The sequence below is a fragment of the Macaca fascicularis genome, chromosome 12 (assembly GCF_037993035.2).
Source record: "Macaca fascicularis isolate 582-1 chromosome 12, T2T-MFA8v1.1".
Taxonomy (NCBI): Eukaryota; Metazoa; Chordata; class Mammalia; order Primates; family Cercopithecidae; genus Macaca; species Macaca fascicularis.
The window spans coordinates 94,835,458-95,123,815 of record NC_088386.1 but is presented as its reverse complement, the minus strand read 5'-3'; the positions used below and the strand labels follow the sequence as shown (position 1 = coordinate 95,123,815).

The window sequence follows — 288,358 nt, the reverse complement described above, 5'->3', positions numbered from 1 at the left end:
TAGTTGAGAGATATAATCAAATACAACTTACAGTGTTAGTCTGGCACATATTTAGTGTTGTGAAAAATTATCCTTGTACTGCATCCTTGTTAGATTTAAGTGAATAAGTGGTTCATGTAAGGCATGGTAACTAGTATGACTTCTAAGAAGCCAAGCCTAGCATTTTCAGGAGTCAGCCAAAAGTAGAGAGGAAGAGGAATAACTAAGTGGTGCTGGAACTGTCCTAAGGATTCTCTGAAGACTTCTAGATCCCACCCTTATGAAGTCAACATTCTCTCTTCTCTGATTGAAAGCATGCAGGGAGATGGATTTCCACTGTTGCTAGTTAAAAGGCTCCATTCTGTTCACCAAGCTAGTTACATTGAATTTAGAGGAGAGGCAGGCCTGTTCAATTTATTAAACAGAAAAAGCCTGAGACCTGCTCAAGGGAATGTCATGCTGTAATACTCCTAAGGACTTGTGTTCAATTCATAGCAGGCACTCAAAACAGTTTTGATGAAAGTTTGAATGAATGCAGTCAGAGTTGCCTCTTTTCATGGAAAAGCAGACCATACTGGGCAACCTAGTCTCAAGTTCCAGACAGGAATATAAGGAGATAAAGAGAATGGAGCAATGAGCAATCCTTCCTCAGCCACAAGAGAGAGGACTGGGTGCTAAAACCTCTGTTTCTTTCTTCATTCCCATTCACAAATACCCATGTGAATATTGCAAGGGTCATCTGCCAAATTGCTTTGTCCTAAAGTGCTAAAAAGTCCTCTCATCAAGGGAACAAATCACCTGTCTTTAAATCCTAACAAGAAAGGTGGATTTCCGGGTAGTGGGGCTCAGGACTCTGAGATAGGAACCCAGAGCTAGACTGGGCTTGTGTTAGGGATCAGGACATGGGCCCTGTCTGCCAAGAAAAACCAAGGTAAGAGGCAGCCCGGAGGTAGGTGAGGGGCACAGCAAGTGAAGATGAAGAGGAGAGTGAAGGGAAGAGAGAGGAAAACAAAAAAGTCAAGAGAGAAACCAAAGAAATAAGAAAAAAAATGCAAAGGGAGACAAAGCAAGGAGTAAAGGAATGATGGGAAAGCACTGAATCAAAGGACATGAGATGAGAGCAAGCAAAGCAAGGAAGCTAGGAGAGAAGCTAAACAATGCAAGTCCTGGATTATGAGTAGCAAGAGAAAGTGTCCTCAGAGATACATCTACACCGTATGTAACATACATCTACATTGTATGTAACTGCTTGAATGAAATTATTATATAATTATTACTGCATTTGACTTTATACTTTTTATATGACTACTATTTGCTCACATTATATTACTTTAATAATATAAAAAATCAAAACAAATCATTTTTAAAGTTGATTTTTTTTTTTTTTTTTTTTTTTTTTTTTTTTTTTTGAGACGGAGTCTCGCTGTGTCACCCAGGCTGGAGTGCAGTGGCGCGATCTCGGCTCACTGCAAGCTCCGCCTCCCGGGTTTATGCCATTCTCCTGCCTCAGCCTCCGAGTAGCTGGGACTACAGGCGCCCGCCACCACGCCCGGCTAGTTTTTTTGTATTTTTAGTAGAGACGGGGTTTCACCATGTTAGCCAGGATGGTCTCGATCTCCTGACTTCGTGATCCACCCGCCTCGGCCTCCCAAAGTACTGGGATTACAGGCTTGAGCCACCGCGCCCGGCCTAAAGTTGATTTTTATCCTCATTACTATAGTGGTGAGTAAAAAAGAAAAAAAAAAAAAGGCTGGGCGTGGTGGCTCCACCTGTAATCTTAGCGCTTTGGGAGCCCAACGCAGGTGGATCATTTGAGGCCAGGAGTTCAAGACCAGCCTGCCCAACATAGTGAAACGCTGTCTTTACTAAAAAGTACAAAAAATTAGCCGGGCATAGTGGCACACGCCTATAGTGCCAGCTACTTGAGAGGCTGAGGCACAAGAATTGCTGGAACCCGGGAAGCAGAGGTTGTAGTGAGTTGAGATCCCACCATTGCTCTCCAGCCTGGGTGACAGAGCAAGACTTTGTCTCAAAAAATAAAATAAAATAAAATAAATAAAGTTGATTTTTAAACTTTCCTACAGTGCTTTCTCCATGGTGTTTCTTTCCTATCAGTTGCAAATTAATTTTTTTTTTTTTTTTTGAGATGGAATCTCACTCTTATCACCCAGGCTGGAGTGCAATGGCATCATCTTGGCTCACTGCCACCTCTGCCTCCCGGGTTCAAGCAATTCTCCTGCCTCAGCCTTCCAAGTAGCTGGGATTAGAGGTGTGCGCCACCATGCCTGACTAATTTTTGTATTTTTTAGTAGAGACACGGTTTTACCATGTTGGTCAGGCTGGCCTTGAACTCCTGGCCTCAGGCAATCTGCCTGCCTCGGTCTCCCAAAGTGGCAAATTAGATTTTAAAAGTTATGAAAACTAGCCTTTTATGTCCTGGTAAAAAATTTTTTAAAAATTAAACCATAAAACCCAGCTCAAATATTTCACATTTTATGCTGATGGGTCTAATTACACTTCTGTGATCAGAAATAGAAGTGTTTAATAAACATTTAGTGTTGAAAGAATGATACAACCATTGGCATTCATCAAGCTTTGACTGTTCAAAAACAACACTGGTGATATTATACAGTATCTGAAAGGAATTTTACTATATCCTGAAGACAGTGGGAGCTATTAGAGAGTAATTCAAGAAATAATGTGACCACTTTATGTTTGGGGTAGATCCATCTGGAGAAAAGATTAAGGAAGAGAAAGGAGACTGCTCAGATCATGCACTGGAGTCCCGGATGGTCTGGACTGGGACAGTAGGGGTGAGGATGGAGAGAGGGAGAGCCCACTTAAAGTTGGCCCTCTATATCTAGAGGTGAAAGTCTGTACTGCTGCATAATTTCCTCCAGCAATAAACAGTAGGTGCTGTATAAGGCAGAGAAGGCAGAATGGTTGATCTGCACTTGGGAGGTTGATCAATAAGTGTGATGGAATGGCACTGAAGCTTGGGACTATTAAGAGAGTGATGGAAGTGTTAGACTAAGAGATCTAATTTAGATGTAAAAGGAAATGAAATTCAGAAAAATTACTTAAACAAAAAATAAAATGAGAACAAGATAACCACCTGAATGGCTAAAATCCAAAAGACTAGCATTTCCTGTGTTGGAGTGAGGATGTAGAAACTGAAGCCCTCATCCTCTGCTGGTGGAAGTGAAAATTGGTACAATCATTTTGGAAAACTCAGTATTTTCTCGAACTCCTGGCCTCAAGTGATCCACCCACCTTGGCCTCCCAAGGTGCTAGGATTACAGGTGTGAGCCACCGTGCCCAGCCCCTGTTTGTCAGTATTTTCATAAGCTGATCAACTACAATCTTATGACCTAACTATTCTTTTCCTAGATATTCTTCTTTTCTTCTCCAAAAGGAAAAGTAAACATTTGTTCCAAAAGACATGGACAAGAACGTTCATACAGATATAGCCTTATCCATAATAATAAAAAATTGAGATCAGCTTAAATGTTTATCAACTGTAGTATGGATAAATTATGATATATTTATGCATTGAAATATTGTAAATCCTTTAGAACATGAGTTGATCCTCACAAACATAATAGAGAATGAAAGAGGCACAGAAGAGTACACACTGCAGAACTCCTTTTATTGGAAGGTCAAAAATAAACAAAGCTAGCCAGGCACAGTGGCTCATGCCTGTAATCCCAACATTTTGGGAGGCTGAGGTGGGTGGATCACTTGAGGTCAGGAGTTCGAGACCAGCCTAACCAATATGGTGAAACTCCGTCTCTACTAAAAATAGAAAAATTAATCAGGTGTGGTGGCATGTGCCTGTAATCCAAGCTACTCAGGAGGTTGAGGCACGAGAATCACTTGAACATGGGAGGTGGAGGTTACAGTGACCTAAGATCGAGATCACGCCACTGTGTTCCAGCCTGGGAGATGGAGTGAGACCTGGCTTAAATTAAAAAAAAAAAAAGTAGACAAAGCTAATCTATGGTGTGGGAAATCAGATAGTGGTTGCTTTTGATGAGGGCCAATATGGCTTGGTGGGGGCTCATAGGATTATAGGCGTTGAACATGTTCTATTTTTCAATGTGGGAGGTGGTTACATGAGTGTGTCCACTGTGTAAGAAGTCATTGAAGTTTACATTTAGGACTTATAATTGCAAAATGTATTACACTTCAGTTTCTTTTATTAGAAGTAAAAAGTCTATGGAGATTCTTTAGTTATTGTGTTACACAGATTCTAGCTAAAGTACAATTGCTGGTGTTACAGACAGGCACCTTAGCTGTCCAAAGTTGCATTTCTCATACACTTCAGTTCATGGTTCAGTAGTCCAGGCAAGACTGCTCTTATGTTTATTATGTGTTATTTTTGCTCCCTTTATTCCCCATCTTTCTCTCTTCTAGGTACCCAACCTAGTGTATTTAATATACAGGCTTTCAATTTCAATTCATTGTCCATTCTTCTATGTAGAAATCTGTATATCCTTGAAAAATGCATGGTGGTGTTTTTTAACAATTTAATTTTATTCTATTTAAGTTCCAGGATACGTGTGCAGAACATGCAAGTTTGTTACATAGGGTAAATGTGTAACATGGTGATTTGGTGCACCTATCAACCCATCACCTAGGAATTAAGCCCCACATGCATTATCTATTTATCCTGATGTTCTGCTTCCCCCCATCCCCTGACAGATCCCAGTGTGTGTTGTTCCCCTCCCTGTACCCATGTGTTCTCATTCTTCAGCTCCCACTTATGAGTGAGAACATGTGGTGTTTGGTTTTCTGTTCCTGTTTTAGTTTGCTAAGGATAATGGATTCCAGCTCCATCCATGTCACTGCAAAGGACATGATCTCATTCCTATTTATGGCTGCATGGTATTCCATGATGTATATGTACCACATTTTCTTTATCCAGACTATCATTGATGGGTATTTGGGTTGATTCCATGTCTTTGCTATTGTGAATAGTGCTGCAATGAACATATGTGTGCATGTATCTTTATAATATAATGATTTATATTCTATTTATGGCTACATAGTATTTCATGGTGTATATGTACCACATTTTTCTTTATCCAGTCTATCACTGATGGGCATTTGGGCTGATTTCATGTCTTTGCTATTGTGAATAGTGCTGCAATGAACATACATTTGCATGTATCTTTATAATAGAATGATTTATATTCCTTTGAGTGTATGCCCAGTAATGGGATTGCTGGGTCAAATGGTATTTCTGGTTCTAGGTCTTTGAGGAATCGCCACACTGTCTTCCACAATGGTTGAACTAATTTACATTCCCACTAACCGTATAAAAGCATTCTTATTTCTTTACAGCCTCGCCAGCATCTGTTGTTTCTTGACTTTTTTGTAATTGCCATTCAGGCATGAGATGGTATCCATTGTGGTTTTGAATTGCATTTCTCTAATGATCAGTGATGTTGAGATTTTTTCTTTTTTCTTTTCTTCTTCTTCCTTTTTTTTTTTTTTTTTTTTTTTTTTTTTTTTTTTTTTTTTTTGAGGTGGAGTCTTGCTCTTGTTGCCCAGGCTGGAGCGCAATGGCTTGACCTCTGCTCACTGCGACCTCTCCCTCCTGGGTTCAAGCAATTCTCCTGCCTCAGTCTCTGGAGTAGCTGGGATTACAGGCGCCCACCACCATGCCTGTTTTTGTGGTTTTTTTAGTAGAGACGGGGTTTCACCATGTTGGCCAGCCTCATCTCAAACTCCTGACCTCAGGTGATCCACCCGCCTCAGCCTCCCAAAGTGTGGGATTACAGGTATAAGCCACTGCGCCGTTGAGCTTTTTTTCACATTTTTTTTGTGTGCATGTGTATTTAATATACGTAAGTAATACAACCGTTGGCATTCATCAAGCTGTGTCTGTTCAAAAACAACACTGGTGATCTATGCAAATGATGCTCTCCTAAAAATCTCATTTTGTTTCTTACATATTTCTTACATATTAGACTTAAACATGGATTTTGATATTTATTCATGTTATATGAAAATGTAGTTTATTTATTATAATTACCGCATGGCATTCCACTGTATGCCTGCATTTGACTTATCCATTACTCTAATAACAAACATCCAAGTTTCCTCACACTCCTTGCTATCACAAACTTATGCTTCTGTGTGAAAGTTAGTAAAGCACATCTTAAAAGCTTTTTATCTTTATCGTCAGTTTTCTTTCCAGGAAAATTTGGTCACATTCCCATCAGGCTTTATAATTCTTTTTCATATTTTCCCCAATCTCATAAGCAAAAAAAAAAAAAATCAATATATGGCTGGGTCCTGTGGCTTATGTCTATAATCCCAATGCTTTGGGAGGCTGAGGCAGGAAGATTGCTTGAGGCCAGGAGTTCAAGACTAGCCTGAGCAACACAGTGAAAGTCACTCTCTACAAAAATAAAAATAAAAGTAAAAATAAAAATAGCCAGGCATGGCAGCCCATGCCTGTAGTCCTTTCTGTTTGGGAGGCTGAGGTAGGAGGATCACTTGAGCCCAGGAATTCAGAGTTGCAGTGAACTATGATGGCTCTACTGCACTCCAGCCTGGGCAATAAAGCAAGACCCTGTCTCTAAACAAACAAACAAAATCGCGATATAGTATTAACTAGCATTTTAAAATAACTTAAGTTAAACTGTTTTTTCATGTTTTTTGGCAATTTGTATTTCTGCTTGGTTAACTACTTGTTCATGCCTTTAGTTTATTTTTATTCTGGGATTTTTTTTTTTCTTCTTGACTTTTAAGAGATATTCGTATATTAACAAAATTGACCCGTGATCATATATTGCAATAATTTTCATTTTATTTTTCTTTTAATTTTGTTTATTATGCTGCTAGGTGGTAATGAGAGGGTAGTTTGGTTTGGGTTTTGCTTGTTTATTGTTTTGTTTTGGCCTTACAACTGTCATCTTTTTTGTTTTGGCTTTGGAGGTAATGCTTAAGAAGAGTGAAGAATGTTCAAATTTAATTACATGTTAAGAGATAAGGAAACTGTGGGAGAAGGGAAGTACAGTTATGAGGAACATTATCGTAACCAAACCAAAGGGAACCGTATTTGCAAAACAAATTTTTGAAGTTGGAGCTTTTCTAAGAAAAATTCCAATAATATGTGGTTTATTAACTGACTAATCTCTAATTGATAATTTTCCCACTTCGTCAAAAAGTAATGTACTGTAATTCCCCCTCCTGCCTTCTAACCTATCTATAATAATTATGATTGATATTTCAATAAATATGGTAATTTGTTTTAATTACCCAAAGCCTTAGAATCTGTAGCTTTAAACACACACAGTACTTTACTTTTAGTGAGTATTTTGCTGATGTTCTAGCTTAGATTTGCTCTCTTGAAATTTATGATTTTACTTGCTTTAGTTTTTTTGGCAATATTTTATTTTATAGAGACTGTGAAAGGTAATTTCCATTGCTAAGGGAAATGAGTCCTCCTGTCATTTGTTTTCTTCGTGGGTGTCGTAGAAATTTTAAAAAAAATTACCGCTTCATCCTTAACAAAATATTAACAAAGTAAATCTAGCAAAATTCAAAAAGGGTAATACACTATGGCCAACTGGATTTTATCTCAGGAACGCAAAGCTGGTTGCATTCAAAAATCAGTCAATAGATTTTACCACATTAGCAGAATCTTTTTAAAGCCATATGGTTGTTTCAACAGATACAGAAAGCTCATTTGACTAAATCCAATGCTATTTCATAATAGAAACCCTCAGAAAACTACAGATGGAGGAAAATATCCAGGCCCAACTAATGCCCTGCTTGTCTTGAAGGACTGTGATGGGGGCAGTGAGCAAAATACAAATTTATAATCCCCCCGAATTAGTATATAGCACATATCTTTATATTTATAAGAGCAGAGAAAAATCATTACTGGCTGTCTCAACACCACTTATAAACAAGTCATTTTACACCTCATTTATATTAAAGGCCAACTTTATCAATCACTAAATCCTTATGTAATCTGAGTAATATCCAACCTTCCATTTTACCTTAAGGTCAAGTTCAGCACATCATCATCAACAAACAAACAAAAACCCAACAAATGTTCTCTTCCAAAGGCATTGAAGAGCACCATGGTTTTTAGGTATACTGACAAAGGCATTGTACATTTCTGCACACAGTGAAACTTGCTTAAAATTATCTTTAATTATTTTGCCCTCTTCTCAAAGTTTTATCTCAGCACTTCAAACTCTCTGCTCCAAAACTACAAATCTAAGTGGACTCTCACCTCCATCTCATCTTGGGTACCATAGCACAACCACTTCCTAGTCTTCTAAAAGCAAGTGCTCCTGACCAGCAATGATGCCAATGGACAGCAGACTCCTTAAATACATAGCCCAGCTCTTATCTCAATGGTGCAGCTCCCCAGAATTCAGGCTTTACATATTTTCCCAACCTTTGCACTGTCTATGCACCACTTCTTTTATTACCATGGGTTCGTAGTGCTGTAATATCTGATAGGGCAGGGTCTTTCTCATTATTCTTTTCAACGTATTTTCTTGGTCATTCTTGCTCCCCAGAAACTTCCAAATCATTCTTTTTTCCCAATCTCTTCCATACCTGTTGTTTTAAATTGAGATTGTAATTGGCATTGCAAAAAATATACAGATTATCTGGAAAAACATCTTTCTTTTCACAAAATTATCTTCCTTTCTAGAAACATGATGCATACATGTTTCACACATATATTAGTCATTCGTACATGATTCATGCATGTTTTATTTTGCATACATTGGCAAAATTTTATCTTTTTCTTCATATAGGGCCTTATGCATTGTGATAGCTTTATTTCTAGGTGTTTTTTCATTTGTCCCAGTTGTAACTGTTTACATTTTAAACTGGTTATTACTGGTACATAAGAAAGCTACAGATTTTAAGCATAGTAATTTTGTAAATCAGTTCAATTGATTAAACATCATATATAAGTTCTAATAGTTTTTCAGTTAGTTCTTTTGGATTTTCAGGTATACAATCTTACCATCTGCAAAGAGAGATGATCTCATTTTCATTTTCTTATTATATTAGCTAGAACTTATATAATAACACTACATAAAAGAAGTTACTATGGGGCTGGACATGGTGGTTCATGCCTGTAATCCCAGCACTTTGGGAGGCCGAGGTGAATGGATTACTTGAGGTCAGGAGTTTGAGACCAGCCTGGCCAACAGGGTGAAACCCCATCTCTACTAAAAATACAAAAATTAGTCAGGGGTGGTGGCACATGCCTGTAATCCCAGCTACTGGGGAGGCTGAGACAGGAAAATTGCTTGAACCCGGGAGGCAGAGGTTGCAGTGAGCCAAGATCACGCCATTGCGCTCTAACCTGGGTGAAGAAACAAGACTCTGTCTCAAAAAAAAAAAAAAAAAAAAAAAAAGAAGTTACTATGGATATTTTTGTCATGTTCTTGACCTTAAAGGACTTTTTAATGTTTCACACTCAGTCTAATGCCCGGTATTGGTTATTTTCAATGTTTAGAAAGTATCTTCTTTCAGTTTGCTGATAATTATTATGAGAAATGGGTGTCGATTTCCATCAAATGCTTTTTTGGCATCTGTGTTCAAATGTGTATTTGGCACCTGTGTATCAAATGTGTTTCTTATGTCCTCTGATGTACATATATGATTAAATATTATTCTATTTTGAAATAAACAAACTAGAGAAGCCTGAACATAGGGGATCTGTGCTACACCATCTATGCTGATGAAGCATTTGTCATGATTTGTTTTTAGACAGAGTCTTGCTCTGTCGCCCAGGCTGGAGTGCAGTGGCACATAATCTCGGGTCACTGCAACCTCTGCCTCCTGGGCTCAAGTGTACTTTTCACTGCCATCATTAAGTCATCAATAAAATAGAGATTATGGGTAGAAAGGGCATTATTACTTATACGTACTGATAATTTAGTCATTCCAGCACATACTAAGCATCTGTTGGATGTAAAGCAGAGAGCTGCTAGATACAATACTAATATTACAGAGTCCTTTGGGTTGCTTTTTTTTTTTTTTTTTTTTTGAGACAGGGTCTCGCTCTGTCACCCAGGCTAGAGTGCAGTTGTGTGATTCTGGCTCACTGTATCCTTGACCTCCTGGGCTCAAGCAATCTTCCCACCTCAGCCTCCTGAGTAGCTAGGACCATAGACAGATGCCACCACACCTTGGCAACATTTTAAGATTTTTGTGTAGGAACAGGGTCTCACTATGTTGCCCAAGCTGGTCTTGAACTCCTGGGCTCAAGTGATCCTCCCACCTCAGCCTCCCAAAGTGCTGGGGTTACAGGTGTGAATCATCATGCCTAGCCTGGTGTACCTTTTATTAAAATTTTGACATTCTTGAAAGCCTGAGAAATGCCTTAGTCAATGAAATTGGATGTGATAGAAGCCAATGGACCTGATTCCCCACATTCTAGCAAAATGGCTGGCAAATAGTAGTTGCTCAATAAACTTTAATGAATGATGGAGGCAGTGTAGATGCTGAGAGCCACAGGGGCAAGCCATATCTGAGTCCTTAGGGGACAGCCAAGTGTCATGCACCAGGGTGAGTGGATCTAATCACCATGTCTAGAAAATGGAAATTAAGGTCATGGGCCAGTACTTCAGAGCATTATGTGGACAAGCTCAAAGTGAAAGCAGTCTGGGAGACTTGAGAACTGAGACTCAGAGGGCACCATTCATCACATCCCAAGGGGCTTCCTTAACTAGAGTTTTCATATTTCTTGGCTAAGTTATAGGATGAACTTTCAGAAATTTTCAATATGAGCTGTCCAGAAACTTTGTTTGGTGGTACAGAAATGAGCCTAACTTTGAAGATCTATAGACCTGTAGCTTATCCAGACTACTTACTTTTCCATGGAATCATAAACTAGGTTTCTGAGTTACATATTATACAGGGTAGGCTTAAACATAAGGGGAGTTTATCTCTTGCTCACATAAATAGGCTCAAATGATTCCAACTTGTTGAGGAATTTGGAGGTGGGGGAATGGGGACTGTGTTGTTACATATTGTCATTTAGCAAACCAGCTCAGAGGTTGTGTCATCTTTAACATGTGGTTTCTGAGGTTCCCATAGAGGTTTCCCTAGCCCAGGGAACAAGAAAGAGCAGATGATTTTTACATGGGGGGATTTTTATAGACTAGGCCTGGGAGTAAAGTGCATTCCTTTCACTTGCGTTTCATTAGCTAAAATATAGTCACGCAACCACATCTAACTGAAAGGGACCACATCTAACTGACTAGGAAATGAAGTCTATCATGTGCCCAGGAAGGCAAAGCCATGTAGTGACAAGACAATAAATAGTTTTTGCCACACAGGTCATACCGACTTTTCAGGTCCACTAAAGGAGTTTTGTTATAGATTCCTTCTCAACAAAGCCTTAAGTCCTCCTAATTTTAACTCACATACTCACTGCAATAATCTTAGCTCTGCCCTTGTGGGAATTGTCAGACACTATTGTTTCTGACCCTGGAATTACCTTTGCACACTTAGCAATGTACCTCACATTTCTTAAGCACTGAAGCATTAACAAGCTGATTAATGATCAGCTGATAATGGTATTAATAACTATCAAGCTGGTAATAGTAGGTGTAAAATCTGGTCTTTCAGTATGATTAAAGTAATTTATATTTGTTTAATATAAACAGAAATATATCTGGAATGGGCCAGGCACGGTGGCTCACGCCTGTAATCCTAGCACTTTGGGAAGCTGAGGCAGGTGGATCACCTAAGGTTGGGAGTTCAAGACCAGCCTGGCCAACATGGTAAAACCCTGTCTCTACTAAAAATAGAAAAATTAGCCGGGTGTGGTGGCACATGCCTGTAGTCCCAGCTACTCAGCAGGCTAAGGCAGAATAGCTTGAGCCCGGGAGGAGGAGGTTGCAGTGAGCCAAGATTGTGCCACTACCCTCCAGCCTGGGTGACAAAGCAAAACCTTGTCTCAAAAAATATATATATTATATATTATATAAAAATATGCATCTATATATCTAGAAGTTGTTTTGACTGTATCTACCCTCCACCCATCTATTATCAAAGTATCAAAGGAGCTGGAACTGGGGGGTCTTCCAGCCCTTATGACTTAGTTGATGGGGTCTCTGTCATGCACTACACTGTCAAGAAAGAAAATGTGGCAGTTTATCAGCCATGCGGTCTACCTGGCATTGGTGAGCATGTCAGACCAGGCTGATATCTTCTGACATGTTTTTCATGGTGAAAAAGGCAATAGTTCTTCTCTGGTGAGCCTAACTGCTGAAAAGATAGTCACTTCTTTTTCTAGACAGTTTATTTAGGAATTTAAACCATGGCTTACTCCAAAAGGGGATATGAAATTGCTTACATGCAAAAATATAGTTCAAGATAAACGGAGTAAGTGAAGAAATTGTGGGAAAGGGAAAATTAGAGTAGGACAAATAAGATAGAAACCAGGGATAACATTATTACACAAAGTGCATATCAAAAAGTCCAGTACACGTGAAATATGGGCTAGAATTGACTGAGCTGCCTAGTATCAAAAGTGAAAGAATGAAACCTGTTCATGAACATTGTTTATGAAAATTATAACTATTCCTGATACCGAGTTTTGAGAAAAATGTCTCCATGGAATAACCGTAAAGAGTATATTTGGCCATATAACATGTCAGCTAGGCTCTCTGCAACATATATACAGTAAAACTAAGTCCTCCCTGTAGGCAGCTAAGGGAAGTACTTAATATTTTTCCACCCATTGGTTTGAATACAAAAAGAACTGAAAATGTCTCCCCTTCTGGATTAGCAAGTTCTAGTAGATAAGGGAGGACAGATGTCATGAATGTCCAGATCATATAGCTCAAAATCCATGTGGTGATTTTCAGTTCCTTTGAATTCCTGTAGTCAAATGCCTGATATCTCAGGGAGGGCTTAGATAAGAATTTCTTCGTGAAAAAATGACTTTCACATTGAACCGTATAAATCCTTGCTGGCTGCTTCTTCCTACCCAACAGAAACTGTCCTTTTTATCACTCTGCAGTGATTCATGAACAATTCATGAACAATATTTTATTGTAATGATGATTTGAACTACACAGCTTATTTGCTACCACACACCTATTTTTCTCTGCTTCCTGTTAAGACTGGTTGTGTGTGTGTTTTCAAACAAGGTAGCTTAGAGGAAAAGAGTTGACAGGGACAAACGAGACGAGGCAGCACACATTTTTATGGTCTCTTATTTTTGTCCTGGTGCTCTTGTAGACACAGAAATGGAGCAAATGTACCCTTTATGGCATACAGTCAGCTGTGCAAAGGCTGTCGTGTATTTGGAATTCGTTTTGGAAGCAGGACAGAGGTGTGTTTTTGATTATGCCACATTGGATTTTCGCATTCAAGAGTATAATTACCAAACCCAGCCCTCAAACCACTGCAAAAACATCACATGCTTCTTACACACATTTTTTCCCTTCAAACTGGCACTCAAGTGCCCACCAAGAGCCCTGCCCACAGTAGGGTTAGTTTAAAAATTATTTTTAAACACAGTTGTAACATGGCTCTCATCCACAAAACAAGTATTATCAGCACTTAAATCATAGAATTATTCTTACATTATAGATCACTAGGTGCCTTTAATGTCTAATGACTATTAGATTCAGACCCTGAGTCAGACTGCCCCTGTTATAAAACCCTCTCCAGGAGTCCAGCTCTCAGCAACACTCCAGTATCTCTTTCAGGCCTAAAATCAACGTTGTGCTACAAATCTGAAGTTCAGAAGGTCAATTCAGTGTAGAGTTTAACTTCTTTTTTATTTAAAGTTTAGAAACAGTGCTAAGAAGACACAAAGACAGAAAGGCGTAGACATTTTATGCTTCTTCCCTGCCTTAGAGCCTATTCAAAGTCAGTGAGAAATTCAAAGAGCTGGGCTCTCTCACATTCTCCCTTCCTTGCTGCAAACCCGTGATTTCTCCTCTCACTGCCCAAGGGCTGGTGGATGGAAGTGACAGAGGCTCTCTCAGATCATGAAGACTTGGCAGAAGCAGTTTCATATTGAGTTGTATTCTAGCAACTTAAAAGATTTAATACAGCTTTTTGAAAACCCTCGGTAAAGAGGAGCTGCCATGGGGTAAAGGAAGTCACTTATTACCTAGCATCATGTGGCACATACACCACTGATATAACGCAAGCTGATTTTAGGTGATACATTAACAGACATTTATTCTTGTCATAGTGAAGTGTTTATAATGATAACTTCTCTTTAAATAACATTGACTATGCAATACACATGATTCTAAGTGCTTACATATATTAACTCATTTAATCTTCCTAACAACTCTAGGAAGAGGGTAGGTAGTTTATTATCCCCATCATTATTAAAGCACAGAAAGATCAAGTGATTTGTCCCTGGTTGTTTAGCAAGCTATAGGTGAAACCTATATTTGAACCTATCCAGTTTAGCTCCAGTGTCTATGTCCCTTAACCCCTCTTCAGCCCTTCTCAACTAGGGTTCCCTGAGAATCAAACCCTTCCCAAATCTCATCTTGAATTGTAGCTCCCATAATTCCCACGTTTTGTGGAAGGGACCTGGTGGGAGATACTTGAATCATGGGGGAGGTTTCCCCCATACTGTTCTCGTGGTAGTGAATAAGTCTCACGAGATCTGATGGTTTTATAAGGGGTTTCCCCTTTCGCTTGGCTCTCATTCTCGCTTGCCTGCCACCATGTAAGACGTGCCTTTACTTCTTTGCCTTCTGCCGTGATTGTGAGGCCTCCCCAGCCATGTGGAACCGTGAGTCCATTAAACCTCTTTTCCTTATAAATTACCCAGTGTCAGGTATGTCTTTATTAGCAGCATAAGAACAGACTAATATAGTCATACTTTATATGGATCAGAAATTCAGGAGCAGCTTAGCTAGTTGTTCTAGCTCAGGAATAGCCAAAAAGTTACAGTCAAAATACTGGCAGAGGTTGCAGTCATCTGAAGCTTCACTGGGGCTGAGAACCTGCTTCCAAGATGGTTCATTCACATGGCTGTTGAGAGGAGCCCTCAGTTCCACTTGACGGGGACTTCACTCTAAGGCTACTTGAATGCTCTTATGATATGTCAGCTAGTTTCCCCAGAGTTTGTAATCTAAAAGAGATGACAAAGAAGAAGTCACAGTCCCCTTTATGACCTAGTCTTAGAGGTCACACACTTTTGCTTGCCATATTCTACTCATTACAAGTGAGTTGCTAAGCACAGGCCACACAGGGTGAGATAATTTGTCTAGACCTTTAGAAGGGAGCTATGTAATAAATGTGTGAACATTTTAAAACTACCATACCACACTAGCACATCAAATCTATGATTCATGGGCATTACTTCCTAGGTAACACGGAGGTAGGCATTACTGTTAGGTCTGCATTGATTTAAAGAAAAATGTTAAGTCAATAATGAATGATGCAGATAATGTGCTAAGATGGCAAAAATTGCAAAGATGGTATATTCCCTTGTCCAGAACTTAGGATTACTGCCCTAGAGGACTTTCCATTTTCAGTGCACTGTGGGAGGAGCTGAGGGCTGTCTAAAGAAGTCAAACCAAAGAGACTTCAGAGTTTGGAAGCACCAGGCAGAGCTAAAGGAGCACATATTAAGTGTTAACTGGAAAATAGGGGATGAGGGATCAAGCTTTTTAAAAAGCCACTATTATTTCTTTTAATAACAGATTTATTAAGATATCACTCACATACCATAAAGTTTCCTCCACCCCCCCCCCTTTTTATTTGAGTCAGAGTCTCGCTCTGTCACCCAGGCTAGAGTGCAGTGGCACAATCTTGGCTCACTGCAACCTCTGCCTCCTGGGTTCAAGCCATTCTCGAGCCTCAGCCTCTCAAGTAGCTGGGATGACAGGTGCCTGCCACCACACCTGACTAATTTTTGTACTTTTAGTAGAGACAGAGTTTCACCATGTTGGCCAGGCTGGTCTCAAACTCCTGACCTTGAGTGATCCACCTGCCTCAGCCTCCCAAAGTGCTAGGATTACAGGTGTGAGCCATCATGCCAGGCCAAATGTACCCTTCTATAAAGTATACAATTCAGTGTTCTATCATGTTTTCACAAAATTGTACAATCATTACCACTCTAATTTCAGAATTTTGTGTATTACTCCACTCTAGAAAAACCCCCATGCACATTAGCAGTTACTCCCCATTTCTCATTCCTTCCAGTCCTTGGAAACCACCAATTGACTTTCTTTCGGTATAGATTTGCCTGTTCTGGACATTTCATATAAGTAGAATCACACAATATGTGGCATTTTGTGTCTTCGATCCAACAGAGTGTTATCAAGGTTCATTCATGTTGTGGCACATCTTCATACTTCATTCCTGTTTATGACTGACTAGTACTCCATTTTATGAATATATAATATTTTGTTTAATCATTTGTCAATTGATGACATTGGGTTAGTTTCCACTTACTTGCCTATTAGGAAAAATGCTACCATGAGCATTTGTGTACAAATTTTTATATAAATATATGTCTTCAATTATCTTGGCTACATACCTAAGAGTAGAATTGCTGAGTCATGTTATAACTCTATGTTTATCTTTTTGAGGAACTGCCATATTGTTTTCCAAACCAGCTGTATAATTTTACATTCCCTCTACAGCATATGAAGGTTCTGATTTCTCCACATACTTGGCATTGTCTTTTTGATAATAGCCATTCCAGTGGGTTTGAAGTAGTATCTCATTGTGATTTTGATGTGCATTTCCCTAATGACTAAAGATATTGAGTATTTTTTTCATATGTTTTCGGCCATTTGGATATCTTCTTTGAAGAACTATTAAAATTCTTACCCATTTTTAATTAGATTTATTTTTGTTATTGGCTTGAGACCCTTGTAGATTCTGGGTACTAGTCCTTTATCATATATAAGTTTAAAAAATATTTTCTTCCATTCTATGGGAGAAAGTTGTGAATCCACTTTGAGTTAATTTTTGTATGTGGGGGTGAGATAGGGGTCTGACTCATTCTTTTACATGTGAATTTTAGTTACCCTAGCACCATTTGTTGAAAAACCGATTTTTCTCCATTGAATTGTCTTGACACCCCTGTCAACAATGCTTCATCCTAAATAATTGCTTTTCTTTCCCTGCCCAGTTTCATAACTCCAGCAACCAGGCTTCTCACCCCTAAACAGAAACTTTTGTTACCCCTAACAGTTTCTTCTCTGCAAAAACTGAACTTTTCAGAGTAACTGATGAAGACTGTCAACTCTCCCAGAGTCAATTTGATTGTACCCCAATGAAGATAACCAATTTCTAAGCTCTATCTGGACACTAAAGTTTTAATTCATTTTTTTTTTAATTTATTTTTATTGACAAATAATAATGATATATATTTATGGGATACAATACAGGTATACATTGTAGATTGAGAAAATTAGGCTAATTAATATATCCATCACCTCACATTCTTCAGCTTTCTTAGTGTCTCTTCATATGAACAGATAGGTAAATATTGCAATACATTGATGAAAGTTTCTTCAACATAAAAGACAGAAACCATGCACAAAACAAAAGAGATCTCGGAAGAAGCAGGCAGTGAGGTGAGAAGACCAAAACAATCATTTAATTACCCTAATATTAGTAAAAAAAAAAGAGAAGATATTGTGTCCATGAGAAAGGAGTACAAAGCTATTAGAAAGAAATAATTTTAAAATAATAAAGATATACTAACACTGAACATATCCAAACCAAAACTAAAAACACAATGCCATTTATAATTGTTTCAAGAAAATAAAATAATTAGGTAGAAATCTAATAAAACATAAATGAGATTTATATCCTGAAAATTACATAAGGCTTGGTGAAAGAAATCAAAAAGGACACGAATGGAGAGACATACATACTATGTTCGTGAATTAGAAGACTTAACAGTACAGATGTCAACTATCTCCAAATTGATCTATACATTTAATAAAATGTCTATCAATATCCCATCAACGTTTTGTGTAGACTAGACAAGCTTATTCTTAAATGCATATGGAAAGTCTCAGGACCTAGAATAGTTAAAATTATTTTTAAAAAGAATAATAAAGTGGAAAGAATCACTTTACCTAGTGTTAAAACTTATTATATAGCTATGATAACCAAGACAGCATGGGCCTGGCGTGGTGGCTCATGCCTGTAATCCCAGCACTTTGGGAGGCCAAGGCGGGCAGATCACCTGAGGTCAGGAGTTCGAGACCAGCCTGGCCAACACAGTGAAACCCCGTTTCCACCAAAAATACAAAAAATTAGCCAGACGTGGTGGCACATGCCTGTAATCCCAGCTACTCGAGAGGCTGAGGCAGGAGAATTGCTTGAACCCGGGAGGGGGAGGTTGCAGCGAGCCGAGATCACGCCATTGCACTCCAACCTGGGCAACAAGAGAGAAACTCCATCTAAAAAAAAAGAAAAAAAAAAAAGACAGCATGGTATTGTTGGGGGGATAGACACATACATTAATGGAACAAAAGTAGAGAATCCCAAAATATACCCATACTAACGTGCCCAACTGGTTTCTGGCAAAGGTACAAAAGCAATTGAATGTAAGAAGGGTAGCCTTTCAAAATCCTTGGTACCAGAGCAATTGGACATCCACAGGCAAAAACAAACAAACAAAAAAAAAAAACAAAAAAAAAACAAAAACAGGCACAGTGGCTCACATCTTCACATCTATAATCCCCACACATTGGGAGGTCAAGGCAGAAGGATTGACTAAGGTCAGGAGTTCAAGACCAGCCTAGTCAGCATAGCAGGACCCTCCTCTCTACAAAATGTTTTAAAAAATAGTGGGAATACGCATGACACCACTTAGGAAAGGAGTTTGTCAGTTTCTTATAAGCAATCCCTTGCTGCAGGATCCAATAATGTCACTCCAAGGTGTTTACTCAAGAGAAATGGGAATTTATGTTCTCACAAAAGCCCATACAGGAGCTTTATTCATAATTATCAAAACTGTAAAGAACCCAAATGTTCTTCAGCTGGTGAATGGATACACAAACTGTAGTACATTTATATAATGGAATACTACTCAGCCACTAAAAGCAATAAATTGTTAATACGTGTTATTCTCTTCGTTTTATTTTTGTTAATTTAGTCATTCTGGTAGGTGTGTTCTGGCATCTCATTGGTGTTCATTTACATTTCCCTAATGACTGATGGTGATGAACATCTTTTCATTTGCTGATTTGGCATTTATATGTCTTCTTTGAGGAAAGTCTTTTCAAATATTTTGCCCATTTTTTTAACTGAGTTGTTTATTTATAGTTGAGTTTTAAGAGTTCTTTATATATTCTATATCAGATGTGATTTGCAAATACATCCTCCCAGTATGGGTGTTGTGTTTTTATTCCCTTGTAATAGTGTGAAGTAAGGTTCTAAGTTTTTGTTTTACATGTGGATATTCAATTGTCTCTGCACTATGTGTTGAAAAACTACCCTTTCCCCATTGTGTTGTTTTGATACTGTTGTTGAAAATCAACTGATCATAAATGTAAGGGTTTATTTTTGTACTTTTCGTTCTGTTCCATTGATCTAATATGTTTATCTTTTTGCACTGTCTTAAATATTTATAGTAAGTTTTGAAATCAGATAATGTAAGTCCTCCAACTTCATTCATTTTCAAAATTATTTCGGTTACTTTAAGTCCTTCATATGGCCATATAAATTAGAGGATTCATTTGTTAATTTCTACAACAGAGAGCTGGGCATGGTGGTGTGCACCTGTGGTCCCAGCTATTTGGGAGGCTGAGATGAGAGGATCACTTGAGCTCAGGGAGCAGAGGTTGCAATGAGTCTAGATCGTACCACTGCACTCCAGCCTCAGTGACACAGTGAGACCCTGTCTTTAAAATAAAAAAAAAAAAAAAAAAAAAAAAAAAAAAAAATCTACAAAAGTAAGCCTGCTGGTTTTTACAGAAATTATGTTGAATCTATACATCAATTTGGGAAAAATTGCCATCTGAACCGTATTTTATGAACATGGAACATCTCTACAATTTAAATCTTTAATTTCTCTCAGAAAAGTTTTGTCATTTTCAGTGTACAGTTATTACACTTTGTTAAATTTATTACTAAGTATTGAATTTTTAAAAATTTCATTCTGAATGGAATTATGTTCTTACTTTTATTTTCACGTTGTTTATTACCAACATATAGAAATACAGTTGATTGGCCAGGCACGGTGGCTCACACCTGTAATCCTAGCAATTTGGGAAGCCAAGGCGGGTATATCACGATGTCAAGAGTTCAAGACTAGGGCCGGGCACGGTGGCTCATGACTGTAATCCCAGCACTTTGGGAGGCCGAGGCTGGCGAATCACATGAGGTCGGGAGTTCGAAACCAGCCTGACCAACATTGTGAAGCCCCATTTCTACTAAAAATACAAAAAATTAGCTGGGCATGGTGGTGCATGCCTGTAATCCCAGCTACTCGGGAGGCTGAGGCAGGAGAATTGCTTGAACCCGGGAGGCGGAGTTTGCGGTGAGCCATGTGCCATTGCACTCCAGCCTCGGCAACAAGAGTGAAACTCTGTCTCAGAAAAAAAAAAAAAAAAAAGAGCTCAAGATCAGCCTGGGCAAGATGGTGAAACCAGGCTGGTGAAATCCTGTCTCTACTAAAACTAAGAAAATTAGCTGGGCGTGGTGGCAGGTGCCTGTAATCCCAGCTACTCGGGAGGCTGAGGCAGGAGAATCACTTTAACCTGGGTGGCAGAGGTTGCAGTGAGCCAAGATTGTGCCACTGCACTTCAGCCTAGGTGACAGAGTGAGACTCCGTCTCAAAAAAAAAAAAAGAAAAGAAAGAAAGAAGAAAGAGAGAGAGAGAGAAAGAAAGGAAAGAAAAAGAAAGAAAGAAAGAAAGAAAGAAAGAAAGAAAGAAAGAAAGAAAAAAAGAAATACAGTTGATTTTTTTTTTTTTTTTTTTTGAGATGGAGTCTTGCACTGTCACCTGGGCTGGAGTGCAATGGCACAATCTCAGCTCACTGCAACCTCCACCTCCCAGGTTAAAGCAATTCTCCTGCCTCGGCCTCCCGAGTAGCTGGGATTACAGGCACCCATGACCGTGCTCGGCTAATTTTTTGTATTTTTAATAGAGACAGGGTTTCACTATGTTGGTCAGGCTGGTCTCGAACTCCTGAACTCATGATCTGCCCGCCTTGGCCTCTCGAAGTGTTGGGATTACAGGCGTGAGCCACTGTGTCCAGTCTACAGTTGATTTTTAATATTAATCTTGTATACAGTGACCTTGCTAATCTTTGTTATTAGTTCTAATAGTATTTTTTGTAGATTCCCTAGGATTTTCTACACAAAGGATCACAATGTAAATAAAAACAGATTTACTTCTTTTTTTTCCAATCTGTATTCCTTTAACTTCTTTTTCTTACCTTATTACACTGGCTAGACCCTCCAGTACAATGTTGAATTAAAACTGTGAGATTGGAAATCCCTACCTTTTTCTTGCAATCAGGGAAAGCATTCAGTCTTTCACCACTTGATAAAATGTTAACTATAGGTCTTTCATAGATGCCTTTTATCTGGTTGAGGAAGTTTTGTTCCATTCCTTGTTTATCTATAATTAAGAGATACCATCTGGCCAGTCATGGTGGCTCACACCTGTAATCCCAGCACTTTGGGAGGCCAAGGCTGTAGGACCACTTGAGCCCAGGAGCTGGAGACCAGCCTGGGCAACATAGTGAGATTCTGTCTCTACAAAAAATAAAAAGAAATAGTCGGGAATAGTGGTGCATGCCTGTAGTTCCAGCAATTCAGGAGACTGAGGTGGGGGTAGAACCTGTTGGAGCCAAGCAGGTTGAGGTTGCAGTGAGCTATGATTGTGTCACTGCACTCCAGCCTGGGTGACATAGTGAGAGCGTCACACACACACACACACACACACACACACACACACACACACACACACACAGTGGCCATTCTATCTATTGTGAGAAGCCTTCGCTCTCTCCTGGACCCAGAAGCTTTTTTCTGCTTGCTGTTATTTCCCCAGTGACGCATGGGAATTTAACCTGAAGTGCAAAATCCAAAGAATCCATCAAGACATTTTTATTCTCTACGTTGTAGATGACATGGGCTTCTAAAGCAAGTACACTGTGTTCTTCTACAGCTTGTTTCTAATAAGAATTACTTCCTAAGTTGTTGGTAATTGGGATAAGAATATCAATATCATGCAAAAGCTGTGCTCACTTAAATGTGATTTTTTTGTTGTTGTTGAGATGGAGTAGCACTCTCTCGCCCTGGCTGGAGTGCTATGGAATGATCTCAGCTTACTGCAACCTCCGCCTCCTGGGTTCAAGTGATTCTCCTGCCTCAGCCCCCCAGTAGCTGGGATTACAGGCGCCCACCACCACGCTGAGCTAATTTTTGTATTTTTAGTAGAGATAGGGTTTTGTCATGTTGGCCAGGCTGGTTTTGAACTCCTGACCTCAGGTGATCCACCAGCCTCGGTCTCCGAAAGTGCTGGGATTATAGGTGTGAGCCACTGTGCCCAGTCTAAATGTGATTTTTCCTAGCATCTTAACATATTGTGTCAGCAAGTAACAGCAACTAAAGGCAAAACACCTAAAACAGCTGAACTCCACAAGCCATGAGTGTGAATAGAATCCACAGTTGCCCCACAGTCTTCTCCTTGGCTCAGTTTACCTTATTCACTGCTTCTCTCCAATGTGTATTTTTTATTTTTCTCCATGGTTCAGCAACATCAATTCTTCCTTTTCGTCCTGCTTAATTTATATATTGCTGCATAACAAGCCACCCTCAAACGTAGTGGTTTAAAAGAACACATTTAATTTACCCATGTATTGGCTTGTTGGGAGCATCTCCTCTCTGCTTCACAGCACCAGGGGCCTCAACTGGGATGACTCCAGTAGATGAGAACTGGAACATCTCGGGGCTGGCTAGGTTTCTCTTTTCTCTCTCCTGTCTTCTCCTCCCATCGCCCATCCCTGTACCTCTAATTCGCTCCTGCTTTCTACCCCCCGTGTAGATAGCTCAAGCTTTCTCACAATATGTTGATCTCAGGGTGATTGAACTTCTTTTACATGGCAGCTGGCTTCTCCCAATGCCAGCATTCTCAGAGTCCATGGTGGAAACTCCAAACCTTCTTATGATCTAATCTCTAGAAGTCCTAGAATATCATTTTTGCTGCATTCTATTCAAGTAAGTTACAAAGGTCAGCTCGATTAAAAGAAAATAGTACTAGATTCTACCTCTCAATGCCAAGAATAGCAAAGAACTTGTAGCCATCCATTATCCATCTAAAACCCCTTTCATCAAACAATGTTGCCTTTTAAAAAAAGTTTGTTAGGCCGGGTGTGGTGGTTCATGCCTGTAATCCCAGCATTTTGAGAGGCCAAGGCAGGGGAATCACTTGAGGTCAGGAGTTCAAGACGAGCCTGGCCAACCTGGTGAAACCCCATCTCTACTGAAAATACAAAAATTAGCTGGGCAGGGTGGCTCGTGCCTGTAGTTCCAGTTACTCAGGAGTCTGAGGCAGAAGAATAGCTTGAACCCAGGAGGCAGAACTTGCAGTGAGCCAAAATCGCCCCACTGCATTCAAGCTTGGGCGAAAAAGCAAGACTCCATCTCAAAAAAGAAAAATAAATAAAGTTTGTTAACTTAAGAATCACACAATCTATAAAATTGGAAAAGAGACTTTATTTCTTACAAAAGGTTACGATCTGAAAAGTGGTCATTCCGACAGGTTGGAAAGTGTAGCCTCCAGTTGAAGCCAAAAGGCAGGCACCTTGAGGGAGAGAGGGATAAGACAGTAATTTAAGCTGAATGGATTGGCCAAACATACACATTCAATAGGTTACAGGGGAGCTATGAGTATTCATGAGGGTGGTCCTGACACATGCATATTGAACAAACATGTATGTTACATATGATCCATGTTCACCTTGAGATGGAGACTTAGCATTTATTTTATTTTATTTATTTATTTTTGAGACAGAGTCTTGCTCTGTCACCCAGGTTGAAGTGCATTGGAGCAATCTTGGCTCACTGCAACCTCCACCTCCTGGATTCAAGCAGTTCTCCTGCCTCAGCCTCCTGAGCAGCTGGGACTGCAGGTGTGAGCCACCACACTTGGATAATTTTTGTATTTTTAGTAGAGATGGGGTTTCACTGTGTTGGCCAGGCTGGTCTTGAACTCCTGACCTAAGGTGATCCACCCGTCTTGGCCTCCCAAAGTGCTGGGATTACAGGTGTGAGCCACCATGCCCAGCTGAGTCTTAGCATTTAAATGTGTTACAATTAGGTCCTACACATCAAAAGGTCTTTTCAGTACTTAAAAGCATTCAAGTGTACAGCCTCTGTAAACCAGCCAGAACCAGTCCATGGTTGGTGGTCTTCCTATCACGGGAAAGTTACTGAAATTTGTCTCTTGTCCAATCATAGTTATGGCTTGTGGAACAGAGGGGTGGGGTCAGCATCTGGTGGTGGATGAGGTGCAAATCAAATTGTTTTCATATTACTTATCTTGAGGCCAGTGCTTGTTTGGCTGCTAAAGAAAAAGAAAAACTTTGTGTCAGTTAAAACATAAGTTTATTCTTTATGTGCAGAGTGGTTGACTTCACCCTTGCCTGGCATGGCCTTAGGTCCTGTTTATAATTTGGCATCTGGCCAGGTATGATGGCTCATGCCTGTAATTCCAGCAGTTTGGGAGGCTGAGGTGGGTGGATTGCATGAGCCCAGGAGTTTGAGATCAGCCTGGGCAACATGGTAAAACCCTGTCTCTACAAAAAATTTTAAAATCAGCTGGGCATGGTGGTGCGTTCCTATAGTCTCAGCTACTTGGGAGGCTGAGACGGGAGGATCACTTGAGCCCAGGAGGTGGAGGTTGCAGTGAGTGAAGATCATACCACTGCACTCTAGCCTGGGTGACAGAGCGAGACCCTCTCTCAAAAATAAAAATGAAAAATAATAATTTGGTATCTTATTGCCACAAAGAGCCCATTTTATCACTCTTATAACCTCTAGTTTAACAATAATGCTGGTCAGTTGTGTCTAAACCACAAAAGGGAAGGGTTATAATAAGGTGTGTCTGACCTCCCATCCATCGTGGCTGGGAATTCAGTTTTTAAGGTTTCTGTGGAGTCCCCTTGGCCAATAGGGGGTCCATTTAGTCAGTTTGGGGGCTTCAGATTTAATTTTTAGTTTACAAGTTTAAATACTGTATTAATTATAATACTTTTATTTATTAGTAGTTTAGCACATCTTTTTGAATTGTGCTGGTATATTCATCTTAAATTGTGATAGCTGTTAGTAATTTAGCTACTTCTCTAATGATTAAGTTCCACAGATTCTGAGTGGTTTGCTTCAACTATATATTCTCCACAAGCTTGTGGTTTGGAGTGCAAGATTTCACAAAACTCATCATTTTCAGGAATATGTATGTCACGTATACACCATTTCAGCAGTAACATTTGTAAATACACGTGTTTACGGTTCTAGTACCTTCCCTGAGTGTTTCAGGCCTCTGCTTACATCCAGCATTTTTTAAGAAGCCCCAATCTCTTCTTTTACTCCTTGATCTCGATACAGAAGTACGTAGTTATCTCAAACAACACTCATTCATTGAGCAGAAACTGCCAGAAAGAGGCAGTAATAAAATCAGTCTGCTGTGATGAAGATGGAGGTTTACTTCAAGGTAAAATTGAGAAAATGATTCAGATTATTGTTGTTCCTGTTCTTTTTTTAATTTGGCACATTGTTACATGTGTGCCATGAAAGATAATTGGATGTAAGGTTAGATGGAGGCATGTAAGGCATTTCAGCTGGCATAATGCTGGAGGAGTGCGAGTGTGTGTGTGTGTGTGTGTGTGTCTGGCTCATCTGTCATTCAGAAGCTCTGCTGAATTTTTTCCATGCCTTCTTGTGTCCTTACTACCCCTTTGTGAAGTACTTTCCAAAACACAGGGACACTGGAAAGAAACCAAACACCATGTATAACTAAAGCTAAGACACTGACTTTTCTTCTAGTCACATTCTCTGTGGACATAAAAACATGTGTACACACACGTGTGTATAGGTGTGCCCACGCACAGACACGGCTTAACACTCAGAACTGGAGCCCCACTGCTGAGGGGTGGATCCTAGCACCAGATTTCTGACCTAAAATTCTATGTCAACATAAACACATTCATAAAAAAATACAATACTGGGAAAATTAGTAGCACCATTGAAATGAAAATTATGAACCCTTATAGTCACGGGTCGAATTTCAATAAAAATTTCTTGACGGGCTGCTGTATATGAGAAGACTGCATGAAAAAAAGCAATTAATTTCCTATCACTCAGTTGCTTGGACCAAAAATCTAAACTGCACTCTGTCTTCTCTCTTTTTCAAGCCCTCAGTAACCGCTCTAGAATCTGCTGTCCCAAATCATGTTTAATCCAGACTCTGCTCACCACTTCCCTGCCACCCTCCTAGTCCAGGCCGTCATCTCTTCCATGGACAATGGCAGGAGCCTCCCGACTGTTCTCTGTTTTTCTACCTCCACCCCTAGATCCATGCTATCCCTTCTCCACACAGCAGCCAGGATGACCTTCTTAAAAATTGCATCATGGCCGGGCACGGTGGCTCACGCCTGTAATCCCAGCACTTTGGGAGGCCGAGGCGGGTGGATCACTTGAGGTCAGGAGTTCGAGACCAGCCTGGCCAACATGGTGAAACCCTGTCTCTACTAAAACTACAAAAATTAGCTGGCTGTGATGGCTTGTACCTGTAATCCCAGCTACTTGGGAGGCTGAGGTGGGAGAATTGCTTGAACCCAGGAGGTGGAGGTTGCAGTGAGCCGAGATCATACCATTGCACTCCAGCCTGCGTGACGGAGTGAGACTCTGTCTCCAAAAAATAAACAAATAAATAAACAAATCAGATCCTCCAGTATCTCTGCAGCACGGCTCAAAATAAAATCCAAACTCCTTACCATGCCTTCAGGCCTCTGCCGCCTCTCCTACCTCGTCATCCACACTCTCCTCCCTGCTCACGCTACTCCAGGCGTGCTGACCTGCTCATGATACTTGGATCACAACTAGTTCATGTCCAGCTCAGGTCCTTTGCACTTGCTGTTTCTTCTGCTTGGATTCCTCCTCCTCCCACAACCCTCAATCTCGCCTTCTGAAATTCACTTGATTTGAGTCTCTACTCAAACATCACTTCCTCAGAGAGGCCTTCCCTGACCTAAAATATCATAGCTAGAATAGCAGAGATTCCCAACTCCTCACTTTGTTCCCTTGCCTATTTTGTGTGTGTGTGTTCACAGCCCTTTTCAGTAACCAACATTATGTTATTTATTCATTTAGTTTTTAGAGACAGGATCTTGCTCTGTTACCCAGGCTGGAGTGCAGAGGCAAGATCATAGCTCACTGTAATCCCAAACTCCTTGGCTCAAGTGGCTGGAACTACAGGCATGAACTGCCATGCCTGGCTAATTTTTAAAATTATTTTGTAGAAACAGGGCCATGTTGCACAGGCTGGTCTTGAACTCCTGTGCTCAAGCTATTCTCCCACCTTGACCTCCCTAAGTGCTGGGATTACAGGCATTAGCCACCACACCAGCCTATGTATCTTGTTAACGGCTATTATCCTGATGCCAAGAACAGTGCCTGTCACATAGTGAATACTGAATAAAAACTTACGCTGGAAGAGCTCCCGATCTATACTGAGAGGCAAGCTTGGAAACTGTCATGATCATACAATATGATTGTGTTGTGATAGATGTGTATACAAGGTGTTTGAGGAACTCAAGAGATAGAGTCACTGGCGGAGTGTTTTCAGCCGGGTCTTGAAGGACGAGTAAGAATTTACCAGATAGAGGAGTCTACAGAGGACATTTCAAGCAGAAGAAATAGTGAATGCAAAGGCTCAGATGTAAAAATATTAAATTGGGGAAAAGCATGTCATATTATTGTTCCTGGATAGCAGGATGTGCTCAGTTCAGGCCCAGTAATGACTTTCCAAGGAATTTGGAAGAGCCATTGGATTTTAATAAGGTAAAATAATCTTCAATGTTTCAGAAAGATTCTGCTGGCAGCTGTATGGTGCTTAGTTTGAGGCAGAGAGGTTTGTTGTCCTCCTGGACAGAAAGAAGTGGGAATGGTGAGAAGATAATGGATGGGAGCTGCATTTTGAGAGCAGATTGAGAAGGCTTAGTGACCTATCTGTGAGGGACGACAGAAAGGGAGACAGAGGCCTGAAGATTTTTAAACTTGTGTGACTTGATGGCATTTATCCTGATAGGAATGCAGGAAAAAAAAAAAAAAAGCACACATTGAGAGAGTAAGGAAGAGGAACAGTGGTCCTTCACATCTGCCAGTTTCCTTCTTCTCTGTGCCCTTGAGTAGCTGTTTCCTAATTCCTAGCCATTAGTTAACAAAATCACACAGGGCTGGATTCACACCTGTTCTGCTTCCACCCACTGAGCCTTGGTTAGTAGGCCACACATGAGTGCCTGCTTCTCTCTTCCCTTGGGGCTAAACCTCTCCCAGGTGACTCTTTATCTGTCTTGAAAATAGATTCCTAGCAATTCTACCCCAGAAGGCATGCTCAGACTCACCAAGTCCCAAGTGGAGACAAGACTTAAGATCGAGCCTGGACCTACCCCAAGCACACATATGATGTGATCAGGCTTCTGGTCTGATTTGCATGTAATTTTTAAATTATTCAAATAAATACTTTCCCATTATTTAAAAAAAAAAATGCAGACAATACAGAAAGACACAAAGTAGACTTGAAAGACTCCTTGAAAAATAAAGGAAAGGCACAAAGTAGCCTTTCAAGTCTACTTAGTATCCTTCTGTATTGTCTTTTTCAAGCCCCCTCCTTGAAAAATAAAAAAGTCCACTCTTTCTATCTTTTTGGCCAGGCACAGTGGCTCACACCTGTAGTCCCAGCACTTTGGGAGGCCGAGGTGGGTGGATCACCTGAGGTCAGGAGTTCAAGACCAGCCTGGCCAACATGGTGAAACCCCATCTCTATGAAATATATAAAAATTAGCTGGGCGTGATGGTGGGCACCTGTAATCCCAGCTAGTCGGGAGGCTGAGGCGGGAGAATTGCTTGAACCTGGGAGGTGGAGGTTGCAGTGAGCCAATATCGCGCCACTGTACTCCAGCCTGGGGGATAAAGCAAGACTCCATCTCAAAAAAAAAAAAAAAAAAAGTATCTTTTTCTTTTTTTCAGTCTTCATTATATGTAGTTACAAATAAATATATTATAAAATATTATATATATTCATATAGAAACAAGATATGGTTTTATAGGTTATCATCTTTGGGCTCAGCTCAGAGTATTTTGAAACATTTTTTCCACTTAAAAATCTGTCTTCAGGCCAGGCTAGAGGGCTCACGCCTATAATCCCAGCACTTTGGGAGGCTGAGGCAGGCGGATCACTTGAGGTCAGGAGTTTGAGATCAGCCTGGCCAACATGGTAAAACCATGTCTCTACTGAAAATACAAAAATTAGCCAGGTGTGATGGTGCATGCCTGTAGTCCCACATACTCAGGAGGCTGAGGCACAAGGATCGCTTGAACCCAAGAGGCAGAGGTTGCAGTGAGCCGAGATCACACCACTGCACTCCAACCTGGGCAACAGAGTGAGACTCGTCTCAAAAAAAAAAAAAAAAAAAAAAAAAAAAAATCTGTCTTCAAAGATTTTCACATTAGTGAACATAAATCCACTTCTTTCTTTTCAAACTTCTGAATGATATTCCATGGCAGAGAGACATATTCGTCATTTCGAGATTATAAACAGTGCTGCAGTGAATATCCTTGCACACCTTTTTCGGTATACATTTATTGAGACAGATCCTTGAAAGTAGAACTGGTGGGCAGCCTTAAAGTTTAATTTTGCTAGAAGCTGCCAGTTTTCTAGTCTATTTTATTAGGTGTGTCTAGATAACAAGATTTGTAAAATCGTAAAGTAAGTTATTTCTTGACAGGATCCATCCTAAGGCTAACATTAATCCAGAAACAAACCCACCAGTCCCTCTGATAATTATGCTGTATCTCAGAAAGCTAGGAATACTTGGCCACAGGCACAGTTCTTTAAGCTTTTTTTTTTTTTTTTTTTTTTTTTTGAGACAGAGTCTCGCTCTGCTGCCCAGGCTGGAGTGCAGTGGCCGGATCTCAGCTCACTGCAAGCTCCACCTCCCGGGTTCACGCCATTCTCCTGCCTCAGCCTCCCGAGTAGCTGGGACTACGGGCGCCCGCCACCGCGCCCGGCTAGTTTTTTGTATTTTTTAGTAGAGACGGGGTTTCACCGTGTTAGCCAGGATGGTCTCGATCTCCTGACCTCGTGATCCGCCCGTCTCGGCCTCCCAAAGTGCTGGGATTACAGGCTTGAGCCACCGCGCCCGGCCTCTTTAAGCTTTTAAAGCTTTTCTGAGCCAGTTGTGGTGGCTCACGCCTATAACACCAGCACTTTGGGAGGCTGAGGCAGGAGGATTGCTTGAGTCCAGGAGTTGGAGACAGTCAGCCTGGGCAACATAGGGAGACCTCATCTCTACAAAAAATTAAAAAATTAGCCAAGTGTGGTGGTGCGTGCCTGTGGTCCCAACTACTCAGGGGACTGAGGTGAAGGGATCACTTGAGCCTGGAATGTCAAGACTGCAGTGAGCCATAACTGTGTCACCGCATTCCAGCCTGGGTGACAGAGTGAGATCCAGTCGAGAGAGAGAGAGAGAGAAAGCTGTTCAGGAAGCTGTGCAACCTAGCAAGACCCCACCTCTCAAAAAAAATCAAAAATTAGCCAGCACACCACTGCACTGCAGCCTGGGTGACAGAGCAAGACCCCGTCTCAAAATAAAAACAAACAAACAACAAAAAAAGTAAGTAAAGCTTTTCTGGGGTCTGCTAAAAAGTTCGAGATCTGGAAAAATTGTTCCCTTCAATATATAAAACCTAGAGAACGCTGAAGTTAACACAGATTTATTAAATCTCTACAAAATTTATAATTGTGTTAATGTCATTAATATCGCATTTAGTATTCATAAATGTTTCATTGTTGGAATTCTCTTTAATTTTTTCCCCAATCTGCTTTCCTGCCTAGGTTGAGGGACCAACACCAACCCTCTTGGTTTCTCCTTAGTGTTTTCAGAGAAAAGATTCACCTAAAAATAACTTAAGGTCTTTCTTTTTCTCCTCTTTAGTTCAGGTGTCTTTCTAAGGGTGATTGCCTTCTCATTCAGGAAGAAGGCAGCTTTAACCAGGACAACAGTTTGGGGATGGAGCTTCCTTCCCCAGGAGGGGGCAGTATTGGGGAGAGAACTGCATGTGTCCAGTGGCAAAAACTAGGGGAGAAATTCTTCAGTCTTCTGAGAGAGCCCATGGAAGACAGTGAGACCTTAGAGGGCAACAGACCCAATTCATTTGGTGGGTTGATAGGGCAAGGGCTGTGGGTCACAGACTCCCTGTTGAGGGGGTGAGGTGGCAGGCAATGTAGAGGATCTCCCTCTCAATTCAGCTTTCATTCTGAGTATCAAGCTCTTTCTTAATGTACTTGTTTTCCTCTAGTGCTTAATTCTTAGCAATGACGTAGCATCCTGCTACATTTCATCATAAAAGTATTGTATCTCAGCAGCACTTTAGGTTAATCAGTCCTGTCGGGATAGGCTGGGAGCCTAATCAACAACAGTGTTTCTATGGGAAAATGCATTCAGAGTTTCCAACAATGGACTTACACAGGAATCTTTGGAACACCATCCATCCCTGACTGGGCACTCTTCACACGGGCCATGTATGAGAGGACCAGACGTTTCTGTTTTCCACAGAAGTTTGGGATTCCCTGGGAAATGTCCCAGGCCAGGGAGCTTTTTGTTCAAGGTTTCTCTGTAATAAGTACTGTGTGGGATACTTTATGGATTGACCTGGCTAAATTATGTTGTTTTTGTAAGCTGGTGATTTTGTAGTTTACAAAATGATCTGCAGAGTTTGGCAGTTTGCAAACATTAAAAGCTTGAGATGCATTTCTAAGAGTACAAATGTTCCCTTTGGCTATTTGGGCCACAAAACCCTGAAGGTTCCCTTGCTTGGAGATTGTTGGTGGTCTTCCTTTTCTCCAGCCTGGAGCTCTGCCTGGAGCATTTAAATGTGAAGTGGACTAAACTCTGTTAAAATTATATGAATTGCCTGACTACTCCTTACCCTTATCCCCATGAAAAGTACCTGATTGTAAACATCTCTTTATAGATATATCCAAGATCTGGTGACTTCAGTTTCCCCCTTTGCCAGACAATGTTTTTTCCTGGTTGACTTGTGTTCTTCATCCTATAGTTCTCACCTACACATCCAGGAGAGCTCCAAGGGAGCCATAAAGGTTCACCAGTGGATTTCAGTGTTTGAGAAAGTATCTCAAATGTCATATGTTTACTTCTCTGAAATAAAACCGCACAGAAAAAGAAAACATCAACTGTCTTTTGCTTTTGGCTGAAATTGTATAAACTCACCAGTTGAGACATTGGCCATACGGAGATGAGGAAGAACTGGTCCCTATTTTCAGGGTTTTCTATGTCTAGCAGGATACTTGGTAAGTACTCAACACATGCTTGTTGACTTAAATTCAGAGCCAAGAAACACTTGAGGTGATTACATTCACTAACTCTGTCATCCTTAAATGGCCAGATCCTGCAGTTATCCCTTGTCTTGGCCACTGCACTGTCCCTACTCAAGAGGATGCAGGCTGGGCATGGTGGCTCATGCCTGTGATCCCAGCACTTTGGGATGCTGACGCAGGCAGATCACTTGAGGTCAGGAGTTTGAGACCAGCCTGGCCAACATGGTGAAACCCCGTCTTTACTAAAAAATACAAAAATTAGCTGGCCGTGGTGGCATATGTCTGTAGTCACAGCTACTCGGGAGGCTGAGGCAAGAGAATCACTTGAACCTGGGAGGCGGCGGAGGTTGAGGTGAGCCAAGATTATGCCACTGCCTGCACTCCAGCCTGGGTGACAGAGCAAGGCTCTGTTAAAAAAAAAAAAAAAAAAAGTTTAAGTTCCCATTGAAATACAAAAGTTTCTAGGAGAAGAGGGAGGAACTTGTGTATTTCAAACATAGTGTGCGGGGTGTGTGGTGTGTGGCAGTTAATAAAGGGAAGGGTGGAGAGGCTTAACTCTTCTAATTCCCTCTTATTACTATGCAGCCTCCGGTTGTCTTGTTAGCAGTTTGGAAACCTTGGAAACTTGGCTTTGAGGATCTAGGAAACAAAATGGCACTCAGCAAAGACTCTTACGCATGGCAGTGACTAACTTTAGTGCTATACTGTCCAATCCAGTAGCCCCCAGCCACATGTGGCTCTGGAGCCCTTGGAATTCAGCTAGTCCAAAACTGAGATGTATTAGGAATATAAAATACATACCAGTTTTCAGAGTTAGTGTGGGTAAAAAAAGAACATGAGATATCTCAACAATGTTTTGTATTGATTACATGTTGAAAATATTTTAGCTATGTTGGGCTAAATAAAATACATTATTAAAATTAATTCTACTATTTTATTTTTAAAAGATGGCTACTAGAGCATTTAAAATTACATATGTCGTATTATATTTGTATTGGACAGCATGGCACTAGTGGCTAGGAGGACAGACCCCACCTAGAGGGCGCTAAAGTCCAGTGAATGGGCAGAGGTGCCACCGAATGAGACTGCAAAGGCAGAAATGTCACTAGTAGAAAAGGGTGGCCTCAAAGCAGGGGGAGTAACAAAAACTCCCCAACGTGTTTGGTTTGCAGCCTGGCTAAACACACAGGAATTTCCACCCTGTCTTCCCATCCCAAGCATTTTGATTTCCTTTGTGTGGGCTCCTGTCCTAGAGAATGGTGTGGGGATAAGGTGCAGTTCTCTATGACTCTAACTAGATTTGACTTGGGGTTAGCTTCTGAGATGATACCAGGTCCTACATGTGGAATCTACGTTTGCAGATTACTGAGATTTTGGATAAGAGCATGTTACCACATCAAGCTTAGGAAAGCTGATAATTCTGGTTATTTGGTTGATATAAAAATTTCAGATAATATATTTTATGTGTAAGAACTTGCTTTATTGTTTTTCTAAACTGACATTGTGGTTTGACTCATAGACATTGATATCAAAGCAGGAATAACTGAATTTTGCAAAGTACTTTACAGTTTTCAAAGTCCTTTTCAGCAAATTATCACTTTTTATTGTCACAACATCTTGTGAGGCAGACAAGGCATGTATAGATTTTTATCCATATGTTATAGCTAAGAAACCAAAAAAAGGTTGCCTTGACCAGCATTTAAAAGCTGTTAAGTGACAGAACTGGTGATGGATCATGGAAGATCTGATTAGATACCTTGGCTTCTGGTCTTTGGTGGCTTCTACTGGTGCATAGAGGGTGACCGAGGTGGGGCAGGGAATGAGTGGTCCACAGCTGTCTGAATTCAAGCAATTATGTCCCCTTAAGGGCAAGGAAAATAATTTATAGGATTTGGATGTCCAGATTTGGAAAGCTGCCTTTAGGAAATGGAGGGAAGGAGCCTAATTGGAGTACTGCCTTCACTCAGCATGAATGGCTTTGTTTGATCCCTGTCTCTGTTTGATTCCTTCAGTGACCTCCCTGCTCTGAAAGGCCCTGCTGGTTCCTCTGCTTTAGGCAGAGCCCAGCAGAGGGTGCTGGGAGCCTGCTTCAGGGTAGGATGGGTGCTGCAAGACCTGTCCACTTTGCAGAGATGGATCACTGGAAGAGGAGGAAACCTAAGAAAGGAATGGTTGTTAGAGCTTTCCCATCAGTAGAGTGATGATGATGGTGACCATGATAGAAGTAGAAGCCTGGATACACCTGGGGGTTGTGGTGTGGTCTGGAAATGTTAAATGGTCTGGAGGAAGTTTCCTCAGTTTCCATTATTTGTTTAAGTCCTGAAATGGCAGCCATGAACCAGTAGGGAATGTAAGACAGAGAAATTAGGAAATCAAAGGGCTGGGGAAAATGGTAGCAATGATCTCTACATCAATGCCACAGATGCTAATTGTTCTTGGCCACACTTTTGTGTTGTATTTAGAGATTACCATGATTTCTGACGTGAATGTGTTATAAAAATAGGTTCAGCAACTTGCCTAGCTCCAAGCAAATCATTGCACAGACAAACTTAGAACCATAGTCATTTGACAGAGTGACAGAGTCAAAATGGACACAAGGGATGGTTCCATCAAGTGCTTTCACTTCCTAAAGAAGGAAAATGAGATCCAGGGGAGGGAGAATACTTATCAAAGGTCACACAGCTAGTAGGGACATGTCAATATAATGGTCAAGAATACAGGTGATGGGGCTGGGCATGGTGACTCACGCCTGTAATCCCAGCAGTTTGGGAGGCTGAGACAGGCAGATTGCCTGAGGTCAGGTGTTTGAGACCAGCCTGGCCAACATTGTGAAACCTCATGCCTACTAAAAATACAAAAATTAGCTGGGTGTGATGGTGGGCACCTGTAATCCCAGACACTCAGGAGGCTGAGGCAGGAAAATTGCTTGAACCTGGGAGGCTGAAGATGCAGTGAACTGAGATGGCGCCACTGCACTCTAGCCTGGGTGACAAGGTGAGACTCTGTGTCTAATAATAATAATAATAATAATAAAGGAGATGACTGGGCCTGGTGGCTCACACCTGGAATCCCAGCACTTTGGGAGGCTGAGGTGGGTAGATCACCTGAGGTTGGGAGTTCAAGACCAGCCTGGCCAACATGATGAAACCCCATGTCTACTAAAAATAAAAAAACTAGCCAGGTCTGGTGGCACGTGCCTGTAGTCACAGCTACTCCACAGGCTGAGAAAGGAGAATCACTTGCGATCAGAAGGTGGAAGTTGCAGTGAGCTGACATTATACCACCACACCCCAGCTTGAGTAACAGAGCAAGACGGTCTCAAAAAAAAAAAAAAAAGTTTTTAAAGGCCAGGCGCGGTGGCTCATGCCTGTAATTCCAGCACTTTGGGAGGCCAAGGCAGGTGGATCATGAGGTCAGGAGATCGAGACCACCCTGGCTAACACGGTGAAACCCCGACTCTACTAAAAATACAAAAACTTAGCCAGGCGTGGTGGCGGGTGCCTGTAGTCCCAGCTACTCAGGAGGCTGAGGCAGGAGAATGGCGTGAACCCGGGGGGCAGAGGTTGCAGTGAGCAGAGATCACACCGCTTGCACTCCAGCCTGGGCGACAGAGTGAGACTCCGTCCCAAAAAAAAAAGAATACAAGTGATGAAATCAGATCTGGCTTCAAATCTGGGTTCTGTTTATTCTGCGACTTTGGGTAAGTTATTTAACTTTTCTGATCTCATTTTCCTCATCTGTAAAATGGGATAAGAAAACATATCTCTCTAAAGGTTGCTGTGAGGATTCAGTGGGATAATAAATGTGAAACATTTACAAATTACCTACTAATAGTAAACATTCAGTAAATGATAACTACTATTATAATTAGAACTCAGCTTTTCTGATTTCCAGATGACAATTCATTTTTTAGACCATGCGGCCTCCCTCAATCCCACTCAAGTCTCTGCATACCTATTATTACTTCTGCTATAATATCTTCAGGAAAGATTGTATCAATTATATAATGATTGAATGAATGACAGTAGGTTTATTTGACTTCACAGTTGCCCTATATATAAAATATGATAAAACTAGTTGGGCTACAGAAGGACTCCTAAGCAGAGTGATTTAAGCAGGATAGGAGCTTGTTTTTCTGGTGGGACAGTCTGCCTTCTTCAATGATTGAGTCTTGGCCAGGCGCAGTGGCTCATGCCTGTAACCCCAGCACTTTGGGAGGCCAAGGAATGTGGATCACTTGAGGTCAAGAGTTCGAGACCAGCTTGGCCAACATGGTGAAACCCCATCTCTACTAAAAATACAAAAATTAGCCAGGCATGGTGGCAGGCACCTGTAGTCCCAGCTACTCGGGAGGCTGAGGTGGGAGAATCGCTTGAACCTGGAGGCAGAGGTTGCAGTGAGCTGAGATCGTGCCACTGCACCCCAGCCTGAGTGACACAGTGAGACTCCATCTCAAAACAAAAAATGCAAAAAGCAAACAAAATAAAGCAATTGAGTCTCATCGTATGTTCAAGGTGGCTTCTTAAATTCTTATTTTTTTTCAGGCATACAAATAGTTCGAGAGGTACATGCCTGATTTTTATTTTATTTTATTTTATTTTTTAGATGAAGTCTTGCTCTATTGCCAGGCTGGAGTACAGTGGCATAGTCGTGGCTCACTGCAACCTCTGTCTCCTGGGTTCAAGTGATTCTCCTGCGTCAGCCTCCCGAGTAGCTGGGATTACAGTTGCCTGCCAACATGCCCAGCTAATTTTTGTATTTTTAGTAGAGACGGGATTTCACCATGTTAGCCAGGATGGTCTCGATCTCCTGACCTCATGATCCACCGACCTTAGCCTCCCAAAGTGCTGGCCTGATTATTTTAAAAATAAGACCAAGATTAGCACCCATCACTTACATCATTTAATTGGCCAAAACTTGTCACATAGCTGCAAGAGGAGCTGGGAAATGTAGGCTTCCTCCACTGGGAAGTCATGTGACCTGATGAAGACCTGAGAACAATATTGGGAACCTGAAGTCGGTAACAAGCTTCTTACTATTATAGCAATGAGAGCTACTCTTAATATAACTGATGTTATGTATTTCTGAAGATCTATCCACCTCACTTTTCACCACACCAAAAAAATGCATTGCCTAGAAAAGTATCTTCTCTTTAAACAGTTTGGTTATTCGTTGTGATTCAAAAGTAATGTAGAGGCTGGGCACAGTGGCTCACGCCTGTAATCCCAGCACTTTGGGAGGCCGAGGCAGGAGGATCACCTGAGGTCAGGAGTTCGAGACCAGCTTGGCCAACATGGCGAAACCCCATCTCTATAAAAATACAAAAATTAGCCAGGTATGGTGGCACATGCCTGTAGTCCCAGCTACTCGGGGAGGCTGAGGCAGGAGAACTGGCTTGAACCCAGGAGGCAGAAGTTGCAGTGAGCCGAGATCGCATCACTGCACTCCAGCCTGGGTGACAGAGCGAGACTCCATCTCAAAAAAAAAAAAAAAAAAAAGATAATTTAGAGGCAGAGAAGTTGCTGGTGGTTATAGAGAGCCATCCCCTTCTTCTGCTTCTTTTCCCTTTCCTATGACTGAAAATATCCACAGAAGTGATAAAAACATATAGCTGTTTTGTAGGAGGGGAGGGAAAGAGCAAGAAAGTTGCTACCTCAGGCTCCTTGGTTCTGCTTTAGTTTATAATAGCCCAGTTGGCTGAAGTGGGACAAGGGTTCCCAGCATGGCATCTCACCTTAAGCTGCCAAAGAGTATGATAAAGAATTGCTAGTGCAAAACAGAGCTGGAAAATGAGTGCGAGAAGCATGAAGCAACTGAGAAAAGTGATTTGCTGGTGGAGATGGAGAGAGCAAACACTGAAGTGCTGTGGTGAATTATGAAATGTGGATGCTGTTTTGACCATATGGGGGTTACATTCTCTTCCCTGAAGGAGATGCCTATCCAGCATATAGCTAACCCAGGAGCACCCTCTACACCTGCTCAGTTTGTAAAGACTTCAGGTGGTCACTCCAAGAGTCTGAATCTATGAAAGTGTTTCTGAAAAGCTGAAAAACAGTTTCCAGAATCTCTCATGCAGATAGTAATTTCTAGAACTTTAGTACTCTCTTGACACACTTTGGGAATATTTTACTGGGATCAGAACAGTTTCTGAGACACTAGGTAATTCAGGCTCTGAAAGAAAACAAATGGAAGAGGTAAACCCAGGCAAAGATTCTGATTGCTATGCCCAGGGGCAAGGACTCCAAAAGGCTGGGAGGACTCTGTGCAATGCAGTTATCAGAAGAGAATGCCTGGTGGTGCCGTCCTCTTGAAGATCTCTCAGATCCAGCCTTTCCTTCCTGTTCCCACTGCTACTGGGCCTGGCTCTCAGGATTCTCACAGGCTTATCTCGCTGCCTATCTTGCTGGTAACTTGTCTACTAGCCACTCACCTTTTGTTCCTCAAAGCTGCATATTATTGCCACAATAATTCCCCAAATCCTTTTCATTGTGAGCAGTCTTTACTTCAGAATGCACCAAGTAGAGTTACTAAAGTTGTATTATATTTCTTTTTTCATTTTTTGTTGGAGCTGATGTTTTTATTTTTCTTACTGTATTAAATGCTTGTACAGTAAGTATGTATGACTTTTGGAAGAATGAAAAAATGAAGTCAGTTTTCAATGCCTCAAAATGTGGGGGATGGGAGACACAGTCAGGAGCTACTTTGGCTTTAGGTTCTTTTCTGACAAGTCTAAATGTTTTGGGCAGCATTTGAAGCCTCCATAAATAGTCCTACTCTAACTCTCAAATGTGCTGTTCCCCAGCCCTTCAGCCTGGACTCTGAAGGCAAGCCTGCATAGTTTGCTTACAGCATCCAGCTTCTGCTCTTGTCAATCCTGGCCCTCACAGCTTACTTAAGTCATAGCCATTTTTCTGGATCTCACCTTCCTGGACCATATTAATCTTTTTTTTTTCTTTTTTTTTGAGACAGAGTCTTGCTCTGTTGCCCAACCTGGAGTACACTGGCATGTTCTCAGCTCCCTGCAACTCCACCTCACAGGTTCAAAAGATTCTTCTGTCTCAGCCTCCTGAGTGGCTGGGATTACAGGTGCCTGCCACAATACCTGGATAATTTTTATATTTTTAGTAGAGATGGGGCTTCACCATGTTGGCCAGGCTGGTGTTGAACTCACGACCTCAAGTGATCTGCCTGCATGGGCCTCCCAAATTGCTGGGATTACAGGTGTGAGCCACCGTGCCCAGTCTGGAGCATATGAATTCTTAAGCTTATCTGTCATGTCTGTGACATTTTATTTATGTCTGTACCACATCCCTTGGAAAATTGATTATGTCATTTTAGTTGTTGCCAACTATTTTACGGGTGTGATTCTTGTATCCTAAATAAATTCCAAGTTATTTGAGGACAAGGGTGAGATCTTGCAAATTCCCTGCTTTCCTCACACCATCTGGCATAGTTCTAAACATGTAATAGATATTCCATTGATAATTATATTTTGAGAACTTTATTTACATCTTTGCTATATGACTTAATATGTGTCAGACCACTGTGTCATCCTTCTCACAAATATTTGTAGAAAGACTTTATAGGGATGGTGATCATAAATACAGAGGAATAGAAAACTAATGGGGGGACTTGGGGTGTCAGTAACAAGCTGATTGTGTAACCTTGGGAAACATGAACTTTGCCCTGACTTGCCAATCAACCACCCTCCCTGTGACTCTTGTTGACTATTCTCATCACTGCTCCATCTTTTGTCCTTAGCAAACTGTGAACCTCATTGTCTACACCAAGTTTCTTCCCTTATTATTGTGGACAGCTCTGTTCATTTGTCTATTTTCATCAGCGTTGGAGGTACCCTTTTCTCCATGGAACAGGCTTCATATTTCTTTCTTTCTTTTTTTTCTTTTTTTTAAGACAGAGTTTTGCTCTTGTTTCCCAGGCTGGAGTACAATGGCGCAATCTTGGCTCACCACAACCTCCGCCTCCTGGGTTCAAGTGATTCTCCTGTCTCAGTCTCCCAAGTAGCTGGGATGACAGGCACATGCCACCACACCCAGCTAATCTGTATTTTTAGTAGAGACGGGGTTTCATCATATTGGTCAGGCTGGTGTTGAACTCCTGACTTCAGGTGACCCACCCACCTTGGTCTCCAAAAGTGCTGGGATTGCTGGCTTGAGCCATGGTGCCCAGCCTCCCAAATTTCATCAGTGGGCTAGAAAACCCACCTCCTCTATGGCCTGCACTTTTAAATATGCTAATTCTCTGCAATCGTCACTAAAGAATATGAACTTTTGTCATTGTACATATGGCTATAAAACCTCTGTTTAGTTTAATCATGTATTTTGTCCATTATCTGTGTGATCTAGCAGTATGTGATCCAAATAATAGTCGATCATAGATTGTACACTCTCAGAGGGTGCAATGTTGTATTTTTTTAATGTGCCTAGGGCAGCTCCTGGCTGGCAAAGGTATTTCAAAATGATTGCTAAATGGTGCCTTTAGAAAAGGCCATGAACTTAAAAACCCATCTTTGACTTCTCACTGTTATGCTAATGACAGAACCAGATAGAAAGAAAGTATGAGTAGCTCTGATCTTAGTTAAGCCTCATTCCTGATTAGCAGTGTGACCTTGTGCTAATTATCTAACCTCTCTAAACTCACTTTTAGAAGGAAAATGTAGATAATAATAGTACCTAACTCATAGTATTGTTGTGAGGATTAAGTGAGATAACACATGTAAAGTGCCTAGAAAAATTCATAGCTATCACTTTTGTAGTTGTTTTCATTACTTAAGATAAAAGACAAGCTGGGTGCGGTGGTTCATGTCGGTTATCCCAACACTTTGGGAGGCTGAGGCGGGCAGATCACTTGAGGTCAGGAGTTCGAGACCAGCATGGCCAACATGGTGAAACCCCGTCTCTACTAAAAATACAAAACTTAGCCGGGCATGGTGGTGGGTGCCTGTAATCCCAGCTACTTGGGAGGCTGAAGCAGGAGAATCGCTTGAACCCGGGAGGCAGAGGTTGCAGTGAGCCAAGATAGCACCACTGCACTCCAGCCTGGGTGACAAAGCGAGACTCTGTCTCAAAAAAAAAAAAAAAAAAAAAGATAAAAGACAGCTGAGTAATAAATGAATAAACCAGTAGCTTCTCAGTATAGCTGTTGAATTAAATGGGATCTGTGAGGTCTCTAATATCAGCAGAAGCCTGAACCTTTCAGTCAATTCAGTTGGGTGGCTATTATCCTGAGCCATCCCCTTTTTCTGTCCTGTCTCCCTTTCCTAGGACTGAAAATATTCACGAAAGTGATAAAAATGAATGGCTGTTTTGTAGGAGGGGAGGGAAAGAGCAAGAAAGTTGCTACCTCAGGCTCCTTGGTTCTGCTTTGGTTTATAACAGCCCAGTTGGCTGAAGTGGGACAAGGGTTCCCAGCATAGCATCTCCCCTTAAGCTGCCAAAGAGTATTGATTGCTAAAAGGCAATCAATTTTTGTTTGGTTTGTGGGAGGGAACACAGTCTGCAAGGTCACTGAAATTTTATTGTCGGAATGTTTCAAACCAATGTCAATGTGGAGGCAGAGTTCACAAAGAACACAACATTGAATCAAAGAGAAAACCAGACAGAGCAGCATCTTGAGTGCTTTTCTTCTGACCTTCTCTTTTTGGGCCTGACAACTCTTTGCATTTTAATAATTTACCTCTCAAGTCAAAGGCAGTGGTAGGCCTGCCGACGGAAGACTTCACTTAGTGTGTGGACTTTGAGAAATCATCTGAAAAGAGACACAGAGGACGGAGGCAGTGGGCCTTTAGCTGTTACTTCCTACAATCTGTTTTGCTTTTGTGAAAAGTTGGAGGGGCAGCTCTTTTGAGTCTTCATGCAGAACCGCCTGGATTTTCATGTGGTCTTGCAGGTAAGTGGGCAGAATGAGTTGGTGTTGTCATTCCTGGACATCTCAGCTTTGTCACTGCCGCCTCCTGGGGCTACTTGTGCTCTCAGTGTAGCTAAAAGAACACAGCGCAGAGAAAAAGCTGACCACAGTAAGAACAGCATAGGAATTTATAAACTGGATGGAGAATATTGCCCAATTTGACAAGGTGAAACCAGTTTCTTTCATAAAATCACATCATCGTAGAGAAACAGAAATGACAATGTCTTACTACTTTGTCAACACCAAACAAAACACTATTAGGCACTGTGCAAGTTTAATTCTGAAGACAGAGATGTTTCTCAGAGTAAGCCTGGGATCTTTTCACCCATTTGGTACGACACCATTTGTTCCTGAATGAAAGACTAGAGAACACAGTTTCTCTGAGTCTCTTTTTCTCTTCTCTGACCTTGATAATTTCACATCTCTGGGACTGTATGATGAAAAGTTCTACTTGCCCAAGCACAAGAAATGGCCTCTCAGCCTGTAGTCCTGGTAATGTTGGCTCACCTTACCCAGCTGAGGAGCCTCTGGTGTACAGGAAGATAGGGTGCCATACAGCTGAAGAAAAGGTACTAGTGAGATGCTTAATAAAATCCAGAGACAGTTCGTTGCTAGTGAAGTAACAGGGTTGTTTGAGTGATTTTGTCTAAAAGAAAATGGATCAAAGAGAACAATGTGACTCAATCTTCACCTCCTTGTTCAAGTTCAGTAATTTGCAGTGTAAATTGAGTCAACTGGATCAGCAATTCCCACATCACAGTAATATACTGAACATTTTACTGAACACTTTCTGAGTTTTTACTATGTTCCGGGAACTGTTCTAAACAACTTACAGGTAACATTTCATTTAATCCTCACAGTTTTCTGAGACACCTATTTGTATAATACCCATTTGACAGATTTAAAAAATGAGGCTCAGAGAGTCTCAAGCTGATCTCTGCAAGTTTACATAGCTAGTAAATGGCAAAGACAGAATTAACTTACTCTGTAGGTTTAAAATCCTAAAGCATAATTTGTTTCCTTCAATATTTACAGAAATTTTAATAATCTTTAATAATCATTGCAGAAGATGGATACTATTGTGTAAATAATTTCTTTTTTTTGTTGTTTGTTTTTTGTTTTTTGAGACAGAGTCTCGCTCTGTCACCCAGGCTGGAGTGCAGTGGCATGATCTTGGCTCACTGCAACTTCTGCCTCCTGGGTAAAGTGATTCTCGTGCCTCAGCCTCCCAAGTAGCTGGGATTACAGGCATATGCTACTACACCCGGCTAATTTTGTATTTTTAGTGGAGATGGGGTCTCACCAGGCTGGTCTGAAACTTCTGGCCTCAAGTGATCCTCCTACCTTGGCCTCCCAAAGTGCTGGGATTATATGTATGAGCCACTGCACCCGGCCTAAATAAAAGCAGTCTTTTAAAAAGAGAGTCATTTCTTTCATCAGCTCCACATAACCTTCTTAAAGGTGATCGTAATTCTTCTTTCTCCATCACACTTCCCTATCCAACATTTTCAACACCAGCCTGGGAAGGGAGGATTGGGCAGTGGAGAGGGGCTGGGGAGGGATGTATGGGGGGTAGGTAGGCAGTGTTCCAGATCCTTCTTCCAGGGCATTCTCCATCTAGTTTCTCCTGGGATAGTGAGAGCCTGCAATCCAGGCTCAAGAGTGGGCAAAATGAATCATATGCTCTGAGGAGGGGAGAACCTCTCTTCACCATACCCTTCCCCTACTCCAGCACACACAGGCATAGAAAAGTCAAGCATCGTTGGTGAGCAGGGATTTTCTTTTTTTCTTTTTCTGAATTGAGATGGAGTTTCACTCTTGGTGCCCAGGCTGGAGTACAATGGTGTGATCTTGGCTCACTGCAACCTCTGCCTCTTGGGTTCAAGAGATTCTCCCAAGTAGCTGGGATTACAGTCACCCGCCACCACGCCTGGCTAGTTTTTTGTATTTTTAGTAGAGACGGGGTTTCACTAGGTTGACCAGACTGTTCTCGAACTCCTGACCTTAGGTGATCCACCCGCCTCAGCTTCCCAAAATGCTAGAGTTACAGGCATGAACCACCGCACCCGGCTGAGCAGGGATTTTCTAAATGATGGTGCTAAACCTAGAGGATTGAGATAAATGAATAGAAAGCTTGGAAGACAAAAATATTCCATTCTTCTTGAAGTGGGGAAAAGGAGCAGGAAAAACAAAGTAGCTAGCATGCAATTGTGTTTCAAATGCATTATGGTAAATCTTCCCTGGTACTCAAGGCAGCTCACCCATACAAGGGAGAGGAAGTCCGAGGTTTGTTTTTATTCATAGATTTTCAGCTTCACTGTAGATACTGTTGTGTATGGTAATTCCAAGGCAGAATGTGGAGTTTCTCTGGGCGGTTTAGTTGGCATTTATAACAGGACTTGGATTAAAAGTCTTTCTTCTCAAAAACTGGTTCAGTGATTGAGGCTGAAAGAAGCCCTGCTTTGAAACTCTCTCCTAAAAAACCTAAGACAATCACAGCAGCCTTACTTTCCGTATTGTCATGGGTCTGCTGTGAACCATCACAAGTTTAATCCACATGACACTCTCAGAGGCCCCCGCTCCACCCAAGGTGGGAAGCCACACCAGTCCATGGACCACAGAAGACCCCTTGTGAGATTCCCAGCAAGTGTCAGTCTTAGAGATACTATTGTGCTTATAGGACCCCAGAGCAGAGTTTATGGGGTCTTGTGTTTGAAAGCAACGGTACATACACCATTTCCTTTCCTGTGACGCTCCTCTTTTCCTCATGCTCCCCTCGTAGGTTAACTGAAAACCTGGTGCTTTTTGACTTCTAAAAGGCTGAAAGTGGAGGAGTAAATAAAATGATAAGGAGAAGAAAAGGCAGGTTGATCAGCTGAGTGGCCTCAATATCATCTCGTTATGAATTGCTGTAAGCAATGCTACTGAATTGTCAATTTTATCAGCCAAATGTAATTTTTGTGTGTCTGTGTGTGATAGAATAAATATTGCACATCTCAGCCAGCCTATGCCTTTCATTCTTCTCCTCAATTCCCAAATGACTTTGAAGAAGGGAAATCAATAAATCAATTGGTACTTTGTCCAATACCCATTTCAATGACATCACAGCACCATTTGCTAAAGATTGGACATTAGTTACGGAAAAAGACTGAGACACTTTCATTTGATAATGTATCTCTGCCTTTGTGAACAAGAATATGAAAAGGAATAGTGAATTGACCTTGTAAATAGTAATTCTTGTGTGCATCCTATCAAAAAACAAAAAGGGGATAATTATAGAAAGGAGGATAAAATATCATTTATATCCCAGGATGTATGATAAAGTCAGTGGGTGGTATATTTTGGGCTTATCCTTTAATATTTCATTCAAAAAAATTTCCCTACTTTTGCCAAATCAATTTTTTATTAGATTTTTTTCAAATCTTATTTTAGAAATTCCTGCCCGTTGGTTCTTAAAAATGACACCAAAATGTAACACTTAAAAATCTATAAACAAACACTTAAATTAAAGACTAAGTTAGGTCTGGCTTTTGGAGAAAAAATACACAACTTGGAAGAATGCTTTTATAATACCAACAATCCCACCTTTTTCATTATTTTGTTTGTATATTCGTTCATTTATCCACATATTTGCATATAGCCAATATTCTTTGTTTTGCTTGGAGACAGGATCTCACTCTATCCCCTAGACTGGAGTGCAGTGGCACAATCTAATTGCAACCTCCCTCTTCAAGCGATTCTTCTGCCACAACCTCCTGAGTAGCTGGGATTGCAGGTGCCCCACACCACGCCTGGTTAATTTTTGTATTTTTGGCAGAGACAGAGATGGGGTTTCACCATGTTGGCCAGCTTGTCTTGAACTCCTGGCCTCAAGTGATCCACCTGCCTTGGCCTCCCAAAGTGCAGGGATTATAGGCGTAAGCCACTGTGCCCAGTCTCATATATCCAACATTATTCAACAGGGATAAAACAATAAAACTGGCCAGGTCTGGTGGCTCATGCCTCTAATCCCAGCACTTTGGGAGGCCAAGATGGGTGGATCACCTGAGGCAGGAGTTTGAGACCAGCCTGGCCAATATGGTGAAACTCCATCTCTACTAAAAATACAAAAAGTAGCTGGGCGTGGTGGCAGGCATCTGCAGTCCCAGCTACTTGGGAGGCTGAGGCAGGAGAATCGCTTGAACCCAGGAGGCAGAGGTTGCAGTGAGCCAAGATAGCACCACTGCACTCCAGCCTGGTTGACAGAGTGACACTCCATCTCAAACAAAAACAAAAACACACAAAAAAGCAATGAAACTATATTTTTCCAGTCTTTCCCCTAGATATGTCAATGTTATATGTAACGTCATTTCTAAGATTCAGCCTCCCTTGGAAGCAACTGTTACACTCTTTTAAAGATCTTCCAGATTTTGCTATTATTACAATAGTGTTAAAGGAGTATGCCTAAGAACGCCAAAATATGTGGGAACATAATCACAATGATAATGAGTGCTCTGTAGTCAAACTTACTGGACTGAGAGTAAGAAGAGGAGAGTTCCAGTCTCAGCTCAGTGCATGGGGCCTTTCTCACCTGGAGTATGATTCTTTGCCTCTACTTAGTTCAAGCTCCTCACCAGTAAACTTTAGGTTTCCTTCCAAGTTTGAAATTCTTTGTTTTTATGATTCTCTTTCAAGAGGCCTTGATGACTTGGCATTAGGAGAGTTGTTATGAGCTGTGGGTTCCCAGCAAAAGATGGATTTGTGTATAAGGAGAGACTTCAGTCTTTTATCTGTGGGAGTATTGACCAGGAAGTCTCTGGCCGTTCAGCACAGGTGTACTGCCACACTGGGTGCAGCGGACTGGTCTGCAGATTCACAGTCTAACTGCTTTCCCTTTGACCTTGGCTTCGTCTTGTTCTCTAAACATTAGTCATACCTTAAAATGGAAGCCTTTAAACCCTTACTTAAGTCTATGGAGTCAGAATAAGAGAGACTCTTTTGATGACATTACTGCAGCAAAACCGGCAAGTGTCATCTGAGCTCCTATTTTGTGCTGGGATCACCTAAAACTCTTGGAAATAAGTGACTTGGAAAATACAGTGAGAAGGGATTATGTCACCTAAAATATTAAAAGGGCTTAAAATTTGTGGAACTGAGACTAGTTCTAAACTACTGCTATACACATACATACACACATGTACATATTTATATACGGCATATACATATATATGGGCAAACACATGTAATGGATATATTATATATGGATATGGGCAAAGGAGGTGATCTCACCTACAAATTTTTCGACAATATTTAGACCTGGAGAATATAATTAGTTCTCCCCCATCTTCTTTGCTCTGCAACAACAGGGAATTAGGAGGGAGCTTGGCCTTGTGTTCCCTTCTCTGCTCATGGCGCCTTATCTGGAGGGCAGGTGAGGAGTCCTCCCGAGCTCTGCTGGGAGTCCCGGCCGCTGGCAGCAGGGCCCACCCGAGGCCAGAACACAAGTCGGCCTGGCGCCCGCGGCGGCTCCCCCTACCGGGAGTCCGGAGCAGCGCCGATGGCTTGGTCCCGGGTGGCACAACCGCTTCCCAGCCGCCCGCTCCACGGAGGCTCTGCGGGAGGGATCAGCAAGCTGCCGCCCGCCTGGCCTGACCGCGCAGAGCGGAAGCGCTCCGCGCGGGTAACAAGCATTTTCCAGCACAAGCAATTAGTTGCGAATAAACATCTGAAACGCCGGTTCTGTAAACCGAGTGCCCACCGCACGCCTCTAAACGGGCGGGGCCGTGGGGGTGGTAGGGGTGAGAATGGTGGGAAAGATGCTGGGCCTGGGAAGGAGCCAGGGGTAGGGGTGGGGGCAGGGAGGCGCCCCACCAAGAGCTCCCCGAGTTCAGAGGCACTTAGGTTACCAGTGGATCAGGGCTGATCTCAGGAGAGGTAAACGACCATACTTGGAACACGGAGCCCTTCTTCCCTGCCCGGTATCTGCGCGTGCTTTGGGTAGTTCGCACAACCCACCCCAGCTCCGGATGCCCTGGGATACCCGGACCCGGGAGAGAGAGCGTCAGCGGGGCGCAGCCACTTTGCACTCGCCGATTCTGACACAACAGATAGCTAATTGGGGCCTTCGAAATCAAGGACTAAGGTGAGCAGAGGATTCCCCCAGCCCCTGGCTCTGGCCTTTGGGACCTCTCTGCCACGTCTTGGGTCAGAGCAGCGTCCGCAGCAAAGTCCTTTGGGGTGAAAGACGCGGATGCGAATTAGTTTCAAAGTGGAAGGTTGCTTACACGTGAGCGGGGTCGCCAGCTCTTTGAAGGGCGCACGGTGCGGAGGCTCCGGCAAGGATGCAATTCCATGCGCGTGTTAGCGCAATGCGCACTTCGCTGGGCCCAAACAGTCATCAGTTCTGCCAAGTGGGTGCTGTCCGGGTACCCACTGATGAGGTGGGTAAGTCGGGAGCAGAATAATGGAGCGCGTTACGTGGGAAGCCAAATTTGCAAAGCTTAACCCAGTCCTCCTCGGGGGCACTTCCTGTAGAATAAGCCGTTGGTGTATAGCAGCCATACACTTAACAAAGATATGGGCATAAAAAATGATAGAAAATAATGGGGTGAAGGTTTGACCCGCCACCAGGCTTCTTGCCCTCGCCTGTTCCGCAGGCCGAGGTCAGTTTTGAATCAAGTGCCATACGCAGTGGGTGTCACCCGACCCTCTCCTGGCTCTGCTGAGGTCGTGGTCCCTCTGACCCAAGCAGAAACCCTCCAGCTTCGGAGCAGCTCGGGACCTCCGTGCCCCAAGTTGGCATCCCCAGACCAAGCTCCAGGGAGTCGGAGGTAAAGGAAGGCCGACGCTCAGAGCGTCCCCAGCGTCTCCCTGGGGATCCTCCGGCAGGGGCTGCGACCTGTGTGTGGAAGAGTCGTCTCAGCCCTTTCCAGTATGGGGCTCTCAGGCATCAAGATTCCACGGGAGACTGTGACGACCTTCTCCAGCTGCCCACACTTTCTTGCCCAACTGGGCTGAACCCGATCACAGAGACTGGTGTCTTCCCAGCCACACACTCTTGATTCCTAGCCGGGTGACCAGCCCGGTCTAGAGAGTGAAGGAAGCGGGTAAAGGGGAGAGGAGGAAGGGATTCGTTTCCTGCCTGCTTTCTTCTTATCTCCGCCTTCTCAGAAGTTGGGCTGTTACAAAGAAAAACTTTCTAAGCTACCTCCCCATTTTTGTGGAAGGTGTTGTACACATCTCCCCTCCCCGCAAATACACATACCTTTCTCTACCCCCTGCTCCTCCCACTTTCCAGGAAAGTGTAATAGGTGTGAACATCGACTAAGCCCAGTGTCTGCAGCACTGCAACAAGGTAATGTGGGAAGGGGTTTCGCTAATGTTTATTTCTGAAGTTGCTGATGTACTCGTGGTAAGGGAACTCGGCTTGTTGGCGAGTACGAAGCCAAGCCCGGGGCGCCTAGGCTGTGAACACCTCGCGCGAACTTGGGCCTCTAGGTCCCTGGCCTCGGGCCCTTAGGCTCTGCTGGGGGCCAGGATCAGGTTCCTGAGAAAACAGAAGAGTCAAACAAGTGATCTCGCTACTTTACCCTCCCTGCCCAACCTCCCCCCGCCCCCACCACCCCCCCCCCCGCCCCCACCACCACGTTTCTTTTCTTCTTTTCTTCTTTTCTTTTTTGGTTGATGGTCTGTCTGTACTGGGCGGGTATCCCAGAGCTGAGGTGCAGGAGTAGTGAGTGATGCCAGGGCTGGCTCTCCTAAATTTAGGAACCGCCGGGGGGCGGAGGAGAGTCGAAGGGGCATCCACTTCTTTGGCGGGAGGATGCCGTTTACTTCCCGCAGACTACGGGCGGGAAGACCTCGGAGCTGAGGGCTTCTTGGGATGGCTCTTTGAGCAGGTAATTCTGCGGCGAAATCGAGAGCGGGTGACTGACACGCTCGGTGACGACGGCCAGGCGGGGCAGCACCCTTTCGGGTTATCAAGATGATTAACCTTCCGGCCTTGCCTGTAGTGGGATCTCCCCTCCTCCTTCACCCACCCTTCCTCCGGGATTAGGGGGTGCTCTTTTCAAGGAGAGACTGGAGACTCGAGATGTGGGCCCTTTCTCGCCTCCGCGCGGCCTTTCCTCCGAGCCGGGCTGGGGAACCCGGTGAGGCACGCAGACCAGTCCCTTCGCGACGCCCGCCTCGCGGAATCGGGTTCACTGGCCCGGTTCCGCACGGTCCCCTGGGTCGTCTCCCCCAGCAACCACTTGTCTGAAACTTACCAGATTCCAACCTTAAGGCAGGAAAAAAAGTGTTTCATATACAAACCGATCAGGGTATTTGCAGATAATTGCGAATGTCAAATACTAGGGCGTGATGACAAAGTGCAGAGATTGCCAGGGCCAGAGCTCGGCCTGAGGGGCGGGGGCTGCTGGCGGGGCTCCAGGGCCACCTCAGGCCTGCCCAGAGGCGGGCCTGCGAGGGGGTAGGGCAGTCAGCCGCAACTGCCAACAGCCCATTTAACGAAGACGGCTGCTTCTTCTACCCCTCCGCTGTGGAGCTGATTCATGGATTCACTCACTTAGTCTGGAGCTCCACTCAGGGAGGAGGTGCGAGAGTGGATACTGCACCAGCCTAGGTCTCTCCCCCTCACTCCCCGCCCCAGATGCACAAATACCTCACTGCAAGATGCCCCACAGGTGGGATTGCTGGGCCTCAATTGGACGCCTAGGCCCAAAGCGAAGGCCCTGCCAGGAGGCGCTCCCGGAGTTAGTGTCCTGTGGCAGAGTAGGAGCGACTTACAGGCCACTTTAGGACAAACAACTGCACCCTTCATATACTGAGGATAGTCTTCAACAGAAATAAAGAGGGACATTAAAAAAAAAAAAAAAAAAAAAAAAAGGAAGAGGAAGAAACGAAATACTGGACCCACCCACCCCAGTCCTCCTACCGAGTTGCAGGAAGCCATCCTGGTGCCACCAGAGCCTGGGTGCACACAGCCCACCAGAGCTGACCCTGCCAAGGTCTTAGTGACAGCAAAGGTGGCTGCTCTCAACAGCTTTCAGCAACTCCTCCGAGACCCTACTGCAGGCACACTCAGAATGTTTCAAGTGCCTTGTATTCTTAAAAAAGAGAGAGAGAGAAAAGAAAGAAAGAAAGAAAGAAAGAAAGAAAGAAAGAAAGAAAGAAAGAAAGAAGAGAGAAAGAAAGAAAGAGGGAAAGAAAGAAAGAAAGAAAGAAAGAAAGAAAGAAAGAAAGAAGAGAGGGTGGGGTGTGGAGGGTGGTGTTACTCTTGTTGGATTCCACATCTACTGAAAACTGAGTGGATCAATTATATGTGATATCATGATGTTGGTGGCAAGTCTGGCTTCCCAAGCCAGAATAGCAGGGGTTTCAGGGCCTGGATGCTGAGACCCAGAGGATCAGTGGGAGGCGGGGACACTCCATTCTGTATTAGGTGGCATAAGCCGCAGTCACTGAGGCCCTGGCCCCGGGGTCCTGTGTCCTAGGCCAATGTGGTGGTGGTGAGGGGGCTGGTAAGGTTATACTGGGGTAGGGATGCTGAAAGACCTTGACCTGACTGCCCTCTCCTTTCTGAGAGCTAAAGAATGTGGTGGGAATTCTTCCGAAGCCGGAGGAAGGGAAGACTAGTGTGTGCTAGTGGGTGCAACTGGGCTGCAGAGGGAGGGAAGTACAGCAGACTACAGGGAGCCCTCTGTGCGCGTCTCTCTCCCCCGCCCTCAGCCCCCTTCCCCTTTCATTGAATGCCTGAAGTCAGAGCCTACCTAGAAACCCTTAAAATTTTACACTCCACTTGTCCGAGGTTTCCAATGATGACAAACTTGAAAAACGCTTCGGCTGAAGCCCGGCACCTAAGGCTGAGAGTTGGGGGGAGGGGAGGCTGTTGGATAAAAGCTCCTTGGAAAAGAGAGACTTGCCTCCCCCTTTTTCGCGCGGAAACTGGACTGTCTGGATAAGGGAGAGCGCCGAGCTAAGGCCTCAGGCTGAGGAGAGCTCCAGCAGCCTGAAAGGCGAATCCTCAGAAGTTATACACCGGGCTCCTTAGCCACCCAGCCAACAGGAGCGCTCTGGGCGTCCCGCCCTTCACGCCCGAATCAGGAAGGCCTGAGTCTGGCCGGGAGACCTGACTTGAGGTCTCTTGGGAGGAGCAGGGACGCCAGTTCTGCAGGGGACTTGCCCAGGTTCAGTGAGGCTGATGTAGAAAACAACAGCTCTGTCCTCAGCCTGGGCGGCCAGCCGGGGCGGCACGTGTAAGATGTGATTCTATCTGACTTTCCAAATCCAAGTGCATTGATTGAGGCCCAAAGAGTTCACGGCGCATAACTGTCTTAATTAAACCTGTTATAAACAGACAAATCACTTTTTGTTCTTGTAAATAGAGCTTGGGGAGATGGCACAGGGTCTGGCAAAACTTGGGAAACATTCTTAAAAAAGGAAAAGAGTACTGAGACACAGAAAAAGAATAAAAGTGGAGTTTCCACATCTTCAGAAAATAGCTCAACTGAAACCAAAATATGCCATAGCAGGGAGATAATGGGAGACACCCTAAGTTCCCAGAGCAGCTCAGTGGAGGCTGGTAGCCCGGGTGGGACCAATAGTGGAAAATCAGGGAGTCGGAGAGACCACAGGTTGTTTAGGGGAGGTCAGGTGCCCATTGCCGAGGCTCTGAGCTACTCTACTTGGCCCTGCACTTTCCTTGCCAATCCTTCCATCTTTCCTTGCCACTGATCTCAACTTCCTGGTACTGAGAGACAGCGCTGGGAGGACAAGTCCTATCTCAACTTGGCCAGCTTGGGAGACAAGGGCTGGTCACCAAGAGTTCAGAGATGGCAACAACTGGGGATGACGGGTGATCATAGGAGTCCAGCAGGGAGCAGATGGGAAGAAAAGTTGTCTGTGATCCTCTGGGAAAGCAGAAAATGGGGAGTGTGTATACCCACAGCTCAGATCCTGCTGCAGCCAAGTGCGGGCAAGAGCTGGGGGATGATCTTGAGAAGGGTCAGGTGCTCCAGTGCCCCAGCTCTTGGGTGTCCAGAAGAGGTTAGATGGGTGGTGGCTCCGGGAAGAATGGGCGAGATGTCCTTCACTTGGAATGTGCAATGGGCCGGGTCCGTCTCCAAGTAACTCTGGGTTTCCGGAAGTTACCTGGCAGGGGCAACCCTCAGCGGACTTTGGGTCTTACAGCATAAAACCAAGTGAACTAAGGGAAGCTCATTAATATTCTAGCTAAAAGTGGAAAAGAAAAGTTGTCTATAATATGTAAATACAGGAGATAAGAGTGCACAGGTTTGGGTGGGTTCCTGGTAACTTCTGGAGCCGGCTTTTCCCTGGTCTTAGTTTGCAAACTTTAATTCCCATGTATTTTCCTTTACTATTTAGCGTGTGACTCTAACAATAATCTGATTCAGAAATACTCTTCATTTCGTTAGGCTAACATTGATAAGGAATTTAAGTTCAGGTAAATTTTAGCACTACACTTTTCTAAAAAGTACCTTTAAACGTGTTTTTAACTTCCACACAACAAAAACGAAAAAAGTATATATCACTATGGTTGGAGAGGAACATTCTTAGATTGTCTTATATTTCAGAGATGTTGTATAGGTGCCAGCAACTCCGCAGACACTAACAAATGGGTTATTTGCAGTTATTGTTCATGAAAGGTCTTTTATTTTTTCCAATTACAGCATGGTTCCCAGGTGGAAAAATTCCTTACAATTAAGAACTATTTTTCAAGAAGATTGGAAAACCAAAACAAAAATTTCAATGTTTTGTTATATAGAAGTCTTTACTGAAAACAACGGATATTGAGTTGAAGTCAGAATGTAATGAAAGTTAATTAAAATGCAAACTATTAGGGAAACACTGCAGATGTCTTTCTGTCATATCCCACGGGACAATCTTTAGAAACTCCACCCTCCCTTATATTATACTTGTATTGTGAGACTTGAATGGTTGTCAACAGTTTTCTGTTGACAGAAATAACAACAGTTCACCTTTGAAAACTCTTCACTCAAAGCTACAATGATGATTGCTCTCGAGACGAAGGACTTCTGAAACAAATAACTTTCACACATTCACACTCACACTTGCACATCCCAAACGCACACGCAATTGCCGGTTTTTGAAAACGTTGCCTCTAAAAGAGAGAGAGAGAGAAAAAGAGAAAGAGAGAGAGAGAGAAAAGAGAGAGAGAGACTGAGAAAGTCGAACTCGGGCATAGGTAACCAACAAACCAAATTACTAGGCTTTATTGATACTAAAAGGAAAAGTTCCCCTCGTAAAATTTCTCTGAGCTTATTAGTTATTTAAATCAGCCCCAGGGCTGGACGCGCGACGCCGCAGGCACCTTCTGTCTGCTCCTGGAGGTGAGCAGCCAGCCTCCCCACGCCGACCCACAGCCCCTCGCTCGGTCCTGGGCACCTGGGGCGAAGGCGGGCGCAGCGAGCCGAGGTGAGCCACTGGGCAGGGGCGCAGGGCCCGGCACGCCGGGAGAGAGCTCCGCGTGGCCTAGGGTAGGACACTGGGCACCAGACTTTGGAAAGAAACAGGTCCCAGCCAATAATAAGGGAGTAGGCGAGTAGACCACGCGGCCGCGGGGCGCCGGAGCTCAGCCGGCCCGCTGCGTGGCTCCCCAGACCCCGGCTCGCTGGGCACCGGCCCCTGCGACCCTGCCGGAGCGCTGGTGTTGGCGCCGTGAGTCGGGCGCGGGGCAGCTCAGACCTCCAGGGTTCGCTAGTGTTTTGTGTGGATCTGGGAGCTTTGCAATTGGGTGGGCACCAGGTGAATTTACACCTTTCTGGATAGCTGTCTCAATAGTTGACAAGTCCCTCTGTGTGTGTGTGTGTGTGTGGCGTGTGTGTGTGTGCGCGCGCGCGTGCGATTGGTGGTGGGGGTGTGTATGAACGGCTGAATTTATTGAAAATAAACCCCAACCTGCCCACTGAAGTCCTCTAAGCCCGACTCGGTGTTCCCAAGTCCAGATGTGGCGCCGGGACTGCGCGAGGTGATGCCTTGTTCTTCTGGGCTTGGCTGTAGGGCGGGAGGGAAGGCACCACGGGGTGCGGGAGCACTGAGCCCGAGTCGCCGCCGTCACAGCCACCTGGGCCTTTCCCGGAGGCCAAGGTCTTGACTGACTGAAAGGGTGTCCGAGGGGATTCGTGATACCGAGAAAACAGGCGAAGCGCCAGCTCGAGAAGCCCTCTAAGTTGGCCCCCACTCCGTACGAGTTTGGGCTGGCGGATACACTGCCCCCCCCCCCCCCGGTCCCTCGTAGGTTTCTGGGACCTTGGGTCTGGCAGCGGGCTCTTTCGCCCTCTCCGCTTGGTTTGGTTCAAGACCCGCGTGGGCCCATAGCCGCAAAGCGTTTGGGAGGCAACTGCGGTTTGGGCCCCCTTGCACCCAGCTACCTGAGCTTGCCCGCCCCTACGAGGGGTGGGAGCTGATTTCTGGACGCTGGCCGGCCTGCCTGAAATTTGGGGTGCGGATAGGGTGCTATGGCTTGGGCTTTCCAGGTGTGCTTTTCATTTCAAGGGGTTGGGGCAAACTGTTCCTATTTTGCACGCGCCAGGGCGTTTTTGTGTTGAGTGGCCGGGTGGTACCCTGGGCCAGGGACCTGCCCATCCCCCGCCACATCCTTAACCCGCGGACTGTAGGCGACGCGGAAGGGTTGGCTCCGGGACGCGACCGGCAGAGCCGGCGCCGAAGGTTTCGGCCTCAGCCCACGCGGTGGCGCTGTCGGGAGAGGACGCCAGGGCTCGAGGCCGGGACCCCGGCAGTGACCCGGGCTCGAGGGTGGCGGGACCTTGACGCGAAGCCGAGGCATCGGGGCTCTTAGCAGCCACCTTGGGCCTGAGATCCTCTGCCTCACTAGGTGTTTCCCTAAGGAAAACGCAGCGGGTCGGGAGCGCCACCCCGGGCCCCAACCCCAACAGCTCCGAGGTGGGGGCGGGACGCAGCAGCGGCTCCTTGGGCGCTTCCTTTTCTTCCCCCACCCTTGCCTTGTTGCCCCAGTTTACAGTCGATTTCTACAAGTAAACTAGATTAGCAGGGCAGTCATTCGCTCGCAGCGCGGTTGCAGAAGGGGACCCACCTATTACACTCCGGGCTCTGCAAAACAATGAAGGGCGCCCGGGGGGGCGTTGCCCGGTGTGGCTATGTTGGTGCTCCAGGCCGCAGGACCCTCCGTCCTCCCCGGTCCTCCGGCCCGCGGCCGCCTAAGGGATACCAGATCTCCCACCAACGACTCCCCCAGCTCTGAAACCTATCTCCTCGCTTTCTTCCCCCAGGGCAGGCAGCGCCCACACCCGAGGCCCATCTCCTACCCCGGGGAGCCCAGTGCAGAAAGCTCCCCGTCCTCGCCCGAGGCAGCTCCTGGGCCGACCTTGGCACCTCCCTTCCCGCCCACCCAGCCCCTGCACGGTCGGCCCCACTAGCCCCAGACCCTCGGGCCTCTGGGGTGCTAGGCTCACCGCCCAGCGCGGACTTGTTGCCCACCATCCTTCCCCATCAGTCGTCCCCGTGAGGCGTATCTCCCTGCTCGGGCCGCAGGGGCTCGTTCGTTTGGGGCCGGGAGGAGGACCTCCACCGTCTCTACCTCCGGCGGTCGACGGCTTCCTTCCCTCTCCTCCCCCGCCCAGGCCCCCTGAGCCGCCGGGGGAGCCAGGAGTCATCTATCTTTGCCTGGCGCGGGTTGGGATTTGTCCGGCTCTGATGCCAGCGAGGAAGGCGTGCGGATAACGAAGTAAGTGTCCCCCGCCCTGCGCTCGGGTCAGTCCCCAGACACCCGGAGCACTCTGGGAAAGGGCTCAAGCCCACCCTGGGCGAACCGTCCTCCAAAGGCGCATCCCCTACTGGGGTATTCTGGCCCCTGGCTCTTGTCTTCTTGGCTCATCCGATTTCCAATCTAAGCCCCTCGCGGTTATGCCGTCCGAGAAAGTGTTGGTCGCCAACTCCCCACGGACAGTCCGCGGCGGAAATTGGCTTCAAAGCTGGCGTGGGCTTCATTTGAAAGAAATGATTCCCTCCCGCCCTCCTCCCGCCCCCAGCAGGGCAAGCTCCGGAGGAAGAGGCAGGCCCGCTTGGGTTCCTAGAAGCCGTCGAAAGCTTTTGACGCGGGCGATTCCTATAATTTTCCCTGCGTGTTCCAGGGTTGAGGGAAAACGCGGCACAACTTTCCAGGGTTCTTTAAGAGGCAGGATCTCTCTGCTTGGGTGACCGAACTTGAAAGCCTTGGAGCTTGGGGATGGATGCCGGGCCCTCAGGGCTCGCGATGGCCCAGGCGAGGGCCGAAGTCCCGCGCCTGGCACCCTGCACCCTCCACCCGGGCGACCAGGCCTACGCTGTCCGGAGCGGGCCTCTAGGAGGGAAGGTTGACCAGGGTGGAAAGCACGCACAACAAAAACTTGGTGTCGACAAAGAGAAATCAAGAAACGTCATTAGACTGCAGGCCATAAAAGAAGGCCTGATAGAGAGAAAAGGAGAGAAGTTGGAAATAAGAAAAACCATACACCTTTAACACCAGCATATAAAGATCTATTGATTTTTTAAATAACAAATCCGTGTTTGTGAAAGACAGGCGGCCTTTTACTAAATGACACAAGAAAAACTTGGGGGGGGGGGGGGTGAAGAAAAGGTGAAAAGTACGAGCAGATTCCCCACAAAAAAGTCAGTTAGAAGGAAACTGAGGGATAAAAATGTCCCCCAGATGTGAACTCCATGTTTTGAGCACGGAAGCAAACTATCTCCTAATGCACAATATCGGTTTTAGATAAAAGTATTTTAAAAAATCAAACGTAAATAAAATAACTCTTGTTATTTTGTTTTAAAAATGTTTGGAAATAAATCTTTTGAGGGATACAAAACGAAACCAAACAAATACTCTTGAATCATCATCAAATTTATTTATTTACTGTTTTAAACAGTAGAAAATTCTAGCGAAGGTAAAAATATTATTTAAAATATATCTTATTGTCGAAATTAAATCTGCTGGAAATAATCGCTTCAGTTGAAATAAAGTCAATACAAAAATTGTGCAGTAAAAAGCGTATGTAATTTGAAACAGAAAAGGCCTTTATTAGAGACAAAACTCGAGAGGAAAAAAACCCACACCGGACATACATCACAAAACTTCCTAGAACTCTCCTTTAAATCGAAAGAAATTTGTAAAATGTGATATGAAATACAACTCTACAAACATTCAAAATACATTTCTGGTCATAATTAATCGTATTTGACATTTTCCTCTAAGTTTAATGCAACTTTAAATAATTTAGGTTTTTTTCCTAACATGATAGATTTTTTTCAGTATCAGAAATGGACAAGAGGAAACTCCAATAAAGAGAAAAGCAATGAATTTAAAAGGGTGCAGAATCTGAAAACAAACTAGCCACAATGTACATTTAATTGTACTTAAATGTATATTTCATTTAAATAGTCATTCTCAGGGGTTTAATAATTTAGAATCAATAGTTCCCTTCAAAACATAATAAAATATTTACACTTTATAAAATATTAACCGATTAACAATACAGCCGTGTTGTTTATAAGAGTGTAACTGAAGTCCTGCAAATCATGTTGTTGACACAAGCCTGTGAGGTTAGCGAAGTGATCCTTAGCAAAATGTAAATGAAGATCTTCAGACAGTGGTGTTTATAAAATAGCTCATTAATGACTTAGGATTGAATCGCTCCAACCATTCGCATCATCAGATATAATAATAGTGACGAATCAGACAGGAAAGATCCTGGCTAAACCATTTGCATTTTTTTCCAGAAGTACTGAACTCCTAATATCACCAATTCTTCTAAGTTCCTGGACATTGATCCGGAGGAGGATTCGCAGTTCAACATCAAGGTAAGGAAGGATACAGCATTGTTACCGTTGTTGAGATATTAATAAGAAATACGCCTTTCCCCATGTTGTAAACGGGCTAAGTTTGACAGTGGTAGTTGGCTTTTGCGACACCCCCTTCCCATTTCGACATATAACAGATTGAAGAAAAAGTTTGTTGCTCAAACTTACAGCTTGTTTCTTTGCAGCCCCAAACCTTTTAGCTACCACCACGGGTTGATTTACTAGACCCACTTTGCTCTCACCGACTTCGAACTGTGCATTTTCTCCCACCCGTTTGACTGGGGGTGGGATGCAGGGGGAGGATGGGACTTGGTGAAGAAAACCAGGGAAAGGCAAACGCTGCCTAAAACTCCCAGGGTGGCTCCCCTAAGATTTGCTATCCTGCTTGTTTCTTTTCTCGGCCGGGATCCGACCGACTCCCGGGTCGCCTCGGACTTCTTTGGAACTTGGTGGGCGGCGTCTGGGTGCCGGGTTCGTGGTGATCTGGGCGCCGACACTTAGGCCGGGGGCAGGTTTCCTTCCTGGGACCCTTTCTCTTCCAGAGGCTCTCAAGCCTCTAAGCCCGTGCGCATGCCGCCTACCAGGGAGATGCGGCTAGTGGAAGGCGGTCTTGTCCCGGGCACAATCGGCGGACTCAGCTTTCCGCAGTCTGTGCACCCAGCCGGGATTTACAGAACTGCTCCCGAGAGCGTTTCCCGAAACCGAACTTAGTTTGGCCCTCTGGCGCCGCCGTACAGTCAACGCTTCTTAAGGGGGATCGGTGGCTCTTGCTGCGGGAGCTGTGGGAGAGCCCTCGGGGTCTTGGGGATTAAGAGGGAGAGTCAACATGTGCGGGAGGGACAGGAGGCGCAACCAGTTGAGGGGGATTCTCTGGCCTCAGGGCCGGCGGGGATGCGTCCACATTTTCTCGCCTAAGGTCCTAGCGGCTAATGTCCGCCGACGCCCCTGGCATCTCGCGGGGGCAGCGGCCCTTGCCCACGTGCTTTTCCTTAAGGAGGCACTGCGCCTAAGCAGAATCGCAGGGACAAAAGCGCGGCCAGAGGCCAGCCTGCTCGGCTAGTGCCCGCGCCACCTTAAATGAGCACCGCGGCCGGAGTCGGGCTCCGCGGCCGCGGGAGTCGGCAAAAGTTTGTGGCTCTGTTACGCCTTCGCGGGACCTGCTGGGGACGCTCCTGTGCGGCCTCCCCCAGGGCGGGGAGGCCGGGTCCTCACGGCACAGCTCTGCAGGCGCCAGCAGCCCTGGGCTCGAGCAGCTTGGGGTCCCCAGGAGCCCCAGTCCTGTAGCCCGAGGACAGGCAGCCCCACCGCCCTCGCCGCCACCGCGTCACGGGCTCCAGGCGGCCCGGTTTGCGCCGCTCGCGATGTCTCCGGAGCGGCGAGCGCTCCAGGGATGCCATCCAGGGATGCACCCCGCTCTGCACCCACCACGCAACCCCCATTCCTGTGCCACCCACAGCCCGGCGGGCAGTGGCCGTGCTCCTGCCATTCGGGACACCCGGGCTATTGTTCCGGACTCGCGGCCGTGCCAGCTTTGAAGGAGAAGCGGCCTTCCCTGCGCGCGCGGCGGCACGAAGCGCGGCGGGCCGGGACGTTCGGCTCGGCGCGGAGGGGGAGCTCGCAGGCACCGAGAAAAGTTGCTCGGAGGGGCGGAGGCGGTGGGTGGTGGGCGGAGGCGGTGGGTGGGGGAGGCGATCGCCCTCCTATCTCCAAAGTCGAAAGTACTCCGCGCAGTTAACAGAGCTGGGAGCCGAGGCAGCCGCGGTCGCCTCTTGCGCGTCGGTCTGCGTCTCCGCCGGCAGACGCGGCACCCAGCGACTGCCTTGTCGCCGCCGCCTCCGCGCCGGGAAGAGTGCGCCTAGGGGCTGGGCGAGGCGACCGCGCCCTGGACCCGCCACAAGGAGGAGGACCAGACCCTGGGCCCCGGTGCCCGCCTGCGCCCAGACGCACCCACCCGCTGGCCGCGGCCACCACCTCGCGCCGCACTCGGTCCTCTGCCATCGGTCCTTCGCCGCCTCGTGCACGAGGTCCTCGTCACCCCGCTCCGACCGCCGACTCTCCCCTTCCTCCTCCTCCCTCCTCCCTGCCTCCCACCCGCCCCTCGCCTGTCCCTCTGCCTCCTCCGCAGCCCCGCCGCCGTTGGGTCGCCGTGCTCACAGCGATTGATTGATTGATGTTTAATTTCCTGCCAGGCGGGGCCCCCCTCCCCCCGCAACCTCCCCAGCCCTCCTCCCCGCCCCCCACTCCCCTCTTTTCTTGCGGTGGACCAGTCTGGCTTGGGTTTAGATTCATCCCCCCCACCCCCATCCCGAAATAATCCAGAGACTTCCCCTACCCCCACCCCAAATTATTATTTTGAAGGCGCTAGATCTGGGGACCGAAAGGGGGAGGGGGAGAAATCGGAAACCGAGGACAACCCAAAAGGACTCACTTTGCCTGATGACTCAACGCAACTAATAATCATCTCCCTCTCAGTGTGTCTCTCTCTGCGGCTTGTCAGTGAGTCCGGCTCTGGCTGCTGGCAGAAGCGGCCGAGAGGGGAGAGGCTGGAGGTGACAGCTTGGGCGGCCGCCGCGTTTCCTCCCGCGCGCGGTCCCGGGTCCCTGCGTCTTCTAGGCTCTTGGTGTCACCGGTCCCACCGCTCTGGCCGCGCCTCCTCGCGAGCTAGCTGCCCTGCGAACGGGCAGCCGCGGCCCGGCGCCGCTGCCTCCGGGTTCTCAGCCCTTTCTCTCCAGAACCGGTCTCCTTCCCGAAGGTGTGAAAAGGCTCTTTCAGCCTCCTTCTCTTCCCCCCTCCTCCGCCGTCCCCTCCCCCGCTCGCTCGGGTGTCCCTTTGGAGGAGTCCTTTCCCTCTCCTCCTCCTCCCCCTCCTCCCTCCCCCCATCATCATCATAACAACCATCTCCGCACCAGAAGAAGACACCCTGACCCAGGACCTTAAACGTTAGGACCTGGGGAAGAGGGAAGGGAAAGGAGTAAAGAGGAAGAAGACTAGGAGAACACCGCAAAGCCAAGCACCAGAAACTTTCCACCCTGGATTCTCTACTTTTGCTCCATGGACAGAGCCCCAGCCAGCCAAGTTTCAGACAGACCGTGAGCAGTAAGTACGCAGGGCGAGGGCTCCCGCGCTGCGCTCGGGAGTTCGGGGAAGCCCAGGGCCAACGAAGTTCCCTCCCCGCCGCTCTCGGCCTCTCGGACCGCGAAGTCGGAGAATGCAGGCGGAACCCTCGTCCGCAGCCCTCCTGCTCTGTGTCTTCATCTCGCATCCTTCCTTTCACCTCCCCCTGCCACCTCCACCTTGTCTCCTTGACCCGTGGCGCCGACGCTGCTCGCGCAGCGAGAGCGCCCACCAGGATTCCCAGCGCGCACGCAGTACGGTGCCGGGGTCCTGCTTCTTGCGGGTGTCAGTGACAACGCGAGCGCCGTTTCATCAGGTGTTTCCCCTCCTTCCCTGCCCCCCCACCCCCAATCCAGGGGTGTCGAGACCTGCGGCTTCCGTGGGGAGCGCACTGCCAACCTAGTGACCCAGAGGAAAACTTTCTGGAGCGATGTTAAAATTGGGGCGGATGAAGGCTGCTCTTGCACTAAGAATTCAAATGCTTTTTGCTTTTGTGTTTTATACTGAAGAGCTTTAAAAAAGCACTCGGGATCAGATGAAGATAAGAACGCTCCAAAATAATAACGATTGTAGCGCCCGCCTTTGTGATGGAGGTTATTCTGATAAATACCTCCAAGTGTTTTCGGATGCTTATTAATGTGGAATTAGGGTTGATTTTATGCAGGTGTGTGCTTACCTCAGGACTTGCTCTGTATAGGTAAAAAGCGGGTATTCAAGGGGTTCTTTCGCCCGGCCTTTGGCTCCTGCCTGGCTATTCACAGCGCATTTACCGGGTGGTTAATTCGGTTATGGACTTGCGCACAGCCCCCACTCCCTTCCCATGTGGGTGGAACGTGTTTTTTATGAAGTTCACTTATTCCACAATCCTGACCCCGGGACGGGCTAGGCTGTCGCACCCAGGAACGGTTTATGCCAACCCCGTCCCAATGAATGGACCACTTGTAGGCTCCCCTGGGTGCCAACCCCGGCCGCAACCCCGAGGGCTGACTTCTGGGGAGCTGCGACTGGGCAGAGGCGCCGAACCGAGGCGCTGGGCTTCCCGGGGGCCTCCCAGTGTGAGGTTGGGACCGGCTTCCCGGCTCGGGCCCCTCGGGCAGCGTGGGAGGAAGTTTGTGTGGCTGTGGTGCAGCGCTCTGCCACTGGCCTGAACGTCTATCACGTGTGTGAGCGGTTTTCCCTCTTTTTTCTCCCTCCCCCTTTCCTCCCCCCACCCCCTCCCTAGGTCCCTGTGCGTTTTATTGCGACCTGCCGGTGGGAACTTTGTCTCCGAGTCGGAGCAGCATGGAGCGGCGGAGCGAGAGCCCGTGTCTGCGGGACAGCCCCGACCGGCGGAGCGGCAGCCCGGACGTCAAGGGGCCTCCCCCGGTGAAGGTGGCCCGGCTGGAGCAGAACGGCAGCCCCATGGGAGCCCGCGGGAGGCCCAACGGCGCCGTGGCCAAGGCCGTGGGAGGTAACAGCCCGAAGCAGGGAGGCGCGCAGCCCGCGGCCCAGTGATAATGGCCTGGGTGTCAGGGTTCAGGTTGATTAGGCGCTGTCGCGGTGTAGGATTACAGGAAGTGAATTCAGGTTGCCAAATAATGCCCCCGTCGCCTCTCATCTGCAACTGGTAGCTTCATCTCGAGTTAAAACAAGAAAGTGGTTTTTACCCAGAGGGTGGCATTTTTTGGGCATTTTGCCACTGTGTGCTGAGGTGTTGGCAGGTTTATGTCACAGCCAGCTAACTGTTTCTAGATTTTCCTAGAGAGCTTTTTAGTGATTTAACTCTTTTGCCTTGCCTCAGAGTGTCTGTTGTAGGGATGAAGTTCACGTGCGTTCGCTTTTAGGGAATAAAATAGTTGTTAATGCTCAGGCGAGTACAGGGACAAGGAGAGTTGATGTTACTTTGTAGTGAGGACAGTGCTTCAAGACAGATGAGTAACAACTGGGAATATTTCCTGCCACGTGAAATGTGGGAAATAAAGAATCACCATGAATCCATCAGGCCCTTAGAAGCTTAAATGCTGCAGTTGTCTATAGTTTAGTCATATGCATTTGTAACTTTGTTATAGGACAACAGATAAAAATAGGAAAGTAGCCTTATCAACTACATGCAGTTTCCCCTCCCAAGAATTTATTAATAATTTTATTTAAAGAAAATCTTTTGTAGTTTTTACTAGTTAAGCAACTACTTTCTTTTAAAGTGGTCAGGAAAAGCAATCATACAAAATAAAGATATGGGAGAAATTTAAACATTGAAATATTTTGGAGTTTGTATGCCATTTGCTTAGTGGTCTTTTACATGTAAAATCCACAATTCTACATGGCATGCAGGTTTTCTGTGTGTTTGGGATCAATCACTAGTTTAATTTTTTTTTTTTGCTTCTAACGTTTTTTCTCTAATAATTTCAACAATAGCCCATTTAATATAATTATATTAACTTGCCTTAAATGATATAAAACCTTGGCAAACCTTAATGATAAGCTACCACCCCCTTGTTATAAGAGTCTGTTTTGTATGTATTTCAAAATAGTTACTTACCTCTAAAAATGTTCATTTCCCTTTAAAGAGTTAAACACATATGTTTTATAAAATCATAGTTTTTTCTTTTACTTATTTGCTATTTCTGTTTCTTCATGGTAAATACTCAGGATGGTTTGTCTCAGTTTTTCATATTAATCATCTCACTTGAGATGCATTCATCCTTTCAATGTTGTAAGTTAAAAAATTTGGTGATGGATTCTGCCTTATCTCCCCTTTTTGGGACTTGAAAATATACTTTATTGAGGCAAAAGAAAACTTAACAGTTCTGTGACCCACTTTTAAAAAGAGAGGTTTATTAATTTGTCCTGATACTGGAGCAAATAATGTCAGGCTTTTGGCATAATCATTTAGTGTATGCATATAAGAAATAAAAATTCATAGAGAGTATGATGGTACCAATTATGAGGTATGCTAAGTGCTCAAAATATTTGAAAAAGTTCTGGAAATCCTTGGAGACAGTGTGTTCCAAAGTGGCCTTTGTGGACAGAAAAGGCTTGGACTTAAAATTTTGGTATCTTTCTGAAGATCTAATACAATTCACTAAATTGAAAGGAATCTGTAAACATTTTAGAATGTAATTGTTAATAATTGTGCTTCCCTAAAACAAGTTTTTTTTCCCCCTCCTTCTGTATCATGTTGAACTATGAAAGAAAGTGCCTTGCTCTGTTGACCAGGGATATGTTTAGTGTTAAATAGTGATTGCTTTTCAAATTTGTTGAGAATATAGTTCACATTTGAGCCCTTACATGTTTAATATAAACTAAAATTATTATCTTGGTGAAGAATAATAGATTTGTTTCAACCAGCTGCCTTAGACACTTTCTCTTAATTAACTTAATTTAGTAATAGCAGAGGTCTTATTAGCTGCTTCCCAAGTTGAAAATAAAGATGACATTATTTTGTCTCAATACATATCGTTTATAATACCTGATAGTAAAGTGGTTAAAGTTGTTTAGTGGAATTTAAATTTTTTAAAAAAGATTTTACTTTATATGGCATAATTATAAAGAGATTAATTTAGACAACTTTAGAATATAACAACTTAGAAGATAAGATTTTCATAGTACAAAGGTTTCTAATTGAATGTTAACAAAATTATTTTATGAGTTTAAGTTTATATAATTCCCAAATGTATGTTAAAGATGTTAATAATTTATTTGCAACTTTTAACCATGTATATATATAGTTTGGAGCAAAGCCAAGCCTTTTGAAAAATGCACATTCTAAATTTTAAAAAATGTTTAAAATAAATTTTTAGTTAGTTTTTTTATAATTAAAGGATTTTTTGAACATAGAGTAAATATAGATTATATTTCTACCATTCTATGTTCTTTTGTTTAAATTTTCTTTATAAAGCAATATAATAAGCATAGGTAACTATGCAAGTATTTATAGCTCTTTATCATTTATTAGCATTTTCAGATATATTGCAGTCTTGTCAATGGTGTAAAGATGGATACAATAAAATTTGCCTTAAAAGTGGAGCCAAAAATTTGGGAGTACATATTTGTTAATCTTTAGTGTTCCTCTTTCTTAAAAGCTGTTCTTTTAAAAATAAGGGAGATCAAGTTAATTGGTTGTCTAATCAAATAGCAATTTATCTTACTATTTTTGATAAGCAGTGAGGTAAATATATTTTAAATATATTTCTGAATGCATTGATTGCAGTAGTAAATTCTGCTATTACTGCACTTATTTAGGTAGAGGGAATTTACTGTGTTTTTCGATGAGAACTAAGTATTCATAAAAAAAGGGGGCATTGTTTTAGTGTCTGAATTTAAATAGTAGAGAGGGTAGATACACTGTCACCAGTCTTTAAGGTTGTGTTTTAACAGGGGACTTAAAAGTGTGTTGTTTACTATGTGGTTAACTTTAGAAGACTCTATTAAAAACTAGATCAGTTTTGCTTTGTCTTTCCAACACTTTCTAGGATGTTTTTGCTCTTATCTGAGCAGTGTGTTTTAAAGCATGTATGTAATAAAATGTAAGTGCTCAGATGTGTATGTCAGTCAGCTTTTATAGAAGGTCCTTAGGAAAAAAAAAAGGCTAATATCTCTTTAAAAAACATATGAAGGCTAGGAGAGAGTTTAGAGCTAGCAAGAGCACGATGGTGTTGACAGCTTTATATCCCTGCTGGGTAACATTCACTTACTAGAATTGGCGTCCCCTCTCAGCTAGTAATTCACTCCATAAGGATTTTGAAAAAGGATGATTAATGGTGAGGAAATTTATATTTGTGAAATTGTTGATTAAAACTTACAGATCTATTTGAAGATTAGGAAAAGAAGAGATTATTAAGGATGATGAAAATAAGAATCAGATGATCCTTTTTACCACTATTAGCATAAGTACCTAAAATGTTCTGTTATATGGAATGCTTGCTTCAGCCATGCAACTTACAGCATAAAATGAAAGTGATGCCAATCAAGTTTCCAGAGGAAGCAAGGCATTCTGCTTTTCTCCTGGACTGCTGAAAGGTGCTGGCCAGTTGTGCTTTAATAGCAATAAATTGTTGTGTTTCATTCATTGTTAACACAAGCATTTTCGTTTTTTAATGTTTGGCTTAAAGAAGAACTTTCAGACAGCTTTATTTAAACTGAATGAACAGCGCTTGAATATACCAGATGGTGTATTTGCTGATAGGAGGCATTAAACATCAGAAATCTTTTTGATACTTTTCATTTTCCCATGAATTTTTATGATTTTTTTGGTGTTAAATGTTCTAGATTTTAGGGAAAAATATTTAAACATTGAAAATATCTTTTAGAGAGATTTGCTTTTTTTTTTTTTTTTGAAAAAAACTTGCTTATTTCTGAAAAATAATTTGTTTTATAAATAACAATTTAATTTTGTTGGCATACTGTCTGTGGAAGTTATCTTATAACTAGTCTACCCGAAGTAGACCTATTTGTGCTACCAGGCAGCCCTTTCAAGAACTTAACTGTCTTGTTGCAAGGGGAAAAAAATCATTATGCAGTACACACTGATGTATTCAAATAGGGAAGCAAATGTGATCAAGATTGTTAGTCAGGGCCTCATTTAAAACTGAACATTGTCTACAACAGTTAGTTTAATTGTCTACATGTGGAACACTTCCTTTTAGATGAAAAGAAATGCAGTTCGGGTCAGGTGTAGTCACCATATCAGCGACAGTAGAGAGACATTTAACTTTTTGAAAGTGCAGATATGAAAGTATAGGTAGGTGTATGTAGAGATTATATAATACTTAAAAATTTAGAAATATATTGTTAACATGGGCAAAATGGAGAAAACTCCATTTCCAAGGATGAATATCATAATACTTGTAGGAAGTACTCATTACTTCAAAAAGAGAAAAGATTGTATTTTCCCCTCCCACTCACTTTTTTTTTTTTTTTTTTTTTTAAGGTTTTAAGATCTTTTAAATAGAATGAACTTAAGCTTTGGGGTCATCCAACAATCTAGCATGTCCTCTGTAGTTTTGCTGAGGTAGAAAAATAACTCTTCTCTAAAGTGTTTTTAGTTCTTGGCCTGTTATTAAAATAAAGATATACTTGGTTAAAAAAATATATGCAATGGAACATACACATTAAACAGAACATAGGGTATCCGCCCCTCAAAGTCCTGAGCATAATTTGATGTTTCAAGTAAGTTTGGAAGCCTTATGTTCCATCAGCAGAAACCCACTGACCATTGTATACTCAAGATCATCTGTAGTGTAGTGTGTGTGTGTGTGTGTGTGTGTGTGTGTGTGTGTGTGTGTGAACTACACAGATGTCCCTTAAGGCATCTGTTTTTTAACCCCTGCAGAAAATAAGCAATATCACCCTTTCCCAGAGGGTTGTAACCAGCAAAGTCTGTACATATGAGATATCCTGTTTGAATTCTTCTTTTCTTTCTTGAATTTTGTTTTAACCAATCTGTCTCTGTAGAGAGGGGAAAACAGACTAATCATCATTTATTAGATAGCTAAGAATATGAATTTGAGTCATTTTAAGTATAGGGAAATCAGTTTTATTCTAGACAATACTTACAATAATTATTTGGTATATCTGGCAAAGTAGTAAGCAGTGAAGTTTGGTAATTATAATTTTAAAACTCTTATTTTTCTTTCTTTTTAAAAAGTATTTATTATAGAATTAGCATATATGTATATATTTAAAAAGACATGTTAAATTTACAGGGCTAGATGAATTACAAATAGTATTATTTTCTTGGGTTATACTTATCTTTTAAAGCTTTTTAGGTTTCTGTTGGAATAAAATTTCTCACCATTAAAATGTTTCTTATGACTAAGAATCCCACATTAGGTGTGTAAAATATGTACATAGTTTGTTTCATTTCAGAAAGCCAGACTTTATCCTACATAGCATGTAAATTAATAAAGAATTCTTTATATTGTTTTATCGGTAGGCTTTTAAAAAACCTATATAACTAATATATGGTAACATAGTAATTTTTACTATCTTCCTTACATGAATACTTAGATACAATGGCATTTTGGAACATATTTAAAGATGGAGCATTTGACAAAAGTTGTATGTGTAACAGTTTGTCAGTGAAAAGTGACAAGTGGGAAATGACAAATGAAATGTTGGCATCATCACTCTTTATTTTGATAAAAATGTCTCAATTTGCAGTGATATAATACTGTTTCATATTATTTCATGAGTTGTGTGAGAATGCATAAGGGGAATTTAGATTTTGTGAACGAAAAATTAGCAGCCCAAACTCTCTTTTCAGAAGCTTTGGCAGCAAGTTCCCCGTCTCCCCCACTCCCCAAGAATAAGAACAGCAGTGAAATGTTGGATCTAACCCATACATTTTAACTCATTATTTTTTGGATAAAAAAAAGAGAAATAACCTAAAATGGTTTCAAGTAGGAGACCTTTATGCTTAGCTCAAAAAAATGAAAAAAAGAGTTTGCCTTTTAGTTTCTATTCTTTTCTTTGTGGCAATTTTTAAATGAATGATTTGCCTCTACTGACTTTGATTGTATGGGTCTTTTTTCACTTCCAATCAACACTGCTCTCCATCATTAACTTAGGGTGCCAGTAAGGAGAGCTGTGAATTCCTGTTATTTTAAAATGCAATAGAGGTTTTGAAAATGTCTGTGGTAAAAATGGATTTTTATATACAAAAGATTAATCATCCTACTACTTAAATGTAATGTGATAAATATTTCGAAGTCAAAGTAGATGCCCCGAATGGAACTGAGGTATGACTAAAACAAAAACCAGTTGAGGACTTACAGAGTTGGAAAAATGCACAGTTGTAGCCACTATAGTGTGCTATTTTCCGTTCCTCTTTATTGTTAGCAATCAACCAAACATTATTTTTCTTCTTTTACGTAGAAACAAGCCCCGTAAGCATAACATGCTATAGTATTTTTGTAAAAATGTTCCATGGTGGAGTTTTCAAAATTATGGAACTCTAGCTATATGTATTTGTTTCAATTAACAGAATTATTTTGCTTCTTAGTAGCAAGTGATTTAAGAATTGTGGTAAAATCAGTATAATTATGAAAGGCTACATCAGAAATTGCATTCTACAACTTGCATATCTTTTGCTGCTCAATTAAAAGTTTTCCTTATTTCAGATTTTTAAAAAACTAGATAAAAAGACATAATATGGAACAAGTGTGCTTTAGATATATAATTATGACAACAGAATTTATGGCATGCATTTTTTCCCCCTTTTAATTGATGTCCTTTAACTTAAACAAGTGGATGTTATGGTTATTAGTTTGACACATGCCTAAAATGCAGATCAAAGCATTAATAGAAATTTTGAGTATTTGAAACTTGCAATAAAGTTATCAGCAAACTATGTCAGTCTTATAGTAAGCATATTCTTTATTAATGGTTATGACATATAGGACAGGAAAACCTTCTGGGGAAATGTATTTCAATTTTAGTTGCTCCTGGTACTATTACTCATTAATAGTGTGTGGGCAAATTCAGTTCTGCTCTTATCTAGTAGCCTTATCATTGGAATGGAGTTCTATCGTAGCACAGTTGGTTATTAAACTGTAAAATAACAACAAAGATCAAAAAAGGGGAAGCACTGCAAGCTACTATTTATGAAAAGGGATCCATTTCAAACCAGGGTAACTGGTGCCCACTGATGGTTGCACAGTTACTGAAATGTGCACAGCAGCTCAGTGTCTTTCTTTTGTTTATTTGACTTACACAGATATTTATGTATATAATATATAAAATAAGAGACTCTAGTTAGAGCAAATGCTTTTCAAAGTACTAAGATCTGACAGAGGTGATTTGCAGGCATTTGTTGTAGAAACAGCTTGAATTTCATCATGTTAACCACATATATCTTTTTCTTTCTTTAAAAAGTACCTTTTACTTGTTTTTGCATTTGGCTGGAAAGCAAGTGTATCAGTTCCTTCATAACTGATTGTGACTGATTTTTTTTTTTTTTTTAAACAGAAGAAAATATTTTCTTTGCAAAGAGAGCAAATTTGATGGAATACAATGCCCAAGCCTCCTGGGAAAGGACCAAAGGACTAAAGGACCAAAGACATAAAGTAAAAATAACTGTATTTTTAGGTTTCCCAATTATGTCCTATATTAAAATTGAGTACTTTTATTGCATTTGTTTCAATTATTATTACATATAAGGAAAGGCAACATTGATATATTTAATAGCTTACTGAGAAGATGCATTCATATCAAAACACTTGAAATAGCAATAGCATTTTTGAAATACTATTTTTTGAGGGTTAACAGAACAAGAACTTTCTTTTGTCATAATCCAAAGATGCTAACAGAGCAGCATGATAAACGTCTCTTTAAGTGTCGTAGTAAAAGAAAATGACTTGTCTTCCGAGGCAGTGGAGAGTTTATGTTGTTTTGGACCCATTTCCCAAGCAGTGATCGAAAACAGATTACAATAACAATTATACAGTCAGAAGATGCAATATCCATTTCTGCTTTAATTGAGTGAAAGAATAATAAAAACATCATTAAGAAAAATGAGGTGGACCTGTCACACAATGTACAAATTTTTAGTCTTGGAGAAGATGCAGAAAAACTGAAGTGCTTTTCGCTTACTTTGTTGTGTTTATTAGCTAAAATCTGTTTTCGGGAGAGACCATTTGGCTCTCATTCTTCCCTGAGAAGTTCAGAGAGGAGCCTATGGGAAGTGGTTGCCCAGGAGACATTACAAATGACCATTGACTTTGTCTTCATACACAGTTTGACCAGGAAAATCCCATTTTCTTAAATTCTACCTGAGGCGGAACTACTCTCCCCCTCCTTTTTTTTTTGTCTCTGTAAATGGAAATCAGAAGTAATGAATGTTCCTCTTGTTACAAAGCCCAGCCAAGTAAGGGTTAGGTGTGGTTCCTAGGCCTGCTGTTCTTCCTCTTCCCAAAGTCCAAACCAGGCTGAAGGGGAGAGAGAGAGTGGAGGCCGAATAGTGAGCACCCTCATTTCTTCTCAGCACACATGGGAGTAACCTGAGTTGCTCTGTGGTCACATCACCTGAGGTGTACTCACTTGACTGTCACCGAATTGCAGAGGCTTTTGCTTCGACCTGCAGTCCTCTGAATCACGAAATCGATGTCCTTAACGTTGCTGAGACTCCAGCTCTCATTCCACAGAGCTACGCTTTCAGCAACTCCGAATGAACTGCCAGGCAGCAGCCAAGAATCAGGCTCATTTCCCCTCATTCTGGGCTGTGTTTGTTACTCTATTCATAGAAACTGTGAGCTCCTGTAGAAACCTAGGTGGTGATGGTGGAGTTCACCCTGGAACCCTGGCTCAGGGTGGGGATACCTGAGGTGGGGATAACTCAGGTTACCCCCTGTGTGTGGTGGGGATACTAAAACTGCAAATAATGTTGGCCATCAGAGTAGTCAGAGCCCCAGGTTTTACTCAGTTGACAGACTTAGAGGGGAATATTTCTTTCATCTGTCGCTGAGTTTCTTGGGTTTAATATTTAAAAACCTTCCTGAGGTGACAAAATGAAAGAAACAAGATAAGCAGTACATCCTCCTGATGGAGGTCTCATAATTTCAGAACTCTCCCGAGCATTTATCATCCCTTTTAGAGTGGGATGTATATCAAACAGCCCCAAAAAAGCTTTTTTAAAAAAGTTTTTTAATCCATAGAGTCTAGTTAATAGCGCCTTCATTAAAATGCTTTTGTCAGCAAAGGGTTTTCAGTTTTAACATTTACATAACCTAACAGTGTTGATGAAGACCATGAGCTTTAAGGCTCTATTAGTGGTTCCGTTTCTTCTGGACTTTATAATTTAAACCTAAACATTAATTCTGGGTGGAACTTGGCATAATGTCTTTTTGCCTTGGAGGGAATTTTTGTTGTACAATTAAAAAAAAGTGTTTTTGTTTTTTGTTTTTTTTTTTCATACGATCACCTTCTCCATGTCCCTCTTCCGCAAGTAAACAGCAGTTAAATAGTCAAGGTTTTAAAAGGGCTTCTTTAGTTTAAAAAAAGGAGTGGTTATTTTAGGTGAATTTAACAATTTTCCATTAGTTCACATTGCAAACTAGTGCTTTGGTATTAACAAGGAAGTTCTGTGAGGCTGATAATGCAGTGGAAATATTTTTCTTTTCTGTCTTTCTCCCCTGTATACAAGAAAGCCCTGTGGTAAAGTTTTTTAATGAAACCATTTTGCATGACAGTTGAAACTTATAAATCAGTTGCTGCTATTCTTCATTAGAAGCTGAGAGACAAACACGTTTTAAATTTTTTGTCACCTGTAATTGTAACATTGACTAGAAAGAAAGAAATTGGAATCTTAAGTCATTACGTGACTGAATTTTTCAGTATTATTTTGGAAAATAAACTGTGATCCTTAATATGATCTTTTTGATGTATTAATACTATGTTAAAGTTGAGTTATTGTAGTAATCTAATTACATGTTAAGTGGGAAATTAGAAAGCACTAAAGAAACCTTGAATGATAAATTGTCTTCATCTGAAAACCAGAAGGTATTCAGAATGTGAGTGAAGGTGCCTGTCAGGAGAGAAGCATTCCTAGAGGCTCCATTCGGACAAGATGTTGTCCTTTAGATTTGGGAAATGTGGTATTAGAACACCCCACACCCTTTAGTATCGAGGGAGTATAAGACGAGCAAATTATTCTCTGAATAGGAAGTTATTACACTTTTAATACCCAGGTAAAGCCACTTTACAAGGGTAAATAAGGTGATCCTGACTTTTTTCCTTCTCAAATGAATCTCTAGGTAATATTCAGCAAAACTACCTCTATTTACAGCCTCATTCATATGGCAAGTTTGAGCCTTAAGCACGTTTTTACAGCTAACTTATAAACTCCCCCAAAACTGGGGCTTGCCGTTGAAAGTCGGCCAACACTGTTACAAATGGTCATTAGTTCCCAAGAAACTTTGAGAAGAAAAAGAACTGTAGGAAAATGCCATGGCTTTAGTAAGAACCGTTTTGTTTCATGTGTGTTTTTTGCCACCATGGCAGAACTGGGGGCTGACCTGCATGTTCAGGATTGATACTGAACATTCTCCTATGGAAATGTATAGGATTCCAATTAGTGCAGGGTCAGAGCATAAATGTACCTCTTTTTTCACACTGTTCCAAGTGGTTAGTGGGAAACAAGCTGCAAAGTAATTCCCTTGGCCCCCCAATAAAAAGATTTATAGCAAAATAATTCTCAGCTCCATAATGGGACTGTTGTAGGTTTGTGTTTGATATTTGTAGGACTGAAATACAGTCCATGTACCCAAACTAAGCATTTATTGTAAACAAGTTAACTGCCAAGAGCTTATATTCTGTCAAACATAATTATATTGAAGATTGATGTATAGCTTGAAAGTGAGTTTGAGGGAGACAGTTCTTTTTAACCAAGCAGGCTTCTCAGATGCAGCTCTCTTCTTCCTTTGCTAGAATGACAGAGTAAAGCCATCTCTCGCCGCCAGCCTCTCATATATAGAATAAACACAGGCTTGCTCTTTGAAAACATAGCTGTTTGTCGATCCTATTTGTGTTAACAAAATAAATGAACTTATATTCATAGAAACTGTCATGTATAGTTTCTTCTATCATCTCCATCTAGATCTAGCAGTGATGGTGCCAAGATAAAATAACAGCTCTTACCTCTTGGGCGATACTGAAGTTCACCCACAAACTTAAACGTATACTATTAAGTTAACCCCAGATGAAATTCTTTTCTCCTTCAATATGGAGTTTGAAATAATGTTTGACTTGTGTTTCTGTTATTTTGTATTGGGCTTGTCGGAATAGAACTGTTTTGAAACTGGCCTTCTAGGGGAAGGGGGACACCACCAATACCTTTATTTCAGGGCTCAGAAAATTATATTTTATGCTTAAATAATTTATGAACCAAGGACTCTAGGGAAAATGAAATCTTTTTGAGATTAAGGTGTTCATACCTGGAATTACTCCCCATTTAAAATGCTGCAGTAGTCTACCACGGTTTTTCTTTGAGGAAAGTAGAATCTTACATTTTATTTAGGGTAAATATTTCTCACTTTTTTGTCCAGGAGACAAATCACTTTAGGCTTTGATAACACTTCTCAAAGGCAGTAAAAAGTGGAATAACTCTTTCTTTGGCTGGGTGATAGCCTTTGGATAAACATATTCAGGATGAACCTAAGGTTTCCAAGAGATTTGTATGCAGAGACTTAAATAGTCTCTTTCATTTTTAAAATATTAATTTTAATATTTTATTTTGGAAATTATATAAATTATAAAGAGGATGTATTAGAACCATAAAGTGAAAAAAAAATACTAGTTTTCTCTGTTCTGTTTTTCTGATTAATTTCTATAAATTACACAAGCACTACATATATACTTAAAATATTTTGTCTGGGAAGTATTCCATCAGACCCTGGTTTCCCTGGTCTGTAGGCTGGGTTTTATTAACTTGATCTGAGTCACAATAATAATATCCTATGTATTGCAAACCAGAGGTCTCAGTCATATCCCCTAAGGGGACTGGAGAATACACACTATGATTTTGACTTTCTTGCTCTTTCTCCCTCCTGTTTTTTTCTCTTTCTCCTTTCAGTGTTAGCCCTTTCACCAGTTTGGTTGTTATTGCGTCTTGATGGATGCATTTGTTGAATATAAGAATGAGAGTGGCTTTTAATGGCTGGGAAACGAAGGTGGTAGTTGCCTGTCTGCTTAAGCTCGGCTTTGTGAAATCTGCATTCATTGCACAGTGTTACTTTCTACACATCTATTAAATATCCATAAATGTTTTGCTGTTTGAACTCTAAACATAGACAGTAGGATTTTCTTTTTGTGAGGGAGAAAGCCTTTTATTTTTTTTGCTATAAAAACTTTACTTTTCAGTTTTTTATTTGATAAAAATCTCTCCATTCTAGTATGATTTCCTTTGAGGCTCTGCACCAGTGTTTGATCTCAATTTTTAATAATTTTTGTGAGTTAAACTCCCCAAAGAAAACATGCTTGTGCTATGAAATATTCCCACTAGAAATCCGGGTAGTCTTGTCTTATTGAGAGCTGAACACTTGATTCCTTTATTAATTCCTTTCAAGAGGACCTCAGTACAGTTAACCTTTCCTTAACACTACACTGGAGAAATTAATCAAGCTTTTTTTTTTTTTTTTTTTTTTTTTTTTAATTGTTTGAATTAGATAAAATAACATTTAGGCAGAGCTCAAAACCTGAAGTAAATGTTAGTATAAGGACAATTTTCATTGACTCCGTTTTTGAGGCATGGGACTCTGAGTTGCAAATAGCTTTTCCAGAGAGGATGATGAGAATAAGGTGGGGAGGTGAATCGATCTCCACTTAAATACTATTTTCAACAGAGTGAGACTCTGTCTCAAAAAAAAAAAAAAAAAAAAAAAAAACTCAGAAACCTCCAGAATGAAATTTTACTTAACGAAGGACAGAAACCCTGGCATTCATAAATTATGGTAGTCGTTTTTAACATGTGGTTGAGTTTCAGGACTTATGCATATATGTATTTTTCACCTATTGTGAAAAGAACCTGAAGAATTTAGGCTTGAACTAAGGATACTTCAACAATATGCCATACACTTGAACTTTTCTGTTATATTCAAACTTGTATATCCTACTTTTTTCTTTCTATTTTTTTAAAATTATTTAATTATTTATTTTAGAGATGGGTCTGGCTCTGTAACTCCAGCTGGAGTGCAGTGGTGAGATCATTGCTCACTGTAGCCTCAAACTCCTAAGCTCAAGTGATCCTCCCACTTCAGCCTTCTAAGTAGCTGGGATTAACAGGCTCCGGCCACCGTGTCCGGCTCTTTTGTCCTTAAAATTTTTTTTTTTTTTTAAATTCTAGGATTATTAAACATTTTGTCTTTCTGTAGTTACTAAATTTAGAAAAGATACTGTAGTCCTTCAGTGCAGGACATTGGTAGGACTGCCAACAAGACCCCCGTGGCTCTAGGGTGTGTACAGAGCACGGTGCAGCACACTACTTTATTGCACACCCATCCATGCGATGCCTGTGGTGATACACCGACAAGTTCTGTCAATAGTGGTCATGCACAGTGCTGTGATCTGGCCAACTTCCCCTGGACAACATGGAGCAAGCTCCTGAATCCACTTGTGTGAATCATTTCCTAGAAAGCTTTCCTTGTCTGCTGATGCTGAGTGCAGTGCAATGGGGCCAGAGTGATATGGACAAGTTTGACAGCTAGGCAGACACTGCCTATTAATGGTGGTGATTAATATCTAAGTGGAATTGCCATTTTGTTAAACTAAACCAACATTTATTTTGGGCCCACTATATAGGTCAGGCTCGGGTGGGAGGGGCTTGAGGGAGCTAAGTCCAGTCCATGTTTGAGGAGGAAAATGGTGGGCCTCTCCTCTACACCCACTAGAGCCTGACATCGGAGAATTTAGTTCTGTGGGTCAGGCTTGCTGTGGCAGAGTTCCCAGGTGTGGCTCAGGCTTCTTTTGTTTAGATAAGCTTCCACAAATTGCCTCCTATGTGCCTGTGAAATACTGTTTTGCAAACTGCCTGGCCAGTTTCATCTTGCCACTTAATTTCTATACAGAAGGATGTTTAGAGACCTGGAGTTTCTCCTTCAGCTTTCGGACCTGACTTCAGGTTGACTTGTGGTTGCTTTGCCTGGAGTCAGGCCTGGAATCAGAGATATGGAAGGCCAGAACTCATTTCCCTTCCCTACCATTTTAGGCTCAGTTTGATCCTTTCGGGTCGTCAGTGAGAGAGGACTAGCGTCCACCCTCCCATCCTCACACCCGCCTATTTTTTGTTCTCATTGTCCAAAGTTAAGATTGGCTTCAGGGGTTGTAAAGTAGTGTCTGGTTTTCCTAGAGAGAATTCTGAGAATAAGCTGTTTCTTGATATCATTCTCAACCCCACTGCCCCGACAAATAGTGGGAAAGCCATCAAGATGATTTATTATTGAATAAATCAATATTAGATATTGATTATTTCATAATAAATAATAAAATTGAGTAATAAATAATATTTGATATATTGTAAACTACACATTCTCTGAAAAATTCACTTGTTTTTCTAGTTGGTTTTTTCTTAACTTGTATTCAATATTAACTCTTACTCAATTTCTTACTCTTATTCAATATTATTGAATATTATTTATTATTTAGTTGGAGGTTTAATCCTGAGTTGCACCTGGGTCATGGGTAAATATGAAATTGAGTTATTGTATGTTTGGCTCAGTTTGTACCTAAGAGTAATTATGATGGCTGGGCGAGATGGCTCACACCTATAATCCCAGCGCTTTGGAGGCCAAGGCAGGCGGATCATCTGAGGTTAGGAGTTCAAGACCAGCGTGACCAACATGGGGAAACCCTGTTTCTACTAAAAATACAAAATTAGCCGGGTGTGGTGGCACATGCCTGTAATCCCAGCTACTCGGGAGGCTGAGACAGGAGAATCGCTTAAACTTGAGGTAGAGGTTGCGGTGAGCCGAGATCACGCCATTGCACTCCAGCCTGGGCAATAAGAGTGAAATTCCATCAAAAAAATAAAAGTAATTATGATGTAGAGTTTGCCTTTCTCATAATTGGAAAATTGACTGATCTCTACCTGTAAACGACTTAGAACTTGCTGCTGTCTCACCTCTGTCTTGGCTTCTGCTTCCTCTACAATAAGAGTTAAGTAAAAGCCAACTAGAAAAACAAGTGAATTAATGTTTCAGGAAGTGTGTAGTTTACAAGCAAAGGACAGGGAGGAACGTTGAAAACTGGAGCAGTTGGGGGAGCCTAGAGGGCCTCTGGTCCACCTGTGGACCTGTGGGTAACTCCCTTTGCATCCAAATGATTGCTCTTCCCTCTCCTTTAAAATTGTTGAAATTTTTTTTCTACTGTTTCTTATTATACTGCCTGAAATTTCTTCCATGAGAAGTTTATTTGAAATAAAGTATATATTTTACAGTGAAGATCTAGCTGAGGAGATTAAGGAGAACACTAAACCATTCAAATAGTATAGCAAGCATCTTTTTATCTATTAATCTCTGGAATTTTTGAGATTAGCCCCTGGGGGGAGTAGGAGGCTGGAGTGGAATGTAGAGCCTGCGGCTGCCTTAGCCCAGGAGGCTGGGCGCCCAGCAGAGGACAGCAGGGCCGCAAAGAGGAGACTAGGAAGGACGCATTGCATCCCTTTTTGAAATTTTTCCTGGGACCCCAACAGGGAGGTGAGAAACACCCTGTTCTTTCTTTTTGTTTACGGTTGCAATTTTAGGTGCTCAGGCTTTTCTTTATTATTATTATTATTATTATTATTTGAGGCAGAGTCTGTTTCTGTTGCCCAGGCTGGAGTGCAGTGGCATGGTCTCGGCTCACTGCAACCTCTGTCTCCTAGGTTCAAGCCATTCTGCTGCCCTCAGCCTCCCAAGTAGCTGGGATTATAGGTGCCTGCCATCACGCCGGGCTAGGGTCTCACCATGTTGGTCAGACTGGTCTCGAACTCCTGACCTCAGGTGATCTGCCCGCCTCGGCCTCCCAAAGTGCTGGGATTACAGGCGTGAGCCACTGCACCCAGCCTCTTTATTATTTTAGGATGGAAAGAAGGGGCTAGAGGTTAATGTTGGCAAGTGACTTCTCTTCTTGTCTGTGACTCAGTATGTATGTATATGATTGGGTCAGTGAGAGAGAGAGAGAGAGAGAGAAAATGAGAGTATGAGGTTATAGAACAAGTAAATCGTTATTTTGATTTTCTGATAAATTTACAATAAGAAAAATTAGTAGCCATCCCTCACTTTTTCTCTCTGTCCTCTTGAAGACTGTTATTCACTCAGTTTATGGGATAAAGTTTGTTTCAGTATTTCAAACAGCTTGTTCTTTGGTACTTCAGGTTCAGTTTTATACAAAGAAAAGATAGCAATCTTTATAATCTCCAGTTAGCCCTGGGACCTTCTCAGGTGATAGAACTAGATATGCTGCAGGCCCCAGGGAAGGGAGTGGGCCCTGTCTCCTGCCTTCCTTCAAGAGACAGATGGGCTTCAGGAGTCCTTTGAAAGAGGGGAGGCGAAAGCCTGGCCTCCTCTCATCTCAAACTGGCTCCTGTCATTCAGGAGTACTGGTGGACCAAGGAGACAAAGGGGCTAGGGAGGAGGCTGGAGATGATGCCGATTTACACTAAAGTATGACCATTCATGTGAGCCTTTCTTTCTTTCTTTGTCTGTGAATAATGGAAGGGCAGGAGCCGTCTTTGATTCCCCCTCCATGCCTAGCATGGTGCCGGACACCTGGTAGGCAGGCAAAAGGTGAATTCACTTATGAGTAGCACAGGTCGCCCATTGGACATAGCAAGTGGTAAAGGGTCCTTTTTATTAAGAGGCCAAGCCCTTAGATTTCAATGGGTGTGGATTCTGGAGTGTTGTTTTCAACTCTTAGGAAAGCAGCCTGCTTAGGATTTAGAGCTGGGTAACCTGAACTATTCTGCCCTTGCCTCACTGTGTTTTTTAGGATATGTTACTTCTCCCATAGTTTCAGTTTCCTAATTTATCAACTGAAAATAATGCTAACCCTGTGACAGGGTAAATGTGAGAAGATAAAGGTGTGTATGTTAGACTACATGATGATCTAGGAAGTGCAGTGCAAAGCAGGAGTTTATTTCATGCCCCAACTTTGGCACCAGGCTCTTGAATCCTGTCACCTAGATGCCTTGCTGCAGCTGCACCATCTTTCGTCTTTCATTGTTGAGTTAAACGTTCAGAGTCTTCGAGAATATGCATTCCTCAGGTCACTTTCATAGCCAGTGTTGTGACATTTCCTGAAGTCTGTTCTTTAGAATGAAGGGAAGGGGGAAAGAGCTGTTTCCTAATAAAAGAAGTTGGATTAATATAGTTAGTAATAAAACAGCAGCCTGCAATTGCAGATAAGGTAACACATTGGTTTTTGGAATTTAACCAAGAGTGCTTCTGTCTTCAGGACTCCTAAAATCTGGAACACAGAGGAAAGACAGCTAAAGGGCTCATGACAGTCACACTATTGGCCTAGTATCAGTTTGTGATAAATGTATCCTGTGTGAGAAAAAATTGTATATTGTTATTGGGCAGATTCATTAGAACAGTGCTCTCTGATATTAATACAAATATAAGCCACATGTATAATTTTAAATTTTCTAGTAGCTACACTAAAAGTTAAACAGATGAAGTTAATTTTAATAATATATTTTCTTTAACTCAGTATGTTCAAGATATTCTACATACAATTACTTTTAAAAAATCATTTATGTTTATTTTTATTTCTTTTTGTTATTAAGTCATTAAAATCTAGTATGTATTTTATACTTATGGCACATCTCAATTTGAGACCAGCTATGTTTCAAGTACTCAATTGCTACATGAAGTTAGAGGCTGCTATAATGGACAGGTAGTTTTATTGTGCTTTTAAGCACTTTCACCTTTTTTGCATGGGACATGTTAAACACTTTAAGCCATTTCCATTTGCATAATAGATACTAATAATAGATTATTAGTATCATCTTTATTCTGAAGAAATGCCTTTTAGTTAGTATCGTGAGCATTGATTACAGACCTTGAAAAAAATTACTGGTTAACTTTTTTTCCTCTGTAAAATGGTATTAATACTGATTTTGAAAAAAGGAAAACAAATAGATTCCATTGTTTGAGAGCTGTCAGACAACTTAAATATGTAGTATTGTTTAATCTTCACCACAGATCTACGATGTAGATGTTGTTTGCGTTTTGGCTAGGAGGAATTTGAGCTTCAGAGAGGTCAGATGAACTACTCAAGGTCACACACAGGTAAAGAGGGACAGTGCCAGGACTTGACCTTGACCCGCTGCTGTTCATCACCACATCTAACCATTTTCGCACGTGTCTCAATTCTCACAGCTGTTGCTGTGAACAGTGACAGTAACAATGGTTAACGCCTTATAAATTATACACACTTCTTCAGAAATAATGTCAGAATGAAAATAACAGTTTCAGTATAATCACTAATGACAGTTGGAAGAATGCATTTTTCTAGTGTAGAGAGGGTACCAGGCTTATTTTGCCTCTTTGACGACAGAATTCATCATTTATCCCAATTACCAGAACAACTCTTAATTTTTAGCAAATGGCTGAGGCCGAGTGCCTGTTCTCTAGATTAAACTACCTGCTTACCTCCTGTGATTGTAAAAGGCTTAGTAAGGCTTATGATCAGAAGGTTCAAAGTTCTCTACTAGATCATCTGAAAATGGGTCTGTGCTACAATAAAAGAAAAATAATGTTGGAAGCTCAAGATATAGGGCTAGAGCAAGATTTTCTTTTTTCTTCACCATTTCTAAATTTTGTTGAAAATGGATTTCAGTTTTACATTTTTATTCTTTTATTGGAACTTTTAAATTCTCCCCATTCTTAATTTATTTTGTGAAGTGCTTTTCAAGCACCTCCCTGTCTTTCTATCCATTGTCACTTTTCTCTCTCTCTTTTTTTCTTTCTTTTTCCCTCTTTTTGCCTGGGACGAGTTGTGAATAAGATGGACAAATCTCTCTCTCTCTCTCGGCATATATTTTTACTCATCCTTTTATAGTGTGCTTCCCTTAGGGATTTTTGGTTTTTAAAGGACTTTTAAACCTATGCCTTAATTTTCTTCTTTCTACACTTGACCTCAATTATACTATTTTACTATTTTTTTTATTTCTCTTGTTATTGTCACTAGTAATTGCATCCATTTTTCCTCCTTTATTCTTCTTTTGTAAAACTTGCATTTCATTATAAAAACCGTAATTGTTTAGATGGGTCATATTCTAGTAAGAAGGTAAATTTTTCTAAGTATAAGCCTTTTATGATATTCTCCAGTATCTCATGTATATGTGCTGCAGAACAAACCCTATTATCATACATTCCTGGTTAATACTGTTTTATTTTGTAAATGACCACAAAGGTTTTTTTGTTTTGTTTTGTTTTGTTTTTAATAGGTGATGACAGTAGGGGATTGGTGCGTGCTTTTTGTAAGAAGTTATTACTGTTGTGTCAGTTAACAATTGCTTCCTTCAATCACTGAACCAAAATGTTTAGGAACTATTTCAGTAATTGACAGTTACAAAACTTAAGTCCCTACATGTTATAGGTCCCTGTGCTTTCATGTTATATTTCATATCTAACTGAACAGTTAATACTATTTTTAAAAGTTAATAGGATCTTAAGTTTTTTCAGTTGACCATAGACTTGAGAAAGATATATAGTTTCTAAGTAATGGAGACTTGATAGCTTATGGAGCAATTGGATTCATTTAAAGATCTTATCTGTGATTCCCAGATGTGTGACACTCAGATGTTGACATTAGGAACTGCACATGGATTTTCAGCATCGAAACTTATGTACACACAGGTATTAGTGGTGAAGTAGCTTATGGCACCATGGACTATATGGCCTTATGTGTGCATATGCTTAAATCATTAGAAATAAAAATCTACCTACTTCCTTGGGCAAAGATTATATGCCAGCATGTAAGAGGTAAAAGCTCTAAATGAGGGCTATTCCTTGCTGGTATGGACTCTCATGAATTAGTCCTATAAAATGCCATTATGCTTGCTTAGGAAGGTTTTACAACTCCTTTAACTACATTGAGGGCAGGAGGGATGTCAGACTTGTTCTTACTTGTATCCGTGGAGCCACTGGTGGCGATACCTGGCACGTAGTAGGTGTTCAGGGAATAAATCCTGGATATATGAATGACTACAAAGATAATTTGGGGCCAGGTGTGGTGGCTTATGCCTGTAATCCCAGCACTTTGGGAGGCCAAGGCAGGTGGATCACCTGAGGTTAGGAGTTCGAGACCAGCCTGGCCAACATGGAGAAACCTCATCTCTATTAAAGGTACAAAAATTAGCCAGGCGTGGTGGCGGGCACCTGTAATCCCAGCTACTCAGGAGGCTGAGGCAGGAGAATCGCTTGAACCCGAGAGGTGGAGGTTGCAGTGAGCCGAGATCTCGCCATTGCACACCAGCCTGGGCAACAAAAGCGAGAGAGAGAGAGAAAAAAAACATAATTTGGAGGATATCTAATTTATATTATTCACTATATGTCCTATATATATTTGGGAATGAACTTGGTAGAAATAAATAAATAAGCATTTCATGTACCAGTAATGGTCACAATTAAAAAATATATCTTGCAAGGCATTGTGTAGCTATCCTAAATCTTCTTCTTTGTTTAAAAAATCAGTCTGCTCCACCCATATCGTATATTTTTAAATAAATCTACACCATGGAGAGTGTATTTGCAATGGACAGTAATACTGCTTTCTTGTTCTCAGGAGTGAACACTGAGTTGTCTTGTGTATGGTATGGTTTAACTTGTTAGACTGTTGTGCAGTCTTAATAATAATTACCATGATCTTTAATGATAACAATTCTTAATGAGTATTATTATTGTTAATAAGGATTATATTTAATAATTACACCTAATACTTATTATCTTTAATAATAATAATTAGCACATGGGAACCAGTTGCACCATTGTATTATCTTGAGAACAAATACCTCAATCTGTAACCCAGTAGTTTGCAGAGTATCTGCTCCCACCCTTGGCTTTCCAGATCAGAGTGAGTCAGGAGGCTTCTAGGGTTGAAGCCACAGGGAGGGGGTTCTGGAAAACTCCTGTGCATTCTATGTGTCAGGCCATACTCCCATCTAGTCATTTCACACAGAGGTCTTCTTTTTGTTGTGAAGTACCTTCACCATGACCATGTAACTTTCTACCTCCCCCGTCTGCCTGCTCACCCATTCTTCATAAGTTTTAATTTTTCTTGCATAAAAAGAAGACCTGTAACATACTAATTTGTGTGAATTACATTAGGCAGGGTCCATGTTTATTACTCGTACGTTGGTAAAACTTTGATCTTGTTCTGCCTTGGTTATGTTTAGATTTAAGTGCCTGTATGACTTTTTAAAAATAAAAAACTGTTTAAAAAAATCTTTGGTGAATTAAACATTTTTTAGCTTTTCACACTTTGATACAAAGCAGAGAAATATTTCAGTGACAACAGATTTCAACAGATTTTCAACTAGACTAATTTGCTTTATTCTTTAGGGTAGTTTACTTATTTTCTCTGAAAACACAAGAAGAGATACTCCCTTTCCAGTAACTGATGTTAATGTATAAAATAATTTTACATAGGCAAACTTTTGTATTTGGATGTATATTTTGACATAAATGTAAATTAAGACGTTTATGGTCATGTTATTTTCAGGCTAGTTGATAACCTATTTACTAGGATTTAAAAAAACAACAACATGTAAGAGGGACTTATTTTAAATTTCTATTGACTTTCTTGTATTCACATAACAGCTTAGGCCTTAGAATCAAACATACCTCCTTAGTAGGAAGGAGCTGGAAGCTTTGAAATATATATTTAGACAAGAAAATATATTACTTGTACATGTAATATATTTCTAGACAAGAGCAGATCTGATCTGAAAATACTAGTGCTAAAAGTTAATGATAAAACTATAGACATTAAGTGTCTGTACGATCACCTTCATCTTACCTATGTACCAGGACACCTCTGATTGGTGAAAATGACAGGAATCTAAGGGCTTCTGCCACTGCCCCGGGCAATTCTGTAATAATAGAGGGGGAAAACCCACAGCTTTCCATTAGGCCTATATGACTGAGAGGCTTGTTTAATCTAAACCACTGTCGATCACAGATGAGTGACTTTTATAACTGTCGCTTCCCTTCTCATCGCAGTGACTGAGATTTGCTTTTTAATGTTTGTGTTTTGCTCTTGAATTTTGTCCCTTCAGGTTTGATGATTCCTGTCTTTTGTGTCGTGGAGCAGTTGGACGGCTCTCTTGAGTATGACAACAGAGAAGAACACGCTGAGTTTGTCCTGGTGCGGAAAGATGTGCTTTTTAGCCAGCTGGTGGAGACTGCGCTCCTGGCCCTGGGGTATTCTCACAGTTCTGCGGCTCAGGCCCAAGGTATTAATGCCTCTCCCCTCTCCTCCCAGGTCTCTTGTGTGTCATAATTTGAGGAGGAATATGTTTTCTGAAATAGTTCTCCAAACAAAGGTTGAAGGATAATTGTTAGACTTAGCATTTCCTAGTGAGCAGTAGAATATTTCTTGTAGAAGGACTTGTTTCTTGTTTTCTTGTTGTTTTGGGAAGCATTTGACCAGCACTTCTGGAGCCACAAAATCAACTTGCATTTCAAACTTAACATAGATTTTTGCCTTCATAACACTGTTATTTTCTCTAATTAGGGCCAGTGCTGAGATATTTAACTCCTGAGTTATCCAAACTTACAATACATGACTTATAAAGCATTCAGTTTTCCAAAATTTATTTATTGCTTTGGGCCTGTGGCTTCTGCACTTTGTGATAAGCTTTTAATTAAACAACAACAACAAAAAATGGATGCCTCTTATCCTTTTGTATCTTTGAAAACTTTTGTAATTTTGATGCGGTCCATTCAGTTAAAAAATATTGCAGTGTCTTTATGATCAATTCCTTTCACTTATTTAATTAAATATTAAAATTGCATCATTATTTCAGTGTGTATTGTACAATACTGGGGAGCCCATTGTGAGCTTCTGTTGTTTCATTTTGAAGTATAGCCCATTGTTCTTTCATGCCAAAGAATTGACAAAACAAATAACAAAAATTCCCCCCAAACCTTGAGTAATGGAAAAAAAAAATTGATCTGATGGAATTTATTGTTCTTGTTTTTCAGCTGAAATGATTGAATTGTATTGTTTATGATTATGGTTATAACCAAAGGAGAGAAATCCGTAACTTCCAGATCTTAGTTTATATATTAGTGTCCTGGATTACTATCTTTAGTTAACATTTGTGAATACGCCAAGGATGTTTTTTATTTTTTAAAATGAGTTTCTCTTCATATCATTCCTAAGAACTATCAGTCAGAGCCTCATTTGTAACAATAAGGATACTATGAGAGATTAAATATTGATACAAAGTTACAGATGTGATGACCAACGGATTTAAATTCCCAAGCTCTTGAATTTGATTCTGTAAGTAGATGATTGCTTTTTAGGAAATATTTTAAGCATTTAAGTTATACTTTAGTTCAATCAAGAAAGCAACCTGATTGAAATTAGGAATGTTTTCCCAGGGCAGGTAGTACCCTACTAGTTATTGTGAATCCCAGCACAGTCTGAATCCGAGCGCTGGCCAGGCTGGGCGCAGTGATAATAGCTGAATCGTAGAGTCCAGTGCTTTCAAAGCAGCCTGATAAAGGATGATTCATTTCCTTTTTTCCGACAACTTTCCTTCTTGTGTGAGGGATTCACGATTTGATCCTGAGCAAATTGCATACTGGGCACCATTGCTTTTATGTCATGCTATGTACCTAAATGAAATAAAAGAATCTCCCTTCCCTTCCCCCCACAAACTTTTCATGCCACTTTAGGGATATTTTTCTCTGAATGTAAAGGTCATTGTATCCCACTGCTTGCACCCTGGTGTGCCAGCTTCCTGTTTGACAGGGCCATCCATCTCAGTTAGCACAGCCGTTCAGCGCGTCGAGAGCTCACATGTGGAACACAGAGCACTAAGTGGCCAAGATTTGATTCTTGGCACATGCTGAGGGAAGGGGCTCTCAGGAAATTTGCACTAGGGAGCCACACTATTCCTTTCAGGGATTTGGACTAAGAATTCTACTCACCAAGGTGAGATATATGAGCAGATAAATGTCATCTACTGTGGAGGATTATTAAACAGGGGACAAGTCAAAAGTGATTATTTGCCTCCTCAAAGTTTTTGAATATTAAGGCTAAAATGCTAAATATTATACTATTTATAAGTTGAATCAATATTCCTATGGTACTCTAGAGTACAGATACACTTTATAGGTAAGCAAAGATTTTATCACTCGGTCTTATACTGTAATCTCACAAAGGAAAAAAATCAGTTTATTTTAAATTAGGCTGCCGATCTGTGTTTTGGGGAAGTGGAAAAAACTTAGAATTGTTTACTTTGAAATAAATGTATTAGATCATTGTCTTCATTCAGATCATTAAAAGTATGCGGTTTGCTGCATGTTTATTATAGACCAAATAGTATGCATGGTAAGACAGGTAATTCATATGCTGGATAAACAGCAGCATGTAAGAAAGATAGAAAAGGAAGTAGAACAAAATATGACTTTTGATGACTGAAGGCATGAGGTTTTATGGGGGTAGTTTTTTGTTCATTTTTGTTTGGCTTTGTTGTTCGTTTCATGTTTATGTAATTCCTCTAAGATGAGGACTTGCGGGACTTCCTGGCAAATCCATTTAAAGCAAAGAAACGGCAGTGTTCTTGAATCTCTTTTTCATATGCTGGAAAGGTTGGGCAGAACTAAACTGCTAAGATAGTGGGTTGTTTTAGCCATTTTAAAAATCAAGACTCTTGAAATACAATTTTTCATTTTGATGTGACCAGAAAAGAGTTTCGGTAATTGAATTGGAAGAATATTTCAGATTGCCTGTAAAGGAGGAAATACATTAGCAATGTCATTATTTGGAATGGTCCTCAAGTCCCAATGACAGGGCAGCAGGTCCATGATCTTGTAAACATAGGATAGTCATTTTCTTTTTCTCAGAGGGTATTCCCTCCAGGTGAGTTGAATTTTTAGTAAGATAATATTTGCTTCTAAAGAATGATAGAAATTCTACTAAAATGGGGTTTAGGGATTTCTTTCCCTGTGTTAAAATAGCCTTTATTTGAAGGCTAGATATCAGGACCTAAGAGAGAATAATGTAGAATGATACTGTTATAAACCATGGTAACTGTGTTTCTAGCTGACCCATAACCTCCATTTCCCAGTGCACATACTGTTAACTCTGATTCTCAAGGATATGAAATGCAGGATTCATCAGACTTGCTGTTTTGCATATGTAGAAAGCCGAAAACTGGCAGGCCCTTTGCTTGTACCAGAATAGTTGGACTAAGGTCTAATGAATGGCAAGCGCACTTTATACTATATGTATGATGGGCCGTGAGTACATGTCTCTGCATTAAAAGTCTTTTGGAAGAGGCATGTTAATCCAGGGTACTGCTGCTACTCTGGGAACTGCCCCATTCTCCCAACTTAAAACTCACCACTTCCTTTACTATTCTTTCTTCTTTCCTTTTCATCCTTTCAGTTCTTCCCCATAAGGCTTTTGGCAGTAGCCATGGAGCTCCCTACACTGTCCAGAGAGTTCTGGAGCCCACTGGTTGAGTAGCTATTCATTCATGTTGGCAGTGTGAATGGTGGGCTTTGGGAGGCAGCCGTGATGGCAAGGTGATGCCTCACTGTGCTTGTTTGATTTAATTTGTAAGTGGGCATTTTATCTCTCTCCTACTTTCTGTTAATCTTAAAATACGTTTTAAAATTAACTGTTGATTAATTAAATTAAATTAATTTATTTATTTTGAGGGAGTCTCACTCTGTCACCCAGACTGGAGTGCAGGGGCGCAGTCTTGGCTCACTGCAACCTCTGCCTGCTGGTTTCAAGCGATTCTCCTGCCTTAGGCTCCCAGATAGCTGGGATTACAGGCGCCTGCCAACATGCCTGGCTAATTTTTGTATTTTTAGTAAAGATGGGGTTTCACCATGTTGGCCAGGCTGGTCTTGAACTCCTGACCTCAGATGATCCGCCCACCTCGGCCTCCCAAAGTATTGGGATTATAGGCATGAGCCACTGTGCCCAGCCGACAATTTTATTTTAAAACAAATGTGCTTAACAAATAAAGAAGCAAAAATCCTTTCTGAATGGATTTTTTTTAAGGTCAAAATTATATGTTTAAGAAGGGTATATTAATTGTCACTGTTTCTTATTTATATTGGAGTAATTACATTCATGCAGTCATTTTAAATGATGTTTCTAAAACACAGAAAAAGTGTCTTTAATAAATGTTATGTGAATCAAGCAGGGTGCCAAGTACATTCTCAATGATATAAAATTCCACATATATGCATGGAAGAAAGACAAAGGCAATGTATTAAAATAATCAACAGAGTAGGTGATGGGATTATGTGGGATTTTCTTCTTTTTCTAATAAAAAAAGTAAATATCAAATTTTACTTCTTTCATGAATTAATTGAATAAATGGGAAGATAATTATGTCTATCTTATTCCCCAATTTTGATAAGCTGTTCACTTTATCCCTAATTTATCCATAAATGTGAAAATTTATACATGATACAGATGCATTTCTATTTTTTCAGTGGAAGTTTAAAAAAAGAATCAATAAATCATTAATGAGCCCCTGTGATGTATAAACCAAGGGATTTCTTCGAGTTGGTTTTTTACTTTTTGAGACAGGGTCTTGATGTATATCCCAGGCTGCAGTGCAGTGGCACAATCATGGTTCACTGCAGCCTTAAACTTTTGGGCTCAAGCAATCTTCCTGCCTCAGCCTCCTGAGTAGCTGGTGGCCCTGCCACCATGCCCAGCCTAATTTTTACTTTATTTTTTGTAGAGAGAAAGTATCCTTATGTTGCCTTAGGTGATTCTCCTGCTTCAGCCTCCCAAAGCGTTGGGATTAAAGGTGTGAGCCACGATGCCCAGGCAATTCTTAGAGCTTTAATATAATGCAAGGTAACAATAGAGCAGTTACTATATGTTGGGCACTGTTCTAAGAGATTTAAATGTACTGACTCATTTAATTCTTATAACAGACTTTTGAAGTAAGTTATACATTTCCCATTTCACAGAAGAGGAAACTGAGGCAAAGAAGAGTAGGGGAGTCACTTTCCCAGAGGCACAGGCTGGTGGGTGGAAGAACTGAAATCTGAAGTCCATTGATCTATCTCTAAATTCAAGGTCCTTAACCACACAGCTGTCCTGTGAAAAGTCTGATTGCCAGCACTTGCTCTTTACTTTTGGACATAAGCCCTAAAAGGTAGGACTTTTTGCATTAGGTGATTACTAAATACATGCTGATTATATATATTTGATAATGATGTTTATATATTTCATTTCCATGATGAAATATATAGATACTTTTTCAAAGTAATAGAGACAGACTTCATTAAAATTTAAAAGCAAACAAAAAGCCAAACCTCATAGAATTGTCATGTACTGAAGCCAACTTCTAAAACTAAATACTTGTAGAGGGCCTATAGTAGGTTGAGCATTTCAAATACATAATTCTTGCTTATGTGACCAAAATGAGTCCTGATACAAAAATAGAACATATTCCTAATCTAGAAGTTTCTTATCAAACTTACAAATGTTTTGTCAGTGTTGATCTGAACCTCATCTACTTGAAGGCATTGTATGTAGAAAGCAGAATTTCCATCTATGAACTGGAAACAATGATAAGAATAAAAAAGATTTAAAACCAAAATACCAAGGATATTTTTATAAAAAATGAATGCCTTTATTATCGCTTTATTATTCATTTATTTATTATATATATTTTTCAATGTACTATCTCTTTACAGTGTACTATTGGAAGATCTTTACATAGAAGCTAATTTCAAGGCAAATTTTATTGTTAGAAATAAATATTCTTTCAGTTTAAATTGTTCAGTGTTTGAAATGCTCTGCTCTTAAATTCTCTAAAATCATTTTTTATGGAAACATGCAACGTATACAAATTCGAGAGACTTGGTATTAAATATTCATGAACTCCTCATCTAGGATCAACAATTAGAAATTCATGGCCAATCATGTCTTGTCTCTGTCCCTACCCGCTTCTCACCCGCTCCCCCACTGGATTATTTCAAAGTATATGCTAGATATTATATTTTATCTATAAATATTTTAATAAATATCTCTGAAAGATAAAGACTATCATAGAAAACATAAACCACAATACTATCATAACTCCTAAAAAAAGGTAATTCTTTAATTTCACATTCAGTAAAGATTCAAATTTTCTTAATCATTTTGTAATTTTTTTTAGTGTTGCTTTATTCAAATTAGGAGCCACAGAAATCTATAAATTACACTTGGTTGATGTGTCCCTTAATTTTTTTTTGAATCTATAGGTTATCTATTCTTTTACACTTAAAAACATTCTTTTCTGAAACTTAGATTTGCTGCTTTAATTCAGAATTTTTGTTTGCTAAACTTAATGAAAGTCCTAGTCCTATAAATTCCTTCAAATACTATGATTTTAAATAAGCAATTAGTGGCTGTGCACGATGACTCATTCCTGTAATCCCAGCACTTTTGGGAGGTTGAGGTGGACAGATCCCTTGGGGTCAGGGGTTTGAAGCTAGCCTGGTCAACATGGTGAAACCCCATCTCTACTAAAACTACAAAAATTAGCTAGGCATGGTGGCAGGTACCTGTAACCAATTCCAGCTACTCAGGAGGCTGACGCAGGAGAATCACTTGAAACCAGGAGGTGGAGGTTGCAGTGAGCCAAGATTGAGATAGTGCCACTGCACTCCATCCTGGGCGACAGAGACTCTGTCTCTAAATAAGTAAATAGGTAGATAGATAGACAGATAGATAATTAGTAAGCACAGTCATAATCTTGGAAAAGAATTCAGAAATTAACTTTGTTTCCTTTTTTCTTTTTCTTTTTCTTTTCTTTTTTCTTTCTTGTTTTTTTTTCTTTTTCTTTTCTTTTCTTTTTTTTTTTTTTTGAGAGAGAATGGTTAAAAGATATATGTTGTCTGGAGCCAAAAGGTTTTTCATGCTCTGAAAGTTTGACATTTTCCCTAGTGAAAATATTTAAAATGGTCCAGGCGTGGTGGGCTCACGCCTGTAATCCCAGCACTTTGGGAGGCCAAGGTTCCACCTGAGCACCTGAGGTCAGGAGTTCGAGACCAGCCTGGCCAACATGACCAGATGGCCAAACCCTGTCTCTACTAAGAATACAAAAATTAGCCAGGCATGGTGGCGCACACCTTTAATCCCAGCTACCCTGGAGGCTGAGGCAGGAGAATCACTTGAACCCAGGAGGAGGTGGTTACAGTGAACTGAGATCATGCCACTGCACTACAGTCTGGGCAACAGAGCAAGACTGCATCTCAAAAAAAAAAAATTGTCTCGCTTTCTCTGTTTCTTCCTTTCACTCTCTCTCTTTTCCCTACTTTTTCTTCTTTCAACATTAAATGTTTGGGAGACTTTCAGCAGTTTTTTTCTTTATAAGGGCAATGTTGAAAAAAGATACATATTTAGAAATTTTAGGCCTTGGAGCTAACGTTTAACAGAAAAGCTGCTTTTTAAAAAATTCTGTGGCTCCCTAAAGAGAGCTGAAAATACTACCCCAAATTGCTGTTAACTGTGTCTCAGCCCTCATTAGAGCTGGATAGGCCGCAATGTAAAACACTATTTGGAGGACACAATTCTTCAACAGACCCCATGCTCTCTCCTCCTCTGCTATATAAAATTAAATATTCATACATATGTATGTGTGTACATATACATGTTCATATGCACACAGTGAAACTTGAAATACTTGTTAAATGCCAGCGGTAAAATAATGCTCACCTTATTTCCTCATCCCAATACATAGTTAAGATTGAATATCTAATATAATATTTATAGTTCCATATTCCTTATATTTGTTTATGTTGGCATAAATATGTAACATATATAGATATATAATAATGGCTCACATGAAGGTCAACTGATGGAAATATTGTTTATATGTAAATTTGTAGAGGGTGAAGACTCTATCTAACTTGATTTTTGGGATGCCTAACAGTTGACTAGGTAGTGCTTGATAAGCTGTTGAGGGCAAGAAATGAATGCATGATCTCACTTTACCTCTGACCTTGCAATTTCTACTTGAATGCCCACTAAAAAAAATCCTATCAGTGGAAATAATTCATTTAAAAGTGTAGCTCATTATTTCCTCCACAGTGTGGGAAGTATTTAGCCGTGTTTTCAGTTATCTGTTTTGTTCGGGATGATAGGCCATGATAGCAATTAACTTTGATATATTTTTTAAACTGCCCAAAGTCCTTCTTCTCCAGAGTGTAGGCATTAATGCCTATGACCTGGAGGGGACTGGTCATCTGAGACATTCATGTAAAATGATCCAGGTTAAACCGACTAACCCACAGATATATGCAACCTTTATTTAATAATTAAGGTATGTCTCATTAAAATATATAGCTTCTAGGAGTTTCAAGTGTGAAACCTACAAGCCTAAAATTGGTGGTACTGTGATATGATATATATCATGTTTAATTTTTTATTCTGCTCCCCTTTAAAGCATAACTATCTTTTACGAATTTATAGATTTTAAATGCAAAATAGAGTTGTTTGCTGAATACCTAGGTTTGTTTGTGTTTTAAGAAGATGAAGAAGATGTAGTACAGATTTCATTCAAGGAACTCATTTGGTAAAAAAAACACATTCATTAAAGCACTTAAATTTTTCAATAGTGCTGTTACTTTTTTGGTACATTCTTTACATTTAAACTTCTCCATTGATATAACTCCTAGTTTTGATGCTATACCATTATTTTCCAACTCTAAGTAAAGTCTATTTTGGCATTCATAATGGACAGTAAAAAGTCTTGGCCACAGAGCATTTTGTAATATTAAAATGCTTTTTAAGAAATTCCCTGCTTCCTGTTTTGTCTTTTTTTCCTTTGGAAAAGATTTCTCATCATCTGAATCTTGTAATTTCAGTTAATTATTTGCAAAATTGTGAAATTTCAGAATTGTAGGTCTTTCACTTCATATGTTAGTGTATATTTTACGTTTTAATACTTTGTTCAAATTTTCTTAGATACAATGTTACTGTATTTTTACATTCCTATGGGATCCCAGTTCCATAACTATTCATTTATCTCTGTGGTATCAGTAAGTATTCAATTTATTTATTACTTAGTTCAAATAGCTTGGCACATAAGTGGGACCCAGAGCTGTTAGGGACTTCCTCTGCAGTATGACAGAAGAAGAGCTCAGTGGTGGTTTTGAGAGGCAGGGGTGAAAAGTGAGCATTCTGCTGGCTGTTTGGTCACAGTTGGGCACCTTGGTTTGGTTTCCTAGGTGCCAATAGATTTTGCGATGACTGTGATGAGCAATTAAAACCCAGCACTTTGAAATGCAGGTTTCTTTTGATGGCAGCTTGGAGAGCTCTAAAGGGTCTTAAGTCAAGGCTCTAGAGCACGTGCCACTTGCTTGCTCAAAAGCAGTAATTGGCAAAATTATTTTTGTGTCAATGAGAGAAAACACAAAGGTTCTTCCTCTATCCGTCTGCCTCTTTTTGGTTTGAAGAAATATCACTCAGGACAGAATAGCAAATCTGTGCTGCTATTTTACAAGCTCGTTACTCAGGTTGGAAAAGATCGCTGTAGGCTGTATGCAAATCAGACAGTGCTGAGGTCCCCCTTAGCTTCCAGGTTGAGCTCAGCAGAGAGATGCTTCTGAGGTACTCTTTCTGTCAGTTTTATAAATCAGAGAATAGGATGCTGAAAATCTCCTAGAACATTTAAAACCTCTGCCCTCAATGATTTGGCTGCTCAGGTCTAATAATCTCCCTGGTAAAAGCCTACCATCATGGGAGCTGAGCTAAGAGGGCAGCATGTTCTTTATTGAAAGCTCTCACCAGCCTTACCAACTTCAAATGGTGGTTCTTCTTGAGAATCTATGCCGCAGAGCCATGGTAATAAATAACAATTCTAAATGTCTGGTTTTCTTCCTATGAATACAGTGATTCCTTAAGGGGGTGAAGAGACTTCTTTAAAGGGGGCCTATGGTAGATAATCTGCAATGAAAGATATATCAGAATTGCATGAAAAAATCTTTCCATTCATAGATTTTTCCATGCAATTCTGATATATCTTTCTTTAAAGATCTTAAAATTAAGATCTTTTGCATTATGGAAAGATAGGTGGTTGAGTTTTACTACTCTCACTTTGCAGAAAGGAAAACTGTTAAGAAACTTTAAAAGAGCACACCTGGAGGCTCTGGTTCTCTAGCATCATATCATTTTATTCACTCATTTAACAAATATTTTTCGAGTATCTATTATGTGTTAGATGTTCTAGGTGTTGAGACACAGGAAAGAGCCAAATACATAATGTCTCTGCCCTCATGATACTTACATTCTTGTATGTAAGGGAGATAGAATATAAGCAATTCAATATGTAATAAAATGCTTATTTTGATCCTGTTCTCTCCATTTTGTCTAGAAATAGGGTTTTGGAAAACTTACGCTTCTGGAAAGAAGCTACTTAACCAGAACAAAATGACAGGTTTTGAATATGTTTTGAGAATTAAAACTAAAATGATATGACACTAAAAGGGTTAAGGTTCAGCTCTCTGAATTATCTGAAAAAATTACTTACATGGACTAACTCATGTTTGGAATAGGATAAATGTAACATTGTTAGAATTAGCTTATATTAAGTCATGGTTTTGCTTTTGTGAGGGAAACTGAAGCTTTTACATAACAGACCTATTATGGATATAATAAAATTTGTTAATATATTTATTGAGTGCTTCTTAGGTACCAGGCACTGTCCTAGGGCATAACATTTACTAACTCATTCAAGCTTATAGTAACCCCGTGAAGTACGTAATATTATTGTCCGTATTTTACCAATGAAGAGGCTGAGGCTCAGAGAGGTAAATAGCTTAACCAACACCACAAACTGGCTTCAGAAAATGTGTACTTAACCAGTATCCTGTTTAGTGGCGTTGTATTTCTAATCTGTCAGTTGAGTCCAGAATCCAAGCGAATAGTAATTATACCTTACAGGCATAAACCAAAGATTGACATTTTCAAATTGATAACTTAATGAAGATATGTATTTTAAAATTGAGTGGGGAGCTTGTTTTGAACCTAAATAACAAAATTGAACTTGCTATCATGGATGGCATTTTATGAGAACCTGTTTTATTAGACTCTATTTTTGTATATTTGTATATATAAGCTCCTTATAAACTTAGAAAGTTTAAATTTTTTTTCTATTTATAAAGTGTAATACTTGTTAATTACAAAAAACCAAAAATTTTTAGAAGTAGAAACAAGACAAAATTCTCTCATAAACCAACCATTCTAGAGATAAAAATAGGTAATATTTGGGTTACTTCTCTTTGGTTATAGTTCTATGCATACTTTTACATAGTGGAGGTCAGATGTATGCAATATTTTCACTTCTAGTTCTTACTTAACATTATAATGTATAACTTCCATAGTCTATATTATTAATTTTAATACTACATAACAGTGAAGCTTTGGATTTTCAAATCAAATGAGAAACATTAGTTTTCTCTTGATTATCTATTAATGGAAGGATTTAGTAATAGTCAGTAAATTAGGAAGTGTTAAGTGCAGATACTATACCCAGCACATGCTGGGCAATCAGAGTAATTTATGTCAACATTTATGTGCAGATACAGTTGTTCTTTGAAAATAAATTTATTTTCATTTTTCATTGCAGGTGCAAGGCCAGATTTTTTTTTTAAACTTTTTTGACATTAATGTTCATTTGGCTTGCTTTCTTATCTTTGCCTGTAAAGAATTAAGTGTTTGTTTTTAATGTGGAAGAAGGCTATAAAGACACTGTGTCATTTAAGAAACTTCAGTTAATTGATTTCATATTTTGTTTTTGTAATAGTCTTGTTCTTACCCACATTGTGTTCATGTTCCTCTTTACAAAACATATACACAGTATTGTGTGGGTTAGTTACTGATTGCTTACTAGTTTCACGATGACAGTCCTGTGTTAAGATGTTTTTTTGCCCAGGAATTAGTAACTGATGACAGTTTGTCCATTTGTTAGTCTCTGTTTTTTGCTGTGTGCAGTAGGATGGAGATTTTATGAAAGAATCTTTGGGGAAACTCTGAAGGAAGGTTTTTTCTATGTTTGAATTGCTTGAGAACAGCCCATTATTGGAGGTGGGGAGTTTGTCTGACAAATCATGAAATCTCCCATGTTTGCTGGAGCAATGGGTTGCAATCCTTTTTGGTTGTTTGTTTCTGTGGGACCTCAGGTCCTGCTGGCATGGAAGAGAGATAAGCATCCCTCTGTCTCCCTTCTGCATTGTATAATTCTAACGTGACCCAACTTCTTTTCATAGTCTGTCTTGTAGAGTAGCAAGTATGAGATGGTCCTAGCTGGAACCTATTTGAGCACCTACTCTGAACCTTTTTCTAATAGTGTCATTGGCTCCATTCTGATTGTCTCCCTTCTGAGTGTATGTCTGGAGTCATGCGGCTCATATTGAGGCCTATCCTCAGATATTGGGATCGTTCTCTTCCTATGTGAGTATGTTGGTAGTCCCAAGATAGAAGTATTTGTTTTCAGTAAATATTTACCTGGGTTTTCATAACAGATATAATTGGCTAGCATTTATATAACTCAAATTATCTATTAAAATATATTCATGTAACCACAAGTATCAATTTATATGAAAAATATTAGTTATGAAACCAATGTTTCATAATTAAATAAGTATATAATAAGTGTACGAATCAGATATCTATGTAACATATTACATTATAATTTGCTATGTTCCTTTTTTACTTGTGACTCCCACTAGGTATTAAAGTGCACCCATTTTCACTTTAATGCAATTAAGATCATCAGTTGCTTTTCCATCTTACTTATTAAGGGGGAATTTCCTGTTGTGACTAATGACAAGATTATGAATTTGTCTGAGTCTCTTGGCATATATTAATTTAACCAGGTAAATTAAAAGGAATAGGCCCAACCCTGCTGTAAATCAGGGGATTAAAACATTTGGGGTGGCACATTCTACCAGGAGAATGAGGTGTCACTTAGTACTCAATAAGGGATGCTGGCCACATTGTCTTGGAGTTCCCTAAAATAACCAATTTGTCATCCAAACAAGCACCCACCAGTAGGATGTTTTTTTCTCGTCTCCTATGGGAATGCCTTAAGACATAGTCTTACTAGATTTTTATGTCCATTTAGTTCTAAAAACAACAAAAAAAGAGTGGTATGGGTATTGTTGCTAACGATAATGCTAGGAAACGTAGAGCTTACTATGTGTGAGGCACTGTTCTAAGTGTGTTACACATGTTAAATCATTTAATGTTCGCAAACTTCGTGTGGCATAAGTATAATTATCTTCACTTAACAGCTGAGGAAACTGAGGCACAGATGGGCTAAGTGACATACCCCAGGGTACAGAGCAAGTAAGTGATGGAGCCAGGACCTAAATGTTCAAACCCAGGCATTCTGTTTCTTGAGACGGTGGCTTAGCCACCACACTCCTCTGCCTCTCCAGGGCATGATTAAGACATTGTTGTAATAGTGGGTTATCATTAAGAATATGAATAAAAGTCCCTGTAAGGCCTGACCTAATATAACTAGATTAACTCATTAAAATGCTAAATATTTCTCTCTATTTTCTTTCTTTATTTATTTTTTCTTCAGGGGGTGGATTGGGAGGAAGGGAGAGAGGAAGAGAACTTCAAAGACATTACAAATGCGTTCTACTTAATCTGAAATACTTTGATGCTTCTGGAAAAGTGAGATGATTTAATTTCGTATATAATTGCATGAGGAATTATAAATTATGTTTTCTGAAATACCTATGACACGAAACCACAAAATGAACAGATAAAACTGATTTGTTCTCTGACAAATCAAGATATATGGCAGTGTTTTCATTACAAGTGCCGTTTGTGCGGAGGGAGCAGCTGAGTATGCTACAAGATGACAGGAACCGTTCCCAGGCGGCACTGCTTTCACATGGACATCCTGAGGTAATTTATAACCCATGCTAAAATTTTTAAAAAACATGCTGTCAAGCAAAGCCAAGGTTGAACTTCTAAAGTCATGGAATGCAGATACATCTTTCTAATTGACCATCTTTAGCATAAACTTACTCCTTAGAAATAAGTTGTTTTATTCTGTGGGGAGAATGGACTATTTTCAAGGCACTAGGAGTGCCATTTAGAAAATTATCTCTCTTAGTGCATTTAATAGTTTCCTGGAAGATATGTGTTGACTTCTGCTGGAGGGTAATATATTCATAGTAAAACTGACTAAGGATTCTTTTTACTTCCCACTGGCCTAAAAACAGTGTGTTCTAGGCCTCTGTGGTGGTGGAAGGTGAAGACTCAAAATATGGATGTTGTGAGTTGAAGCACTTCTCAAAGGACCTGTGTCCCTAAGCTGCCACAGTCATTTGTTTGTCTTGAATTTTAAAAGGGCTTTGAAATGTGTGGAACCAAAATAGTTCTGTTTGTAGTACTGGTGATTCTGGGAAAATGAGAGCAAGGTCGTCTGTGTGAGGGAGAGCTGATGTGGGTCGATTACCAGTGGCACTGTATCGTGTTGGTTTTGCTCTGCAGTGATGGGTTTCTCACTGAGCTGCCCAGAATCACTCACTGGATGCCTTGCGGGATCGATGACATTTGATTTGTAATGAGTGGGCAGGAACGGGAGTGGAGACCAGATCTTTGGGTCAAAGAGGGAAAGCAGGAACTCCATACAGCAGATCATAGTCTGTTTTGCATCTGATTCCAGCCTGGTGAATTCCCACACAGAGGGGTCATTATTCTATATAACTAAGACTTGTATTAGATGCTTTATGTAATGCTTTCTTTTTGGGTACATTTTCTAGTATGTGTAACAAAACATTGGCTAAAAGTGTTTATTTAATAAGAGTTAGAATTTACTAAATCAAATCAAACAAATTGAATTGTACAAAAATGTTTGGATGTAGAAACAAACCAGGTTAAGATGTGAAAATAAATGCGCACTTTACATTAGTTTTTAAAATAAAATTAATAAACTAATAAAATGTGAAAAACATTTTACATGAGTTTTTAATATAATTTAATTTTAAATATAGTGAAGCGTAGATGGTGAAGAACAAATTGATTGACTAGTTTCTTTCCCCTAAGAAGTGGATAAGCAATTGATCACGGTGGCTTCGCTCACTTAGCAGATCATTGGCCCTCTAGTTCTGTGTCTTTTACAATCTGGCTCTGATTGAGGGCATTGTTGTATAGTGCATTGGTTAGGTGTTGTGGACTCTGACTGCTGGGCTTTTCATCTTGGTGCTCCCCACTTCACAGGTCTGTGATTCTCTGCCTCAGTTTCCTCTTCTATAAAATCAGGGTAGTAATTATAATTCCTCCCTTGTAGGGTTGTTAGGAAGATTAAATGAAACAGTCCAAATAAAGTGCTTTACATTGCCCTTGACACAGGGTAAGGGCTGAATCATGTTAGTTGCTGCTATGATTCCTGTTGTTGTTATTATTACTTTGCAATGCAGAAGCCAGATACAGTGTGTTAATTTCTTTTGTTTTCTGTAGCTTCAATTCGTATGAGCCCTCATTCTGAGATACCGGATGTGAAGTACCAATATTAAATTTTCTTAAGGTATAGGAAAACTAGATCTTCTGGTATTCATGTTTTTAAATCGACAATATCCTGTTCCATGACTGTGTCAACTTAGAAGAATGTTATTTTCTTTTTCGTGGATAAATTGTTCTGCACTACATTGCTTCTTTCCCCTTTTCTTCAGAGTACTTAAGATATTTGCACAGGCTGACAATACAATAAAACTTCCACCCCCATCATCTGGTTAAAATTGTGTATTTTAAAAAATGAAATATCCTTAACTAATGACAAATGAAACTTTAAATATTCACTGATAGCTTTGTAATTAGTGAGTTATAGTCTCAGGACAAATGTTTTTTCTGTTCCTTTGTTTTTCTTCTTAAAGTTCTAAATATTGAGTTACCTCAGTACAAATGCAGCTTGACTACAGTGAAGCCATTTTATTTAATCCAACTCTTCCCACAGTCATGTTGAGAAAACAGATGATTTTCCCTTCCATTCCTCCTCTGAAATAGTTGCTCATATCTTTTCTCTTCTTCTCAAGTGGTTCCACTTGTGGAACTGCCTCAAAGCAAATCTGGGGCTACGTGGAGCAGAAGGGATGTAAATGATTTCCTCTGGGGACGAGTTGTCAGTAGGTATTTGTATGCTGGAAAATGTGAATGTAATGAGAACTGAACTTGTCACCCTTGAATCATGGTTCCTTTTTATCCTCTCTCCTAGAGCATTTCACAGGAGGTAGCTTCATGCTGAATTCTATTATTTTGGTGCACTTTTACCTGGCCTAAATGACCATGGCTTAAAAAAAAAGTAAATGGTTATCGATATTTGTATGACTTAAGTGCCCAGCACACCTAAAGATAGCAGGTCTTGTTATGTTATAGTCAGTTGTGTTACAGCATAATGAAATTAGCCTGTAAACAAGGCAGTGAGAAATGAAATGGAGGGGAATTCAAAAGCAGTAGTTTAATTTATTCTGTTTTATTGACTTTTTCTTCACCTCTCCAGTCTTCTACTTGACTGTTTCTCTCCCTTTTCTTAGTATTTAAACCCCTCCTGTCTTCCTTGATTTTTGAGCAAATTCTATTCTTAAAAAAAAATTACACATGAATTACCTGTGTTTTGTAAAACATAGCATTTGAAGAAGGCCTCTCTCCTGCCAACTAGCCGATGTGTGGTCCCACTGTGTTTTTGGTGTGTTTATTTTAATATTAGAATTACCAACTGAAAGCTAATAATACTCTAAGAAAAGTATAATTACGAAGGTAAATCTGTATCGAAAATTGTGTGGTGTACCTCAAGGTCAAATATAATTATTAGTGGATAGTCTGTTTGATAATTACCCATTCATAGATTTGTACATAATGTTTTCAAAATTGTACATTTTAAAAATTCATTCAGTTTCCCACAAAGTGTAATCCACTAGATCATAAACAAAATAACCTCCTTTGGTATAATAGAACCACACCTATATGGAAATAACTGAAACACACCAAAATAGAAATAATAGTCCTTGTGCAAAATATTGTAATGTAACTTCTGCTGAGTCCTGGGTCCAGTGGTTCTACTTTTCCTTTCCTTAGTACTCACCCCTGCTGAGGCCAATGCATTTGACAGCTACCTCTGTACCCTGTGGCCCTTGGCAGCGGCAGTGAGGGCAATGAAGATGCTACAAGTTGGCACACAGGCTTGGTGGGGCTGAGGACAACTTTACAGAGAAGGACAGCTCACATGGAGTGGTACTGGCCCTGGAGGATACCCGCAGAAGTCTCGGAGAGCAGGGTGGAGTATCATGCCAGGAAAGAGAAGGGCTGGACCAGGAGGGTCACAGTGCAGGTGCCCCAGATCTAGCTTCTAATCATAGAGCTTTGCGTGGCCACAGTAGACCCTTGTGGGAAGGCATTAGAGAGACTATGGGCCAGGGGTCACTCACCAGGCACAAACTCATTGGATAAATCAGGGATTTAATCATTTAATCAAACTTCTGATGAATGAAGTATCCACTTTCCCATCAAATTAAATAACTCATCTGCAGTATTCTAATGTAATTTGGATATCCATATATGTTATCTTAATGTAAACTCAGTTATGTTTTACCCAGGATGCATTATTGGTATTAAATTCTTCTTACAGCAATACAATTTTAAACATGATATTATACATAGCAGCTAATAAGTTAAAACAATACTATATAGCACTTTAAATGATTCATATGGCTAATGATTAGCGACTTATTCTTGGACAGTTATACTAATTTATGACTTGGTCTCCATTTCAATTAATTGTGTACAACAGTTACTTTGTTTTAGTCATTTTGAATGGTTATTTCTTGAGACTGGCCACTGGTCAGATAATAGGCTTACAACTATTCTCTTCCTGTAGATAACTTCTTCCTTTGGGACTGTAGTCACACATATGTGAAGTATGTGTTATAAGCCTGTACTGTGGAGGACCCAGTGTTTCTTGCTTCAGGTCCTATATTTTAATACACACATTATTATGGCGCTCATTCTTATGTTGTTTTGTTTTTTAGGTTGTATTTAAATTACGTAGTCTCTGTTGCACTCATTCTGTAAACTTTTCCTTCTTTTATTTTCCCCGATGTTTTGCAACCTGAACTTCATGCTGCTTCAGTGCTGCATGTGGGATGGCCTTTGCTTTATGGGAAGACTGCCGTTTTGCCTTGTCCTGGCTGTCTGTCACGGCCTGCTGCCCGTTCACCCCCTCTTGCACACGTGCCAGGGATCATTCCTGGAGGGACAAGTGTTGCTGTCAGATCCCAGTGAGACCTTGCTCCCAGTCATTGTTTTGTCTGTGATCCTTGGGGAGAAGAGTGTCCGGCTATAGGTTTTTCTGAAGGAGAAGCCACATGGTGCTTCGAAAGGAAAGTCTTTTGCAGACTGGGGCCTGTGACAAGCAGGAGAGGCTGGCACTGGAGTCTTGAGTGAGCGCTTTGACACACCGAGTCACAGCCCATTATCACTTGTTCTGGTGTCAAAACAATGCAGCAGTTTGAACTGCAGCTCAGCTCACTCCTGCTGTCACACAAGCTCCCTCCTAAGTCATTAGAGTGCTGGCATGGACTCCTTCCGGATCAGTCAGAGATGCATTAGGAGAGGGGGAAGTATTTATTAATTCAATTTAATAAGTGACTATTAATCATCTGCTGTGTATCGGGCATTGCCCTGGGGGGGGGGGGTGGGTGGATGGGGAAAGAGGAGAGTTCCTGTACCAGTACAACAAGATCCCTGACCTGAAGGTGCCCTTGCCCACGAGAGCACACAAGTACAGTGGCTATCGTGGAGACAAAATCGCTTTGAAAATTCAAAAGAGGGAGAAATCTCATCAGATTGAAAGGATCAGTTTAGATGGATGAGGGAGGTGATGTGTGAGAGGGGCCTTGACAAGACTGCAAGATTTTGATGGGCAGAGAGAAGGTGAGACAGACAGTTGGCAGTGAGTTCTGCTTGGCTGGCATGCAGGATATGTTTAAGAGGTATCAGGACTCAAGAATCTATTGTAAAGTACCTTGGATGCCACACTAAAAAGTTAATGTTTTATTTAGTGGTCTCCTGCTTGAGACCACCACTGAAAGGGTTTGAGTCAGTGGAGTGACATGTTAGGAATATGTCAGTCCTTATTAAAAGGTTAGCTTAGGTATTAATCAGTTAAGATTGCAAGTGACTATATGTAGCAGAAACTCTTCAACAGTTGCTTAACCAAACAGGGGTTTTATTTGTCTCATGTAGGTGACCAGCGCAGCATCTTCGCAATGCCGCCAGGGGCCTGGACTCTGGCTGTCTCCCTGACATCTCTTATGATTGAAAAATGGCTGCCGGATCTCCAGATATCCAGTTGAGATTCCAGGCAGGAAGAGGGTAGGGAAAGAAGAGCAGAAGGTCAAATGCCTCTCGTGAAGCTCTGCCTTTATTATTCTGGAATGGACAGCCTTCCTTAAGACTTTGTCTTTATCTCAGTCTCAGGACTAGAGAGCCTGGGAAATCAAGTTTTTTATTTGACACAATGATGCTCAGAAAAAAAAAAAAAAAGGGATTCTCTAGTAGGAAAAGTAGATATTGGGTAGGTAAGGAGCACTGTTGGCCACTGCTTGTTTGTGAATCTATCGTGGGAAATCAGAGAAGGCAGAGAGCAGAGGGGCAGAAAGCTAACCGTGCCAGCAAGGAGTCCTGATTAGATTCAGAGAAAATAATCTCAGAGAGCAGTTTCCATTTTAGGTTTGTTTAATGAAAGAATATGGGACAATGAGTTAGGAAAACCAGGCTTTAGCTCTGGCATCATTATTAAACATGCATGTGTTAAGAGAAGCTACTTCTTTGAACCTCAGTTTTCTTATCTATAAAATTGGGGACTTCAAAGCCTGTAAGCCAAAAGCTGTGATGCTAAGAAAAGATTACATATGTGCCTTGGAGTACTATTTTCAGATTAAACACTGAGTAAGTTATAAAAATAAACATATAGATTATGAGAAGATATACATTTTATTAAAAAATGTTTTCTCCTAATTTGAGGAACCAAAGAACTAGCAAACATATTTCATGTATTAATTTGAAATATATTAGCTAAACAAAATTCTGTAATATTCCTTGGCACTGGTGTTTTCTGTTACCAACTAAACAGTACTTGTATTTATTTACTGTAAAAGAAGTAAGAGAGAACAGATTCATCCCTAAGCCCCTGCTCCAACAGGATTATCTATAATGTGACAACTTATTACACTCCTTTCCTGATAAATAGCTCAGCTACATTCTCCATGTATTTTACAGTTTCATCTGGGGCAGTTTGTCCCCTACAAAGTGAAGATACACAGTTTTTATTTATCTCTCATCTGTGACTTGTCCCCATTAGGGAGGCTTTTTTTTTTTTTTTTTTTTTTTTTTTTTCCTACTCTACGCCTGATTTCCTTCTCAAATCATTGTGATAAAAGACTGGCTCATATGTGTCCACATTGTTTTAATATGGAGGGAGATACAAAGAAATAGAAAATATGACCACTACCTTTGGGGGACTTATTGCTTAGCTGGGGAGAGAAGACAAAGACACATAGAACAAATAACAGCACAGAAGACAAAGTAATGCCGTGCTGAAGCAGATGCTTTAGTCTTTGTGTGCTGTGCATTCAGTAGGGGTGTGTGGTGAGGGGTTCCTTCCCCTGCCCAAGGGCAGCCTCTCTCCTTGCTCCTTCCGTTGCTGACTCTCTCACCTTTTTTTTGGGATTATGCTTTATCGTTTGTCCCCAGAATTCTTGTGTCTTTTATTTCTCATACTTTATTGGCTTCTTCTGTTTGTAATACAGAAGTGCTCGGTCAAGACTACTGCAGACAAAACCAGAAATTCTTAATATTTGCTTCCTGACTCAGGCTACCACCATATTTTATATCCTCCTTGTTAAATACTTTCTAAGTATGCATCACTCTGACCTTACAATCTAGCTCTCAGTTGCCTCAGATAGCTTCACACTCCCCAGTCAGTAGTGCTTTTCTGTTCATCAGAGTTTGGGCCTGGCAGTCAGGCTCCGATCTTCCTTTTAATTCCCTTCAACCATGTGACTCCTCGCATTCCCCACCTTCATTCAGAGCTGAATTTGCCGTAGTTTGTCAAATACCCCATATTTTTTTCTTGAATCTCTGTCCTTACACATTTTCTGAAATGCTTCCCCCTCTTCAATTCACCTGAGAAATGAAAGATACAATTACAATTAAGGTTATCAGCCTGGGAGGATCATCCCCTATCCCACTGTTCACCAAATAGCATTAGTTACTTTCTTCTTTATGCCCCATAACACTTATCTTTGTAACAGTAGTTAACATAGTGGGTTATCATTTATCTGTTTACTTATCTCTTTTCTCCCTGTTCTGTGAGTTATTCTAGTCTAGGGACTAGTCCTGTCCACACCTACGACTTGCCCTACAGTCCAGACTGCACTATAACCATTATAGTGATGAAAGCACTAGCTTTGGAGTCACACGTTAGGGATTCATACATTGATTCTGTCACTTGCTTGTTTTGTGACATTGGGTATGTATGTTGACCTCCATGAACTTCACTTTATCTGTACATAAAAATAACATCTACCCTCATCATGTTGTGAGGAGAAAAGACTTCCAAACAATGTTCATAGCATAGTTCCTAGAACATGGTAGGTATTCATATTAAAATAGTATTTGTTGAAAAAATGTTAATAAATAGAGCGATATTCATTTGGTGGTAATACTCTCTCCCTCTTTTTCACTTCTTGTTTGAAGGTAAATATAAGCAAGGAAAGTTAAGAGGGATCGTCATGCATAGATAGATGTACTTGGTGAGTTTCTGGATGGTACATTCTACTTGTTAGGATGGAGTTAAGTTTTAAGTGAGAGTGGGAGGACAAAGATGAGAGGTGAATTTTTTTTTTCCCCCGGACATAGTGACTTGGAGAGAACATGTCACAGGTGGCAAAGGAAACTTTGTTAGAGAGTGAAAAAGGAATGTATGTGGCAGAGGAGAGTAAATGATTCAGTGTGATTTGTATTTGATACATAGTAGTATTGTCCAAATGAGATTCTTATCATAAGAAAGAAACTACCCAAGATTAATGAATGCCGTGTATTAGCAATTACTACTTGGGCTTCTTTAATTGGGAAAAAAATTTCAGGTGTCTGTGATCACTAATGGAGCTTTAGAAGTAGAGGCAAAAGGGAATTTTATGACTTTAAAAAAAACCTATTTTTATATTTACAAAGGTGAATGTAAATGTTTTACCAGACCATAAGTGTATGTTTTGATCTACTTTTACACTTATTAACTGCTTAGTTATAGTAGGAAAATTCATCATAGGTTTTAACACTTGCTTTTATGATACCCTTATGATGTCATTCCTGTGTAGTACATTGCATTAAAAAATAGAGTGACCACCTTGAGCAGACTGTTAAAATAATGGAGCATTCATTCTTCTTGAACTGAAGTCTAAATATTCTATAAAGTTATAGTAGCATGCACTGCGAGGGCAACGTTTCAGAGTTGTGGTCTCACCTCAAGATTGGAGATTGGTAAAGACATTAATTACCAGCATTCTTTGTCCAATTTTTTGTGAAGAAGCAAGGTTTGCAGATGATACTGGAAAATATGGAGTTCTGATAAACGAGGCACAAATATAGTCCTGTTCTAATTGTGAAGTTATCTGTACTAAGGAATAGGTGATCAGTAATATCAGTTTAACTCAAATACCAATTGAGACAAGAAGACTCTCCCCGAGGAACAATGACGCATTTTACAATGTGGCCACAGAATTTAGCACGGTTGATCCCAGCTGTCTCAAATATCATTAAACTAATCTCAGAGTCTCGGATTAGATGTGGCTGACCCAAGTGTCCTTTCAGGTCAGAGTTCAAGGAGTTCTGCTTAACTTTCTGGGAGGAGGAGCAGGGAGAAGAATCTGTGCCCGATATTCCTTTAAACAAAGGTTTTATTCTGTAGTGCTTTTTAAGATCCCTCAAATAGCCTGAACTGCTAAACTAACACACACACAAAAAGGCAGTTTGTGATCTCTAGAATAGTCTGTTTGCACAGGTTATTAATCACTCTGGGCTGTGATGTATACAGACCAAAAGAAAAAAAAAAAGTCTGATGGTGGGGGGCAGTGATGGAGTGATGGGGAGCCATGTTGAACTTCCTCCCTTCCTCATTCTTTGTTGATTTATAATTAAATCCAGACTTAGCAGGAGTATCATTACATTGTGAAGATGAGCTAGAAACTCTTTTCAAGTTAAATTTCTTAACATTACCCCCTGCAGTAGAAAGGGCATTCACACTGTGACCAATCTTTAAAAACAAAACAATGCTAAATAGTGCTTACATATTCCAAGCAAAGATTCCTTCTTCAGAAAGACTTGGCATTTGTTGTGAGTGGTGTTATGACACCATGGTATAGGAAAAAAAAACTTGTCTTGGTTTTTTTTAAAGTAAGGTGTTGAAAATATAAAGTAGGCAGCATACTTTAGCCATGATAAAATGTTAATTCACCATCTTGTCCATGGAAAAAGCTGTTCCTTCAGTGAAGTTGTATTAACTATGCAATATCTTGCAGACAAATATTGCTCTAGAAAATGTTGGAGATTTGCGGCTGGACGTGGTGGCTTATGCCTGTAATCCCAGCACTTTGGGAGGCTAAGGCAGGCGGATCACCTGAGGTTGGGAGTTCAAGACCAGCCTGGCCAACATGGCAAAACCCCGTCTCTACTAAAGTTACGAAAACAAATTAACCAAGCACGGTGGCACATGCCTGTAATTCCAGCTACTCAGGAGGCTGAGGCAGGAGAATCACTGGAAACTGGAAGGTGGAGGTTCCAATGAGCTGAGACCAGCCTGACTAACATGGAGAAACCCTGTCTCTACTAAAAATACAAAATTAGCCGGGAGTGGCGGCGCATGCCTGTAATTGCAGCTACTGAGGAAGACTGAGGCAGGAGAATTGCTTGAACCCGGGAGGCAGAGGTTGTGGTGAGCCAAGATGGCACCATTGTACTCTAGCCTGGGCAAGAAGAGCGAAACTCCATCTCAAAAAAAAAGAAAAAAAAAAAGAAAAAAGAAAATGTTGGAGGTTTGCACATGATCTAAATTCAGCTTTCTAATTATTATTTTCTTTAATTTCTGTTTTATATCATCATGCCCTCTTCTCTACTGAAGTATAAATCACCATTAATATGACATAGCTGAGTAGTGTATAGGAGTGTCTGTGAAAAGAGAAAAACTAAATGGCTGTTGGGATTATTGTTGAGCCATAAAACATAATTAAAGATATCTTTTCCCACTCCCTCATTGTGTTCAGTGCTCTCCTCCAGGACTTCCATGGTGGAGCTTGATCCAGCCTTTGCTTGGCTACTTCTAGAGATGAGGAGCTCACTTTTTGGTGAGGCTGTAGACATCACCATTTGCTCTTGTGTTACTATTTCTAGGGATTGTAAAGGAAATCATCTGGAATGTATACTGATACAGTTCTTTTTTTTACAACTCGGATATTTGGAAACTAAGCTCATGCCCTCCCTCTTTTTTTTTTTTTTTTTTTTTTTTGGTAGGCTGAACAACCACAGTGGTCTTTGTATACATTTGGTCTCTTTTCTCTCCTTTCATGTTGTATTAGGTTGGTGCAAAAGTAATTGCAGTTTTCAATACCTTTCAATGGCAAAAACCGCAGTTACTTTTGCACCAGGCTAATGTATCACCCTTCTATCTGGTTGCTCATGGTCTCTCTGAAACTAACTTATCTCATCACCTCATTGAGGTCTTGACTTTCTATAAATGCATTAACTTGTTTTAGCAGATGTTCACAATAGTGGCTTATATTAAGTCATCTCAATGTAATCGTTTGTTTTGTTTTTGTTTCCTGTTTCACATAAATTTATGCAAGGTCAAAAATTGTATGTATACATATATAATTTAAAAAAATAATTTAATATATTCTTATTAAGTTCTGTTTTATTTTATATAGTCAAGGGTTATAGCCCATCGTTTTGAATCCAAATCATATTATCAACTATATTAACCTTGCAAAATCTACAGATTTTATAAGCATCTTCATCCAACTCATTGGTAAAATGTTGAATAGGCAGGGCCCAAGATAGTACTCAGTGTGTAACCCTGAAGACCACCTTTCAGGCTGTTAATTTTAAGACTAGTTATTCAACAAGGCACGAACTATGGAACTACCCTGTCAGGTCCACGAAGTTATCGTGAAAGGCTTTCTCACATATTTTTGCTGTTCCCGTAAGTCTGATAAAAGGACAGGCTCGTGGTTTGGCGTTACATATGTGGACTGAACTTTTTTACTTTTTAATTTTTGAACTTTGAGTGAAAGTTTTACTTGTTCTGGAATTTCTATTCATTCATGATTTTATTTATTTATTTATTTTTACCATCGGATATCGCTTCTATGCATTCCTTCCGTACCCTGGAATGTGAATCTCTAGGTCAGGAGGTTTACACTCATTTACTGCAGCCAGATATTCTCTTAAGATTTTATTTTCTATATTACCTCCCAGGGCTTTCTTAGCCATTGTTCTAGCATTTCCAGTTTGAAACTTCTTTTGGTCTAGCAGATAAAATAGAAATAGGTGGGTAATTGGGTAGTTTTGCCTCTACTTTCTTTATATTTTTACATGACATCATCTCCCACAAGCAGTTGTCCTATGTTTTTCTAGATCATCATTAAGTTCCTGACTTCACTTAATAACTTTGTCGAAGTTAGCAGGTTTCACATATCTTAGATCTCCTGGGCTGTAACCTCTTTGATAAGGTTCTTAGAAATTCCTGCTTGTTTCTCTGCTTCATTTTCAATAATAGTTACCTAGTCTTAATAATTTAAGATCATGAGATAACTTTCAGATCCAGGCCTCACCTCTTATTAGGGCATCTGACCTCAGGGAGTTACTTAACTTTTCTATGTTTCTTTCTTTTCTTTTTTCTTTTTCTTTTTATTTATTTTCTTGAGACAGAGTCTCGCTCTGTCACTCAGGCTGGAGCACAGTGGTACCATTTCAGTTCACTGCAACCTCTGCCTCCCGGGTTCAAACGATTCTCCTGCCTCAGCCTCCTGATAATTTTTTTGTATTTTTGGTAGAGATAAGGTTTCACCATGTTGGCCAGGCTGGTCCTGAACTCCTGACCTTAAGTGATCTGCCCACCTCGGTCTCCCAAAATGCTGGGATTACAGGTGTGAGCCGTTGTGCCCAGCCAACTTTTCTATACTTCATGTGTAAAATAAGATAAGAACCCTCCTTACTTTAAGGCAGTTTTAAGGATTAATTGAGATATTATTTTAATGATAAGTGGCATTGTATACAATGAATGTTACTCTTATTACTATTATTTCTTATGATGATGCCCACTCATCTTCTTTTTCGTAATTGTGATCATACGAATATTTCCACAGCTTCGCAACTCTTTTAAACCATCTCCTCTAACATGATTTCATCTATGGAATCACACCCATTTTTTTTTTTTCAGCTTTTCAATGTCATTTCCTAAACTGTAAAATATATACCTTCTCTCAGAATGCCCTTTTTGTACCCTTCAGAAGAAGTGGTCTTTGGTACCTCAGAGACTCCTATGGTTTCATGTCTCTCAAAAGTCTATTCTTCTGATTTAAGCCCAGCGTAGTTCACCTTCATAAAGGTATTTATTATATTATGCCTTCCATGATGAGTACTATAAGCCAAATGACTATGGGGGCAGCCTCCAGCTCTTAGAAGGCTCTGTTGAAACCTCTGTTTTTCTGGTGGGATAGATTCTCCATGGAAAATGCTGATATTTCACTGGATTTTCTCACAAAGGACTGCATATTGTACAAAAGAAACATATTAACATATAGGGCTTGGAATTTAATAGATTTAGGGAAAAATAAAAATTGTGGAAACAAAATTATAAAACTGTAAGGTTTCACAGTGTTTCCATTTTAACTTTCTACCATGTTTAGGTGTGTTATTTATAAAGATTCTGCCTGGTTTTTATCTATGGTAAGCAGAGAATAATAATAATAGAATCATCCTTTGGTATCCAGGGGGATTGGTTCCAGGACTCATTTGAATACCGACATTATCAAGGATGCTTAAGTCCATCTTACATAAAAGGGTATAGTGTTTGCCTATTACCTCCTCCTGTATACTTTAAATAATCATCTCTAGATTGCTTATAATACCTAATACAGTGTAAATGCTATGTAAGTGTTATACTATGTTTTTATTTATATTTTTTTATTGTTGCATTATTATTATTTATTTAACATTTTTAATCCAGGGTTGGTTGAGTCTGTGGGTCTAGAACCCATGAACTGAATGAAGACCCACTCCACTTACCTTGGACCATGCAATATTCATATAATCAAGCATTCCTAAATTTTTGGAATTTCTAAATAAGAATGGATTTGAGAGAGTTTGTCCCTGAAGGTTTTTTCTTTCTTTTTTTTTTTTTCCTTTTAAAAAACTATGTATAACCAGAAATAAGCATGTGGAGTTTGATTTCTTTACCATGAATAATTGTACTAAAATATTTCTAGGACATGTTCTAAGTTTACAGTTATATGTGTGAAGGTTCAGAGAACACTTTTGAGGAAACTGTTTTCCTTTTCCTTGAAAAAGTATAGTGGTGGAGTATTCCCCATACACCCTCCCAAAAAATGCAGCTCCCTTTTCTCCACCCATCATTTGCATTTGCCCTCCAGCCTTTCTCTCTTTCCCTCCAGGGCACACACCTTATTCTTGTAGTTCCTTGGGTCAGCCTGCTTGGCTGGAGGGTGCTTCTTTAAGTACAGATTCTTGGACTCATATAAACCTAGTGAATTGGGTCCCCTGGTGGCAGACCCCAGAATCTTCGTTTTTCTCAAGTTCTTTATGGGGGAGTCTCACGTCCCCAGATTTTGAGAGCCACTGCTCAAGTCCATTTGTCATTGGCTTCTATTATGTCTGATGAAACCAATATTATGCAGAGCTCTTTCTGAAGTGCTTTGTTGTTGAACAGGCTGCTGGTGGGCCAGAACAGATTGTCACCATGTAAATGAGGAGTCAAGGGACATAATTTTATGGGCTCACACCTATCTCTTAGCCAAAGACATTTCAGGTTAGTTGTTTGCCTGTACTGGTAAAGGAATATAGTCTCATTTGAACTGGGACAACCCTAGTTCTGGGTACATTCTGTGGTATTATATTTGCCAACTCACATTCAGCCCATGCATTTATAATTACTCAACTGTTTCCATGCATTGAGTCATTGCAGAAAAGCCTCTTCTTTGTAGAAGCTCATTAAGATTTCAGCTGCTAACAGATTTTATTTTACAGTTCCAGCTTTCATGATATTAAGATATGGAGATTTGGGCTTCTGGGAGGGGTTATTTACAAGTTTAAAGCTCTTAGGAGCATCACAGTGTTTTTAAGGGCATAACCAGAAAGGAAAATAAAAAGGGTAGTCTGGTGTTCTGATTGATGTGATATAATACTTTGGAAGCAAAAATGTTAAATGCCGAATTGCTTTTTAAAAAATTGTTACTTATTTGTGATCTATGTGCCTTTTTTTTTTTTTTAAATCAGCCTTTGGTTTAAAACAATGTTTTTATAAACGTTGTTTATTTTTGGCATCTAAAAAGACACATAACCTTAAAGCAATACTCATAGGGTTCATACTTTTTAAATGAATATACTTTCCTTATGCTAAGAATATATGGTAAATGAATAATCTCTGATTTAAATGATACATTTTTTTTTTGCATGGTTGCACTCAGAATTATACTGTGCCATTTTATATCTTTTATTGTTCTTCCCCATGGTATGTTAAAACTTTTAAATAATGTGCACTATTTTAATTACAGTAAGAAATCATTAACTGAGAGTTACTGGTTATGTCAGTTAGAGGTGCCACTTATATTTTGTCTTCTATCTGTTAACATAATAATCATTCGTTAGGCACGCTACAAAGAGAACTTAAGCTACATGAGAAAGAGTAGGTCCACATCGGGAGTCAGGAGTGCTGGCCCCCGTGATGGCTGCTTTCATGTGAAAGGCCTTGCCTCTTTTCTTGACATGATATTACCATTGCTTTCACTGAGGAAGCATTGGCTACATGTCCCCTTTGGCAGTCATCTTGGGTATCTGAGAGTCTTCTTCATCCAGTGAAGTCCTCCATACAGCGTTTAGAGGCCTTTCCTCTTGCTTTGCCTTTCTTCAGCATCTGCACGTGGATTATTTACTTGCTCATTTGTTCCTGGTGTCTTTGCATTACTTGCTCTTTTTCCAGCCAGGAATAATAAACACCTTATTGACAGATTGACTTCTGATTCTCTGTGTCCTCCTTGTCAGGTTGGTATCCTGCCATCCCAGAAGGCACTGTGTAGATGTTTGCTAAATAGACGGTTGAATAGAGGAGGACTTAATTTTTGCTAACCGACCAGATTGATTTAATTTGTTGGTGTTCCAATCCAGCCACTTTGAATATCAAGGCTTTCTTGCTTAATATCCTTTTAGGCAACATTATAACTGTTCATGTTTCTATATAAAGATTTCTAAATTGGAGGGTTTCTCATCCGAAAATAGTCAAGAATTTATTTAAAAATGAGATTTTTGAATGCAGATAGCTTCCTTTTTGCGTGTAGGTTGCTTTGCTTTATTTGCAAGGAAAGCACAGTGATTTAAAATTAATAAACACAGCCATTGTAGGAAATATAAAAAAATACGAAATGGTGTGAAGGATAAAATAAAATTCCCCCTTGGTGTTACCTGTGACCCAAGATACTTCTTACGTTGAAAATTTTGCTGATAAAGTTAAAATCCACTTTATGCCCCCATAGTCTCTTTTCCTTCTTTCCTTATAGGCAATTGGCTATCTATATATCTTAGTTTTTCACTTAATATTACAAACATTTTGTCATGGCATTAATTTTTAATCCTTTTGTAATGACTGATGGTGTGAGTATAACATAATTTACAGAACCATTCTGTTGGTTTTACATGGGTTGTTTAGAGTTTTAAAAATATTATCAGTGACTCTTTAATAAACATTTGTGGGTGTCATTCTATGTTTTTGATTTATTAACTAGGATAATGGACAATCATTTTAAAAGTCTGCATTCTATGCCCATTGACAAATTTGTGATTGATCTTCACTGACATTTAAGGTGTTAACACTGTCAAATTTCAGGTTTTAAATTTAACTTAGTTTTCTTGTTATTACAGTTAACCTGGACTTAGAGTATACCTGTTTCATTAGAATTTGAGCTGATGAAGAGCTTCATTGTCCTGATTGAATGGTCAGACTGAGGGATTTATAAAGCCTGCCTGAAATGACAAGACTGTTAGATCTGAGTATTCTAAGATATTCGTCATTTAAAACTCATAGCATTGATATTTTTAAATGTCTTGTGAAATATGTTCTGCTTACAAAAGAATATAAGTAATATATAATGTATATGTTTAGTATTAAATAGTAAGTAATAAAACAAAAACCTTTGTACCTACTACTCTGCTTAGGAAAGAGAACATTATTAGTACCTTTGAAACTTTCATGTTTCCTTTAATGCAATTGAATTTTTAATGCCAAGGAGCTCAGTGATAATGGATCAAATTTTTTATTTTATTTTATTTTATTTTATTTTGAGACGGAGTCTTGCTCTCACGCCTAGGCTGGAGTGCAGTGGTGCAATCTTGATCTCGATCTCAGCTCAATGCAACCTCCACCTCCTGGGTTCATGCGATTCTCCCGCCTCAGCCTTTCGGGTAGCTGAGATTACAGGTACCCGCCACCATGCCTGGCTAGGTAATGTATCAAATTTTTTTTTTTTGTTTTTTTGTTTTTTTGAGATGGAGTCTCGCTGTGTCGCCCAGGCTGGAGTGCAGTGACGTGATCTTGGCTCACTGCAACCTCTGCCTTCTGGGTTCAAGTGATTCTCCTGCCTCAGCCTCCCGAGTAGCTGGGACTACAGGTGGGTGCCACTACACCCAGCTAATTTTTGTATTTTTAGTAGAGATGGGGTTTTACCATGTTGGCCAGGATGGTCTCAATCTCTTGACCTCATGATCCACCCACCTCGGCCTCCCAAAGTGCTGAGATTATGGGTGTGAGCCACCGTGCCCAGCTGATAATGTACCAAATCTTGAGGAAGATTTGGAAGTGTCTGATTTTTTTCACCTGTACTGCTTCTACCTGGTCCAGGCGGCCCTCCCTTATCACCTGGCTCACCACAACAGCCTCCTAGCTGATATCTCTGCCTTTCGCTTCTGATCCACTTCAGGGCAGACTCCCCCAGTAACCTGAATGATGACTTAAATACAGAAACTAAATAATGCCATTTATCTGCCTAAAACCCTTCCTGGGTTTTCTGTTTAATTTAGAATGAAATACAAATAACTTGCCGAGATCTGCAAAGTTCTTTCTAATCTGTTCTGATCTGCATCTGCAGCACTTACTCTCCAAGCTTACTCCCAGTCATGTTGGCCCTCTTTGAATTTCTCAGCCAAGCCCAGCCTTTCTTGTTTTATGATCATCATACTTTTTTCCCCCCCATATTTCTGCCCAGCACCCTTTTTTTACCACTCTTTGCAAGGGAGGTTATTTATTTATTTATTTTTTATCCCTTGGGCCGTTTTCCCTGACTACCTGATTATTCTTTCTTATAACATCCTATTATTTTCTTTCTTTCTTTTTTTTTTTTTTTTTTTTTTGAGACAGAGTCTTGCTCTGTCACCCAGGCTGGAGTGCAGTGGCACCGTCTTGGCTCACTGCAACCTCTACCTCCCAGGTTCAAGTGATTCTCCTGCCTCAGGCTCCCTAGTAGCTGGGATTACAGGTGCCTGCCACCACGCCTGGCTAATTTTTTTTTTTTTTTGTATTTTAGTAGACACTGGGTTTCACCATGTTGGCCAGGCTGGTCTTGAACTCCTGACCTCGTGATCTGCCTGCCTTGGCCTCCCAAAGTGCTGGGATTACAGGCGTGAGCCACCGTGCCCAGCCTCATCCTATTATTTTCATTCCTGGTACTTGTTACATGTTTAATTATATCTTTTCTTATTGGTGAGACTAAGTAGACCTAAGTTTCATGAGTATAGTCACCATGTCGATCTTTTTCACCATGTCTAGCCTGGATAAATACCCCAGAAATGTTAAAATGAATGGATGAATGAGAAAGTGTAGTGATAGAGAATATTAGCATGACACAGCTTTTTATGTTCAAAAGATATATGTGGGATTTTGGGTCCAACAAAATACACCTGATTGAATTAGTTGAATCAGGCCTACATCCCTGGACCTCCTTTTGCCTGCCACACTTGTTATTTTTAATTCTTACTGACTCATTTGTTAAATATAACCAATGTAGGTTAAATAATCAATTGGAGATTTCTCAGGTATTTAAGACAGAAAGACTTAAGCAGCCTAATGTAGAAGAGATCTTGGTATAGTGAAACGAATGTGGGCTTTGGAGTCAAAAATATGAATTTAAATAGTTATTGTGCCTGTTAGCTGTGTAATCTCGAAAAACTGTCCCCTGGTGTTCTCATCTGCAAAATGTGGTGATAACACCTACCTCATTGGTTTGTTGTGAAAATTAAAGGATGTTAAGCCCTAGCTATGTGTTTGCCACAAGTAGACTCTTCATTCATGATATTATTATCATTGTCTTATCGTTATTATGTAAGTGCAAATAGCAAATAGTTTCATCATTTTTTTGCGTTTGGTTTTTGCTTCATCTCTAAAATGGGGATCTTTAAAGGAATAATGTGAAGATTAAATGACATAATGTATAAATGTGTTGATGGCACAACACCTAGTGCAACTCTACCTGGCTCATAGTTGACCCTCAATAAATATACATGGCTAATAACAATAACAGCATAAAAGAATTGGTATCATATTACTTGGTGGCAATTTGGAGACTTTAAATTCTAGGTATTCATTTGCCAAATATTTATTGGATGTCTGTTTTATGCCAGGTGCTCAGTTCAGTGCTAGAGCAACAAGGAGGTCTAAGATGGAGCTCTATTGAGTAGCCTGCATTTTAATGAGGAAAGGAGATTTCACATGAATTACATAGTTATTCACCCCATGAGTAAATACAAAGTGCGGTGAGATTAATTCTCTTGGAGGGAATAGGAGAAGCGCTATTCTCTCAGGAAGTACTGTTTGAGTTGGGTCTCAAAGGCTAAGCAGCATTCTTCAGAGGATAAGAAATACCTTGTTCTGAGGAAGATAATATGAGTTTTGGAGTCAGGCAGACTTGGATCCCAGTGTCTGCCATTTAACATCCTTGTAAACTTAGGCAAGTCATCTATTCTAACCTAAAATGGAGACGTTAATATCTATATTGATGTAGTTTCAGTGTTGTCCCTGCCTAAAACTCACATGGAGATGTAATCACCAGTGTTGGAGGTCGGGCCTGGTAGGGGGTGATTGGATCGTGGGGTGGATTTCCGACTTCTGTTCTCTCAATAGTGAGTGAGTGAGTAACCATGAGATCTGGTTGTTTGAAAGTGTGTGGCACCTCCCTGCTTCTCTTGCTCCTGCTCCCACCATGTGAGCTGCCTCACTCCTCCTTTGCCATCCACCATGAATGTAAGTTTCCTGAGGCTTTCCCAGAAGCTGAGCAGATGCCAGCATCATGCTTCCTCCTGTACAGTCTATGGAACGGTGAGCCAATTAAACTTTTTTCTTTATAAATTACCCAGTCTCAGGTGTTGCTTTATAGCATTGTGAGAACAGACTAATATATATATATCATAGGATTTTTGTGAAAATTAATACAATGACAAAGTGTCTGGCACGCAGCAAGAACTTACAAATGCAGAGTCTTTGCAATCACCTGGAAAACACTTCTCTCCACACTAGGAAATTACAAAATGACTTTCACTCCCAAGAATTCATAGTTCTATGTCTTTACCTGATCAAACATGAATTTCTTCTACTTTGTAAAATCTTTTTAATTTAATTTAATTTATTTATTTTTCTGAGACAAGGTCTGGCTCTGTCACCCAGGCTGGAGTGCAGTGGCAGGATCTTGGCCCACTGCAACCTCTGCCTCCTGAGCTCAGGCCACCCTCCCACCTCAGTCTCCCGAGCAGATGGGACTATAGGTACACACCACCATTCCTGGCTAGTGTTTATATTATTTTGTAGAGATGATATTTTGTCATATTGCTCAGGCTGGTCTTGACCTTGTGAGCTTAAGGGACCTGCCCACCTTGGCCTTCCAAAGTGCTGGGATTACAGGCATGAGCTACTGTGCCCGGCCTAAATCTTACCTGTATCTTTATCTTTAAAAGTTCAAAGATTGGCTGTTCATCACCACTTCAAATTCAATTTATTAGAAGATTTACTTAGCTCATAGGAATCACTCTTTTACCCACTGTTAGAAAAAATAGTCTTCATTCTATGAGTCTTTATTTTATTTTTTTATTTCCCTACTTGTCAAACCTGTTGAATCTTCTAAGATTCTAAACAAGAAATCAGTCATTTTGGCTCTTTATTGTGTTTACTCTTTATAACATCAACAATAATAGTAGTTTACATTTGGTTAAATGTTTAAAACTTATAGTGAACCCGAATTCATATTACCTAATTTAATGTCCTCAAAAACCCTTTGAGGTGGAGGCCATCATCATCTTGTTTACAGATGAGGAGAACGAGAGGCACTGAGTGTGGGTGACTTGGTCCTGTGATTCTAATTCAAAACTTTATACTGTAGGGGAGGAAAAACTTAATGTTTTCTTCTACCCCCTAGAGCTCTTCTCCACCCAGGACCCTATAAATTGAATGACAAAAGACAGATTCAGAAGAGGAAACAAATAGAAGTTTATTAACGTGTGCATCTGTATCTGCTTCTCAATTGTCTTTAACTCAGAATAATCAATATGAGAAACAGCACATTTTTGGGGGTTGTATTCTGCTACCTGCTTTTCTGTTTTTCACATCTGCAAATTCTGTTGTTTTCTCCAAGGTTACCAGTGCTCATCCTCTTTTTGTTTTTTCTCTCTACTGCAGTAGTCTTTAGTTCCTGTGTGGCCCAGGTTATTCAGCAGTTCCCTATGACCCAGATTCTCTTGTTTAGAAAACATGTGTCTGTTTTTTTATTGGTAGATTGGTATTTCTTAATCATGTATTAATAGTCTACATTGGCTTCTCATTGCCCTGAGAAGCAACTTCAGGATCCTCTTACCTTCTTCCCCCAAACCACTAGTCACTCTTTATTTCCTGTTTTTAATTCTATCATCCTGACAAGGTGAATGAAATGTACTTAAAATGTAACTTATTTAAGGTGGAACCATTTCACTTGTAACATTCTTTTGTCCCATAGCACTCTGCTAAACTACTAGCTTTCATATATCTTTCTGTTTTGTTTGTTTGTTTTTGAGACAGTTTCTCTTTGTCGCCCAGGCTGGAGAGCAGTGGTCTCGACTCACAGTAAACCCTGCCTCTGGATTTAAGTGATCCTCCCACCTCAACCTTTGGAGTAGCTGAAAATCCAGCAGCATGCCACCATGCCTGGTTCATTTTTGTATTTTTAGTAGTAGTGGGGTTTCACTATAGTGGCCAGGCTGGTCTGGAACTCCTAACCTCAACTGATCTGCCCGCCTTGGCCTCCCAAAAGTACTGGGATTACAGGCGTGAGCCTCCGCGCCCGGCCATCTTTCATGTATCTTTCTAAAGCAAAAAAAGCCAAATTCTTCCATCATGGTTTCCTTTGGGACTTCTAGACCTACATTAACTCTGTTTTTTAAAATTACCTGATACACTTAGCTTTGTGTGTTTATTCTTTTTTCCCAAATTTTGTGTGGCTTATATTAGTTACTATTCATTATCGTTGAGTTATTTTTCAGATTCACCCATACTTGAACTGAATGACTTTGATTATAAATTCTTTGGATGTAAAGAGCGCTGTCACTTTAAATTATTCTATGACCAGCAGAAGCCAGTGTTGAGATGATAATGGTGATATTTAATACACTGTTTTTCTCTATTAGGCATATCATAGATTTAACAATAATTATTAGATTTGGAGTCTCTGCTAGCTGCAGCCTTTTCCCAAATTCAAGGTATATTTCTATGTAGCATGTCTTCACAACACATAAAAACACTAAGCTGAAATTAAAACTGATTTGAAAGTATACTGGAGAGGATTGTGAAGATCTATGAAAATACATGACTTTTTTTTAAACATTTGTGATCACTGCCTACTCCATTTCCTAGCACCTTTTATTTTGTTATTCTTCTTTAAGTAAACAGCCATTCAGGAAGATGGCTTGTGCAAAAGGAATGAAAATAAAGGCATGAAGGAAAATGTATGCACTAGCATCTCCTGTCTCTCCCTCTGAGATTTTATGTATGCTCCGATTCAAAAACCAGTTTAAAAATAAAAAAGATGAGGGCGGTTGCAATCTGCTTCATTTTATGCAGATTAGGTATGGCCCTCAGGCACCTGCCAAATTGCTAATATGGCCTTCCGTTGGGTCTGATTAGTGTGAACCCGGACCTTTTCCATTAAAGCAGAAATGAATTTGTTGGGAATAAGCTAACAACAAAAGTGATATTTTCACTAATAACCATGGGTCAGGTTACATTAGAGCAGTTTCTCAGTGCGTACCAGAGGCAGACTACCCTCAGTATTTATGATTTCCTCCATCCTCACTTGGGTCCTCCCTGAGGACATCATGGCTTTTAGAGACCAGGGGACTGTGACCTCCTTTTACACTGAAGCTACTTTGAGAGGTAATTTTCTTCTACATTCCAAATGCAAAATGTTACTCTCATTTTTGTAAAACACATCTGTAGGACTTATACTTGTAATAACAAATATCTTAAATTATCCAGAGTGAATGTTTATGTAAGGATATTCACTCTGGGCAATTGAATTTTCGGATAATTCCAATAGGCATTTTGAGTGCCCCTGGATGAAGCATTAATTATCTTCCAAAAAGATAATGGAGAAAAAAATATGGAACTATCAAGCATCTCTTATGACTCTATTAGAACACATTTTTAAGAAAATATTTTGATACCAATGATTGCATTTTGTGGGAAAAGAATTAGAGGTTTGTGTGAACTAAGTAGCAACTGGAAGTTCAAAAAGACAAACTGGGCCCTATCTGCAGATTTGGGTGCATAAAGACTTATACAAAGTAAAGTCAGCTTTGTCAGTTGCCTAATTTAGCCCATATTGAAAATTACTAGATCTTTAGCATGAGCAGTGTTTCATGTGACGTTATTTTGTAACCCAAATTATTTCTTGCCCATGGAGGAGTAAGAAACACATTTAACAGTTGACATTCTGCATCATCATGGACAGACCAGAGAGAGAAGTAGCTACACCCAAAATACATATGAAAGTATTTTATGTGGGTTTGCTTCACATTGAGTGGTTTATGGATGAATAAAAGATTTATTTTTAAAGGCCTTATTCTAATCTTTTATAAGCATTATTGAATGTACTACCCCAACCCAGTATTTTGTGTCTTCAAGTAATTTGATAGCAAGGGCAAGAATTGCAAAGCTTTTGTTTCTTATTTATTAATTTTATTTGGCAAAGTACAAATTAAACGCTAAAAGTATCTGTCACATAGATGTGATTGGGGAAGAAATTTATAATCATTTTTGGACTCTTACAGTTCTTAAAACATAATCATGTTTCAATATTATTATACAAGTACTTTTTTTTGAGTGTCTACTAAGTGTCAGACACCAGGCTAGCTTAGATGAATGAGGTGGTTTCTGGTTGATTATGACCAGTTTTGAGATGTATCCAAGTGTGCAAGAACCACAAACTGATAAAGAAATGTTCATGGGCATTTTAACTTAACAAAGATTTAACTTACCTTGACTCATACTGGAAACTGTTATCAGAATTTAAAAATTAATGACTTGCTCTTTATTTCTGGTACAAATTAATTTTAACGTAACATTGGGTAACTTGGTTAACTACTTTCTTCTAGTGTAGCAACATAATAATACCATGATAAACTTAAATGCCCAATTTCTTGATGGATTATTATAAGGTGCTTATGATAAAACAAGATTGAACAATTAAAAATGAGTAGAGGTAAACTGGGGCCCACTAAGGTAACATCAGTATCCAAAGGCTCATCTGTATTCAGAAAATTAGATATGAAGGAAATCAGTTTTATTGTAGTGAATATTTTCATGCTTTTCTCCCCATGTGTTATAGAATGTGTATGTTAACAATGAAAGCAAAACAAATAAAACAACATGAAAAGAGATTAAATGGATCTTTTTTTTTTTCTCATTTAAGTTAGTAGCCTAAGTGACTAAATATATTTTGATTTGTGATTTTCCTTCCTTTTAGGGGTGGGAAATTGATGGTGATATATTAGAATCAAACTGAAACACCACGTAAGTTATATTAAGGATGGTTGAATTAAAAAAAATCCACATGACACTTTAGCCCTTGGGGCCCCTTTGCAGGGTTTTATCTATTTTTATTTTTATTTATTTTTTTATTCATTTATTTACTTATTTTAGAGGCAGGGTCTCACTCTGTCAGCCCTCCGAGTAGCTGGGACTACAGGCACGTGCCACTACGCCTGTTTTTGTTGTTTTTGTTGTTTTTGTTGTTGTTTTTTTTTTTTTTGCAGAGACAGAGTTTCTCTTTATGTTGTCCAGGCTGGTTTCCAACTCCTGGGCTCAAGCAATTCTCCCACCTTAGCCTCCCAAAGTGCTGGGATTAAGGGCATGAGCTATGGAGCCCGGCCCACAGCCTTTTTCTAAGAGAATGTAATAGAAATTTACAGTATTAGCTCTCATACAGTTCTTGCCACCTACTTATCTTTCTTACCGGGTGTTATATCTTAAAGCTCTGAATAAAAGTAAATCTTGTCTACATGTGGAGGATCTTCATAAATCAGTGATTTCTAGGGAATTTATTAATATTTATAATCATATAATTTTGGGATTTTTATACCTTGCTCCCAATTTTCAGCATCATACTTCCTGAGCAAATTTAATTTATTTACTTATGTGGTTTATGCTAGGGGCTTCATTGGTCATATGCAAATATATCTTTAAGAAGAGGGGATTACTTATTTGTGGAGGTATGTAAGCAATTTATTCTATTGGATACTACGCAAATGCAAAATTGATCTGAAAGTGTCTTGTCCTAATAATTGTGTTACTGTCTTTCATTAACATAAAAGTGTCCTGGGGAAAGTTACTCTTTAATAATTTTAACAGGAAGAACTAATGAACACAATTATATTTATTTAGATAGAGAAGTCCATTAGTAGTCGGTAAGCAGCAGCTTCTGTTATATTAGGAAGAAGTACAGTCGGCAGAATGATATTCAGTTTAAAAAAACCTGATTGAGCCATATTTTTTTTTCGGTTGATATGAAAGCCATTGTTGTTTTGCTCACCAACTGGCAGACCTTCAATTATCCTGAATTTAGAAGTTGTTCACTATACTTTGAAAGTTTAGAAATGAACCCTTCCTGAGAAACAAAAAGCTGGATGCTTGCCATTTTGTTTTTTTAAAAAAAGTAGAACTTTAATGGCAGAAAAATCAATCTACCAATTCAGTGTTGACTTTATTTTCAGTTTTGAAGGCTTGATGTATTTTTAAAATGACAGTAATCAAGGCTACCATTATTAATCCCCAAAGTTTTGGGGCATCATTTTGATCTAGAATGGCAGAACTGCAAGGGGCCATGGAAATTATCAATAAATCTCTGGGACCGTAGTGGATTCCACAAGGTTTAGTTGAGGGTTTCAGCTATTGAGGCTTTTCTCTGTGCCTTTATCAGGTGTCTAGAACATCTCTTGGGCTAGTCTTCCTGGATATCCAGGGCACCAAGAGTAAGGGCACTCACTTTTCCACATGTTGGGAGTTGGCAGAATGCTGGGGAAGGGTCTGAGAGCACAAGGTAAACCTGCAAAGAAAACCGGCACTGCCCACGGGCCATGGCACAGTGACCCTTCCAGCTTCATCCCCCCCACCCACCCACTCACTCCCTCCCTCCCTCCCTCCCTCCCTCCCTCCCTCCCTCCCTCCCTCCCTTCCTTCCTTCCTTCCTTCCTTCCTTCCTTCCTTCCTTCCTTCCTTCCTTCCTTATCTCTGAGCCTCTACCATCTGCCAGGCACCGAGTTATCTGTGGAACTTACAGTCTGGTGAAGAATAAAGGTGCCAAATATTTTTAAGTGCAGAGGCTCTCTGGGATCATTTGTAACAGGGCAGGTGGTCCCTGATGCCTTCTCTGATTGCGGACACTCCTACAGATGGCAAAGTGGAGGTTCAAAGAGAGTAAGTGGCCCCAGTCAGTAAGCTCGGACAAATTTCCTATCCTAGGGTCTTTGGACTATATCAGATGACTTGCCGTGTCAGCAGGTGACATTTTAGAAGATCCAAGTTTTTGCTTCTTTAAGTAAAGGGAACTTTCCCTTAAAAACATCCTAAAAAATGTAATGCTTACCTCTTTTATGTTGACTTACAATTCATTAATGCCAACATATGTTTATACAGCACTTTATAATTTTCAGTGCACTGTAACTCATGTTATTTTATTGTAATTACCATCCTGTGAGTCAGGCAGGGGAGTTTGTTTGTTTCTTGTTTTAGCTTTTAACTCCCCATTTTATAGAAGAGAAAATAGGGGCCCAGAGAGGGTAAGTGAGTTATCCACAGATGCAGAGCTGCATCCAACAGAGGGCAGATCCAGGATCTGGGATCTGTTGATTGCCAGGCTGTTGCTTTTCAAACAAAGGTGGGTATGCGACATACACACACACACAGTGTTTTAGGCATCCTCATTTTATGGGGCTGTAGCCAGAGTTGTTAGAACAAGTTAAATTGACATGACCTTTGCCTTTTGGTGGTTTATAGTCTAAATATGTTAAAAGAAAAAAGTTTCAAGTTTATTAATATACAAGAAACTATTTTTTTTTCCCTGGGTATTGTCTATTCAGCCTATGCCAAGTCCTTCACACTTAAAAGGAAATAAAACACAGTTACAGTGCACCTTAGCCCTACTTTCCTACTTATATGTCATAATGTTCCTCTTTCTCTTCAACAGTAATGAGATTTGCCAGTGAATTGAGGAATTGAAGGAAAAAAAAAGGAATCTGGGAATTTTGGTTTTCTGCTCTTTTGAGGAGAATTAGTGGATTAATCTAGATGCTCCCAGTCCTTGCTTTTTACTGGGCACCCTGGGCAGTGAGGTCCAAATTTGGCTTATCACCAGCATCTCCTGGGATCTACCCCTGGAGCTTTTGTTTCAGAAGCCAGGATGAGGCTCATGACTGCCCTACAGATGAACTTGGAACCCATTTACTTCATCTGACCACTCCAGACACCACAGTTCTTACTAATCTGCAAATTCCTGGGAATGAAGAGAATAACAACCCATTTGTGACCTCTTCTACCCTCCAGAATTATCTCTGTGTAATCCAGCTGCCACAGGGTAACTAGACGTGCAAGGGGAATAGCTTCTAACTCTACCACAGTTCCGTTGCCCATCAATTTATATGGCATATTTCTGATATTGCTGAATATTTTTTTGGGCTCAAATAGGGCATTGTCATTATTTATCACCATGTATGTTGTGGCTGTAAGTCTACTTTTGATTCAATTAGAGAAACATTTGCCTACTGAGAGAACACCTCCTGTATTGGACTCTTGGCTTTTCTTTTGGTCATTAAAATGGTAGTGGCATATTTTAAAATTTGGTTTGCAGCCTTTAAATATGACATTTCCAAAGAATGTAAATCAAGGAATATCTTTAAATGTAAAACATCTGAAACCATGTGTATTACTAGGTTTAATAGAGTGTATATGAAAATGTCCCTGATATGTATATGAACATTGAAAGTAAAATTTATTAAAATATTTTTAAGGGAACAAAAATAAACCCCCCAAATCTTCATACCAAAAGTAGTTGCCACTTCTACCAGTTACAGCTGTAGTTGCTTCTATGTATTGTAGTTTCTTAGCGAATTACTGTGAAATCAGGTTAGTTGGAACATGAATAAAAATGTACAACAAAAATGAATATACATTTGCCTTCATATTATTAATATATGGCAATGTTTTCTTTGATAATCCACATGCCATCATAATATTGCCCTTAAGATTAGGTATTACGTAACCCTAAATTGCAGGAAACACAATATGCCTGGAGGACAATTCTAGAATATATAACTGGGAGAGTGCAATTGATAGAGAGTTTCCAGGGGTATTGAACCCAGAGATGGAGTACTTGGAAAGCCAGGTCCTCAGGAAAACCTACTGCAACATTTTAGTTCCCATCTAAAAAGAACATAATTAATTAGGATGTGAAATATGTGAGGCAACTGTATTCTTAGACCTTCAGTGGGTCCCTAGAGGATGCAGAAACACTGGCTGAACATAAGTTATGAATAGCATCTGCTAGAATGCAGCAAAGTATGTTTAAAAGAGTATACTTTTTCCCTTGTGTCTTTGATTATTGAAGATATTTTTGGGCGACAAATACTAGGGGGAAGTCTCTTTATGCAAATGTATTTCTGAATATAAAGGAGGAAAAAAGAGAGAAGCTTGTGTTACCTGCCAAAATTAGTTTTTAAATTTAAAATTCTTTTAGAAAATTATTAAACTTAGAACAACAATAAGAAAATATGTACTGGATGAAATAGTTTTTAACCAGTGACATAAGTTTAGAACCAACCCCAAATAATTTCTCATCACACTTTTCTTTCTCATTTGTCTTATTCCTCCATGTAATAGTTTTAAATGGCACTGTTATGAAATAAATAAATAAACACCAACCACATTTTTTTTTTCATATCCTGACCAATATTTTGGCTGTTTTACAGAAGAACTGGAATTCTGAAAATTAAATAAAGATTTCTGAAATGCTAACTTCAGAAAGTTTTATTTAATTTGTGGAATAATTTTGTTCTCTCCCTCTCCATTTTTTTTCAATAAGGTCTTTATTAATTTAGTCTAGTTACTTAGTGCTTATATTAAATAATCTAATAAAAGTCAGGGTTGTAACATAACATTTCCCAAATGTGAAGCAGCATCTATTACATGAGACAAAATCTTTATGCCGCAAAATTGTAAAAGCCATGTATAGAATTACAAGGCACCAAATGGTACTGTATATATTTCTAAAATAGAACATTTCTGCAGTGTAAGGGGGTAGTCAGCTCAAAAAAAAAAAAAAAGTGACAGCTGTATCACTATAGTTTATTCAGAAAGTACTCTAAAATTAATTTTGATTTTTAAATAATAATCTTGATAATTTCCTCTGAAAGATAGAAATATGATTTAAATATAAAGGTTAGTATTTTTAAAGAGTAAAAACTACTTTCTTTGTGTTTGTCAGCGTTACCGGAATTCTTACAAATAGAGAAGTTATCTGTGGGGATGGGAAACAGTGCGTTGTGTGTGTGTGTGCGCATATACTTGCATCTCTCGATTTTTAGATCAATTCATATGACAGTATATCTTCAGTTTATTTTGAATCATTGAATTATTTATTTTTGTCTGGCGTTTCCTTTTGTATTGTTATAAATGCAGGATTAAATCCATTGTAGGCTCCCAGACAAGTATGTGGTGAGGTTTCATTAATTTGTGTAAGTTATAAAGGCACTTGAATAATGTAAGATGACTCAAAAAGGCTGTTTCATTTTCCACTTACTTTTACCCCAATGCAAGCCATTTGAAATATATATAGAGAGAGTCCTTAAAATCAAAGCAGAAGGTGTAGAAGAGTTAGGTTTATTCCAATAAGTTGTATTGGGGTACTGCTAAACTATACATTAAAAAGGAAAATATGTGTACTTCAAAAACCATTTTTGTTTTGCCTTTTTTTCTTTTTCCTTATTGAAAAGTCATTCTCACCACAGGTTTAGCAATAATAACTAAAATTTATGTCTTTTTGCTGCTACAATTCGGTGATATACCACAGTCAGGCCACAGGTTAGAAACACAGGCTGAATTATTATATACTGCTGGGTAGTGATTTCCCGTGAACTGATTTATGGATAAATAATTCTATGTTCTTATTATATAGGATAGACAGTTTTTAATTTCTTTAACAAAGCATAGCTGAACAACAGAAAATTATATGCTATAGCATAAGAATACAACCACTCTGAGGAGGATAAACAGACGCAATCAATGTCATGAGTTCGCCTGTTTTTACAAGGAGCCTCATCAGCAGTTGGTATTGTGGAAATAATACCGAGAACCAGAAGCCCCAAGGCTTCGTTCTTCTAAGGCTGGGGTTTTTATTGACACTCTTTTGCGGAGATCTTTTCCAGGGAGTTATGAGATATACAAACACCAGCCTTTTGATATTAAAGCTAATGTCTCATTTTTTTCTCAGCCTGAGTTTTCATTTTGCTTTAAAAATTAATGTTAAAATGCACCTGGAATAAAAGAAAATTATCCATCCAGCTGAATTATAAGAATACTGCTGCTGTCTTGCTGGGTTGCTTATTATCTGTTTCACAGATTGGTTTGTGGGCTTTATTGTGCAGTATACCAAATCTATATCTATTTTATCAGCATCTATCTACATACCACTGCAAACTGTGAGAATTGTTCTCATGTACTTCACAGGCGGCCTATTGTAGGCCTTCATGAAGTAAATATTTCTCACATTTGAGGTACAGGGGTAAAAGCTATCATCTTGGTTTATTTTAGGAGTGGTTTCTCTTAGCTATGTGTTTAGCAATAATACGCTTCTCTGCTCAATTGTGAGCTCCATAATTACAAGGACAGTATATATTGAGGTTATCTTTGCATCTTAGTGACTTGTGCTGGAGACACACAAGAAAAAATTGTTGAATGAAAGCTTCATGCTTAATACAAACCCTTCTAATGGCCCATTGATTATATTGTGTTATTTTATTTTATTTTATTCTCAGACGTGATTGACTTTCTAAAAGCTTGAATCAAATATTGATCAACTATAATGTGTATTATCACCACTCTTTTGTTTTTATATAATTAGAGGCAAATATTACTAAAAATATGAATTATGCATTTACTGAGAATAGTAACTGTTTTCTTTGAGATAAATCCCAAAAACATATGAACACAAACAACTATTGATATTTCTTTTGGTGAAATGTCAGCTTTTTAACTCTGGCAGAATACTGCATTGAGAAAATAAAAAACTGGTTTCCATTATTGCATCTTTTTAATTTTAGACAAAAATTGCCTCCAGTCCCAATCTAATTTTATATCACTAATGGGAAATTTACCTACAATTGCATTTTGTTATTTGGTCTGTACACATTACACATTGAGTGGATTGGTACTCTATATTTTAGTGAACAGATTTGTCTGGATATAAACAGTTTTATTTATACTGTGCTCAATTCAATCATGTTAACATTTGTATGAATTTCAACCCCAAAATAAAGGCCCGTAATTTGTGACTCAAAGACCTTGAAAGAGCATCTGTAATAATCTTCAACACCAAGCATTTTCTAAATGTTTGCAGATGATAAATTCCTTGTAAATAATAAAGATGATTGGAAAACAGTGTTTATGTCTCAAATGGCACTGTTGTGGGAAACTGTGTTTTCCAGAGAAGTCCCAATTGTAACTGGCTCTTCAGTCTTCTGTGCCTGTGATGTCACCTGTTTGCTCATTGGTCTCACTTATTCCTTGGTTTAACATTAAATGTCCAGACACTGCCTAATGTGTGACTGTGGATGCACTCTGGCCCTCCTCTCCAGGGGCCCATTGTGTTGTTGGGCACTTGAACGTGGGTACATCCTCAGGGCAGAGGTAGCAGAGCTGAGCAGAAAGGATATTGGTCCAGTAGTTCAAAAACTTGCAAAATGAAGCCTAGGTTTTAGTCCTGGTTTTCATCCACTTAGGTCCTTGAAAAGTCATTCTCCTTGGATCTTCAGCCTACTTCCAGGTAGAATGCTGAGTCCAGGCTGTTTTCATAAGGATAAACTAATGGTTATATAAAACTCTGTGCGAACTGTAAAGTAATGTAAAGGGATATTGTGATTAAATAAGTTTCTTATAAAATATACAGACCAAACAAGAATATTTATTGTACAGTGTTATAGAGAAAGGATTACTTCAGGTGGGTTATCAGGGTTGGAATTATTTGCATGGCAGAATTTCAAGAATAATATAGACAATTTCTAGAAGTGAATATTGGGGGTCAGTACTCTAGACAGAGTGAGAATGTGATAAATTTTCAGACAAAAAATGGAAATTGCCACACATTTAGCATCTCCTATGTGCCTGGCTGAACTCAAGGGTGTGTGTGTGTGTGTGTGTGTGTGTGTGTGTGTGTGCATGCACATGCATGAAATATTTCCTAATTTAATCATCACTGGTTTTTCTCATTTTTCAGATTGGGGTTACAAAACTTACTCATAGAATGTGAATGTTGGGAGTAACATCTGTATGCTTTAGTTATGCCGTTATTATTGGCATTTCTCTAGTGCTGCAATATTATCCTCAGTGGCCACATGACTTGTTCTTTCTTCTTTGTCCTTGTTCACTACAATGGAGTGATTAGTGGGGTCTGCATCCCTCCTTAGAAGCCAGGAAGAGGCTGTTACAATTGTAACTAGACATACCTACCTGAATTATTTCAGTTCTTTTTTTTCCCCTTGGAATGCATGCCGTTTTTAATCTACTTGCAGTCCAGTACCAGTTGAGCATCTCAAATCTGAAAATCCGAAATATGAAATGTTACAAAATCTGAGATCTTTTGAGTGTCAACATGATGCTCAAAGGAAATGCTCATTCAAGCATTTCAGATTTTGGATTTTTGGATTTGGGATGCTTATCTGGTAGGTATAATGCAACTATTTCAAAATCTGAAAAAATCAGAAATATGAATTGCTTCTGGTTCTCCAAGGATTTTGGATAAAGAATATTCAACCTGTATAAATTAATCTCTCTGGAAGCTGTGCTTTATTGTTGTTATGTCTACACTAAGAAACTTACAAGGATCTATTTTCCCTTAAGTTTTATGGAGCACTTATTATGTAGCATCCCAGTGCTAGACTCTCCTTTTCATGTAAAGTCTCATGATAACCCTAAAGGGTAGGCATTGTTCTTATCCCCATTTTACAGATATGGAAATGGACACATGGAAAGACTAAACAATTTGCCAAGGTGACACCTTGACTAAACAAAGTGACAAGCAGAGGAAGCTGGGTGTAAACTCACCTTTGACTCTAGACCTTACTCCTAACCTCTGACCTATACAGTGTGCTACTGAGTCAGGCATTCATGGCCTCCCGAAACTTGGAACCAGTCTTTTCTTCTAGTTTGCCTCTCACTTGAGCCAGTGTGATAACAAGAAGAATGAGAGCCTGGTCTTTGAAGTGAATCTGAGCTCTGCTACTTGCTAGTAATATTACCTAGGCTAGTTAAGATAACCCATCCCTTCTGAATCTCCATGTCCTCATGGAGGGAGTTGAAACTAGATATTCATGGGTAAAGAACTGATAGAGAAATTGGAGGTACACCTATACTAGGTTTGGTGGTGCAGAAAATAAGAGACTGAGGGAACAGAGAGATTGTCATAGTGTTTTTGTTTTAAAGTAGGAGAGGGCTAGGTGCAGTGGCTCATGCCTGTAATCCCAGCACTTTGAGAGGCTGAGGTGGGTAGATCGCTTGAGCCCAGGAGTTCGAGACCAGTCTGGCCAACATGGTGCAACCCTGTCTCTATAAAAATACAAAAATTAGTCAGGTGTGGTGGCACATACCTGTAGTCCCAACTACTCGGGAGGCTGAGGTGAGAGGTTGGCTTGAGGCTGGGAGACAGAGGTTGCAGTGAGCTGAGATCTCACCACTACACTTCAGCTTGGGTGACAGAGCCAGACCCTGTGTCAGAAAAAAAAAAAAAAAAGTAGGGGAAATCTCAATCTACTTATAGGTCAAAGGAAAGAAGTCACTGAGGAACAAGGATGGAAGAAATGAATGGGGAAGTGGTGGGAATAGAAAATGGGACATACTGATGTATACTCCTCCTTTGTGATTTAAAACAAAAGTCTTTTATAGACACATGACTGAAAGCTAATATGATAAAAAATCTTTTGAGTCAATATATTTTGAAATAAACTGACTATATAAGACACATTAAAAAGGTCAAAAGGATGACTAAATTGTTGAGATTAAATTACATTCAGACTCTTTACTAATTTTTACATTTAATGTGCACAATATTCTTGTAAGATTGGTACTTTTATTGTTCCAATTTACAGATGAGAGGATTGAGGTATGGAGAATTTTAAGTAACTTGCTAGGGTTACATAATTAGTAGGTGGCAGAGCCAGGATGTGAACAGAGGCAATTTAACTTGGAAGCCTGCATTCTTAGTCACTATGGTATACTGCTTCCCAATTTGATTTCCTCAATTAACACTTGACTACTATTCCAAGTAATATTTTTGTCTATTTTATATCAGGGAAGGAGGACTGTTCTAAGGAATGATTTTCCAAAGAGGATTAATACAGTGCATTAGACAGAGATCCTGTTTGGAGGAAAGGCTCATTAAGAGTTACTCCAAGAGTTACTCCACTCTGGCTGGAGCAGAGTGGGCTTCCAGCCATAGCTCTCCAGCAGATCTTGTACCTGCAGACCCTGGTAAATAGCTGAGCAGAGACCATGACTTCTAGGACTAGAAGGTTAGTTAATAAGGTGCAAAAAAGGAAAAGCATACACTTCCCATTGCCTGGGAGAACAGCATGTGCCAACAGCTCTCTTCCAAGATCTAGAAACCAACCTGTAGCAGCTGCTCTATGTGGAGGTATTAAGTGTTGTTAAAACACCTGTGTGTGTCTAATTCTAGCCCAAACAAGTCGTCTTCCAGCTCATCGGGGGAGGGGGTAAGAATTTACCTATATGGAGATTCTATTTCCAGTAGAATGAGTTATTATATCCTGTAGATATTTCTCTCCCTCTCCTCTCTAAAAAATCGAGGTATAATTTACATACAAAAATGTATGGATGTTAAGTGATTAGTCTGATAAATTTTGACAATTTGTATAACCATGCAACACCATGCCAAACAAGAAAATCCTCATATGTCCCTGTCTATGCAGTGCCCCTTTCTGTCCCTCTGACTTCTATCCCCATTAGATTAGTCTTGCCTGTTCTTATATTTCATCTAAATGAAATTATACAGATATATTCTGTTGTGTCTGGCTGTAGTGTGGTGTGTATTCTTACAATGGAATACTTCTTTACAATAAAAAGGAATCAACTACTGATACCACAACAGCTTGAATGAATCTCCTGTGGAGTTGTGCATTGAAGCTTGTAGGGTCCTTTTTGTTATATTACTTGCATAGTCTTAGTAACCAAAATCACCCACAAAATCTGCTTCTTTTACTTGCCTATCATAGTGCACAGTTGTCAACTTCATTCCCCGCCCCATTCTCTCATATATTATCTGTGTGACTTTAGAACACAGCCAATTTATATTCAACTTATGGGTGATCATGATAATGACTTTTGAAAGGAATTTAAAATTGTAGAATGATTTTTTTTAAAAGGAAATATGTTAGACATGTTACATGGTTTCTTTTTAGTATTTGCAAATGTCAGGAGTAAAAGAAGCAAGGAAGCAGACCCACTCTCTCGTGGGTGGCTGTCCAGTGGGCCCTGGATGTTCATTTCATGACTACTACATGCTGCGTGCTGTGCACTTTTCATTGTCATGAGAGAGAATGTTAAGAAAACTATCCCCGCAAGAAAACAGCTTTTCTTGGCAAGTGAAATATGACTTAAGGAGCCAGAACTGGAGACATACGGTACTATGAATGAGAGCTGTGTTACTTTATTGGATCTGAGTCCAGGCACTATTTATACTGCAGCATATTCAGCACCAGATTGTTAAATCTTAATACTGAAACAGTGTATCATTTTAATATTTTTGTTCTGTTTATTCCCTGTTTTCAAGCATTATGTCAAGCATTGCGCATTCATTTATTTCATCTTGGACAGGACGTGCCCTGACCAGAAAGTTCATTTCCTATTGTTGGAGTTTTGCCCTGTAGCTATCATTTTGTGAAGCTTTTAAACGTTCACTTGGGTACACAGGTGTTCTCTCTTTGATGACAATATATATTTTTAAAGAACAGTGTAGTTGGACTCACCTGTATTGTCAAAAATAAAAATGCTGTTTTTCTTTGATCACTAAAGTATCACTGCTTTTTATGTGTGGCAATTTCTGACATCCTGGAGACCATGGGATTTTTCATTGCATACAAATAAAATTTTTGTTACCGTGTGTCATATGTGAAATGGGTTTCTCTATTTTTCTTCATCAATGTTTATGTGTGCCCTGTGTCCCAGATAAAACGGGCCTATCTTATGAATAAGTTAGCATTTTCACCATATGTTGCTGAAACCATCCCATGAATCTTCCTCTAACAAGGGTATTCCTAAAATTGCTGCTCTACGTAGCCCCAGCTTAGAAAGGATTTTTATTATTTCTTCATTGTTATGCATGTTTACCATATGCAGCAGGAAATCCACAGGGAAAAAGTACTATTGTCACTGTCTAAAGAGCTGAGGAATTAAAAAAAGAGGAAGTTGAGGGCATCTTTGCTGTTTCTGATCTGTGGTCAGTCACCGTGGTATTGCATTTGGCCTGGGAAAGCAGCCCCACTGCCTGCTGAAACGCAGACATGGGAGCGAACTCTGACTGCTTCATGAGCTCCAAATGCTGTTCGCACTGGGAATCGCACCACAGTCAGGATGTAACTGCGTGCTGAGCCCACACACAGGAATTTTCTTGTACAATTCAAAACTGAATCTTATATTTACTTAAGGCTTGGTTTTTTTTTTTTTTTTGTCTATGAAATCAGCAGTCCTGTATATTTAGCATCAGCCTTAAGTTAGAATGTGAAACAATTCTGGGGGGAAGGAAGTATCCGTATGGTTTTCTAAGTAATTTAAGAAACAGGAAAACATAAAAGAACTGATTGTCTGTGATTAAACCTCATTCTTTCCTTCCCATCTTCCTGTATAGTTAACTAACTCAATTGTCAGCCAGAAAGAAATAGCTTATTGCTCTGGGTTGTAAAATATCTGAGTGGGCCTTGGATGTTGATGATTGAATGACCTTCTTAACATTGAACAAACAATGAGAAGGTTTAATAAATAGCAGATATGTGTTTATTATGTTTTTCTTCCCTGTGCAGGAATAATCAAGCTGGGAAGGTGGAACCCTCTCCCCCTCAGTTATGTGACAGATGCACCCGACGCGACAGTGGCCGACATGCTACAAGATGTCTATCATGTTGTGACGCTGAAAATCCAATTACAAAGGTGGGTGTTTCTGAACATCTGCTTTTCCTTACTCTCAGAGCTGTTCCGTCAATCATAGATTCCCTGCAAAGATTAGCATGTCCTGTCTTTATTAATTTCTGGACATTGGACAAAATGAAAAGAAGGAGAGAGAAGGAGAGAAGAAGAAGGAGGGCCCTTCCCCAGGTGTCTTTATAGTCACATTCCAATTACTTTATGCTTTGTTTTCAGAAGCAGTGAAGTGGTAACCTAGGGGCAGCTTGACAAATCATTAAAAATCTATAGCCCTTAGGAGGAACTTTACACAGTCCCTTACTCAATGGGTCCTTTAGGCCTGGTTAAATGTGTAGCACATAGTATTTGAAGAATAAACACCTCTGCTGTTTTCAGATTTGTGTTATGAGGGGAGAGTTTTGTTCTTGTAGTAGGTTTAGCAAGAATGTCCTGACATAGGAGACCTTTTTCTTCCCTTTCCGAGGCCACATCAAAACAAACAAACAAACAAACAAAAAACACTTTGTGGCCTGCAGAGATTCTGGGGATGATTTCTTTATTTTTTCAAATATGGCATCCAGAACAAGATATCCCTTTTATTGTAAAGTCTTTTATTGTAAAGTGCCTGCTAGGTGTGATTAAGGAGTGTTGTCCTTTAGTGTAAGTGTTTTGGATCTCCCCCTTTTCGGGAATTTATACTTTAAAAATGGACTCCTGGCATCCCCATCTGTGTCTATGAATGGGTGAGGATAGAGGTTCAGAAAGTAACTCTGAGCCATTCTATGAGGGTGAGGGTGGGCCTTCCAACTGCAAATCTGACGGGGAATGCTTGTTTACAGTTAACCTTAGGCATGCTCAATAATTACATTTGTATTGGGGAAGTTTATAACCACACTGCCATGCCATTTCCATCAATACATTGGAAAAATCGTATTTTATAAAAATAGCATTTCTTGTATCAGAAGTGACTAGTTTTCTTGGATGAGTGGGAGGACAAACTTAAAAGAGACCCTTTGGGCTCTAGCAAAGTCTTGGAGAAGCAGTTTTACTTCCCTTCTTTCACTTAGACCCCATTCTTCAGCATTTCTTCTGAAGCTCCCACAAGACCCAAGAATAGCTGCTGCACTGTCTCCTCTTCGGTCAGGGGCCCTGGGTGAGGTGTGTGTATTGTTCATTCTTGCTCTGTTTTGCAGTTGTTCAAAGTTGGAAGACTTGCCTGCGGAGCAGTGGAACCATGCCACAGTCCGCAATGCCTTAAAGGAACTGCTCAAAGAGATGAACCAGAGCACATTAGCCAAAGAATGCCCTCTCTCCCAGGTCAGTATCTTCAGGTGGGGGTCTGGGAAACAGAAGAAGCCATTGGTAGACTCTCCGGCAGTGGGGTTCCTTCTTCTTAAACAACTGTCTTCTCTTTTATTTATAGACTTACACTGCATTTGAGGTGTAAAAGATTATGTTGCTTCTGGTTGTAGAATTGAAGTTATAACTTATTGGCCGGGCACAGGGTAGCTCATGACTGCAGTCCCAGCACTTTGGGAGGCTGAGGCAGGCTGATTGCTTGAGCTCAGGAGTTCGAAACCAGCCTGGGCAACATGGCGAAACCCCATCTCTACAAAGAATACGAAAATTAGCTGGGTGCGGTGGCATGTGCCTGTAGTCCCAGCTACTTGGGAGGCTGAGGTGGGAGAATTGCTTGAGACTGGGTGGGAGAGATTGCAGTGAGCCAAGATCACACCACTGTACTCTAGCCTGGGTGACAGAGTGAGACCCTGGATCTCAAAGAAAAAAAAAAAAAAATAGCATTTATTGAGACTTTAGGGTAAGGAGAGACTATTAAAACATTTTATGTATACAGACTGGGCATGGTGGCTCACACCTGTAATCCCAGCACTTTGGGAGGCTGAGGCCAGAAGATTCCTTGAGCCCTGGAGTTCGAGACCAGCCTGGGTAAGATAGCGAGATAGCGAGACCCTGTCTTAAAAAAAAAAAAAAAAAGGAAAATAAACGTTTTACATATACAGTCATTAACTTCTCACGTATTTCATCGGAGATAGGGACCAGTGTCTCCATTTTATAGATCAAGAAATAGGAGCTTAGAGAAGCACTTACATTCACTGCCTAAGCATACTAGCTGGCTAAGTGGTAGGTTGAGATGCTACTTCCCACAGCCCCCTTTCAAAGTGGATGCTCCAGATTGTTGTTTTACTTGGTCAGCTGGATGAGTCAACCATGCTAAACCCATCTATGCATGATTTATTGGACCTTTTGCCAGTCTGGTGTAGAGAGATGATCTTTACATCATATGCATTTGTAGCGGTTTTGTAGTGAATTCACCACAAGAAAATGCATCTTAAGGAAAAGTGATACTCCATTTTTTAGGGAACGTACCATACACTAATACAAGCCATGAAAATGAGATTGAGAGGATCAAAAGAAGAGCAGTGGAGGAAAGGGCTGCCTTTTCCATTTGTGTTCATGAGCTGGGACCCCATTTTTTTCTATGGTTGAGATAATATTTTGATAATGGTGGATTAGGGCTGCTGTAGAAATGAACACAGGTTGACAAATTATTCAAAGCTTTGAATGGAAATCTGTTTCCTGGTGTGAGCTGCTACACATGATTTAAGACAATGTCTGTTAAGTTCAAGGGAAAATGATGAGAAACCTATTACAGAAACTTGCTGTGCCATGAGCTTTGTTCCAGGGTAAGGGAGTCTCTGAAAGATAGGAAGGCTATTGGTTAAGAGCATGTATCCTGGAATCAGAGCTGGATTCATGTCCTGGTTGACAAGCCTCTATAACCTTACCTTTATGAGCCCCCCTTGTTTGGTTAGTAAAACTGAGTAGTAATGGTTCTGAGTTATATAAAGAGGATTAAATGATTGGAAATTACATAAAATGCTTGGCCTAATGCGTAGCATGCAATGATGCACCATAAACAGTATCAGCTATTATTATTGAGATATTTTGTGAACTGAATGTGTGTGTGTGTGTGTGTCTGTCTGTCTGTCTGTCTGTCTTTGAGGGTGTTTTGGAATTTGGATCCTCTGAAGCAAAGTATACTATTAATATTTTTGCTTCCAAAAAAGATCAAGAAGGCATGTATAGGCAGCTAGATAGAAAAGGACATTATTCTGATCTTATGTTTAGGACTTTTCATGCAGGCCATTTTAAAACCTACCTGTAGATATGTATGTAGATGTTAAAGCCTTGTTGCATACAAAGTTATAAAATGCATATTTTGATTATGTTGGTGATACAGAGGAACTGGCTAAAGAACGAGTTAGGAAAAGCTGTCAATAATTTTTCCCAAATTTCACAATCATTCACAATTAATTTTCTCTTGCATTCACATGGGAGTCAAAATGGCCTTTGCCTGAAAGTGTACAAGCCTCTAACTTGATATTACCAATTCGGAAATTTATCCAGGGCTTCTGAGGCACGTGGAAGTTTAGTCCAAACTGTTGTATCATGACAATCATGTTTGGTTATGATTACAAATATGACCTAGAGAGGCAACATGAGTGAGGAGAATCCAGATCAGGACCTGAGAGCCCTGGGCTCTAACCTCAGTTCTTTTATGGCAGATATGTGATCCTGGGCAAGTCCATTCACTTCTCAGAGCCTCATTAAACTCTTCTATAAGCTGGGCATCATTGTATTTACATGTTTCATATAATTCGGAGGGTTGTCTTGTGATGTTCAAATGAGATCATCTTTACTCCTATTATAAAAACTCTTGCCCCCTCCACTGTCTGCTCTCATGGTTTGCCCACTTAGTTGCCTGACCTAAACAGTTCCTTCTCCTTCACCCTTCTGTTTGATCCTATGGGTTCCATCACTTCTCCATCTAAAATCTTTTTCCCTTGTACCACTGCTTTGTTCATTCTTTCATCACCTGTCATCTAAAATATTTCAGGTTTTCTTGCCTCATGACTTTTCTCCTGCCACCTGATTCTCCTGTGTTCCTTGTTTGTAATTCCCCAGTCACTCCCCCTACCCACCCTATAGGAAGTACAGACTCCATAGCATAAGGACCATCAAGATGACACTGTTCAGCCTTATATTTCACTAGAGCTGCCTTCTTCCCTCTTCCTGCACTCATCCTATATCCAGAACACATTAAATTAATTATTTTGAAATGTTTACCATTGCTCAAAATATCTCTTGAGAGTGGGAGCAACCTAACTAGTATAGCATTACAAATCTAACAAAGCCACCTTCTGTATTATCCTAAAAATTGATGCCGAGTTTATATTCTTGTCCATATACCTGTTTTGCTGTTTTTTTGTTTTTGTTTTTTTGAGATGGAATCTCATTCTGTCGCCAGGGCTAAAGTTCAGTGGCGTGATCTCAGCTCAGTGCAACCTCCGCCTCCCTGTTCAAGCGATTCTCCTGAGTCAGTCTCCTGAGTAGCTGGGACCATAGGTGCCCGCCACCACACCTGGCTAATTTTTTGTATTTTTAGTAGAGACACGATTTCACCGTGTTAGCCAGAATGGTCTCGATCTTCTGACCTTGTGATCCACCTGCCTCAGGCTCCTAAAGTTTTGGGATTACAGGCGTGAGCCACCATGCCCAGCCCCTGTGTTTTAAATATTTTTTAAATGCCATAAAATCATTTTGCCTGTTAAGTTAGGAATCTCCTTCTCTCCACATGAGACCGGTTCTTCAGGGAGATGTACCTTATTAATCTCTGGCTTTGGAAGCCCCTGCACACAATCCTGGTGACTCTAGAGTCCTTCAGTTTGACATTTGCTTGCCTTTGCATACATGATTTCACCTGGCTAGAATGCACTACTCTTTTCTACTTGATGAAATTATCTTTCAGATTCCAGCTGGGAAGTCACTGCTAGTGAAGTGCCTCAACCTCCTGGTTGAAGTAGTTGCTACCTCTGCTCTTAGTAGCCTTTGTAAATACCCCATCACAGCACTTATCTCAGCCTGTTGTCATTGTTACCTGTCAATTTCCATCACTAAATGAACTGTCCACAATAACAGGGGCCATCTCTTATTGATCTTTGTGTCCACAGCATTCAGCATAATGTATATTTTGTATGTAGCTATTACTATAATGCAGGAGTTTAACCTTTTAGCAGGATAATTCTTTGTGGTGGGGGGCTGCCCTGTGCATTGCAGCATCCCTGTCCATTACCCACTAGATGCCACTAGCATGCCACTATACCCCTTCCCCAGTTGTGACGACCAAAATGTCTCCAGATGTTGCCAAAGGTCCCAAGACAGGAGCAATACCACTCTCAGTCAACCAATTCTCTCATGTGCTTAATGAATTAAGTTTAAAAATGTTTCAGAAAGTGTAGTTTTATTAGTATGTAAAGTTAAAGTTTTATTATTATTACAGTGTTCTTGGCAGCTCCAAAACATTTTGAAGCAGAAACAGTGAATAGAATAATTTGGTGATTGATGCCCAGCACATTTCAGTTAAACAGGGGCTCATTTCTATTGTTTAGATTTGGGGGAGATTTGATTTAGGCTTCTGATATATTGTGTGATTATGGAAAATCTCACTGGGGTAGCTCGTTTCAGCTAGCATGGATATGTAATGTGGACCATGGCATTCATCCTACGGCCATTATCCTTAAACATTCCAGATTATTCACTTAAATTGCATAGCTAGATTGTAATTTAGTGTGGAGATAAGCACGCCCATTTTGTTGGTGGTTGTCGCAGAACAGATGCATGCAGTTTTTGTAGTTCAGCCTATGTAAAGTGAAACAGAATGTATTTTTGTTCTAAGCAAGGTGAAACAGTAATTCAGCAGTATATTTCCACCGGCATTCCTGGAGTCCTGATTAAGAATCAAGTACTTTGCGATGAGTTGGGAATACAACAGTGAATCTGAGGGAGGAGCTAAAATCCTTTCAATATAGGAAGAAGAGAGTGAGGCATCCAGTACTACTCACCTTAGGTGAGAAAGGTGGCTTGTTGGGTTTTTCAAAAATAGGCTCAACTCATGAGTAAAAGATTCCTGTTATTGAAATGATTCTTCCTTCTTACCTTAAAAGCCAAACCATTTTAGGTGATTCTTCACTTGAGTTTGGCAATTACATAAGGGAATGATTCAGTGGATAGTTCATACTTTATTGAACACTCCAGTAGTCTGCAGTTCAAAAGAGCAGCCTTGAAGGCAGAAGAAAGGTATGGAGAAGTCCGTAAAAGTGCAACAATTGTAGCCTGAGGTATATATATTTAAAACAGGGAAGTAATGATTTAGCCGTTCTCTGTCTGGCCAGATGCTTGGAAAGTACAGATTGTGGTTGTGTGTCTGCATATTTATTTTTGATTTCACCTTTCAAAGTGTGTTTAAGTGCTGGCACCTCTTCCTTTCCCTCCAATGTCTCTGTGAGTAACCACTCGCAGCCTCTTTCCTCTGCCACTGGCTGTCCTGAGCATCCTAATTTAGCAGACCTTAGGCGTAGTCCTCCCTTATTAAATAGTCCTTAGCTGTTCCAATTTGAAAACATTATGATTTCATCTTTCTGTGGCTTACTTATTCTTACTTGAGGAAGAGTTGAAAGACCTAAGGTCGGCTTTTGATTGCAAAACCCCAGGTGCTCAGGGTTTTGACCTATTTAAATAAGTAAAGGTACCAGTACCCACCTTGTGCATCTCATAGGCGATCTTGATGTTCAAATGGGATGACTAAAGAGATAGTCTTGTTAACTGAAAATTGTGGGTTTTTTTTTTTTTCTTTTTGAGACGGAGTCTCGCTGTGTTGCCCAGGCTGGAGTACAGTGGCATGATCTCAGCTCACTGCAGCCTCTGCCTCCCGGGCTGAAGCAATTCTCCCCCCCTCAGCCTCCCAAGTAGCTGGCATTACAGGTGAGCGCCACCATGCCCGGCTAATTTTTGTGTTTTTAGTAGAGATGAGGTTTCACCACGTTAGCCAGGCTAGTCTTGAACTCTTGACCCCAAGTGACCCTCCTGCCTCGGCCTCCCAAAGTGCTGGGATTATAGGCATGAGCCACTGCACCCAGCCTGAAAATTGTGATGAAAAGAACAATTTGCAAGTGCATGCAACTTCCAATGTGCTCCACTTCTACACATGTTCTCTGTGACTCTAGACATGTTAAAATATTTTTTATGGTAAAATATACATAACATGCAGTTTGCCATTCTAAACATTTTTAAGCTTACAATTGAGTAGCATTAATTACATTCACAGTGTTGTACAACCATCACCCCTGTCTCTTTCCAGAACTTTTTCATCACTCCAAATGGAAAGTCTAACCTTTAAGCAACAATTCCCTATTCACCTCTCATTCTGACCCCTGGTAGCCTCTATTCTGTATTCTGCCTGTGTGAATTTGCCTATTCTACCTACCTTGTGTAAGTGGAATCATAGAACATTTATTTTGTGCTGATTTATTTTACTTAGCATGTAGACATGTTTTTGAAGCAGCTCTGTCCCATGGTGCTGGTTGAGACTTTTTTGCTAAATATTTGAGGAACAAAATGACTGACTAAAGTTATTGAACTGCAAAGAAGTTACTAGATTTCCAGTGTGACAATGGTGTGGCACTCATATAGTGTGCCTTTAGAAATAGATTGTAGGATGATTATTTCTGTCATCCTAAGCAAGCCTTACCCATTTGGACTTAACTCATATGTACAACATGCCAAAACAGTTGAACAGTGAAATCAAGCAGCCAGTTGGGTCAGCAGAAAAAAAAAAATTGAGCATGTGCTCATCATATATAGTGACTGATCAACTGCATGGACCAGAATCATGTTAACCAGTTGTCAACTGTCCGTTTAATTTAACCTAAGTTCATGTATGTAGTGGGGATACATCATGTCTCGTGTTAACCAGTTGCCAGCTGTCTGTTTTAGTTATTTTCGTGTGAGGTTGTTTTAGTTTGTGTCCCAACCTCATGAACTCATGTTGAAGAAGGTTCACAAATGACAGCTTGAAAATAATTCCTAACCAGGGGATTGCAGTGACCATAAGAAATGATTGCACAGTGGGGAGAAAGATGACATTTGTTGATTCCACATCTTGTGCTAGGCCTTTTACACAAATCATCTCACAGAATCCTTACACTCTCTGATGCAGGAGACAATATCCCAGTCACAGGTGAGAGTGCTGACGTTAGACAAGCAAGCCATTCAGCAACAGCTTAGGGGAAGAGCTCTCAAATGTAGTGTTTTCATACTCCGAAGTTCAGAGGAAGTGTTTCTTTCCCTTAAAATGGCAACAGTTTTCAATTCTGATGTTATAGCTCAGAAGTGGGGATAGAGAGGGATAGTAGAAGGCTGCCAAATGACATTAAATGAATTTTTTTCATGACAAAATAATTCCTCTAAATCAGTTTTTTTCCCTTTACCTAATTGAAGTATCATTATATTCTCATGTTTAATATGTTATTTAGCATATCACCAAGCAGATTGAAAAGGCCAAAAATGAGCAAAGAATGCACACATCACTCATTGCCTGTCTTTGCTCTCTCCTTCATGCAGACATAGAAGAGGAGGCTAGGGGATGCCACTCCTCCACCCCCAAACAGGGGATTCTCACTGACAGAAAATGTAGTTCTTCACATTGGTTTAAAAATATTCTTCTTCATAGCAAGTGTATTATGTGTTTTCAGCTTAGCTACTCTTAGTACCACACTGCTCTTCAAACAAATAAATCCCACCAAGCCAAGCAGAATGTAGTGAAGGATATCCAGTTATTTTATCTTTTCTTTTATTTGGGGAAAAGGGGATGCTCAGATCTCTGTTTTTCTGAATGTATCGTACAAATCATTTTAACCTGTGTTTATTACTTTGCTTTTTCCTATTAAGTTTTACATTCCCTTTAGATTCCATAGTTTTCTTTGATTCTAAACTTCTTAATTAACTTATATAGGGGGCCTGAGATCACAAACTTCATGTTTTCCTTTTTTTTTTTATTTTTTATTTTTTGCTGTTGTTACCTTGTTTTTTGTTTTGTCTAAAGTACTGGTTGCCCCATCAGCTGTTGATCTTGTGGTCGCTGATGGAGGTGGTAGTGAATGTTTCCTTCTATTCATTCGTTAGTCTCCCTTCTTAAAAGACCCATGAAATACTGGTCCACTAACAGAGTGTCTTCATGGTGCCTCCCAGTGCTATTCGACTATGGGAAAGATGCTTTTCATTCTGAGCTTCTGGGGCCTCAGTTTGAAAATGGAACCATACTTATAATCATATGTGACATCTATTCTCTGGGCTAGTTGAAAAACAAATAAGTGAGTTAAAAATTTGTTTCAGGAACCTAAAAGAAAATTTATTTTTAGATAGATCAATCTAGCTATCATAAGTATTTAAATAACAGTATTATAAAATTTATTCTCTTGTAGTTTGGCTTACAGCAAATTCAAGTCTGCCTAGTAAACTTTGGAATAAGTAAAGAAAAATCTAATATAGTTTGATTTCTTAAATACCTTATTTTTAAAAAATTCCAGATATTAATGGCAAACTAAATGTCAAATTGACTACAAATAAGGACACCTAGATTTTATGTCCCATCCAAAAATCTTTGTACTTAAAATTTCATAATTAACTACAAAGAAGTCAGAAATTTTCAAGTTTCTGTAGTTGGAAAGACATTTTAACCCTTTTAATTTATCTTAGAATATAATATTATTCATAAAATAGCTTTGTCTGCGGCTACTGTTTATGTGGTGGTTTGTGGCTGTGTCTCAGTATCTGAGTGGGGACTGCCTCAGTTGCCCATTATACATGTACCCTCATCCTTTCTTTTTCACAGCCCAGCACCATGCAAAGCGATACATGCTTAGTGAATGCAAAATCATGTTAATATTGGCCTTAGTAAATCATAGTTCCTCGGTTTAAGTGTTAAAAATAGCAATACACATATTTTCTGGGTTATTTGTGTTAGTATTGCTTTGTATAAACAGGGATACTCGAGTTGGTAGCATTCTGGATTGAAAAAGTTGACTCAGATCTTGTTCCTTTATCAAAAAGATGTGGATTCTAAAAGTCCAACTGTATGGTTGCTTTAGAATGATTGGAAAACAAAAAAGAGCAACATGAACTGCAAAATTATACATATTTTAAAAGGAAAAAATTGAATTAGATCTTTTTTGGCAGGGCGGTAGGTGGGAAAGATTTTAATTATTACTCATCCCATTCTGCATCAACTGTATCTTATCAGGTTTATGATGCTGTTGATTGTAAGATGGATCTCTATTTCAGTGATGTTCAGGTATAAAAAGTGGATGAAATATGGTAAATACAGATTCTCTGTGTCCCAGGATCTTTGGAGAACATTGTTTCCTGTAGAGTAATAGCACATGCTGGGTTCATGTTAGCCCCTTTCAACTTTACATATCATTAATTAAGTTTTGATGTTCTAGATATTTAATGGACACTAACATCGAGATGTGTAGTATGTGTCCAGAGCATGCTAGTGAAGCCTAGTGATTTAGATTCAGATTATGGGAATTTAACAGTCTAATTTAGGGTTAAAAAATATTCATGAAACTGGAATAATCAGACATAACATGGCCTTGCTTTTAAAATATTCCCAAGGTATTTTCTTATCTTCTGATTTTAAAGTCTTCTGAGGATGGACTATAACAATTCTTATCATTAAAAACTATTTTGGGTATTAGCTCTGTATAAAGGCCTGCAGGGAATTGACATGAATAAAATGTGTCATAAACTCAAACAGACTTTTCTGGTGATTAAAGATTTTCATCTAGGAAATTTGTTCGCTACTTATTATTATTGTTTTTGTTTGTTTGTTTTTTGCCCAGTTCATAGTTCAAACCTGTTTATGTTTTTGTTCTGTAATCAGTAGAGGTAGCAACTTATTTATGATTATCTGGGACAGAAAACAAATCTGATTCAGTCAGGGTAGCCCACATCTCCTTTATAAATGAGTTGTGTGAAATACAAGACCCGCTAATGGAGCCAGTAGGAGGCCAGATATTCATTTCCTTGCCACTCTGCCTTGTGCAGGGTCAATTGAAGATACAGCAGGAGGAAGGAAGGACAAAGTAAAGAGGGTAGAGAGTGAGGGGAATTTGGATTATCTGGGGCCAAAGCGATGCAGGCTTCTGGGCTTGTGGCCTCCTATTATGGGCCAGGAAAAATTGAGAAATGGTTCCAGTAATTAGACACTGTTCGTTTTAGTCCACTTCCTAGGCCATTTGGCAATACAGGGTTTAACTCTGACTCCTGCCATGGCTATGTATCCTATGCCTTTCCAGAGGATAAATTCATACAAACAAGATAGAGAGATGACAAGTACATTTGTGATTATTCACATACACCAGTGTGGCTGATGCATCTATTATTAAGCTACTTTCATGTTAAAAAAATTTTATTATTATGACATTTCAGTTTGGCACTTTTAAATTTCATCTCTGTCCCTTTTCCTGTGTTAAATTTCAGTGACTCAGATATCCCACATCAGAACTATGTGAGACACGAGGTAGAAAAAAAAAAAATGAAACAGACATAGTCACTGTCCTCAAGGGTCTCACAGTCTAGGAACAGAGAGAATCTCAGCCCAGAGCGGGAGCTAGCTCAGCTGGTTAGGGAAGAGTCGTACTTGGTCGTTAATAGCACAAAGCCCGAAGCCCGCCTCTGGGAAATTAGGATTCCAGTGGTCATCCTATAAGGCAACAGACAAGGCCCCATAGGTTCTGTGATACACTCCCATAATATTAACTCTTTGGGTTCCCATTGCTGTGTTCAGACCTTCAGATGAAAAGAGTTATCCTTACTATCTCCCCTTAGAGAAAGGAATTGTCATGGATAGATCAGCAACTGGGGAGGGCTAACCATCTGCGAAAGAGGTTTCTGTGAATTGAATTAGGAACCCCCTCCCCCACCAGTACTGCATTAGTGATTAAAAAAGAGGAGTCTGATGTTTCAAATGGGAGTCTATGAAGGCCTGTCTGCTGGCATTTTAACCTCCTGTTAAATAACTTGATTTATTGTTACCCTTTTTATCTCTACTGCTTTGTAGAAATGTCATTAGAAGTTCTAAGATTTCTCTGAACTGTTCTATGTCTGGAGCTAACTTTTTGAGAAAGATGAGATTTCAAGGCAAGATATAAAACCTTACACAGGTCATTTGGATCTCTTGAATTGTTTATGCCCAGGACAAAATAAAAATAAGAAATAAAATCTGTGTATAAAACATACACAGTCAGTTCAGGTATACGTTTAAATCTGCCACAAATGTTGGCCCAAACATACTGTATTAACTGCAAACATATCTCTGTAGGAAGTTCAATTCAAGGTGTGCAATTATAATTTTAACTTTTCAGTGCTATGTCAGGCTATGCTCCCCTTCTCTTTTAACCCCAATTATTAATACAAACAAATCAGCTGAGCAGTTGGGCTGAGGAGGATGAGAGCAAGGAAGAATCATGCACTTAAGCACTCAGAAAGTTTGAGCTTTGGTTCATTTTTGATTGAAACACAGTACAAGTGTTACGTTTAGTTTCCCTTGCTCTAAAATAGCACTGTTAATTTTTTCATTTAGTGAATTTTCACACAAGTTCTAATCACACGTTTCTATAAATTATATTAATTTAACTTATTTCCCTAAATGTTGTTCTGCAGTGTGTAGCACGGATGTTCTCAGATTCTTGGCTGTGTAAGCTTGTTGCAGTTGGAAGCGGAACAGAAACATCTGAAAGGCATTATTTGGATTACGGATGCTGGAGCATCTGATCTCACCTTTTGCTCTGGTTCCTAAATCACAACTGTTCTTCCTCTTTGCATTTAATCTGCATGTTCTGTCCCCTCCATTGTTGACATTGCCCCAGGGTTGACTTTTTGGAGAAGGCACTATCATTGTTTTAATTAAAGGGATGGAAAATTCAGGTAATCATGTTTGATGTTAATAGTTCAGTTTACAGGAGAGTGACTGTTTTAAGTTTAAAAGAAAAGAGGTTAGTGCAGGTTATAAAGTGCTGTTTCTTGTCCCTAAAAAGAAGTAGTCATATTTTGAAAAAATAACTATAATTTTTTTTTTCAGAGTATGATTTCATCCATTGTAAATAGCACATATTATGCCAATGTGTCAGCAACCAAGTGCCAGGAGTTTGGGAGATGGTATAAAAAGTACAAGAAGATTAAAGGTAAACTGACTTTTTTGTTTGTAAAGCCTGTTTTCAGTTTCTGAGGTTCATGAGTTGTTGATTATTTGGAATTTATGCTCATTTTAGATACAATTTATCTAATTTTTTACAAAGGTGAGATCTTTAATATTCCTGTCATGAGATCCAAATTGGCTCCCTTAAAACTAAGAAGATATTTGAAGTAAAAGTAAAATGAATAACACAATATGTTAAGTTTATAGTTTTCATAAGTGATACCTGCAAAGACCAAAATCCTTTAGAATGAAAACTTAAAAGCTGTCATTCTAGGTTGAATCAGCACTTACAGTTTGGATACTGATTAACAGATACTCTTGGGGTATCAGGATGGCTTTAGTCAGAAATGGAGTTTGATGTTGTGACCCTTTGTCGACGATTCCAGAGCGGTGGTGAAAGCACGGGCGGGCTCTGCGTTCAGGCGGACTTGGGATCAAATCTTTGGCTTCTACATTCTAGCTGTGGGAACTTCAGCAAATTATTTAACATCACCAAGACTCAATTTCCTCATCTGAAAATGGGGAATAAAGTACTTAGGTCACTGGGTAGATGCAAGGACTAAATAAGACAATACTGGCACAAAGTAACCTATTGATAAATAATAGTATACTACTAATAATAATTAATAGTAATAGTCATAGTAGCAGTAGTATATTACATATGGAATTATGTTTGGTCCTGAAAATAAAGTTCCTTAATGTGGTAAATAACATGCTATTTGGATCATCTAGACCTTTAAACATGTCAGGACCATTTCAAATATGTCAGTGGTGGAAAAATTCTTTTGTTTTCACTCCATTCAGATAAATGTTACCTACTAGGGTCCCTGAGGGGATTTGGGGAATTTTTTGTAACATTGGTTTTGATGGTCCTTTCAGTCCATATTTTGCATAATTATGCCATATTTATCACACTTTATAATATGTATACATAGCCTTGCTTACTCTGCCCCCATCTGAGGGGCAAATGACAATTTATGATGGGTAAGTAAAAGTAAAGGATGAATTTATTTGTTTTACTACTTGCAGGTTTTCTCAGGGGAGACGATGTCAAAGTAGTGCTTGTTGGCTATTGAGTATTTGAGAGCTTTTTTACAGGGTTATCTTTTGAAGAAATGAAGTTTACAAACATTGGTAGCACATTTCTGATCACAAAGGAATGAGAGTGTTTTATGCTAAATATACATTTTATGAGGCAAGCCAAAATATTGAGCTACCCAGGAGAAATTAAGTACACTGAAAACTGAATTAAGATCCGTTTCTTTTCAACAGATTCTAAAATTCTTAGAACCCTTTTAGATCCTGGTTTGGGCAAATGCTTTAGGATATTAATATTCACCCTTGTACATTATAAGATGAATAACTCCTTCTCATTATAAGACATCGTTGTGTGGCTCAGAAGGGTTTCTTTTCTGTAAGTGTTGCCTCCAAGTTTTTCTTTTAAAATAGGATTGTTAAAGTGCTTCAGCATATCCTCTTCGGCTAAAAATCAAAAGAATCATGCAGCTTCAAGGTCATTTGTTGGATCCCATTTACTTGCTGTTATAAGAGAAAGTAAGAGAGTGTCCTCTTTTAATAGGCTGGAGTATAATTCCAGATTCAGAAAGATTGGAAGCTCTTCATTCTAGTGTTTTCAGAATTGCCACTATAGAATGTGTGTGTGTGTGTGTGTGTGTGTGTGTGTGTGTGTGTATGCGCGCGCGCGCATGCATTCACACATTAACACTCATGTCTTCTACTTTTCTTTTTTCTTTCCTGGAGCTTTAATTCCTCAAGCCGTATCTTTTTTTTTTTTTTTTTTTTTTAAAGATAGTAAATGCACAGTTAAATCTTTAAGTGCCATAAAAGCAGACTGAGACCTTGATTTCATTCAGTTGGTCAAGGATCCACACCTGAAGAGGCTGTCAGACACTGTGTACACATACTATTCAAAGAGATGGAGCTAGTCATTGCTGTTGAAAAGTGTGTGTGTGTCTGTGTGTGTGTCAGTAGGAGGAGAAAAGGGAAGGTTAAGGTATGTGTGAAGTAAACACAAGCTGCCATAAAACAGTTCAAGTGGTGTTGATTCATCAACCAAGGGAGTGGGAGGAAAAACAAAGAATTCATGACAGGTATAATGGTGCACAGAAAATAAACACCCAGAGAAGTGCGTTTTATTAACTTTCGACCCTCAGAAAAAAGGAAGTGTTGGACTGAGGCAGGCACATTTTATTTGGTAGAAGCCTTTTTCTATGAATAGATGTTGCTGTGGGAGTTTCTACCTAGTAGGACCCGTTTCTCATGGGAAAGTAATGATTTGATTTGTAAAATTTGTTTGTGTCCCTGCTTTCAATGTGAAAAAAAAAGGCAATGAATTCCAAAATGGGAAACCATTAGTAGTGAAACCAGAATTCCACCATAGGGCTTTTTCTGAGAACCCAGAAGTCAGGGTTCCATGTCCCTCTCAGCCTTCCTACCTTCCATTTCTACCTCAAAGTTACCAATTTACATGCACTTCTATGCACTATTCAGCATAGAAGAAAATCTCAAGTCAACTTACTGACGTCCCAAACTAAATGCAGGCTACATTGTTAAATATGTTTCCTATTATCTGCTAATGTCTGTTTTAATAAAACAGTGGGAACTAAGTGGTTGCTTCTTAATCAAAAACATGATTTCCTAAACATAAGCTATGTGATTCTGTTACAAATTGCCACATATAGATCTCCTAGGTCAAAATTTTTTTCTCTTCTCATAGAAATAAATAAACAGTAAAATAATGATATACTCTGAAAGATCAAAGTAAATATGACTAAAACCTGGCAAAAATAAAAGTCTACTGGAAGGTTAAAAAAAAGATCAGATTGCAAATTCTATAGTTAATGCTTAAATAAATATGAGAAAAATGAACAATCAATAATTTGATATCATTAAAAACAGATGTAAAAACTATATACAAATGGAATTGTCTAAATTTTGAAGTAAACATTTTAATGTGCATTTTTTGAATTTGTTGTTATTATAGCTAAACTATTTACACTTATTCTTTAGAAAGTCCTAAATTGGTTTGGCTTAGCATGTTAACTTTATTTTCCCCAGTGATCACAGCAAAGCACATTCTGTTTACCTTTTTTCTTTAATTTCAAAGACAATCATGATTGACACAGACATATTTGAGTTAACATGAGCATTACTTCAGGATAGATAGGGAGACAGTGTGTATACTCTGGTTTCAAGGTCTAAGACCATGAATCTGTTTCCCAGGAGTATTTGACGTTGAAGAAAACGGAGTGGGTAGGTAGGGTAGGGTGGTAGGTTGGTTTAGACAGCATTTTTTTTTTTAATTGCCGATCATCACATACTATAATTGCTTCTGGACCAGATTTTACAATATAGAGCTCATAAGCTCCAAAGTATAAGAAAAAAAAAAAGTACATTTTATCTAAAAGCAAATAAAATTAAAAAGACCAATGAGTTTAATATTTAGGAATTTTAGTATTGTACATGAGGAGAATCCATAGACACCTAGAAACATTCGTGCTATTCCAAAATTATTATTATTATTATTATTATTATTTTTTTTTTTTTTTTTGAGACGGAGTCTAGCTCTGTTGCCCAGGCTGGAGTGCAGTGGCCGGATCTCAGCTCACTGCAAGCCCTGCCTCCCGGGTTCACGCCATTCTCCTGCCTCAGCCTCCCGAGTAGCTGGGACTACAGGCGCCCGCCACCTCGCCCGGCTAATTTTTTTTGTATTTTAGTAGAGACGGGGTTTCACCGTGTTAGCCAGGATGGTCTCGATCTCCTGAACTCGTGATCCGCCCGTCTCGGCCTCCCAAAGTGCTGGGATTACAGGCGTGAGCCACCGCGCCCGGCCACAAAATTATTTTTAAGGTCTTGGAATTATGAGGGATTTACCAAAGTAGTTTTTTCATAAGTTCTACACATTTTAGTAAAATTTTAGTTTTTTTACACAACTTTTTTTGTCTGAACTCTTGATGTGAACTTTTCCCATCATTTTTATGAAACGAAGTGACAATCATATATGTAGTACCACCATCAGTTTTACTCTCATGGCAGTCTACTTTTGTGGGGGATATAATAAAAATAAGAAAACGCCTTAATAAGGAATCTTTTATATATTTTAAATGTGTCCTAATTGATAAGTTACAAGAAAATAATTTTATATCTAAAGTGTTTGTCATCTGGTACCAAGAGCAAAATAAGCAGTTATCTTAGGTGAAGTCAATCCCAATTATTTAGTATGCCTCAAGAATGGAAGGGTCATTGAAAGTTTACACAAATACAGGTGGCTATTATAAAATTATTTGTGTTATAAAATAATACCATTAGAATGGGTGGACCTAACCAAACCCTGTATTTTGGCCAGAGTGCAAAATTATCCCCATCACTTTTCTTTTCTCAGTCATTGGCCAAGAACCCTCTGATTGTTAGTTGTCTTAATTTTATTTGTTTATTTGAACTTCTTTTGCCAGATATTAAAAAGCTGGGAGAAAAGAGGATTTTAAAAAGCAGTGTTACTTCCCCAAGCCTGGTTTATTCTAGTAATCAGTATTTTATCTGACCCTGTCTGATCTAGTCTTGCAAGATCAAACGTCCAGGCCAGCAGGCAGACAGTAAACAAAGCCCATGAAGGGTTTCGGTAAACACAAAGATTAGATGTTGAATGAAAATTAAACTCCTTGAACTAGTCCTCTGTACTAAAGTGGTTAAGTGGGTTGTGATTAAAAGAAATAAGTAATTATGATCATTATAGCTGAAATGATATAATGTTACCACATTTAAAGCACCTCTTGTACTCAAAAATGATTGTGTCATTTACAAAGTGGTGCCTTGGAGTTGAATAGAGAAATCAATGTCCCCTGACCTGGTTCCATAAGGCAGCCCTTGCTTAGCCATGGTGGTATCAGTGGTCAGGACAATGCCTTTAATCAACTCCTGGTCCTTCTGCCTCTGCTGTTGTTTAACTCTGATGAGGTAAAAGTAACTTACTTTTGTCTACCTAATTTTTCTGTCATGAAAGAAATTTGCTTTCAGCTTCAGATCTAAATGAAGTGTTCTGCAAGGAAGTTTGTCTGCCCTCTGCCTATGTCGTATCTCGTTGAAAGTAATGGCAACATAAAATCCTTTTGAACATTGTATACATATTTACTTATGTATTTTATACTGACAAATTATAGCTGTTTATATTTATGGGGTACAAAGTGATGGTATGATTTTTAATACAACGTGAAATGATTAAATCAAGTGAATTAACCTATTCATCACCTCAAATATTTGACATTTTTGTGATGAGAACATCTGAGACTTACTCTGTGATATTAAAATGCACAGTGCTCAATTATTAGCTATATTCACCATGGTGTACAATAGATCTCAAAAAAAAACCCAAACTTGTTTCTCCTCCCTGAGACTTTGTACCCTTTGATTATCATCTCACTGCTCCCACCTCCCAAACCTCTGTTAAACACCATTCTACTCTCTACTTCTATGAATGCAATTGTTTTAGATTCCACATATAAGTGAGAACATGCAGCATTTGTCTTTCTGTGTTTGACTTATTTCACTTAGCACAGTGTTCTCCAGTTCTACTCTTGTCATCGCAAATATTGGATTCATGGAAATAGAAACATCACTTCTACTGTCAACCACCTTTTATCGCACCAGTTTTTCAACACATGGAAGAGCCTTGCACATTTTCGTTGTGACAGTCACTGATAGTATGCATAGATCACCTATACTTGCTTGGCCCTCCAGTGGAAAGCTTATTGGTAGTTTAAGTGGAAAAATGGTGCCTGGGGAATGTCTTGAGCACTCATTTTAGACGTGGACTAATTCCTTGCATGGATCTTAAGAAGCTCATTCCAGCTGTACTGTAACTGCTTTGTTGGGCTGAATATACTTATTCATACATGTTTAAAGATATAAAAACATTTGTTAATAATGTAGTTTGTAGATTAAAAGAAATGAACTTGCAATCTACTCATATTTATACTATTTATGATGTTATTTTAAATAGACATTAAGAAAAGATGCAAAGGGAAAAATGAACTACTTTCCTTATGCCGCTCCCTACTTCTCTTGCATCTATTGATCCATGAGGCCATCATGTATACCTACTCTTTGGAAGAAGCATGAGACATAATTCCTGCTTTCCAAAAGCCTACAATCTGTGCGAAATGCTTAATTCATAATATAACACATACCTTGTCATTCAAAAACAAATTCTAGCTTCTATTTTATATATAATAGCTGGCAGGATTCTAAGGGCTGGGAATACAGTGGAGAGCATTACCTTTTTCTTTCTCACAAGATAATTGCAGTCATAATTAAATAAATAATTTTAACTAAATGTTTAGTGAGCACTTCTGCTATGGGCCGTAATTAGTTCTAGAAGCAGTGAGAAACATCTGTATGCACATAAGATATGCTTCCTACCTCTAGTTGCGTTGCCCTTAACCTGGCAGGAGAAGCAGCTGTATAAATGGATCTGGTAAATATATAGTGGTGATATAAACTAGTTTGATGGCGGCATAGAGGAAGGTCCGGAAACTCTTCTTGCTAGGTTTGACATGAGGTGGCGGGTGGGCAGTTAGGGAGAGGCAGCGCATGAATTATACCTTAAGGACAAGTGGAGTTACTGCGGCAAGGAGGAAAAGAGAAGGAGGAATGTTTTGAGCTACCGGATGATCATGAGTACAGATGGAGAAGTACAAAAGAGCATTGCATGTTTAGAAAATTACAAGTGACTGTCGAGTATGTCTAGAATGGCAGTACATTTATCCTGATACTATAATATAACAGGTGCCCAGAATGGCTAAGCTTTTGATCAGTGAAAAGGCAAAGGTAAAACATAGCTGGATGTAGGGAGGGTAGTGACACCAAACGTTGATAGAAATGACTGGGACCTGGCTGGGTGCAGTAACTCATGCCTCTAATCCTAGCACTTTGGGAGGCCGAGGTGGGTGGATCACGAGGTCAGGAGGTTGAGAGCATCCTGGCTAACACAATGAAACCACATCTTTACTAAAAATACAAAAAATTAGCCGGGCGTGGTGGCACATGCCTGTAATCGCAGCTACTCAGGAGGCTGAGGCAGGAGAATCGCTTGAACCCAGGAGTTGGAGGTTGCAGTGAACTGAGATCGCGCCATTGCACTCCAGTCTGAGTGACAGAGTGAGAGTCTTGTCTGACAAAGAAAAGAAAAGAAAAAAGAAATGGTTGGGACCTGGCTGGGAGATCATATGTGTTGTAATAATGAAAAATAAGGCTAAGAAGGTAGAAGACACACCTTAGGGGTCTTTGAAAGCCCAATTGAGGTATTTTGAGGATTGTTGAAGGTTTTTCAGCAAGAGAGTGACATATTGAAAATGATGGTTTTAAGAATGATTCCTCTAGACACCATCTGAAGCTGTATGAGGGTGTGAGTGGGTGTATGGCAGGAAGGGAGGTGCATGGGAGGGGGAAGGTTGGTATGTACACCTGGTGGAAGTAGGCAAAGTCGAATCTATTGCAGTAATTGACAGAAGTGGAGTGGTGAGGGAAGTGAGGCCCTGGCTTTGAGTGGCAGAAGTGAGAAAGACAGGAAGCCACCGATGCAAGAGGTTCAAGCAGAGAAGAGCCATGAGACTTGGTGAGAGTAAATAGGGGTATGGGAATGAGAAGGAGACATGCAAGCAAAATCCAGGTTTTGAGCTTAAGTGACTCTTGATGGTTGTGACAGAAATAGGACAATACCAACGGAGATGAAATTGCTGATACCTCAGTGAGAATTGACAACTAGGTAGAAATGTCCATGAGGCTGTTTGAGATGTGGACAGCCTACTAAAGGACAGGATGGAGAATAAATTTTTGGGCCACTTGATTGGATGACAATTGAAATGGTACCAAACGAACATTCCTTAAAGAGGAGAGCAAGAGCAGGAGAGGGCTGGAAGCTTTGAGAAGAAAAAAGCCAGGAGTTAAGAAGATGCAACTAGAGAGAGTGAGGTGTCACCAAAGCCAAGGGAAGATGAGTTACCAGGGGCGGAGTGTTATCAAAGGTGCAGTAGAGGGACAGGGGAGAGGAGAGGGAATTGGAGGCTCTTGGCTTTGGCAGAAAGGATATCAAAATGACATTGGAGGGAGCTGTCTCTGCAGTGTGAGAACAGGGAAAGCCTATGCATCTACTAAGGGAGAGGTGTCAAGGACATGAGAGGAAAGAGTCTAAATGTGGCTAAGTGAAGCATGAGGGCTAAGTGTAATTAGCAGAAAGAGGATGGAGCCAGCAGTTTTGAAGAGGAAGAGGAGTGATAAGCAAGAGCCCATCAACTAGGAGGGAATGGATCTGAGGCGCAGATAACGCGGTGCCTTTGAAAGAAAGAAAAATAGTGATGTTTTCTTCAGAATCTGGGAGAAGGGCAAGGAGATGTGCAAGGAGAGAAGGTTCTGGAGATGGAGTGGACGGTGAGGATGGGCAGCTCATGCCATGGGGTGTGAGACTGGGCTGGCATGACCTTCTAGCAGTGAAGGAGAGAATGGTTGGCATGGGGAGCTTGGTGGTGAGAACACCTGAAATAGGATCTGGACAGACCATGTCTGGGGAACAAGGAGGGTGTGTGCTTTAGATTGCTCCTAGTTTCAGACTTCCATTTGTCCTGCCCAGAAACAGAATAAAAAACTAGAAAACATATATAGATGTGATGGTGGCTGACAAAGAATCTACAGAGTGTGAAATGAGAGGCTTTGTGTGTAGACCACAAAATGCCCAGTTTATTTAAAATCTGATGATTGTGGGAACATCCTCTTCTACTGGGGAGACCAGCAGGTGAAAATCAGAGAACGCTTCTGGTTTCTTGATCAATTAAATAAAGATTATTACCTGATTTTCCTTAGACGCTTACAAGGTTCAAAGCTGAAAAGCACCTAAGCTCATAAGGTGCTTGAAGCACTTAACTATAAATGCTGTGTAAGATGCTAGGACTGAAATCACATTGCCTAATGGGAGACAGTTATTTAACTATTTGCCTGACTGATGAATGGCCTTCATTCCACCATTTGCAAGAATTTGAGAGTATTTGACCTTGGAGTCCTGAACTCCCAAGGGAGTGGATATGAATCTATAATCATCTAGAATACAAATCAGACTATGAGTTCTAACATTGGGCCTTTCAGGGTATCACCTTTTTAAGTTCTATGTACCATAGAAATTTTAATTTTTGACTAATCCCCCTTCTGGGCCAAAAGCTCCTTGAGAGAACTTCAGAGGCAGAGGTTTTGGGAACACAGGAACGTATCAATTTTCTGTCCTCCCTAGAGTCCTGTGAGCATGAGGTCTTAAACACTGTGAATACTTTGTAAATATTAATAGAATTGAATGTAATATAAATGAACTTATTTGAATATATGCATTTAGAGCAGTTTTATTTTTACACATATTATGTGGTGCACTAATCTTATTTGCTACCTGATCTGTCATTTGAGAGAAAAAAAGAAAGAAAAATCTTTGCTTGTTTAATTCGTATTGCAAATGTCCTTAGCAAATGAAATTGGTTAGAATCGTTCCATTTTTCTACTAATTATTGAGCTAACAATAGTCAATTCAGTTGAATGGGGCAGTAATATCTTTATAAAGTACAAATTAGAGACCATTTGTGTAGCCTAAGATAAATATGCCTTTGAGGTTTTCACAGCTAGTCTATGGAGTATTTTCCTTAATATAATGGCTTAAAACATTAAAGTCCTATAAAATCGCAGAGACTGGTCAGAGGAAAAGAATGGATCATGAATTGATTGTTTTCTTTGATTAACTTTTCTTCAGGTAGGTTGAATTAAAGAATTAATACACATGGAATGCCAACTGACAAAGGCAGAATTTTCCTAAGCAGTAATGTTAAGTTTCAACAATATGATTTCTTTTACTATCATGTGCTGAATTCACCTTAGAAATTATAGTTTTAGATTAAAGAGTAAAAATAAAGATATTATTAGATATAAGCCCTTTTAACCTATATAGAATGTTGTAAGAATACTTGAAATGATCAGTGATATCAAACTGTGATAAAGCATTGTTTGAAACCAAAAGGGACAATAGTGTTCTGGTACAGAGGGTGGAGACTAGGAAAGGTGGATAATGCTCACTTTTTCCATGGAACATAATGGGTCCTAGGAGCTTTTATTACCAAAGAAACAGAGGTGTCCACATTTGAGTTACTTTATGGTGGATATATACGTTTCTGTGGAGGTTAATGTGGTGGAAAAAGGAAGTTGATAATAAGGGGAAAATACACCTAAGAAAACCAGTCATATGGTATTATCACAGTGCTGGCTGGTAGACTTTGCTTATGGGCTGTTTTATTAGGAGTTAACAAGTTGGCTCTGAATATCTTGCTCTAGGCAGGGACTTTGCAAGCAAGTTCTCAAACCAGAGACAAATTCTCTTGAACAAATTTAGAGAAAAACAAAATCTTTGGGTTTGGTAGCTAGTCTTTTTCTTTCTTTTGCTCTTTAGCTCTTTCAAGCTCAATAATTTTTTAAAATTATGTTTGGTGAACTCTTCTGGTAGTAGTTTTATTTGTTTGTTTTAATGGTATGAGATTTATATCTGAGAGATCTATTAGCTTTGGCTACTGCAATCATGTCCGACTGTGTTTGTATTAACAGAAATTTTTTTTTTTGTATAGTAAATTGACCTTATACTTCCAGTTATTGACTAGGAGAAAATAAACCAGAAGTATTTTCAGTGACTAGGCATATTCAATGTTGGCAGACGGGCTGCTATTCTGGTTTGTTGGGGGAAATTAGTGTTATGTTTACCTTTTAAAAAGATTTTAACCCAATGAAAGCCTTTGGGTGGACAGTGGGGTTGTTGACCGTTAATGTGTAGCTTAGCTGAGTGCAAGGAGACAAAATAAGTATCAGGTGGAAGCATATGGAATTGCTGTTTTTGTAGGTCAAAGTTGTTACATATCACCAATTTCATATAGTTCAATTATATATGAATTTGTGATTGCCCAAGATTCTCAAGCTGTTATCATATTGTGTGAGTATGCATACCCAATTTCGTTTCTTGTTGGTTACTTGTTTCAAAGAAATACTTTCTATTTATAGAATTTATAGGGTACTTGAGAAAGCTCTCTGCTGTGTGATTCATATCCTTCATCAGTCCATGCTGATGACACTCATGTTGGGTCAATAGCTTTCGCCTCAAGAAAAATAAGAAAAATAAGATAATGGGAGGGGATTTATAAAAATAAATATAATCACTGTATATGTATATATGTGTGTGTGGCTTACAGTTGACTAGAATGAATTGCTAATAAACTGACAAAATAGGAATTTAAAGGAGCTATCTTTTATCATCAAATAGAAATGCACTTTAAATCATAGGCAGATGTTATGGGCCCATCTACGTGTAGCAGACAGTTAAATTGTCTGAAGCAAATATATTGATGGAATTTTTTAAAGTTGATATTATTCAGTACTGTATCTCTAGGGGCTGCCATCATTCCTGGCACATGGTAGTTGATTAATAAATGTTTATTATATGAATTTTAATGCAAATAATTCTATTTAAGTGATTAGCTGATTCAACTGTTGAGGAATCAGTGATTTCATCACTTTTTGAGTTGACAGTCTTTTCAGTCTATGTTACACAAAGCATACAGTGGAGGCTCAGGTTGAGCTTTTACCATTCAGATGACTTATCCATCCTTCATGTCACATACATGTGCCATGTGCACTTATACACACACACATGCAAATACAAAGTGAAACTTATCAGTAAGAAAGTTGATTGCTCCTGACCCAAATCCTGAAACTATTAATAACCACATGCTCCAAACTGGGCAGTTCACCTTAAGCAGCAGAATACAGACTGCAGGGTCCTAAAGGCATAGGTTTGAATTCAGAGTCTTCCATTAACAGGTTTGCAACATCAAACAATTATGACATTAAAGCCAAATGACTGACCTTCAGCTTCTTTAATAAAGTAGGCATCTTAATATCAATGCCGTAGAATTATTGTGAGAGTTAAACGATAATGATGTGTAAGGGATTTAGCTCAGTGCTTCAGCTACTATATAAATGGTAGGGTTTGGTGTTACCTGAAATGCCAATGCAGTTTGAAAAAGGTATGTTAGCAGTAAAAATATGAAAATTCTTAAACTTATAATACATATATTTTTTATAAAGAAAACCCATTAAAAAGCACTTGTGAAACATTTAGGCCTTAGAACTTGACTTTGAGTTATGCACAAAAAGAGGAAAAAGTGGCCATGCGGTTTGCATTTTCTTATTATGAGGCTAGAGCCAGCAGCCTTAATCATTTTGAATACTCCTAAATATTTATCTGCATTTGGATAGTTATTTGACCTAGAGCACATTTTTTAATTTCTCTGGTATTAGACAAGATCATTATCTTTAAAATTGGGCATCAAGGTTTTAGAGCATAAGGTGGGGAAGCAGAGAACCTGGAGAGGAGGTTTGTAAATTTAAGGCATTCATATGCTCTAGTATCTTTTTTCTGTGCTCTAATGTTTGGGTACCAATCTGAAATTGTTGGTTTGATTGGCAACTTTTTTACCAAGAGTGCCAAAAGCAAACCAATGTCTTTTTTTGCATTTGTAGAATCACTTCCAGAGTACTTTCTAAGGTTGAAAGAGTCATAGAGAAATTCTGCCATCTTCTTTTCTTTCTTTTTTTTTTTTTTTTTTTTTTGGCTTATGTTCTTCTACCCAGGGTTTCTAGGAGAGGTTCTGGGGAATACTAGAGTGTTATCTTATTAAGGAATCCATTAGCACTCATTCATGCTAATCCATTTACATTTGCATAAGCATCTTAATGGCTTAAAGAAAAATCCATAGGCCAGAGTTTCTGGAAATTTCTCAGTGCAAAGCCTTTTACCCAATTCATTACTATCTACCCATTATAACTATGGACAAACCCCAGGGGCTATGTCACAAAAGCAACTATGTTAAGGTTTGCAGCATGAAAATACTACCATAATAGCTCTAGAAATATTATCTATCTTTTCAGCAGTATTGATAAACTTGCAAGAGCTATACTCTAATTACTATTGCTATTGCCACTATATTTTTCTATTTTCTATTCTATTTCTATTTCTAATTCTATTTCTATTACAAGTCCCCATAGTTAATGTCATAATTGTTTGATGTTACAAACCTGTTAATGGAAGACTCTGAATTCAAACCTATGCCTTTAGGACCCTGCAGTCTGTATTCTGCTGCTTAAGGTGAACTGCCCAGTTTGAGGCATGTGGTTATTAACAGTTTTAGGATTTGGGTCAGAAGCAATCAACTTTCCTACTGGTAAGTTTCACTTTGTATTGCATGTGTGTGTGCACAAGTGCACATGGCACATGTATGTGACATGAAGGACGGAAAACAGCTATTTTTCTTGTAATAGAAATTAATTGTCTTAAAATGGTACTTTTAAAGATGCTCTTAGATAAGTAACCTGCAAGGTTACTTTAAGACCACTTTACAGGTAATCCTTCCCATTTTACAGATAATCCCCAGATCACTCATCTAGTTATGACCCAGGCCTTTGAAATTTCAGTTTGCTTTTCTTTCTGCCTTTCCTATGCCACCTTGCTGTTACTGGCAGGCATCTGTGCCAATCAGATGCTTCATCTTTTGCTCAAAAACTTTCAGAAACTATACTTTAGGGCACTAAGTCATTGGATTATATTTTGAGCATTGAAATTTTATTATATTTACTTTACACAATTGCAAAAGAAATAATAAGAATTAAGTGCCACAATATAGGAGTGAAAGACTATATACATATATACACACACACACACACATATGTATATATGCACAAACATATATATACGTATATATACTTGTGTATATATATGTGTGTATGTATGTGTGTATTATTTTATTTTTTGAGTTTTGAAAATGTTCTTGTAACAACCTAAAATATAAATATATATCAGGGATTTATAATATTTAAAATAAATACTTGGCTTCCTGGATGTACTGTAAAAAGTGTCCTAAATAAAATAAGATTTTTGGACCAAATACCTTTTAATTGTAATGCAGGTAAATTCCTGAGGGAGAAGTATAACTTTCTCATCTGTGAACAACCAGCCACAGGCAGCAATTGTGAGCATCTGAATAGCTAATGGTCATAGGGTGCTCTTGGTTAGAGCATCATCGCTGTGAACTTGGTGAGGTTTTAGGAGTTTCTGAAATTCTAATATAGGGCTACAAAGGCCTTATCTGCTTTAGACTTAAATAGAATCCCGGAAGCTTAGAGAGTGGTTAGAAAATGGCTGCCCATTCCCTGCAGTTTTCGCTCAGTCCCAGGAAATTTGAAGGAATCTGCAAGATCCTCTTAGAACTCTGAGTTTTTCAGAGACCTGAACAGACTCCAGATCTGAACTGTTTATCTGGAAGGTCTCTGGACTGGTACCTTTCCCCAGATGTTGGAATAGCTACCAAAAGCCTCACAGCTACTGGACATAGAAGCATTTGAGCCCCCCTTGCCTTGACGGTTTCTTAAACCATCTTCTGTTTGGGAACTTACATTAGAAGCTGGGGACATCATTCCTTTCCAGGCGATTCCCTCTCTGGTACTCACCCTCAAGGCTTCAGCCACAGTAGAATCAAGTTCATTGTGAATTAAATTGAAGCTCTGATTTAAAGCTCTGGGAGCAGTTGTGAGTTATTTATTTATTTATTTATTTATGAGACAGAGTTTGACTCTGTCGCCCAAGCTGGAGTGCAGTGACACAATCTCGGCTCACTGCAACCTCTGGATTCAAGTGAATCCAACCTCCTGGATTCAAGCGATTCTCCTGCCTCGGCCTCCTAATTAGTTGGGATTACAGGCATGAGCCACCACACCTGGCTAATTTTTGTATTTTAGTAGAGACCAGGTTTCACCATGTTGGCCAGGCTGGTCTCGAACTCCTGACCTCAAGTGTTCCGGCCTCCTCGGCCTTCCAAAATGCTGGAATTGCAGGCATGAGCCACTGCGCCAGGCCAGCAGTTGTGTTTTTACTGTCTCTTTAATAAGTAAGCATGTTGCCTTTGTCAGAATATTTTCTGTTGTGAATGTGAACATTGCTTTCACCGTCAGAAACAGCACTACCATTTACCCTTCATTTTTTCCAGGATTTCTGATCTTCCTGCTAAATACTGCAGGCATAAGATGGCCCTTAGGGCCAAGGTGATGTCTTTGGTCTTGGTTTAGTTTAAGACAGACTTAACATGATGTTTTCCATTACACAGTGAAAAAGCAAGAACACAAAACCAGGCACTGCTGTTAGGTCTGTGTTTCACACATTGTGGTTACTTTCTAATTATTTTAAAAGAAAGAAGAGAAAGGAAGGGAGAGATGGAAGGAGGGAGTAAAGGGAAGAAGAGAAAGAAAGAAGCAGGAAAGCAGGAAGGGAGGGAGGGAGGAAAGAAAGAGAAAAAGAAAGTTGAGGCTCAATTTTCTGATGCAGTCTGGCACATCCTGATGCTCCCTCTCTTTTTTAAGCATCTGTACTTCACTTGCTGTGACTTAAGAGGCTAAAAACGTTATTCTGATATTATTTTTATAAGAGTGGCAGCAAGAACTAAATTAAAATGTTTTCAATTTAGGCAAAATCAGCCAGGCACGGTGGCTCACGCCTGTAATCCCAGCCCTTTGGGAGGCTGAGGCGGGCGAATCACTTGAGTTCAGGAGTTGGAGACCAACCTGGCCAACATGGTGAAACCCCGTTTCTACTAAAAATATAAAAATTAGCTGGGCACCGTGGCACATGCTTGTAATCCCAGCTACTCAGGATGCTGAGGTATGAGAATCACTTGAACCTGGGAGGTGGAGGTTGCAGTGAACTGAGATTGTACCATTGCACTCCAGCCTAGGTGATGGAGTGAGACTCTGTCTCAAAAAAAAAAAAAAAAAAGGCAAAACTTGTTTAAATGGTTTCTGAATTAGTGTTCTGCCTTGGTCATTGGAGATGCATCCTTTTGAGAGCATTTGATCCTTAGTCATTCTTAAAGTCGAGATGATAATTTTTTCTTCTTCTTTCATTCTTGGGAGTAAAGAACTTGGCTTTTATTGGTAGAACTGTTAGGAACTGAAAAACATAAAGGGTGACTAGTCTCAGAGACAGAATTTAAAAACTGATAGCCCATGGACAGATCTGGTTTTCAGAAATGTTTTATTTGGCTTTTATTGTATTTTGAAACGGAATTAGTTGCTAACACTTAAAAATTAGGAGATATCATGTAAAATCCAGATTTTTTGTTTTCTCAAAAAAAAAAAAACAAAAAAGAAAAAAACGAAAAAAATGACAATGTAAGAAAGACAGAAACTGGCTGAGGTTAGGTAGTGGTTGTTACCTTTGAACTGGTTAGACTTTCTCTCCTCCACCTAGTTCTTCTGCAGCTGGCTTTTCTGGCTGTTATCGACCTGAACAGTAGGTATTTGCATTTGCAGTTTCTTCATTAATATTTACTAAGTGGTTAGTACTTCATGGTGTTACTACAAATGTAATATGTTGCTATGTCTTTATAAGATACTTCCATAGTTACTGTTCTTAACTGTAAGAATTTATAAGGATCCACCTGGAAACTTATAAGGATAGAAAGAATGATTATATATAACCTCACAGAATATGGACTGACATTATTCAGACTCTTTTTTTTTTTTTTTTTTTTTGAGACGGAGTCTCGCTCTGTCGCCCGGCTGGAGTGCAGTGGCCGGATCTCAGCTCACTGCAAGCTCCACCTCCCGGGTTCACACCATTCTCCTGCCTCAGCCTCCCGAGTAGCCGGGACTACAGGCGCCCCGCCACCTCGCCCAGCTAGTTTTTTGTGTTATTTTTGGTAGAGACGGCGTTTCACCGTGTTAGTCAGGATGGTCTCGATCTCCTGACCTCGTGATCCGCCCGTCTCGGCCTCCCAAAGTGTTGGGATTACAGGCTTGAGCCACCGCGCCCGGCCTTATTCAGACTCTTATTGCAACAATTCATATAGGTTTCATAGCGCTCTGATGTTTATGCTTCATTGTGAACATGATTTTGACTAGATCTATGAATGAAGTATTTTTAAATTATGTGATTTAGATATATCTCAAGAAAGTAAACTCACTCAAATGTAATTAAATTGTTGAAACATGAAAATACCAAAATTTTGGAAAATTAACATTTGGTCAAATAATGCATTCTATAGGAGGATGGTTCTGTGTTTTTTCAGCAGAAGATGAAATAGATGGCCAGGCACAGTGGCTCACGCCTGTAATCCCAGCACTTTGGGAAGCCAAGGCAGGTGGATCACCTGAGGTCAGGAGTTTAAGAGCAACCTGGCCAAGATGGGTGAAACCCCATCTCTACTAAAAACACAAAAATTAGTTGAGTGTGGTGGTGGGGCATACACCTGTAATCCCAGTTACTCGGTAGGCTGAGCACAAGAATCACTTGAACCCAGGAGGCAGAGGTTGCGGTGAGCAGAGATCGTACCACTGCACTCTAGCTTGGGGTAACAGAGTGAGACTCGGTCTCAAACCCCTCTCCCCACCAAGCAATGAAATAGATAAAATATTTCCTTATTAAGAATCTGAAAACATAATTTAATGTCTGAATTTATCTTTACTTTGACTGAATTAAAAGAAAATAAGCAAAAGTGAATCCAATATTTAACTGAGACCGATATTTCTGTCTCTAAGATTTTACTTTGGAATCAGTTCATGGTCTCTTTACCTTTTTGTTTTGTTTTGTTTTTCAGTGAGGAAATTATGATGGTAATTCCTGTTCTATGGAAACTGTTAGATTATGTTATCTGAAGGCTCCTAACCATTTGCTTGGTTTGGTTTTAAGGCTATGTACTTTAAAGTTTAATTAATATAATAATTGAAAAAGGTTTGCCTTTAGAAGATGAGTAATTTGTTTTCTTAACCTTATGAAGGAAAGGTGACATGTAAAACAAATGAATTACACTGTGAGGATTAGGCGGGGTGCAGTGGCTCACACCTGTAATCCCAGAACTTTGGGAGGCCGAGGCGGGTGGATCGCATGAGGCTAGAGTTCGAGAGCAGCCTGGCCAACATGGTGAAACCCCGTCTCTACTAAAAATACAAAAAATTAGCTGGGTGTGGTGGCCCGTACCGGTAATCCCAGCTACTTGAGGCTGAGACAGAAGAATCACTTGAACCTGAGAGGTGGAGGCTGCAGTGAGCCGAGACTGCACCATTGCTACAGCCTGGACAACAAGAGTGAAACTCTGTCTTACAAAAAAAAAAAAAAAAAAAAAAAGCAAACATTGTAAGGATTAAGTTAGAAATTGAGCCCTAAAAGAAGTTTGAAGTAAACTCTTGACTTACTTGGGAGTTTATAGGAATGTTAAGCAAGAAATCAGGCTTTTTTTTTTTTTTTTTTTTTTTTGAGACAGAGTCTTACTCTATCACCGAGGCTGGAGTGCAGTGGTGTGAGTTCCACTCACTGCAGTCTTCACCTCTGCCTCCTGGGTTCAAGCGATTCTCCCAACTCAACCTCCTGAATATCTGGGATTACAAGTGCGTGCCACCATGCCTGGCTAAATTTTGTATTTTCAGTAGAGATGGGATTTTGCTGTGTTGGCCAGGCTGGTCTCGAAATCCTGACTCCAGGTGATCCACCAGCCTTGGTCTCCCAAAGTGCTGGGATTGCAGGCATGAGCCACCATGCCCAGCCGAACTGAGTTTCTTTAAAAAGCAGGAGAAAGCACTGTACTGTACATGTCTAAATATAAGGTGATACAAAGACTTGGATGTTCACATATTTTCCTAATGGGATATTTTGCATGCATAAAACTTGTAGACATGGATATAAAATAGTTAAATATCTACCCACATTTTAATGTATTAATTTACTTCCACACATACCTTTTTAAAGTCACATATTACATAAAGTATTAATTTAGAAACACTACTTTGTTCCACCCTTACAGTTCATTGACTTTATTCAGATGCTTCACATGTGATTTGGCATCAGTGTCTGTCATCACCAACTCCCCTGTTTTGAGTCATCTCACCCAGTTGTCCAGCACACATCATTTCTGCCTAAATTTTTTAAGACTCAGTATTTTTTTAATAAAACCATGATTCTGTCACTGTTAACTATATGCGAAGCCACACATGCCATTTGTATAATAGAGAGACAATTATTTTTTTATATGTGTTCTATAGGTGAATATGTTTGATCTCTAGCTTCTTAAAGTTACCTTTAATGGACTTTTACATAGTCATATCCAGCATTTGCAATCATAAGAAATAATTGCTAAATTTGTATGGATTTTTTGCTTTCAAAAAGAGATCTTGTTAGATTATGTTACACCTGTAAGCATTTAACACTAATAATGATGGGATTGTTTCAGCCCCATTTCTTTACTCCAAACCAAACTTTGTTTTTCATGATAGAATAATACAGAGACTTGGATAAGGATTTGGCTATGAGGTGACTGTCTTTCCTGAGACATTATCTTAGGGAAAGAAAAATACTTGCCTTGTGCTTGTGTATATGTGATACTTACTTTCTTTTCTCTTTCAAAGTATTCTTTAAATCTTTATTAAAGTGCAATATAATGTAATAAAGCAGATAACCTGGAGACAGGGTGAACTTCATTTAATGGCAAGTTGAGGTGATGTTATTAATTTTGTTATTTTTTTTCTTATCTGAGTGCATAGCACAATGTTTAAAATATCAATTTCTTAAAGAAACATTTCTATAAAAATAGCAAGTGAGTCAATAAATGGATATACTATGTGGTAGACATTTTTTAATGAACATTTCCATAGTTGTATAATAATATTTATGTGAGCTTTTTACTAGAACGTAGCACTTAATTTGTCAGGAGATGTTGTCCTTGTCATTTCCTGATAACCATTAACTACATACTACGGAAGATAAGAACAGCTGGCGCTTTTATAACAAAGGGTGATTGGGGAGATGATAGAGCTTGGGGATCTAAGAGGATTTAGAATGGTCAGTGGTTTCTGTCTTGGCTGTTTAATGAAATGCTTACTTTTAAGAATTTTAACAAATTGAAGTGGCAAATATTTTTACTTTCTTTCATATGTTCCATGAAAAAAACCTATTGTAACATTTTGCAGAAAAGAATGTCGCTTTTATGCTGGAACTTCCATCATTGTATGAAAAAATGTTTATATTATTAACATACCAAAAGTATAATTCAGTTCTACATATATTAGCAATAAATTGTACCAATGAAAATAATGATGAATTATCACTTTTATCTCTTAACAGTGGAAAGAGTGGAACGAGAAAACCTTTCAGACTATTGTGTTCTGGGCCAGCGTCCAATGCATTTACCAAATATGAACCAGCTGGCATCCCTGGGGAAAACCAACGAACAGTCTCCTCACAGCCAAATTCACCACAGTACTCCAATCCGAAACCAAGTGCCCGCATTACAGCCCATCATGAGCCCTGGTCTTCTTTCTCCCCAGCTTAGTCCACAACTTGTAAGGCAACAAATAGCCATGGCCCATCTGATAAACCAACAGATTGCCGTTAGCCGGCTCCTGGCTCACCAGCATCCTCAAGCCATCAACCAGCAGTTCCTGAACCATCCACCCATCCCCAGAGCAGTTAAGCCAGAGCCAACCAACTCTTCCGTGGAAGTCTCTCCAGATATCTACCAGCAAGTCAGAGATGAGCTGAAGAGGGCCAGTGTGTCCCAAGCTGTCTTTGCAAGAGTGGCATTCAACCGCACACAGGTACAATTAGCATTGAACACTGTAATTAACAATAATGCCGGGGACAGAATTGAGATAGTCATAATTATTTTTATCTGTTTAAAAAATTTTATGGAGCTCAGCACATAGAATTAGATTAATTAATAATCCTTAGTTAATGAAACACTGTTACCATTGATCCATGCATGACCATGATTAATTTACTAATTGTTTAATTTTAATGATGTAATGGACATCTTTGAACCCAACGTGCAACTCAGGACCCCAAATGTTACTAATGACTTGGGTATGTACTCTCATCCTCTCCATTTACTGTTTCCAGATGTAACCCTGATCTTGAATTTTGTGATTATCATTCTCTTGCCATTTTTTTTTTTAACAAATTATAAAACTATGCATGCCCACTCCATTTTTTCCCTTGGTTTTGAACTTTATAAAAGAAATAAAATTATGTTTTATAATTTTATAAGTAAAGTTTTATTTAAAAATTTATAAAAGTCCTTCAAAACATACAAGTTAGATTTAAGATATTGATAAAATGATACTGGATAGTTTACTCTTATTTTAATGTTTGAGGGAATATAACATTACATGTTGAAAAAGTAAACAGTTAATTCACACGTCTTATTTTTATTGAGGGTGCTTATATGTAAGACATTGTTTTCCACCAGTAGTTCTTAAACTGGAGTGTGCATCAGAATCACCTGGAGGGCTGTGAAAACACAGACTGCTGGGCCTCATCCCACAGTTTCTGATTGAGTAAGTCTGAGGTTGGACTCAGCAATGAACCTTTCTAACAAGATCCTAGGTGATTATGATGGTAATGATCGGGGGCCACATGTTGAGAAACACTTACCTAGCCCTTATATGAGTAAGAACAAAGCAAATGTGCATAACCTCAGGGTGCTAACGATCTAGGGGTGAAAACCAGGTAACCAGATAACTAGAGTAAAATGTGAAGTGTGATGAGTAATGTTGGAGAGTGTAAGCAGTGGTTGTGGTGGAGGATCATGGCGAGGTGGAGGTGAGGAATACTTCCAGGAGAATGAATACCATAAGCCTTCGAAACAACAACAGGTTAAAGTTTCAGCACCCTGGTAAACACAAGGCAGGAAGCTAAGCTCTGTGTAGATGCAAAAAGGAGAAAAATAATGGGCAAGCACATATGTAAACAACATGCTAGAGTATTAGGTTGTCAAGGGGTTAGACGTTGAAGGATAAATAAAGTACAGCAGGCAAAGATGATGAAGAAGAAGTATTATTTTAAACTAAAGAAATTCATAGTAAAAATGTTGAGTTAAAAAATGCAGGAATAATTTGAAGACATAAAACAACTCATTTCTGAGAAAAACTGTATGAATGTACAGAATGTAGGAATGCCTTCATTAATCTGATATCTGTTCAGAGACACATAATAACACACACTATAGATGGACCTTACAAATAAAAGAAAGCATGCCGGATTGAAACCCCAGTAGTTTGGAAAATACAGGAATGTTTCCAGATTTAATTACTTCAAAAGTTAAGGGGCTGGGCGTGGTGGCTCATGTCTGTAGTCCCAGCACTTTGGGAGGCTGAGATGGGCAGATCACTTGAGGTCAGGAGTTCAAGACCAGCCTGGCCAACATGATGAAACCCCGTCTCTGTTAAAACAAAACAAAAAAATTAGCCGGGCATGGTGGTGCGTGCCTGTAGTCTCAGCTACTTAGGAGGCTGAGGCAGGAGAATCACTTGAACCCAGGAGGCAGAGGTTGCAATGAGCCGAGATCGTGCCACTGCACTCCAGCCTGGGTGACAGAGTGAGACTCCATCTCAAAAAAAAAAAAAAAAAAAAAAAAAAAGTGAAAACTCTCACTGGAAAGAAATCTGATAAATGTTGGTAAATTGGATTGCCTGATGCAAGTTAACACTCAAAAAATGCACCTAAGTGAAATGTTATACCAGTTATAAATATTTTACATTTATCAGTGGTTCATTGTTAAAGAGGGTCGTCTGTTTACTTTTGGTTTCCACTTCTTTTGCAAGAAAACATTGAGGTAAGAATTTTGTAGATACTGTTTAAGCAATCCTGCGTGAGTTAAATAGATAGTGTTTTTGTTAAGTCAATTAATACAGTTTTTCTCTCTTTTTTGAAAGTGTGTTGGATCTCTGGTTGAATTGAAGTGTATTTCTGTTGTATAGGCAATTTTAATTTTTATTAGTTTTGAAATTGTCCTATGATTAATGAGTCATTGAAAAATGAGTTTTTGTGCTGAGTGCGGTGGCTCATGCCTATAACCCCAGAACTTTGGGAGGCTGCGGCTGGCAGATCACGATGTCAAGAGAGTGAGACCATCCTGGCCAACATGATGAAACCCCGTCTCTACTAAGAATACAAAAATTAGCTGGGCGTGGTGGCTTGTGCCTGTAATCCCAGCTACTTGGGAGGCTGAGGTAGGAGAATCACTTGAACCAGGAGGTGGAGGTTGCAGTGAGCCGAGATTGCGCCACTGCACTCCAGCTTGGCAACAGAGTGAAAAAAAAAGAAAAATGAGTTTTTGTTAATGGTTGGGATTTTCTTACTGGCCTCATGTGGCAAGTTTTGGTTATCTCTCATTATATATATTTTACCTTTTTATGGGAAAAACTACTCTTTTTGGTGTAAAGATATTTTTTATATTTTCTTTGCTTGTAAAGAGTTATTATCAATTTGCAAGTATAAAAAATGCAAGTATAGTTGGTAGTTCATAAGAAAGGTAGATAATAAAACTTAAAAGGGATGGCACAGATTGAAAAAGGCCTTGAGTGCCAAGACAAGAGCTCTGAACTTTAACAGGCGCTGGAAACCATCAAAGGTCTTATGTAGGAATATGCTGTGCTCCCACCATCTTAATTAGACCTTATGGAGGTTTGATAGCAAGGGGGTAGGAATATCATTTAGGAGGCTGCTGCTAGTATCCAGGTGAAATGTATGGAGGTTTTGAACTAGGCTGGTGGGGAGGGTACAGAGAAGAAACATTTTGGAAATAAAATGGACAGAAAGTGTATAAATGGATAAAGAGAGGAGTAGAACTGACACCAAACTTCAAGCCCGATGACTTGAGAATAAAGGTGTAATTATGAAGGGAATCCAGGAAGACGTGGGAAGAGTGGTTGGAGTAAGGTTAAAGTGATAGTTTTAGATTGGGTTATTTTGATGTTGAAGTGTTGGCCGACTTCAACACTTCACGACATGTGAAAATGTGCAACAGTCATTGAAAATATGAGTTTGGTGCAAGAAAGAATTATCAGGGCTAGAGCAAGAGATTAGAAATGTTGTCACAGAGCCTGGGACAGGAAATGGAAGAGTCAGGGGATGGAAGGAGAGAAACCACCACTATCACCACCACCACCAGTGGCAGCACTAGCCCCAGGAAAGAGAGACAGAAGAAATGCCAGAAGATGGGAGCAGGTAGAGATGGAAGAATAGGGAGACAGTAGTGAGAGTATAGAGGACATGTGTGGATAGTTTCCAGAAGAAGACTTGTCTACTTGTGGAAAGCTGAGAAGTTAAGAGAGAGAGGCCTAAAACCATGTCATGAGATTTGGCAGTTGGTTGGGAGAAGACTGGCGAAGTTTAGAGTATAATTTTCATTAGAGTGGTGGGGACAGGAGCCAGAATTCAGGAGTTAAGGAGTGATTAACTGTTGAGGATGCAGAAGTAAGTACATGACACTTTCCAAAATTTGGTGTTGAAAGGGAGGCCAGAGTGGGTGGACAGTTTGGACATGATAGGGGGTCAATTTGAGATCACAGGATTTGGGAAGTTCACAGCATGAACTGGTAATGGTACCAATCATTGTGGTTTGGTAACGGTCTTCAGCGGTGCTGGAACTTCAGGACTGGGAGCGAGGAAGAAACACAGTGGGATTGTTTGAGGTTTGGTGCTGACATTTTAGGTATGGCAGGAGGCCAAGAGAGGTAAAATCTCTTGTTCCCTTGACTCTTAGCTAATTTATACATTCTAATATTGACAGAGTCTGTTAACATCACTTGAAAATGAGTTTAGAGGTCCTGAGAGACTCTTGCATGTTCCAGACATCACTCTTCCACTTTGTCTCGTGATTCAAAGTACTCGGGCAATATTTGTGTGTCCATAGTTATCTGGACTGGGGTTATGAAAGGCTCTGGTCCTTTTGACCAAGTCTGTTGCATACTACTGCAAAATGAAAATTAGAAGGATCTGTCTTTTGGCTCTGTATTTTGCAGTTCTCTCTCTCTCTCTGTGTGTGTGTGTTGTGTGTGTGTGTTCGTTCATCTATCATTCATGTGTATGAACAGGCATTTCATGGCTAGCCATTTTATTGCCTGGTTATGTATACAGCTCCTTTGGCTAAGGATAAAATTGAAAGCATGGTTGTATTACTTTGGATTTTAGAAGCACATACAGTATACATTTTATCCAAGTAGCATGAAGCATAAGAGAAGACTCACAATGAGGCAAAACAAAGACAGATCATATTGGTGAGAGTGTATACTTTGCCAAGGCCCTAGACTCCTGGAGGTCTGTCTTCTCCCATATAATCCTTTTTGTCTATTTTTATGGATTAATGATTTTTCTTTGGCATTGCCATCTTTCAAGTGCCAAGTTATAAAAGGTCTAATTGAAGCATGGAACACATTTTATTGTTTTCCTGCTGCCATTAAATTTGTAAGATGGCTACACCCAGAAAGAAACATTCACTTTCAATCAACATGAGCTTGAGTTCATGGGCCAGCCTTGAGGATATCAAATGGAAACTGCATAGGAATGTATGAGTATTTCCTTTTAAAATTCTGCTTTTAATTTAGGAAAGCTTTTCATCCCTCTGGGATCATAACCTGTTGTGTATAAAGCCCAACCTAATCAAGGTAGATGGTATTGACAGAATGACATAGTTTGAACTTAAGCAGGAGGTCAGCGGGCAGATTGTTTTTTGCTGTATGTACTGTAGTCACTAACAGCAGGACTGGGCAGCTGGTTTTACCAGCGGTATTGTTAAATGGAAAATATGGTATATTATGCCTCATGAAACCAGCCATAGATTTTCCAAATGTTTAGACTTTTTTGAGTGGAGTCAGACATTTATGGATAATATAATGACTTGCCAGCTATAATAAACAAAAATAAACATCGTAGCATATCCTCAGTCTATTGAATATTTTCCAGAAATAGTTCATGATCTCTATTATTCATATATTATCAAATTCAATAAAAAGCATTTTAATACATTTTGTCACCTTATATTTTTTGTTCCTGGATTTGTGCTTCATGGTTATACCAAGAACAAATTGTGTGTGTGTGTGTGTGTGTGTGTGTATAATAAAATAATATGCAAACATTTACAAATAAAGCTGGAACTGTTAAAAAAAAAAAAAAAAAAAAAAAAAAAAAAAAAAAAAAACCCTGCCCAGTTTTTCATGTTTAAGGCTTCCAGTTGAAAAACTTAAATTCATAATAAATAATATTTCAAATGTCAGTTTTCCAAAGAGAAACTATTAATTACCTTGTTATGGCTGATTCATTGTCACCATATCATTTGATGATGTAAAATAACATAATTAAGAGAATAGAACCATATTTTCAAGAGCTTCTTTTTAGTTTATTTTTATTTTAATAAATATGTCTTTTAAGAACATAAAATGTATTTGTTTGATAAAATGATGCCCTATCCACACTTCATGACAAGGTCATGGTGTCTGCTGGAGTCAGAGATAGGCAGCCTTTTGCTAATATGATTGTATTTTTTATTATTATTTTTTTTAATCTTTACATTTCTCTTTTGGGTTGCTAACAAAAACATATACGGTCTAAACTAGGAACATAAAATTGAGTCACTTGTTCTGGGCTAGGAATACAGCACATTAGAGGTCATGCAGTGCCAGGATATGGGATCTCCAGCATGGGCCTGAGACTAACATGTTTCTAGACACAGGGTGTGGCAGAGCCTTGTGTCCTGTCTGACCCATTAGGTCATTATGATCTTATATAAAATACATTCTAAGTATCACCATTCTTTTTTGTTTTTTTTTTTTTTTTTTTTTTTTAACTAGTCTGTTGAAAGATAAGATTAGCCCTGCTTTCTGTGTCTCTGAAGACTTTTATGGCAAATGAGACCCAGTGAAAACAGTAAGGTGAGAGTGATAAGGCATTTTCTGACCTGGTCATTAATATTCAGGCAATCCCATGATACATTTCTAAACCCTTTAACCTGTGGCCACAAATTGAGATGGGTGTTATACACTGGAGGAGGCTGAGGCAGATAACATCCCTGCTCTGTTTTTGATGTTCCCCCGCCCCCACCCCACCCACGGTTTTACTTCTGAAAGCCTGCGTCTGCTGTTAGGCTTTTCCGTTAACAGCTCTCCAGTTTGGGCTACTGATTTTCTTTGCTCGTCCTGGCAGAGATGGAAATGCTTACCACTGTCTTCTGGGTACAGGAGGATGACAATAGGGCAGCTCCCAGCCTGCTGTAGTAGCGACAGCTCTGAAGCATAACTTCCACTCGAGAGCACTCTGCAGGCCCAGGCTGAAGCTGGGACTTTGCTTGCATTTCTTCTCTTCCCTGTCCTGCTCCTCACACTCCCTCAGCAGTTTCCCTTGGAAGTCCATCTTAATAAATCTCTTGTGTAGTAGTCTCTATCTGAGGATCTGCATTTTATCCCAGATTATAGATCCATGCCATTTCTAGCCTAATTGGTCATGCCATGGGGTAGTAGTTTGAGTAAAACCTATCTATAGTTTTATGTCCACTTTCTCTGCAAATCAAAAGCCATATGATACTATGGAACTAGTGTAGAATTTTTTACTCCTTTCTTTTGAAAATATTATCAGTATTATTGTTTAAAACCTATGCCCCCTATAGCTCTGCAATTCAATGGATCAATATTGATATTGCCCAGGCTGACTTATGGATATTGAATGTGGGGGGAGAGAGAGAGAGTGAATAAAAATGAGACAGAAACAGACGTTGGATGTAAGGCCTTAGGAGATTTGCCAAACTTGACTTAAATGAAAACTGTACTTGCTGGGTCTAAATGGTGAATTACATGATTCTGTGGGTTTGAGAGTGCCTTTGCCCCTCGGCCCTACTCCTCCTGTGCTCCTGCAGTGATGCAGATAGTGTCTGTGGGAATAAGCAGCTCTATCAGGTTTCCTTTTTTTTCCATATTCGTTCTTGCTTATATCGTGAATTTATTTTAATGCTGACATAGTTTGACTTACTAGGCCTATGTACGTGAAATATGTTGCTTGACTATTTAATTTGTTTACATCTTTGCCTTTTGACAGTGTGATTATGAATTCCAACCTTAAGCATTCTTTTGCCCTTTGTTACTTTGTGGACTTTAAAAAATTAATCAGGGATTTATGCCAGTATGGAAAGGTTTGTGACAGTATTTTAAAAGACTTAATATTACTGAGGGATGCTTGTAGAATGTCTACTGACCTATAATAAGCATGATTTCATAAAATATGTACAGTGAATCTTCCTTAATAGATAAACTATTCTCTAATTTATTTAAAAATCCAATGACCTACATATTCGTATGTTCAGAAATCCCCCTTTTACTAACATTGTTTCTCCTCTGAGACCTTCCATCTGAGCAAATCTGTTAAATGAAGTAGAGGAAGCTTTGATCCAAACTAGGCTAAATCCAGTTGAACGGATGCCCTGTCACATGTGAATGGCAGCATTAGAATGCTAGAAAAGGGAAATTAGGTGTGATCCTCATATCTTCTCTATACCACTGTCTCCTTACCTTGGTGGCAGAGTTCAGGAAACATCCTTATGCAAGGAGTAGCAATAAGAAGACTGTATCATTTGAAAATGAAACATTTGCCATACTCATTATGTTGTGTGGTTCTCCCCTCCTCCCCCACCTAGCAGATCATGCCATAATTAAGAAAGTTTCAGGTTCATTTTGTGTCTCAGGTAGTTCTTCTGTGCCAGTTCTTGGAAACATGTTTTCAGTTGCAAGTACAGATGTGTTTTGCAAAATGTGCTATTCTTTTGTAACAGTAAGTCTCTAATTTGGTGTCTCGCTCCTTCAGTTCATTGAAAAAGTTGCAGAGTTACGTAATTTGCAACCTTACATCAAAGGCCTTGCTTGGGAAAGCCGTGCATCCTGGTTTTATGTGATAGAGAACAGGATTTTAAAAATCCTCTGGGAACTCATTTTGTTGTCTTGCCCTCATTTGACTACTTTTAGTTTTTATGAGACTTTGCAAAAAAATCTGCAGTTTACTCATCAAAGCCACATCATTTGAAGAAACTTAAGACAAGGATCATAAATACAATTTATGAAGTCACTCAGCAACTGGAGAATGTTTTCAATGAATTGGAAAATTAGATTGAATGATATATCAGGAAAGCTGACAGTAAGGTCAACTACTAAAATGTAAACATTCGTGTGAAATGGCATGGCTTTTGCTTTTATTCTTTTTTGACACAGTGTTTATAGTATATTCATGCCCCGAATTATTAAGGTTAAAATGACTCAGGACTTGCTAAACATTATATTTTGAAGTGGCACAGTTAGGAAGAGATACGTAGCAATAACATGAAAATCCTGGCAACCAAAATATTTAGGAGTCTGAGCTTCAGTGTGTTACCAGTCAGTTTATTGGAGTAGAAACTTCTCTTTTAACTCCTTTGTTTGAGTTATACATATTGTTAGCCAAGGATTGGCACAATTTAATCATATATACAGTTTATATTTCTAGAAAATTTGACCTTTAAGGTATTCAGAATTCTGTCAGCCTACATCTGGTCTCAGTCATCATTATTTCTCACTCTCCAATAGAGATACAAGCACGCAGCAAGTCATAGAGTAATAGAACACAATGTAAATCCAGGGGTCTTGACTCCATGGTCCAGTGAGCTGGTTATAAAATGACAAGGAAACCTGTGAAAAAAGGAAGTCCACCCACTGAAAGATGAGCTGTAAATATGAAATGCCACAGATCAAGCATGAACCCGTTATTGAGTTTTGAAGTAAATAATATACCCTCTTTTGATTTCAGAACATTAAATTAATAAAGTGGGAAGAGATGCACTGGTTGCTTCACAAAATAAACAGTCTTTCATTTCAGGATCACTGGCTTGAATTCATAGATTTACAGATTATAATAATATTAATATCTCCCAGGATAGCAGTGTCTCAAAGTTATTAGATTGCTTGAGGCTAGCCCTGTAGGTAGCAGGTTTCCTTTAGTTTCCCTTGCACATATAAGACTGTTGTTAATTGGCACCTTTTTAAGGCACTCTGAACCACAAAACATGGATTCATAGGTCAAAGGGCTCATCTGAACAGACTTGGGGAGATGATGGCTTTGTTTGTGCTCTGGATACAGAGAAGGCTAATTTAGCAGCTGTCACACATATGCAACTCTCCTCTCACTTCTAAATCCACCTGAAATAGAGACTTGTATGTAAAGGAAGACCTTTCTTTTCTCCCTCCTTCACAAAACTCATGCAAGAGAATCAGAAGAAGCAAACATGATGACATACTGGTCTGTCTTGTTCTTTCTTTTTTTCAGGACAGAGTCTCACTCTGTCACCCAGGCCCGGAGTTCAGTGGTGCCATCTCGGCTCACTGCAACCTCCGCCTGCTAGGTTCGAGCGATTCTCCCACCTCAGCCTTCTGAGTAGCTGGGACTACAGGCATGCACCGCCGTGCCTGGTCAGTTTTTTGTATTTTAATAGAGATGGGGTTTCACCATGTTGCCCAGGCTAGTCTAGAATTCCTGAGCTCAGGCAATCACCCACCTCAGCCTCCGAAAGTGCTGGGATTACAGGCGTGAGCAATCACACCCAGCATATCTTTTCTTTTCATCCCTGACCAATGTGCAAAGTCCTTAAAAATTAGTTACCAGACTTATTTTAGAAAATTCAGGCTTCTCTGTTTTTACTGAAGAAAACTCTCTTTTGGTAAGTTTTATAAGCTTGTTTCACAATTCTCTAATAGGGAATGATTGATTCATTTCACATAGATAGAGGTCTCTATCCTCAATGAAGACTTTCACCTCTAGTGAGTATGTTTCAGCAGAAACTTGCACTTTTTGTTGGTGGTGGTGGTGGTGTATGTTTGTTTTTAAATGGGAGTCTTGCTCTGTCATCCAGGTTGGAGTACAGTGGCATAATCTTGGCTCGCTGCAATCTCTGCCTCCCGAGTTCAAGTGATCCTTCCACCTCAGCCTTCTGAGTAGCTGGGATTACAGGCATGTGTCACCATGCCTGGCTAATTTTTTTTGTATTTTTTTTTTTTTTTTTTTTTTTTTACGGAGTCTCGCTCTGTTGCCCGGGCTGGAGTGCAGTGGCCGGACCTCAGCTCACTGCAAGCTCCACCTTCCGGGTTCCCGCCGTTCTCCTGCCTCAGCCTCCCGAGTAGCTGGGACCACAGGCGCCCGCCACCTCGCCCGGCTAGTTTTTTGTATTTTTAGTAGAGACAGGGTTTCCCCATGTTGGCTGGTCTGGAACTCCTGACCTCAAGTGACCTGCCCGCCTTGTCCTGCTAAAGTGCCGGGATTATAGGCGTGCGCTACCACATCCGGCCGAAACTTGCACTTTTAATGTGAAAGTCCGCTGTTGTATTATTTAACTAGTCTCCCAAAATTCTGAGTGATGTTATATTTACAGTATAATTTTTATTAAAAATATACAAAGAAACACTAGCTTTAAATCCCATTATTTGTATATTTTTCACCATTGCTCAATTAAAGCAATTTTAAAAATATATACAAGGAGTTTTCCTTTCATGGTCATTTATTGAAATGATGACCATTTGGCCTTGGGTTAATTGCATATTTGCTCAAATAAAGTGAAGTAAGTTTAAAGGCCAGAAATGCTGAGAGAAAAATATAATTGTTATCAATTTGAAATTACTAGGTCTTTTCGATTCTATATACAGTTCTGTGTCTAAAATTGTCAGTATAGACTACAGAATTGACTTCCAAAGTTCTCTGACTGCAGTACCTATAAGAAATACTTTTTACATCATGAGCTGGTACGCACCCACAGATGAACATGTGCACACACATCTGTGTGTCTGTCTCTAGTTTTATCTCATTTCTATCTGTGTATTTCTAAAGCAAAGGCTTCATAAAAAAAAAAATCCTTCATGGAACAATGCTCTTACCATGTATTTAACACTTTGGTACTTTCTGAGGTTTTTAATTCCAATTCATAATAGAAAGTTAGTTATGATATGTTAAATTATGATCCACTAATAATTATAACCCATGTTTGAACAATGATACAGATTAAAGCTGATTTTTAAAGATAGCAAAGTTACTTAGAGAAAAAAAGTTGTTTTACTTTTCTGAAGTATAAATTGACTATCTTAATTTAGTGTTATCTAGAATATTCATGTGGTCATTTTGCATCATATAATTTATTACATTTTTCTTTATACCCTTCTCTATGTCAAATAGTTTTAATTATTCCACTTCCTAAAAGTTATTATATTTTCTGCCTTCTCTATGAGAAGACATTTAGCAAAATATAACAAGAGTGTCTTGAATATTTAAAGTTGTAGGTGTAAAATAAAAATTGTACTGTGATGTTTATGTATTTATTTATTCATCAAATATTAAGTATTCAGAAACTATAGTAGGCATCCTACTGATGGCTAACATTGATTAAACTCTTAGTATGTATCACATACAGTTAGAAGCTCTCTAGGGGACCCCATAAGGGAAGCAGAATTATTTTGGTTTTACAGATGAGGAAACTATGCCATAGGGAGATTAATTGATCTTTGTCCAATTAGAACCCAATTTCGAATCCAGCAAGTCTGATTTCATGACTCACACTCATAACTACTTTATTCTCAATCATTTCTGCTACCACAGAGTGGAAGATGAAGGACATAATCTCTTCTTCACAGAGATACAAGGGGTAAACAGACTTTCAAACCAGTAACCCTTTTGTGAAATCATTAGGACTGTGAAGTGTCCCATGTGCTATGTGAGAACAGATGCTTTTGACCCTGAAGGTAATTAAAACGAATGCAGAAATATTTCAGCAGGAAAGAACATTTTATAACTGTTTCAGAAAGAGTCAACTCAAGTGTTAATAGACTGCTTTGCTTATATCTGAAGGCATCTGATACATTTGAGATATAAATATTCAATAAATGTATTTTTTTGTTTTGTTTTAGGAAAGTACTATTTTTGCCAATGTTTTGACAAAGTAGCCAAAGCTAGTAAATTTTTGGGGCAGGTTGCCAACAGTTGTTTTATAGAACACTCATGGAAAGTAGGAATAAGAAGGGCCCAGAACTTTGTGAATGAAATAGTGGTAGTGCCAGGTACTTGAGGTGTGAGTAGAAACCATGTATGTGCCCAGAGCTGAAGAACACTACTAGTAAAACGTTTCCAAAGGGAACCTGTTCAGTTCTGTTTGCTTTCACTTTTTAGTGCTAATGTGTTTTATAAATTTTGACTTGGATTGTGTGTAGCCTCTTATTCCGGTACCTAAGACTTCCTAGAGACACTAAGGAGGAAGGGATAATCATTACATAGATTAAGTAGGCAAAAACAAACAAACAAACAAAAAACAGTAAATTTGCCAGGAATCTGGTTTTGGCTAAGTTCCTCTATTGTATGTGCTCCAATGTGGCTTGGTCAAAGGTATTGCAGTTAAGGGAACACAGACCGTTCTGGCTTCAAGAATGCTCTGTTGTATCTACTCACTTTGTGTTACGTGGGTCCTGCATTCTGCTGTGAAAGTTGGCACAAGTGAAATTGTATTGTATCCACAAAAAACAAATCTGTGAGACAAGTGTTTTACTTAGTACATTACAGACTTGGGGTACCTAAAATATTTGCTCTAAAGTGAAGTTTGCATGACCCAAAATTTCAGTTTCAATTATCTTGTTTTCAGCAGGCTGAATGAAAAGATCTTGAGTATAATGTGAGTCATGTTTTCAATATGTAGCCTGCCAGGGCCTGCTGCTAGCTATTCAACAAAGATAGGACTCCCACTCCCAGAAATTTAAAAAATATGCATTTGGTGCCTTCTTAAACCACTCCTATATATTACCAACTAGCCGCTAAGTACAAAATATGCAGATTCTGCCCCCAAGGAGTTTACTGTATCATGGCAGGAAGGTTTTATAGTAGCACAGTGCAAAAGATGTCACATAAATGTGAAGTAGAACTCTTGCTGTTTTGGTTCAAAGGAGGGAGAAAGTATTTCCAACTGCAGTGTACATACATATACACATGTATACCTAGTCTTTTAGTGCTTTGCTGATTATATCTCTATAGTAACAACGTTTGTCTGCAAACGTTACTTTTGTATATGCATTTATATTTGCAGAATACATTAATTCCCTTTAGATGCTCAATTCTATCCACCCCATCCTACAAAACTGCCATATGCATAGGCTGTCTTTCCTAATAAAGAAATATTGTAATAAAAAGAGAGGTTTTATTAAACTAATGCAATAACGACATTTTCTTTGAGGATTTAACACATCATTTTTAATAATAAAAATCAAATTGTCATTGTTGTGCCCTGTATACCTTTTATTCAAATCAGACTAAGTACTCTGACTTCATGGCTAAGCAATGCTCTGGGGTGTGGGGGATGGGGTAAGTATTTTTAGCATTACACAAATGAATTTCAGCAGCTAGATTCATAGTGGGGTTGTAGATTATGAATACAGAACCCGGGGAAACCTGTTAATATTTGTGAACAGAGGGGGAAATGCCTCTCATGAGTATCTAGAAGGAAATGAGAGACTGGAGGTTAGGGGAGAAACGATTTTGTTAGGTCAGCTTTCAGGTAGTAGAATACCAGTACTTTCTACAGCCATGCCACTGAGTTAGCCACTTTGGTTAACTCTGAATTGACCACTGAAATTTAAGAGTTCATTTTGTGTGATTAGACTAGGTTTGATATTACATAGTTTTCTTAAAAGGCTACCAGTTTTTTGCTTCCCTGTCAGCTGGACATAGATATTTCAGAATTATGTGAAAATTAAGGCTAGCAAGCATACAAAAGGGGTGAAACATGAGGAATAAGGGACCTTATTTGGAAGGAAGCTTTTTTTTTTTTTTTTTTTTGACATTTCAAGGGAAACGTGATAGGTTATCCAGGGGCAGGGTGGATGGTTGACCCATATGAGTGCCAACGCTCCTTCCACCTCTAGCTTTCTGTAATTTTAATCTGTAAAATGGGAGGATGTGATTTTTTTTAACCTTACTGATTGGTTATGACACTATTTGTTTAAAGCAGTATATAATTATGAACTAAAATACATTTTCACTAATAAGTGTTCTGAATCATATACCTTTAAAGAGATGTAACTTGATTTCTGAAGATGAGTGTCATACCAGAATTAATAATTCCAATATAATATGAGGGGATAGGGCTTATTTTCTCTGTCTAGTTCAAATGTTTCTAAAGAAGTGCTCAGCATATGATTTTACTTTTAGCATAGGAATCAGAAGTACATCTAAGCTGTCTTTGGGATTTACATGACATTTGAATGTTTATCTTTGTTCACATTGGAACCTAACACTTTCCTACTATGTGCTTTCTATGATAAATGAATATTTTTTGGATCGAGTTACTTCAAAAGGTACATGTTTTGGTAAATAGATGAACATTGCAAGTTACCATTTCTACCTCTCATTTCAACTGCCACAAACAGAAACAAAATTTCCAGAAAGGCAGACAGTCTCTAGCTAGCTTGAGGCTTTTTCCAAAGGGGAGTACTAGGGTTTGACTGGGCCAGTTTCCTCAGTACACACCTGGTGTATATCACTTTAAAAAATAAATTATGCCTCATTAAGTTACAATTAAATGGAATCGTGATCATTTGTTTTTCTGGAAGGAAGATGTTTTGCATATTGAAAGCCTAATTTGTTGCAGGTGACAAAAAGGCTGAACAGATTATCTAATATCACTTCATTTTGGGGGTTAATGTTTGCTGGTTAGCTTGTGTATACTCCAATAGTTCAGAATCATATTAATGTGGACTCTTATTATATTTTTGCTTCAAAATATGTTCTACCACTTTATTAGTTTTTGCACTTTATTTTACAGCTTTTAAGGAAACAGAGGTTGTCTTGGTATTCTGGAGTAAGCATGTGGTTTCTCTTTCTTCAAATGTTCTAAAACTCCACAGTTTCACAGGCTGCCCAATATTCTTCGTAACTTTATATCCATGTACTGTCTGTATTTAAAGTTCCAGCTAGGTTAAGTCTTACCTCTTCCAATTATTTTTCCCTGGATCCTGCAGTTGATAATACTTTCTCCCTCCTTTGAGCCAAGGTGACACTAGTTCTGGCTTGCATTGATGATGCTTGACATCTTTAACATTGTGCTGCTATAATACCTTCTCCTTCCCATCGTATGGTAAACTCCTGGGAAGCAGAATCTGTCTCTTATTAAATCTATTCATCCCTCTCAGAACTTTGTATTCAATCATAAATAAGAAATGAATTAATAGACTGATCTGTTATTTTTTTGAGACAAAGTATATTGAATTTGGGGGTTCCCTAGATAATCAATGGGAGATATTGGATTTAGGGGCTCCCGAGGTAATCCATGAGAGATATAGCCTAATCCTAGAGAGTTGCCTATGGTCTGAGAGCCACGAAGAACAGACATCTGTTAAAATCTAGTCAGTAAGGACTTTAACTGTTGCTGTCAGGAGTGACATGGCAGGCTCAGCATTCCTAAACCTGGCCCAGGTGTGGGTTCTCTTATTGCTCTCTTACAGGGTTAAAGGCCCATCAGAGGTAATTTCTCACCTGTCCCAGACAAGCTGTCAAAGGCTAGTGCAAAACCTTGGAAGTAAATTTGATAGAGCCCGTCGTGATAACATTTCCCAGACTTCTCTGAGTATCAGCATATGTCGTACACGTTAACAATTTGGGGCCAACTATATAAATTGTTAAGGAAGTATGGAAATCGAAAGCTCATTGACAGAAAGTACAGACTCAGAATCTGTAAAGGTCATTTAATTTGTTATAAAGAGATATTTTAAAATATTAGAAAAAATAAGGGCATTAAGTTTTCATCAAACAATTAGCCCCAATTATTTGTTGTCTCTGTAGAGGTAGCAAGCAAGCCAAATTATGAGCAAGCTAGATGGCATTATAATAAGTTATTGCTCATTTCGTACTTTGAATTATTTTGCTTTTAGTGAATATTTTGCCAAACTCATGTATTCTTTGGTGGTCCTGGAAATTATATGAAGTCTACAAAATGTTAATTAGGCTATGGAAAAAGCCAATTTGAGGTTCTCTTTACCTGACTTCCTTCTTTTTCCACTGACTTGTAACCCAAGAATTATTTTGGAGGGTATCTCTCTACCCTGTGCATATGTTCGTTCTGCTCCTTTTAGTCAACATGTTTCCTGGTCTTACATGATCTCAGCTAACACTGTGGAGGAAATTGTTTTAATGTGTCCCTGGAGAAGGTTCTGTTGCCTACAATGAGGAAAATACTTAATGATCACTTTACTCAATACTTGCAATATATTTTAATATGATTACCGATATGAAAGTTTAATAAGCTATATCCTGGTTAATTTATTAATTTCCCTCCATTTGCACATTCTCAATATTCATGACCTTTCTATTCATAAAAGTGCATCTTTTTTTCAGTGCCCAGGTGCCGTGCCACATTTTCTGTATCCCAGGCTGCATAATGGGAATGTCCAAGTGACACCTCCAGCTTGGCTTGTTGATAATTAAAATGCCAGATGACATAGTGGCAAGGGCTTTAGAAATATTTATGTGAGATAAATTATTAATTTATGTTCTATTCAAGACAGTTTCAATATGATAAACATTTAGTTATCTTGATAATTAGGTGGGGTGATATGTGGTGTATGAAAGTTATGCTGTCTATTTTCTTCTGATCTTTTTCTCCTCTGATGATTTTCAACTAATGAAATAGACTCACTTTCCATTTATGAGCCTGAAGAATTTGGACTACATTTTTTGAAAATCCCAGTTTAAATAGTTGAAAGCACATAAATAACTCAAGTGAAAAAGACTCAACAAAACAACTAAAACTCTTCTTGTGCCCACCAGTATTGAAAATGTCTGAGGTGAAAAGAACACGCTTTGGGACCATACCTACACAGATGAGAGTTTTAGTAAATAATTTAAAGCAGTGTTCTGATTCTCTGGGGTTAATATATGGAGGTGACACTGGCTACCTTGTTGGTTTGAGACTTTATCTTCAATTAGGCAAATGAAACAGAGGAAACAGTATATTCCACCACCCTTTAAAAATACAAATATTGTGTCTCTTTCACCTCAGAAATGGATGAGCAGTCATTCTCAAGGATTCTTCATAATAATTTTCCTTGGAGATGGATTAGTTTCCCTGCAAGGTTGTCCAGTATGTAAAAAATGTAGAAGGAGCTATACAGTTTCAAAATGGAAAGAAACAAGAAACAAATTAAAACACTCTGTGTTTTTTAATGCTTTTTATTGATTATGAATGAACAAACATAATTTTGAGCCATGGTCTGTTAGAACAATAGTTTTGTTATGTCACTATTTTGTATCCAAAATCTTTGCTATAATAAACTCCACAACTTGTTAAAATAATTTCACAGGGGAAGAATAGGTTTATAAACTTTGCCTTTGAGATCTCTTGAGTATAATCATAATAACTAAAAACTTTTTCCGTGTTGACCCTAAAACTTCTTCAAGTTTTAGTAATTTGAAATTTATTGAAATACCAAATTTACGAGAGTGAAAGGGAGAGGAAGGAGGGAGAGAGAGGAAAAAGACCAACTCATCCTTTATATGCAGAATTTATCATTAAAGGAAACTCAAAAAATATCAATCTTAGTGTTTTTTACTGGTATTGAAAGTTGAAATCCACTTTGCTCTTGCTTCTCTGCATATTCATTTGAAGATTTTTATCTTCAAAACAAATTCATTATGAATATTTCAGGTTGCTTAGTGCAAGTAGAAAGTAGGATAGCTTTAGGCAGAACTGACTTTTAATTTCAGAGAGTGGATACCTAGATTGTATCACGTTTTCTGGAAGATAAGTGTCTCACTCATTGCTTCTAAAAGCATGACAAGAAATCTGGATTAAGAATCATGTGCCAGTCAGTTATTTTTACATACACATCCTACCTTTTCCCCTTCTTTGGGCATGCATGCATGCACACACACAGACACAGACACACACACAAGACACTGATCTGTAGCTTTTCTACCAAGTATTAGAATTTCTCTAATCAAAGTAACATGACACTGAAATTGTGAAACTGTCAGATGATATAGTGCTTGTAAGTTCCTTGTAGTAAAATTGACTATGTGATGTTCTGAGTGGTGATTGCTTCCTTGGAGTGCTATGTGATGCACTTCCTATAACTGGCATTTGCTTCACTATAGTTTAATGCATTGCTTTATTTTAAAACATTACCTACCTTTCCTTGAAGATTTTTGGACAACTAGAGATAGCATATTCCTCTTACATTCATTGCCTTTTCATATTTAAGCCACATATTAGAAATCTGATAGTGTTTCCTTTGCATTAATTTTCACCTGAGTGGAAACGTCTTTGGCATCTGTTCTACTTTACTACAGTTAAAGAAGTGACTTTTCATGATTTGAGTTGGCCCATCTGTTCTAAGACATGGGATTAACATCTCAGCTCTTCCCAGGGGGATAATCCTGAACTCTGTTCTTATACTGCTCTGAGAAGCAATATATTAGTTGGGAATATAAAGTGATGTCTGTGTGTGATAATCCAACAAGCGTGCAGAATGGAAACAGATCTGCACCTACCCACAATACTACAATGTCCCACCTTAGATCTCCAGCCTTTTTCTGGAGTCCATACTACTCTTCTCTAGACTTGGCAGCATTTTCCCTTTCTTTGTGAATTCTCTGTCATCAGAGCACATGAAAACACTAATTTCCTATTTAAATCTTTCTATTTGGGTGAGTCACACATTCAGAAAGTATCTGGGCCCATCATAGCATTCCATGCACACTGTTGTTATGGTGTGCTCAGCCCCTCGCCAGAGGTGACTTCATTTTCATTGCTTTAATGGTGAGATTAGGGTTTCCCCCATGAAGACATCTCATAAAAGATTTGGGTGCCCTTTGTACATATGTAAGGATAACTATTGTGTGTATGGATTGGGAAATTATCAGAGGGTTAACACAATTTAGCCATTTGCTTTGTGTCTTTTTTTTTTTTTTGCCATAAGAAATTTCTATATTGAAAACAGTGGCCGGTCATACAGAAATTCAGCCAATTTTTTAAAAAATTGATGTAAATCTACCATGCTGTTTAAATGTCGAAACTAAATTTACCAAACTTGGCAGATTTGTAAAGCTAAGCAGGACTGCCAAGTGTTCCCAGTTTCAAGCAGAGAGAGTTCTAACAGTTCCTGAAATACTTGTAGGAGGCACCTGGTGGTAATTGCAGTTTCACAATTCTTCCCGAGTGCCTACCTTGCTAGCTGGCATGTCTGTACACCGATGATTATTACAGTGATGATAAAGTGTCAGAATAGAACAGTCCTAAAATAATGCATATCCCCCGGAAGGCAAGCACATTGCCTTCATACCGGAGAACCCTAAGGAATTAGTGTGAGGTTCTTGACATCACAGCGAGCTGGTTAAACCAAACAAAGGGGGAGAGGGGCAGGAGACAGAAACTACATACATATACCTGCAAATGTGACTCGGTCTATTTTTTTCCCCCATTTAATCAGGGATTATTGTCTGAGATTCTGCGTAAGGAAGAAGACCCTCGGACAGCCTCTCAGTCTCTTCTAGTAAACCTGAGGGCCATGCAGAATTTCCTCAATCTGCCAGAAGTGGAGCGAGATCGCATCTACCAGGACGAGAGGGAGCGGAGCATGAATCCCAATGTGAGCATGGTCTCCTCGGCCTCCAGCAGTCCCAGCTCCTCCCGAACCCCTCAGGTGAGAAACTTGCTCTCTGGATTTTTCACTCTTTGTCTTGGAAATATCTTGCCTTCACTAGTTACTGTGTTTTCCCTCGAATACTGAGAGACATAATTCAAGGATTTCTTTCCTTTTTTTCTTTTATTATTTTTTTATTTTCTTGAGATGGAGTCTTGCTCTGTTGCACAGGCTGGAGTACAGTAGTGTGATCTTGGCTTACTGCAGCCTCTGCTTCCTGGGTTCAAGCAATTCTCCTGCCCCAGCCTCCCAAGTAGCTGACATTACAGGCACCCACCACCATGCCCGGCTAATTTTTGTATTTTTAGTAGAGATGGGGTTTCACAATGTTGGCCAGGCTAGTCTCGAACTCCTCACCTCAGGTGATCCACCTGCCTCGGTCTCCCGAAGTGCTGGGATTATAGGCGTGAGCCACCACGCCTGGCCAATTCAAGGACTTCTTAATCCGCTAAACGTGTTGGTCAAAGGATATGAACCTCTGACCATATATGATCCCATACTCTATTTCTGTCCCTTTAGAAAGTTCCATTCTTCCATAGTGGTATGTGAGGGGTGGGAAGGTAGGAGTGGGCACAGGGGCTGGCTCTAGGATGTTTATATGTAGCTGCTCAGTTGCTGAAGAAGGAGTTAGGACATTTGTGTTGAAGCTGAGTTTGCATAGCAAGCACACTGCTTTCCCTTAAATTGTATGTTTATTTGGTTGGGGTGGATGGGGCGTAGGGTGGCTGAGGGCAGGGGCAGAGGGTAGTTTAAGCTCTGTTTTGTGTAATCTGAAAAAGACAAAATGGAGGAACACTTGCAGTGGAAGCATGCATATGCAGTGTCTAGATCAGAATGACTGAGATGTCACTCAATGATCCTTTAGAAAATGATGGTGGAAAGGTAGGCCTTAATTATTTTCCATCCTAGGATCATCTCCCCACAGAATTTGGTGACTTCCATTCTTCCTCTCCACACACTTGAAAAGTATTCTTTTCTTAGGCCTTCGTGCAAGTGTATACATCTAGTAATGTGTGTGTCAAAGCTCCTAACTCAAGGGTCAAGATCTCAAGGCAGTCGGGTCATTTCTAGTTCACATCCAAGCCTACTCATTTCTGGCCTATCCCCTACTTCCCCTAAACTTTTACTACTCGATAGATTTATGATAAGGCCAGTCCATTCACTGTTGCTATGATAGTTGCAGGTTCTGTATGAGTGGTAATTCTCAAAACCAATATTTAATGGGTATACATTTTTGTTTGTTTGTTTTTGAGAAGGAGTCTCACTTTGTTGCCCAGGCTGAAGTACAGTGGTGTGATCACAGCTTACTGCAACCTCTGCTTCTCAGGTTTAAGTGATTCTCCTGCCTCGACCTCCCAAGTAGCTGGGATTACAGGCACATGCTACCACATCAGGCTAATTTTTTTGTATTTTTAGTAGAGGTGGCGTTTCACCATGTTGGCCATGCTGGTCTCAAACTCCTGACCTCAAGTAATCCGCCCACCTTGGCCTTGCAAAGTGCTGGGATTACAGGCGTGAGCCACCATGCCCGACCTAATGGATATACATTTATACAAATCTGAAAAATGGGCGGTTCAAAACCAAAGATTGTTTTGCTTAGATATTATAGCTTTGGTTTTGTGTTTTCTGATAAATTCTAAGGAACTGATTAAGCATAGAAGCACAATTGTATTCTAGTAGAAATATTTGAGCTTTTTCAAGTATATCCATTTTTTCACACATTTTAACTCTTTTTATATTTTTATACTCTGCAATAAACTTTTAATTGAAGATTACTTTCTATCATGCACTGCCAAATTGTGTTACTTACACTTCAATCTTTAGTGAATTATGAGTTTTAGTTACTGTTTAAACCAAAAATAAGTCTCTTGACTGCTTACTTTGGATGAGTATAACCAAGCATTTTTATTTATTTAAAAAAAAATCTGAGGGCATACATACTGAGCTAGTAAGTTGGGCAAGTTGTTAATGTGCACTAATATTTACTTCTGCTAAATTCATCAATATGTTTGCCACTTTCGAAGTCCATTAAACCATTATAGAAGAGCCCAGCCATACTTCATGGCCTTTTAACAAGGCAGTTCTTAGAAAGTTACTTCTACTTGTTAGAAATTAACAGAGGTCTGTGTGTTTGTTTTCAGCTCTTTTGTACTATTTTCCCAACAAGATTATGTATCGTAGGCACCTTTTCAAAGACCTAATAGCTTTCAGTGCCAGACCAACTTACAAGGCCACACAGTTAGGGTCAGTATTTTGCTTATTTTGACCGGAATGCCATCTAGAAAATTCAGTAAGATGTCCTTTAGGGATAGGTGTAGCAGGGAAATCTCTTATTTAATTTCACAGTTTTGATATTTTTAAAAATAAATATTTAAACATGTTTTTGAGAATACAGTCATGGCATTGCATTTGTACATTCTCTAGAATTGTCTTCTTTTTCTCTTGGGTAAAAATTGAGAAAGGAGAGTTTATTAAAGTCTTTTAAAACATTTCATGATTACCGACTTAAAATTCTTTACAGGCATATCTCAACAGTAAAGATCATAATACGGTACAGATTTTATTGTGGGAACAAGTGTTAGAGGAGTACTCACTGACTCAGCTTTTTAGTTGGAGTCAGCAATTTAGTGTACACAGACAGCTTGACATTGATGCAGGGAGATTATTTTCCAGACCCCATCTATACTTTATTAGTAGCTGAAAAACAAATTGGAGAAATTTCAGTTTTGAAATTATACCTGCAGTCTCTTTTTATTTATTCAGTTCAGCATTCCGTGCTGTACTTAATAATGACAAAGCAATACTGAGATAAGAATGATCATTTTTAAAAATGCTTACTGTGTATTAGGTATTGTGAACATTTTGCATGAATTCAATTGTCACCATTTTATGGTGTTACGCCCATTTTACAGATGAGGGAACTGAGGTTTAGATGGATTCGGTAACTTGTGTAAGGTCACATGGCTGAGGGGTTTCATCTTAGCCCTCATGGTTCTAGAGAAGACTTGACCAGTCAGGTGGGATGAGATAGTGAGTGAGGCAAATTAAGAAAACTGAATTGAGAAAGGGCAGACATGCTATGCTAAAACGTTCTCTTAACAGGGAAAGCACTGTGGGTTAACTAGAAATTTTGAGCAGAACAAAGAGTTTTTTTTAAAAAATTACAGAGAATTGGATTTTTAATGGGAAAGTCCCAACCTATCAAGGAAATTCTTGTAACAGCACCTGGCACAAATTGGAGATTTTGGAGGCGGTGTGTAGTGCAGTGTCCTGACCCCATGCTTTTGAGCCTGAAAGAGTTGCGTTCAGATCATGGTTCCTTCACTGGCTGCTGGGTGTCCTAGGTTAAAATCCTCTTTTATTTCAATTTCTTCATTTGTAAGATGAAAATAATAATGTCTAACTCATTGGAATCTTAAAAGAATTAAATGTGAAAACAGAAGTTAAAATGCTTTGTGGAGTACCTGGCCCATAAAAAGCACACGATAAATTATAGTAATTATTGCTTTGTGGTAATTAGAAAATAGTATGAGAGAAGGAGGTAGAAGAAAAATGGCAGAAGTCACTGAGCACTGTTAGGAAGCAAAGCCTTTATGGAAACGTAGGGCCTTAAGTTCTGCCTCTAGACACCATTTGTCACAGAGTCCACACTGCCTGTTACATCTTTCTCTGGACAAGGAGAAAAAACCCAGGTTAGGTCAGTTCAGCTGGTAGTGCACAAGGATCAAGGATGTCTTTTCCTGAAGTCTTGCTGCCGGAGGTTCCAACAAAATGTCTCAGTCCTCTCTTATTAGACACCAGCAATGCATTCTAGGGCCCACACCAAGTAAGTGTTATGACCATCTTTTGGATTAAGTAGATTCAGACATTTTAGGGTTATCCTAACCCCAAGAAGTACAGACACCTTCTATATTGTCCTTCATTTGTCTCTGAAGCTGATGGGAAATCATTCAATTAAAACGAGCACTGCAGAATACATAAAACCACAATATGAGTTTAAGAAAATGAAAACGGCACATCAAAGGCATTCTGAAGCCTAGCTTTATGAAATGAAATTTTGTTTCATTTCCACTGATTTCCTCGGTGAAATTAGGTGACTGTCTGGGTAGCATAATGATGATAATGATGGGAAACCATACATACTCGAATGACATACGTAAAGCTTTAATAAAGAATGAGAGAGACTCGGGAGTGCATTAAATTGAGTAATAATTTATTATTTAGAGACCTCTACCCATTTACTCATTTTTTTTTTTCTGGAAGAATTGGCTCTTCTTCCAAGGTGTGCCATTTTTAGAAAGAAAAGGTTAACTGTGTGTGTGTTCTGCATGTTTGTTTTGTTGTTAGATGGTTGCTTATAGTTTGGTGTCTAGGAGAGCCATCCTACCTGTGAACCTTCGTCTGAGATGCTGTGAGAAAACAGGGTTGACAGGATTCTGCATGTCCTATAGGAATGCACTGCAATTATTTCCAATCACAATTAACCTGATTAGAATAATGGACAGGAAGTGTCCCTCTGTAGCTAATGCAGTTTGGCATCAGCTGACTGAAATCCTTTGATAATTTCTGCACAGATGGCTGGGCTGAATGCAGCACTTTTTAAATTATTATTTTCATGGTCTCTTGGTAGGCCAAAACCTCGACACCGACAACAGACCTCCCTATTAAGGTGGACGGCGCCAACGTCAACATCACAGCTGCCATTTATGACGAGATCCAACAGGAGATGAAAAGGGCCAAGGTGTCTCAAGCCCTGTTTGCCAAAGTGGCTGCAAATAAAAGTCAGGTGAGTGGTTTTTAAAAGAGCAAAATCGAGGGCTGGAATTAGACCCTTCTCCTTCCCCCACCAATAAAAATACATCTGTTCCTATAATAATAATAACAATAATAACCCCCAAGAAACCTGTCATGTTCTGCCTTTTACTCTAGTTTGCTTTTATTCCCATTGGAGTTCAAAATAGAGATGAAGCCAAAACCCGATCTTTTTTTTTTTAAGATTAAAAAAAATTAGCCTCGAATGATTTCTCTCCTTATTCTAAACACTGCAATGTACTCTTTTGTTTCTCTCCCTTTATATATATATATATATGAACAAAACTTAGAATGTATATAACAGTACCTTTCTGAGACCAAGTTTTAGCCAAGTCTCATCACCTCTCCTGTTCCCACAAGGGGAATGGCTGACTCTGTTATAATAACCACTTTTCCCCGGGCCCAGAGACACCTTTTGATGTCAGGTGTTTCTTTTATGTACAGAATACAGTTGTTTTTTTCAGGAGAAAACACACGTGGGGAGTGCAGAGTAAGTGCTAAAATCTTTTAACAGAGAAACATAGAAGCTTATCCAGTAAAATTTTTCAGAGTGCTGGGATTGTGGAGAATGTAATGCTCTGGGGAAACGAGCAGACAGATGCTTAGATTTTTTATTTCTGAAAGCAGCAACAGTTGATGGGATCTACTATCTGCTTCAATTCTTCATTTAAAGGGACAACTTCTGCCCAAACCTAGAATCCTAGGTTAGTTTGAGTTGCATGCTTACTTGTTTATACCTAGGGCGAACACCTAATGCAGAGTGGAGGAAACAAAAGTTAGTTAAAGCGTAATTTTGAGAGTCCTTGGATTCTGAGCTTGATTTCCACTGTGTCCTTGTATGACAAATGTTTTCATCCCTGCATATGTAAATAATAAAATGGTTGATGATCTCCCTAACAAATCTTCCGTTGTGTGCTATAAAGAAAGGAAGTGACTGAGTATTGTATTTCTATTAAGCAAGAAGGTTTTCAATAAAAATTAAGTTTTTAAAACTGAAAAAAATCAAACTATAGTTAAATGTTATGTTTAGATTAACTATAGAGTACAGGGTTAGCCTTTTTTACCTGAAGTTTTAACCTGATGTAGGTTATTTTCAGATGTTGATAAAAGGAGGAGAGTAGAATATCAGGGAACTTGGAAAGGGATTAAAATGTTTGTTTCCCTTTCAATTTCAGTGTAGTAATTTTTCCAGATTACTCTGACTTTCTCTCATCAATGAAATCAGTGAAATACAGCTTGCTAAGACATGATGTCCAACCATACTATGAAATACATGAAAAGAAAATACCATAGAGCCGTCTTAAACTGTTAAATGCATAAAATCCCATGTACCACATGGCAAAATATAATGAGAGTTGGAGCTGTTAAACGAATAAAGCTGTTAAATGCATAATGCCACTTGGCAAAACTACTGTGCATTTAATGGTTTTCCACTGTGTAATAAAGGACATATGTGGTAAATGTGCAGTGAGTATAAAAGCTGCACAATTGATTTTGCAAACCTGCCCCTTAGTTGTGACTTGATGTAAATATCAAAGTTTCACACAGTCCTTCTTTTATAAGCAGCTTTCAAGAAAAACTGAAGACCGCAGTCTGAGAACTTGATTCCGAATGCCTGTAATCTTCCTGTTGATTTAGCACTATGGTTTTTGGAAATAGTGATGCCTCCAGCCTCCCAAAAGAATTCAGGTAGCTGATTGAAAGCTGCTTTTGCCAATTGGCAGAAGCTTAGCTCTCCAAATTTTTGATGTCTCCTGAAGAAACCAGTAGCCCTGATTTCGTAGAATTTAGAGGAGAACATAGTTCTGGGAATTAATATGCTGAAGATAAGATTGAGCTTAAGTGAGGATAAGAGGCTTTGAGGTTGTTCTTTTTTCACTGGGACAATGATCTCATTTTCATCTATGAGTAGGGAACCTTATTGTAAATAGCTGACTAGACAGGCAATTCAGACATTATGTTTATTATGTTTTTTTTAAAAAAATGATACTGCCAAACAAAATGAATTTAATTGGTAGTTTCAAAGGCAATTTAACAAAAGATATTCACTCCCATTTTATTAGTATCAGTATTCACTTGATAAAAAGTATATTTAGTAAAATCAATTACATGATTTGGTACATGGCACATATATTTGGTGGCTATCCATAAGGTGTACCTATGTGTGTGTATGTGTATATATAGACATATATACATGCGTACATATATACATATATACATGTTTGCATACATCTAGGTATGTGTGTACATGCGTGTGTGCACACGTATGTGTATACATGTGTGCGTGCACACGTATGTATATGTATACATATATAAGCTGTATATATGACTAATATATATCCATAAGGTATATCTATGTGTGTATATATAGACATATATATGCATAGACATATATGCATATACATATATGTATATATGCATGTATATATGTACATAGACATACACATATATATATGTCTATACATATACATACACGCACATAGATACACCTTATGGACATATATATCTTAGTCATATATATTACACCTTATAGATTTATATATCTCTCTTAGTCATGACTAATCATAGGACTTAACCTCTCCAAGCTGCAATGGGGAGCGGCCACACCCACTCCATTGTATTGTGAGAACTGAGAGGAACAAAGGTTTTTCTCTTGCATTTTCTTCCCTCCTTTTATTTTTCTCTGGAGGGATCTTAGGTTCTTGCAGTGACTGAAGAGCCACATGCAAGGGCTTTCCCTTCTCCTGAAGGTGAAATTAGGGAAACAATTAATTAGGTACTCTTGTGAACTGGAGTTGCCTTGAATCCCTGAAGGCCCAGTTCAAATATGCATAGCAACCTTCTCCTTCCATTTGAAATTTCTATGACCCCTCCATTAACACTCCTTGGTGTTATTTGCTGTAATCAGCTGTTAAGAATAATGTCTAACACTGCCATGTGTGTTAGGGAAGCCTTGAATGGGTAATAGGAAGAGGGAGGGAAGTTTTAGAGAGAGTAGGAATGGTGGGCCAACAGGGTCCTTGAGGACTGTAAGTGTTTAGGAACCAGGCACAATGCAAGGAAAGGGGTTCAGAAAAGGAGTTGAAAGGTTAGCAAACTGGTTCATTGTGAAAGTCCGTTACTGGGAAGTGTGTATATGTTTCCCTAGTGCATGGGTTACATGAGGATGCATTTGTAGGGTCCCAGACCACCTCCTGCAGCTCAGCCCCAGTCCCTTGGTGATGGCCAGGCCAGTCCATCCACTTCCATTAGGTATCTTCTATCAGGCCCTTGCCCCTTTCTTCATGGGAAAGGAGTCCAAGAAGAGTAAGACCAGAGGGAAAGACATGTTTATGCACATTTCACATTTGTACCTTTCCTTCATTTTCTAGTTAGGACCATTTATTGGTTTAAAATAATTTTCTGTGTGTGAGTTCTGAGGATTACCTTACTTTTCTGTCTGCAGAATACTCAGATCATGGAATAGAATGACAGTGGTAATTCTCTGTGAATTAGGAGTTAGTGGTTCTTAGTAGAAGCCATAATGTAAAGGCATGTGGAGCATTTTCTGTATAACTCCAGTCACATACAAAGGGCCACCAGGGAGCGAACGCCCCACATTAAAGTCTGCATGGCCACAGGAATGCCTCGTTCCTCAAAAGCTTCTGCTAATCTTCATGGCTGTCTTCTTCAGATTCTGTGGGGCTGCTTTCCCCCTTTCTTCCCAATTTTACCCAATCAGCTGTGATCTGGGATGTAGAAATCTAGAGGAGAGAAAACATAGTAACCTGTGGGCACATCTTCTGCAGTTCTCTGGGGACGGTTGTGTACTTTGACAGCATCCTCAGCCACATTTCTCTCCCTTGACATCAATTACCCCATTTCCCAGACACTGATTGTTTTTTTTCTTCTCATATCCTGCTATCTTCTCCCTTTTATAGGCTACGGTAGGTTAACTCATAGAATGCTAAGGATCATCTGATGTTGTTTTTTGTTTTTTTTCTTTGAGAGGAGAGTGAATCTTTATTATTTATTATTATTATTTGCATACCCAAAGACCCAACACTACGTATGTGATTGTTTTTTCCTACTAGCTTTGGGTAAAAATCGAGTAGGGAGAGAAATAGAAAGGGGCTTATTTTTAATCTCTATTTCCCCTTCCCTCCATTAAAAAGATAAACCAATGAACAAAAACTTCAGAAGGGCTGTGGACTTGCCTTTTGTATCAGGAAGGTGGAGAGAAACTAACACACCCTGTTCTGTTCCATACAGACAAGGGGAAAAAGACGGCCTGGTTGTAAACCCCAGATGCTGATAATGAAAGGGGCAGCCCCCAGAGCCTGCTGGGATAAAAGAAAAAGGGTGATTTTGGAACCAACACGGACCCAGGGGGGTCTCTGGTGAGGTGATATTAGTAAGATGTCCTCATCTTTACAAAGGTTTAAAGACGTCTGCCAATCCTCCGTGCTACCTATGCTTTTGCAGGCCCACTGGCTGCCGGAGCTGCCACTAAAGTCAGGAATGAGAGAGTTCTTCCTACTACACACTTGAGAATGGGAGGCATAATTGTGATCCCATTGTAGCTAGAAGAGATGGATTTCTGGCTTTTAATACACAATTCTAAAATCATTTTCCCCATAGAAACTATGACCTACATGGTGATTGGGTTTCAGTATGTTCTGTGCTTCATGTACATTAGGATTAAGTGGATTTTGTGTACTGACCTTTATGCCTTATCACTATGTTTCTACAAAAAAAAAAAAAAAAAGTTTCAAGTTCTCAACTGCTTAACAAATTGTATTCCTAAGTGAGAGTGTACTTATGTTTTAGATGTAGTTTACAAGCTCAGATTTTATGAACATTTTTTTTTTCTTAAACTCTCTCCTTACAGGTGGTCTAATTTGCTTGACAGGCTAAATAATTTAAAACATGTAGGTCTCCATGGAAGATTCTTTATATAAAAGAAAAAGGAAAGAAAGACTAATTAATTTTTGTTTTTGCATCTCTTCTTAAAATGTCTCAGGCATATATTTATACATTTTTTAAAGAAATAATTTATATTTTGTGATTACATAAGTAATTTAACAACCTCATTTTAAAAAATTCAGAAAGTGACAAAAAGTATAAAAATAAAAACATGGATCAGCCATGATTTCATGACCCAGATATAGTTACTATTAACATTTTAGAATCTTTTCTTTCAATGTGTATATGTTTGCATGGGAGTGTATGTGCATGTTTATATCCTAATTGATATCATAACTGTGTAACAAATAATTATAAGACAAGTTAAAACTATAATTTTTAAGACAACTTTTTTATGTAGGAGAGTAAATTTACAAAATATAAAATATTATCTTATCTCATTACTTAGTTTCCTAGCCTTTAAAAAATGTTGCACAAAGATCAAAGGTTTGCCATTTTGCACAAAAAGTACTCTAATGTTGATCTTACACTGTGAAGTTTCCATGTTGAGGACGCCTTTACTGGGGCTGGGATAACCCAGGGCACTGGAAGTAGACATGTTGCTGCCCTGGCCTCTCTGTTATAAAGAGTAACAGAAACTGTAGGCCATAGGATACCCTGTGTAAAGTGAGTTGGTGGTCTGTCTCCTGATGATTTTGATTTTGCCATTTATATTCTGCACGTAAGGTAGGCTAAAATGACGTGTGCAGCCTTGACTGAGTAGCTGCTAGGTAGGTTTCTTCAGAACGCAGTCATTCTGAGACCTATCATGGACCAGTTTCCACTCTTGTCAATTGGATCGAGTATACTAAAATTTAGGGGTGGTGTTCCAAATTCAAATTCAAAAAGTTTAATATATGTATACTAAAATTACCATTTGAAAAATGTTATATGCCTAGTGAAGGAATTTCTCAGATTCCCAAATGCCAAACTAAGTGGATGTGAACGTAGTGATGCATGAGCATCAAGTTGAGCCCTTCAGTCTCCCCTCTTTTTCTTTTGGTAGAATCTCGAGAAATCAGATTCTAGTGAAGCAGTCTCCTCAGACATTCCGATAAGATCTCTGTTTTAATATCAACCTCATGATCAAGAATTGGGTTCTTTTTACCACCCTCACAATTAATTATGTTAATGTTTCATGCCTTAAAATTAGTCTTTATAGGAGTCCTTAGGCAATCAATAATGATGATGATAATGAAGATTGATCAGACTACATATGCAGTTCTTAAAATGTCAAATACTTTTAACTCATCACTAAAGTTTTAAACTCATTTTAAGTTCATTTTATCCTTTGCAGAAACCTTTGAGTTCATTATTTTGCCTGTTCATGACTTGGTAACTTTGAAAACTTGCGTGTGTCTTTGAAGCACATTAGGTTGCCATATTAAAACCTCCTCTCTGATTTCTTCCCAGCCCATTGGGGAAGAGGACATTGAGTTAAACTGTGATTCTTACAGTCAGAGAATGTTGGTATCTATGAATGGTTGCTACCACTTTGCTGTTGAGACTATTTAATCGTCTTTTCACAGGGCCAAGACTAGGGTAAGGCAAGCTAGCTGCCTAGGGTGCAAGATGTAAGAAGGCAGGCACACACTTGTCAAACCATACTGTTTACATTTCATGCACTAGTCGCTTGCTCACCTCTTTCTAGTCCCACCCTGATCTTTCAAAACAGTCTTAACTCTTGGTTGTCTGCCTGTCTGGTTTCCCCAGCCACTACCCCGCCTGCCCCCCCAACTCCCGCCACCCACCCATTATGATAAGTTCTTTAGGAAGTTTGCAATATACATTGATATGTCACAGGTGTGCTGACGTTTGGACCTGAAGGGAGGCACTGGAAGCATTTTTATTGTTTTCTGTTCGATATTTTAGCCTAATACATTTTGCTGTTAATATCTTTCTACTGTTGAAGTGAAGAAGTCCAAAATTCTAGATTCATTCTTCTTTTTTGACAAACACAAATGACTTTTTCAGGTGCATGTACCCATGTATGCTTGCATGTATGTTTGTACATATTTATACATGTAAAGGCATACCAAATCTCCATACTATTAAATAGCTATGTATATTCCATGTATGCTAAGGAGAGCAACAACATTTTGTGTAATCCCATCTTGACTTGAGCACAGTCTATCAGAGGTTTAAAGGGCTCTTCTGAAGTAAAATTTTCCTTACTCTCAATTACAGACTCAATCTTTACAGACACATCCATAGAAATGTCAGTGACATGCATAAGATAACCCAGAGATAGCTACAAATTGGTCCCCATAAAAATACAGTTTAGAATTTAGTATACAATTTTGAAAAGTAAAGAAGCAGATCATTTTTACTTATCATATTTAAAGTATAAAATAATTAACCTTGAACTTTAACCAAACAGGCAGCACAATTTTTTCAGGTTTACATAACCTCCTTGTCAGGGATTCATTGAAGCCTTTGACAAGCCTTCCTTGTAGTTAGGCTTTTATCCATTTCAGTTTTCTTGATTAGGTTATCTTGAGTCATTAGGGGGTTTATTTATTTTAATAGACACTTATTGGATTCATGAAAAGAGAATTTGGTGACGAAGAAACAAGAGCTGAATATTATGTGGCTCATTTCACACTTCAGAAGAGTCTCAACCATCTGAAGAGAAATCCTTTCACAGTTACAAAAGTTTGTTTGGGGACTTTATGTGCTTCCATGTAGAAAGCGAACTGTCTGTGGTTAATAATATGAATTTCCTTTTGAGACACTCAGAAAACATTTCCCTTTGGTTACATATGCTGACATTTTCTGTATTGAAGATGTGGGTGAGTAAATGGCCTTTTGCATTTCTGCTGCAAGAATCTATGAGTCATTCTTCTGAAGAACTGTTCATTTGCTGAGTTATTCATTCATTAGAGTTCCTAAAGGGCCAAGGGAGTGGGGGCTACTTACTAATTAGTAGGTGAATTAACTCATTAGCTTTGTATTAGGCATACAAAGGGAAATAATCACTGTGACAAGGCCCTGCCTTCAAGGAGCATATACAGCTTTATTCAACAAGGGCAAAGTTACTAACTCTCTTGTGGGAGATTAGAGAAGGCTATGGACTTGTGTTTAGTGCTGGGCAAGTTCTAGTTTGTATTTGTTCTGAAATATTGTAAAAACTGGAAAATTGGTCATAAACATAGACCAGTGTTTTTAAAGGAAAAAAATCATGGAGGCTGTGAGAAGTTGGGGTCCAAACCAAGTGTCCTGGGGAAGAGAAAGCAAGCCACTTTGTATGCAGAGGCATTTCAGTACCATGGACAGGAACCCCACTCTTTTCAGCTGTGGTGTGTCCCTCCCCTCCTTATCACTTACACATAAGATTTACAGCTAAGATTCAAACTCATATCTGATAGGCTCCAAGCTTGAACACTGGGCCATATTATTGTGTTGTGAAAGGCCTCCCTGGTCATTTGAACATTCTCAGCCTTTGGTATGTGGTTTGGAGGATATGTCACTCATTGATTGTCCACTTGAAATATTTTAATCTTTTAAAATATTTTCTAAGTGAAATAGATATTTCCATACCTCATTCATTTTCAGTTGAAGAGAGCTTTAAAAACTCTAGTATTAACAACAGCAACAACAAATACACACATACACACACACACAGAGAAAAGAAAGTGGTTAAAATGATAACAGATTGTTTAAATGATTGATGTAGTGTGGTTCTTTATGATCTATGTCATGTCTTTTTAGAATGAACACTCCTCGAGGGTAGAACTTATGAAGCGTGCACTTTATGAGTACCCGGCCATTGTGGGTCCCAGTTAATACCAAGCCACACAAGTTCACTATGAAAAAAGATATCTAGGCTAGGATAAGTCATGCTCTTGACTTTATTGTAGCCTTTCCCCCAAGAACGTCTTAAAAAGGAAGAAGTTGGGGGAAAGAGAGGAAAATAAAGATAAGTTAATTCTTCATCATATCAGTTAAAAAGCCTTCAATGACTCCTAGGGCCCATAAGATTAAGATAAAAATTGTTTTTTTTGCTTGGCATTCTTTATAATCTAAGCCCTACCTTCATTTCTAGACTTTCAGTCCTCTCCCCACCTGGTGGAAATCTATCTTTATCTTCCAAGATTCACCTTGTATGCCATATTCTCAATGATGACACTTTTCCTGAACTGCTTCATGGTCAGAATTAATTACTCACTTTCTTGTTGGCAATCTTAATTAACCTTTCAAGTAAAAAGTAACAATGACAATTAGGTAATATATGTAATGTACTAGCCCATTGCATGGCATGCAGGAGATGTGTGCTCAACAGAAAATTGTTAACAGAATCAGTGTCCTGAGAGACTACTATTACTGTTTGCAATTTATATAATGGACTATTTTCCCTATCATATTCATGTATTAGAGATGAGGAAACAAACCTTAGAACATTGACAAGGTTGCTTCTGAGAATTAGTGCTTCTCTCCAACAATAACTCTCTGAATTTGAGTCCGTAAAACATTCCTCTAGGCTAATTTCTATGTACTCTAATAATTTTGGTTCAATCTAATGACTGTTTATTGAGAAGCTACTATGTGCAAGAACCCATACTCTGCTCTTAAAATGCTAAAATGAGTAAGAAACCAACCCTTGCCCTCCACTCCCATCAAGAAGCTAACTATTCTGATAGGAATGCAGACATACCCATCCCTAAAAATAATGATTGAGTTGTGAAAAGGTATAAACAATACTTCAGGGTTACACAAGAGTGGGCAACAAATGAGACCACATAAGCTGAGCCTTGAAGTATAGCTTCTCACGGGGAAAAGAAGTTTGAGTGTGAGACATTCCATTTAAGAGAGTAACATGGCAGAAGCATGAAGGTGAGAATGTACCTGTGAGCAATTCACAGTGGCTGGAGCACAAGGTCAGTAGGGGAATTGGTGGGAGACGAGATCATGAGAGAAAAATGGGGGCAAATTGTGGTTATTATTGTTGCCTCTTAGTAGTGTTCTTGAATTGTGAACTAGAAATTCTCCCCTTTATGCAACTCATTAATGAAACTATCACCTTAATAAAAGATAACTATGAATTTATTATTCATCTTCCAGAAAGAATTAATGACACATTTCCTCAAATAGTAAGCATGTCTAATACATTTACAATGTGATTTGCTTTGTAAATGTAGATTGATATGCAACTTTTCAGGAACACGTGGATTGTAAACAAACTATGTCTTGACTGGTAGGAGTGTCACCTCACCTGCATAGTTGGAAGGGCAGTCAGAGTTGTTTTTTCTACTGAGGGAAATATATTTGTTTAAGAGGCTGATGAGATGGCTAAAATGAGATATGAATAAATATTATTTGCTTATGCACCCTAATGCTTGGGAACTTTTTAACCATTGATTGCAAGGAAGCAGTCTTTGAACTTATTAATGCATTCCTTCTCTGGATTCAGATTTTGGAGGTAAAATAAAGTTTTAATTGCGTACCTCTTGGTATTATTACACTTGGGCTCCATGTATATTTTTCTGTATAAGTTCCAGGAATTTCCTGTATCTAAAAAAGCTTTTTATTTTGAACTAATTTTAGACTCACAAAAATGTTGCCAAACTAGTATGGAAGGGATCATTGCACTGTATTGTATGTCCCTCACCTATCTTCCCCTAATGTTGACACCTTATGTCACCATAGTGCAATTACTGATGATAGTACAATTATCAAAACCAGGAAATTGACATTGTTTCTATACTGTTAACTAAACAAAAGCCTTATTCTAATTTCAGCAGTTTCTCTACTAATGTCTATTTTCTGTGTCAGGATCCTATCCAGCAACCACATTACATTTAGTTGTTATTGTTTCTCCTTAATCTTCTGCAGTCTGTGACAGTTCTTAAGTATTTCCTTTTCTTTTATGACCTTGCCATTTTTGGTTATTTTGTTGAACAGTTCTCAGTTTGGGATTGTTTGATATTTTCTCATGTTTTGACTGAGATGATGCATTTTGGGCAAGACTACCTCAGATACGATGTTGTAACCTTTGCAGTATATCATTTCAGAGCATTCATGGTGTCAGTATATCATCACTAGTTATTTGACCTTGACCACTTTGTCACGGTTATTTTTTCTTTGTACCTTTAACCCTGATGGTTTATCACTGTCAGCTATTTCTGACAGATAACAAGATCATGGAATGTAAAACCTAAAAGGAACTTAGAGACCATCTTTTGTTAACCCATCCTTTTACAGTTAAGCACCCAGGAGCTTGAAAAGGGTAACTATTTGCCCAAAGGTCACCCAGTTATTTAATGACAGACCAGGAACTTAGCAGTTAGGTCTTAGAGATCCGTGTTTGATACTCTCTACACTTCCTAACTATGCTCAAACATTTGTAATTTACTCAGTCCTAGTTTTACCAGACTGTGAAAGTTAAATGAACTATATGAATATCCAGCCAACCTTTGGTCAAAACTTAAAACCAGGCTAAGAGAGAAATCCCAGGGAAGTATATACTCCACAGTTCATGGTGCCCACTCACAGAGCTGGCCAAGGCTGGAAACCAGATGAACTTCTGTGTCAGCATTTCTGAAATGAAAATTATTCTCATGGAATGCTCCACATAACACAGAGAAAACAACAAAAACCTACTTGAGATTTTTAACAGAAAAAGGAGATTTGTTTATTAATAATTCATGAGTTCCCATTGAACATGCACGACAGAAACAGTGCTATTCAATAGAGAATACTGTCATCTGTCACTGTTTTATTTGACATTTACACTTTTTTTTTTTTTTGCCTGATACTGCAGAACTTTCTTGGATGGCATGCAAAAATTATATAAATGAAAAAAAATCCCAATGTGGGGACCCTTTATCTCTTCTGTGATGGGTTCACTCACAATTACATACGTGTGTGTTCATGCAACTGCGTGGCACTTTCTCACACATTCATTAGCCAGCAAACAAGCTAATAAGAGACCCTATTGAGAAAACAGAGATAAGCATCCCAAATGGGCTGGTGAAAAGATGATATGAATAAAATGATGGTGCATGAGATGGGAAGTGAGGTGGAAGAATAGATTTTCTGAAGATAGGCATACAAATACGTGGAATGAGCAAGCGAGCCAGAGCAAGGAGAAGGCAAATCATGGCTGCCATGAAGAAAACTAACACAAAAATACATTGCCAGTTCAGATACAAAATAAATACCTATAAATGGCATCACAGGAGTGCCAGTATTACGGAATAATGACCTTTAGGAGAAGAGCAAGGTAGAGTTAGGATCACCTTCCGATTTTGTGCTACTATAAGACTCTTTACAATCTTTCTGCTCTGTAGGTTAGTTATTATTATAAAAATCACAGAACCAGCTGATACATTCATAAGCTAATTATTGAGGCAGCTGGGTACACATGGTGCAATATGTCCAAGGCTGTGAAGTATCACAGATTTCTTGGGGCCTGCTGTGGTGGGGGTGCGCTATTGAAGGCTCCATCCCTTAATCTGATCAGCCAAGCAAACACTTTGTGGGGAAACTAGATTAATAACCCTCTAAATACCATGAATGTGCTTCATCTTCAAAACCGGGTTCCCTTAAACATGCTATTAGCTCAGCTCCATGAGGGATTTGAGGAAGTTCTCTGGTGCCTTAAGAACAGGGTCTTGTTGGCTACCTCCCTGTGCCAGAAATTAATTTGGTTTGCTTATGTCTGCACACATGATCACACTTGTGTCTAATCTGCTCCCTAATAGCTTCAAGGTCAAGACCTTGCATGTCAGTGGGCAAATTGAGCACTACACTTCTTAAAGACTGATGGCAGACAGCACACAGTCCATAACGAGGCCTGTAGTGTTGTTCTAAGTGATTGTAATGAGTGCAGATTATAACAGCGCATATAAATCAAATGCAGCAATGAATGTTGTGCGAGACATTCCCAGTGTCATAAGTGGAGATACCACTCAGCTGTCACCTGTCTCCTTTCAAGCTGCAGCTTCCCACAATGCAGTTCAGTCCTCAAGCGGAACAGCAGGTGCTGTCTTCCTTAAGGTCTGGGTATCTCAGATCTTCATCTTTTAACAGATGCAGGTTTTTGTTTGTATTTTCCATTGAATGATTGGTCTCCATGTTCTTGCCTCCCCTGGGAGATGTTAAACATACCTGTTTGAAACATTTGAAAGAATTCAGTTGGATACTTACTCAGATCTGTGAAAAGATAGAGAAGTAGGAGCTTATTTTTCCACTTGTTTTCCATTTCAAGAATTTTTACTTTAAGCAAAGAAACCCTTGAGGAAACACTTGGAGATTTTTTAAAATATAGTTTATTTTTAAAAATATAATTTATTTTCTGGTAGGGATAAAAAATTTGTCTTTATTTTTTATATACATTGCACCTTGAAAATCAAACGTTATCTGCCTTTCAATTGAGTTGAAAAAGAAATCTGTGAAAATACTTGGAAAAATATTTCCAAGCAAATGATAAGATATCTTGTTTTCATTCTTCCTAACCTTCTAACTCTCCCAAGCTTCCAGTTTATTGCAAGAAAAGATCAGGTCTGCGCAAATGTGGCCTCTCACTTGTAAAAACAAGGCAGTGTTGTGTTACAGATTAGTTTATAAATCCCCGGTGGCTTCACAGTTCAGTGCCTACAGCTGCTGCAGATGGGCCTGGGTTTTTGTCTCTTCGCGGTGCTGCAGCCGGCAGTTGAAGGAGAAAATGGAATGATCAGGTTATTAACATGGAGGCCGTGAGGAAGAGGCTGCACAATGAGAACAGCTGGTGTTGCTGTCTTGGCTGATGCAGCGGAGATAATCAAATCTTGCCTTTTTTTTGGGTAAAGGCAGAAGACACAGTGGAGAGTTAGACAAACAACAGCTTATGATATTATATGGGGTTTTTATAATGCATGTCAGGAAATTTCATTGGCTTACAAGTGATGATATAGAATTTGTTGAGGTTTGGGAATATTTTTCACAAAGTCTTTCATGTTTATGTACCTTTTAAGATAAATTTTTACTCTTTTGCAAGAGACATGATGTGGGACAGTTCTTGTTTTGAAAATTAGCGATGTAGCTTGGAAATGATGGGTTAGAAAGCTACTGGGTAAAATATTTTGACATGAGTCAGTGAGCGATGTTGACAGCATCCTCTGTATTATTTTCATATAATCCATCATTATTTGCATTACATTTTCTTTCTTGTGCAGTTGAAAGAGAGAGAACATCCGGATGCCAGAGTTTGGAAGCAGACATTTGCAGGTGTGACCCGACCAACTGCCTACCTTCCTGCAGGTGTGGCTGTGGCGGGAAGGTGATGGTTAAGAGGGCCTGGAGCCCGAGATATTCAGAGGTTGAGCAAATATGCATTTCTTTTCATTCTAGCCAAGGTTATTGCTTCTATTTTGCGGAGTTATTGATAATTGTAAGAATATTTCCTCCCTAGAGAATTCAGTGTTGTTTACACCTAGACAATTTTTCTTTTTTAGAATTTGCTGTCCTGTAATGCACATTTGTTTATCTTCACTCTTAGCATGAAATGCTGCCCAGTTGGGTAATTTTAAAATTGTAGCTGACTGACACAAAATACTTTTTCTGAGAACAGATAACTATAATCTTGCTTATCTTTTACAGAGAAACTGCAATTGAGAATATATTCTATAGGCAGAGTGATAGGATATCTAACAAGAGGAAAGATTCTTGGGCAGTGGTATAACCACCTATGTGGTCAGGGGTTGGTTTTTAGAGTCAGATTGTTCCAGTATCTCCCCAGCTTGGTGGGAACAATTTTGACAGAAAAAGATGTACTGTGATGGCACTGGACCACAGTCAAGGCCCCCTCAGCTCCTCTGCACTCTGCAGGTTAATGCAAGCGACCTCCTCTCTCTCCAGGGCTGGCTGTGTGAACTGCTCCGCTGGAAGGAGAACCCAAGCCCAGAAAACCGCACCCTCTGGGAAAACCTCTGTACCATCCGTCGCTTCCTGAACCTTCCCCAGCATGAGAGGGACGTGATCTACGAGGAGGAGTCGAGGCATCACCACAGCGAACGCATGCAACACGTGGTCCAGCTTCCACCTGAGCCAGTGCAGGTCAGTGTCCCCAACCCCCGCATCCCACCTGAGCAGGGCTCTCTGTGCCAGCAGTAGCTGCTGAGGGTTCAAGTAGCACACACCACACCAACTTCTGTTAGAGGGTGTCACATGCCAGGTCCCAAGTACGGAAGATGCTGTTGTCACAGTGGGTACTGTGTGTATATTTGTGTGTGTGCATGCGCGCGTGTGTGTGTATGTACACACGAAGAAAAATGACTGAGAAGTTGAATGCCAAAGACAGCTGCTTTCCTGAGAGCATTTTACTTGTGGGATTATAAAGCCAGAGCACTCATGGAGAATTAAATCTCTTGATCGGAAAACATGGTTTCCATCAGTTCATTTTCTATAAAAAACCTGTGAAGTAGTTTTGCATCCAAAATCCCTCAAAGAATGTTTGATTAGACTGAGGAAAAGAAATAGCCACATGACCTAGGGAATACCATTGAACTCATCTGAACCTTGAGAGACAGATTGTGACAGATTCTTAGAATTTTAAGATGAGATTTTGCTGTCCTTGGTTACATCTCATTTAGAAATCTGCCTTCCTTTGGATTGTGTGTTTTGTTGGCTTAGGTTTTGCTCTCATTGAGAGAAATAATATTGCTTTGCCATAGTAATTGAGTTTAACTACTGACACTTTCCATAATCTAAAATTAATTGCTTTCAAGAAGAAATACTGATTGAGATTTCCAACATTAGGCCCCCTAGAGTTTGGCCCACAAATTGTTGTGGTAGGTTATAAGATGGGCCTGCTGCCCAGTACCCTCAATTTCAGCTGCCACCAAAGAGGACCCTTCTGCCTCTCTCTCAATCTCCTGAAGTAAGAAAAAGTTGAGGCAGGAGTGCATGTGTGCACATGTGTGTGCGGAATGGAAGAGGAGAAGACAAAGGGAGGGTGAGGCACGGTTTCTTGATAAAAATAGAGAGGAGTGGTGAGGGATGCAGTAAAACACCCCACCCTGAGGTTCCTGTCTCCTTTCCCCTCGCTCCCCCTCACACACTTGGGAGAGAAGCCAGAAGTTAACACATCTTTACGTCACTTTTCATCTAAATACCGTCATCTCTGCCAATGATTTTGTGCTATGCTTTTGTGTTATCATTGGTCAGTTTCCAGGGACAAAGTCACAGAGTGAATTGCCCAAACTTAATAGTACAGGCAGTCTCTTGCAATATCCACAGTGATCCCAGAGTTAGGGATGGGGATGGGGGTGATGAGGGTATGCAGCACATCCTCACCCTTTAGGACCCACCGTCCCCCTTTCCTTCTTGGTCCTTTTCTGACCAAGGCCTCATCCACCACCAGGGCACCTCCCTTTAGATAATTAAACCCATGTACTGAGCCACACAGAGCAGTGGCTTTCAGACTTCGAGATTCAATTGAAATTATAATTAAAGAGGGGCCCAATACAGGCTTTCCAACCTTTTATTTTAGAAAACAAATTTATTTGAAAAGTTTTAGGGAAGCTCTTATTTACTATCAATATCATTTCATAACATACTCTTTGATAGCAGACAGATTAATGAAATGGATAGCCTCAGACAAAAGATCATGTAAACGGTACAGTTCAGCCGTGTGAAAATCTATCACTTCCCCAACATCCCCACCGCTTTTTTTTTTTTTTTTTCTGATTTTGATGTGAACTGTATTAGATTTCTGTCTTGAACCAACACAAGGCCAAGGACTTGCTTCAGGGAACCACTGATTTTGCATGGAATTTTTATTCAGGGCCTATCTTAGTTCAGTACAAGTTAAGTAGAAATAAAGCAGCAAGGAAAAAGCAATTGATTCTACTTATTAATCACAGCTCATTTTAATCATAAGATGGTGATAAAGTTGAAAACTTAGAGAAATTTGAGATAAAAGTAATAAAATGCATTGTTTGTTATAATTGAGGGCCTCCCTTCATCTGGATGACAGCTCTTATACCATACCTGTCTGTTTTTTGTCCATAAATTATCATCTTGTTGGGCCCTTTGTTTATTGGTAGCTAAAAGTATATTTAACATAATATTTTGTCTTACAGTTGGCCAGTTTGAGTACAGTACATCTCAGAAGCAGACAGCCAATTGATTTATGAGTTTTATTATCTTTTCTATTAGTATGTCAGAACTAGAGTATGCTGACAATATTTAATGGCTAAGCATGAATCTGTAATTTTTCTTTTCAGTTTTAAGCATCTTGTGGCTATTAACATTAACTTCTGATATCACTAAGAGAGATGCACTTATTTTATAAAAGGTTATTCCCATCACTCAGATCTTAGCTAAAGAGTTTACAAATTAGGTAATTTTCTCTAAAGTGAATTTGCCTCAGCCGTTGACCTTGAGCCCATAACTACTGTGAAACTCATCAGCACATCACTTTTTTTTAACATTATGCCTATATCTGAGTGACACTGCTTTGCAATGTTGAATTTATGTCTGTCAGCAAAATACAAAGCTGTGGATTGTTTATTACAGTCATAATATGAAAAGTGAAGAAAAATAACTGACACTAGACAGCAGAACTCCTGAGACTAGAGAATACAGTTGGCACAGCCTCAGTGACTTGGGGAGGGCTGTATTTAAAAACATACCAAGCTACTACAAAAAGGTATGTAATTGTCCAAAAGTCAAGGACTCGGGGTTGGAATTCACTTGAGGCTTTCATATCAACTGAATTTTTAGTGAGATACAGTTACTTACCTGTTTTAGAAATCTTAAAAATTCATATGTAGGGTAATATTAGTTTGGTGATGTTACATTTTTGTCTAATTAGATAGGAAATGTGCCATTATTAAATTGTTAACTATGGGTGAAATCAGTGATTATTAAGAGCTTCTGATATAGCAGCATATTAAAAAACACGTAAGTCCTCTTCACTTGTGGTCATGGAAGTGTGCCATTTAAATTTCTTTAGGTAATTAGGGTACACTATTCCCAAATTTTTCATAAATGGTAAAGATATGAGGCAGTGATTTCCGTGCATAATTACCCACCAGAATAATCTGTTGTATTAGGGTCCCACAGATGTACTGGAATAAAAAGAGGGAACTTTGCATCGCTCCTCCTCCATTTGGTGCTTTCTGTGATATTGAGAAGTCCCTTAGAGTCACAGCCTCTCTTCTTACAGAAAAGAGGAACTTTTTCTTATTGTTTGTGTACAAATGGAGTTAACAAATGGACAGTTTTTTATTGTCTGCTGATGTGTTTCTGTTAAGCCCACAAAAGGTTTAGAAATTGTAAGCCCTTGTTTTTTAAGTTCAGGGGCACATGTACAGGTTCATTACATAGGTAAACTTGTATCATGGGGATCTGCTGCACAGATATTTCATCACCTAGGCATTAAGCCTAGTACCCATTAGTTATTTTTTGGACCCTCCCCATCCTCCCACCTTTTACCCCTCTATGGGTCCCTCAAATCCACACTTAAAAATTAGAAGATATCCGGCTGGGCGTGGTGGCTCACGCCTGTAATCCCAGCACTTTGGGAGGCCGAGGGCGGCGGATCACAAGGTCAGGAGATTGAGACCATCCTGGCTAACATGGTGAAACCACATCTCTACTAAAAATACAAAAAATTAGCCAGGCGTGGCGGGGGACGCCTGTAGTCCCAGTTACTCGGGAGGCTGAGGCAGGAGAATGGTGTGAACCCAAGTGGCAGAGCTTGCAGTGAGCTAAGATCGCACCACTGCACTCCAGCCTGGGTGACACAGCAAGACTCCGTCTCAAAAATAATAATAATAATAATAATAATTAGAAGATATCACATAAAATCTAGAAAGTCAGATGTGATCCAAGCTCAGAGTTTTATGTGGCTGGAGTCAATGTCCTTCTGCAGGGCATACACTTACTGTCCTGCTGCCCTGGTCCCTGTCTCCCCTCCTTTGAGTGCACATGCATATATAGCTGTCATTTGATTTCTTGAGGCATGTCTCCTGTCAGGTCACCTGACCACCTCATCAAAGCCACAAGTAAGTGCCTTTGCCCCATGGCTCCAATTTCTTTGATGGTAGCTATTACATGCCATTTCTTTTTATATTAATTTATTATAATTTTATAATCCCAACACAATTTTTTGCATGCTTAAGTTCATGTTTGATGGCATTTCTCTTCAGAGATGAAGCAAGGTTATAGTTGAGATCACGCTGGGCCTGAGCCACTGAGGGACGTCGTCAGCCCCAGAGACTCATCAGCCCTGGGAGAATGAGGCGATTCTTCCTTGGGAAGTTGGATTTCTCCAGGTGTTGTGTAGCTTTGATGTCATATTGAATTATCTGGTTTATCCAACTTTCTCTTTAGTATTCTCAGTCTCTTCAGAAACCCTGATTTAAGCCCCTGCTTTTGGAAGCTAGTTCTTCAGGATCTGAACACACTTTGTGAGCTAGATCCTGTCACATCATGAATCCACAGTTGGACCAGCATTGCCCCAGAGGGGTGAGAATTGGTTCCTGGGGAGTGTAAATATCTTAGATTCACAGTGGTTTGTGACCCTGCAAAGGAACTTGGTACGTAAAGAGATAATATCTCTCTGGTATTAAAATCTCATGAAGAGCGGCCATGATTAGACAGAAATGCCCCAAAAGCCTTCTGAGGGGACAGTAGTGAAACACAAGTTGAGAAATACTAATCTACGTAATGTTTCTAGTCCATATGTAGATAGCACAGAGGAGAGACCTTGTGAGGCAAACCAAACCAAAGCATTTCCTGAAAAAGAGGAAATAAATTCTGTTTTTCACCCTGAAAGTTTGGAGACAAAAGTATTCCTGTGGTTGTAGCGATTTTTCTCGCAATGGTTATTATAACCCAAGGCCCTGTGCTGAATGGATGTTCTCAGCTTAGAGTAAAACACTGGTTAGGTTAGGTTCATTACTACCAACTCCATTTTACAATTGGAAAAACTGGAACAGAGACGTGAAGCCTTGCCTGAAGCCAGGGTTGCCAGTGGAGTGAAAACACAGATGATTTTGGCATCCAGTCTTTCCTCTGACCACACTTCCCTCCTCATGCAGGAGAGAAGAGAGGACATTGCTCATGCTATGACTAGGTCACTGAGCGAGGGTGATTAGGGAGCACTTGCCAAATTGTTCCTGTCTGTGTCATTTGTGCTTTATTGTGTTTCCACCACACTGTTTCCATGGGTTATTTTGTAAGTTCAGGAATTCTGAGCTTGCTGCTGTGTGGTTTCCTGACAAGTACTTGTTTTAAAATTCCATGCCGTACATTGAATAAGAATGTGAGACCCGATTAGTGACAGTCAGACACCAGCATTGTCCCTTGACTTGTCTGGGTTGCTTCTCAGGCTATTTTCAGCATTTTCTAAGCCACAGACTCCCTGTCATTGATAGTGACCAATAATTCTCAACCAGGGGAGATTTTGCTTCCATGGGATATTTTGGCAATATCTGGAGTCATTTTTGGTGTTTATAGTTTTGGGAGTGCTACTGGCATCTAGTGGATAAAGGTCAGGGATGCTGCCAAATATCCCACCATGCACAGGGCAGCCCCCCAAAACAAAGACTTATATGATCTACAATGCCAAGAATGAGGCTTGTACCAGTAATTGCCTGACAGTGAAAGATAAAAAATCATTAGTATCTCTGAGGCTGATTCTGAGTTTTTTCGATTAAAAAACTCAGTAATAATAACAATGGTGACACTGCTGCTGCCTCTCCTTCATCTTCCTTCCTCTTCCTCCTCCCTTCTTCCTCCTCCCCTGCCTCCTCCTTTTCCTTCTTCTCTGGCAGTAAGTAGCCTTTTTGAGAGCCAGGCTTTCAAAATGTGAGATTTTCACATGTCTTATCTTCTTCAGTTATTGTGAACAACCAAAGGGGTGGTTGGTTTTTATCTATTAATACTTTCACAGATGAGAAATTGAAGCTTAAAGAAGTTAAAGTAACTCACTCAAAGTGAGAACTTAAATTCACATCTGTCTACCTTCAGAGTCTGACTTTTATCGTGTGCTGGAAAGCGCTGCTAACGTGCGACAGCCAGCATTCCCTGAATACTCACTATTAGCTGTCTGCTGTGATGCAGAGCTGTTTATGAGATCTTCATTTTTAACCATTCACTGAGTAGATCTAGTTCTGTGAGTTTTCTTATTTACAGGACACCTAATGCACTGAAACTCACAAACCATTGGTGTGATGTCAAAGAACTGATGTGACTGAAATTTTTACCTTTCATAGCTGCTTTGGCATTTTTGAGGTGGCTTCAGAATATGCCTCTTATCGCTAATGTTCAAGGGCACTTCAGATTTACCTCTCAGCCCTGGGAATCTGACCCTGATTTTCTACTCCAGCTGCACAGACGGTATCTTGATTTGTAAACTTGCTTCCTGAAGGACATCTTCCAGGAAAATAAATAAACTAATTAATCTATTAAGAATGTTTGCAACTTTTCTTACCAGGTTACTGGAATTTTTCTTTCACCTTGGATTCATTCCAAGCTCCTATTCAAAGCCTACAGTGTGAATGTGGCTGCAGAGTTTTGAATCCCCACTCTAGTCCTGAGGAGAGATGCAAATGAATACTTGCATTTGTAATGAAATATTGTAGCAGTTGGGTAGAAGTAGGTCCTCACTTGGGAAAATGTTGGGAGCTCCTGCCTGTCAGTGAGGCCGCACTAGCATTTTTCATGTTGATATTATATTGTCCTCTATGTATTTATTCAACTTGAAGAGCATCCTTGATTTTTTATATTACTAGTTTTTCAACATGTCAAAAATTTAAAATTTGTCATTCAGGAATATAAAGAGATTTGGAAGACATTTGTTATCAATACTTTTTACTCTAAGAGACAGACATTTTCATCTTGGGTTTACCTTCCAAAGTGTACTGAACAGGTTTCCTTTAGTGATAATCAGAAAGCTGAAGAAGTTCACAGTCAGTAGATTAGATATTAGCTATGGCTTTGTTTTACCTAGAGATTTTTTAAAACTCTAAGAAACTGTAAAATTTAAAAAGTAGGCAGGCAAAGTAGGCCAAAGAAATTTACAGTTTCTTAGTTGTTGTTCACTTATTTTCTTTTACAAGACAAATTCCAGCTTAATAATTGGAGATGTATTAAAGGAAATTGAGGATGTTAGAACTTCATGAAAATCCAGGTATAGGACTCTGAGTACAGTTAGGTTTCTCCGAACCTGGAACTGGGAATTCAGCAGCTGCCATTTATGGATTCACCTTCTCCTTTGCCATCCTGAACGTAGCATTACCTCTTTCTCGTGTCAGCTTCTTTCCACTGCAAGCTTTTCTTCCAAGCATCATCTGATTTACCATCTTCTGTATATCTCTGTCTACCTTGTAACTTCTGCGTACTACTCATAGTGTCTCTGCATTATAATTCTGCCTCCTCTACACCCTGCCCTGCCCACGGTTCATGCTGTACCTTATGACTTTTTCCCATGTCTTTGTCAAACTCACTTTCTCTTGCATACTCCATATTTACTACTTTAAGTTCATCTAAGAGGAAAATTGACCGGTTAATCTTATCCTCCTGAATGTTGACTTTCTTGGCATTCAATTTCCAATCAGTCATCTGAATGCCTAATATGGAAGGCATTGCATTTTAAAGAGAGAGCTTTGTTGGGCAAAATATTAGAATGACCTTAAGAAGAATAGCAAGTAGAAAGCCACCTGGCCATAGAGCACTTATAGGTAACCTGTGAATGAGCTGTCTTTGGGCTGGAAAGTTAGGGCCTTTTAGTGGAACGTGGGTTCTAGGACCCTGCAGTTACCAGGGTAAAAGAATACAGGTATGATTATCAAGTCTAGAACAAACCTTTCATTATCAAGGGAGATTCATATGACTTCTTGTTTAATGTTTAAAGTTAGTGCTGTGGGCATGCAAGTAGTAGGAAACCAATGCCTAAAGGTGATTTTCAGTTCCATGTGTGTCCAGAGTATTCTACCTTTTTATTCTATTGCAGCTCTTCTAACATTTATCATGTAGTCACATATGTTTAGTGAGTGTCCTGTAGAAGCTGATAAATATTAAACATAAATTTTTATAGTAGTCTCTTCTGGTTCTGCTTATGTTTTTTTTAAAGTCAGTTCAACATTTTACTAGGCTTATCATTTTAATTACTGGAGTTAGCTTTTCATTCATCATGGAGTAGTTTTATTATTTTTGCAAAGTAGAACTCCTCCTATGAGTGACTGGACCTCCATAACACACCGCCTTCCAAATTCAACATTCAGAGTTAGTTGCTGGTTGGAAGTGAAATGTCAAACAGCTGGGTTCCACTTCCTTCAGTCTTTTCCTGCCTTCTGGGAACATAGAGAACTCTGGTTTCTTGAGTAGCTTGTTCTTCCATAATTGCTATGTTTCTTTAAATAATAGTCTATTTTTTAAATAATAGTCTAGTTTTTATATTCTGCATTTTTGAAAGGCAATACAATTCCTGCACCTTACCCTCTTGGTTTTTAGATCCTAAAATTGAGTAGAAGACACTTTGTCCAATGCTTCCCTATAGGTAAAGGGAAGAATCACAGTCAGTTGTGTCATTTATATCGGTACAAAAAGTCCTCATGAATACAAGCCCAGTGCTCAGAAACCACTAAAATTACTAATATATATTGTCTTTCTATTTTAATAGGATATTGAGATTTTTAAAGTTTTTAAAAGTTTTGGGATAGCAAGGTACTCCTTAGACATATTCTCATATTTTTTTCCTTCTGGTGATTGTAAATGAAACCAGGTATAATATTAAACCTTTAGTGCCTTGACTTTTTTTTTTTTTTTCACATTTTGGTAGGAAAATAAAACTAAACAGAATGCTTTTGAACATAAAGCTTCATTGGCTTTCTTTTTTAATATTGCTTTAGAATTTGTTAGGTGCTGGTTTTGCTGTTGTCCTATTGGTCAACTCAATGTTGCTATTTATCCCCTTCCCCTTCCCCTTCCTTCCTTCTCCCTCCCTCTCTGCCTCCCTCCCTCCTTCCCTGCCTCCTTTTACTTACTTTAAAAAAATATATGAAACACTCTTTAAACCTAAAAGAAGGCAGTGGCTAGTACATTTTGTGAAAGGGCAAACTGATTAAATTGAGTAGCATGGAGCAACAAGAAAATAGATAGAGACTAAGATAGAAAGTGCATTAAAATGCATCCTTCTTTCCCTTCCCACCCACAAAAAAACAACAACAATAAATCTAAACTAAAATTGAGGCACTTGTAAATATTGATGTGTCATAGTTCTAGTTAAGTGCCTTGTCACATTTCATCTGTGAGAGGGCAAACCCACATTCCTTTATACTTGTATAGCTAGCTAGCAAAGTCTGGCTTTGGGAAAAAAATGATTAAATTTCGTTGATAAGCCTGTTCTTAGGCTTCAAGTTATAGACCTGATTGAGAAAATGGGCCATTTTTATTCTCACATTTTTACTTATTCATTCAACAAATATTTGTGGAGTTTCTTGAATATGCCAAGTATTATTCCAGGTACCACATACCTAATAGTGAAAAAAAAACAAAATTTCACATGTACATTGAGCAGTTTTCTCTTTTATTCAGAATGTATTTTTAAATAGACCTCCATTTTCCCTCTGGCTACCTTGCATTATTCTAGAATTCATACTGTAAATTAGTGGAATTCATAGGTTCTGTTTCTCCCTCTGATCCTGACCCTGGGTGACATCTTTCTGCTTCTGTTTTTCTAGCTGTTTCTAGAATAGACAGGCAGTATCTCTGAAACATGTTAAGCCTCTCAGTGATGAGATTACTTTAAAAGAACAAAGTGTGGCTATTTGAAGGTATCAAACCAAACAGACCTTCTGAGTCTATTCTGTAGAGTCCAAAGTGATTTACGTAGCTCTACAAAGAATGGCATCTGTTGATTAATGATCAAGTTGGCATTTTTAAAAACAGTTTGGATGGAAAACAGATAGATAATAAATATGTCCACTCCAACCCTTATTTCTCCCTCACCACACAGACACTTCTCTTTTTTTGTCCTGCTCATATTTATTCTGTCCAGCCAGAATGACTTCTCCAAGTTAGCCACCTTATTTACTTGGCACTGAGGTATGGGCTAATTCATTGTTAGTACATGAACCAAGCCACCTGGCTCATATGGTGTGCCTTTAATAAAGCTGTGGTCCTTGGAAAGTTAGGTGTGTGAACTAGTCCCTCTTAACAATGAGCTGTTATGGCAGAAAGTCACATGCTGTTCTAGGAAGATGGGAGCCTTCTTCACATTTTCTATTTCAATTTTCTACCAGAGTATTTGTCATTGATAATTGTTGATTTCAAAGGTATTCATCATCATTGCAGAAAAACGGAAAAGAACATCTGCAGAGAAGGGCTTCCCCACCTAGGTCGATGAAGTTCTCATTATTTCACTCTGTTTGGTCAGTGTACTTGTTTCACATACTTTGATTTGGGCCCAATCACTCACACAAGGTCGTAAATCTAGGAGGTAATTAACAGTTGAAATAGGGGATGAGGGTAGCTTAAGAAGCTCAGTCTCAGTTGCCTTTCTGAGAATACGAGGCTACATGCTGGGGATCTGGACTCAACAAACTCGATCGGCAAAAACATACTAATACAGTCATGGTTAAAGCATTTTGGACTGTCTGACTTAAAAAATATTTCAGTACAAAGTAAAACATCCAAATGGAAGTATAATTTATTTTAACCTCCATTTTTTCTTTTTTGAAAAATACTTAAGTAGTATAAGTTGTCAAAGAGCTTATTCAAGTGGACTGAAATATTATCTCTGCTGGAAGCATGGCGAGGTTTTTGGATAGAGAGGAAAGGCCACTGGACCTTCAGATCTGGGTTTGAATTCTAGGACCATCACTGGAATTGGAGCTCTGATGTTGTAGAGGCTGCTTAAAATTTCTGATACTAATTTGTGAGAATAATCCCAAATTGATAGGGTTATTTGAAGTTTATATGAGATGGTGATTGCATAGAAGGCACCTGAGAAATGTTAGTAGGTTCTGAGCATTATTAGTAGTAATCTTAAGGATAAAGGGAATGATTCTTACTCAGAAGAGCCCAGAATTGAATCAAGGATGGTGTCAGCATAGAATTTCATATTCAGCAAGATACAGGAGCATGCCTCGCCTCTATTGTTTGCATATAGTACAATTGTTTTAAGACAGATTTAGAGACTCAGCTGTCCGGTTTCATATGGCCTTCCTACATTTTAAACTCTTTTAAAAGTCATTGTAACTTACTTAAAAGTTAAGTGAGAACTTTTCTTCTCAGCTCCGAATGAAATCCTTCTGTAGAGCATAATAAAATGCCATTGGGTATGACAAAAGTTGGTTAGTGCTTTTTTTTTTTTTTTAATGTTTTTAAGCTTAAAAAGCAAAAAGGCTACTTCAGCCTCTGCATCATCTCTGAGACTTCTGCTGTCCTTGCTACCCATTAGCATTCACAAAGCTGTGAAAGAGCCATGTAGTGATGATGTTTGAGACTCTTTGGTGCAGTATTAAATAGGCGTCTCCCACATTAGCAGCTCTGTGCTGGCCTTGATGGATTCAAACAAGGGAAAATAAATATTCTCTGGTGTTGAGTTCCTTAGAGGCTACCAGGAAGATGAATTCAGGCTACCAGAAGATGAATTAGGATATGAAGTGACAAGTAGAGTGAAGATGCAGAACTTCCTGTGACCTCAGGACTCTCTTCAGTGGGACCTCTGTGCTGAGAATAATAATGGCCTATTTTCACATATATGACTCTTCCGGGCATGACCACCTGGAATTCTACCTCTTTCTCTCCCATGTATGCAGGTAAACAGGAGTGGACTTACATACACTAGTGTCACTGTAGAGGGAACATAGGATCAGCTCTAATTTACTCAAACCAAACGAATACAAAAGAATAAAACATTTGCAAATTTTACTATTTTAACTATTGATGGCAATAAATTATTTGAAGTGTAGTTCACAGCAAATACATAACCAGTCATGGCTTTATAAATGAAAGCCACAGGGCAATGAATATAACCATTTGATTTTAATTTTAAAAAATTGTATCTTGCTTGTATAATAGTAGAAACAAACACAAATGCTTCTTTTGAAATTAAAGTTTTCTGTTTATAAACTTCGAAGTGCATTTAAAATAGATGACTGGGATTTACTTAAGGCTAAGTATAGTATGGCTTTAAGGTTAAAAAGTTTCCAAATACTTAAAATTTTTCTGTATGATTATTGCCCCCACACTCAGGATTTCTGTGTGTTGTTTCGGAGACCAGAGCATCTTAAAAAGAATAAATATTACTCTCTATCTCTAGTTTCAATGAACCTTTGACTCCATAGGAGAAAAGATGACATGGTAAAGGAAAGGGTACTGTAAGTGACATGAAGTACAGTCCTAGGGCTGAGTGTGTGACCTTGGATGAGGCATTTCATTGTGAATTTCCATCGACCATTTTGTTTTCTTTTGTTTGTTTGTTTGTTTGTTTGTTTGAGACAGGGTCTTACTGTGGTTGCTCAGGCTGGAGTGCAGTGGCACAATCATGGCTCATAGCAGCCTCTACGTCCTGGGCTTGGGGGTTTCTCTCTTCTCCCACCTCAGCCTCCAAAGTAGCTGGGACTACAGGTGCACACTACCATGCCTGGCTAATTTCTTGTATTTTTAGTAGAGATGTGGTTTCACCATGTTGCCCAGGCTCGTCTTGAACTGCTGGACTCAAGCAGTCCACCTGCCTCAGCCTCCCAAAGTGCTGGGATTACAGGTGTGAGCCACTGCGCCTGGCCTCCATCTACTGTTTTCTAAATTATTGCAACATGAGTTAGGTGATTGCAGAGACCGCTTGTATCTAAAACACTCATCCTGTGAGTTGGCTCATCCATTTCTAATTTCCATTTGCGTATCTTAATGAGGGTGTAAAATACAACAACAACAAAACAAAACAAAAACCCTTTGCTCCTGGGAGGTTCAAATGCATTTTGGAGAAACAAATTAGCAACACTCTAACAGATTATGAACATCTTATATTGGACTCAGAGACCCAGTTGATTTTCTTATGACTGATAGTTTTGGCAATTGCAAGAGAAAGCCAGCCACTGAGTTTTAAACTGTCGTAACCAAACCTACCTACTGTGGCTTCTCAGCTGTTTCTGTTTAGTGTGGAAATCTAATGTAGCTGAAAACTACTGCTGATTTTTATTAAGTTGAAGTCTGGAACTTCCCCTTGTAATGATAGAAAAGCACACTTTCAATTAAAGGAAAACTGCCAAAGTTCTGAAATTCATTTATTTTATTATTACTTGGTTTGACCCTAGAAATGGGAGATCAAGCAAACTAGATAGGTTTGACAGTTCTAAGGTCACAAGTTCAATTTCCTCACAAGTTGTTTCTAGATCAAATTCACTGCAAATCATATAACCCTTCACCTTTTGATGTAGAATATTTTATGGAATTGTGGATCACATTGGGGTCATCCTAATAATCAGTTTGGGCCTGGGAAAATGACAGGTAAGTCAGGCCAGGCAAAGGAATTCAGTGAGCAAGTCTGAGAAGCAGTACGTGGCTTGTCAGAAGAGACCAGCACAGTGGTCTCACTTCTTCATAGTAGAGTCAGAGTATGCTGGAGAAAGCCTACTCTGGCTCGCAGAAGCCAATTGTTAAATTTTTAGGAATTTCAAAAGCTGGTTGTTATACCATTGGCAGCATGAAACTGGCTGTGGTGGGATTATTCGCGCTACAAAAATTGGTGGATTATTCAATTGGGGCTTTTTTTTTTTCTTTAGAGACCCAGTTGTTAAATATTTGCCAGTGCAACACTGAGTAGACTCCAGTTAACTTTTTTATTTCAAGCTCTGTGGCCATCCGTGTATTATTTATTTTTTATAAACAAAACTTGCTGAAAACAATTGTATGAAAGAAAAGTCAGGTGTTTCCAGAACTGATTGTCTGATTGGTAATACAGCTTATTTGATCACCCAGATAACAAAAAGAGTTTATTTAAATAGCAGTTTTTTCTACTCTTTCCTTGTCATGCTTTCCTTTAGTTTAAATTTATTTCTTCATGTTCAAACATGTTTATATTTCTTTCTTATGCAGCTTACAAAGCTCACTTGAGTATCTGGTTGAATCAACTTTGTAGAATCTTGTAGCATAATGGGTCCATAATTTGTGATTTCCTAGTGCCCAAACACCCAAGATATTTGAGGACTCCAGGTAGAAAACAGGAACAAATTAACAGTTATTTTTTTAGATATGACAGACTCAAACAGTACACCTCAAAATTGAGTCAATTATTTTTTTAAAAAAGTAAATTAGGGGCCGGGCGCGGTGGCTCAAGCCTGTAATCCCAGCACTTCGGGAGGCCGAGATGGGCGGATCACGAGGTCAGGAGATCGAGACCATCCTGGCTAACACGGTGAAACCCCGTCTGTACTAAAAAAAAATACAAAAAACTAGCCGGGCGAGGTGGCAGGCACCTGTAGTCCCAGCTACTCGGGAGGCTGAGGCAGGAGAATGACCTAAACCTGGGAGGCGGAGCTTGCAGTGAGCTGAGATCCGGCCACTGCAGTCCAGCCTGGGCAACAGAGCGAGACTCCGTCTCAAAAAAAAAAAAAAAAAAAGTAAATTAGGGAGCTAAAATCTATGATGTGAACTCTTAAAGATAAATATATGTGAATATGGAAAGGTATTCCTGTTTCTGTTAGGATCAAAATGAGTAGAAGGTGCTAAAGTGAACATGTACCACATAAATGCAGTATTCACATGCAAGGATTTTTTTTAAGTATAGTGTTTTGCATTTCTTTTTTTTAACAACGCATGTCAATAGTGTACTCAAAAATGTGGTAAGAGAAGAGTGGCAAGGAATTTTGGTGGGCCAATGCCAAATATTTCCATGTGGTGTAATTTAGGGCTATACTTTTGAGAGGAACTCTTATTTGGGTGCATCATGGGAAATGAAAACCTCCCAAGGAGATAGGGGCTAAAACAGTTCAACAGCATATCTAGTAAGTTAAAATAGTAATGAAAGGAAAGAACTAAATTAACTGATTCTTTGGTTGTAAAACATAACCTGAATCAAATGCATCAGGATATTCTGTCAGTTGACAATTCTTCAATAGATCTTCGTATTAGAACTACTGATTTACCAGGAGAGAAGAAATTTTCTTGTCATTTTGTTGATAAGAAATCAACCAATTTGAGTTCCTAATACAGATGTAATAGAGGTGGTATGCTGTACTTTGATGATCTCTATATATTTGCATATATGAAGCAGAGTAGTACTTTCTACCATATGAACATGTAACTGTCATCTGTGTTCTGGGTTGCCATTCCTCACATATAGAAAGTGTATGTAATCAGTTCCTATTTCATGTCACATTCATCTGCATTTGCAACATTTCAAAGATTAGTCGGAAACATCTTGGCAGAGATGGGAAACGCAGAGTTACTTATAAATTCCAGAGCTACAAAGACACAGACCAAACATACGATATTAATAACTAGTTTGGGGGGGAGCATTAAAAATTAGATTAATTATTTAGAAAGTTGACAGTATTTGTGATAATTTTTCTCTTCTTGAAAGGAAATAGATGCTGTGTTTTATGTTTTGTTTTGTTTTGTTTTCTCCCACCCTCAGACGTTTCCTTTCTCCCCCCTTTTCATGTTTTGAATTAAAAGCTAAAGACAGGCTGAAAGGGTATATATATAACTGCAAGAAGGATGTGGTAAGTCATGCAGTGGTTTGTGATCTCACAGACATGGTGTCAGAGACTGAATACCAAAAGCGAATCCTCAGCTTCCAATGGATTTACTTGAAATCCTTCACCCTTGTAGCATATCATTGGTAATAGCATATCATGGATAATTACATTTTTACAAATGGTAGAGAAAATCATTTTGACACACGCATAGTATTTTCCAGCCAGACCAACTTTCAATCTTTTACATTTTTCATGCATTAAGGCTCATATTTTCTTTGTTTATTTAAAAAATATTATCATCAATAATAGGTTTGTTCTGTGGTCAACTTCTGAATAGAAAATACTAAGAAAGACCCCTTTTTTCCTGTTGCCCCCAAGTCAAACATTTGATACCTTTTCCTTTGTAGAAGTTTGGGCTACTCATGTTTTTGATTAAGAAAGTTATGGCAACCAAATTTTCATGGAGATTTTTAAGAGCTTTGGTCATTTTTCAGCTTACTGCTAAGTATAATAGAATGAATTATGTTTGGTGGCAAATCACTAGAAAAAAAAACAGGAGAAAAACTCACAGGAGAAATACTGTCATTGATTTCTTTGCTACTATACTACTGTCCAATAAAGTGAATTCTGGCTGGATGAACCTAGAAAAGGCTGTCCCCACTAGCCATTCACCTGCATCAAAATTCCAGGGAACAGAAAAAAATTGGGGGACAGTATTCTCTTTTCTTAACCCTTTGTGATCAAATGTGATATTTCATTTTGAAAATGAGATTAATTCCCCTAAGGCTTTTGAAACTTTAATAATACACAATAAATAAAATCATATGTAATAACTCAACAGTTTCATTTGACACCATCATCTAGCTGTACTGCAACTGCGGAAACATAAATACTTGCAGGCTTCAAAAGCCCCGTTTCTATTTGCTAAATAAACTTGGCTGGCTTAAAATTCCTCTGTGTACCGTCATTAATACAATCTACTTTGACAGCATTTAATTAAAGTGCTTTTTCTCTATTAAATTCATTAAAAGTTCTCCCCCACTCCCCAATGTATAACTGCTTTCCAGATGCTGAGTGGCAAGGACCTATAAGCCTTGCTTTAAATAACTTCTCATTTCTCTTTGTAAAGTGTTTATTACATTCAATTTAGAAACTGTTAAATATGGCTTAGAAAGGAAGTCAGATTCCAAGACATGTTCTCTATCCCTTTAGCCATCTCTTTAAAAACAAATGTTAGTTCAACTCATCTGAATAAGCATTTATTATCTGCATATTTTTCTTATATTCTGTCAACACTGTTAGACATTTAAACGGATAGATAATAAAAATATGATTTCCACATCAGGGTTGGGGAATTTGCATTGGTTCTAAGCAGGTACATGGCTTGAATACGTTTGCCTGCCCAGATTCAGGGAGAGTAAGCGTAGCAGTCTAGTATTAATAGATTATTGACAGTTTAATGTCTTGGCACCTACTTAGCCCATGAAGTATAATAACCAGGAAGCTGTCTGATATGAAAGCCGTCAATAGCATTTTCAATCAAAACCTTTCAGTTAATTGCTGGTTGACCTTAGAGGTTTCCTTTAGGCAATAGCATTCTTAATGTAGACCAAAAGGACCATATTGATTTGTAGAGTTTATTCAGAGATGATTATTTAATACCCATTGCTCCACTATATGTGGTAAATTTTGCCTTTTCTGTTTCTGCCATATGAAGTGGTTTTATTTTAGCATTGCTTTTCACAAATATTCTTTTTACCTGCTCTTCTTCCAAAATATCTCATTAAATCTGTTCTCTTCTCAGAAATAGAAAGTTTGGAATTTTAAGGGTATCCTTGATCAAGTGGTTTTTGTTTTTTGTTTTTGTTTTTGTTTTTGGTTGTTGGTTTTTTTGTTTGTTTGTTTGTTTTTGATAGAGTCTTGCTCTATCCCCCAGGCTGGAGTGCAGTGGCGTGATCTTGGCTCACTGCAACCTCCGCCTCCCAGGCTCAAGCAATTCTCCTGCCTCGGCCTCCCGAGTAGCTGGGATTTAGGCGTGTGCCACCATACCTGGCTAATTTTTGTATTTTTAATAGTGACTGGGTTTTGCCATGTTGGCCAGGCTGGTCTCAAACTCCTCACCTCAGGTGTTCCACCCACCTCGGCCTCCCAAAGTGCTGGGATTACAGATGTGAGCCACCGCACCTGGCCTACTCAAGTGTTTTAATATGATAATAGAGTTTTGATAGAACTCTGCTCAGCATGGAATTATAATTCCAACAGCGACCCTGACAAAGCTAAAAACTGTACTCTCAGTAAGGGTAATTATATAATGCCCTAAAAGCACTGTACCCTAAAAAAAAAAGTTGTTTAATGCCAAAATGCTTTTTGATTTCTGTAAGTATAAATGAAATGGCTTATATTTGGCCTCTAGATTTTCTTAACTTCCATTATTTATTTAGTTTCAGTTGCATATTTTTAGAAGCAAATTTTGATAAAGTCGAAGTAAGCTACAAAGACAGGCAAAAAGCAGTAAAGAAAGTTTGTGGCTCTAACTTGAAAACATTCTCTTTGCTCACTTTGGAATATGTGGTGTTGGAACTATAGAGGTTAAATCAAAGTGTGGGCAAAAAAATATATACATTGAAATAATTTTGTTACTTTTTTTCTTTGTTGTTTCTTCACAAAGGCTCTCTTTGTTCATTCCGTTCCAAAGAAAATCATTTTGGCATTTAATATGTGTTTTGGACAGGACATTCAGTGTTTTCTATAGTATTTTGTATATAGGCAATATTCTTTCATATTTTGCTCAGTTGAGAGCCATTGACATTTCAGAATCTTATTGTGATACATATGATCCATTTTTAAACAAATACTTCTGGCTTTTATAAATTCTGTGTTGTTTTTAAAGGTTCCCTTTGTTTGTCTTATATAGATTCTCTCATTTTTATTTGTTGTTTTGCTGTTTTCCCTCCAGCAACTTTTCTTGTCATGGAAGCTGTCTGCTGCAGGCCCTTTAAGTTCTGGTGATAGTAGAAATATTTCTGCAGATTGGGGAGGGAGAGAGAAGCAAACTGATGAATATGTCCATTTTTATCCCTGAGAATAGGAATACCTTAAATGTCTCTTGAGTGTTAATAATTTTCAATCAGATTTTTTTGGGGGAAATTAAAGAACTATGTGAGTCAGTATGGCATTTATTAACCTATACAAAGTGTATGTGTGCCTGTATCAAATTATTATAAACTATGATAATTCAGCTCTTTTCGGTAATAAGTGTATTTTTAGTGAGTGCCTACGTAGACTTAATACTTTATTTCCCCTTAGGACTATTAGATGTGTTCTAAATTTTAGGATGTCTTTCAGTCTGTATAATGTAGCTATTGCCCGTGTAGATGTATATATTCATTCAAAGCACAGTGCCTTGACATTGTGCTAAGTTTAGAGTATGTGGAGGTGAATATAACACAGAATCTATCCTTAAGGAGCCCAGAGATCAGTGGAGAGGCAGATATGAGAGCAGATAACTATAATACAGCGTGTAAATAAGAGAAAGAAAAGCACAAAAGGGTCACACCTGCCCCAAACCTGGTGAGTTGGAGAACTCAGAAGGCTTCCAGGGAGTAGTGCTGCTCATGGCCCTTACAGATTCATCAGAGGTTTCCAAGAAAGGGTGACACAGCATGAGTCTGGGGGCTCCAGGGTAGAGTTCTTGGAGCACAGCCTGCAAGGCAGGGGCTGGGGAGCAAGGACGGGCAGGGGCTCAGGCCGCAGTCAGGTTACGGGGCCTTCTTGGACACAGAAGAGGCCTAGACCACCTGAAGGCCACGGGGCCTTTAGCAGGATGTTTGGTTGGCTGTGACAGGGAGGCCTGTTGGGAGGAAGTCAGAGTAATTCAGGCAAGAGATTATAGGAGTCTGAATTACAGCAATGGGAGTACATCTGGAGAAGGGAAAATTAATCCAAGAACTGTTTAAAAGGAATAATCAGCAACACGTGGGATCAACTAAATGTGGAGTTTCAGATGAGGGGAAGGAGTCAGTGAGAACTCTCAGATCTTGGCTGGAGCAACCTGGGGGTTGGTCTTGGAGCACCAATTGAGAGCGTTAATGATTAATTCCCTGCTAATGTCATTTGTAAGAATGTTTGTTTTGTACTGAGTTCCCAGCTATTAAATTAAATCCACCCTGAAGCATATCCACATTTGAAAGTGTAATAACTTGACAGTTCCAGTTTCTGAAGATGACCTACACAGGGTAAGCAAATATGCTGAGAAAAGCCAAGGAGATGTGGTGTGGAGACACAATTGGACTTGTTTGGTGAATCTGAGTAGATAAGAATGCGGAATGGTCTTGTGGGAGTAGCATGGTCCTCTGCTGCTCGGAGACTGGACTCTTGCTGGTGGGAAAAGGAGTCACCAGTCCAGTTACTTTGCCCCAGGGAATTGGGAACTGAGATTTCTCTTCCCAGTGACCATCCTTGGCACCCTGGGAAAAGGAGACTTATTTTCTTGAGAAAGCAGTGATCTAAACAAGAGTACCTGTCCTTGTTGGCTTTTCACTTCTCCCCCGATATACCTACCACAAAGTTGAAAAGGAAAAGTCTATCCATACCTGGTTTCAGGTAGTAAGATCATTAATGTGGAGGATACAAAACCAATATTCCCATAACAAATTAAAAGTGGTTTAAAATGGAAAAGCATACCCTAGAATTAAGAGCCCAAACTTTTGGGAAGTTTCTACCTCACATCATTTAATTTTTCCATATTATTTTTCTCTTGAAAGGAAATAATACCAAGAAAGCCAGTCTCTGATGAAATTAAATGAAGTTGAAAACTAAAGACTATGTTTGATAAGCTCTCACTTGATACCTTTTAAGAGCTAAGCCACCAGGAATCTTTGCTGCCTCTCCCTAGAGATCAATGGCCTCTGCCTCATGGTTTGAGGCGAAAACCCTTCTTTGATCATTTGACTTTGTTTACCCAGTTTGGACTTTTGGGTATAATAAACTATAATATGTCAGTGGTGTGGTAATGCTAGATATTTTTTTTCTTTTACCAGAGTGGTTGATTATAATGCACTGCTTAAGATTTGCCTTCTATAAAAGGCATATTTGTACTTTTATGTGTTTGATTCACGCAGTACAGTTTTCTCAAGTCCTGTTATTAAGTGGTTACATTCAGAAAGCAAAAAATATGCTGAGGTAGTATTTTCTTGGTGAACATCTAATATTTTCACTAACCATAACTGTCAGATTGTTCTGACTTCTGAGTACCCCAACTGTAAAAATTATACAGAAAATGTGGCCTAATATGGGATTCTAAATAGCCTCATGTGAGGCTTCAAACACATGGATTACCTTCTTTCATCTCTTTCCCCTGAAGTAAAGCATCTCATCCAAACACGCTTTCTCCTTAAATAATTGAAGTCCTCTCTTTTAAGAAGCTGTAAAACACTTCAGTTGTGATGTCACTAGTGCCATTGCAGTTATGGGGATTTTAAATCCTAAACTGGTTCTTGGCTGAGGTTTGTCAGGAAGGGTCTCTCTTTTTGAGCTAGCAAATTTTGATGAAATTGGGTGTCTGCTTTGTAAAAATGGTACACAGAGATAGAAATGTAAAACTCCCTTTATAATCCACTCTAAATGGACATTTGGGAGAGAAACTTCCCCATAAGGTATTCTAATTTTTGCTAACATTTTTGTTGTTTTCACTTTTAATTCCAAACTTGAAATATTGAATAATAGCCTCTGTCATTTATAGTGTTATTCTTAGAGTTTAGTAGATTTTAGTTGAAAGTGTTTATTCACACTAAAAGAAATTTGTGCTAAAAACTTCGATTGAAACAGAACATAATTTTGTATTTTTCTCCATTAACTAGCTAAACAGCAGTAAGCATATATTTGTTACATGTTAGACTCAGGGGTATGTCATTTTGGAGTCAGAGCTCAATTTTGTATATTTGTTTCTTCTTCTGAAGAATAAATACAATAGTACCTGCCAATATTGTGAGATTATTTCATTCTTTTTAAGAAATAAGAAATACAAAAGATGATAAAGAGCTTTGAAAATAATTACAGGATTTAAATAATTACAGAAATTTGATATATGACCACGGAGTCATATTAAATAATCTATGTGTAAATCAGTAATAGTAATACTTTATTTCAATGAAGCTTACATAATTTATTGAGATCCTATGACTGAAAGTATACATAGATAATCGCCCCCCACCACACGCCTCCATATTATCCTTGTTTCTAAATCATCCTATTCCAAATAGGATGGTTTCAATTTATATTTTTCATCACCAGATTTATAAATACTATAAAGGGATTTGGAAATGGTTTGAATTCTGATTCTTTGGTGCTTTACCTTAGGAATCATTATTTAAGTCTTCATTGACACTTCCTGGCTGACTAGGTGATGTCTCCTCTTATTCAATGTATCTATTCTTTTCCTTCATGTGTCTTAAAACATTTTCATTTAAAAGGAATCAAAACTCTGCTTTGGTTAAATTTACTGGATGAAATGTATTTATCTGAAGTGGTCTCTGTATTCTATTATTTTAAGCTTACCTTGAATCTGTTTTAAAACAAGCTTCAGAGCTCACAAATCATGTGTCACTGGCATTGATGAAGTTATTTTCATTTGGGTCACATTTTTACTTCACTTGAGAATTATTTAGCCAGCTGGATTAACTGTTTAAGCATTCTGATGGATCATGCTTAATCTGAACCCTTTGCACGTCTTTCTTTCTTAGCCTTTTTCCATTGCTGAAGTATTACAGATTTCCAGGTTGGTTCTTTTAATATCATTGGGATTGTGGTACCAAGTCATCCTAACCTTTCATTATCCTCATTTAGTTACCTGGTTATGTTTAACTTAAGGGCATCTTCTTTCATGTATGCTGGTGCTAAAGACACTTTTTTTCTCAATTATACCCATGAAGCAAGTCACACATTTATATAAAAATCAGAATCCTAGAGGTAACTGTTACCCTGCTAATTTCCATCTTACTCTTTATTCATTTTAACCAAATGTAAGGTCTTTAAAGACACTTTAATCTGTGCCTTGAATTGGGTCTTCAAAAGATAGGCCTTTGCTGTGAATTTTTAGGCTAGGCTTTGTGTTCTGAGAATACTTTGTGAAGAGTAGTGGAGGAGTGTCAGAACAGGGAGAAATTAGTGCTTATGGATGTCAGGCAAGTGAGAATGCGGCAGGTGGGCTAGGGATGGCGTCTCCCAGGCATAGGGACACATGGTCACAGCCTGGACTGTCCTAAAGGGTCCGGTCTTCCTCAGTCTTCTCATGGATTGTGTTTGTTGTTTTTGTGAAATCGTTTTGGTCATGTTAGCCCTAGATGATCAAATAAACCTGTTTCTCAGATGGTACTGATGAAGGGGAAGGAATAATTGCCATTAGATACATTATGTGTCCATGCTTTTCCCCAAGTACTAACTGGAGAGTGGATTGTTTTCTACATTCTCTTCATGTCTATTTGATATAGTTACTCATCTCCTTATATTGAAGAAGCAGTTCACTCAGCCACCTACCTCTTCAGTGTTTGCAGATTCTGGTCACTCCCAGCAATCAGATTAATGACTGTGCCATTCCCCCCGACGCCCAACAAACTATACCAAAGCTGTTCGTATAGTTGTTCTCAATTTATAACCAAAGAGGAAATGATATAAGCCAAAGGCTGTTTTAAAAACCATGCTTCCTCTAAAACCCAAGTTTAACAGCTTATTGTGTCACAATATTTTTATGCTTTTATCTTTGACCAAAGTGTTTATTTTGAGAAACAATTATTAAACTGCATTAAAAACATATACAGTGTTCCCATAGTATCTTGGTTACAATATATTTTTTTAAAAAAACAGACTAAGGCTGGATGAAATTGAACACATATTTCCATGTCAGACTTCCTACCATTTTGCTTGTTTGTATTGATTTCTCTTGACATGGTCTTCTTTTATTGACCACCACTTTTTTTTTCTTATTCTCTTTCTCTCTCTCTTTTTTTTTAAATCCCCCTCCTATAGCTGTATGTGCTAAGATCAATTGTAAAAGAGAACCAACTTATATTAAATCTGCCTGGAGTCAAAATGTAATCTAACACCTGTAGTCTGCAATTTGTCATCACTTCATGGATACTTTTTTTTTTTTTTTAATAACAGATTTCCTGAGTTTTGACCTTAGGATACTGGGTAATCCAAAAAAAGCAACAAAGCTAAACCATGGTTTTTTAATAAGTCCTATAATGTTAGGATGTGAAATTACAATCATAAGAGCCAACTTAAGTAACATCATTTGAAGTTAGAAATAGTGCTGAGTTGTGTATCTAGGAGAATATGTTTTGCCTGTGAAAATGTCTTTGTGTGATAAAGTCAAGAGACAAATCATAATGCATGTGTAATTTCTCCTACACTCTTTCCCTAAGGCTTTCCTAAGTGATTTTCTCCTACACTCTTTCTCTAAGGCTTTCCCAAGTGATTTGACTCAAGTAAGGATGTTTTTACTATTGAGCGTGATTCATGTCTTCCGAAGTTTTCAAACTTTTTGGTCTCAGAATCTCTTTTCACTCTTACTATTGAGGACCCCAATAATGTGTTATATTTACCAATATTACCGTATTAGAAATTAATTCTGAGGAATTCTTTAAATGCTTACTAATTTAAAAATCATTATAGATAATACACAGTCATCCCTTTGTATTCAGGGGTGATTGATTTCAGGACCTCTTGCAAATAACAAAATTCATGGATGTTCAAGCCCCTTATGTAAAATGGTGTAGTATTTGCATATAATGTACATACATCCTTCCATATACTTTGAATTATCTCAGTTTACTTCTGATACCTCATACAGTGTAAATGCTACGTAAATAGTTATTATACTGTATTGTTTGGGGAATAATGACAAAAAATAGTTGGTACACGTTGGGTACAGACACAGCCGCCCTTTTTTTCCTAAATATTTTTGATTGTGGTTTGTTGAATCCATAGGTATGGAACCCATGGATATGGCGGGCCAACTATATAGGCATATATGTAAACGTTATATTGACAATAAATATATTTTAAAAACAGAAAATAAGAGAATGCCATTGTTTTATATACTTTTGCAAGTATTTTAAAGTCTGACTTAATGAAAGACAATTGGATTTTCATAATTGCTTCAGCATTTAGTCTAATACAATATGTGGTTTTGGTTGACGCCGATAAGGCAAATCCAGCCTCAGGTACACATATAACTGAAATAGGAAGAAATATTTTAATCTGCATTTCACATCATTGTGATATTCTTCTTTGATACTAAGCAACATTCTACAAGTGGTAGTTTCTTAATGGTTAGTTGCAAAGTGGAATTGAATCTAAAACTATATTGAACTTTTTATACTTTCTCTTTTACCTATTCATAACTTTATAACACCTTACAGGTTTACTGTATTTTGTAAGGTCATGCAGCCCTTACAAATGTTGGCACATTTTATTATATGACATATTTAAAGGCAAAACCAAACATATTTGTTAAATTGCCACTGATATTAAAAAAGTTAAGTACTGGGAAACTACTAAGCATATGGTGACCACTACAAGTTTTCCCAAAATTCTAAGTTTTGCTTGAAAGGTTAAAAGGTATCATTGGCAACAAATGCTGTCAGATATTCTTCCTGGAGTGATAGCCTCACTTGATTTTTAAAACAATGTCAAATATGCAGATCTGAATAACCATAGTCTGTCTATTAGTTCTTTCAAGTCAAATTGATACTCCATGACAAAGATGGGTGGCTCAGCTTTCAAGTCCAACAATCACACAAGTGCTGTTTCTCAAGACAACCATCTTCCCTCAGTATGCTACAGAAGTACTTCATATGCACTTCCCATTTCTTCACACAGAACATTAAAAAGAAGTATACTCGAAGATTGAGACTTAAGTAATACAATTTTACTGCTTCATCAAAGATGCTCTTAAATGAAAGTGGCATCATTTTTGCCGTGAGCTTGTGGCAGTGAAAAATACAACTGCCTGGACCATTTGGTGCTGCTGCTTTGATTGTTGCAGGCCAGTATTTCCCACCAATGCTTTTGTACCATCTGCAAATTCTGAAGTGTGGTCTATGCAATAGGCCCATGACATCGAAACTATTTTCATAGCAAATTCAAGACATTATTTACCTTTTTGACTTTGCTGAAATTTGCAGATGGTACAAAAGCACTGGTGGGAAATGCTGGCCTGCAACAATCAAGGCAGCAGCACCAAATGATCCAGGCAGTTGTATTTTTCACGGCCACGAGCTCACGGCAAATTTCAGCAAGGTCAAAAAGTTTATGTTTATGTTCTAAATAATGTCTTGGATTTGCTATGAAAATAGTTTTGATGGCATGGGCCTCTTGCATGGACCACACTTTGAGAACCGTTGATAAAGAATGTCTTCCTAAGAGGATGTCAAGCTGTATGTATAGAAGGTGTCAACTTAAACGGACTATAACTTGAGGCTCAATTTCATGTAATATATGCTTCAGAGGCAACTTTCCTGTGCTAGGTGCCATTTTAAGTACAAAGATGTATGTAGTATTTGAGTGAAAGAAATAAGAAAAGTTATCGGTAGATGTGCCTATTTGTAGATCTGTGGGGTGAAAAAGATTTCTGAATTTGATGCTTTTGTAATAAGCATGTTGATAGAAAATATGAGTGACACATTATACTCCTGATTCTTAAGTCCTTCTCACGTTTCGTAATAGCTAGTACTAATTGAAACCCTACTTACGACTTCAGAACTTTGCTGCTACATACTTAGCATGTATTATCTCACTTTCCCTCCTATCACTACAAGCACTACAATGAAGATTTTACAGTTTAATAGACACTGTGGCTCAGAGAGAGTAAGTAATGTGCTTAGAGTTACAAGGCTAGTAACTAAGCAGTTGTGGTTTTGCAGTCGAAACTGGATTTGAAACCAGAACTTTGTGACCTCAAAACTTCTCCTTACCATGTGTATACAATGCCATCTTATAGTTATACAGTGCCCTAGGAATTTTTTGTTTGTTTGTTTGTTTGTTTTTTTACACAGGAAAGAATGTTTTGCTAAAAGGGAATAATAGCAAGGAAAGTAATAACTAGTTTTGCTGAACAAGAATAACTGATCTGAAAGTAAAGAAGAGAGAACATGGAATGCAGTGCCACCGAACAAAGATACTGAGCACTAATTGTGTCCCAGGCATATGGTATGCCAATATGTAGCTCACTGTCTAATAGTGACAGAGACATAAAATAATTATATTAATATTTACATTAGTTATTAATCATTAAAGTTCTCCTCACTGAATTTTGGGCCAAAATTAGTTGTCCCCAGTGCTGATTTTGAGAAAAGGGGAATATTAGAGGGTACAGTTAGGTTTTTGAAACTTTCAATTACGTGATATTTTATATATAGTCCATTTAAAAAATAACAGCATGTATTCATTGTGTTCATTCATCTATTCAACAAATTCTAATTGAGTTATGCATAAGGACTTTCAACCAATTGTTACTTTTAAGTAAAAAAAAAAAAGTGTGTATATATATGTGTGTGTGTGTATAAAATCTTGTTTGTGTTATCTCCTGTTAATGTACCTTACCTTACAGGACCTGAAGCTTTGTGTGAGACTTGTCATAGAGAGACAGATGTGACCACCTGGGAAACTGTTTTAACCTGTTACTACACTGGATCAACCACCTTATATAGTCACCTCCTTAATGATTTCTCATCTATATACACACACACATACCTACACACACACACACACATACACACACTTTTTTTTTTTTTTTTTTTTTGAGACAGAGTCTTGCTCTGTCACCCAGTCTGGAGTGCAGTGGTGTGATCTCGGCTCACTGCAACCTCCCCGTCCTGGGTTCAAGCAATTTTCCTGTCTCAGCCTCCCAAGTAGCTGGGATTTCAGGAGTGTGCCACCATGTCCGGCTAATTTTTGTATTTTTAGTAGAGACAGGGTTTTACCATATTGTCCAGGCTGGTCTTGAACTCCTGAACTCAAGTGATCTGCCCACCTTGGCCTCCCAAAGTGCTGGGATTATAGGCATGAGTCACCATGACTGGACTTAAGTATTTTTTTCTTAGAACTTTTAATAGAAGAATGCTTTCCTTTTTTGGATCACCTAGTTTATGTTCTGTTCTAAAAAATGAGGTAAAATTAAACATTATTTTTTTAATTTTACTTTAATTTTAATTATTTACAAATTAAAATAATTCTAATACTAACCCAAAATAAACGTGGATAAAAGTCATCTTGTTTGTGTTCTCATCTCCTATTAATGTACCTTACCCTACAGGACCTGAAGCTTTGGGTGAGACTTGTCATAGAGAGACAGATGTGACCACCTGGGAAACTGTTTTAACCCATTACTACACTGGATCAACCACCTTATACAGTCACCTCCTTAAGAATTTCTCATTTTCTCTATAAAAGAAGACCACAAAGTGTTGGCATATTATAAGTAATGCAGCTCACCCCATAATGATACAGTGAATTATATACTTTCCTAAACTTAATCATTCAAGATCTCACTTCCTTCCCTACAGGCAAAAAGCATTATATTTTACACATGGCTCCCAGCTGGTTTTCATTGAGGCCTTCAATATCCATTTGAACACTGAGAGCTTTAAGAAGAGCTGCTTTATCATTCTTAGTCAACTTTGGTCATGGTACCATTAGGTCTTTTTGTTTTCAAATTTTTCGGTTTTGAAGGCAGAGAAACAACATGTGTCCATATTATAATTGTGCTTTATGACTGGGCAAGGAACTTTTGGGTTTCATTTGCAGTTAATGTCTCTTTTGAGTATATTTACAACTTCTCATTCTTCATTGCTATCTTCATGTCCATTTATAGACATAGGTGTCATATTTCAGCCCAGAGAGATTACAGCAAATAAACTTTTAACTTTCTATTTGTTTATTCCTACCCATAACTTATTCATCAGCCCTTAATTGTTGGAAATAGGACTTCTTATTAAAAAGCTGTATAAATTAATAGGTCCAATTATTGTAGATACTCCATACATGTTTGATGATACGTGGATACACTTTTTAAAAAATTCTTTTAACCCAGGGCTGTTTTTAACATCGTTTCTTTCGCATATGATGAACACCTCTGATGAAGAAGACAGCAATCAGTTAAGTGTAAAGTAACACTTCTTTGGAGGGTAGAAGTGCCAATGCATACTTCTGGCTGTTTTTATGATAATGTTGCTATTTGTAATCCTCCAATAAAAATCCAGTAGTATATTACAAACTGAAATTTTCTTGCAAAGTAATTATATAAATATTTTCCTATCTTTCTAGTAATAGTAGTAGTTTTCAGGTCTTAGTATATTTTTGGTTATCTCAGATTTTATGAATGAAGTTCACTGTGAGGGCTTTCCATTACCCTGACGGTGGAATGCCAAGCACTCCATGCTCTGGCTGTGGCTCTCAGGTGTCATTTTGCTGGAGCGTGGTACTATCCAACAGTACTTTCTGTGCTAAGGGAAATGCTCTGTATTGTGCTGTCCATCATGGCATCGCGCAAGTGATACAATGGAGCACTTGAAATGTGGCTGATGTGACTGAGGAACTGAGTGTTTGTTTGTCCGTTTAATTAATTTAAATGTAAATACCCACATGTGGTTAGTGGCTATTGTATTGGGCAGCACAGCTCTAACATGCTGACTTTCTTGCGGTTTTGCAAATGTACCAAGTATATTCTTGCCTTGCAGCCTTTTTGCTTGCCTTTCTATTATCTAGAATGCTTTTCCACATGGCTGGGCTTCACATCCTTCAGGCCTGGGCTCCAGTGCTGCCTCTGTAGGGAGCCTTCTCTGAGTCACCTTGTCTCAAATAACTTCCCCTCCCCACAATCTTCCTCCTTATGCATTGCCCTGTGTATTTATTACTACCTGACATTTTATTTACGATCTGTCTCCTCTACTCTAAAGACTTTTTTCAATTTTTCTCTATATTTTACTCACAGAAGTCAGGAGACCATAATGTTTAAGGGCACGGGCTTTAACATATCCTTGAATAAGATATGCTTGATAAGCCTAGTTCTGCTGCTTACAAACTCTGCACCTTAAGCAAATTATCTACACTTTTGGAACACCAGTTTTCCCATCATAAAATGAGGGTAAAAATGCCAGCCTCTAAGAGTACTGTGAAAATTAAGTAACATTAAATATATTTATAGCATTTAGGTCAGTGTGTAGCTCATGAGTAAGCTTTATATGAATGGTAACACCTATTATTACTATTATTATTGTTATTAAATCTACTTAGATATTTCATTAATTTCATTACTGTGAACCCTGCTTGTCATACTGAAAAATCAACAGCAGAAGTTATGAATAAGAAAGGCTTTTAAATAAACCATTTAGGACTCTCTTTACAGAAATGAATTTGTTGTCTAGATTAACTTTAATTTTGATGGAGAAAAATCCAAACCAAAAAAAGAAGTAGGATGAGTTGGTAGGCTTCAGTGTGCAAAGATCGAGAGTAAAAAGGAGTGGATAGTTACCCTTATGGAATTAAATATTCCATTATTTGGGAAAATCACATGAAGAGGGGTGTTTGCCTTAGGGATAAATAAAGGTCAACTTCTAAGCCCATTTCTTAAAACTTTTATATTGAAATATGGTATAGTTTGCATACAGTAAAATGCATAGATTTTAATTGTATAGCTTGATAATCTTTAGACATACACACATCCTTTTAACAAACGCACAAGTCAATATAGAGAATATTTGCAACATCCCAGGAGGCTATCTTCCACCCCCTTCTACTCAGTAAACCTCAGTGGAAACCCATTATGCTGGGATCTGTCAATGCAGGCTTTTCCTATTTTTTTCTATTCTTATATATTAATTTGTTTTTCCTGTTCTTTCACATAAGTGGAATCATACAGTTTTTAGTCTTTCATATCTGACTTCTTTCACTCAACAGTAAGTCTGTGGTATTTATCTGTGTTTGTATATATAGCAGTAGTTCATTTTTCCTACTGCTCTGTTATATAAGTATACCACAACTTATTTATCAATCTTATTACTGGTAGACACTTGGGTTGTTTCCAGTGATGACTACAATTTCTATGAGCATGCCTTTCAGAGGACATAGCCACTCATTTCTGGTTTTATGCAGTGTTTGTATGCTTGGGGTTAGTAGGTACTATCAATGGGGATTTTTTTGCCCCTCCACTGGGCCCATTTTGAAAAAGGGAAAGAAGGTAATGCTGGCAAGTCCTTGGTCCTGCCAGCTTTTCATAAATAGTTTGAAAGATGCTCAGTTAAGCTTAATATGAAGAAAATCTCAAAAAAATATAATCTGATAGCACAAAGGACTAGTTTGGAAAGAAAATTTTATTCATTTTGCAGGGCATTCTGTTAGTTCCAGTAATTGTGAATTTTGTGACTTAAAATACTAATTAACAAAAAGATTATGCCCAAACTGTCAAATGAACCTGGGAATGAAACCGCTTATAGGTCCTTCCATCAGCAATCAGTGGCATGACTCTCAGGGCACTTGCTTGGGACAGAGACCAAATTTGATTCGTTCTAGTTCACTAACAAGGAATTTAGAAGATATTCTGAGAAATTCAGACCAAAAAAAAAAATAAATAAATAAAACCCAAACCTAAATATCAGTTAAGTGAGAGTTCAGAAACTTTTCCTGTGAAGAAATGGCTAAAAGAGTTGACATTATTTAGTCAAGATGTGAGAAAGTGAAGAAAAGATGACTTGATTCTGCCCTTTAGATGGCAGGATTTTAGAAGAGGATTTGGATTGGCTTTCGTGCCTAGAGAAGACCATCTTATAGGCATTAGGCACTGCTCTGCTTGCATTCAGAGTACTTATGCCACTAGAATAAACTACTACATGGTATTAGGAAGGATTCTTAGCAATTGGCCAGAGAGGAAATTATGTTGTTCTTTTGCTAGGAATTGTCTAGAGACAATAACTTTCTGCCTGGAGTAATTAGAACATTTTAGGGGAATACAGATAGTTAGGACAGATAACTTTGGGAATCTTTTAATCTCAGATATTATGTATATTGTGGTTGAAAGGGACTTATAGCCAAAGAAAAGTGTCAGTATAATAGAAAAAGCTCAGCTCCTTTGGTAACTTGTAAGACGGTTTCACTTAAGGGATGCCCATTTGGGCATTCAGGGTTTGACTGCTCTTTCCTTACCTGTTAGAAGATGCTAGAAGATATAACTTAACCATCTTCATGTAGATGTCACCATGCTGCCCAACTCACTATGGTACATTGTCTGACCAGAAACTATATATTTCGCTTTGTAGATAATTTCTCTAACTATTACTTCTCTTGAGAAACATCTTCCTAGTCTATCATGGGCAATTGCCTTGTCATTGTTCCCTGGAAACCTTTATCAGACTGACAACTCCCCGTGTTTGTTAATTCCAATCCTCCGAATCGGAATTAAGAGGAGATGCTACATGTTTCCAGTTCAATCTTGATCCACATGGCACCTTTGTGAGGAACTTGTCAGGATTCAGTTAATTAATCCATGTAAAGTTCTTAGAACAGCCTGGCACAGAATAAACATTCAGTGAGGGGTAGCTATTCTTACTGTTCTTTCTCTGTTTCATGTTTAGCTTCTCTGTACATATGTATTACTAGTGCTCAGTTCTAGGAAATAAAGGGGAGTGAAGCAGGCCAGTTGGTTGGACCTAAGGAGAAGAACAAATGCAATCATGCAGAAAGATTATAGTAACTTCAAAGTATAGTTCTGGAAAATCTCTTTAAATCTAACCAATGCACAGTGGAAAATCCCTGAAGAACCAATCTAATTATTCAATTAAATGGAACCGTTATGCTGACTTTTACTACAGAAGGCAAGCATAATTTAGAAAATGGGGCATTTTAATTCTCTTTTGTTTTCCAATTAGCACAATTACTCTAATGGGGAGTACTCATGCTTGAGTCTGTGTTCTTCCAGTATGTACTTTGCACATAATTTCAGTCTCTCTTTCCCCAAAAACTAGAATCCTCACCTGTTGACATAGAGGTTTACTTATTACAGTGCTCATACTGCCCAGATCATGGCCTCAGAGCAAATATCCTTCTGCCATGAAAGCTGACCTGACCAGCACCAGTCCCCCAACCCCCACTCCTGGAGCTCTGCTTTTCCTGTCGGGTATAATTAGGATGCTGAAGTAACAGAGCTCTCACTTTTTTTGCTGATGCCAGCTTACCACAACAGACCACATGAGTTTACTCTTAGTTGAAAGTGGTAAGGAAAATGCTAAGAACATTCATTTTAATTGGTCAACATTATACGGACTTTAATGCCACTGTTTTATAGTCCTGTGCTTAGGATTTCTTTCTGCCACTAGCCATCGGCTTATTATAGCAGATAGTCTTATTTGCTTCTGATTATCCTTTTTATTATTATTTGATTATTACTTGAAAAATTTAAACCTCTTTTGTTTATTGCTACCTTATTTAGGTAACAGGTTCATCTGCCCTAACTTTTGTTAAGTTCTACGTAAAAGACTGACATTTTCACATTGGTGGGAAAGTATTTTTTCATCATATGGCCCTCAAGACTAGGATAAATGGCAGAGTTTTGTTTGTTTGTTTGTTTGTTTCCCTTAAATGCTTGCTTCAATGCTGTTGTTTCATAGCTAAAAGACTATGGGTAGTGTGTGGTGGTGGCAAGAAAGATGGCAGGGATGGTGGTGTGAATGGTCCTTTAATGTAACTAGATGTGTTTTCTTTGCATTGGTTGGATTTATTCCTCCTGAACTCTGGAAAATGTTTAATTTGTTATTCTAATATGAAAAAGATCCATAAAATATGAGAGAATAGTAAAAGGAGAATTTTTTTTTTTTTTTAAGTGAACTCACTCTTCTTAAAAGTTTTGGGAGGATTTAGGAAGTTAGACCCAAGTATAGGGAATGTGGTCTTTGCCTTTGGAACCAACATGACACATTTTAGTGGGGAAGAGCACAGTAACCTTGTAATTCTGTCATACAGCTGAAGCTGTAAGGTGTGGGCGATGGCTGCAGTTCCTCATCAGGACTTCATGCTCCATCTCCCCCTCCACAAAGTCCTTCTCACATAGGCCTGTGGGGAGAGCTGGGACTGAGTTCCTTTGAGTAAGTTTACCTAAGATTTTGCTTTTTTATTAAATGATTGGGAAATAGGTAGAAATAAAAGAAAAATTATTTAAATTACAACTAGAAAGCTTTAACATTAGGAGAAAAAAAACCCAGAAGTTAGAAAGTATATGCAAAACAGAGGATTAGTTTATAGTGATATTGAGAAGGTCCATCTATGTAAGTATAAAATGGTCATTTAAATTCATAATTCAAGAAACAGTTATGTCTTTAAATTAGTTTGAACATTTTCACATTCTAAAAAAAAACATTTAAAATCAAAAGAATCAAAATTAGAACTAAAAGAATATAAAGTCATTTCTAATTTTACAAAGGATTGATTTCCTGTCTTAAGTACCAGTTATTCCTCTATAACACTATAAGAGTCATTATGAGGCTGATAATAATTGCTGTCATTTATTGGATGTTTGCTCTAAGCCAGAGATGAGGCAAACTATGACTCATGGGCCAAATCTAGTCTTATTGGAACACAGCCATGTTCCTTTATTTTTGCAATAGAATAGAATTGAGTAGTTGTGGCAAAGATCGACCCTCCAGAGCCTCAGATATTTACTATCTTGCCCTTTCCTGACGAAGTTTGCCCATCCATGATTTAAGACAAGCACTGTTTTTTGTAACAATTATGTCATTTAATCCTTACAACATCTCTAGGAGGTTAGTTTCTTATCCTGCTTTTATAGATGATGAAATAGAGCCTTAAAGATATTAAGTGACTTGTCCAGGGTTACTCAGCTAAGTGGAAAAATATGAACTTGAAGCCATGATAGTAGAGTCCATACTTTCCCCTTTGTGCCCAGTTTCTTTGTGGTTAGCCTTCAGAGAGGTGGCATATCTTGGTGGTTAAAGGTATGGAAGACTCTGAAGCCAGGTTGCTTAAAGTGAGAAGACCTTAGGCAACAAATGACTTGACTTTGTGTCTTAGAATATAAATGTTGGCAAATACTACTATTATGAACCTCATGTTTTGTAGGTGAGATACTAAATCTCCAGAAATGCTTTTACGATTTCCAAAGACCTGACTTTACAAATGACGATAGCTTACCTCCAGTGCTAGATAGACAACACATATTTCAGAGGGCTGATGGTTTTGGAAAGGTAAAATCATGAGTCCAATGTTCATTTTTTTTCTCTCTTAATTATCAGGTGCTTCATAGACAGCAGTCTCAGCCAGCCAAGGAGAGTTCCCCTCCCAGAGAAGAAGCGCCTCCCCCACCTCCTCCGACTGAAGACAGTTGTGCCAAAAAGCCCCGGTCTCGCACAAAGATCTCCTTAGAAGCCCTGGGGATCCTCCAAAGCTTTATTCATGATGTAGGCCTGTACCCCGACCAGGAAGCCATCCACACTCTTTCGGCCCAGCTGGATCTCCCCAAACACACCATCATCAAGTTCTTCCAGAACCAGCGGTACCACGTGAAGCACCACGGGAAGCTGAAAGAGCACCTGGGCTCAGCGGTGGATGTGGCCGAGTATAAGGACGAGGAGCTGCTGACCGAGTCAGAGGAGAACGACAGCGAGGAAGGCTCCGAGGAGATGTACAAAGTGGAGGCTGAGGAGGAAAATGCTGACAAAAGCAAGGCAGCACCTGCTGAAATTGACCAGAGATAATGTGAACTTCTACTAGGCAAAGCAATACATCGGTCCAAGGATTTTCTGCTTTCATTTCTTTAAAAGTTTTGGGTTTTTTTGTTTTGTTTTTTGTTTTCGTTTTTGTTTTTTGCTTTATTTTTGTCTTTTTATGTCTGTTTGTTTTGTTTTTCTTACCCTTTTGGACATTTCTTTGTTGCAGAGGATACACCTATAGACTGAATAAGTTCAGTATTTCCGAATCAGACATCGCCTTGGCAAAGACACTAAAGCGTTACACTTTATCCCGTCTCTGTGACTGGATCATAGTCATTATAATCACAGGAGACTCTGCCTTCATTATCCTTGCACTTAACGGAAGTTAAATCAGGCAAATTCCAGGATGAAAAGAACTACGACATAAATGAAGGAAGCTACAAGTGTGTGTGTATATGTATATGTATATATCTCTATATTTACATATATATATTAAAATTGCATGGGACAGAGACTTTACAATCCGAAAGAATAGACTGTGAAATGAGTTCTTAAAGAAAAGACTTGTTTATGTATTAAAAAAAAAACCACTTCACAGTGAGTCGCTTTGGCTTTTTGATAAACTGCGGCCTGCTCTCAGGGTGGGGTGACTATTTTTGAATTCCTATTTATTTTTTGTGTTTGTCCCTGATTTTTTTTTTTTTTTAATTCTTTGGCTTCCTATCTGGCAGCTTAATGGGTAATTTTTGAGGTATGTATTTAACAAAATAAACCAACACTGCCAAAAAAAAAAAAAAAGAAAAAAGAAAAAAAAAGTAAAGTGAAAAAAATCAGGGAACATTAAAATGATACAAGTCAAATTACTCTTAAAGACACAATGCACACTTAAAATGACTCAATAAAATGACTCACTACGTTCCGTTATTCAATTTGTCATTAATGTAGTGAACAGATGCATTTCTGTGGAATTCCAAATAAGTAAAACAAATTCAGTGCAGAGAAAACTTTGTCCATTAGTGCAAGTCTTGATCAAATGACATTTTGACATTGGACGTATGGAATTCATAGTATGAGCCACATTTTGTTGTGAAATTTATTTACCTGCTTGTGGCTTCAAATCTGAAAATTAATAAGCCTGCTCGTTTAAAAGTTGTTTGTTGTTGCTGTTTTTTTTTTGTCTTTTTGTTTTTTACTAGAAAATAGTTCAGTGTAATATTAAGTTAGAAAAGAAGTTGCTGCCCAGTTAAAGGGGCTCCCTCTCAAATAAATCTCCATCCTTCCCTCTCCCAAAAGACATTTCTGATTTCTGTTTCACTTTGGGCTTCCTCTTCTTCGCACACATTCCATCTACCTAATCAAACATTTTCAGTCCCTAATCTCTCCTGTCCCTTTTCCTGGGATGACAGCCCTAACAAGAACTGTTTCTGAATCATTGTGCAGCTCCGGGCAATAGAGTATGTGAAGCGATTTCAGTAGAATCACTTACTCATCCTAAAAGAAAACATTATCCCAGTTACCTACATCGCAATTACCTTATGTAAAGCAGAACTAATGCTGACTGGATGTTTAGTGGGGTGAGCATTAAAGCTGCAATCTACTATAGTACTCCAGATCTCTTTCAGCTCCCTATGAGAAACACCAGAAGCATTACTTTCCACTTCTACTTACAGTAATTGCAAGAGGAGACCTCACATTCAGGACTGGCCTAGTGAACGTAATCCATGCTTCAAACTGGTCATTAAACAGTCCCACATGGTTGGATTTTTTTTTTTTTTTTTTTTTTTTTTTGAGTTGTGCTCTCACGAAACCTTGTCAAAGACCTCATGCAATATCACTTTGAAAGTTAGTTTCTGTTTACTACACAAACATTGTAATATAACTGTTAATACTATTTATATATTTGAAAGGTATAAAAGGTAGGAGTTAAAAAAAAACCTCTATGTGTAGATATTAACTCAGAACTTACAATATACAGGGAGAAGACATGTTGCAATACAAGCTAATTCTAGCTGCTCAGTAACCTCTGGAGTTTTTAAAGGGACATTTTCCTGTACTTTTTCAAATAATGATGTTTAAAAATTATCTTGACATGAGCGTCATATACCTTTGCAAAAGGATGGTTGTTTGCAGTTCGCCCTGGCCCCATCCTTCCTATTTCTGTAGTATGCTGCAGCTTTAATCAGAAAGTCCATGGTTGCTGCTTCCTGATCTCCGAGTTACTCTTTCCAAATTGTCTTCTTACACTGTTGCTGAAGGTCACTCTGTACACGTAATGGAAACTGATTTTGCCAAGCTCTTACAAGGTGGTTCATCTATCGATGGCATCCGCATCTGGTATCTTTTACACTTCAACCAAAAATTTATTAGGTATTTTTCAATGCTAAGTCTTGCCTTTTATTTTTTAATTTCACTGCCAAGTTTGCAGTGGTTCTAAGTGAATCTGTGGGCATTTTAGCCTGTGGTCTTGCCAGATCTTTGCGAATTACAATGCATATATGTCTATTTATTCAATATCTGTCATATAATATCTATTTGGAAGAAGAAACTTTCTCTTGTAGTGCCTCTTGACAAAGCACAATTTCCCGCCTTTTTTTTTTTTTGTGAAATGAAAAAAACAAATTGTGTTTTATTGCGGTATCAACAATGTGAATAAGGATTAACATATTGTAAATGTTCTTTTTTCCATGTAAATCAACTATCTTTGTTATCACTAAGTGATAATTAATTTTTAACTTATGTGCATTGTTAGGCTGTTAGAATTTTTTGGTTGTTAAAATAAACGCATTCAATAAATATGACTTTGTTTGTCAAGTATTTTACTGGGCATTATCTGCTTCCCCACTTAATGTTTTATGCAGAGCGAGACCTGGTGAGTCTTAGGAAAATTTGTACCCTTATTTTAGAAGCAAGACAGTGGTACCTGCTATCACAGATGTGTGAGTCCTGTACAGTGCATGGATTTCATTACACATGTGAATATGTGTGTGTCTCTGTGTGTATATAAACACATGCATGCCCACTTCCTGGAGCCGGCAACTGGGAGAGTCATTTATCCAATCTTTTGTCATATACAAACAAAACTCAAATGTAAAAAGATAAATTTATAGGCTGCTGTTTTATTTTTCTAGTGAATATTTTCTGTTTATAATTAAAAAACCACAAATGACTACGTGTCAGGAAACTTTTGGAGCACATATGTCCATGGTTAATGGACATAATAAAAGTCTTTTATATTTAGAGCTGGGGTACCATAATGTGTGCATGGAGGAATGCCGAAAGGATTGATGTATCTGAGAAATGTGTGAAAATGATTTTTTAGAAAGTGCTTACAATGGAAAAAATTGCTCAAAAGACTAATGTTAATAAGGAAAGAGCAAGTGCTTCGCTTCAGAACTGGCAAAGTAAATTAAAAAGTGATTTTGTTTTCTTTTGATATTGTAAATGTTTTTCCTGTTTATTTTTTTTCCATTTTTCTGCATTTGATTGACATACAGATGTAACTTCTCTTTCTTCCTCGGTTTCCCTTACCTTTTTTTCTATGATAGTTAACAGCCCATGAACCATGTAGATATGTTTTAAGGATAATTTATGAAAACCGAGTGTTTGCAAAAAGGCAGACAGCTTCAGGTTGCTGAAGGTTTTTAAAAACAGCTAGAGGCTCAACACAGGGTGAAACGTTATTTACGCAAATGTAAATGAACTCTGCATTTAGACTAAAGACGAAGAAGGAAAGCATTTGTGAAATAATGACTTTTAGCGCAAGCAGCTTCCACATTCATGAGATTGTGTTTTAGGGGTCAAACTTCATCAGTGGGAGACTCTACACACAGATGAATTGGTGTGCCCAGAAGGTGTCTCTGTGCTGGTGACTTCTATTTTCGAGAAAGCAAAGTAGGACTTTCTCAAGTAAACAAAGTCATAGCATCTCAGAGCGATCACTTCATGGGTTGAGTTTTGTCGTGTGTGTGTGTGTGTGTGTGTGTGTGTGTGTGTGTGTCTAGAGGACATATGTTTCTTTACACTGTTATTTCCCTTTGTGAAGAGTCTTAAAGACTTTGAATTCCCCACATTCTTTCTAAAGGACAATCATGCTGTAATCAAGACAGTAAACATTTATTAAACATGTACTCTATGCCAGACAATTTGCTAGAAATTGCAGTGACGAAGAACGTACGACTTTGTGCTTTCTCCTCAGGAAGCTTATAACTTGTTGGAAAGGCAAAATATAAATCCAGAAAAAATGAAACAGTCACAAAAAGTTGTCTTCAGACAGAAATATATTTGCTTAATGGGTGGTACAAACACATGCTATGAATTAAATAATTATCGCTTGTAAGCTAGAATAACCTTAGAAGGTGGATCATTTATGATTAGGTTTAGCTGCATACAAAGAAAAAAAAAAGCACAAAGTAATTATGACCCAACAAGGGTTTCTTACATGAAATAAATTGCTGAGATAAGCTGGCTTCATGAATTCAGAGACTCACACTTTTCCAGCTCACAGCTCCATTTTCTCCTGTGTTCATTCCTGTGTTCCCTCTTCATAGTCCAGGATAATCGCTAGAGCTCTTGTTGTCACACCTAACTTCCAGGCATCAGAAGGGACAAATGAGTAAAGAATGACACACAATCTTCCCTTGGTACTGTAGGAGATTGGTTACAGGACCAATCCATGGATACCAAAATTCACTAATGCTCAAGTGCCTTATATAATGGTGCATAGTATTTCCATATAACTTTTGTGTATCCTCCCTTATATTTTAAATCATCTTTAGATTATTTATAATATCTAATACTATTAGAATACACAGTAATAGAATTAGTATAATGTAAGTGCTATGTTAATAGTTGTATTGTTTAGGGAAGAATGACAAAAAAATCTGTACATGTTCAGTAGAGACAAAACCGTTCATTTTAAAAAACATATTTTTGATTTGCAGTTAGTTGAATCCACAGATACAAAAGAGTGGCTATACTCTCTTTCTTCAAGCCCTATACTTGAATGCAAGGGAGACTAGTAAATGTTTGTAGCTGTTCCGTGAATTCCAGAGAAAGGGGGAGAGTTGATAATTGGTAGGCAGCTAACAGCCTCTGCCATAGAAGGTATTAAGAAGAATATTGAAAATAATAGATAAGAGAAGGATAAGTGAAGAGGCACATTTGCCCTGCTTCTACTTCCTGCACCTTACATCTCTTCCTTCTCCTCACCCTGAGTTCAAGTTCATTCCTGGCTAACTTTAAGGATCAGTCCAAGCAGCACTTCTTCCAGGAAGCCCTTCCCCATCTGCTTTGTCAGCGTGATACAAATTCTTCCATGCTCATGCCGCTTCCAGGGTATTCCACTGCACAGAGTTTGTAGCATGTTGCGGTTACTGTGCTAAATGTTTATTTCCCATGAGCCCTTGAGACCTACAGCTGGATCCCAGACATGGAGTTCCTCAGTACCTAGGACAGTGCACTCAAAAATGTTGATTGAATGATTGTGTATTAAATATATGAAAAAACATGCATTCAAAGACATAGAGTCAGAGAAGAAGACACACTGTAGGACAGCGAGCAGATCAGCAGGAGAAAGGAACCTGGCACTGGCAGAGCTCTCCTAGGCTAATTGTTCCTTTATGCCCTTACAGCAACTCCTCACAAACACTATTATCCTCAGTTAACAGGGAGAAAGGAGCTCTGCCTAACACAAGGTTTCAAAATGGGTTTATGGCTCTTTTTCATATATGTCTAGTCAATTATTCAAGACACATGCTTTAGGGTTTATGCAATCTTTTATGATTTCTAGATCTTTCCAAATTGTAAAAATTGGGAAATTGATAAAAAATGATGGAACAGGATAACAAATATTGGCAGAAGTTAAGTATGTTCATTCAAATTTTTTCCAAACTGTCATGTTCTTAATAGACTTGTAAAATAAAGCAGAAAAAGCCAAACCTATTTCTAAAATGATCTGCCTTTAAGACCATTATAACTTACAGGTAACTGTTATTTCCTCCTCCAAATTCATGGCACTTGTCTGTACCACTCATTAAAAATAACAGAGCAGTGTTTGAAGACAGCCTTCCTGAGGTTATTTCACATCTCCTGGGTTTATGTTATGGACTTTGGTGACTGAACGTGTCAGATGATATTGATAAACAAAAGCCCTCAACTTCGAAGGGAATTGGGATCCAGAATATTTGAGTTCTGAGGGTGGCACCACCATTCCCTGGTTGTGTAATGTTGGGCAAATTACCTCTTTGAGCCTAATGTTCCTCATCTAAAAATTGAGCATAGTGACTCTCACAGGGTTATGGAGAATCCAGTGGTATAAGATGCTTTGAAAGTGGTAAAGTTTATGAAAATATTGCGTTTGTCATCCGAAATTGCCAACTAGTGATCTAACTTTGATTAATTTTATTTATTAACTTTCAGAGGTCCTGATGAAATAAAGCAACATTTAAGCTTTTATATAGTTATTACAGACATGTTTAATTAAGGCTTGTGGCACGACCACAGGAATGCCATGACCAACTCAATCTATTCAGCAAATATATTTATTGGGTACGATTAGTGGCCTTGATATTTAATGCAGAATCAAAGCAGTTCTGGATATATTTAAATTGATTAGCATGTAAGATTTTTGTTTTCTATCACCCCAGAGAATGCCACTTCAAGGATCCCTGAGAGTGAAGCTAAATACATTAATTTGTGTCTGAAATGCTTACCATTGAAAAGTGGACATTTATGAATTGGGTGCATTTTGCTTTTCTTCTTTGCTTTTCTTCACCCATCTTTCAAAGTGAGTGGAGAAGTATAAATTCTAGGGGACTACATCAAAAGTAATTAAGAAAGATTTGGGCAATAACTCAGCAGGCGGGATGGGTGTGATTCTTTAAAGGCAATAGCAAGACCTGAGGTCTTTGCATTTGGCCATGCAGAGAACAGGGGTGGGCGGGCAGGTGGAGGGCTATGTGGGGATAGGCATGACAATGTGTCTTCTGAATGAGCATGTCTAGGACTGGCATACTGAGTTGGAGACAGGAACAATGAATGAAGGATGCGATGAAGGGAGGTGATTTGGCACCTTGCAAATTCAATATTGCTGGGAAATAATAGAGTTCTAAAGCAAGGTCTGCATTTTCTCCCCAGTATCACACCACCTCTATTTTTGTATCCTAGAATGTACTAGAAAGAATGTATAAACTGAGCATTAATTTGTTGACCAGCATGGTTTATATGCCATGACCATCTGACATCTCTTAACACACTTTTTCATAATCTTGTTCAAGTATGACATTTCTGATTGAGTTTTGTTCTGAGGGAAAGCTTATTTTTTAGAAAACACCATGATCTGCTAGTACAACTGTCCCAAAGAATCTAGAAGTAGCTTCTTTGGTGACATTTAAACAGGCTTAAAGTGTTACCTTCGCATATGGGAAAACAGTTACAAAAATATTCCATTAGCAATGTAATAAATAGTGCAGAGCAATGATTAATTAAAGAGATAACTATAATTTATTCACTATCCATTAACAAGCATAATCCCATTTAAACACACAATAACACAGGCTGAGGAAATCAGGGGAGACTCAATGTCAACTCTGAACTGAGCAATCCTAGGAATCTACCCTTAAGGAAAAGATAAGGAAAAAATAAAATCTTTACAACTTTAATTTGTTTGTAGTTGATTGTGTGGAGGCAATGAGTTGTTCTAGTTTCTATTTTTTACTAATATTGCAGCTTGAAAAAGTTACTTTTCAATCCCTAGTTTCTTCATCCATAAAACAGGTCCAGGAACAGTGGCTCACACATATAACCTCAGCAGTTTGGGAGGTCAAGGCAAGAGGATCACTTGAGGCCAGGAGTTCAAGACCAGCCTGGGCAACATAGTGAGAGCCTGTTTCTTCCAAAACAAACAAAAGTATAAAATAGGGTTAATGACTTATGTATTTCAAGGTTGTCATGATTAAATAAAATAACTATGTAAAAGTATCTAGCGTAATTCCTTCCTTCCCTTCCTCCCTCTTTCTCAGGGAGAATAAAAACAGGATATAATCAAATGTTACAGAGGACTTAAAAATAGTTCAGATGAGTTTCAGAGTAGGATTAAGTCTTATGCTTAAATTTTTTTTTTTTTTGCATGATTTAAAATCTTTAAGGATAAAGGGCTGTTATGCTACACTTTCTTCTTATCTCTTTCTCCCACTTTTTCTTCGATTCTCTTTCATTGCAGTCCCTTTCTCTACATCTCTCCCTTCCTCCTGTTTCTTCTTCCTGGCAAGAGCTATAATATGATTTTCTTTCTTAATTGCAAACAAAATGAATGAGGTGTTTTAGTAGCCTTCTGAGGTCTTCAAAATTAGGTATTTAAACATTAATGACATCACACTTGCTCATTTTTCTGCTGCCTTATTCTTGTTCTTTTTTAGTGTATTTTGCTGATTCTCTTCTCTCCAAGCCTTTATGCCTAAGATGATCCAGCGTTCTTCCCTTTGTCCTCCTTTTCCCAAATCTACTCTCCTTCCTCGTCCAGCATCATGACACTAAATGCACCCAAATGCTGACCACACTATGATTTCTGTCTGTAGCCTAGACCTTTCCTACATCTCCAAACCAGTAGGTTCCACTGCCTATTCAACTCCTCCACATGCCTGGCACACTTCACATGGCCCCAGATGACCTCCTCTTCTTCCCTGAACTGTTCCTCCCACCTGTTGGCAACTGCAGCTTTCCAGTTGCTTAGGCCTAAAGCCTTAGATTTGCCCTTGTTTTTTTTCTTTAACACAATGGCATTTAATATGTCAAGAAAGTCCTATCGGGGGAACCTGCCCCCAATATTTCAATGTAGGTTCTTTCTATTTTCCATAAGTGTTAGCCAGCTGAGAAATAAAGACAAAGGGTACGAAGACAGGAATTTTACAGCTGGGCCTCCAGGGGTGACATCACATATCAGTAGGTCCATAATGCCCACCTGAGCCGCAAAGCCAGCAAGTTTTTATTAGGAATTTGAAAAGGGGAAGGGGTGTACGAACAGGGAGTAGGTCACAAAGATCGCATGCTTCAAGGGGCAAAAAGGAGAAGAAAGATCACATGTTTCTGAGGAAACAGGACCAGGGCAAAATCAGAAACTCCTGATAAGGGTCTATGTTCAGCAGTGCACGTATTGTCTTGATAAACATCTTAAACAACAGAAAACAGGGTTCGAGAGCAGAGAACTTGTCTCACCTCAAATTTACCAGAGCTGGGGTTTCCCAATCCTAGTCAGCCTAAGGGTACTGCAGGAGACCAGGGCGTATTTCGGTCCTTATCTCAAGTGCATAAGACAGACACTCCCAGAGCTGCCGTTTATAGATCTCCCCCTAGGAATGCAATTCTTTTCCTAGGGTCTTAATATTAATATTCCTTGCTAGGATATCTCTCCTACTTGCATGTCTATTTATAGGCTCTGCAAGAAGGAAAATATGGCTCTATTCTGCCTGACCCTGCAGGCAGTCAGACCTTATGTTGTCTTCCCTTGTTCCCTAAAATCGCTGTTATTCTGTTCTTTTTCAAGGTGCACTGATTTCATATTGTTCAAACACACATGTTTTCAATCAATTTGCACGGTTAACACAATAGTGGTCCTGAGGTGACATACAGCCTCAGCTTATGAAGAAAACAGAGTTAAGAGATTAAAGTAAGACAGGCATAAGAAATTATAAAAGTATTAATTTTGGGAACTGATAAATGTCCATATTAAAATGAAATCTTCACAATTTATGTTCAGAGATTGAAGTAAAGACAGGCATAAGAAATTATGAAAGTATTAATTTGGGAACTGATATATGTCCATATTAAAATGAAATCTTCACAATTTATGTTCTTCTGCTGTGGCTCCAGCTGGTCCCTCCATTTGGGGTCCTTGACTTCCTGCAACAAAGTACTGTTAGCTTTACCTTCTAACTAGATTCACAATCTCACAACCTCTCACCACCAACATTGCTACCAGCTTGATCACAGCCACCATCACTGCTTACCTGGAGTGTAGCAACAGCCCCCACACTACTCTCCTGCTTGACCCTGTCACCTCTTCAGGATTAAACCAATGTCCTTACAATGACCTGCAAGGCCTTACGTGATCTGACCCTTTTCTGACCTCCTCTCCTTAATTCTCTCTCCTCTGTTTACTGGGTTCCAGATACACTGGCTCCCTGCTGTCCCTGGAATACACTAGGCCACTCTTGCCTCAGGCCTTTGTTCTTCTAGCTCTTTTCTCTGCCAGGAAAGCTCTTTTCCCAGACAGCCGTATGGCTGGCTTCCTCAATTCCCTCCAGTCTGCCCAAAAATCATCTTCTCAATGAGAACTATGCTGATCACCTTATTTAAAATTGTAAACTCACCTGCCTTCTGGATTCTTTTTATTCTGTTCTGTCCTACATTTTCTTTTTCATAGCTTGTAACATACTCTATAATTTACTTATGTTTCATGCTTTTATTTATTGTCAGCTTCCTCACCCCATTGAAAACACCAAGAGGGTACAAAGCTCTTCCCTCCCTTTTAACAAATATTTGATGAATGGGTTACATTTCATAGCAGTTTCCCTCTGTTGGATTTTGAAAATTTCCCAACTTCAGCCATGATTGAATATTTAAATTGCCTTACAGAGATAAACTTCATCTGAATATTTCTGTAATGCATAATCAAAGTACTTGAGTTACAAGTGCCTTGATTTCAAGAACCTCCACAACTGACATTTGTAAGCCCCACATTCAGGTAATTCATAGTCTGTGATTCTGTGCTGTCTTGGAAGATAGAATCACAGAACCATGGGCTTTGTCATTCTGCACATCCTCTTATTCAAAGCAGAAATTCCTTTTCAGGCATCCTTGGCTGGAGGCCATGCAGTCTTTGTTCCTTCATGACTAGGAACTTATGAGTTTGGAACTCAGCCTATTCCACTTTTGGTTAGTTCTCTTTTCCCCTGTTGTTGGTGCCATCTAATGCTGAATTTACTCTTCTAGTAACCACCTCACATATTTAGGCTCATATTGAATATTGATTACTAAATCCTATAAGTTCTTAGGCTTGCTTTCTTAATCATGTGATACAGCTACTGAGAGAGCTTATGTCATTTCAGACTGCATGAATAGAGATATATAGCTTAAACCAAGAAAGTTGATCATCCTATACTCTTCAATACTAATCAGGCCACATTGCAACATTGTTTTCAGTTCTGGATGACATATTTTGGAAAGATGTTGATAAATTGAGATTTATTCAAAAAAACAGAGGGTGACAAGGATGTATAAGGGTCTAGAAAGTTTATCTTCTATTGATTTATTTTGTTAAATCATTTTTTTCCACTTGTCAACCAACAAAGTAGATTTATGAAATGTCTATTATATTGAAGCCATTGTGAGGGAAATAAAGTTAGGACCTTTAGTTGACAACAATAGAACTAAATTTAACCAGTTAAACAGAAAAAAAAATTACTAAAAGTTATTAGAAGACCCAGAGAATTTCTGGGGAAGTCAGAAAATCTGGGTTAGAGATTAGCATCAATATCTAAGATGACTCCAGGGGAGACTGCTGCTGCACGGAGCACAAGCACCATATCCTGGTCCCGTGCTCCTGGGCACTGAATGCCATCTACAAAACTCCTGCCCCTGCTGCCTCTGAAACCTGGATGGCTCTGCTACTGCCCTGAAACCTGGATGGCTCTGCTACTGCCCTTAGTGAAATGGAATTCACATGATGCATGGTTCTTTTTTTTTTTTCCATTCCCTTCCAAATAAAAGTCTCATGCGTTAGCTACTGATTGAAGGGGCCTAAGTCATATGCAAGGAAGGCTGGGAAAGTGCATTTCTGTCTTCTGTCTTGGACTTATAGGTAGGAAATTCTCTAAACATAGAAAAAGCAGTCAGAGGTGCTCAGGGCCCAAAAAGTATGCCAAATGCACTAGATTTCAAACTCTTTGAGGAAAGATATTATGTCTTATTAGAACAACATAGTGTTGCTTTGAAATCAGAAAGGGCTGGTATCTATCTAGAAATAGATCTACTCTACTTCCTAGCTTTCTGTAATTTGGAGCTATATATATATATATATATATAGGAAAATAATACCTCACTTGCAGTGTGTGTGTGTGTGTGTGTGTGTGTGTGTGTGTGTGCCCATATAAAGTACAGTGCCTGCCTATAAATGATAGTTTTCCTGCAATATCTTTGCATTCCCATTATCAAGGATGATTCCTGGTACAAAGTGTTCATTTCTTAAAAATGGGAGAATGTTCATTGAAGTCATGGTATGTGCCTTGAGAAAAATATGTCAGTAGGTAGGTAATTTGTAAACCAAAAAATACTAAAATCCAAGGTGAAATAATGTCGATATGCCGTGGATGGGGAAGTAAGTGTCCTCCGAGGTAGTGATGCCTGCTTTTACTAGGATAAACTAGGGGTAACATCAAATAATACTTAGTCTTATTTGACTAAGAGTGACTGTAAGAATGACTCAGTGTGAACTTGATCAAGGGCAAATCACCTCCATCAATCATTCCTCTATATTCAGTTGGACACTACTAAATATTTCCAGATGGCAGACCAACTCATTAGATTATGTGGGAGAATACATTTTGTAACTAATTCCACCATGGACCAGCATTCAGTTGGGGTGTTTAATATCAGAAAGATTGTAAAACTGTAAGTGAAACTTGTCTACATCACAGACAGTTTACATGTAACATTGCTTTGAAAACCTCTGCACTCAGATAGTAGAACAATGGGGTTTTAGCCATTATATCTGCAAGCTTGTACATCTGAAGTTGATTCATGAAGATATCTTTGAGACCCATTCTGGTAGCAATGAGGAAGCTTACTGTATTGAGAATATTGGGGAGGCCTTGCTGTCTTCAGCACCATCATAGGATAAGGGTACTCCTGCCAAGGTCCCATCTACAAATATGACTCTCACCTCTATTACTTTGGGAAATGCTATTTTGGGAATATAGTCCATGGCTGTCACTGCCAGACTTTGGAACTTCTTGAACCAGTAATAGCCACACCTCAGGCTTGGAGGCCAATAAGCACTTGTCAAGTTCATATTGGCAAATGAAGACACTCAATAAGCAATACAAAATATAAAACTACCATCTTTTCTACCATTATTACATCAAAGAAAGCACTTTTAACCCCTTTCAAAGTTGCAAGGACATCATCTTAGAATAAACTATAGTTGGGCTGGGCAGGGTGGTTCATGCCTGTAAGTAATCCCAGCACCTTGGGGAGGCTGAGTGTGGGAGAATTGCTTGATGCCAGGAGTTCAAGGTTACCATGAGCTATGATTGTGCCACTGGATTCCAGCCTGGGTGTCCAAGCAAGGCTCTGTGTCTAAAAAAATACAATAAATAAAGCATAATCCTATTCAAGTGAGGAAAGTGAACCAATTTGCTGCGAAATATGTATGTCTTACCCTTTTTTCCCCTCCTTTTTTGGGGAGCAGAAAAAACTCTGTCGCCACCTAGAAGCTGACTGCAGGTGACATCTAGAAACTGCCAATCTGAGGACTAGGCTGAGTATTTACTTTCCCAGAAGTTCCGTCCTTTGATTAAGTCAGGCACCAAAAGATCCACACCTAAACCCAAATTTGCTTGGCCTTCTCAGAGTTAGCTCAATTGGGCTTTGCTTTTTTTAAAGGATTTTGCAGGAAGGTGCTGCCATATATTGCCATTGAATTTACTATAAACTATTGGTGCAATGGTTGTCTATGATGCCTCAGTGGCTCTCAGGTGAAATTTCATACAAGAAATTTCTTTTAGATTTGAAAGTAAAAGAGATGATCATTGTTTCCCCAGTGGAATTTGGGTATGCTACTTTCTCTACCTGATAGTGAGAACAACTGAATTTCTTGAGTGTCCCTTTCTTGCCTTGGCCACTAGGAAGCTCAGCATCAACTCTGATGTCTACTCATAACTACTGAATTAATCTTGTACTTCTAAATGAGAAAAAGGTGACAACCTCAAATTACCCAGAAAGCTACGTTTGGAGAGTATAGGAATTTCAGTAGCAAGTCATAAAAAGTTAAACTGAATACAATTTCTGCACACAGACAAATACATCCTTCTGGATAAATCAAAAATTTCCCCAAGTTCATATCTGGGACCATGTCATCTGATTATATAGGTTGTTCACAGCATGGGTATCCAGGTAAAGAGAAAAGTGGCAGCTCACCAAATCACATGTTCCAGTATAGGGTCTGCTTTTATCCAGAGGAAGTGACCTTTTTTTTCTGATTAGTACCAAAGTGCAGAATGGGCAAGGAGTGGCTTGGCCCACACTTGTGCACAGGTCCATTTGCATGTACATATCCCCTTTCAGCATCTGCTTCTCTGATGTCACAATGCCACACCTAAGGAGCTCATGATTTGTGAGCATGGAGGTCTCTGTGGCTACTCGGAGCCTTGCGTGCGGGTAGGGCTGAGCTACATCGCTGCTTCAGTGAACTTTGGCCAAACATAGCTTTCCCTGAGTAAAACTGCCATCTCCCCACTACCCGCCACACACATCTAGGCTTTAATAGAGAGCCCAAGACAAGAAACGAGAGAACTACAAGAAGCAATGAAAAATTGTTAGTCAGAACTTTTGACTGATTGGTGCCTCCAGTCTCCCCCAACATGCCAGATGTACAGCTTTTTACTGTACATAGTTACATATGTGTCCTTTGCATAAAGCCTCTCTGGCTAAACTTCAATCCCTAACTATTATATATTCTGAATAAAAGTGAAACATCTCAGCATTTGCAAAAATTCAAGATTTATCAACATATTGAGCTTTTACTAAGTCATGAATTCTTGATTTGTATTCACAGTGCTTTTACATATTCATAGCCCTCTTTAGCCAAAGATCTTCAATATTCATTTACTATGGAGTGGTAAGTATATATTATTCAACTCCATTTACCAATGGGTAAACTGATGCCCAACTAAAGGCCTCATCAGAGAAACCGAATAAAGAGCAAGATGCTCTTAGCCCCGCAGAGAGAGCTTGCTCCAGCTGTCTCCCTCCAGAAATAAAGGCCCGTTGCCTGCTTGTGAGTCTCACTTCTCAAGCATTAGGGGAATCAGGATTTTTCCTTCTGGATTTGTTGGAATGTCTTGAATTGAGTTTCCTCTTAAAGCACAGGGGACAAGGGACAAAAGAATCGCCTGGGGGAAAAAAAAAAATAACTAGCCTTCTTCCAAATTGCTTCAAACCCGTGATGCCAAAGGTTAATTGACCAGATTAGTTCCTCCTAAACTTGGAGGAGAACAAGTAGAAAGAATCATTCATTTGCTCCAATAACCAATTAATGACATTGATTGGGATGGAAGGGTCCTACCTCTCCCACTTTTATCAGAGAAACAGAGGTCAATTTTCTTAATACCTTTTTTTTCCTTAATGCAATCTATTCCTTTAGTTTCTAAGTAATTTACTGAGGATTCCAGCTATATATTTACCAGGTGCTGATTGATGGGGTGTTTAAATATAAAAACAAAATATTTCTGGCCAGACCTAGAAAATTACAAGGGACGAACTCTGAGTGATCCCATGAGAGCAACCAGCCTGTAATACATATCACAAAGGAATGTCAAGCCTTATGGTTATTTTAGAAACTGTACAAATGTATATTAAGCATATTTCTGCATGGAGATTACATTTTGCAGTAAATATAATTCTTTCTTTTTTTAAAGAATGTCATTATGGGGTATTCAAAGGAAGACTATCTCAAAGGGTTAATTATTGGGAAAATGACTATCCAGCTCCCTAAAGTGTTCATTTGAAAGCTGGTGGTCAGAAGTCAGTCGCTATTTCACCTCCAAAGTAAATAAAATAAATGTAATTTTTCAGGATTTTAACTAAGCAAATGTCTGTTTTTGTCAAAATGTGTTGCTCCCTAGATAGCGAGATGATGATACACAGCATTATTTTTTTTTATTAACACTAAGCACTAATATAAACAGCTCATAATATGATAAAACAGAGCTCTCCAATAGAATTTTCTGCAATAATGAAAATGTTGTACATCTATATTGCTCAGTCTGGTAGACATTCACACATGTGTAGGGTTGCCTTATTTAGCAAAACAAAACAAAACAAAATTTTAAAAAGCTGGACACCTAGTTAAATTTGAATTTCTGATAAATGACATAATTTTTAGTATACATGTGCCCCGTGCAATATTTAGCTCAATAAATATTAGCTATTATTACTGTTATTGATAGTAATTAACTCATTTGATCAGTGTTTTACTGGAAAGGAACCTATAGATGTAAGATGGAAAGGGCAACAAAATAGAACCCTTTGACATGATAATGTAAAACTGTGTAATCCGCTTCCTATAACTTGGAATAGAATGGATTGTATTTTCTTCTGGACTTTGCCCACTTTCAATATTTAATAGTCAAAACCTTGGTTACAGACCAAGATGCACCTTTAAACAGGTATTTTCTTCAGCATTAAACTGCAATCTGCATTTCCAAGATACCTCAATGTATGCAACAGGTGTGTTGCTTGAAAAGTTGCTTTAATTCAGTTTTACCTGAATCAAATAACTAATTTAAAGGAATATGGAGAGGGGAAAATATATAGATACACACATGGACATATAAATGACAAGTTACCATATATAACAAATAATATATAACATTTAGAACATTTTTGATATCTGTATTTAACTTATTTGGAGAACGATGTTTCGATGAATGTCTTGGTAGGGAATAGAAGGCCCATGATAAGTGAGTAGCCAAAGTGAGTTTAACAAAGGCCCTGTTTATAGAGGTGTAGTCAAAATTAAAGGAACCAAGAGGGATGATGGGCCGGCACACGCTGTTACCACAGGCCAAAAGGGCCAGGGAGTGGAAGGGTAAGAGGGACTGCATGGCAGGATCCATGGCCTTAGAATATTGGTGGAGATATAAAACCCTTGTTCCATTTCTTAATGTTTTAAACTCCTGCCAGTTTCTCCTATTGGCCCAAACCAACCTAAAGCCAGAGTGCAAAGGGGCCCAGGGGCTTAAAACAATAGAAGTCACTCTCCTGGGTGCAGAACAGGGCAGTGGAGGGTGAGAAATAATTGTGAGAGGCAAACAGAGAATAAGCAGCACACAGGATGCATACACTTTACCTTTCTTAAAACAGGCAAATCACATGTTCATGTGCATTATGGAAGTGGTCACACTAACTCCCTATTCTTCTTGTGTATGGGTTTTCATCATTGAGTTAGTTTGGGAAATTTTATGCAGAATTAAGTCAGTCTAGAATGTCTAGTCAGCCTTGTACATATAAGGAGAGTTGAATGTTGGAGTCAGATTATTTATATGGAACACAGACAAGAATTTTGCCCTACAGTTGTATTGTGTGATAGGAGTATTAGCCACACTAAAAGCAATTATTTTCACATGTTGCAATGTATCAAGATAACAACAGTTCTCTGTCTTATGTCTCAGGCTCATGTGCAAACACTCTTTCTATTCAGAAGGGCCAGATGGTTAAAATGAAGATAATTCTCACAATAATTGGTGGTTTCTTATAAGATTTTATTGGGGGGGTAATGGAATATCTAATTTATTTATGGAAATTTGTGTTACTGAATGCTGTTATCCTTCTCATTGTATAGTACGGGAGTATTTTTAAAAATTAAAAAAGAATTCTTTCCTTTGTCAGGAACTACTGTAGATATTAGATAACAAAGGAAATGGCCATGAATCACGGTCAAAAAACTTTTAAAATTTGAGCCACTTAAAAACATTTACCCTGGCAACGCTAAGGAAATTTCTTTGTCTTATCTACTCCCTGATACACACTTCTTATTTCATCAGATTTTCTTTTAGAAATCATAACTCTATATAGTCCTAAAAATGTCCCCTCCATAAGGAAAATGTTATGGTTTATTTATTTAGAGTGCCATGATTCAGTGCACAGAGGCCAGGGTGTGAGACCTTCAGCAATTTATTTAACTTCTCTCTGCATTCATGTACTCACTGTTGAAATGGTTATAATCATAGCATCAATCTCATAGAGTTGTGCAGATTTAATAAGTTAAGATTCCTGGCACTGGTACATCCTCAATAAATGTTACTTACTATTATTATCAAAAAAATATTGTTAGTTCATTTCATTTGTGTTTGAGCAGAAAGAATACTGTAAATGCAAAGGGCAATAGAATCCAGTTATTTGAGGTGGTATTGGAAGATTGTGAAATCACAGAATCCTTGAAGAGGATGGTTCTTAAGAGATTGCCTACTCTTGCCTCGAAAGCAAGAAAGCTTCAGTAGGTCACCAATGGTCTTTAAGCTAAAACTCAGGGCCCTTCTTGCTACGATGCTGTTTCCATTCCTCCACCATGCTTCCTTTTAAGAGTGTGCTAGATCTCACTCAAACCAGCTTGCTGATTGTTAAATTTTTAGGAATGTTGTGAGGTAATTGCTAAATATAGCCATTATTAAACATTAAATTATACAAATTTACAATTAAATAAATTTTCAGCTCCACGTTTGGTGGTATCATCTTGGCAGCTTAACATTGGCTATGGTGGTGGTATTCATACTGCAGAAATTGGCAAATGCTACAAATCAGGCCCCTTCATTTTTTTTTTTTTTTTTTTTTTTTGGAGAGCTGATTGTTAAACATTTACCAGTTCAGCACGGGTTGAACATTGATCCCTTTTTTTAGTGCGGAAGTGAGATATTAGTTATTAAAATTAGGCCAAAAACTGTTAGAAAGCTATGCTGAACAGATGATTTCAGGGCAGTAAAATGCACAGAATGGGAAATTGATTTTAGCCCCTAATGAATTCTAATGAACAGCAATGCTAGAATACTGATCTCCTGATGTTCATTGATCCCTCCTGAAGGACTGTTTAGATCAATGGATGAGATGCTGATGGGAAATCAAGGTTTTTGTTTTGTTTTTGACCAGTCCTCTTGCTGAAAACAGCAAGCACTAGAGAGAACTAACAAGGAATATTTGGACTGACCACAAAAGGAGTTTATTTTCTTGTGGATCCCATGAAAGAATAACTCACAGAAGGCACATGTCATCTACAATGAGAAAAGCAAGACAAAAGTTATTTTTGCTGAAGCCATGAGGTCTACAGGCCCAGAGCAGCAGGTCTCAGGAGAGGCCTTGCAATATCTCTCAACCTCACTGGGTGCTTCTCTCTGGATATGAGTGTCTTCTCCTTCATCATGGAGAGCAGAGCAGGTTTTAAATAGCAGGAACATTGACACCTTTAATGCTACATCAAATGAACTGCCTTGTTTATCTTTATTCACATTCCATCATTTGTTCCCAAAAAAGCTGTGGTTGGACAATCTTCACAAATACACCCCTAGGAAGGGCAGGATATCTGAGAACCACTCACAGGTGATTAAGAGTGTGTGTGTGTGTGTGTGTGTGTGTGTGTGTGTGTGCGTGCACACATGTATACAAGTGCATTTCTATTAAGATTCATTTTTTTGTTAGTCCTCATCCTTTAAATATCTTTTTTCAAATTTTCTGTCTATAATCTGAGTGAAGTTAGAATGGAAAATACAGAGAATCAGTCAAGTATGTGAGACAGATGAAGGAACAGATATGCCTGGTGGATGGATCTAGAAAGACTTGTGACTCAAAACAATTGAGTGACTCCAGAGCCAGTGTATCGCTGAAGGGATACACAGAGCCAGGGAGATCTGGCTGTAGCAGCGGGACTTCAGCCATGAGATGGGTGCAGAGGCAGGATTCCCGTCCCTGGGAGAACTGGTCAGGACAAGGCAGGTTCTGGTGTTGGTGGGATGGGATTGGGGTGATTCATTATGACAGCCTGTGCCCTGAAATCTGACTCTCCAGTTAGAATCCTCTATTAGGCATAACAGCTCTCTGTACCTCAGTTTCCACATGTGTAAAATGGGACTAATAACTTGTACCTACATTATAGGATTTTTGGGAGAATTAATACATGTAAACTTGTGAAAGTGATTGGCGACTATAATTATTACTTGCTATTTGAGGCACTATGCCAGGCATTTTACATGCATGATGACCTCTAGTTTTCCAACAATTTTATGAATTTAGAAATGTGTTCAACTCTGAAATAGAAAAAGCTTGGAAGTCAGCAGACCAATGTTTCAGAGCCATAACAAAGCTAAACGCACTAAAATATTAATGGCTTTTCTTAGGTCCACCAGAAAATTGAGATCACAGGGCAAACCTGGGAAGTGCAAACGGCAACAAGATCCAGTTATTTTAGGTGATATTGGAAGACTGTGAAATCACAGAATCCTTGAAGAGGATGGATCATAACTGGCAATAGGAGAATACAGAGAATCATAGACCAGATGAAGTTACTGAGAGCAGAGGGCACTGGAGCCAGTAGCTAGGAGGGACATTTTAATAATGTCACCAGTTACTGAAGGCTGAGTGTAGACTAGTCTGAGAGTTATACATTCCTGGAGGCCCAGCCTTGGGGTGGGGGTGAGGCATTTGGGTGGGAGGAGAGGATCCACTTTTGTGAGTTTTACTTTTAAGAGCTTCAGCAGGTTCTCATAATGAAGATGGGGAAAAGTTTTCCTCATACTACCAGCAGACAGAGAGAGGATAAATAACTATTTGAAATTTGCCCAGGGCATTCTTCATAACACAGGCCTGCCCTTCAAGATATTATTTTACTAGAGCCTTATCTGACCTGCAGAAGGGCAATTAGACAACTCCAGCCCACTATAGCCTTTCTGGCTCACATAACTGCAGGAAAAAAAAAAAAGCTAAGAAATGCTTCTGAATATCATAGCTAAGGAACTCAGGACCACTAAGATAATTGAGATTTAATAAAAAAACTATAGGATGTTTCCCCTCTCCAACAACTTGCAATTATATCACTGTGACACCGGTATAACAGTAGTTTACAACTGAGAGAGCTATAAGACGTAGGCTCTATTTAAGAAGGAGTTCTTAGGGACCATTCCAAGATGGCCGAATAGGAACAGCTCCGGTTGGCAGCTCCCAGCGTGATCAACACAGAAGACAGGTGATTTCTGCATTTCCAACTGAGGTACCTGGTTCATCTCACTGGGACTGATCGGAAAGTGGGTACAGCCCACGGATGGTGAGCCGAAGCAGGGTGGGGCATTGCCTCACCTGGTAAGCGCAAGGGGTCAGGGGAGTTCCCTTCCCTAGCCAAGGGAAGACTTGACAGACTGTACCGGAAAATTGGGACACTGCCACCTAAACACTGTGCTTTTCCAATGGTCTTAGCAAATGGCACACCAAGAAATTGTATCTCGCTCCTGGCTCAGCGAGTCCCACACCCAAAGAGACTTGCTCACTACTAATCCAAGATGGAACTGTGAGGCGGCAAGCCTGGCTGGGGGAGGGACGTCCACATTGCTGAGGCTTGAGTAGGTAAACAAAGTCACTGGGAAGCTCCAACTGGGTGGAGTCCACTGCAGCTCAACGAGGCCCGCCTGCCTCTGTAGACTTCACCTCTGGAGGCAGGGCATAGCTGAACAAAAGGCAACAGAAACTTCTGTAGACTTAAATGTCCCTGTCTGACAGCTCTGAAGAGAGCAGTGGTCCTCCCAGCACAGTGTTTGAGCTCTGAGAATGTACAGACTGCCCCCTCAAGTGGGTCTCTGACCCCCGTGTAGCCTAAGTTGGAGACATCTCCCAATAGGGGCTGACTGACACCTCATACAGCCGGGGGCCCCTCTGAGACGAAGCTTCCAGAGGAAGGATCAGGCAGCAATATTCGCTGTTCTGCAGCCTCTGGTGGTGATACCCAGGCAAACAGGGTCTGGAGTGGACCTCCAGCAAACTCCAACAGGCCTGCAGCTGAGGGACCTGACATTAGAAGGAAAACTAATAAACAGAAAGGAATAACATCAACATCAACATAAGGGACTCCACACCAAAACCCCATCTGTAGGTCACCATCATCAAAGACCAAAGGTAGATAAAACCAAAAAGATGGGGAGAAACCAGAGCAGAAAAGCTGAAAATTCTAAAAACCAGAGCGCCCCTTCTCCTCCAAAGGATTGCAGCTCCTTACCAGCAATGGAACAAAGCTGGACAGAGAATGACTTTGACGAGTTGACAGAAGTATGCTTCAGAAAGTCGGTAATAACAAGCTTCTCTGAGCTAAAGGAGGATGTTCAAACCCATCGCAAGGAAGCTAAAAACCTTGAACAAATATTAGACAAATGGCTAACTAGAATAAACAGCATAGAGAAGACCTTAAATGACCTGATGGAGCTGAAAACCATGGCACGAGAACTACGTGATGCACGCACAAGCTTCAGTAGCCTATTCATTCAAGTGGAAGAAAGGGTATCAGTGATTGAAGATCAAATTAATGAAATGAAGTGAGAAGAGAAGTTTAGGGAAAAAAAGAGTTAATAGAAATGAACAAAACCACCAAGAAACATGGGATTAAGTGAAAAGACCAAATCTACGTTTGATTGGTGTACCTGAAAGTGACGAGGAGAATGGAACCAAGCTGGAAAACAGTCTTCAGGATATTATTCAGGAGAAATTCCCCAACCTAGCAAGGCAGGCCAACATTCAAATTCATTCAAATTCAGGAAATACAGAGAACACCACAAAGATACTCCTTGAGAAGAGCAACCCCAAGACGCATAATTGTCAGATTCACCAAGGTTGAAATGAAGGAAAAACTGCTAAGCACGGCCAGAGAGAAAGGTCAGGTTACCCACAAAGGGAAGCCCATCAGAGTAACAGTGGATCTCTCAGCAGAAATCCTACAAGCCAGAAGAGAGTGGGGGTCAATATTCAACATTCTTAAAGAAAAGAATTTTCAATCCAGAATTTCATATCCAGCCAAACTAAGCTTCATAAGTGAAGGAGAAATAAAATCCTTTACAGACACGCAAATGCTGAGAGATTTTGTCACCACCAGGCCTGCCTTACAAGAGTTCCCGAAGGAACCACTAAACTTGGAAAGGAACAATTGGTACGAGCCACTGCAAAAACATGCCAAATTGTAAACACCATAGATGCTAGAAAGACACTGCATCAACTAATGGGCAAAATAACTAGCTAACATCATAATGACAGAATAAAATTCACACATAAAAATATTAACCTTAAATGTAAATGGGCTAAGTGACCCAATTAAAAGACACAAACTAGCAAATTGGATAAAAAGTCAAGACCCATCAGTTTGCCATATTCAGGAAACCCATCTCAGTGCAGACACACACATAGGCTCAAAATAAAGGGATGGAGGAAGATCTACCAAGCAAATGGAAAACAAAAAGAAAAGCAGGGGTTGCAGTCCTAGTCTCTGATAAAACAGACTTTAAACCAACAAAGATCAAAAGAGACAAAGAAGGCTATTGCATAATGGTAAAAGGGATCAATTCAACAAGGAGAGCTAACTATCCTAAATATATATGTACCCAATACAGGAACACCCAGATTCATAAAGCAAGTCCTTAGAGATGTACAAAGAGACTTAGACTCCCACACAATAATAATGGGAGACTTTAACACCCCACTGTCAATATTAGACAGAGGTTAACAAGGATATCCAGGACTTGAACTCAGCTCTGCACCAAGCAGACCTAATAGACATCTATAGAACTCTCCACCCCAAATCAACAGAATAGACATTCTTCTCAGTACCACATCACACTTATTCCAAAATTGACCACATAGTTGGAAGTAAAGCACTCCTCAGCAAATGTAAAAGAATATAAATCAAAACAAACTGTCTCTCAGACCACAGTGAAATCAAATTATAACTCAGGATTAAGAAACTCACTAAAAACTGCACAACTACATGGAAACTGAACAACCTGCTCCTGAATGACTACTGGGTACATAATGAAATGAAGGCAGGAATAAAGATGTTCTTTGAAACCAATGAGAACAAAGACACAATGTACCAGAATATCTGGAACACATTTAAAGCAGTGTGTAGAGGGAAATTTATAGCACTAAATGCCCACAAGAGAAAGCAGGAAAGATCTAAAATTGACGCTCTAACATCACAATTAAAAGAACTAGAGAAGCAAGAGCAAACAAATTTAAAAGCTAGTAGAAAGCAAGAAATAACTAAGATCAGAGCAGAACTGAAGGAGATAGAGACACAAAAAAATCCTTCAAAAAATCAATGAATCCAGGACCCAGATTTTTAAAAGATCAACAAAATTGATAGACTGCTGGCAAGACTAATAAAGAAGAAAAGAGAGAAGAATCAAATAGACGCAATAAAAAAGATAAAGGGAAATCACCACTTGATGATTTCTCCACCAAGGAAAATGATAAAGTGAAATCACCACCGATCCCACAGAAATACAAACTACCATAAGAGAATACAACAAACACCTCTACACAAATAAACTAGAGAATCTAGAATAAATGGATAAATTCCTGGACACAAACACCCTCCCAAGACTAAACGAAGAAGTTGAATCTCTGAAATTGAGGCAGTAATTAATAGCCTACCAACCAAAAAAAGTCCAGGACCAGACAATTCACTGCCGAATTCTACCAGAGGTACAAAGAGGAGCTGGTACCATTCCTTCTGAAACTATTCTGATCAATTGAAAAAGAGGGAATCCTCCCTAACTCATTTTATGAGACTAACATCATCCTGATACCAAAGCCTGGCAGAGACCCAACAAAAAAAAAAAAAGAGAATTTTAGACCAATATCCCTGATGAACATTGATGTGAAAATCCTCAATAAAATACTGGCAAACCGAATCCAGCAGCACATCAAAAAGCTTATCCACCAAGATCAAGATGGCTTCATCCCTGGGATGCAAGGCTTGTTCAACATACACAAATCAATCAACGTAATCCATCACATAAACAGAACCAAAGACAAAAACCACATGATTATCTCAATAGATTCAGAAAAGGCCTTCGACAAAATTCAACACCCTTCATGCTAAAAACTCTCAATAAAATAGGTATTGATGGAATGTATCTCAAAATAATAAGAGCTATCTATGACAAACCCACAGCCAGCATCATACTGAATGGGCAAAAACTGGAAGCATTCCCTTTGAAAACTGGCACAAGACACGGATGCCCTCTCTCACCACTCCTATTCAACATAGTGTTGGAAGTTCTGGCCAGGGCAATCAGGCAAGAGCAAGAAATAAAGGGTATTCAGTTAGGAAAAGAGGAAGTCAAATTTTCTCTGTTTGCAGGTGACATGATTGTCTATTTAGAAAACCCCATCGTCTCAGCCCAAAATCTCCTTAAGCTGATAAGCAACTTCAGCAAAGACTCAGCATACAAAATCAATGTGCAAAAATCACAAGCGTTCCTATACACCATTAACAGACAAACAGAGAGCCAAATCATGAGTGAACTCCCATTCACAATTGCTGTAAAGAGAATAAAATACCTAGGAATCCAACTTACAAGGGATGTGGAGGACCTCTTCAAGGAGAACTACAAGCCACTGCTCAAGGAAATAAAAGAGGACACAAACAAATGGAAGAACATTCCATGCTCATGGATAAGAAGGATCAATATCATGAAAATGGCCATACTGCCAAACGTAATTTATAGATTCAATGCCACCCCCATCAAGGTACCAATGACTTTCTTCACAGAATTGGAAAAAGCTACTTTAAAGTTCATATGGAACCAAAAAAGAGTCCACATTGCCAAGACAATCCTAAGCAAAAAGAACGAATCTGAAGGCATCACGCTACCTGACTTCAAACTATACTACAAGGATTCAGTAACCAAAACAGCATGATACTGGTACAAAAACAGAGATATAGACCAAAGGAACAGAACAGAGGCCTCAGAAATAGCACCACACATCTACAACCATCTGATCTTTGGCAAATCTCACAAAAACAAGAAATGGGGAAAAGATTCCCTATTTAATGAATGGTGCTGGGAAAACTGGCTAGCCATATGTAGAAAGGTGAAACTGGATCCCTTTCTTACACCTTATACAAAAATTCATTCAAGATGGATTAAAGACTGAAACGGTAGACCTAATACTGTCAAAACCCTAGAAGAAAACCTAGGCAATACCATTCAGGACATAGGCATGGGCAAGGACTTCATGTCTAAAACACCAAAAGCAGTGGCAACAAAAGCCAAAATAGACAAAAGGGATCTAATCAAACTAAAGAGCTTCTGCACAGCAAAAGAAGCTACCATCAGAGTTAACAGGCAACCTACAGAATGGAAGAAAATTTTTGCAATCTACCCATCTGACAAAGGGCTAATATCCAGAATCTACAAAGAACTTAAACAAATTTACAAGAAAAAATCAAACAACCCCATCAAAAAGTGAGCAAAGGATATAAAGAGACACTTTTCTAAAGAAGACATTTATGCAGCCAAAAGACACATGAAAAAATGCTCACTATCACTGGTCATCAGAGAAATGCAAATCAAAACCACAATGAGATACCATCTCACACCAGTTAGAATGGTGATCATTAAAAAGTCAGCAAACAACAGATGCTGGAGAGAATGTGGAAAAATAGGAATGCTTTTACACTGTTGGTGGGAATGTAAACTAGTTCAACCGTTGCGGAAGATGGTGTGGTGATTTCTCAAGGATCTAGAACTGGAAATATCATTTGACCCAGTAATTCCATTACTGGATATATACCCAAAGGATTATAAATCATGCTACTATAAAGACACATGCACATGTATGTTTATTGTGGCACTATTCCGAATAGCAGACTTGGAACCAACCCAAATGTTCATCAGTGATAGACTGGATTAAGAATATGTGGCACAAAAAACTATGGAATACTATACAGCCATAAAAAAGGATGAGTTCATGTCCTTTGTAGTGACATGGATGAAGCTGGAAACCATCATTCTGAGCAAACTATTGCAAGGACAGAAAACCAAACCCCACATGTTCTCACTCATAGGTGGGAATTGAGCAATGAGAACACTTGGACACAGGGAGGAGAACATCACATATTGGGGCCCGTAGTGGAGTGGGGAAATGGGGGAGGGATAGCATTAGGAGAAATATCTAAGGTAAATGACGAGTTAGTGGGTGTAGCAAACCAATAAGGCACATATGTACATATGTAACAACCCTATAACTTACAGTATAATAATAATAATAATAATAATAATAATAATAAGAAGAAGAAGAAGAAGAAGAAGAAGGAGGAGGAGGAGAAGGAGAAGGAGAAGGAGAAGGAGAAGCAGAAGAAGTTGAAGTTCTTAGGGAAACCCAAGGTGTAGTAGGAAAGAGGAGAAAAAAAATTAAAAGGTAGAGGAAACCAAACCTCTGGGAACCTATAGCTGCAGAAAACATTAAACACAGCCCAGTTTGTAGTTAGTTTGCATAAAAACTCATACTGAAAGCATGTTGCTTTGACAAAGCCAGTGTCAGATACATCATATCCTGATTTCAACAAAAAAAAATTACAATACATGTCAAACGGCAAGGAAAAACACAACCTAAAGAAAAAAAGTAAATATTGAAACTAGACTCACATGCGACACTGATTTTGGAACTATTATATAGAAAATTTAAAATACTTACGGTTAATACATTAGGAGTTCTAGTGGGAAAAGTGGACAGCATGCAAAAGCAGATAAGTGACATAAACAGAGATGGAAACTCTAAGAAAGAATCAAGGGAAATCTAGAAATCTAAAACGCTACAACAGAAATGAAGAATGTCTTTCCTGAGCTTATCAGACTATATATGACCTAAGGAAAAGACTCAGCAAGCATGAAAATTTGTCAATAATAATTTTGCAAACTAAAATGCAAAGAGAAGAATTTAAAAAATGAATGGAATATCCAAGAATGTGAGACAATTACAAAAAGCATAAAGCCTAGTGGGAATTTCAGAAGGAGACAAAAGGGATAAAGAATGAGAAAAAAGTAATAGCTGAGAATTTTCCAAAATTTTTGACAGAGACCAAACCACAGATCCAGAAAATCAGAGAACACCTAGCAAGATAAATACCAAAATTCTATACCTAGGCATATTATATTTAAACTGCAGAAATCCAAAGACAAATAGAAAGTCTTAAGAACAGTCAGAAAAAAAATTTAAAAACTTACCTAGAGAGGAATAGTAAAAATTATATTAGACTTTTCACCAGGAATCATGCAAACAAAAACAGAATGGAGTGAAATGTTTAGTGTTAAAGACAAAACAACAACAACTACTACTACTACAAAAACCAGCCTAGAATTCTGCCTAGTGAAATCATCCTTCAAAGGTGAACGAGAAATAAAGACTTTCTGACAAAAACTGAAAAAATTTGTCAGCAGTAGACTCTTCTTGCAAGAAATACTTGAATTATTCAGGGAGAAGAAAAACAGTCTAGAGCAGAAACTCACATCTGCAGAAAGAAAAGCATAGTATCAGAGAATAAATAAAGTGAAATAAAAGCTTTTATTACTATTACTCTAGTAGATACCCTTTGTTCAAAGTAATAATAGCAGCAATGTGTTGAGGGATTATAGCTTATAGATAAAGGAAACAAATGACAGTGATATTATGAGGAATGAGAGGAGGGAATTGGGAATACACTGTTATAAGGTACCTATACTAGCTGTGAAGCCATACAGTGTTACTTGAAAGTGGACTTAGATTCGTTTTAAATTATTTGACAAACTCTAGGGTAGCCACTAACATTTTTTTAAAAAAGAAGTGTAATTGATATACAAAAAAAGAGAGAGGTTGAAATTATATAAAATGTTCAATTAAAAACAAAAAAGACAAAAAAGAAAGGCATATTTTAAAAAAGAAATAAACAAGGGTAACAGATAAAAGTTGCAAATGTGGTAGATATTAATTCAATGCATTAGTTCATTTTCACACTGTTGATAAAGACATACCTGAAACTGGGCACAAAAAGAGGTTTAATTGGACTCACAGTTCGACATGGCTGGGAAGGCCTCAGAATCATGGCAGGAAGTGAAAGGCACTTCTTACATGGCAGCAGCAAGAGAAAAATGAGGAAGAAGCAAAAGCAGAAACCACTGATAAACCCATGAGGTCCTGTGAGACTTAGTTGCTATCACAAGGATAGCATGAGATTCAATTACCTACCCCTGGGTCACTCCCACAACACATGGGAATTCTGGGAGATATAATTCAAGTTGATATTTGGTGGGGACCCAGCCATACCATATCATCCAAGTATAGTTATTTGTCACGTGATGGGAAACATGTTGAGAAATGCATCATTAGGTAATTTTATTTTGTACAAACATCATAGAGTGTATTTCCATAAACTTAGATGCTATGGCCTGCTACACACATAGGCTGTATGGTATAACCCATTGCTCCTAAGCTACAAACCTGCACAGTGTGTTATTATACTGAATAATGTAGGCTATTTTAACACAATGCATGTGGGGCTTAATACCTAGGTCATGGGTTGATAGGTGCAGCAAATCACTGTACCAGCACATATTTTACCTGTGTTAACAAACCTGCGTGTCCTGCACATGTATCCCAGAATGTAAAATAAAATAAAATTTAAAAAACATACTTAAATATAGAAAAGGTACAGTAAAAATATGATATAAAAGATAAAAAAAAGTTGTACATCTGTATATGGCAGCTCCATTACAACCTTATGGAACCATTGTCATGTATGGGGTCCATAGTACATATTAATAATCCTTTTAAATGCGAATGGTCAAAATATATCAATTAAGGGACAAACTGTCAAAGTGGATAGATAAATAGACTCAACTATATAATGTCTACAAGAAACTCATGTAAAATATAAAGACAGATTCAAAGTAAAGGAACGAAGAAAGACTTATCATGCTAACACCAGTAAAAACAAAACAAAACAAAACAAACAAACAAACAAACAAAAACCAAGAGTCACTAAATTTCAGGCAAAGCAGACTTTAAAACAAATAAGATATTCAGGGATCAAGAGAAACGTAATTATAAAAGTGGCAATTCTCCAAGAAGACATAGCAATCCTTAATGTATATGCATCTAACAAGAGACCAAAAACAGTTTTGAGACCAAAAACTGATAAAATAGCAAGGATCAATGGACAGATCTACTATCACAGCTGAAGATTTCAATACCCGTCTATCAGTCAATAATAGATCCAGTAGGTAGAAAATTAGTAAGGACATAACTTAACTCAACAATACTATAAATCATCTGGATATAATTAACATTTATAGATTTAATCCAACAACAGCAGGATACATATTCTTCTCATGCTCACGTGGAACATTCCCCAAAATAGACCACATTCTGGGCAATAAAACACATCTTAACAACTTAAAGAATAGAAATCATACAAGGTATGTTCTCAAAACACAATGGAATTAAACAAAAATCAACAACAGAAACATAGCTGGAAACTCCTATGATATTTCGAAATTAAACAATACGTTTCTAGATAACAAATGAATCAGAAGAAATCTCAAAATAAATTTTAAATATTGAGCTAAATGAAAATGAAAACACAACTTATCAAAATGTGTGGAATGCAGTGGAAGTACTGCTTAAAGGGAAATTTATAGCACGTGGCTGAATATTTTAGAAAAGAAGAAAGATATAATTCTAAGCTTCCACTTTAGGAAATCAGAGAAAGAAGAACAATTTAAACTTAAAGCAAGCAGAAGAAAAAAATAACAACAATTACAACACAAATCAATGAAGCTGAAAACAGGAAATCAATAGAGAAAACCAACCAAACCAAAAACTGGTTGTTTTAAAAGATCAATAAAGTTGATAGATTTCTTGCCAGGATAGCCATGATAAAAAGAAGATGCAAGTTACTAAAGTTAAGATGAAAGAGGCATAATCATCATTGATTCTATATACATTAAAAGTATGATAAAAGAATATTATGCACATCTCTATGTCCACAAATTTGGTAACTTACATGAAATGGACCAGTTTCTCAAAAGACACAAACTACCAAAACTCACACAGAAAAAAATAGATAATCTCTATAGCCTAATATCTACTAAATATATTAAGTCAATAATCAATAACCTTCCAATAAAGAAAGCACCCAGATGGTTTCATAGGTAAGCTCTTCTAAACTGGAAAAAAAGGATACACATTCTCTATAATCTCTTCCAGGAAATAGAAACAGAAACTCATCTATGAGGTCAGCATTACCTTTATATCCAAACCAGATACAGACATTACAAGTAAAGAAAGCTCCAGAGCAATGTCTGTCATGAGCATAGATGTGAAAATACTCAACAAACAGTACCAAATCAAATCCAATGATATATATAAAGAATTATATATATCTATATAAAGAATTCTATGCCTACATAGAATTTTTTCAGGTATGCAAGGCTGGTTCAATATTTAAAAATCAATTAATGAAAGTCATCATATCCATAGGCTAAGAAAGACAAATCATATAATATCAATAGATGCAAAAAAGGTGTTTAACAAAATTCAACACCCAGTCATGATTTTAAAAAAAAGATAAAAAAAACCTCTCAGCAAATTAGGAATAAAGAGGAGCTTATTCAACTTGATAAAGACCATCTACAAAAAACCTGTATTTAACATAATTGTAAGGAACTAGATGCTTTCCCCCTAAGATCTGGAACAACACAAGAATGCCCCTTCTCACTAGTCCTGTTCAAACTCATACCAGAAGTCCTAGAAATAAGAAAATAAAAGGTATACAGATTGGGGAGGAAGATGTAAAACCTCCTTTGCAGATGACAGACACAATTATCTATGTGGAAAATTCCAACAAATTGGCCAAAAAACTATTGGAACTACTAAGCCATTATAGCAAGGTTGCCAGATACAAGGTTAATTTTCAAAAATCAATTCTTTTCCATATATTATATAAGGAATGAACAATTGGGATATGAAATCAAAACACAGTATCATTCTCATTAGCCTCCTCCATTCCACGAGCCCCCTCCCACTGTAAAATCTAACAAAATATTTATAGAAGTGATATGAGGAAAAAGACAAAACTCTGATAATGAAGTCAAAGATTTAAATAAATGGAGAGCTGTTTCCTGTTTATGCACAGGAAGACACAATATTGTTAAGATGTCAACTCTTCCCAACTTGATTTATAGATTCAGTGTAATTCAGATCAAAATTCCATCAAGTTACTTTGCAGAAACTGAAACACTGATTTTAAAGTTTATGTGGAAGACAGAAGACCCATAGCCAAGATAATATTGAAGGAGGAGAACAATCTGGAAGACTGACACTACTTAACTTCAATACTTGTTATAAACCTACAGCAATCAAAACAGTATGATAATGGCAAAAGAATAGACAAGTAGATCAATGGAACAGAATAGAAAAGCTCAGAATTCGACCCCCACAAATATAGTTTAGTGATATTTCACAAAGGAGCAGTCGAGTCAATGGAAAAATAGTGTTTTCAATTTGATACAGGAACAATTGGACATCACATGCAAACAAACGAACAAACAAAAAACAATCTAGACAGAGGTGTTATACCTTCCACAAAATCAACTCAAATGTATAATAGGCCTAAGTATAAAACACAAAACTATAAAGCCAACATATAACATATAACTAAAGATACCATAGGAGAATATCTAGGTAATCTTGGGTTTGGTGATGAGTTTTTAGACGTGACACCAAAAGCATGATCCATGAAAGAAAAAATTGGTAAGTTTGACTTTATTTAAATTAAAAGCTTCTGCTCTGCCAAAGACACTGTTAAGAGAATAAAATGACAAGTCACAGACTGGGAGAACCATAAGGAAAGAACTCAGCTAGAAACAAGATAAAGGAGCTGAACAGATACACCATCAAAGAAGATATACAGATGGAAAATAACATATAAGAAGTGCTCCACATCATATGTTACTAAGGAAATGCAAATTAAACTAGCAATGAGATACCACTACACACCTACTAGAATGCCCAAAATGTAAAGCACTCACAATACCAATTGTTGGAGAGAATGAGTGGCAGTAAGAGCTTCCATTCATTGCTGGGAGGAGTGCAAAATGGTAGAGTCACTTAGGAAGACAGTTTGGCAGTTTCTTATAAATATAAACATAATATTACCATATACCTGCTCCTAGGTATTTACCCAGTTGAGTTGAAAACCTATTTCCACATGGAACCTACACATGTGTATTTTAGCAGCCTTATTCATAATTTCCCAAACTTGGAAGCAATTGAGATGTCCTTCAATAAATAAATGGGTAACAAACTGTGGTACATCCCTACGATGGAATCTTATTCAGTGATTAAGAGAAATGAGTCATCAAGTCACAAGAAGATATGAAGAAACTTTAAATGCATATTGCTAAATGAAAGAAATGAGTCTGTATTATTCCAACTACATGACATTCTGAAAAAGGCAAAACTATAAAGAGAATAAAAAGATCAGTAGTGAGTGAACCTTAATGTAAACTATGAACTTCACTTTATAATATATATTAATAGTAGTTTATTAATTGTCACAAATGTACCACACTAATGCAAGATGTTACTAATGGAAGAATGTGAGTACAGGGGAGAAGTATATAAGAACATTCTGTATTTTCTGCTACATTTTTCTGTAAATCTAAAACTATTTTAGAAACCAAAGTTTATTATATTTTTAAAAGAAATATGTTAATTTCACAGATGAGAATCTAAGGCTTGGGGCTCGAAAAGATTAAGTAGCTTGATGAAAGTCACTCTGGGAGCAATTGCTGTGGAAGTAGATTACTGAGGTGAGAACTCAGGACAGAGGCTCAAAGTAGAGACTAGTTTTCTTCAGACTTAAACCAACAAAGATCAAAAAAGACAAAGAATGGCATTACATAACGGTAAAAGGTTCAATTCAACAAGAAGACTTAACTATCCTGAATATATATGCACCCAATACAAGAGCACTCAGATTCATAAAGCAAGTTCTTAGAGACATTTAAAGACACTTAGACTCCCATGAAATAATAGTGGGAGACTTTAACACCCATTAACAATAGTAGACAGATTATTGAGAAAGAAAATTTAAAAAGATATTCAGGACCTGAACTCAGCTCTGGATCGAATGGACCCGATAAATACCTACAGAACTCTCTACCCCAAAACAACAGAATATATATTATTCTCACCACATAGCACTTACTCTAAAATCAATCACATAATTGGAAATAAAACACTCCTCAGCAAATGCAAAAGAATTGAAATCATAATAAACAGTCTCTCAGACCACAGCACAATCAAATAATAATTCAAGACTAAGAAATTCACTCAAAATCATACCATTACATGGAAACTTAATAACCTACACCTGAATGACTTTGGATTAAATAATGAAATTAGGGCAGAAATGAAGAAGTTCTTTGAAATGAATTAAGATCAAAGATACAATGTACCAGAATCTTTGAGACACAGTGAAGGCAGTATTGGGAAGTAAATTTATAGCACTATATGCCCACATCAAAAAGCTAGAAAGATCTCATGTTAATAACCTAATGTCACAACTGAAAAAACTAGAAAACCAAGAGCAAACAAATCCCAAACCCAGCAGAAAACAAGAAATAACTAAAATCAGAGCTTAACTGAAGAAGATAGAGACACAAAAAAACATTCAAAAGATCAACAAATCCAGGAGCTGGTTTTTTGAAACAAAATAAAATAGACCACTAGTTAGATGAATAAAGAAGAACAAAAAGAAGATTCAAATAAACACAATCAAAAATAATAAGGGGGATATTATCACTGACCCCACAGAAATAAAAACAACCATCAGAGAATATTATAAACAGCTCTATGCACATAAACTAGAAAATCTAGAAGAAATGGATAAATTCCTGGACACATACACCCTCCCAAGACTGAACTAGGAAGAAATTGAATCCCTCAATAGACCAATAATGAGTTCTGAAATTGAGGCCATAATAAATAGCCTACCAACCATAAAAAGGCCAAGACCAGATGGGTTCATAGCTGAATTCTACCATATGTACAGAGAAGAGCTGGTACCATTCCTACTGAAACTGTTCAGAAAAATCCATAAGTCATTCTATGAGGCCAGCATTACCCTGTTACCAAAACCCGTCAGTGATACAACAACAAAAAAGAAAACTTCAGGCCAGTATCCTTGAAGAATATTGATACAAAAATCCTCAACAAAATACTGGCAAATCAAATCCAACAGCACATCAAAAAATGTATTCACCATGATCAAGTAGGCTTCATCCCTGGGGTGCAAAGTTGGTACAACATACACAAATCAATAAGTGTGATTCGCCACATAAACAGAACTAAAGAAAAAAACCATGTAGTTATCTCAATAGATGCAGAAAAGTCTTTCAACAAAATTCAACATCCCTCATGTTAAAAACTCTCAATAAACTAGCTATTGAAGGAACACACCTTAATATAATGAGCCATATGTGGCAAACCCACAGCCAACATCATACTGAATGGGCAAAAGCTGGAAGCATTCCCCTTGAAAACTGGCACAAGACAAAGATGCCCCCTCTCACCACTCCTATTCAACAAAGTATTAGAAGTTCTGGCCAGAGCAATCAGGCAAGAGAAAGAAATAAAGAAATAAAGGGCATTCGAACAAGAGAGGAAATCAAACTATGCCTGTTTGCATATGACATGATTCTATATCTAGAAAACCAAATAGTCTTAACTCAAAAGCTTCTCTTTTTTTTTCTTTTTGAGGCAGAGTCTCACTCTGTCACCCAGGCTGGAGTGCAGTGACGTGATCTCGGCTAACTTCAACCTTCACCTCCCAAGTTCAAATGATGTTCATGCCTCAGCCTCCGGAGTAGCTGGAATCATAGGCATATGCCACCATGCCTGGCTAAATTTTTTTTTTGTATTTTTAGTAGACACAGTGTTTTGCCATGTTGGCCAGGCTGATCTTAAATTCCTGGCCTCAAGTAATCCATCTATCTTGGCCTCCTAAATTACCCATATCACAGGCATGAGCCACTGTGCCTGGCCCAAAAACTTCTTAAGCTGATAAACAACTTTAGCAAAGTTTCAGGATACAAAATCAGTGTGCAAAAATCACTAGCATTCCTGTACACCAACAACAGGCAAGCCAAAAGCCAAATGCCAAAACAGGAAAAAACTCCCATTCACAATTGCTACAAAAAGAATAAAATACCTAGAAATACAGCTACCAAGGGAAGTGAAAGACCTTTTTAAGGAGAACTACAAAGCACTGCTCAAAGATATTGGTGATGACACAAACAAATGGAAAAACATTCTACGCTGATGGATAGGAAGAGTTAATATCATTAAAATGGCCATACTACCCAAAACAATTTATAGATTCAATGCTATTACCATTAAACTACCATTGACGTTCTTCACATACCTGGAAAAAACTATTTTAAAATTCATATTAAACCAAAGGAGATGGCTATACCTTAGTCAGGAGTAGGCCTAAGTGACCTTCCCGCACAGCATGACTGAGTGGGTTTGGAGCACAGGCACACAACTGTGCACATCATATAACCACACCACATAAGGCACGTTATGCAACCACTCACGAGAGCTCATGCTTGGCTCAGAGCCACTATTGTCTGTAAAATGTATAACTATCCTGCTGACGCTGTACATACAGCGTGCACCCAGAAAGAAAATAAAGCCATGTTGCAAATGCCTACGATTCCTTAAGTGGTCTTTCAGGTACCTGCCACTCACACACCCATTCCCCTTGGACCTCAGCTTGGGCTAGAACCTGACACTTGGCGTAGTCCGCAAGATCCCGAGGTGAGTGAGCCTTTGGCACCGTGGATTCTGGGTCGACCATGCGGCCACAGCATGGGTTGTGGTACCTGGTGGTAGCCATGCTGCAAGGATGGGCCCCGGTGGAAACCTGGGCAGTGGTGGGTGGGTCACCCATGAGTGTGGAAAAGGCGCTGAAGCAGCTGGAAGCACAGAGCACTGAGAAGGAGCGAGCCCTTGCCTGCAGAGTTGGATGGGCGTTTTTCACTGTGCTAGGAGAAGGATGTACCCAGTCCCTGAGGGATACAGCTCAGGCAAGGGACCTCCAGGCACAGGTGGGGTGCCTGGAAGCCCCTCTACAGAGCTTGGAGAAAAAATTAGAGGCTGCCCTGAATGCAAGCCTGGGTCTGCCGTCTTGGCTGGAGGTCCCCACTCAATCTGATACTGAGGAGGAAGAACCCCCGTTGCAGGCTCACCCTGTGGTCTGTCAGAAAGTAGATCATGAACAGCCAGTGGGGTCCCAAGGGCGGGCTGAGTGACCCCCCAACGTAACAAAACACACTTCATATATTGCCTATACCCCAACTAAGTTATGGAAATTAGGCAAGCAGTGCCGCCAGCATCCAGGGGAACCCCTGCCCGCCTGGATGCTTTGTCTGTGGGATGAAGGAGTAGATAGTATCTCCTGTTCTGCCTCTGAGATGGAAAAGCTGGCCTCTATCATGACTCATTCCTCCCTCTGTCAGCGGTTGCAAGTGAGCAGGCAGTTAGCAGCAGGGCAAGGTGACCACACCCTGATTCAGTGGCTATGAGCAGCCATATGGACTGTGTGGAACGATGCCAGGGAAATACCCAAAACTGCGAGTAAATGGCAGCCGTACGTCAATCTGGTGCAAGTCATCTGTGTGATGGATATGCGACAGGCTGTTTGACCTGAATACCCAAGGGCCAAATGATGAATGTTTCACCCCCTAAATGAGGGATCTCCTGCTGGATTCTGTGCCCCTGAGTGCCTTTGGCTCTCTAACTGCTGTCCTCAGCCTGTACACAGGCCACCGCGTACATGAAGTGACCACTGCTATGGTAGCTCTTGGGAAAGCAGAAGGTGGTCAGCAGGGGTCCACACTGTAAAGCAGGGGAAGGTGCCCTGCCTGCAGAGGGCTCCCCCATGGGAGAAAAGGGGACCCCAATGAGTGACATGCTCACAGAGGTGGATAGCTTTCATCTTGGCTGGGGTTGACTGAGAGAAAATTGATAAGCAGCCCGCGGAAGTACCGTTAACTTTGTGGAGGCAGTTGTCTCCAGAGCAGCAATTCCAGAAAATGCCCAAGGTGGAGAAGGACATTGCTGTGTGACCCAGTCTTGCCCGGGCGCTCCAGCTCACAGACTACTTGCTACAGCCAGGCAGAAATGTAGAGCCTTTTCTGTTTGATTAGAGAACTGGCTGATGTGCTCTGTTTGAGGGGGACACCAGATGACCAGAGGCCACATGTGGAGTTGGCAATCCTCTGGTCCCCCACCAGTGTACAGTGGATGTTGGTGCCGGTAGATATCGATGCAGATTGTAGCCTTGTTTATGGGAACTTGGATAAGTTTCTGGGCAGGGCTGCCTACATTGATGGTTACGGAGGCCGGTCAGTGAAAGTGAAACCCGTATCTCTGTACCTATGTACCTCGGCACTGGCTGGTTCTTCACTTATACACTATATGTGTCTCCCCCATACCTGAATGCATTCTGTGGGTGGACATTTTACATGGCCTGGTATTACAAACCATGGCCGGGGAATTCAGACTCCGAGTGCGTGTGGTGAAGTTGGTGCTGTGTGGACATATGCATCACCAACCTCAGGTCCTGCCACAACCCTGACAGGTTACTTCCACCCATTAATACCATTTGCCAGGTGGGCATACGGAGATAGCTGAGACAATTAAAAAGCTGGAGGAGGTGAAGATAGTGCGTGGTACCCACGGCCCCTACAATTCTCCAGTGTGGCCAGTTAGAAAGCCTGATGGAACTTGGCGGATGATGGTGAGCTATCGGGAATGGAATTAAGTAACATCCCCTTTGCATCAATCATGGATTTGATGGACCATTTGATGATGGAACTGGGACAATATCACTATGTAGTGGACTTAGCCAATGCATTTTTCTTCATCGACATCGACATCACTCCTTTTCTGCCTTCACGTGGAAAGGGCAACAATGGACTTTTACAGTGTTGCTGCAGGGCTATGTGCACAGCCCCACCATATGTCATGGTCTCGTTGCCATGGATTTAGCCATCTGGCAATGTCCAGAAGTGGTGTGCCTATTCCATTATATTGATGATATTATGTTAACCTCTGATTCTCTTGCAAATTTAGAAGCAGCAGCTCATTTGGCAGCATGTAGTTGGGCTGTCAACAAATCCAAGGTCCAAGAAATCCAAGGTCCAAAGTCCAAGGGTCTAGATTATCTGCCAGATTCTTGGGAGATATCTGGTTGGGTAAGACAAAGGCCATCCCAGAGGCTATCATTGTTAAAATTCAGACATATCCTAATCCCACCATAGTGAAGCAGTTACAAATGTCTGTGGGCCATTTGGGATATTGGCAGGCAATTTTGCCCCATTTTGCCCCACGACAAAAACGTTGTATCAATTAACAAAGAAGTGAACTACCTGGGATTGGGATGGTGCAACTGAGACCACCTTCCTGGGAGCCAAATGGGCTATTCACCTGGCAGAAACCCTATGGGTAGTTGACCAGGGGCATCTGTTTGAGCTGGGTATGCATGTGGTCCCAGATGGTTTCTGCTGGGGCCTATGGCAGGGCATGGGGCACTTGAGAACGTCAGTAGGCTTTTGGTCTCGACAATGGAAAGCAGCTGAGCTCCATTATACCTTGATAGAGAAACAGCTAGCAGCTGTATATGTAGCTCTTCAGGCTTGTGAGAATGAGACAGCTCAGGCTTCAGTCATCATGCGTATAACTTACCCAATAGTGGGATAGGTGTGTTCGTGGGTAATGACCCCCTGGACTAGGATGGCACAGACATCCACTTTAGCAAAGTGGGGTGCCTACTTAGAGCAACAGAGTACTCTGAATACAAATCCCTTAGCAGTAGAACTGCAAGAGGTCTTGGGACTATAGTCCTAATGCAAGAGAAGGCCATGGGTCAGCTTGAGGTACCCTTGGACCCTGAGCCATCATCATTCAAAGAAGGGCACCCCCCCATTTCTGATGGAGTGTGGTACACAGATGGGTCTAGCGGAGGTGCTACTCCTGCCTGGACCACTGTTGTAGCCCAACCTAGTACTGACACCATATGGTTTGAAACCGGGTGTGGGCAGAGTAGCCAATGGGCTGAATTTAGAGCAGCATGGATGGTAATCACCAAAGAGGAGACTCCTGTGGTAATCTGTGTGGATAGCTGGGTGATCTATTGAGGCTTGACCTTGTGATTAACCACTTGGAAAATACAGAAATGGCTAGTTGGCCACTGACCCATTTGGGGACAAGTCATGTGGAAATACCTCTGGGAAATGGGTCATTAGAAGGATGTGACTATCATGTGTCAGGCCATATGTCTTTGGCCACCCCTGGCAATGATAAGGCTGATGCCCTAGCCAAGGTCCAATGGTTAGAGTTGGCACCTACACGAGATGTGGTCTTGTGGCTACACTGGAAACTGGGACATGCGGTGGATAAACTGATGCAACAGGTCAGTAAGCGTTAGGGTCTGTCCCTGCCCACACAAGATATTTAGGAGGCTTGTCAGAAGTGCCTAGCATGTACTCAGGCATACCCTAAACAGAGGCAGCTGCCCAGTGTTACACAACAAGTGACAATAGGGTGAGTGTCCTTGACAAAGTGGCAAGTAGACTACATTGGGTCGCTGCTGAAGTCGCAAGGGTACACACATGCGCTAACAGCTATGGACATGGCCACAGGCCTGTTGTTCACCTACCTTGGAGGATGGCTAACTAACAGCATACCATCTGGGCCCTGCAACACTTATGTACCCTGTATGGTCGCCCTCTGGCTGTTGAGAGTGATAGTGTTGAGACATTTCACTGTACAACAGGTATAACAATGGGCACAACAAATGGACATAAAGTGGGGATTCCATGTGCCGTACAACCCACAAGCTGTGGGTATGATTGGGCTCTTGAAGAATGGGTTACACTTGCATGTCACACCCCCATCTTTGCAGGGCTGGAGTTCAGGACTGGAGTTCAAGGCTGGACCTGGTGCTCCAAACCTCGAATGAACGGCCACAGAAAGGTGGCCAGGCCCTGGTGGAGGCTTTGTTACACCAGGCCGCCACCCCCATTCAGTTGCAGATGCACACTAAGGATGACCTCCTCCAACCAGGTATGGGGATGAATGGTAACCTGTTGTTGCCTGCCCCAATGCCCCTTAAATGCAGGGGAACAGAAAACCTGGCTGTGACCATAGGCTCTCCAACCCCCTCATTGCCGGTGGTTGGCCACTGTAGCTCCACGGGGGAGGGCCTACAGTATGACTTGCATGTCACTCCTTGGGTGTTCAATACATGGCCCCCACGGTTGACTGTAGGGGAATAGTCAGGGAGGGTACCCTTCTCCAGGGGACATATGTACTCTCTGTATGGTCTATTATGTGTTCCCCCATGACTTTGCACAAATATGGGACCCAATGGAACCATGGGGAGCTGAAAAAGTGTGGTACCATAGCCCAGGGCAGAAGCCCTAGGCGACTGCATTGTTATCCAATTCCTCAAGTGTTGTTTCGGTTACCCACCACTTGCACACCTACTCCCCTTGGACCTCAGCTTAGGCTAGAACCTGACAGAGCCCATATAGCCAAGGCAATCCAAAGCAAAAAGAACAAAGCTGGAGGCATCACGCTACCTGACTTCAAACTATACTACAGGGCTATAGTAACCAAAACAGCATGGTACTGGTACAAGAAAAGACACATAGACCTACGGAACAGAATAGAGAACCCAGAAATAAGACTGCACATCAACAACTATCTGATCTTTGACAAACCTGACAAAAACAAGCAATAGGGAAAGGATTCCCTATTCAATAAATGGTGCTGGGATAACTAGCTAGCCATATGCAGAAACTGGACCCCTCCCTTATACCATATACAAAAATTAACTTAAGATGAATTAAAGACTGAAATGTAAAACACCAAACTATAAAAACCCTGGAAGACAACCTAGGCAATACCATTCAGGACATAAGCATGAGCAAAGGTTTCATGATGAAGACACCAAAAGCAATTGCAACAAAAGCAAAATTTGACAAATGGGGTCTAATTAAACTGAAGAGCTTCTGCACAGCAAAAACTATCAACAGGTAAATAGATAACCTACAGATTGGAGAAAATTTTTGCAAACTATGCATTTGACAAAGGTCTAATATGCAGCATCCATAAAAATACTTGAACAAATTTACAAGAGAAAAACAAACCACTAAAAGGGCAAAGGGCATGAACAGACAAAGGATATGAAATGGGCAAAGGACGTGAATAGACAATTCTCAAAAGAAGACATACATGTGGCATATGAAT

The 288,358-nt window shown here is 39.2% G+C and overlaps 1 protein-coding gene across 5 annotated transcripts; it reads left to right on the top strand.

The window, feature by feature from the left end:
* The first annotated feature begins 54,807 nt into the window (after positions 1-54,807).
* Positions 54,808-248,995, top strand: SATB2 (SATB homeobox 2). Of its 5 annotated transcripts, XM_065525832.2 has the most exons (12): positions 56,526-57,215; positions 59,246-59,326; positions 63,663-63,890; positions 86,172-86,348; positions 137,255-137,381; positions 138,548-138,671; positions 150,358-150,460; positions 170,717-171,189; positions 190,885-191,097; positions 195,728-195,883; positions 210,691-210,888; positions 245,786-248,995. In XM_065525832.2, the coding sequence occupies exons 3-12, from the start codon at positions 63,722-63,724 to the stop codon at positions 246,245-246,247; spliced, it is 2,202 nt and encodes a 733-aa protein (XP_065381904.1). In that variant the 5' UTR covers positions 56,526-57,215; positions 59,246-59,326; positions 63,663-63,721; the 3' UTR covers positions 246,248-248,995. The 5 variants fall into 5 exon arrangements, with proteins under 5 accessions (XP_065381906.1, XP_065381904.1, XP_045223374.1 ...); XM_065525834.2 differs by lacking the exons at positions 56,526-57,215; positions 63,663-63,890 and adding an exon at positions 54,808-54,925; XM_045367439.3 differs by lacking the exon at positions 63,663-63,890.
* The last annotated feature ends 39,363 nt before the right edge of the window (positions 248,996-288,358 follow it).

Coding starts and splice junctions, on each gene's coding strand:
- SATB2 (XM_065525832.2), top strand. CDS start 63,722: ATGGAGCGGCGGAGCGAGAGCCCGTGTCTGCGGGACAGCCCCGACCGG. Junction 63,891..86,171: donor CGTGGCCAAGGCCGTGGGAG/GTAACAGCCCGA, acceptor TTGTCCCTTCAG/GTTTGATGATTCCTGTCTTT. Junction 210,889..245,785: donor TTCCACCTGAGCCAGTGCAG/GTCAGTGTCCCC, acceptor CTTAATTATCAG/GTGCTTCATAGACAGCAGTC.